The following is a 241,992-nucleotide window of genomic DNA, read 5'->3' as shown; positions in this document are numbered from 1 at the left end:
AACATAGGCCTGTTACAGACCGCCCAAAAGGGGCGGTCTTGGGCCGCTGCCGGTTGCAGCGCAGAGGAGCCGCAGCAGCCAAACCGCGTGACTCCTCCGCGCTGCAAAAAAGGAGTGCAGAAATCGCACTCCTTCCGGCAACCCGGAAGAGCCGCCGCAAGTGCCAAAGCGCGCACTCGCGACGGCTCTTCCGTCTGTATAGGGCGCCGCCCTCTTGCCGTACGGAATACGCGCGAGGGGCAAGGCGCGTCCGGAAGCGCCGCCCCTCGCGCGTATTCCTGGCGCAACGACGGCGCCGCTTAGGCCTGTCTGTAAGGCGCCAAAGTAAGGAATGGATGGATAGAAACTTGCTTCAGCATTGTGACAAAACTCAGGAGCTTCTTTTGCACCAGAAACCCCACTCACCACCATCTCTATCCAGTAAGGAGATAGGCTGGAAACATCAATGATTCTTCGGGATCTGAAGAGCCAGACTTTTCCTACTCCTTCCTACAGTTTGTGATCATTGTTACATAGACGCTTTACTTATTTATTTATTTACTGTATTTGTGCCCCACTTTGCAGCCGGAAAGGCTCTCAGAGTGGCTTATAGTCAATTAGATATTTCCCTGCCCTCAAGCTTACAATCTAAAAACAGACAAAAGGAGAAGGGAACGGTGGTGGGAAGGGGAATAAGGCCAGGGCCTCTTCTCTTCCTCCAAGGCTTGGACCCTGGAGGGAGGGCTCTTCTTCTTCTGGTGGAGCTGGTCAGCCTTTCTCTCCCTCTGAGGCCAGATGATATCAGAAGCCAGAGAGGGAGGGCTTGTCTTCATATGACTGGAAATCCAGATCGGAGCCTGCATACATACCGCTTTTATTTGTTTATTTACCGTATTTATGTACTCCATAGTGTAAGACCTATGGGAAGCTTACAGTAAAATCAGTTGAACAATTTGAAATACAGGGAAATAAAATTTAAAACAGTAATATATGCACTCCTGATAGCATGTTAAACAATTGCATAATTTAAAAGGTGAAACTGAAACAATATAAAACCATGCATGTAAAACCATAGGGGCTTTTATTAAAAGCCAGGTTTTTACTTGGTGCTGGAATGAGATCATGTATTGCCCTTACTGGTGGGACACAGGAGAGCCACTCCAGCAGATCTGAATTTTTAGCCAGGCTTACATGAAGATACATGCAGCAAATGGGTGTAGTGTAATGATTTGTGTATTGGAGTAGGACTCTGGATACCAGGGTTTGACAACATTATTCCTTTCCCAGCCTTGGAAATCCTCTGGGTGACCTTGGCAAAGGCACACTCTCTCATCCTCGGAGGAAACCCCTTCTGAACAAATCTTGCCAGGAAACCACATTGATAGGTTCACCTTACTGTTGTCATAATGATTTGAAGGCACACAATATGGAAACACCTTACTCTTGTCATAATGATTTGAAGGCACACAACATGTCAAGTTCCCAAATTTAGAGCTTTAAATGTCATCATTAGCTCCTTGAATTCAGGCCAGAAACATATTAGCAGCAAGTGCAATTTCTTTAGAAACAGTGTTATATGGTGTCTATAAGCTATTTTTGTCAGCAATCTAGCTGCTGCATTTTGCACTAACTGCAACCTCTAAGTTACCTTCAAGCATAGCGATGGAAAATACAATGTCATTGACTATCCTAATAATAGTTTTCAATGAGATATCTTAGCACTTTCATAGCTGTCTTTCCAAGTCTTCTTCTTCTGATGTCTTGACTGCAGTCTCCATTATGATCAATGACAGAGCCAACATATGGGAAAACTAACTATTTCAACATACTGTTTCAACTACTTCAACATATACATGTTGAAACTACTGGCATACCTTCAACTGAACGTATGGAGGCTGAGTTGGTATGTCATGTGCTGCCACTGATCCGGCTCAGCCAGTTTTTAATGTGCTGCCATTAATCTAAACTGCACTGTTCTTGTGACAGTGAAGTTTATATAGTTGTTTATGCACCTGAGGAAGTAGACTTAAGTCTACAAAAGCTCATGCTGTCAACTTCTTTCTTTCAGTTAGACTCAAAGGGGCTACGAGATCTCTCTACATAGAGTTACTTACAGTAGTTATTTAAGTGTGTGTGTGTGTGTGTGTGTGTGTGTGCATGCTGTTTTTGAATGAAATGAAGAATTTCAGTAGGAATTGAAGTACTTTTCAAAGTTTTGAAGTAACTGAGGCATGGGGCATTTATAAATAGGATCTCTCTTAGTTCTTGTTTTTTTCTCCTTTTTAAAATGTTAATGGAAATTAGGGAGAAGTGATGTGAAAGATAAATTAATCTTTTCATCCCAAACATTTCCCCAGTTTTAATAGCAACACACACAAAAACACACACACAGAGAAGCTGAAGCTGCTCTTGATTGAAACGATTTCTAGGGGATCATTCCCACTGGCATTATAACTCGATTTCCGATTCGGCTTGGCTCCATGTTGGTAATCGATAGTCCCTGGTTCCTACTACAAAAAAGGATCTTTTGTGGAATTGTGCTTTTTTGGCATAATTGTTGTCCCCATTTGTGCCGCTTCAAAATCCTTATCAATCATCATGGGGAGGAAGGAAGGGAAGTGGGAGGAGAAGGAGGAGGCCTCTTCTCCATGCTCCTGGACTAAGGCTTTTTTGGCTCACCACAGCCTCCCCCCCCTCCTCCTCCTCCGCCTTGTTGGGTCCTTTCGGAGCAGAAGCCCTTTGCCTGCACCCTGGAGCCCCTCCTCCTCCACTGACCCTGCTCTCCACCACCCGCAGCTTCACCCTAACAGGGGGGGGATGACATTGGCATCAGGGGTCTCTGAAAGTGTGGGGCGGCTACGGGAGCCCACTCCATTTGCCCGTGCACCCAATCCTCTGCCCAAACTGCCCCAGCAAGACCCTGGTCCATGAGCGGCCCTACCCTTGCCCCGCTGAGGACTGCAACCACTGCTTCTCCTGCTCCTGACCCACCACCTCCACATCCACACTCATGTGGCCCATGTGGATGCAGAGGTTATCCATTTGTTACTTTCCACTAAACATATAAATAATTAAAAAACATGCACGTCTTTCGAATATCGAGGCACTTTCCCAAAACAAGTTTTCTTGTGAGATTAAAAAGATAAAGGTCTCCCCTTTGACATGTTTGTCTAGTCGTGTCCAACTGTAGTGGGCAGTACTCATCTCTGTTACTAAGCCAAGGGAGTCGGCATTGTCAAAGATGACTCTGTGGTCATGTGGCCAGCATGACTTCACAGAATGCTATTACTATCTTACCAAAGTGGTACTTATTTATCTACTTGCACATCTATATGCTTTTGAATTGCTAGGTTGGCAGAAGCTGGGACTAGTGACAGAAGCTCACTCCATCACGTGGTGCTTGAGTCTCAAACTGCTAATCTGCATACATTACAACTGTCAGAGTCAGTGGAGATTATCATACACAGATGGGATAAGGATGGGATCACTCCCTGTCCTTATCCCACCATTAACCTCTCAGAGGGAGAGAAGAACTGCTGGACCTGATCCCCTTCCCCACCACCATTTCCTTCTCCTTTTGTGTTGTGTCTTTTTAGATTTTAAGTCTGAGGGCAGGGAACCATCTAATTAAAAAATAATAATAATTGTAAGCCACTCTGAGAGTCTTTAGGGCTGAAGGGCGGGGTATCAATACCGTAATTAATTAATTAATTAATTAACCCATCAGTAACTGCAATAGCATGAAAGGCCTTCAAATTGTTGCACCGATCCTGCCATTAACCTGTCATTAAAGCGGCATTGCAATAACACAAACTTCCGATAATGCAAAATGCCAGCCAATGTTGTTTTAATAATGGGTTAATGACGGGATCTGTGCAACATCATCTGAAAGTCGTTCCTGTGATTGTGTGGGAATGAGTCAAGGAAGGTGACAGATAGCCCCGTGTGATAATCTCCTTTGTCTTAACTGCTTACCCACTCCCTCCCAAATGTAGCTACAGCACGACCATGTTATACACGGGCATGCCTTATGCAGCTTCCAGTATATGCTGGAAGCCTGTTCCGGAAAAACCTTGGTGCACCAGGAAGTAATAATGGAGCGCGCCATGTGCACAAACCCCATTATTTCTAATGGGGCTTGAGCACACGCGTTTTTCTCATATGCAGGGAGGTCTAGAACGGATCCCTGCATAAGGGAAGGGCGCACTGTACTATGGGAAAACTCCAAAACATGCAGTGAAGGAAATATTAGCAGTAATACATTGCCAACAGTTGGCTGATTTAGAAAGCCCTTTTTTTTGAATAGACATGGTGGTGACCAATATGCCCAAAAGAGCAATTTCTACTGTATAAAATGTAATTGGAGATCTGGTGCCATACATATTATAGATGCTAAAACCAAGGGTCAGAATTAGATATTGTTGCTGCAAACCTCTTGTCATATTTATTTATAGAATTGGTTTGAATACTTGGTTGGCAAAAATTAATCTCTCTAATATTAAGTGTATCTTATATGCATTTAATGCTGGAGGGCCAAATTTGGATTGTAACAAATGTTTCAGATGGTAAGTATTGCCATAACTGAAAAGGGGGAAAAACTCATCAACATAAAGTACCTGATTTAAGGTAACAATCCCATTGTTGGCCCATATCTTCCATAAAAATGATTCCTTATCAATTTTCAAATTTATATTCCCTCATAAAGTCAATTTGGCATGAGCATATGGGCAAAATTGCAAGTGATGTGACAATAAGTGCCACAATAATTGCTGAAATTGTTGGCAAAACACTGTCCTTTTTGATGACATACATTTGATGTTCTGCCCTTTGATGTAAAGGGTGTTACACATAAATGTTGTTATTGCAAGGTTCAAGCAGGTTTACATGTTAATGGACATATTGTGCTTAAGTCACTGTGTGAACATCCTTCAAAACAGAGCCTTGTAAATAGCATTGATCACTAACACACACACACACCAAAACAAACTGGAGATAAATCCGTTAAAAAAACTTGTCACAGGAGACTTTGGATAAAAGTTAGGATTTCATTACTAAATAGATACTTATACTGGTCAATGACCGAATAAATTTTATTACAAATTAATTATTACTAAATAGATACTAAAAGACAGCTGATCTTTTCATTATGTTCTCTCTCTCCATTGCAATTTAGTTATGCATCCATACCCTTAACATTTCGTTTATCACTAGGTTGACTGTGTTTATTTTACACTGATTTCTGGGTTCTGAGCACCACAATTCAAAAAGGATGTTGATACGCTGGAGCGTGTCCAGAGGAGCACAACCAAAATGGTCTGGAAACCATGTCCTATGAGGAGCGACTTAGGGAAGTGGGTATGCTTAGCCTGGAGAAGAGACATTTAAGAGATGATATGCTAGCCCTGTTTAAGTATTTGAAGGGGTGTCATATTGAGGATGGAACAAACTTGGATGGAACATGCAATGGATTCAAACTACAAGAAAAGAGATTCCAGCCCAACATTAGGAAGAACTTCCTGACAGTAAGAGCTGTTTGCCAGTGGAACACATTTCCTCAACATGTGGTAGAGTCTCCTTCTTTGAAGGTTTTTAAACAGAGGTTGGATGGCCATCTGTGAGGAGTGCTTTGATTGTGTATTCCTGCATGGCAGCAGGTTGGACTGGACGGCCCTTGTGGTATCTTCCAACTTTTATGATTCTATGATCAAGGTTTTAAGAAGTGTCGCCTGTTAGAATGTATCATTCCAGGAGAGGCATCCCACTTCTCTCTCCTTCCTTTTGAATTGGCAACTGTTGTTCTGTCATTCTTTTCCCTGCCAAATTGCTCTTGGCCTCGGCTGCCAGGTGGAGCCTAAGTTGCTTGATGTATGATTCTTTGGCAAGCAACTATACCCAAAATGAGACCAGTCTGTCTTAAAGATAAGATAGTACCCTGGACATTTCTGAACAGGTGTGTTTCACCTCTGAGCAGTTGTAGTTCTACAGTTTTTATTAGGAATAAGCCAAGCATAATCTTGTAAGTAAGAAACTAGTGTGCACATTTGCTTTTCCCTCCTCTTCCCTTTCCTTTCATGTTGTGTCTCTTACACTGAAACCTGAGGGCAGGGACTATGTTATAACTGAATTCTTTGGACTGCTTTTAGCTGAAGACTGAAGTTAAAAAGCTGTAAACAAATAAATCAGTTGTGGTCTGATTTCTAAGTTGTCTGATCTAAAATGTTTTTTGTTTGTTTGTTATGAATGATGGATTTTAAATCTAAGTTCTAAGCTTAGTTTTGTGCATCCTATCAGTCTAAAATATTTTTTCTCAATTATATGTTGACAAAAAACAACAACAGACGCTTTGACCTGAAGTATCTTTTTAGACACACAGAACACTTTCCTGAAAAATATTTGGTGGTGGTCCATTTCCTTGGTTTTGGAAAGGGATCATTCTAGCTGAATATAGGCTGAATCTGCACTGCAGAATTAATGCAGTTTGACACCAATTTGTCTTGGGTCCATCCTATGAAATCCTGGGATTTGTAGTTTGTTGTGACATCAGAGTTCTCTGACAAATATTTAGAAAGTTAAATATCTTACAAAACTATAAATCTTAGAATTCCATGGCATTGAAAACAGTGTCAAATTGTGCTAATTGTGCAGAGGAGATTCAGCCATAATTTCTTTTTTGTAAGATGTTTTCCTTGCTACTTGGTTTCAGAATCCTATTCCTCCTCTGTTACCAAAAAAGATCTTGTGTCTTCATAAAGCTTAGTAGATTTATTGCAGTATAAGCTTTTGAGAGCTGGAGTCCAATTCCTCAGATGCATGATAATGTTATCCTCAGTTGGCAAAGTATATGTTAGTATCCAGTAAAACTGGCATCAGTTTGGAAACAGGGGACAGTGTAAGTAATTACATTTATTTCCCACTAGGTGTCACAATATTGCTAGAGATGCTGACAATATTGCTACACTGGTAATTCTGAACCGCTTCATATTCACAGAGAGCATATCACCCTTTGGTAATCTTTATCCAAATTTTTGTAAATGCATAAATCATAAAGAAGCTTCATCATTTTCTGCCTATTATACTTAATTCGTCAGGTCTAACAAACGCACTGAACCTTCCTGTGAAATCATTCTGGAAGCTGACAATGAAATCCATTCTTTCATTTCCCCCCCTGCAAATACAGTCACCATATTAATGTCATGTCATCTGCTAGATAGTTACAGCACAAATATGCTGCTACGACTAGTGTTTTTTTTTTTAAAATGGACACACAATTCCATGTGCTTAAGCAGAAAATTCACTGAATTTATGCTGTGTTTTAAAAGTGGCTTTTTAATATATATATAAAAATAGTATATTTAGCAAGTGTTGCTATAGGAATGTTCCAACTTGGCTTCACTATTTCAGCTGTTGGATGGATCCATGTTTTCCTGGGGCAGGACTGCAAATGAGTCCCTACCAGAGAGCTATCATGTCCTACCAAACTACAAATCCCATCACTGATCTGTGGAAGTTACAGTGGTGTGAAATTGCTTTTTTCTTGCAGTCTGGCAGCAGTCTCTGTCCCCTTTCAGAAATCCTAGTCTTTTCATCTTGCTGACTGTTCAGAAACAACTGAAGTGAAGTTAAATTATATCTTTAGATTTCAAGCTGGGTGACATGAAAGGAAGTATTGGGTAACTTGTTAAATCATCCCAACAGTAAGCCCAACATCAAGTTCTGGTAGGAGAAATTCAAAGGCCATCTACTGCAGAAGACTGAGGAGTAAATATTGGCTCACCAAGACAAGCTTTGAAGATTTAGACTTTGCTGTCTTGACTTCTTCTTATGAGTCACCCAAAACTAGCTGGCTTATAGCGAGAAATCCATTTTCACTCAGTTTTTCCTTTGAGCTAACAGTTATAGAAATCTATGTTACAGAAAGTACGGCATGAGTTTTCCTCCCTATCATCAAGACACCACTGTGATGTGAGCAGCATATATCAAACAGACCATGATTATTATTATTATTATTATTATGCTTTATTTATATAGCGCTGTAGATTTGCACTGCTGTGGCACCCCATCTGTGAAATACCCTCTCCATAGTGCACTAACCCTGGTATTCTGGTGCCAAGCAATAACTTTTTTTTACTAAAGCATTTTGGGCCTAATTGATTTTACCCCTATCTACATGTGTTGTTAAATTTCTTTAATTGGTTTAACTGGTTAAGCTGTCTTGTTTTTAACTTATTAAATTGTTCAATATGTGTTTAGTCTGTTTAAATTATTCTTTCTGTTATGAATTGGGCCTGATTGGCCCACTGGCCAGTCTCACAGTGCATCAGACTGTGAGTTGTTTAATTGATTTTATTGTGTGCTACTCTGAAATCCTTGGATATAGTGCAGCATATAAATATTTAAGTGAAGAAGTACTGCTTCAGAGATTGGGCTCCAAGCTGGAAGAAAGACAGGATAGAAATTAAATAAGCAAGGAATCTTCTTTTTTTGCTTCCAGTTATTACTGCATTATTGAAGTAGCGATTCCAGCTCTAATATTCCTATTCCACTCTCCAAAACAGATCTAAATGGAAAAACTGGCATCTTGACTGCAAAATCTCAGTGACATGCAACTATTGTGGTTTAGGAGCAGCCAGTGGCATCATTAGAGGGATGTGAGGAGTGTGGACCACAACAGGTAATGCCTCAGAGGAGGTGTGGCACTTCGTCAGGATCTCCTCCCACTGCAGGGATATGTGTGTGTGTGGTGTCCACCCACCCCTTCTTCTCCACTGCCCTGGCTCTCTCCCCCAAGGAGGAAGCCAAGACAACAAAAAAGAAGGGGTGATCCCACACCCCTCATAGCTTCTCTACTGCCCTGGCTCTCTCTGCTGAGGAGGAAGTCAAGACAATGGAGAAGGAGAGGCAGCACACTCTTCTTCCATCCCCTCCCACTGACTCACTTGCCCAGCCACCTCAAACAGTCCTGGGCAGGCATTTGGGCAGGTGGGCAGCAGATGAGCAAGGGAGTCACACTGGCACACCCTGCCTCACTACTTTTCTCAGATGCCAGCACAATGGGTCTTTTAAATCCCACTGCTTGGCACCAATACGTGACATGGCATTGACGAGATTCTCACTCAGGACCAGAACCCTTTGGTGATTCCTTCCTTATCTGATTCCACCGCTGTCACCAACATGTGATGGCTGGGCAACTACCTCAGCAGCTGTCACCAATTATGTAGAGAGCACTATTACTATTTCACAGCATGTCTCTTCCAAATCTCTTAAACCCCTTTACACTGTGTGCCACCAAGTATGTGTGGAGATCCTCAACCTCAGATCTATCACAAATGACTCCCACACTAGAACTTTCTTCAACTGCCAGCAATCTGGCATCTTGACACCAATTGTCAATTGATAACTCCACCATCACTATCTAAAGTGTCCTAAATAAGAAAAGGTCTTTTCCCTTTAGTAGTGTTTTACTTATGTTTGCTGGTGTGGATGATGTTATCTGTAAGCACACTTCAGGCAACTTGTTGAAACTAAGGAAATAATTTTATTTATAGGCAAGGTTGAATACAGTATCGTTCTTGTAGGATGTTATTAAAACTTGATGTGGTGTATAAATTGCTTCAGTAGTTAGAAAATTTAGTTTCTTTCACTTGACTTTATAAACATTCCTTTATAGACTTTCCCCCCACAGAACCTTTATCTCCCCTCTGTATCTTTTAACCCTTGTGGTTATCTGTTACACCGACAACCATACTAACTGAACTTCCTCAATTTCCTAAAATGTATTTCATCTATTCTCCAGATGACTTTAATAATCTCTACCTCCTTCTAGTGATTTATATATCCCACAGGATATTAACATATACACTTTGACTCCGTACTCCCCTAGTCCCCTAACTTGGGTAACTAAACCCCTTCTAACTGCACCTCACATCAGTCTCTCTCAGCCTCCTTGGTTGCTAACTCCTCAGGGATACAATGATACACTCCTCTAACTCACTCCTCTGCCTTTCTATTTATACCTGCTCCTGGGAGCAGGCCCCATCTTTTCTAGCTTCACTCCCATTGACTGTTCTCAACATTCTAAATGGCCTGTGTTCTCCACACTTGCTATATTATAGACCAGTGATTCTCAAACTCTGATCCTCCAGTGATCTGGCCAGTGGTCTGGGATTCTAGGAGCTGAAGTTCAATCACCTGGAGGACCAGAGTTTGGGAATCACTGTTATAGATGAAAATGATATGGCCACCTGACAAGTCACAAAGCAGGGGAGCTGCCTCCATTGCTTTATAGTGATGACTCTGGGGTACCTTCAAAACCAGCCAGTATCTGTGTGATCCCAATATTGATAGCAATACAATTTCTGAAGCCATTTGGGATTCCAAAATGGTAGGTTCTTCCATCATTGGTAGATGATGGACTAGATCCAATTGATGAAGAAAGTGTGGGAATCATTACATTAAATGAAAAGAACTACCATAAATCTATTCATGCTTAACATAAAGGTAGACCTAAAGTGCAAAGATAGAAGGTCTGCAATTCTAAATGCTGTGGCACTATTTATGAATAACCATGTCTAAGGCTGAATCCTGTAAGTACAATGAAGGTGGGATAATCACATAGTCCAAAGCTCTCTGCATTCAAGGAACAAAGTTAAATGTAGTTTGTGATTATAAGCTTTCAGGAGGTTAAACGTTTGCCAAAAGTCAGAGGAAATGATTTTGAAAATATCGAACTTGAATGTGTCTCTTAAAAGTTGCAGTTGCAGATTTCTGTCATAGTATAAAGAATAGGTCTGTGTTTCATAGAGACAAGATGTACAATCTTATACAATCTTGTACAATAAATGGGGAGTACTTTCTTAAGTATTCCCCATTTATAGGCAACGTGCAGTGTTTAACTGGGAGATGATCCCCCCCCTCCGGTGGATCACAATCCCAACCTCCATGACTTTCAGGCAGAGGTGAGAGGTGTCATTAGTATGTGAACATCCATCATTATTTTACAGTAGGATATAGTTAATCAATGCATAGTGAAATAATGATTAATAAGGGATAATGCCCTGTTGGAATTGTTTAAAAACCAATCAATTTTTATCATTCTCTAGGTATGGTCACGTATAAACTATTAGGCACTATGCAAGATCATTTGTAAAGGTGCAGAAAGTCCAGCTCCAGCGGACCTTGTTCTAATTAGTAAAGTGAAAACTTCCAGCTCATCAACATAAGCCAAGGTCCTTAGTGTTATTGCTTCATAACTTTCCAGAAATCTCCAGTCATTTGGCATCCACTTTGCATTAGCTGTAGCCTTTGCTAAGGCTTTTAACATACCTGGAGGGTTCTGAGAGCTATTTCTGACAATACTGATGGAATCATTCCGACATTAGTCAGATTATTCTTACAAGACAAGCAAAAATGTTAGCCACAACTTGTCTCATTTTCTCAGCATCACCCCTGTATGCTGTCATGTGAGTAGCAAGTGTCTGTTTTGCCTGGAGAAAAAGTTTGTTGAAAGCAGATACTGTAAACCTACAGTCTTTGCACAGAGCCTGTACACCTCTCCTGAAAGTGATCCAGCTTTAAAAATAGAAACGATTCTTGACTGCACAAACCACAAAACAATAAAAATACACTGCCCAGCCCACTGTCTTTCTTCTGCCTGGCTGGTGTTTATAGGTCTATTGGGTTGCATCTTAGCTCTTTTTGCACTTCACCATTACTTTGTGCTCTGTTGTAATTCTTAGCTTTGAGTATATACTGTCTGTCGTGTGTTTGTGTGTTAGTAAAAGATATCTATCCTTTGTTATACCTCAAAATAACTGTAAGCTTTTTGAATGGTGTTTTATCAGCTGCTATTTCCAGCCCTGCAATTGTAAGTGTTCATGAGTACAAAGGGTGGTCAACTTTTGATTTCATGCATCCTGCTAGGATCAGGAGACAGCAGATGAGCCAGGGGTAAAGTTTGCACTGCAGACATAATTTTTTGGTCTCCAATTCATGGTTTAAGAGTTTTATATTGCTTTCTACAACAAAAAATACACAGTTCCTTGCTACGTATAGGAATTGCACCAATCATTTCATTGTGCTATTTATTTATTTATTTATTTATTTAAATGTCGATTGATAATTTAAATACAATTTTGACATCTAGCCCAGCATTATTAACTCCATTTGACTTCAGCTTTTCAATACTTCATGTAGGGATTCTTCCCTTGGCCTGCCTGATGATCCTTGATATGCAGGAGAGTGATTACATATGATCTCCCTTTCAAGTACTTGAAACCAGACAAGATCAGAAATGTTTGGGATGGGATGGTGGTGCTATGCCATTCTTAGATCTCCTGGCATGTATTTAAAAAAAAACAAAACAGCCATCAAATCAGATTGGGGGTGTGATGCAGGTGGCTGGAATTAACCCATTCATGCCTGCACTGTTTCCCCATTCAAAATGTTTTCCTCTTCCCCCAACTATTACCATTGTATGTTGAGGAGAAAAGCAGACACAACTCTACTAGTCTTTTCTTCCCAAACCTAGCAGGAGCTTCAATATGTGTGTGGAATATTGGGAAAGATTGGGAGGGAGTGTTTAACACCCTTCCTTGCCAAACACTATAGCCCTGCTTTGTTTATTAAAATATTTATGCCTTACTTTGTCTTTGAAAATGTCAGGGTGGGTTACAGACAATAAAACCACTTACATAATGATAAAATATTTTAAAACAACTCAACATGATAAAGCAAGAATAACAACTCAGTAGTTCAGACTCAAGCAATGGCCACTGGGCCCCAAAAGTTTATAGGAAGAAAGGCAAAAAGTAACTTGATACGTAAAGGAGGTCAGCATTGATGCCAATTGGGCCTCCAAGGGCAGGGTGCACCTCAGTGGAGATGCCATAGTAGAGAGGCCTCCCTCTTGTCTATATAGTTCGATTAAGGAGATCTATAAGGAGAGGGGCTTCCTCAAGTATTGTGCTTCCAAAACAAACAAACAAACAACAACAAAATACAATTTGGGATCATCCTGTATCTGTGTTTTATTGTTAGGGCATATCCTAAAACAACAGCAAAAAGCTACACCAAAACCCCTTCAAGACTCCAAGTAATCACCCACATATTTATGTCTGTTCCACAAAATAACAACAACAATTATTATTATTATTATTATTATTATTTATTGTACACCTAGAATATATTCCTTAACAATAAAGTAACATGTATTTGTCCCCACTGTGAATGAATTAGTGCACCACCCATGGTAATTACAGGCAGTAAAGGCTGTCACTGAAATGAAGAAATGCTCTTTCTTGCTGGTGATGGTGAGGATCCAGGGAGATGCTTCAGTTTGCCCTGTGGGACTTCTCCTCATGAGGTAGTAGAATTGGCTTTGATCGAGATTAGAACTGCTCACATTATCTTATGTGGGAGACTAGCATCCCCCCCCTAATGCGACAAGGACTGTTACCATATCTGGGTACACTGGCTACAATTATTTCATTATTTCCTCAAAACTCTCAGTGGACTGGCAGCCAATGGCTCATAGACTGGCAAAATCCACAGACCACCACTTTGAATAGTGTTGATTTAGGTAACACATATGTTCTGCGGTGTCACAGAGTATCTCCCATTCTTGACTTTTTTTCATACTGGAAATAATCCAGGAAGAGTATTTCTGTTAGGGCAATTCAATCCCTTTTTTCAGGTGTGGATCTCCCACCTGCTATGTTTTGTTGTTAGGGCACATGTCTGATGATGGGTGTGATGACTTTTTTGGTTTTGGGAAACTCCCTCCTCTTGTCCTCTCCTCCCTTCTAATTGTGCCATTATAACCATCCAGAATCGACGACTGTGCTTATTATGCGTAACCTTCTCCTTCTCCTTTACATTTTTGGTGTTGTAACCTCAATTATGTTTCTTCATCCTACACAATATAGAGAGGTTGGATTTTATCTCCTTTATAATGTTCTATGCTTAATAGTACAATGGCTACATACACACTAGCCAGGTGCCCTCACAGGTTTGTTTCTGAGGTTCTAAGCTATTTCACCATGTTGGTACAGCACCCTGTCATTCTCATCCAAGGGATGTGTACTTGTGGAGAGTTGTTGACTGCTGCTCTCTATAGGTTGTGTATTAGTGTTGTTGTTGTTTTAAATGTGTGGTATTTCTGTGATTTTTACATATTGACTATCTTACCACTTTCATACTGTCCTGATTTTTTTGTTTCTCTCACCCTCCACCATGATTTTCTATTGGTAGGAATAATGAAGATGATGTCCTAGAAGTTATCAAAGGACATAGGGTGGGCATCTGGCAGAATTCGTTGAGGAAAAAAAATACAAGCCTTGGCAAGTATAGATAAGGCTTCTAAATACAGGCCTTGACAAGTGTAAATAGGGTCTCACACAACGGCAGGAACTTCAAAAGGTTTTCCATTTGGATGCTATGAACTAGTTGAAGCATCATGGATGTGAAGGAAACAAAAGTAATGTTTTAGATGTACGTAAATGAAATGGATGGTGAGAAGTCTAACTCCTTAAAAAGGAAAGAAATACCTATCTAGATTTTCCCAGGATTTGAAACACAGCAGTAGTAAATGGAGGAAAAAACTAAATCCCCTCTTCATTCTTTGCCCTTTCACCACTCTGAATTCTGTTCTCCTGAGCCATCTTTTTCAAAAAGGGTGTTGGGGCTCAGTAACAAACATGTTTATGTAATGTGCGTAGTGTCTTTCCACATTTCTCCTTGAGTCTGATCCCCTTTGGATATCACTGGGTGAATTTGGAATATGTGGCAAACCAGGCAACTGTGTAAATCCTGGCTTCTTGTATACAATCAATGTACTGGTGGATGCGGTTTGATTAACAAACCACCAAGCTTCAGTCTGTGGTTATTTATCATGCTGATCATGCATTACTAATAGACTGAATGTGGGCTTTTACCACTCTTTGCTTTGTTTGTCTAGCAACAAACTAGAGACACAAACCAAAAAGAAATCATAGATTCTGCCTCTTGGAGTCAAACTAGAGAGGAAAAGGTGCCCACACGGAACATATTAACAAAATATAGTGAGACGCTCCATGGTTTTTGAAACTGCATATGTTGCAAATGGTAGTGATTGAGCAGCTGCTCATAACCAATAAGCCCAGATTCCCATGGTTCTCTGGCTTATATTGTCATGCAACTGCAACCATTGTTTCTTTCCTGATCATTGATTGTCACTGTCCTTTTTCATTCTGACCTACATCTTAACCCATCTCTCCAGCTGTACCTAGTACAAACCTAGTATGTTCACTCTGATCTAAACAAGTATACATACATGACATAAGTGGAGTCACAGATATTATGACTGATAATGTATGCTGTCTATGCAAAAAGTCTAGGCTTTGTGGATGATCTATTCACCAGAAATGAATCAGCTTTTCCATATGTGTCTTCCCTCTGTTATTACTGCAACTTAAAACAAATGCTTTCAAAGTGCTGTTAAATTTAAATTATTCCATCGAAGTATTGCTTTCTAGTTTTCCATTTCAGCAGACACTGTTCCATCTGAATAGCAAAATGGACACTGGATCAGAGCAGTTAGAGACAGAAAAGCCCTATTAGGTTAGAGTCCATCACCCAGTAAGTGCAGGATGTAATACCTTGACAGAGGCCATATCAGATATTAAATTGATATAGTACATAAGTACTTCACATTAACTGCAATTATAAAGAAAGGGGACAGTCAGGGAGTGAATTTTTCATTGGAATAATAGCTTAGTAATCCTGAGAGCAAAAGCCAGTATTCAACAGATTAGTACATGAAAGAGTCCATAAAAATATACTAGAGATTGGAAAGTTTTGAATTTTTTTAGTGCAAGGTTTCATTGAAAATATATCATATTCCAAAGGCATCATATACTTTGTAGATTTTATGTATGCATCATCTCTATAACTATTATAATTGATAATTTATTTTGCCTTCTTTATCTAAATTATGTACTGTTCTTTGGGAAGTCTAAGTTGAACTGAACTTACTTACATGCTTGGGCATTTTCCCCCAAAAAGCCAGTGCATACTCACAACCTGACACTACAGGTAAACAGGTGTGAAAACTCGCCAAACAGTGTATACCAATGAGCTATACAGATACTAGCATTTTGCTGAAGTAGGTGTTATAAATATTTTGTTTGCTACATTCACACACAATGTGCTAATGATGACTCCAGCCACCTTGTCATCTTGCCCCTGGTTAATTTATGAGATAGCCTCTGCCAACATACTGGGGAACCCAGACGTAGATTGTAATATGTTCTGTACTCACCTCTAGATTTCTTTCTTCTCAGCCACAATGTAAATACAGTTTTGAAATAAAAGATCCCAACATATTGTGGCCTGTGGGACTGCATTACATTGGGGAGAGGGCTTCTCATCTTTCATTTTAAAATGTTAGTATGAAATTCAATTCGTTTATTGAACCATATCTACTGTTTCTGATTTTCCACTACCATACATATCTGAGATGATATAATTACTTCTACCTCACATAGAGTATGTTGAAACAGTTCTAGGTAGGATGTGACTAGATTATGACTATATATTTTTCCCAAGAAGAATCATAATGCATTGACCTAAGGTGTTCAAATGCATTCCTGACAACAGCCACCATGTAGGCATCTAGGAACAATGTCTTGACCAGGATGCTGCAAATCAGGATTTTGAAGATTTTTGAAGAGTTTAACTCTTGAGGTCCTGGGAAAGTGTGTTTGGCAGCTGTTTCATAAAGCTAATTGGAAGGACTTTAAGGAATCATGCCGTGGAGAGCCATGTAATCCCCAATGGGCATGACACTGTACAGACAAATAATGGTGGAAATATCTCATCTGAAATTATTATTCAAAACAAAGCACAAATGTTAATGGATGTGTCATAAATTTGTGTATTTTTAAGCAGAAATAATATTTGAACCTGATTTGTGAAAGTGTAAAGCAAAATTAATTTCTTGTATACAGCAATTTAAAAAAAACCATTAAAAGAATATTTGAAATGCAATTCAGATTATACAGCTGCTATTGTCTAACATGGCTAAGAGAATACAACTTTTCCTGCACAGGAACAAAACCAGAATATTAAGATATTAGATGAAGCCCTTTTCATTCAGGCAGACCTCTGAGATCTAAATTATGTAGCAGTAGTATGTGTGAAGCAGTGTGCTGTATATAGTTATATATTTTTGTATTTTATTAATAAGTATGTCTTAAATGTGTTTCTTAACTTTTAACCATGTTTTTAATAACAAAATTATTTAATACTTTTTAAAACTTGTGTAAAATAAGATTTTTACCTTAAATCTTGTTTTAAATTAATGTAAGATGCCTTGGTGCAGATCTCAGGAAAAAGTTAGGGTTTACAATCAATAAATAAACAAATAATAAATAGCTCTACCCAAAGATGCTAGGAATTAAACCTGGGCAGATAAATATAATATATGCTCTGCTAGTGATCTACAGACCTCATCCACTTACCATTCAGGTATATAGTTCCATTTTTATTTTTGTCATCCTTTTGGATTTCTCATTTGTGGATTATTTATATATTGGCAATAAAGTTACATAATATAACTCTTATCTATTCTCGTATACTGAGAAGTTCTAAGGAAGCACATGCCATATAGAATCATAGAACCATATAGCTGGAAGGGGTCCTATGAGTCCTCTTGCTCACCTCAGGATCACCAGCTAGAGCATCCCCTACTGCCACAGCATCTTCTTGAAGACATCCAGAGAAGGAGAGGGGAAAAAACCATTTCTCTAGGGAGTTAGTTCCATTGCTGAACTGCTTTCACTGTCAAGAAGTTCCTTCTAATGTTCAATCAAAATCTACCCTCCTGTAACTTAAAGCTATTAGACCTAGTTCTACCCTCTGAGACAGGAGAAAGCGAGCCTGTCTCCCACACCTAGGGTTGCCATAACCTGGCGGGGGGCGGGAATTTCCCGCTTTTGGACCGTCTGCACAGTCATGCTACGGTTTGGGGCTTGTCCCAGGTTTGCCCCGCCCCCGGGCTTTGTTATTGCACCACTGTGGCGGTGCCTTTGGCCACTCTTGCAGCCGCCACCGCCGCCACCACCAATGCAGCTGTTGCTGTGTGGCCTGCTGTGGCTGCTCCTCTGGCCGCCGCCGCCGCTGCCACTGACGTGGCCTTAGCCACCGCTGCGGTTCGGCTCCGTAAGCCGAGCCCTGTGCCCCACGCACCCACACTCACAGTTCTGCGCGGGCACGCGTAGGGCTCTGTCGGAGGCTGGAGCACCTCCTATTGGCTTCAGGAGTCTGTGACTACTGGCAGGGGGCGGGGCTGTTCCAGCTCTCTGACCCCATTGGCCACCCAGGTTAAAGAGGAGGAGCTCTCCTCTGTTTACTTCCTGCCCACCACGTGGGCCAGCGAGGGACTGAGGTGGTGGGCAGAGGAGGGCAGCAGGCAGCCCCCACCAAAGCAGCCGCAGCAGCAGCAAAAACGCCAGAGCAGAGGACCAAAGGTAGGCCTCTGGGCCGGGGGGGGACGTTTTTGGCTTCAGGCCCCAGCCGATTGCGGAGTCCTCCAAGGCCTGGCCCTGGAGTCCTCCAAGGCCTGGCCCTGGAGTCCTCCAAGGCCAGGCCCTGGAGAAGGTTTAAAAATGTAGGACCTTTTTTTTTTAATTTCCTGGCCAGGAAATTAAAAAAAAAAAGGGTCCTACATTTTTAAACCTTGCCCTACATTTTTCCCAGTTTGGATGTCTTCAGGGATGACAACCCTACCCACACCTCTTAATAATGTTTACTCATGTTCAACTTGTGGTATACTTGGACTCCTAGATTACTTTCACATGTAGTCTCATTTGGCCAGATGTTCCCCATCCTGTATCTGTGCATTTTATTTTTCTGCCCTAAGTGCAGTACATTTCTCCATGTTGAATTTCATTTTGTTAGTTTTGGCCCAGCTTTCTAGTCTATTCAGATCATTTTGAATCTTGATCCTGTCCTCTGGGGTATTAGCTATTCCCCCTAATTTGGTGTCATCTGCAAATGTGATAAGTATGCTCCCAATTCTGTCATCCAGGTCATTGATAAAGATGTTGAATAACACTGGCCCCAGGATAGCTTGATTATGAAAGCATGTAAAAAGGAATAGAATTGTCTTTGTTTCCCCACCCCACCTCATGTTTTCATTGTGCCTTGTAACAGTGTCTATGTTTGTCCAGTGATATCCATGCTACTGGGCACTCTGGGGAGTTTCTCTGCTTTGAAGACACATTTATGGATTATTTTTTATTGTACAGAAGCTTTTTTTTCAAATATACAAAGTCATATTGACCTCATAAGTGGACTCAGGTTATATTCAACCTTAGTCACTGGAGTAACAGTATGAAAGTGTAGGCATTGTTTATTAACTTCTTATAGATTCACATACCTGCCTCTGTCCACTCTGCACAAACTGACATAATGGTAAAGAATCCAAACTGACACTTCTCTTGCACTATAGAAATTCCTTTGACAAGTGTCAGTTTGCCCAAGAAACCACAGCAACTTTCCTTGCTGAAAGGTTGTGAATTTCAGCATTCTGTAGCTGCAGCAGCTCTCATAAATTTGGATATTGAACTGGAGAGCTGCAGCTGCCTTGGAGGTAATTGATTTCCTCCCTGAAGTAATTTAGCAGTGTTCACTTCAGAGAACATCTTTCTGATTATTGACTCTTTATTATTAGTCGTTTGCAAAATTATTGCTATAGCTATGAACGTCACAGTTCTCTCAGACACTGGCACCTTTCCTTAGGGCTTGCATTTCTGCCAAGCTGGCTTTAATAATCTGGTGCTTGCAAAGAAATATCCTGTTTCTTCATGCTTCCACCTCTGGAGAACTAGAAATACAGGCACCTTTTCATACAAGACTGACCTTTCCAATTGGTTCTTTTATCAGCCTGTTGCCTCAGTCCTAACTGTATGGTCATCTTAAAAGAATGATTTGAAAGAGCTGAGTCAATGACAATCTTTCTGGAACAACTGCCTTTTTGCAAGAAGAACATTTACACATGATTCAAATATCCTAGTAAATTTATGTGCCCTTGACTACATGTCACTTGCTGTTCACAGGGCATATACTGTCTATTTCCATCTTGTGAAAAAAATTCTCATGCTGTCTTGTCATTCCAAAATATAGAGAGTAAGATGTGGTGAGACAATGGCAGTGCCAAGCTAAGATATTTTTTTCTGAAAGATTCAAAGGATAACATGGAACTCTCTAAATTCCATTGCACACATTTAAGTTGACCAGAATGTTATTTATATATTATTTCAGTAGTGGCAATGGGACAGCATCTTTGACCATACTTGAAGATCACAGAGTAGCTTAGGACTTGTGGGACAAGCTCAGTAGCACCCATTGCTTCTGCCTTCCAACATCTTTTCTTGCTCCCCAGTATCAGCTCCTTTACTTTGCCCACTAATAGGGCAGGATCTGCACTATTTGCTGTAAATTCCCCTAAGCAAGTCCTACAGTTCTTCTGCCAGTGGAAATCAGCATGCATTTGGAGAAAATCCCTTGCTGTGAAGCATTCTTGCAAGGTATGACGCAAGTAGTTGCATGGCAAAGGAACTTCTTTGTGCTAGCAGCCGAGGACATCCTGGTGTGTGGCTGTTGTAAATGAAAGTAGACTGCACACTGGAGTTTATCGTGCTGCTAAAACCCCCCAGCAGGCAGCCTGGTCCTATCGCATGAATTTTGCTGCTGAATCCACCAGCTGAATACAGCCTGGCTGCATCCAGGGTCCCAGGTGCACTCAGAAAGCTGCTTTTCAAAGTCAAAAGTTTTCTGACTTTGAAAAGCAACTTGCTGAGTGCTCCTGGGACCCAGGCTGCAGCAGGGCTGCATTCAACCAGCAGATTCGGCAGAAAAACATGTGCAATAGGACCTGACTGCCTCCCAAATTATAATTCAACTCAGGAGAGATAAGCCGGGTTTTTTAGCTGTGCAATAAGCTCTTATGTTACAGTGATCAGTAGGCAGTTAGGTCTGGCAAGGAGGCAAGCTGGGTAAGTCAGAAGGAAATGGTGACTAATTCTACTGCTAGTATGTCCATATTATGTGACACATCAAATCAAATAAATGTTTTGGTTTTAAGAAAAGATGATTGACAGGAGTGCAGTTAGGTTGAATAGTGTCATATTATGCTGGCCAAAGTACCATTTTGCTGGCCAAAGTGTCTACTGGCTGTCATAGGAGTGGTGATTTTTGAAAACCAAAAACTTTTGAAATGTCACAGTAAATTAGCAGTAGGCAACTCTTACCATATGACATCTCAAGAGTTGCACTGTGACAACTAGGAGAATACTACATGGGATCGAGGCATGCAAACTTCTCAGAAGGGTGACTGTTTTATTTTCAAATCCTCCCCATCCAAAAATACAAGGGTGGTCATGTTGTCCATATAATCAAATGCAAAATACACCTTGCAGTAATACCTTTATCAGGCCAGCCAATAAATGAGGTCGCTAAAATGAGTACCCAGATTGTTGGGGGCAATTAGCTTACACTTTGTAAACTGCTTAGGGAGTGCTTAAGTGCACTTATAAGCAGTATAGAAAAGTACTTGCCATTAGTCCACACTGGCTTCTTCATCTGGCATCATCCAGTATGGGAACTTGTTCCCTCTTGATCCTCTCCACTACCACACCATATAGAATCCTTAATAATGCTTTTTGTACTAATGTTACTCATAAATTGTAATTCCTGTATATTACTGAATGTAATGCCAATAGTTGTGACATAGGCTGCATCTACACTGCATAAATAATCCAGTTTGAGACCACTTTAACTGCCCTAGCTCAGCACTAGGGGATTCTGAGAACTGTAGTTTTGTGAGACATTTAGCCTTCTCTGTCAGAGAGCTCTGGTGCCCAAACAAATTACAGTTCCCAGAATTTCATAGCATTGAACCATGGCAGTTAAAGGGGTTGTTCTCACTAGGTGAAACCCCGCGTTCTGAATCGAATCCAAGGAGTGGCGTTCCTATTAGGATCCGATTTAAACCTAGAACGGTTCTAGAGCAACCCACAATCGTCCCCACTACAAATCGAATTGTAGAGCGGAATAAAATTTTGAATCGAGTTTTCCTCATTTAACACGTGTTAAAAAAACACTAGGGTCCGACCTACGTTTTTCCATTGATTCGATTTAGGAACCGGAGCATTTAAATAGGAACGACAGCTTTGAAATTGCGTTAGATGAATGGGAGGAGCGGAGTGCGATGGGGCTGTCCTTGGGGGAGTTGCCCTTTCTGTCCCCATCCGTCTGGCTGTCGCCATTTTTGCTTCCCTCACCCCTTTGTCCGCTGTGGTCTTTCAATAAGAGATAAGGATTATTTTTATTTTTTATTTTAATGGTTTACAGGCGCTTAATCTCTTCAGCGCTTTAAACACCTGAAGTCCCGGCTGCTCAAGGCTTTCCCCGGTGGATTGCAACCTCCCCTCTGTGTGGGGAGAGCCCATTTCTAACGGAGGAGAGGCAGGGAAGGGATGGCTCCTCGCGAGGAGACATCTGATCTCGCCCAGGCAGGGAAGGGCTCTAATCAATGGGGGGGGGGGGATAGAGCCTTTCTCTCTCCCTTTCTCAAATGGAATCTGCCTTCTCCTCCAACCCTGGAAAGAGAATCTTTGGGAAGAGTGCTCCCTCCCTGCTTTTCCAGCAGCCTCCTTCATTGATCTCTGGGCTCTCTGAAGGGATTCTCCCATAGTTCCTCTGGAAAGAGCTTCGCTTTGCCAGAAGCCTCTCCCATTGATCTCTGTGCTCTCTGAAGGGATTCTCCCTGGCTGTCTTGGGAGACAGGATGCTGCCCTCCAAAACCTATCCCATAGTTCCTCTGGAAAGAGCTTCGCTTTGCCAGAAGCCTCTCCCATTGATCTCTGTGCTCTCTGAAGGGATTCTCCCTGGCTGTCTTGGGAGACAGGATGCTGCCCTCCAAAACCTATCCCATAGTTCCTCTGGAAAGAGCTTCGCTTTGCCAGAAGCCTCTCCCATTGATCTCTGTGCTCTCTGAAGGGATTCTCCCTGGCTGTCTTGGGAGACAGGATGCTGCCCTCCAAAACCTATCCCATAGTTCCTCTGGAAAGAGCTTCGCTTTGCCAGAAGCCTCTCCCATTGATCTCTGTGCTCTCTGAAGGGATTCTCCCTGGCTGTCTTGGGAGACAGGATGCTGCCCTCCAAAACCTATCCCATAGTTCCTCTGGAAAGAGCTTCGCTTTGCCAGAAGCCTCTCCCATTGATCTCTGGGCTCTCTGAAGGGATTCTCCCTGGCTGTCTTGGGAGACAGGATGCTGCCCTCCAAAACCTATCCCATAGTTCCTCTGGAAAGAGCTTCGCTTTGCCAGAAGCCTCCCCCATTGATCTCTGTGCTCTCTGAAGGGATTCTCCCTGGCTGTCTTTTGGGAGACATGAAGAGGGGATGCTGTCATGGAAAACCTATCCCATAGTTCCTCTGGAAAGAGCTTGGGTTTCTTAAATTCGCTTTCCTAAATTCGCTAAATTCACAAACAGTCAATGAAATGGAAACGATGCCAAAAGCTAAATCGCTTCCAAATATTCCGGATTAACGTTACGTCACTCTGACGTACTATTGATTGACAGCTCCAAATAAGGTATGGAGGAGAAGAATCGCTTTATTTAAACACCGATTTCATGCCAAGTAGGAACGCTTGCAGGTAAAAACTTCGATTTAAATAACCAGATGGGAACGATGAACAAAGCGATTCGGATAGCGGGATAAGAACAGTGTTATTTTGAATCGATTTTATTAAAAACGTTGTATTTTAAATCGTTTCAAATCTTAAGTGGGAACAACCCCAAAGTGATGTCAAACTGGATTATTTATGCAGTGCAGGTGCAGCCATAAGCAACAATATTATACCTTTGAATTACAATATCATACACACAGCCTAAATGTATTTACATCTACCTAGTTTCATGTGGTTAAAGTGAAAATTTGTAAGACATATTTTTAAATTACATTATATACACACACACACACACACACGCACACACACACACACATATATATATAGCCTGAGCCCTCTCCTTTCACTGAACCTTGCCCCACTCACATTTGAAAGTTTTAAAACTTCAGCATTTTAAAGGGACTCATGCAAATGCCACATCTTGTTTTTGCTAAAAGGTAAGGTGCAGTCTGCTCCCCTCTACAGTCCCTAGTGACACCCCTGAGATAAGGTACTTCCAGTATAAGGTGAAACAATTTGAATTTGATTTCTACTGGCATGTTTTGCTTGTTGCAGTCCTTACATTTGTCTCCCAACATGGAAGTAGAGAAGCTTCCTGAGGAACTCAATGCAGTCTGCCTACAAAGTGGCTGCACACAGGATGAGCCAGTTCTTAAATGGAGACACTTTGTTGCTGTCAGTGGAGAAAACAATTGCAACATTTCCTTTACGTGTCTTTTTCTCTGACAGCTGCAGGGCCCTTAGGGGGCTTCTTCTCTATCGACTTTCCTTCAGGACCAGCTTAAACACCATATTTAGCCAATACCCAAACAAGATGTAGATCTGTGACTCTAACCTCTTCTGTATTTCTTTTAGCATCTTTGTCTGATGAAGTTATCAGTGAACTTCAAAAGGCTCATGTTATATATTTTGTGCCTTTTGTTTGCTTTAATAAAGGTGTTGCCACAATATATATTTAACTTCCTGTTTTATTGGTACTTCTGAACCATTCCAAAGGATCATTGTGTAGCCTGAGCCAATTTGTTACAAGGGTGAACATAAAGATTTGAAGCACTTTGTTAAAGTGTTATTTCTGTAATAAATCTTGTAAAAAATTATATTCAGACAAACTGACAGTGTTCTATTTTGCTGGGATGTCTACAAATACTGTTGGTACTGCAGAGGAATTCCAGAAATGTGGGTAGAAATGTTGGGATGGCACATTTGCATGCCTTTCAACTATCCCAATTTGGCAGAGTCCTGATCAATCCTTTGTCATCTCACTTTTTCAGCTCCTTTTAAAATGTCCCAGTTTCTCTCTCTTCCTCTCACTTTTCCTCCTTTGGCCTTAATTTACTTCATTTGCTGCAAACTGACTTCAAAGTGCAAAAATAGTTGCCACTCAATTGACGGTGTGGGTGACGAGAAGAGAGGATGAAACCTTGCACTTCCCAATGGGCTTATGCAAAAGCAAGCTGCTGCTTTATCTCCTAGCTTGTGTTTTCTTCCTTGTTAATAACTTTTGCCATCTTGATTGCACTCTGATGTTTCTTGGTTTTATGTGTTCAGGTTTTCATCTCTGAAAGGCTGGAGAGTATGCATTAAGTTCTGATAACCCCAAGCCATTTTTGATTACCTCCTTCCATATAATCCTCCCCGCACACTCAGATTCTCAGGGAAAAACCTGACCCAGCTGTTTAATTTCAGTGATTTGTAATGGTTTGTAGTAGTTTACAGCCATCCCTCTCTGGCACTATTTTCTTTCCTTTTGGACAGATTTAGGACATGGTGAGGCCTAATGTATGTCAGGTATAAGAAGGCTCCATAAGATTCCATTTTTTAAAACAAAAACAAAAACATATTCCATGGGGCGGGGTGTTATCAGTATGCTGATGACACCCAGATATATTTCTCCATGTCTCGGTCTTCAGCTTTGACTTCAGATGGCGTCTTGCCTCTCAATTATTGTATTAAAGTGGTAATGGATTGGATGAGGGAAAACCAATTGAAGCTGAATCCAGACAAAACAGAGGTACTTACGGTATTGGCTCTGAACCTAGGTATCGGGATACAACCTCCAGTCCTAGAAGGGGTCACACTCTCCTCAAAGGACTGTGTTCGCAGTCTGGGGGTTCTCCTAGATTCGTCGCTTCACATGCAAAATCAGTTGAATGCAACGGTCAGGAGTGCCTGTTAGCAGCTCCGGCTGATATGCCAGCTGCACCCTTTCCTGAAAGTCAGGGACCTTGAGACTGTAGTACATGCACTGGTAACCTTACTCCTTGATTTCTGCAATGCACTCTACATGGGGCTACCTTCGTGCTTGGTCTGGAAATTTTAATTAGTTCAGAACATGGCAGTCAGATTGGTCTCTGGTACATCCAGAAGAGACCATATAACACCAATCTTAAGATCACTCCACTGACCCATCAGTTTCCAGGCCCAGTACAAGGTGTTGGTTATTACCTTTAAAGCCTTAAATGGCTTGGGACCAACCTATCTTCAGGACTGCCTCCTTCCATATAATCCACCCCGCACAATTAGATTATCGGGGGGAAACTTGTTACAGCCTTGTAAAACAAGGCTGTCCATGACTTCCCAGAGGACCTTCTTAGCTGTCCCACTCAGATTGTGGAATGGTCTGCCGGACGAGATCCGTCATATTACCACCCTAAACAGCTTTTAAAAAGTTATAAAGACAGATCTCTTCCGGCAGGCCTTTCCTGAATAGTTCTCTGGCCATCAGAAGGAAAATCTAATTGCTGACCTCTGACTTCACCACAGTTTATTGAATTGTTTTTAAGTATGTTTTATGTTTTAAATTCCATATTGTTTAATTGTATTTTAAGGGGTGGGTGTTTTGAGAGTTCGGACTGTATATTTTAACCTTTTAAGCCGCCCCAATTGCATTTTGTAGAGGCGGGATATAAATAAATTTTATATTATTATTATTATTATTATTATTATTATTATTATTATCTGAAACCTTAAATTCTAGCTAACTTAGCTTTTACATGAATACAGCACTGCTTCCTCTTCAGTTTCTTCTGAATTACCAAATTATAAACTGAGGTGGGAGGAAAAGAGGGGAAGTGGCAGCTAAGCAGATTGACTATTTCTAAGATGTTCATTGCTCTCTGCAACAAAAACTTTGATGCATACTTGGAGTTGCACAGCTGGCTTTGAAAGTGTAGTTCTGTTCCTCCTGACTGAGTTTACTAGGAAGAATAACAACCCTCCCCAGAAACTATTTTCCTCTCCCCCAATTTACAATTCAGTGGTGGGGGTGGGTGGGTGATGAAAACTTGAGCTTCTTTGGGCAGTCATTTTTGGGATTTACCAGTTTTCCTTCTGACTCACCAAGGCTTCTTTCACAATAAATAATTATAGCAATATAATTGCATTTTATTTGTAATGGTTCCATCCTATGGACTGTTACAATTTGCAATTAAGGGAGAGCATTTAGCATTCTCAGCCAGAAATACCTAGTGCTTCACCAAACTATAAACCTTACTATTCCATAGAATGGAGGCATGGCAGTTAAAGTCATTCTCACCAGCTATCCCAGTTAATCCTCTCTCATTCCACTTTTTCAGTTGCTTTTAAAATGTCTTAGGGCCCAAACAGACAGGCCAAGGACTTTATCGCACCCGTTGTTTTTTTTAGCGTTAAGGGTACAGGAAGAGGATGCTCGTGTGTGCACACACGACCAGCCAGAAATGGATTTTACCACATGTCAAAGCATTTCCCAAAAGTCCCTGTTCTGTTCCGTTGCGCTAAGTTGTCCTCCTTCAGTGCTGATGGGCGCCATTTTGCTTGGTCAGAAGACATCTGACCAGAACATTTCACACGCCTCAGCACTGAAGGAGGATGGCTTGGTGCAACGGAACGGAATGAGGCCTTTTAGGGGAACGCTTTGACGTGCGGTAAAATCCGTTTCTGGCCGGTCGCGTGCGCACACAAGCGTCCTCTTCCCGTACCCTTAATGCTAAAAAAAAAAAAAAAAACACCACAGGTGCGATAAAGTTCCAAAATAAAGCTGCTTCAGGTCACTTTGGAGGTATGCTGTTAAAATGACACATACACCTTAAGAGGCCAGATGCTGCTACGTGTGCTCCAGTCCTTAGGACATATGCAGCATTTAAACAGCATACATCCAAAGTGATCCAAAGCAGCTTTATTTTGGCCTGTCTGTTCAGGCCCTTAGTTTCTCTCTCCTTGTAGTTGCTGCAAACTTCCCAGTTGGTTCAGGCAAAAGCAAATGGCTGCAACCTCTCCTAGCTTGTGTGTTCCTCATTAATAACTTTTACTGTCTTGACCACACTGCAATATTGCTTGGCCACACATGTCTCATTTTTCATCTGTGAAATGTTGGAGGGTATGTAAAGTGGAATCATAGTACTAAAACTGCCTCTGTTTTTAGTCTTGCAGACAGAAATATAGTACTGTATTGTTTGATTACAATCCTACACTTCCAAAAATGTGTCTTGCAGTGCAAATATTTCTTTAAAGAAGTTTTTTATAACCTACATTTAAAGGAATTGCTTCAACAGGGTGTAGTTCCAACAGCCTGAAAATGGAGACTTCTAGCGTGTCAGTAGCTGGCTGATGATCCTGCTTTGCCAGTAACAGGAGAAGAATTTCTTTGCCAGCTCATGCCTCAGGAGTTCCTGCTGTGACAGCATATCTTGTGTGTGTGCTTGATTTAATGTCTCCAATTACCATATCTTTGTAATTATGATCCGTGTCTGATGAGGATGGTGGAACCTTTAAGGCCTTAAGCAAAGGATCTCTGATTCTTATAGGGATATAATGTCTTCCATTGATCTTCCCCTTTTTAATGTTTCATCAACTCTGCAGCCAATTGATCATTCCTTGAATAAAACTGTAGGATAACTGTATGCCAGCACTTGTGATTCATTTTCACTTAGCTAATCAAAATGTTGTTCCACAAGACCCTGGTGATGTTCAAGATGCTTTGTAGGAGGTATTGCCTCAACTCAATCAGCCTGCCTCAGATAGCATCTCTCTTGTAGTCTTATCAAAATCCAAGACATGAGTTATTAATCAGACTATCCTCTTTCAAATGTTTATCAGGTAGTCTATTAGGTTGTATTGCCAAAATATTTACCAATCAATAAGAAATTCCATGTTCTTTATTAACATTAGTGTCTGTCTTTACATTCCATATATTCATCCAAGCATCAGTAAACTTCCTGAAATGTCTTTGGATACATCATTTCTTTATCAATTTTTGATGCAGCAAAAACCACACAGTTGTGGAGCACTTTAACAAATTTATTTCAGCATCAGCTCATACGAGCTGTAGTCCACAAACACTCAGGCCATGACAAATTTATTTGTCTTTAAGGTACAACAGGACTCTTTTCAGTCATACAGTATTGAATAATTTTATACTAATTATTTAACAGCTCTCTCATAGTTTGCTGCTGATTATATTTTAGGTTGCTTCTTCCACTTCTCTGAAAGCTAGGAAGAAAAATACTGACCACATTTATTTAAGCTAAATTTAGGAAACAGTTGCCTGCATTACTCAGTCATATGATATATTTCTTTCTCACAGATTTTCTAGAGTGCAGTTTCAGTTCTATGTCCCTGTGGACATGTGCAGTTTAAATAAATAGTATGAAAAACAAATGCGGAAGCTTTACGGTAAAAACATGTGCATATAACAATTATGGCTATTCCAAGATTTCCAAACATAAAAGTTTCACTTTGATAGCTATGTGGCAATAGGTGGCAGATTTAGAAAACATGCCCTACTACCATGGCAGTCTCCCCAGTATTTCCCTCAGCTTGATAAAATCAGCCTTCCTGAAGTCCAAGGTTTGTGGTATGACTCTTCTTTGCCCTGCTCCGCAAGTATGAATTCTAGTATTACATGGTGACTCCCTGCTAAAGTACCAATTGCTTTGATTCCAGTAACCAACTCCTTCCTGTTGATTAGGATCAGTCCAGGATTGCTGCTCCCCTTGTTCCTTTCTCTACCGTTTGAAAGAAAAAATGATCTGTAAGGCACATCTGGAAATTGTTGACGAGCATATGTATAGCAAAGCCAGTCTCCCAGCAGATATCAAGATTATCGATGTTCTCCATAACTACCAATTCTTACTTATTGGAGATTTCTGAGATTTGTTTCTGAAAAGCATCATCCACCACCTTTTCTTGGTTGGTAGCCTTTAGTAAACTGCTTCCACAATGACAGTTGGTTTTTTGTGTTTTTTGCCTTCTTTTATTTTTACCCAAGTGCTCTTGATTGGTCCAGTTTGATCACTCGTGTAGATATCTGTAGAAATGAACGAGTCTTTAACATATAACATATTGCTACCTTCCTTTTCCCCCCTGACTATTCTTTTTGAACAGATTCTATTTCTCAGTTGTTATATTCCAAGAATGGGAGTCATACTAACAAGTCTGTTATACCCATAAAGTCTTGTTGCCTTCCTGTATTAGGAACTCTAGCTCATCTTGTATGTTTCCAAAACTCTGTTGTTTAATGTTGTTTGCATATAGTTATATTACTGTGCTTACTTCAGTGAGATCAAATGTTGCAAAGATACTGTTGCAATTGACCAGCTGTTGCAGATAAATGAGCCATATTCTGCAATATGCTTCTATTGGATCAGTTATCATCACCACTAGCAGTAAAACAATCCTCATAGAAGGTTATTCACGATGAGTTCTTTGTCAGTCACAAGGCAGGATGTGCCTTGGTCATTCTGATGAAATGTTGGTCAGACCACAGAATGAAGTTGTTGAAATCAATGGCTGAGAGGATAATGTGAAGTCAAAGGCTTTCATGACTGTCATCCATAGATTTTTTGTGGTTTTTTGGGGCTATGTGGCTGTGTTCAGGAAGAGTTTATTCCTGATGTTTCACCAGCATCTGTGGTTGCCATCTTCAGAGAATGCTGGCATGCAGTAGGGTGTATATACTGTGTGATCCTTGGTTGAAAGGAAGCGATTTACATGTTAATCTGTGGGTTGGTCTGTTGTTTAGTGGCATGGCCTCAGGGTGGGAAGATATGTACGGAGGATTTGTGTCTATTTAATGGGTTGTTTACATTTGCACCAAAATCAAGACTCAGCACATGCAAATAAAAACTACCCAGGGTCAGTTTTTCCCCCCAGCAGACAATGGATCACTAATTAAATAGACACAAATCCTCCTGGCATATCCTCCCACCCTGAGACCTTGACATTCAACAACAAACCAAGACACAGATTAACATGTAAATCACTTCCTTTCAACTAAAGGTCACACAGTATATACACCCTACTCACGTCCATGCCAGCATTCTCTGAAGATGCCAGCTAAAGGTGCTGGTGAAGGAATAACTTCTTCCAGAACATGGCCACATAGCCTGAAAAACCCACAAAAAATATAGCTAAGAGGATAGTTTATCTATTATCTAGAATATCTGCCCAGATTTCTGTAATGGATAAACTGACATAAGGCTAAATATGAAGATGATGACAATAATGAAAAAATTAATATTTTACTTTCCATCTGTCTTAGATTATCATTTCCACTGTCACCAGCCACAGTACAAACAGCGAGGATGCTGTCTTGGGATAATGGAAGTGGTAGTCCAGCACAACCAGAAAGCATCAGAAGAAGAGCTAACCTAGATTTTTACATTTTTTTTTGGGGGGGGGGAGCCCATGATTTGACTTTATTAACACAAGAAATGATACTTTAAATAAAAAGTTATGAACAGTAAAAATGAAGATTGACATTGCTTGTCCTGTCGGAAAGAAATGTGAACAATGAAGGCTTGCAAAGTTCCAAATTCCAAAATATTCTCTTGTTGTGATCTTCAGACTGCATCACAAGTCCTATTTGTCTGCATGGGACATGTGTTTGCTTGGTCCATGGATTTAACTAGACTTCGCATTAAGATCAGAGATTTTCAGTACAGAATGCAGATCAATTTTTTTTCCAAGCCAATTGTTTAGGCTTTAAATTCACACAGTAACTATATGCCTGCTTAGAGATTTGGGAGAATTTATTCATCTGTCCTTTGCCAGCTACTTAGAAGCAGTTTGAAATCATGTTGAGGCTTTGGGGATTTCCAGCTCCAAAGTAGCCTGGGGTATGAGACTTGTAGAAAAGATATCTACTGACAAATTGAATTATGTTTGTTTTCAGAAATAGTCAATGCACAGCTAATATATACTTAGAAGAAGCATACTTCTAATGTGAATGAGCTTTTCTATGAAAATGATTTTCAGTGAAATAGCAATAGATTATTATTTATAACACTACCATTCCCACATCATCGTAGGCACATCTGTGCTTAAGTCTGTCCAGCAGTTCACCTACTTGGAAGCAGCATCTCCTCAGACGCCAAGGTTGATAAAGAGATAGATCACAGACTGGCAAAGGCATATAGCGCATTCGGAAGGCTTCACAAAAGAGTCTGGAGTAACAAACACTTGAGGCGAAGCACAAAAATCAGTGTGTATAGAGCCATTGTACTGTCTATTCTCCTCTATGGGTCTGAAACATGGGTCACCTATCGCCAACACCTACGAATCCTTGAACGCTTTCATCAGCGCTGTTTACGCACAATTCTAAATATACACTGGACTGACTATGTGACAAATGTTGCTGTCCTTGAGCAAGCAGGGATCACCAGCATTGAGGCCATGCTATTGAGGACGCAGCTGCGCTGGGCAGGACACGTTTCTAGGATGAAGGACCATTGCCTCCCCAAAATAGTATTCTACGGTGAACTCGCCATGGGTCAGTGTAAGAGGGGCGCCCCAAAGAAGAGATACAAGGACTCCCTGAAACAACATCTCAGGCTTGGCCAGATAGATCACCAACAATGGTCCTCCCTGGCCTTGCATCGGGAGGCATGGAGATGTAATATCCATGACGCTGCAGCCTTCTTCAAAAGCTCACGCCGAACGAGCCTCAAAGAGAAACGACAACGCAGAAAGAACCGCAACCTGGAAACATCACCCAAGGAGACTTTCTGCTGTGCTTTCTGCAACCGGACCTGCTTATCCCGAATTGGCCTTTTTAGTCACCAACGCGCTTGTACAAAGTGCGGGATGAGTCCTTCCTGAATCTTCGTTTGCGAAGCAAAGCCAGAGAGGATTATTTATAACCCACCTTTTGTATTTTTAAGAGCAACTTATAGAAGTATACTGATTGACAGGCCTGTTCTCGTTCATGATTGTTTTTACATAGTAAGCTGACATAGCTTAACTTTTTTTTTAAAAAATAGTGTTAATTAGTTTGCTTTTCAACATGCATCAACATTCTTACTGGACTGAACATAGGAATACATAACAACAACAGCAGTTATGGTAATGTGGTGTAGAGTTATTTGCAAATGTCAACATGTGGATAGGAATAGTGTGGTAGATACTATGCCTTCCAGTTTTTAGAGGGGAGATTGGTCCGCAAAGGCTCCTGAGTAAACCTAGCAGTAATGGGATAGGAAGACATTTTCCATTATATACAAGTAACTGGTTTAAAGGTAGAAAGCAGTAAAGAGGAATAAATGGACTATTTTCGTGATAGGGTATTAGAGGTGTGGTCTTCCTAGAATATTTGTTAGGATTTGTGCACTATATCTTATTCATAAACATGCTGGTATTGTGGCTGAGTAGTGAACTAGTGAAGTTTGCTGATGCCATTCAGTTTTTAAAGGGGGGGGGGAAGGGGGGGAGGAAACAGTACTGAGCTCCCAAAAACCTCTTTCCATGAGGTGAGTGGGGAACAAACCAGGAAATACAATGTATTGTAAACAACTGTGGGCCCATTCCCACTTACTGGAAAATCTGTTTCCTGAAACGATTCCTGAAACCGGTTCGGAAAAAACATAGTTCCCACTATGTTTGTGCCGGTTTCAGGAATCGGTTCAGTGGCAGAGGGGCAGTTTGATGGCCTGGCACATCTCTGGCCTCTCCTGGCCCCAAAATCCCCGGCCCAATCTCCTTACCGGCATCTTTGGCCGCTGACTTGGTTCCCTGTGCTTTTTTTAAAATTTCCTGCAGACAGGAAGGCTGGAAGGAAGTCTCAGAGAAGCCGGGGGAAAGCCAGGAAGGACGTTGCAAGGCTTCTGGCATCTCTGCAACCTCTTTCCGGCCTCCCCAGCCACAGGAATTTTTTAAAAAGGCACATGGAACCTGGTCAGAGGCCAAAGAACCCAGTAAAGAGGCTAGGCCAGGGATTTGGGGGCCAGGAGCGGCCAGACCATGCCACCTTCCCCCCTCCAGTGCTGGGCTGCCAGTGGAAACCAGGGCAGATTCAATTCCAATTCCTATTCAAATCCACCTGGTTCCCACTTGGGCTGAATTGATTTATTTCTAAATAAATAGATTCAGCTGAAAAAACACCCCATTTTCCCAGCGTCTTTTTGATGCGGGTTAAATGAGTAAAAAGCATGGCCCCCCTTTCTGAATCAATTTCTGAAATTGGATTCAGTGGGAACCAAGCCCACGGATTTAAATGTAGTGGGAACAACGGCTTGAAAGATGGAGTACATTGGGACAAAAAATTCTAACTCCCAAACTGCATTGCTGAAGTCTGGGTCTACTGTGACCTGACCAGGAAAGAAATTTGTGGGTTATGCTGAATTGTTCTATAATTGTAAACATGTAGCAGCTGTGAAAAAAGGTAAATGATGTTAGGAATAATTATGAAAGTGATCAAAATAAAGCTACCAATAATGCCTTTATATAAATCTGTGATATAGTCATAACACTGTGTACAGTTTTAACCACCCTGAACACTAGACCCAGTGGCAGATCACAGCAGCAGTGAATCTACTTTTTTGTTTGAAATATACAGGATCTGTTCAAGGTGCTGGACCTGTTTTGGGGATAGAGCACCACATCTTGGATAACTCTGTTAAAGATTAAACCTTGGAAAATTTACCATTTTACTGACACTGATGTCACCAACCACTGCTGGAAAAAAATCTACCTGAAACTGGTCATGTGGATCTTGGACATTTAAAAAAATCCCATAGTTTACTGCAGGAAAAAAGAAAGATTACAAATTGCTGATTCAAGAGAAGAGCAAGGTAATGATGATCCAGCACTCGGTCTTCCAAAATACTTGCTTTTATGGTATTTAGAGGGGGCTGTACCTTCACAAACCAATACTCCTGACTTCAACCAATTGCTTGTGCTTCAATTATTTCAAAACCACTGATGGGCCTTTCAATTAATGCTGTTTGCATAATTCTACACAAGGGCTTCCAAAGCTGCCCATTACATGGCAAACATTCTTCCTGATTAAGCAGAAGAGGTAAGCACTTGATTGACTTTTCCTATAAATGCTGACATGCTGAGGCCAAAGATAAAACCCCTTTACGATCTTGAAAGTATCCAGGCTTCCTTTCGCAAAGATTTCCATTTCCAGAGAAGTGTTAACATAGCCACAGATTAATTTTAACCTCTTCAAGCATTTGCACAGCACAGTGTTCAACCTTTCATGTTCACACTTAGTAACCCTCTATTTGCCTGGCATTATAACATGACATGTTGAACAATGAGATCTGCTTTTAAAGAAAAGCAATCAGGATGCCAAATGGTTTTCTTTCAAAATGGACTATAACCCCAACTATTGGGACAAATGTTTTCAACTTTTATTTTTCTGCACTTGTTTGTGTATCAACCATGTGGCAGAGAATGAAAGAAAGCTCCTCAGCTGAGTTTATTTTAGTTGAGCACGTTAAATGGAATTGAGGTTAATTGACCTTTATATAATGGATACACAGGACAGTACTTATGCTGCGCACACAGAGAGCAAGTTTATTTGAAAAGCAAATTACATTAATTGACATTCATTGTGCAGCTTTCTGTTGTTTATTGCTAGCTGCTCATGTGAATAGTTTGTTGATGGTATAGATAGGACAAACATTTGTTTCTGATAAATAGGATTTTCAGTTGAGTAGGTTTTAATTACTCTACAACAACATAGGCTTTCATTTGAAGTTATAAGGTACTGTACACTATGGAGCTAATCCCTTCAAGCAGAATTTTTAAAAACCCAATTGTAGCTCTTAAAAACTGTTCATGTTTGAGGCTCATAAGTCCAATACTCTTGACTTGAATATTATTGGTTCTCCCCAAATAGAATACACCCATTGAATCAACTGTTGAATGATGAGCCAACATATGTACATCCCATTGATTCAGGGGGTTTACTCTGATTGGAATTCATCAGGCCTTTGCCATTTCAAAACAGTAAAATAAGTGTGTTCCTCAACAGACAATAATAATATTTGTATTGTGCTTTTAGCTGCTCAAAATACTATTCATACCCTTCACAGCTGTAATCCTAACACTGACCCAGAAAGACAGGCTGATATATTTTCTCCTGTAATGCAAGTGGAGAAAGTGAGTCTGCAAGAAGGTAGCTTGTCCAATCCCACTGGGTTGTCCAATGCCAATGGCAGAACCAAGATTTAAACCAGGTGGTTCAGTCTCTTAGTCAGTATACTACTGTAGATCTCCTCTTATGCCAGCTAGCCCATTTTGTTCACTGTGATTGCCAGCAGCCCATCAGAGAGAAATCTTTACAATTATCTGGCTCTTTGAGATATCTAGTCTAGTATTGTGAGGATGCAGCACCAACACAGTGGCATCCGTGACCCTGGGAGTCTGGTGTGGTGTGGGAGTCTGATGGGGTGGGGTGGGGATAGCAGTGCCCAAAAGGGTGTGCTCAACCCTCTCCTTTATCATCATTGTGGAGGCCTCCTCATGAGGATAGGGTTGCCATAACGGAAGACCTCGAAACCGGGACAAATGTAGGACAAGGTTTGAAAATGTAGGACATTTTTTTTTAAATTTCCTGGCTAGGAAATTTTAAAAAAAAGTCCTAGATTTTTAAACCTTGTCCTCCTCTTCCTCCTCCTGGCCTGGGAGGGAGCCTAGGCCGGCTCCCAGGCCGAGAAGGGCGGGGGGAAGCCTGGCATCGCGGCGATCTCCGCGGTGCCAGGCTTCCTCCTCCTCCTCCCGGCCTGGGAGGGAGCCTAGGCCGGCTCCCAGGCCGAGAAGGGCGAGGGGAAGCCTGGCATCGCGGTGATCTCCGCGGTGCCAGGCTTCCTCCTCCTCCTCCCGGCCTGGGAGGGAGCCTAGGCCGGCTCCCAGGCCGAGAAGGGCGGGGGGAAGCCTGGCATCGCGGCGATCTCCGCGGTGCCAGGCTTCCTCCTCCTCCTCCCGGCCTGGGAGGGAGCCTAGGCCGGCTCCCAGGCCGAGAAGGGCGGTGGGAAGCCTGGCATCGCGGCGATCTCCGTGGTGCCAGGCTTCCTCCTCCTCCTCCCGGCCTGGGAGGGAGCCTAGGCCGGCTCCCAGGCCGAGAAGGGCGAGGGGAAGCCTGGCATCGCGGCGATCTCCGCGGTGCCAGGCTTCCTCCTCCTCCTCTCGGCCTGGGAGGGAGCCTAGGCCGGCTCCCAGGCCGAGAAGGGCGGGGGGAAGCCTGGCATCGCGGCGATCTCCGCGGTGCCAGGCTTCCTCCTCCTCCTCCCGGCCTGGGAGGGAGCCTAGGCCGGCTCCCAGGCCGGGAAAGAGGCGGAGGCTGCTCCTCATCGCGGCGATTGCCACGGTGGGAAGCGGCCTGCTCCTCCTCCCAGCCTGGGAAGAAGCCTCGGCCGGCTCCCAGGCCGGGAAGGAGGCGGGGGCCGCCCCTCATCGCGGCGATCGCCGCAAGGGGAAGCAGCCTGCTCCTCCTCCCGGTCTGGGAAGAAGCTTCAGCAGGCTCCCAGGCCGGGAAAGAGGCAGGGGCCGCTCCTCATCGCGGCAATCGCCGAGGTGGGAAGCGGCCTCCTCCTCCTCCCTGGCCTCGTGGAGGCCTTGAGGACCCCGCGGCCGGAGCTCCGACCGCGGAGCCGCCTCCAAGGCCTCGCTGGGGCCCGGGAGGGAGCGTCTCCGCGGCTGGAGCTCCAACCGCGGAGAGCCTTCCCAGGCCTCAGCAAGGCCTTGGAGCCGCCGCGGGGGCTGAGGTGGCCGCGGTGGGCGGGGCCGTCCCGGTTTGGGCGCCAAACCGGGCCGGGACCGGGTTGGCCCCTCCCAAACCGGGATTGTCCCGCCCCCCGGCGGGATATGGCAACCCTACATGAGGAGACCACCACTGCTGTGGCAAAGCTGGAAAGGGTGTGCTCAGCCCTTCTCACCCTGTAGTTGGAGGAAGGCCCAACCTCTTCTGGCATATCACCTACCCCCCATACACCTCCTAAGGATGCCACTGCACTAACAAATTCCATGGTGAATTTTGCCAGCATCCCTATTTATTGTTTCATCTTTCTTTATCACTTTTAGAAGAATTTAATGGGAAAGGAAATTTCTCAATATCTGTACAATCATTTCATAATACTGTTGTCAGCCTGATTAACATTTCACATTTTGAGCCACAGATGAATTTCAGCAACAAATGACAGATCTGCTAATAAAGTGAACAGGCTTTTCGTCATCCTCAGGATCTATATTCCTTAACCATGATAGCTACCAGCATAAATGGCTTTAAAGGGGCATTAGAAAAAATGCTGGAGAATTGAAGTATAAATGGCTACTAGTCATGAAGGCTTTATACTACTTCCAGGACCAGATACACTGTCTCTAAACACTGTTTGTTGGTGAACACAGAGAACTGTATTGCCCTCTTGTTCTGGGCTTGCAATAGTCATCTGGTTACCAGCTGTGAGGGGAAAAGATGATGGGCTAGATGGGCCTTTGATCCAGCAGGGCATCTTGTGGTTACCAGCACTACTTTTATTTGCAGATGGTTGTCTTGGTAATTATGAGCAATATTAATAGAGAAGGTTTTTCAATTCCCCTCTTAAGTAATGGCTATTGAGCAGGAGGTCCCAAACACCCACCCACACTTTCTGTCCTATATATTTGATCACCAGAACAATAATAATTCATCCTCTCATGGTCACCTCACTTTGGACCTTTGCAAAGTTTCCTCACCCTGGATGTTTTTCATTTGCATTTGCTCCATTTTGATTCTGGTGTTTTTCAGGACTGGTAGCCAAACGTTATTCACTTTAAGGGTTTATTCTTTCTTGTTTAAGTTGTCCAGGTGTTTATGGATTTCAATGGCATCCCTGTGCATTCTGACCTGATAGCTGTTGGCTTGGTCCAGAATTTCAATGTTTTCAAATAGCATTTTATGCCCAGAATGGTTTATAAGGTGTTCTTCTACTGCTGTTTTTTTTTTTTTTTTTTTTTGGCTAATCCAGTTTGCAGTGTCTCTTGTGCTCCTTGACTCACGTTTGGATGCTACATAGGTGGCCCTTATGTAGATTTGTCCACAACTGAATGGTACAGTATATGTCACAGTCTTTCTACATTTGCACATGGAAACAGACATAAACTCAGTGATACTGGTTCATATTTAAGGGGAGTATTTTAAGAAAAAAATGTGGGAGGGAGGAACCACCCTTGCAAAATAAATTCAGACAGTTCACAGAGAGATTATATATGCATTTTTATAAATCTTTAATTGACTGTTCACAAATAAATAGATACAGCTTAATGTCTATTATCTTCATATCATGCAAATGGGAGAAGGGTTTGTGAAAGAGATTAGGAATAATAAAAAAACTAGGGAATCCTTTATAAAAATGTGCAGATGAATTAAGTATTCAGAATACACATAGATTATAAATACTCTAATTTCTAATCATATTAATAATCCCTTTACTTTGTGGCAGTATAAATTGTTTAAAATTATTATTAGAGTTAACTCTGCACATTGTACTAATTAAATGAGGCCCAGAAAGATTCTTATTAAAATATTTGGCTTGCTACATTTTAATAGGAGTGGTATTTTGATGTGAAGGAAATTACTTCATGGAAATATATTATTACATTTTAAAAAAGGACAAGGTAACTAATCTTTGCCTTGCAAAATAACAATTATGTACACTGTTTACAATATTCAGAATGTTTCTTTTCGGAAATATACAGTCTTAGAACTATAAACCATTAGATAGCCACAGGAATTTACTGTACAAATAATGTATAAAAATGCAATTAGTCTGTCTTTAGAAAAGGTACAAATAAAAGAACAGGATTCAAGAGACACATTCTTGTCTGTTTAAAGTTGGAAATCAGATAGCATGTATAGTCTTAAGATTGATTGTTAATGTCCATTTCTGCTTACTCATGCTAACAGATCAGTGCACTTGCTGAAGCTCCAGATTCAGTCCTAATAATTTTGCAGGAATAGTGAACAGATTCAGTTTGATTCTGTGATGGAGATTGTCTTTACCATGTCATGTAGGTTCTCTGTATCGAGGTCTTCTTTGCTGTTATCTGAGTTTTCTGGTGAGATGTAACAACCAGAGTCTCTTGGGCAGTCATTTAGCTGCGACTTGTTAAAGCTGAGGTCAGGGCTTAAGGTCTGTGGCACTTCCTGTGTTTCTTGCTCTTGTTCATCTGTAAAATTGAAACAATATGTTATTTCATCCCCTTGATAGTTATGTGGCTGCTTTGCAAGATCTGCAGAAAAAGCACAGGGTACTTTAAATAAAGCACTTATATAATAATGAGCCACATGTTGGGTACCAGTATAAGGGACATCTGGATTCAAATCCCAATTCACCCATTACGGTCACAGTGGTAACCTTAATCTCTCAGCCTAACCTCTGTGACAGGATAGGCCCTCTCTAAATCATTTATTACTACTAGTACTATATTGTCATCATCCTGCCCTTATTCCAAGACTGGGACTCATGGCAGCTGACAACATTTAAAAAAACCCAATACAATTAAAACTATACAAAATAGTACATTAAAACAGAATCAAAATAGTACAAGAATTAAAATAGATTACATATTAAAATATCAAAAACTTTAAAAAGATAAAAATGTTTAAAACATATAAAACAATATAGCATCCCAGGCCATTCTTTAAACTCTTTCTGTTTTGAATGCCTGTCTGAAAAGGAAGGTTTTCGTCTGTTGGCGGAAGGCCATCAAGGAAGGGGCCATTCTGGTCTCCCTGGGCAGAGAGTTCCAGATGGCCATCTGTTGGGGAAGCTTTGATTGTGAGTTCCTGCATAGCAGGGGTAGGACACGATGGCCCTTGTGGTCTCTTCCAACTCTATGATTCTAGAACGAGAAAAGATTCTAAAATGTAAAGATATGTCCCCACCAACTGTGCTTGTGATAGTCGTTGGATGGAGAGAAGGGCCTCCCCTGAGCTTCTCAGAGCCCAGGCAGGCTCATATAGAAAGATACGGTATGCCAAATAGCCTGGACCTGAGCAATATAGGGCTTTAGGGATCATCACCATGACTTTGAATTGTGCTCTGAAACAAACTGGCAGCCAGTGGAGCTGTTTCAACAGGAGTGTTGTGTGCTCTCTGTAACCTGCCCCTATTAGCAGCCTGGCTGCAGCTCTTTGGACCAGCTGAAGTATCCGAACACTCTTCAAAGGTAGCCCCAAGTAGAGTGCATTGCAGTAGTCCAAATGGGATGTAACCAAGGCATGCACCACTGAGGACAAATTTAGCATCTCAAGGAATGGGCGCAGTTGGTGCAAAAGTTATAAATGTGCAAAAGCACTCCTGGTTACTGCAGATACCTGGGCCTCCAGGTTCAAAGCTGAGTCCAGGAATACTCCCAAACTGTGAACCTGTGTCTTCAGGAGAAGTGTGACCCCATCTAACACAGGCTGGATCCCTAGTCCCTGATCTGCCTTTTGACTGGCCAGGAACACCTCCGTCTTATCTGGATTAAGTTTCAACTTCTTTGCCCACATCCAGTCCATTACAGAGACTGGTTTAGCACCAGGACAGCCTCCTTGATTTTAGGTGGAAAGAAGTAGTAGAGTTGAGTATCATCAGCATATTGAGGACACTGCACCCCAAAATTCCGGATGACCTTTCCCAGTGGCTTCATGTATATGTTAAACAGCATAAGGGAAAACATAAAACCCAGAGGGTTGAGCTGGAATCCCTTAGCACCACCTTCTGGGTTCGCCCTTCCAGGAAGGAATGGAGCCACTGTTAAACAGTACCTCCAAGTTCCATCCCAGAGAGGTGGTACAGAAGGATAAGATGGCCAATGGTATCAAAAACCACCAAGAAGTCCAGGAGAACTAACAGGGACACACTCCCCTGTCCAGTTCCCTGTATAATTCATCTACCAAGGCAACCAAGGCTGTCTCTGTTCCATCTCCAGGCCTAAAACCAGATTGAAATGGATCCAGATAATCTGTTTCATCCAGAAACCCCTGGAGTTCAGAAGCCACCAGTCCTTCTAAAACCTTGCCACCAAAATGGTAGGTTGGACACAGGTCGATAATTATTCATTATAGTGGGATCCAGGAATGGCTTTTTTAACAAAAGGCCTCACAACTGCCTCCTTTAGCAAGATGGAACTCTGCCTTATTTTAAAGAGGAATTGACTACTTCCTTTACCCACTCAGCTAGTCCCCCTCTCGCCTGTTTAATAAGCCAAGAAGGACAAGGGTCCAAGACACATGTGATAGCTTTTACTTCTGCAAGGATCCTGTCCACATCATCAGTCTGCACAAGTTGAAAAGTATCCATTAACACCAGACAAACAGGTGCCAAGGTTACATCCACTGGCACTGTATCAACTGTAGCATCCAAATCAGAGCAGATCTAAGCAACTTTATCTTCAAAATGCTGTGCAAATTCTTCACAGTTGGCTTCTGAGTGGTCTACATTTTCTATTTCAGGCTGGGTGTGTAAGAGACCCCTGACCACTCAGAACAGCTCTGCTGGACAACTTCATGCAAATGCAATACTGTCAGCAAAAAATAATTTCTTTGCTGCCCGCACTGCCACAGAATAGGCCTTCAAATACGCTCTAGCCTGTGTTCGGTCAGATTTACTTCGAGTTTTACACCAATGTTGCTCTAGTCTCCATCTCACTTCATCACCATCAACTCGCTGGAGAACCAGGGGGCTGGTTTGGCTCCACTCCATAAGAGTGGACGCTCAGGAGCTACTGTGTCCAACGCCCTGGCCATTTCCCCATTCCAAAGGTAAGCCTGCTGAGGTGGCAGGAAACTCCTCAAGAGCCCTCAGGAATCGACCTGGATTCGTCAGCCTCCTGGGGTGGACCATCCTAATTAGTCCCCAACCCTTGCAGAGGTTCTAAGTCCCAGTGAGTCTAAACCTGACCAGATGGTGACCTTTCCATGATAATGGAACGGTGGAGAGTTCTTTCACCCTATGATCATCATCACTGTACCCAGCACAGAAAATAAAGTCCAGTGTGTGCTCAGCAGCATGAGTAGGGCCAGATACCACTTGGGACAGGCCCATGGTTGTCATGGAGGCCATGAAGTCCTGAGCTGCTCCTGACAGGGCAGTCTCAGCATGGATGTTGAAGTCCCCCAGCAGTACCAGATGAGGAGATTTCAACACCAACTCTGAGACTACCCCGGCTAGCTCAGAAAGGGAGACTGTTGAGCAGCGGGGTGGACAGTACACCAACAGGATCTCTATTATGTCCGAACTACCCACCATTAGGTACACACATTCAAAACTTGTGGACTGTGCAAGGGGGCACCTGGTGAGGGGGATGGAATCATGATAGACCACTCTACTCTACCTCCCCTCTCCCAGGTCTTACCTCTGCTGCACAGAGAATCCTGGTGGGCAAAGCTAAAAGAGATTACAGTGGATCCTTGTTATACGCGGGGGATCCGTTCCGGACCCCCCCGCGTATAACAAAATCCGCGTATGCTCAAAGCATATTTGTCCCAATGGCGGCACGCGTGCACGCGCGCTGCCATTGGGACAAAAGTCCCTTCACCCACCCCTCCCTCGCTTCCCTCCTCCCTTCCCTCCCTCTTTCCCTTCCCTTCCCCTTACTTACCTGCCTCCTCCAGGCCGCCGCCACTGCGGAAGGGGCGGGTGTCGGTGCTGGAGGCCAAGAGGCCCCAGCACTGATACCTGGCCCTTCCGCGGAGGCCTGGAGGAGGCCGGATGCTGGCGCTGGAGGCCTTCAAGGCCTCCGGCACTGCTGCCCTCCGCGCCTCCTTTTCCCCACCTCCGCGCCTTTTTTGGGCGCGGAGGTGAGGAAGAGGAGGCGCAGAGGGCAGCAGCAGCAGAGGCCTGCGAGGCCTCCAGCACCGACACCCGGCCTCCTCCAGGCCTTCGCGGCCACGGAAGGGCCGGGTATCGGTGCTGGGGCCTCTTGGCCTCCAGCACCGTCACCCGCCCCTTCCGCAGCGGTGGCAGCCTGGAGGAGGCCGGATGCCGGCACGGGAGGTCTTAAAGGCCTCCGGCGCGGCAGCCCTCCTCCCTCGCTGCCGCTGTGGCAAAGGCCCGGTGGCGGTGCTGTTGGGGGCCAAGAGGCCTCCAGCACCGCCATAGCGCCCTTGCACGGCGGCGGCGAGGAAGCCGAGGCTTGCCCTCTGCCGCCGCTGCCACCCGGCTTCCCTGCAGCGGCGGCGGCGGAGGCCAAGCTGCTCCGAGCGACTTAAGGTAAGTAAGGGAAGCGAGGGGGGCAGGGAGGGAAGGGAGGAGGGGAGGGAGGAGAAGGAAATTGTCCCCAATGGTGGCGCGCGTGCACGCGCGCCGCCATTGGGAACAATTTCCCCATTTGCCATCCGCGGATGCTCAAATCCGCGTATGGCAACCACGTATGGGGAGGTTCGACTGTACTCCCCCCCCAGCCTCATCCAGCCAGGTCTCTGTAATAAAGGCCAGGTCAACTTGTTCCTCCAGGATCAGGTCCTGTATGGCAGCTGCTTTAGCATTCACTGATCTTGCATTCAGTAGCAGTATTTTCAACCCGTGAGGGAGGTGGACTGTCAGTAAGGCTATCCATGCTACTTGGACTGGGAGGCAGCTTGGGGACCACAAGTATCCTCTTGTGCTGCCCTCTTCCTTGATATTTTAATTATCTCCTCCCTCCATATCTCCTTCTGCCCTGTATGACTCCAATGGCTGTTCCCTGAAACTGTGTCTCTCTTCTTTCCTCTGAAAACCACATCCTGTTAGGCTGACAGGCCAGTAGCTATCAAAAAACAGTCCATTAAACAGCCAGCCAGATAATACGAATAGTGATAGTCAAAACAGATAATAAAACAGGAAAAAGCCAGGACCTTGCCCTCTATACCCAGCACAAATATGCTCACTCAGGGTCTCAGATCTGGAGAGAGAGGAATCCCACTAGGAAGGCAGAGGTCCAAGCAGCAGTAATAGAACCAGCAGCTGCTTCTTTCCCCTGGCCCCAGATAGTCACTGTTGTTCTCCCTATCTTTCTCTGATGGGGTGTTTTCACAAAAGATACATAAACCATACATTCAGCCATCTTTCCACATGCTGGTCTTGCCCCAGAGTTTGGACTAAGGTCACATAATCTGTGATTATAATGGCTATGGATGATGAAAAATGTATTCCAGAATATCTGGAGAAATGCTGTACTGAATACCTCAAGATAAATGAACATGAAAGCAGGGCTGGTGCTGTCATTAAGCCAACAAGACAGCCATCCAGGGTGCAGACATCAGAGGGGTGCAGCACTGACTTTTGAGGTGCACAAAATTTGCAAAGGAAGAGGTGCACAAAGTGGGAATTTGATTGAAAATTTGAAGAGACAGCCATGTTAACATCACAAATCACAACATTATTCAGAATGATTTGTATGCTAAACCATTTTCTTTGTATTTGAGAAAAACAATCAAGAATATATTGTTCATTTGTGCAATTTAAAATAAATGTAGCAGTTTCCAGGTTTTGTGCTTTCCATCTTTTGAAGACATCTGTTTCTGAAAATGGAGGTTAGCAATTTTTAGGGGGAGGAAGGTGAAAGTAGTTAGTCTTGTCTAGGGCACAAAATAGCCTGGCACCAGCACTGCAAGTGAGATTTCACTTGTGGAGCTAAACCATGCAAGAACTCTGAAGTAACATATTTCAAACAATTGTGTACTGTAATACATTACTTTTGGAATAAATGTTGTTAACATGGTTATATATAAAAAGTAACATAATTAATAATGGCATTAAATTTGAGGGGATTCGTAACATTTCCTTACTGCTCCTAAAACATTGCTTTTTGTGGTGTTATTTTGTTTTGTTTTTAAAATATTTTTAATAATACATTTTATATATATATATATATATATATATATATATATGAACTTGTCAGCAAGCAACAAATCAGTCTTTTACTTTCAAACAATAAATAATACTAACAAGTTATTTTTCCCAACTGAGTAACAAATTACTTTAAAAACTTTGAATACTAACACAATATGACAAAGATTCCAATAAATGGAAGAAATAGTTCTGTATCATATAAAACCAGCTCCACAAACGTATTCAGAGAAATTGTGAAACGGATATCGAAGGCTTTCATGGCTGGCATCCATGTTTTTTTGTGGGTTTTTCTTCCTGACGTTTCATGAGCATCTGTGGCTGGCATCTTCAGAGAATGCTTTGCCTGGAAAAAGTTGGGTGTATATATACCAGGGGTAGGCAACCTTTTTGAGCCGGGGGCCAGGTTGCTGTCCCTCAGACAACTGGGGGGCCGAAGCCGGGGGTGGAGCTTCACCCTCCGGGGGTGGAGCCACATGCCGGGGGTGGAGCTTCCACCCTACAGGGGCGGAGCCGCATGCTGGAGGTGGAGCTTCCACCATCCAGGGGCGGAGCCACATGCCAGGGGTGGAGCTTCCACCCTACAGGGCGGAGCTTCCACCGAAGCATCATCATCATCATCATCATCATCATCACCACCTCCACTACTATCATTGTTACAGCAGACCTTTCAGCAATAAAGGCACCAAAAATACACAGAAATGCACTTTGGAAAGTCACACTCCTCCTCCTCCTGCTCTTTCTCATTGAGAGGGGATTTTGCAGAAAGAACACCCAGGGCAAGTAGTAATAATAATAAATAATACTAAGAATAAAGTTACAAGCAAGGAAATTACTACAATGCAACTGAAAATAAACTGCAGCAAGCATGCACACAGTTTTAACCCAGAAAATCCCCAGGGTGCTGAGAGGGGATTTTGCAGAAAGAACACCCAGGGCAAGTAGTAGTACTACTAATAATAATAATACTAATAAACTTACAAACAAGGAAATTACTACAATGCAACTGAAAATAAACTGCAGCAAGCATGCACACAGTTTCAACCCAGAAAATCCCCAGGGTGCTGAGAGGGAAGTTTGCAGAAAGAACACCCAGCTAACCCCCTCCCCCAATGAACCGCCCTCTCGCCTTGCTGTGGCTGCAGCTGCCGCTCTGGCTCCCTTTCTCCCTGGCTCTGCACTCCTTCTGCTTCCTCCTCCTCCTTTCCCTGCTCTTAGGGAGGAGGAGGAGGAGGAGGGCGGAGAGCGAGGTGGAGCCTGCTGCAGGCCCACTGCAGCTCCTGGAGCCCTGTTGGAGTGCTCCAGGGGCTGCACCGGGCCTCCTACATGGGCGCCGCCATTTTGTTTTTCAAAATGGCAGCCTAAATCTCGTGTGACCTTTGACATCCTGAGGTCACGTGAGACTTCGGCCGCCATTTTGAAAAACAAAATGGCGCCCGGAGCGGTGAAAAACGGGGGAAATCGGCGGCAATCCTGCTCGGGGGCTGCTTGGAAGGCCTTGGCGGGCCGGATCCGGCCCGCGGGCCGCAGGTTGCCTACCCCTGATATATACTGTGTGAGCCTGGGAATGCAGGAGTGATTTGCATGTGTATTGTTCTGTGCTGACGGCAGGCCTCAGGCTGGGAGGCTAATGCAAAAGAGGATTAATGTCTGCTAATTGGCAATCATTTTCTGCTGGGAAAGCCCCTGGTGGTGGCGAAACGTCAGGAAGAAAATCTTCTAGAACATGGCCACATAGCCCAAAAACCCCACAAAAAAACATGTGGAAGGGATACATTTTAAAATACCGATTTAGACACTTCTGTTATATCAGCATGCAGAGTTCATTCAGAAGACTGTTCCAGAACCATGAGGCAACTACTGAGTAGGAAGGCCCTGTTTCTACAAATTAACAGATCTTACCAATAGATACACAGAAGAGGAAGGAAGACATTTGTATCACACTTTTTGCTCACAGTGGTGCAACCCACATATGCCACAAACTAAGAAAGAAACAGTTGGTGTAGCATGTAGAAAGGAGGAACAGAACTGGGAAAAAGATAACTATAAGATAGGAAAAGCCACAAAACAGCAATCCTGCAATACCACTGCAACTCCTGAGACAGCTTGTGCTGACTGTGCCCCTTGCTGAGCCCTGCTAGCAAGCAGTTTAAGAGACTTTAGGATGAGGAAACATATTCAGGGGTAGCCAGCTTGGTCAGCAAAATATAACAAAATCCAAAGTCTACAATATCTGAGACCAAATGACATCCTGTGACTGTAACATCATCCCTGTTTTTTCCCTGTATGATTTTAAATATCTTTCCTGATGAAGGCCCCCTACGAAAATTATCTGGGTTGAATCCATGTTATTTTCTTGGTGTTCACACTCACTCCAAATGCACTTGGTGCATTTTTGGAGGGAGGGGGGGTGGCCTACCAAAAAACCCACTTAACCCAGGATATTTGATACCATTTTTTCCTGAAAGATCCACATTGATCCACATCTTTGGCAGTGTGAATACACTTCCAAATTGATTTGGATCACTCTGTATCATTCAAGGGAACGGAGACAGTTCCATTTTATCCCAAAACGATGGCATGTGTGAATAACACAAGAGTTAAAATCATCAGAGATTTATGAACCCAAAACCTAATGGATACAAAGATATGCATCGGCATGGCAGTCTACATCTCCTTGGGACAAAAAACTGAGTGTGAATGCCCTCAAAGAACTTGGTAAAACTTTGAAGGCATGCATGATGCATTTTGTGCTTTTTAGTTGGCTCAAAAAAGGTATTGCTGTTTTGTGGATTTTGGATTTTGTTCTATTTTGCCATATGGCTAACACAGCTATCCCTGAATATATTTCCTAGATTTCAAATTTAGGTGCAACAGGGGAATCATAAACAAGAGGGAACCAAGGGACTGGGACTTAACTCTTTGAGGTTCCTATCTCCAGCAAAGGTAAAACTCTTACATTTGGACTACAACTAGCACATTTTAACTATACAGCACCTGAAGTTTTTTTTCCAGATGTTACAGAGACTTCTTGAGAAATTCAATGTTTTCTGCCTAGGAAAGGGGCTTGTAGCCTCACACAGGACAGAGGTAGCTTGAATCTCAAAGAAAGATACTTTGCTGCTGCTACTGGAACTGAAATGTTAATACCCAGCTTTTAATAGCCTTTGTCCCCAGTCTTCACATGGCTAAGAAGAGAAGTAAACTCTGCTGCATTGAGATCACTTCAGACTGTCAAATGACAATAGAAGTAGCATCTGAGATAAAATGTAGGCCTATGAGTTTAAAGAGATTAGTGGACAGCTAAAAAAAGTGACTTACAGCTGCCAAATTCAATTTGAATTTGGGATATATTTTATCGCATGGATTTTTGCCACTGATGCTGCTGGGTGGGTGCATCCCAGGTAATGTCCGGCTAGTATCCGAGTTCAGCTGGCCTCTTTTCAAGGCTTTGCAAATACTGGGATGCACCCACTTGAATTTGGCAGTGGTAAATTACCTTTTTTTACCTGGTGCTAATCCTCTAACTTGCCACTTGTTTCTCCTGTATGGTTTTAAACTTCTTTGCCTGATAAAGAACCAGTATAGCTTCAAAAGCTTGCATGTTGTGTTTTGTGCTTTTAGTTGGTCCAAAGGTAACACTGCTTTATGGATTTTGGATTTTTGTTGTATTTTGAGATGAGGACAAGGGAGGCACAGCTAGACTAGTGAAGAGTCTATTGCAGCTACTACTTCAACAACAGCAGAAACCAAGAGAACACAGACAAATTATTCTCAAGAGGCTACTCTTGTCCAGAGGAGCCTCCCCTCACTCTGAGCCCATGGAAAATGCAGCTAAGCACTGAGACTAAAGGATAGACCCTGGGATTTGGGGACCCTATTTACCTCCATATTTAACTTATATTTTAATCTATAAAATATAGGTGAAATATGGCCAAATATAGTGAAAGACACGAGACAGAAATAGATTTTGCAAAGGCTACTGTTTAATGTTGCAGAATCAGTGGAACATATTATGTTATCAGCTATGAGAAGTCATGTAATTTTCCTAAAGCATAGCAGTTTCATAAAAGATAAATGGTTTTCAGTCAAAGTTGTCTAAGATAGGGTTAGCAGAGTCTGAGATATGCATCATTTTGACATGTATATTCTGATACTCTTTTAGTCTGTAGGATTAGGCTATGGATACTGAAGAAATATAAGGCTGGTTCATACACTCTGACAAGAGCTATGTTATAAATATTCATTATCTTCCTTTTTGCCCTTGTGTTGCCCTTGGAGCTTGCTTCCATAAAGGAACAGGTGTATAGCTTACTCTAATAAAAGATGTGAGAATGTGGTTCATGTCATAAATATATTTCCAGGAACTTTGTTTTAAGATTATTGTTGCATAACATGAGGTTAGCCTCTTGTGATTTTAGTAAAGATCTGTATTTATGTATCACTAGAAGCACAGGGCCATTTAAAGACTATCTCAGGGATGAAGAACATGTGGCCTTCAAGGAACTGTTTGACTGTAATTTTGTATTATAGCACTAGATAATATGGTCAGTAGAGGTGGATTATGGAAGGTGGAGTCTATCACAGAGGACAAAAAAGAAGCACAAAAAAACCACTGGTAGACTGCACAAAAAGGATCTGCGAATTCCACTTCCTGGAAGATGAACTGAAATACCTTAACTGGGCTCTACAGGCTAATGGTTGCTTCAGCTCAGACGTCAGAATAGCTGTCAGACCCAGAAAAACACACAGGAATGAAGAAAAACAACTACCCAAAGGGAAGATATTTTTAATCATACATCAAAGGAATCACAAACAGAATAGGGAAACTGATGAGGAAAGACAACCTCCAATGATCTACAGACTGACCAAGAACATCCAGCAAATGCTGCACTCAGCAAAGAACAGGAGAAACCCTCTCACAGCCATAGGAGTTGACCGCATACTGTGCAGCTGAGTACAAGTCTACATGGGGACCACCAAATGCAGTGTTCAAATGCAAATCAAGGAACACGAGAGACACTGCAAACTGGGCCAGCCAGAAAAATCAGCAGTAGCAGAACATGTTGTAAGCCATCCTGGGCAAAAAATGCTATTTGAAAACACTAAAATTCTGGACCATGCCATCAATTATCAGGTCAGGATGCACAAGGAAGCCATTGAAATCCACAAATACCTAGACAACTTTAACAGGAAAAAAGAAACTTTGAAAGTAACATAGGTGCATTACAGACGAGCCCATGAAGCGCCGTCATCGCGCCGTCATTATGCACGAGGGGCGGTGCTTCCTGACGCGCCTTGCCCCTTGCGTGTAATGACTATGTCAAAATGGCAGCGGCTGTTCCACATGGCCGCCACCATTTTGACGTAGCGGATGCTCTGCGTCCGCACGTCGCACCCCGGAAGTGATGCCACGAGTGCGTGACTAGCGCCTTGCGACGTCTCTTCCGGGGCTCAGGAAGGAGCGCAATTTTGGCACTCCTTCTCTGCAGCGTCTGGGAACCGCACCGTTTGGCTGCTGCGGTTCCCGGACGCTGCAACTGGCAGCAGCGGCAGACCGCCGCTTCTCGGCGGTCTGTAACAGGCCATAATTTGGCTACCAGTCCTGAAAAAACACCAAGATCAAGACACAGCACATCATCCAGAGTCAGGGGTTTTTCCAGCAGACAATGGATCACTAATTTTTCCAGAACATGGCCACGTAGCCCGAAAAACACACACAAAAAATCTGCAAAATTACATGTTGCGCAGTCCCTCAGCCTACTTCTGTATTCCAAATAAATATACATGTGGACCTCTGTATTCACAGATTCCTTATCCACAGATTCAAACATCCGCAGCGTAAAAACATTTTAAAATTTATACATTCCAAAAAGCAAACTTTTATTTTGCTATTTTATATATGGGATATTCTATTCTTTGGGACAAGTCTATTTTTCAGAACAGAGAATATTCTTTGTTCTCTCTATTGTGAGGGTTAGAAATTCAGTTCGACCTCAACTTACAGAAAATCAAGCATTTCTGATAAAATGAATGTCCTCTAGCAATAAGTAAATCATAGTTATGGAGAGCATTTTCTCAGCTCATGCAGGGTCATCAGCTGAAAGAGAAGACCTTTCTAGATATCTCCCCAAAAAGATATGTATGTGGTGGTGCTAGCATGATACAGATCTAAATTTAATATTATAATAACATGTTAAGAGAACTTTGCAGAAGATAGGCAATAATGGCTTAGTAAATTGGAAGTGCTCCTAGTCCATAACAAGCTGATAGCTACGTCCTATTAAAAATCAATGGAACAGGTTAGCATAGCTAACTGAATTTCCATAATGGGACAAGTAAAACTCAAAATTTGACCTGATCATAGTGTTTGAGTTTAGGAACCGTCCTAGAGTAAATGAAAAGGACTTCAGAGAATAGAATTGGTTAGAGATCTGTCATCAGTACTCAGAGTTAAGACAACTCTCTTAAAACTGTATGAGAGAAAAAGCATTGTTTATGTACTTTATTGGTAATACATTAAAGGAAGGTTCACTGAATTTTATTTGGCTATGTATGATAGTGATGATAGTTTATTGAGAACACATGGCATCTACAAGGGGAAATGCTTCATAGACTAACAAGGTAATACAAAGTATCTGGTTATAATATAGTCATATAATTAAAATGGCAATAAAGATCAGTCTTATACAATTAACCTATAAAATATGCTATGGATTTTAAACAATATGAATATTATTTTTAACAATATGAATATATATCTCCTTGCAGAATCTATGGTTGCCAGGTGAAAAATAGAAAGGGCTCCTGTACCTTTATTAATTGGGCAGAAGGAAAAATTTCAGCAAATGTTACTTGTCACTGCATTGATCTGAAAGGTCTGATCAACTTAGAGCTTGCTAAATTTAGGCTTGTGATGGTCACACGCTAGGCACTTTGTTCTGACCTCAGAACAAGTGACCGACAGTGCAGAAACAGAGGGCTCCAGAACTTCCCAGAAGATCCAGAGTAATAGACAAGTTTTAAAAATTGTTTTAACCCTTTTATTTCCCAGTTCTGGTGTGGGATGTGCCAGACATCATCCAGATTGTCTACACTTGGGTTTTGGGCCATATGTCATTGAACAGGATGATGCCAGAACAGAAGGAGGGGGGACAAGCATTTTGGCCTATGCAGACAAGACCTAAATTGCAGTAGAAGAGCTGCAGTACTACAGATCTTTGTCTAAAGGAAGTAAACATTAAGGCCATACTAAACCACTGGATTCCCCTCCCCCAGCAGTCTAAACGAAAGAACATTTTTCCATCTAGGTGATAGCTTGGCTTGTATTTTGGTTATTTCCAATGTAATTTCTGGAGTCAGTAACTAGATTCTCTTGTACAATTGGGTAATTATGCTTCTCTCTTCTAAGCAGTACAGATAATCAATTTTAATTAGGAAATCATTTATAGTCGGCAGAGTCATGCCTCTTTAAGAAAAAATATTGACCTTGGAAAGTTGATTTCAGATGCAATATTTAGTTACAACAATGATGTTCAGCTTTTTCAACCCAATTTTCCACTTGGGTTGACTTAAGCAGAGTAGTTTAGCCAAGGTCATGCAGAATTAGTTACTCTGCTAAGAGCTGACCTCAGGATCACGTTGGCTCCCATTCTTTCATTATAATTACTTGACTGAATGACCTATTATATCCCATTGCATACTTACTGATTTTTCTTATCTTCTGTATTACTGATCTACATTGGTGAAATACACTACAGTTTTATACCAAACAGGAAAGATCAATTTGCCTTTGAGACTCACTTCAAGTTTTGACATTCATATATTCTATATATATATATATGTATTAAAACTAAATTCACAGTGACTACCAGATATATTAAGGCCATGAATGGATTGCTTAATGTATTATGCAATATATAAATTTGACTCATATATGCCATATTCTCTTCTGCTATTTACAGACAGTGCAGCCATTCTTTTAACATTAAAGATTTAATTCGGTCAAAATAGGGTTATTGTTGTATTACTTTAGGCTAGAATGCCACACCCACTCGAACAGGAATGATGTATATAGAACTCAGTGGAGCTTATTTTATTTGTCTATTTTATTCATTTATTCAATTTATACCCTGCTTTTCTCCCACCAAAGGGCCCCATGTGTCTAAGCAACAAGTTTGTGTAGTCATCTCATATTCACAATTTCTGCTATTCTAAAAACATTGAATTTTCTGCATCAAAGCACAAGAAAGTTAGCATTACATTCATGGATGGTATGACTGTTTACCTGCTTCTTTAGTCTGTATTGGTATCTGTGAGAGTAAAACATGTGAAACATCATGTGTGAATAGATACTCCACGGCCTGCATTTATTTCCAACACTTATTTTAGCTGTTAACATTACAACTCAGTTTTTGCCCTTTGTTTAGCGCCTTCAAATTGTTCAAGGCAACCGTTGTGTGTTATTTCAGTGTATAAAAGTAATCTTGTTGGGGAAGTCCATGCCCTACACTCAGCATTATGCAAGTAGGCTTCACTTGCATAATGAGAATTTCTATTTCACTCTGCCACATCACTTCCCAAAAATATGTTCTGAACAACCCCCCCAAGTCTCCATAGCAGATATTGGGGTTACTAGGGTATGTATATGCTGCATGAAGAACAGACAATGTGTTGTGCCAGCCATACCGCTCTCAGGCAGACAGTACTGGCAGCAGCCCAGTTTGACTCTCTATTGTACACATGGGTTGGGAAAGATTGAGGCTGATTCAGAATGAGTTGTCTAAATCCACTTCATATTTCAGGGCAACAAGTGTAAAAACTGGAATTTCCAGCTGTTGTTCAACAGGCAAGAGCCAGACCCCTAGGCAGTTATATTTTAAAGTGGATTAATTATTTGATGATTTGTAGATAAATAAACTCTCTGTTTCTTAACAGAGATAGTCAGAACTGTGATGTCTGATAGTGCCTGGATCAGAGGACATTCTGGGGAGAAAGAAGTGATTCCCTATAATTTCATTTATCTATCTTTAGGCAGCAGAACTCATTAAAGTTACTTGTTTGAACTATAGCTCCCAGCACCTTCTCAACGTATCATTTGGTACCAGTGATGGGAAAGGTTCTTGCTGCTCTTGAGATTTTGATCTCGCCATCTCAGCATGAAGAGACTGCACTGCCAGCATCCATCAACCCCACTGACAGATTTTGGCTCTAATGTAAGACCAAAATGCTAAAGTGCCTTCCCCTACCTCCTACCTTTACACAAACAACAAATGCATTTGTGCAAAACTCCTGATCACTAAAAGCAAGTCCAGGAACAATAGGCTATTTTCTATGAAGTTCATGTTGTGGATTTATTATAGGTTGGCCCCAGGTCTCAGTATATGCAAAATCCATCTATCACAAAATTTAGTGTAAAGTACTGCATCATTTACTAAATGCTTAACAAGCAAACCAACCAACCAATCACTAAACCACTATCTGAGCAAATAGTCCTGAGAAGAAAAAATTCCTTTCCTTTTCTTCTTTTTTTGTGTTTGGCAAAACAGACTAGGTCAAATCTAATGAAGGTTTACATTAGTACTTTCTCCAATTGTATCCAAGTGGAGATCTTCCACTATTGCCAGTAAAAGGTGGAATTCATCTAAAATTTCTTCATGCTACAATTTATACTTTCTTTAAAAAGATATATAGATTTGAAAATTGGATTTCCTATCCCACCGCTAATGACAAGGAATCTGACAAGGTTCTCCATGATATCCTTGCAAAAACACCAGTAAACCTAGTAAAATGTGGGCTAGACAATGTGATTGTTAGGTGGATTTGTAATTAGTTGACCAAACAAACCCAAAGGGTACTCAGCAGTGGCAGTAACACTTATCCTGGGAAAAAGTGACTAGTGGGGTACCACAGGATTTTGTCCTGGGCCCAGTACTGTTCCACATCTTTATCAATGATAGATGATGAAACAGAGGGCATGCTTATCAAATTTGCAGATGACACCACACTAAGAGGGATTACTAATAACCCAGAGGACTGGATCAGAATTCAGAATGATCCTGATAGATTCGAAAGCTGTGCCAAAACTAACAAAATTAATTTTAAAAGGAAGAAATGAAGGATACTACAATTGGGCAGTAAAAATGAAGTGCACATATATAGGATGGGTGACATCTGGCTTGACAACAGTACATGCTAAAGGGATCTAGGAGTCTTAGCGGACCATAGTATGAACATGAATCAGCAATGTGATGTGACAACTAAGGGGGAGTACAGACCATCGAGAAATGGTGGTCTGCAGGCACCTGTTTTTACTCCGGAGGGATGGTGCAGTCCCCAAACTGCGTGCTGTCATTCCGGAGTAAAAAGAACCCAGAAAAAAGGGTTCTTTTTGTGCCGCCATTGCTACATTGCGAGTGCGGATGCTATGCAGACATAACAGACACACCGCGATGTGCGGACGCTATGCATCCATTATGTCAAAATGTACACGAGATGCTGCCATTATTCCACTGCCGGCACATACTATGGTTAGGGACCATGCAGTTGGTGTGCAGTCCCTAAAATCGCCGCCAGCACGATGCATTTGAATCATCTGTTCCGGGCCACAGAAAGCCAATATAATTCTAGGCTGCATCAATGGGAATATAATACCTAGATTGAAGGAAGTAATAGTATCACTCCATTCTGCTTTGGTCAGACCTCACCTGGAGTATTATGTCCAGTTCTGGGCACCATAATTCAAGAAAAATGTGGACAAGGTAGAATGTGTCCAAAATGATGCAAGGTCTGGAAATCATGCCCTATCAGGAGTGGCTTAGAAAACTGGGTATGTTTAACCTGGAGAAGAGAAGGTTAATAGGTGACATGACAGCCATATTTAAATATTTGATGGTATGTCATATTGAGAATGGAGAAAGCCTGTTTTCTTCTGCTCCAAAGACTAGGACACATAGCCATTGATTCAACCTACAGAAAAGAGATTCCACCTAAACATGAGGACAACCTTGCTGATGATAAGAGCTGTTTGACAGTGGAACGCATTCCCACAGAGAATGGTAGAGTCTCATTCTGTGGAGGTTTTTAAACAAAGGCTGGATGGCTATCTGTCAGGAGTGCTTTGATTGTGACTCCTGTGTGGTAGGGGATTGTACTGGATAAGCCTCATGGTTTCTTCTAACTTTATGATTCTGTTATTCCAAGATCTAATAAATATATACAATAACATGAAATTCAATAGAGACAATTTTAAATTCTACATTTAGACCAAAAAACCCAAATGTATAACAGATATAGCATGGTGGCTACATGGCTTGGTAGCACTACATGCAAAAAGGACCTTGGGATTATTGATGATCATAAATTGAATATGAGCCAGTCACAATATGCTGCAGCAAAGAAGGCAAATGCTACTTATAGGCAACATTAATAGAAGCATAGGTTCCAAGCTGAGGTAAGTAATAGCCCCACTGTATTTTGCACTGATTGGGTGTCATCTGGAATACTGTGCTCAGTTCGAGCTGCCTCATTGTAAGAAGGATATAGACAAGTTGGAGCAAGTTCAGCGAACGATAACAAGGATGAAAGGGGTACAAACAACAAAACATGAGGAAAAGTTGAACATGTTGAGCTTGGTGAAAAGAAAACTGAGAGGGTGCATGGCTGCAAACTTTAAATATCTCAAGGGCTGTCACCGATAGAATGGAGCAGGTATGTTCTCTGCTGCTCAGGAGTGTGGGACCAGGTCTAATGGTTTCAAATTAGAGGAGAATAGATTTAATTTGAAAGTCAGAAGGAACTCTTTAATAGTAAGCATGGTAGGGTCTCCCTCTCTGGATGTCTTTAAAAAAAAAAGGCTGGACAGCTACCTGCTGGGGATGCTCTGCCTGGAGATCCTGCATTGAGCAGAGGGTTGGACTCAGTTGGCCATGAAGCTCCTTCCAACTTTATGATTTCATGAACAAGATTCTGAAATCTTTTGACACACAAATCTCACAGTGGTGCATTCGACTTTACCATCCCCCTTTCTTTATACCTTTAAAATGTTTAACTTAATTTATTAAAATGCAAAATGCAAGATGAATCTTAGCACATACTTTCATAGTCCTGCAGATTCTCAATAGCAGACAGTAGCCTTGTTCTGTCTTCTGAATCTTTGATGTTCAGTTCGATTAAATGGCTCTCTTTTAGGTCTTTCAAATCTTCCAGTGTCTCATAGCCATTTAGCAAGAGGGTTGATGAATAATCCTAAGAAAACAAATCCAAATTTCTACTGTTACAATGACAGCTTTGCCTCTTACACTATTTTGTTAGAGAGAAAAGCTAATAAGCTCCTGGAGTTCTAAAACTACTAGATCAAAAATAATTCATATGATGCATTTATAGAGAAAGTTATGACAGCATGGTCCATTCTTAATAGGATATAACACATTCAGTCAATGCCTTGATTCTTGCTCAATGAAATTAGTGTGGCCTAAGTCCCTGAAATTTCACTTTACTTGGAAAAATTCAATTCATAAATAGTATATAAAGATACATGAAGGACGAAATACAACAAACCCACTGAAGTGAATGAAGTCAAAACTAGGTTCCACTGGTTTCACTGAATCTACCGTTGGATTTAGTCCAATGTATATTATAGAGAGCCAGTGCACCATAGTAGTTTGATTATTAGACTGCAACTCTGGAGACCAGAGTTTGATACACTGCTCAGCCATGAAACCTACCGGGGTGACTTTGGGCAAGTCACATGTTCTCAGCCTCAGGGGAAAGCAGTGGCAAACCTCCTTTGAACAAATCTTGCCATGATAAAAGGCTTACAGTCACTATAACTTGGAAACGACTTGAAGGCACCCAACACATGCTATATTAAAACTGAAATTGATGAATTAAATGATTGTACAGTATGTGTGTCTTCCCTTTATTACAAAAAAAGGCATGCTATGATAACCAGTACAACATCAGAGCAAAGTGAAAGCCTTTGAAGTCTTACTGACTAATCTAGCTTATCTTTCCCACTGACACCCAGTGGAAGTGAGGTTACAACCTTCTACATATTTACCTGGCAGTATTGCTTTTGTATGCACAGGAATGAAACTGTTTTGTTACAATGGCATAACTTTTGCAAGATTCTGTCCAAGAGTGATAGTTAGCTAGTGTGATGGAATGGATTCTGTCAGTGGTATGGATTTCCCTCCCACTGTTGTCTCACACTCCTCTCACACCAGTATGGGCGGTAGGGTTGGGGATCTTGCAGAAAAGACTGGGAGGATGCAGGTGGCAATGGAGGTGGAAGGGAAACTTCCAGTGCATGACAGAAGGTCCACTTGTGCCATGTAGACTAATAGCCCAAGTTTTAAAATTCAGAAAGGCACCTCTACCTTTATCTTTTCTTTATTTACTAATTTACATTTTCAGCAAGATGTTTCTGAAATTAGAATGGGGCAAATCTCAGACTCTAACACCCTCTTTTCTATTTTTACATTGATTTACAGTCCCCTTTGCTGTTTTCCTTAACCAAATCATAGTTGAATATTATGCAAAGAAATATTTATATCTGGTTTGTAGGGAAAATAATGTCAACAGGATAATTTACAACTCTGTCATTTCTAGCAGTACTACATTTGTACATACACAGCACAGACATTTGACTTTATTGTGTGGTGCATGCTTATAGGTTTACATGTCCCATATATATGAATTTATTTATTGCACCTATGTTACTTAACAGTTCAAGGTTAAGCACAATAGTTAACATTTGAAAATGACATTGTAATTGTTAAGCACTATATAAACATTACTTATATTGTTTTATATCAATGTTGTAATATTATTCTTTAATTTAACAGTAATGGTAAGTGTGAAAATTTTATATACCTTAGAAATTAAATTTTAATCAGTTACAAACTGTTCTTTTTAGTACACAAAGAAACTGGAATGAAGGATTTTATTGACTAAATAAAAAGTATAAAACTGCCAGATTCATGAAAAGGAATTCCTGCTTTAAACAATACTGTTCCCTGCCTCCTCTTTAAACAATATGTGGGATGTTGGTAGCAAATGTATAACATATTAATTCAAAGCAAGCCCTTATATAATTACTGTCACAAAAATGCCTCTGAGGAAGTAGACTTAAGTCTACAAAAGCTAATGCTGCCAACTTCTTTCTTTAGTAAGTCTCAAAGGTGCAACAAGATCTTTCTACATACTGATTCTGCACACTAACATGGCTATATCTTTGAATTCTGTAACAACAACAACAACAACAAAAACCAAACACATAAAAGTGAAAATCCTGCAGGTTTCTCAATTCCTCATATGCTTGTTTTCAAACAGAATGGAGAATGGTGTGACATGGTCCTTTTTGTCCAACAACTCTGTAATAGGAATAAGAGAGTGGAAGATGGAAAGCCATTTTTGAACCATCCTGAACTCAACCTTCAAAGAGGTTCTTTTTGCTAGTTCTTCTTTTAAAGTAAAGTAGAATTAAAAACAAGGTGTAGCCTTATTATTATTATTATTATTATTATTATTATTATTATTTTGCCCTGTGTGGTCAGCTGACCCACTAGTGAGAATAATGTATCAATGTCACTTAGGTGTCTGACAAGAGTCACAAGTATATATCTCAATCTTGTCCATGAAACTGGGATGATATTCACACAGCACTGCTCTGAGGTTACAAAGGCAGCACTAAGGTCATTTTTGCGACCTTCCAGAAGCCACTTTTTGAAAGGGGACAGTGGAGTGGAGGGAAATCATTTGTCCAAAAGGCCCAAGACAGTGATAGAGAAAGTGCAGCCCATGGGTTGCATGTGGCCCCAGGGCCTTTTGGGTGCCCTAGGGTCCCCCAGAGTTCTTTTTTTGGGGGGAGGGGACACTATTTGTAAACAAAAATGTTCTCCAAATGCACCTGAACATCGCCTTGGAGTATGGGGGGTGCAAAATGTCATTTTATACACCTAGGCCATTTTAAGCCTAAAAAAAGCCTTTTTGATAACATAAAGTGAGCCGGATGACAACTTCTGGATCATTTACTGCTAGGAAAAAGGCCTTTCTTCAGTCTAAAATGGGCCAAAATGTAAAAAAATGCTTACCATACCTCCCAGGGAGGCATTCTAAAGAGATGAGAGTGAAAGAGAAAGGAATAATTTTTGTGCCGGGTACAACCCCCAAAACCAGGACAGTTGCCTTTCCCTGTTCTATATAAATACTGTGTGACAAGGGTCACTCAGTATATAGATACCCCACTCACTTCCATGCCAGCATTCTCTGAAGATGCCCGCCACAGATGCTGGCGAAAGGTCAGAAATAAACTCTTCCAGAACACAGCCACATAGCCTGAAAAACCCACAAAAAACTATGGATGCTGGCCATGAAAGCCTTTGACTTCACGCAATAATATATACTAAACAAATAATTTTAATGATATAAATTATTTTAATTTAGTTTATAACAAGTTTTATGAATCTGGTAATAGGCAATAAATGAATCAACTAAAAAACAAACTCCAGTCGGCTCTCTGTTTGCACGGGGATCCATTCCAGACCCCTCCCCTGCAAAAACAGTTCTGCACAGATTCAAACACCATAGGCTTGAATGGGGTGCCCCCTCATGGGGTGGGCACCCCATTGAGGATAATGGAGATCAGCCCTCTGTGAATAATCAAGAACGCGGATCTCAAGTCTGCGAGAAAGGAGGTCGACTGTAAAATAAAATTTAAAAAACAAAACAAAAAAACAATTCTGGTGAACTGGAAAAGTGTTCCCAGTCCTCACAGGAGTTTAAGGACCTTATCACATTACCTTTTAACTCAGCAGCAGCCTAACAGGCTACATCTGGGATACAGCATAGTAGCGGAAATTATAGCATTGTAAATCGCCACTGAATCGGCAGGTGCCAGCATCCCATGTCCCAGCCATGCTCAGCCAACCTCTTTTTGAAAATAAAAACTCCCTGAGTTTTAAAAGAGGCTGGCTGAGCATGGCTGGGACATGGGATGTTGGTGCCCAGCAATTTGGCAGAGACTTACAATGCGATAATCCCTGCCTCCATGACACATCCCGGCTGCAGCCTGTTAGGCTGCTGCCAGGTTAAAAGGTAATGCAGTAAGTTCCTAGGTCAATCCCTGGCCTACTCTGCAGTTCCTAGATCATGACTACTTGATGACCCAGATCTGATCTATAAGAATAACTATAGCAGCTTAGTATTTGATATAATAGCTTTCCCCAAGCTTTTAAAGCTTGCATCACATACATTATTTCAGCAATCTTTACAAGGACTTCATATAAGCTAGTATTATTTCCCCATATTACAGACAAAAAAAATGGCAGACTATCATAAAGGATTTTTTTAAAGGACTGTGAAGATAATGCTTTTATCTGTTCATTCATTTTAGTCAATTTATATCCCACCTCTCCTTCCAAGAAACCAAGGGTGACTAATAACATAAATATGTATAAAGCACTTTGAAGGCTTTGGAATGGGATCTGTATAAACAAAGTGGTTGCTTTGTTATGCTATCAGATATGGGCTTTACACAGAATAATCCTCAAATTTCCCATTGTTAGAGACGCGGCTGAATTCACTACCAGAAACTAATGTAAATGCCAGAAATAGTGCAGTTTTCCTGAACTGCACATTGTGCTATTGTTTATGACCTGGTCTACATGAATAACTAACTTGTACATGCCGATGCCTGATCAGATAACCTGTGCTGACATGAAGAGGCTGTATGAAAAAGTGAACAGAGGATTTATCTTGTCCCACCCCTAGTTTTTGTCTAGTATTTACCTCCTATTTGCTACTTAACTGACTCTGTGTACATAACCAAACTGCGTGATGGTCAGAGGGACAGCTAGTCAGATAAATCATGGTGCAATTTGAATGCAGAAATCAAATAAACTATCAAATTCAGCTAAAAATATCATGCTTTCATGTGGTCCCCTGCAAAGGAAATAAACAATAAAAGGACAAGTCTACATGTAGGTGATACAATACATATATATATATTCTTTGCTTTTGTGTGCCTTCAAGCTGTTTCCAACTTATAGAGAGTGAAAGGTGAATCTATTATGGGTTTTTCTTGACAAGATTTGTTCAGAGTGGTTTTGCCATTGCTTCTTCTGCAGGTGAGAGAGTGCGATTTGCCCAATGTCACTCGGGGTGGGGGAGTTCCCATGGCTGAATGGAGGTTCGACCCCCTGGTGTCCCAAAATCCTAGTCTAATAATCAAACCACTACACCAAGCTAATTCTTTTATAGTGACTAGAACTCAGTATCCAGTTTTAAAAAAGTGTTATACAAAATATATACGTTTTACATAAAAATACGAAAACATATATTCTGTGTACAAAAATGTATAAAATTTATATTAAACATTTCATATAAAAATACCAACTGTGTCAGTGCAAAATGGCCCAAATTTCAGATAAGAGTGCTTAAATATTAATTTTATAGAAGAACAATAAAAATATGCTAAATAGGCATAACCAAAGAATACTCAGTTTTCAACTAACCTGGAGATTAAGTCGCTCCAGGAATTCTTGCAGAGAATTAGGCTTGGCCCTTTTACTCCTCTTATGTGGCTTTCTCTTTCTGGGTGTAGAATTCTCCTCTTCAATAAGATCCACATAAATGAACTTGAAGTTTCCCACTTTGTTGTTCAGCAGTCCCGTCCACATGCCCATTGGAGTTTTACAGATGATGTCAATTATGTCTCCTTTCTAGAAGGAGGAGGAGGAAGAAGAAGGGGAAGAGAAAAGGAGTGTAGATTATTTGTGTGTAACAAGGCCACATTGCCACAGGTTATTCCAAAATAGATCTATGTTGCATCAAAGGGAAATAAAAGTCTCCACATGCATGTAGGAACATCTGCTCAGCTTATTATAACACATAAACTTGTTAAAATTAAAAAGCTGGACAGACATAACCCACTTGATATAGCAATTCAATCTTCCTCAACCTAGTATCTTCCAGATGTGCTTGATTACAACACCCATAATCCCCATCCAGGTGGGATTATGGGAGTTGTAGTCCATTACATCTGGAAGGCACCAGATTGAGGAGAGCTGAGTTTCTTACTGGAGCATAGCTGCTTCCTACTACAGTCCAGTAAAACTTGAAAGAGACTAATGACATCAGGATATCTGACATGGTTATTATATTTCAGTGTCATCTACCTCCCAGGATACATACATATTCAGACAGAAAATATAATTTAGGAGTTTATCGCATAAACCTAAAATCGGGTCAAGCCTCCTGGATTGCAGCCGGGGCATGGGATTCAGGCAGGGATTATTACATGCTAAATCACTGTCTAATCGCTAGCTGCCATCAACCCGGGTCCCAGCCATGCTCCGCCAGAACTTTTTAGAAGCCAGAAAGCTTCTGACTTCTAAAAAGTGCTGGCAGAGTGTGGCTGGGACCTGGCTTGGACCCGGGTTGATGGTGGGCAGGGATTAGGCAGTGACTTGAGCATGCAATAATCCCTGCCTCTGCTCCGTGTCCTGGCTGCAGCCCAAGAGGCTTGAGATGGTTTTAAAGTTCATGTGATAAGCATGCTCAATAGGTTTATAAGGTATTGGTGAAGATCAGAGCTACTGCTGACACATAGGAAATGAATTATTTACTACAGTAATTCAAACAAGGTGCAGAAAAACAAAGGCTTTCAAAACAAGACTTTGATATCAAGTCAAGCTCTGTTTGAGCATTATTAAATGGTGTTTTACTAGACATGTGAGGAGTTAGAAAATACTAGCTCTACCTCTTCCATTACTTTCTACACACTGAGCATAGCAATTTCAAAAGGAGTGCCTCTGCTATTTACAGAAGTCATCCACATGATTTAAAAGCCTGGTTTTCTATAGTTCTACACTGCAAGTTGAGCCTTCATGTGCAATGGATAGTGGGCAGAGAGGGTCAGTCTAGCCCATTTTTTCTTTTTCTATATTGAGTAAACACCTTTTAAGAACATCTGATCCAAGAATATCCATCAGGGACGTAACCAAAAAAAAAAAAGAGAGAGAGTGAGAGAGAGAGAGAGAGAGAGAGAGAGAGAGAGAGAGAGAAGAAGAAGAAGAAGAAGAAGAAGAAGAAGAAGAAGAAGAAGAAGAAGAAGAAGAAGAGGAGGAGAGAAGCACCAAGGTATGCAAAAACATGAAACAGAGAAGCTACAGCTCAAAATAAATGCTCTCTCTCTCTCTCTCTCACACACACACACACACCCCTCTCACACACAATCAATCTATGGATGGTTAAATCTGTGGATAAGGAATATGTGGATATGGAGGGATGACAGTATTTTGCCCCAATACTTCACTTGACATTTGCTTATATAAAGCACATTAGCAGTTTATAAGGTCATTTTTCAAGTTGGGATGGATTCATTTGGAGGTCTTTGCAATGACTTTTTTCTTTAATATAAAGTCAACAAACCAGGCCAGTTTACCGGTCAACATTGGATCTTCATGTGTTCTGTCACATCCTTTCAAAACCTCTTAATATCTGTATGCATTTTGTTTTGTATATTAGTTTTCTTTCCTATTCTTCGAATCCGGGTACTACCCCTTTTCTTCTGAAGAAAACTTTCCCTGTAATAGCTTCCTTTATACTGCTTGTGAATTATGCTTTGACCTTTTGGAACTTGTATGTTCTAGCCTAGCTCCTATTGTTACTTTGACCAACCCTCAAGCATTGCAGAGCTTGGTCCCTTTCAACTTCCTTTTTACCAGTTCCACCACTTCAGAAAGGCTTCCTCTTTTGAGCTCAAATGTAATTGTGCAAAACTTCCTTGGCAATTTCTCACTTACACACACACACACACACACCACACCACATTACTGTACAGCGTTTCTTTTTCTGTGTCCTGAGTCTCAGATCAGTCACCTTCATTGCATGATCCCATGCTCTAATATTATGACAGAAGAAAAATAAATCTACCTATCCACTTTGTCCACATCATGCATACTTTATACACTGCTTTCAAGTCTCTTGAGTTGCCTAATGTGTATAACTACAGTTCTAATCAGGAAATTTAAGTTTTTTGTGGCATTCCCTCCTCCCTACTGGCTCAAATATCCACGAAGGAAGTTCCACTAATAAACAGTGTTCTCTCTTGTATTCCTACTGGTTGCAGCTTACAGCCACCTCATCCACTCTACGCCTTGGGGATGGGGAAAACCTTCAGAGACAATATGAAAGGGAGTATCACAGGAATGGCAGGCAAAAAAAAAAAAAAAAAAAAAAAAAAAAAAAAAAGAGAGAGAGAGAGAGAGAGAGAGAGAGAGAGAGAGAGAGAGAATTCACACATCCCTATAGTAGAAGTGCCTTTCTACTTACACTGTTACATCCAAGACAAAATAACACCAGATGTGTATGATGAACTATTTTACGTTGTTTACTGCCCTCGAGTTGATTTTGACCTATGGTGACCCTGTGGATGAGATATCTCCAAGACTCCTTGTCCTTCACTGCTTTGCTTAGCTTCTGTAAACTCATACCCACGATCTCCTTAATAGCATCTATACATCTAGCATATGGCCTTCTTCTCTTTCTACTTCCTCCCATCTTTCCTAGCATTATTGTTTTTTCCAGTGAGTCCTCACTCTTCATGATGTGCCTGAAGAATCACAGCCTCAGTTTTGTCATCTTGGCTTCCAGGGAGATCTCTGGCTTGATCTGCTCTAGGACTCTTTGTCTTTTTGGCCATCCATGGGATCCTCAGCACTCTTCTTTTCTTCCTACCTGCTTTCTTCACTGCCCAGCTCTCGCATCCATACATGGTAATAGAAAACATAGTGGCTTGTATGATTCTAACCCTTGTGATGAGTTGTATATCTTTGCATTTTAGAATCTTTTCTAGTTCTTTTATAGCTGCCCTCCCCATTCTTAATCTTATTCTGATTTTCTGACTGCAGTCCCCGTTTCTATCAATGTTTGATCCCAGGTATGAGAATTCTTTTACTATTTTTATTTCTTCATTGTCTAGGTTGAATTTATCAATATTCTCTATTGCCATTATTTTTGTTTTCTTTATGTTCAATAGTAGGCCTGTCTTTGCACTTTCTTCCTTGATCTTCCTTAGTAGTTGCTCCAGATCTGGGAGGTTTTCTGCTAGTTTTACAGTGTCATTTGCATATCTTAGATTGTTGATATTCCTTCCTCCTATTTTCAGTCCTCCTCCTTCTGTTCTGTTCTGTTCTGTTCTGTTCTGTTCTGTTCTGTTCTGTTCTGTTCTATTCTACTCTACTCTACTCTACTCTACTCTACTCTACTCTATTCTATTCTATTCTATTCTATTCTATCCTCCTCCTATGAACTACTACTGGATCCAAACATTTCACAGCAGTAATTCCACTTTTCAGAACATTTGCTTTAAATTATTGAAGTTTTAGAGCAGCTATTGGTTTTTCCTTCATCCACCTTAACAGAGGCTCATCATTGTTATGCTCTGGTAAAAACTGACAACATAGGCGGTCCCTCTTTTATCCTGGAGCTCAAATTATTACTTTATAGAGTTTTTAGCCAGCAGTGAAGTATCACTTAAGCATAATCCACATTGCTGAAAGATGAACACAAGACATTACCTTGTCTTGGCTAATATGGAAAATTGAAACACGGCTCCCCACACCACCTTCCTCAACTGTAACTCATGTCACACTACAACAAAATGTTTGGTGGCACTCTACAAAGTGAGACTAGGACAGAAACTGCCAGGTGATTATTGGTTGTGTCATTTTTGATTAGACACACAAAGCTTTAAGATATAAACATGTATATAGCAAACCCAAGAGTTGACTCACCTTGATTTTAAGAGAGTCTGTGTCATAAGGACTTGGTGTGAAGTCTGTGTGTACTTTGGCTCTGCCACAGAATGGTCCAGTATAAGGAACTTCATCATCAATCCTGAGGCTGTCCCTGTTGCTAGTCCCATCTGAACAACTTGTTACTCCACCTGAAAGCAATAAGAAAGCTCAGTCTTACATATCAAGGATGGATACTATGTGAAGACAGACAGCACCACATGTAATCTGTGGAAACACATGATTACAGTACTTCTTCTGTTGTCCATTTCCATGAGATGGAGGGAGGAATTCAGTCAAAGCTAAGAATAGCTGCATCCGCACTACAGAAATAAGACTAGGACACTACAGTAACTGCCATGGTTCAGTGATATGCAATTCTGGAAACTGTAGTTCATTGTGGCACCAGAGCACTCTGATAGAGAAGGCTAAATATTTCTCAAAACTACATTTTTGAGCCATGTCAGTTAAAGTTATGTCAAATAGGATTATTTCTGAAGAGTGATGCAGCCCAAGTCTTAGTCCCATTGTATTCAAGTCTATGGGATTTAACATCACTTTGAATGGAACATGCCCTATGTAATTAATTCACATATGCTGCAGGATGATCCTTACTTAAGATAATGTGTTAACAGATGGACAATTTGATCCTCAGAGAGCACAAATGCCTAGAAAATGATCAAAAGCTTCATTGGCAGAATGCTGTGTGGACTGGAGTTTAGATTTTCCTCAGATCTGAAAAGCAATAACAGGTACTGTCAAAAGACTATTTAAATAATCTGCTGCTAAATGTTTCATCTTTATTCAGGGAAATGGAATATAATTTTACTCTATGTATCTTAAAGTACACTAGCAAGCAGTGCTTCAGACACTCTAGGAGGCATAGTTTTGGGTTTAAGATTTCTGTCATTTTGTTAGAGCTGAACAATCTTGCATCAGAACATTTGAACAAGCACTGCAGTACTCCATTCAAATATGCTTTAGCTAACAGTTGCAGCACCTTGAAAGAGATAATGGAACAAGAAAATGGTTCTCTTGATGCACTTGTTTAACTGCACAAGAATAAATATGGTTGCCAGGTCATGACCATTCTGAAAAGGAGGCTAGGGCATTAAAAGACTGTAAAAAGAAGCTTCGTTGACAGGCTTTGCTTCCGCATAAATAATCCAAGTTGACACCACTGTAACTGCCATGGTTCAATACTATGGAATTCTAGGTTTGTAGTTTGCTGTGGCACCAGAGCTGAAAAAGAAGGCTAATGTCTCACAAAACTACAATTCCTAGAATTTTATAGCATTAACTATGACAGTTAAAGTGGTGTCAGCCTGGATTATTTCTGCAGTGTGGATACAATCTTTGTTAAGTGAAATATGGATGTATTATTTTATGTCTGTCTCACCTTTCTTCTAACATAGGACCCAAGGTATCTTGGAACAAATTTTAAAAAGTATAACTAAAGTAGTCTAAATACTCTCAAGTTACCAGATCCTGTCTGATATGGATGGGAAGTCACCAATGACTGTGCTGTGCTGTAATCTGTATTTCAGAAAATGGAACTGGCAAAAACATCTCTGAATATTCATTGCTTAAGAAAATTCTATGAAATTCATGAGGGTTACCATAAATCAACAGGCAACTTGAAGGCACATACACATGCAGCTAAAAAAAAGGTTGGTGCAAAGGTTTTTAAAAACCAATTTTAAAAAGAGATAAAAGCACAGCATCCCTCATTAAAAGCACATTTTGCCACGGCAAATTAAGTGCCAAAGGCCTGCTTAAATAAAAAGTATTTTTGCTGGCCATCTGAAAGAGCACAGAGAGGAGCCAAAAAAACCTTCACACTATTTATATGGTATGTCATTAATGTGTGTAATTTAAATAAGTATTGACTTCCTATTTTTTTTACTGTTGTTTCATATATTGTGAGCTGCCGTGAGGGCTCTATGGAGTCATGCTTCATGGAAATTCAAATCTTAAGTAAGTGAAAAATAAAAAAGAAATAACCAGACTACCCGGAGTGAGAGAGCTCATGTCAGGATAAGTTAGTTCTCCTGTATAAGCTTACGGGTGCATTTCTGACAGAGAACAGCCCCTGCAAAATATGGCTCTGCATTTGAGCTCTTAAATTGGCAGAATTGACAGAAGCCATGTCTCTTTGGAAACACAGTTAACCTAGACCCAGGACATGAAATGGAACTGATATATGAGTGAACAATTCTTTTTTTTTTAAGTGGAGTTATGCTTTAGCTCAAAAGACTGAAATGGGCAGCTTTAATGTCATTAATCAATTTGACTAGACAGAATGACAATATCAAAGCTTATATAAGAGTTTCTCAGTGAAAGCATACAATAGGAGATTCTCTGTTGGTGCTTGCCATTTGAACATTGTGCATGCCCTCACCAGTTTGTAGCTCATCCATAACTTTTATGTGCATTGACAATTAGGTTGAACATGTCCTAGGACAAACTTTTTATTGATGTACAATGTAAAGGGAAAGAAAAAAAAGAGTTTGCAATCCTACACTTTGCTCCTTGAGACAGAGCAGCAAATGCCATCATCCTACATTCCCAAAGCCATGATGTACAGGATTCTAGGCCAGTAAAGTTATTTTGGCACCAAGGCAAAATATCTTCTGGGCACCTTTCCCCTTGTGCAGCAGTAAACATATACATATCAGTGCAAGCTTTCCCTATCCCATCTTCATAGCCATGCAGTGTGTGTTTGCCTTGTCAGGACCACAGCTACAGACAGAGTTAACCCGGACTGATGAAAATCACCTTCTGCATTTGTTATCCAGTCAATTATAAAAATCTGATGTAATTCCTAATGATATATTTAGCATCATATGTAGTTTGGCCCTTAGGGTGCAGTTCAACTCACTCAAAGAATGCTTAACTTGGTGTTGAAATGTGACTATTAATTTCCCATTTATGTGATGTAATGTTATAAAGCATTTCATTTGACACTGCATTTGTCATAAAATCTGATTTAAAACTCAAGAAATGTTCAATGACTGGAATTAAAACTCTTCTTCAAAAATGTCCCTCCACTTCCACCCAGGCTGGCTTGGAGGGAGGTGGGATTACTTGGGAAGGGCTTGGCACCAAATTTGTTCCTCATGACAAACAGTGATTTAGATTATGTAGGTTATATCAGCATCTATTAATGACATACATTTATATATGTACAGTACTATAAAGCTGCTGCAATTCCCCCCCCCCCCCAAACATTTTGTGTCTGATGAAGAGTAGCAGTGATGACTGAAGAAATGTTTGGCTACTCTCCTGTAGCCAGATGCAAAATGCCTACATCATTTTCTAAGGAGCAAAACAGATGGTCAAAATAAGCATCTCTCCCATCGGTTTCCAGGTGGGGCATTTAGATAACACAAGCCTCAAAGTCATCCAGAAACCACTCTAATAATAATTTAGAAGATAGGCAGTAAAAAGGAGAGAGTTAGAAACAAGGGTCGATTCATAGATGGAATAAGGATAAATAAATATGAGATAGAAAATAAAAACAAATAAAAAATAGGAAGTGACTATAAATAAGAAGAGTACGATGAATAGAGAATGGGAATTAAAAGTGAAGGACAAAACAATAATTATCTAGGAATGTGGATACTATGAAGTTTTATTTTATGTAAAATGTAAATTGTATTGTATTGTAAAGTAATGTATTTATGTATATATTTATCTGTGTTTATTTGTAAGTTTGTGTGTTAACAATAAAAATAATTGATATGGATTTCCCCCCCTGCTCTCCACCAATGGAATAGCATTGAGGAAAGGCTACAGTGGCTCTATAGTATGTTCAGGGGTTGGTGAATGGTAAGCTGTAACATAGTTCCATATGAGAAACTACTATCCTACACTGACCTATACAGGATGCTGGTCCAAGTGTGAAATATTATTTTTTTGAACCACAATTCCCCCAATTCTCTGATTAGACAGAATAACAGCATAAAATCTGTGGAGTTTTGCAAATTGTCATAATACATACATACATACATACATAGTTTCTAAGCTGTGGTTAATCTGTTTGGATGGGATGGGAGCAATATAGAGATGAGCTGAGAGAATGTTGGATGCAAAAACAATCTCATTCCCTTCCTAGATTTATTATTCTTTCTAACCATTTACTCTCTCTCTCTCTCTCTTCTCTACAGATACTTACTTGATGAACTCTGGCCACTGTTAAGACTATAAAGGCTGTCCATGGAGTCACTGGCCTTCAGAGACACCTTCTCTGTGTGTAATCCTCCTCCAGGATCACTGTCTCTGTTGGAAGAAGTATATTCTTTTCCTTCTTCTTCCTTTAGATCAAAAGAAAGAAGGAGGAAATCAGTTTAAATATTAAAGAAATAGAATTCATGCATATGCTATTGAACAGCATAAGTTCATTGGGACTGCAGTCCTATGCCCCTGGGTGGGTGTCAGATTTTCTCCTTGTAGGGAAGAAGGGAGAAAATTAGAGGTATGCCCCTTGCAGAGGGAAACCAACACGCTTCTGCGATTTTGTAAAAATAAAAATAAAAAATACAGAGCCAGGGCTTTTCCTGGTCAAAATATAACAAGACAGAATAAGGCTGCCTGAAACCAGAGTAATTTTGACCCTGAAGATGCAATTCTCAGCACTTAGAACAATACTACATTCCTCTCTGCCAATGCTCTGCATAAAGGTATAAGTTTTCAAACAGTTATCTTTTCTGAATTCAAGAGAATAAACATGTATATGAAAGTTGCAATAACAACAAACTTTCACATAATAAAACAATTTTTTTTACAAAAAGCTTGAATGCTTTTCCTCCATTAACTTTTTTTATTTTTATAACTGTTCCAGTAATTTTGGGCTCAACAAGTACTTTACTTTATATTATTATTATTATTATTATTATTATTATTATTATTATTATGCCCTTTCCCAAAACTGGGACTCAGAGCAGCTTCCAAGATTAAAACAGTACAATTAAAAACAGAGAAAAATGTTATATTGAAACAATTAAATTATTACTATATTAAAACCAACTGCATATAAAAGAATAATACACACACACACACACACACACACACAGGTAGGAAAAAAGAAAAAAAGGTAGCTGCTGTTTGAATAGGGAACTGGAGGCTCCTACAGCATGTTCCTGGGGGTAGGATAGCTACTTTCTGATCTGATGCATTCATATGAGCAATACAAATGTGTTTGTGGTTTTTTTTTCCTAAATGGGTAGATATTGTTAAAGTGACGCCAATTGGTATGTGTCACTCTGTGTCTTCGTGCATGTTAAACAATTAAGCAACAAAAAAGGGGAACCTGAAGAAGCAATTTCCCCCCAGTATTGCATTATACTAAAGCAGCATAACAGGCCAATGAAGAGATAATGTCTTCCTTGAAAGGCTGCACCCAATTTAGGAGAAAAGCATTGCTGAATTGGAAACAGCTTGGTTAGTTGGTTTGCTACATTTTTATGATGCCTTCCTCCAATGAGATCAAGGCACTCACTTCATCCTTTCCATAACTCTGTGAGGTAGATATGGAAGGACTGGCCTGGTGAGGCTTCAGGGAGTGTCATGACTCAGTGGGGACATTATTATTATTATTATTATTATTATTATTATTATTATTATTATTATTATTATTATTAAACCTTTATTTATAAAGCGCTGTAAATTTACACAGCACTGTACATACAATCTTTTTAATTAGACGGTTCCCTGCCCTCAGGCTTACAATCTAAAAAGATATGACACAAAAGGAGAAGAGAGTAGTGGTGGGGAAGGGGATGAGGTCCAGCAGTTCTCCTCTACCTCCAAGGCCTGGACCAAGGCAGATGGACTGGAGGGAGGGCTTGGCTTCATAATGGATGGTTAATCTTCTTCCAGGGAGGCCTGTTGGAGCTAGCCTGCCTCTCTAGTAGGATAATACATATAAAGTACATAGCAATACAGGGAATGGTTCGATAAACAGGCAGCAACATCAAATAGCAAGTGACAATTATGCAATGCCTGGGAAAGCTTCTCTGAACAGGATGGTCTTCAACTTGAATCTAGATTTCCCAAATCTAATCCTCTAACCACTGGATTACTGCACCATTTTGTTATTTAGGAGATTACCGCATGGGAAAAGAGGCCCAGGCAGCCTGTATGCAATTTGGGCTTCTCCTGCAGCTTTTCAGGAATGGGAGAATCCCATTCTTGAAAAGCCTATGTTGCATATAGGCTGCCTACTGTCCAGGCACAGGGCAGTGTGTTAAGATCCATCAGAGACAAATGCAAACCACATGTAACCCATGCTTCTTTTCACATGTGATAATCTGCTTAGTCTACACATGCAGCAGAATAAAGTAGTAGACTAATAAACAAATGCTATCTCAAGCTATAGATTCAAAAATTTGAAATGCTTTAAAAAAAAAACCTCAAAACCTCAAACACATCCACAAAGCAGGCAATAGGACAACCATACACTAAAATCTTTCTCCCTTATGTTCTAAATTAAATGTTTTCTTGTGGAAAAGCATTCAAGAATGTTGTCTCGCATCAACTGTCTCAAGCAGTACTGTTTAATTCACCATCCCATTCTGCACCAAGTGCTGAAGGACTGCTGTCCAGTGCATACTCACCTGAGGATAATCCTTGCTGAACACAGGACTTATTTCTAACTAAACTTACATACCATTGTGCTACTTCCTTTTCTAAGAGATAAACATATTTAACCATTTAAATCTCTTTTGCATGAAAAACTTACTATGTCCTGAGAATTTCTTTTGATCTTTGGACATATTCACATTTTGACACTTTTTTCCAACATACTCTTTATGAACAAGAGGTATGAATGAACCATTTGCTTATAAAGGCAATTATGATATATTATTTTCTGTTCCTTGAAAAATAATCACTAACATTGTTTGCTTTTTCATGATTTCAGTGGCCTGATCTGACATTTACAGAAAGTATGCACAATGACTCCATAATTTCTTTCCTTGACAGTAATAGCTTATTCAACACCTAACAATGTATAAGTAGAATTGGACTATTTTCCCTCCCAAGATTCATTTTTTTTGGTGTGCTATAATGTACATTCAGCTGCTCCTTTGTTTCCCATTTCTTAGGGCCTAGAGATCCTTTTCTAATTCTTCACAGCCTTCTTCATACTTTCTTCAAATTGTGCCACTTCACTTTTCTCAGCCTTACACTTCTGAGGTCATTAATTATTTTTTTATATAATCACAATATAAATCACTGATCCATTTACTGAACATAACTCCAAGCTGAAAAAGTTGCTTTTCCTACCATCCCTACCTTATTCAACATTTAATTCGGAGCAGAAATTAGCCTCAGCCTGAACATCTGTTTGTGAGAAGTGCTTCACTAGTCACACACAATGAAATTCATCAATTTTACAATGCATGTAAAAAAAAATAGACAAATTATGATACTATTGAGAGAGAGAAAAGATATGTGACATAGTCAGGCCTTGGGAGTTTCTCCAGACTGTCAAGCGTTAGCAATTTGTACTGGCATTCCTTCCTTGTTGCCTCTGATATTAAGAAGTGTTTGCTGAGCATGTGCTATATGTATTGTTATCACCACTGAGGGCAACATTATTATGGATGCACATGTAAGAAGAGAGGAGCTGCTGACACACTGCAAAATTAATGCAGTTTGAAACTGCTGTAACTGTCAGGACTCCATCCTATGGAATCCTGGGATCTGTACTTTGTGGTGGCACCAGAACTTTCTAACACAGAAGGCTAAATAGAAATCACAGAATTCCATAAAATTGAGCCATGGCTGCTAAATCTATGCCAAACTGCATTAATTCTGCATTGCAGATGCAGCCTGGGAGAGGAATCCTGTAAATAGAAAAGTGGCAATCAAAGGATTGTCCATTTCTCTGCTGCTCCAGTCTGACCGCTAAGCTGCTTCTGCCCTCCTGCAGAGCTCCAAAGACATATTTACTATTATGATACAAAAAGGGGTTAAAGTGGTGGTTTGGAGAAGAGGAAAATCATCAAGTGAGAAAACAGGTGTGATAGCTAGTTGTGTTTGTCACCCATGATTAAATCATCGTGGAGGTTTCCACTCACCTCTCCCATCATTAAAGCATTCACAGAGCAACCATTTCTCCAATGACAGAAAGTCCCTTTAATGACGGGAGCAAACACTTTAATGACACTTTAATGACACTCAACATTAGGAGGAACTTCCTGACAGTAAGGGCTGTTCGACAGTGAAACACACTCGGAGTGTAGTGGAGTCTCTTTCCTTGGAGGTCTTTAAACAGCGGCTGGATGGCCATCTGTTGGGGATGCTTTGATCGGGAGTTCCTGCATGGCAGGGGTTGGACTGGATGGTCCTTGTGGTCTCTTCCAACTGATGAGAGAAGCAAGGAGATGCCTCCATTATGATTTATTCATGGGGGACAAGTGTGATTGACGATCACACCATCACACTTTAGGGACGATTTAGCCATGTTTTAACTACAGTAAGCCTCTGTGTGATAATCTCCACAGTGTATGACATCCTTCGCCCCTTTTGATCCTTTTAAAGTATTGTGTTACTTTAAAGTAACACAATACTTTAGAAAACAGAGTTCAAAAACTGACATTAAAACCACAATAAATCATAGACGATAAAAAAGTGAGTTTGTATTTACCATCTCTCCTGAAAGTGCTTTGATATACTTTTTCCCCATCTTTTTCTTCATGGTCATGGAAATGGCCCGCATCTTCTTTCCAAGGCTTCCTCCATTATGTGGTGTTTTGTTTTGTCCCAGTTCTCCACCATCACTTACAGTATCCACTTCACATGGCTATGAAATAAAAGGCATGTTAAAGACAATACATAATGAATTAACTGTGCAAAGGTCCAGTTGGGACTATTTACATATAGCAGTTATAGGTAAGCTTCTAAAAGCATGGCAAGCACATGTGTGACTAGTAATGTTACAGACACTGTATGAAAGGTTACCATGACATTTTAAACTACCCAGCAATTTTCTATTTCTGATCTGGGAAAAGTAAAGTTTCCCATAACCAAAATTGGTGGGGGGGAGATGTTTTAGCCTTTGGAAGCAATAAATATTTAAAACAAATAAAAAATAGAAAAAAAGTTTTGCTCAAAGCAACACCAATAGCTGGAGAAAACTTCACTATGTTTTGCAGTGTGTTTTGTTTCTGTTCAAAAGTCACAGACATAGAGGTTAAAAGAGTTAGATTGTGCAATATACAAACCTCAGATGAATCATCTGGTTTTGATGCGGAGTGATGTCTACGATGGTCAAAGTTTCCAAAGCTACTTGCACGCTACAAAAAGAAAAGGTTTATACAAACAATGTCAGAACCTCTTACTGTTTGAGTCAACTGATTCAGATATTTCATAATGGTATTCTATGCTGCATTTGACACATGATATAAAAATTAGTAGCAGGATAATTGCCCTGTACAAGTATTTGCTCTGTTCAGAGATTACATTAAAATATGCAACGTATGAAGCAACTACATCTTTGCATAGTTGTGGGCTATTCACTGTGATTGTATCCAAATTCTACTCCCGAAAAAAGGTGCCAAATCTTACATTGTTTAAAACACCCAATCCACACCTTGGGGGTACCACAAATAGAGCACATAATTTCAGTAAATGGAACAATGTTTTAAAATCCATTTTGTATGCATATTTGCCTGCCGATGCATTATAGTGAGTTCTTAACTAAGAGTGGTCAAAGGAATGATGACTCCGTGAGATAAACGTCATGCAAGCACCACCCAAATGTCACACAAGCACCATGGGTGTGATCCCCCATGATGCTACGGAAGTGGAATCGCAGCTCCCACTCCATTCCCGTCATGCACTCGTAACTGGGGGAGCCTCTTGGAGCGCTTTTCTTATTAACAATTTATCCCGTTAATAAGAAAAGCGCTCCAGGAGGCTCCTCCAGTTACAAGTGCATGACGGGAATGGAGCGGGAGCCGTGATCCCACTTCTGTAGCGCCATTGGGGATCACACCCATGGTGCTTGTGTGACATTTGAGCGGCACTTGCGTGATGTTTACCATACGGAAGGGCCGCTGTGTGATAAACTCTAAGATCAGAATTCTATCATCATTGCTTTTTTATGTCAAAAGTTAGATTGTCTTCCTGGTTGGGTCTCACAGTGTTTTATGGTGGATTCTAAATGAATCTCACCAATAAAAAGCATGTATCCCCAATTGCTGTGCATTAAAGTTCTGCAGTGGTGATTCTAAGAATGATGTTCATGAAATTGACATTAACTGCACTTCACAAAATAGCTTCCCTGGAGAATTTTCCCTCTGGAAGGTGCCTTATCTTATTATGATTCTTCTCAGAAATCATAGGTTTACTGTCTATCCCTTAAAACCTAAAATGACACTCCCTTAAAACTTCAAATGATTATTGCCACAGCAATAAGACAGTTTATTGACAGCAGAAAATTAATATTTGGATGACTAGTTGAAACTCATTTCAAAACAAATCTTGATAGCTACAGCCTTGTTTTGAGTGTATATTTTATTTTATAGTCCACGTTACTTCCTAAGGCCCAGAAAAGGCTTACAGTAAATCCTTCTCTTACTAGTGAGTAAATCCAAATTAATTCAGTGGGAATGACTTCAAACTTACATTGGATTAACACTGTTATTTATCATCAGCAAAATACTTAAAATGTTTTGAGAGTATAAGTCCCATTTGTAAAACACAACTTAAGTAAATTATCCAAGGCCACCAAATTGGTTCATGGATAAAGTAAGATCCAAACCAGGATATCCCATGCCTACCTGCTTGTAACTAAACTACTGAAATACTTTAGCACCCATTCATAACTGACCTATGGACCAGGGCCTAAGAAAGGTTATTCCTCTTTAATGTGTGTGTGAGAGAGAGAGGGAGGAGGGAGGGAGAGAGCAAGACTGAGGCTGCATTGACACTTCAGAATTAAGTCAGTTTGATGCCACTTTAACTACCATGGCTGTATGCTATGGAATTCTGGCATTTATAGTTTTGTGAGATATTTAGCCTTTTATGACTGAGAGCTCTGGTGCCACAACAAACTACAAATCCCACGATTCTATAGGATGGAGCCATGACAGTTGTGTCAAACTGCATAAATTCTGCTGTGGCAGCTGCCTAAGAGAAAAAGAGAAAAACCATTGGGATTTCCTTTCCAACAAGTATGCTTACAATTGGTATGTAATAGTTGCAGTAAAGAATTAGCCATGTTAAAGTAGAGCTGCTGAAGTCAATGGGCTTAGTAATGATGAATGTGACCCATTCTCTTTTGAGTTCTTAATTTTACATAACAATGGTGCGGGACAGAACGCCCAAAAAGGGTGGACTCCTGGTGCCTGTTTTTCCGCCGGAGGGAAGCTGCAGCTGTCAAACCGTGTGGCTTCCCACTGGTAGAAAAAAGAACCTGCAAAAGCGCTTATGTAACAATGGCGGCACCCATGTATACAGGGTGCCGCTATTGTTACGCCCTCATCACATGCTAGTGGTGCGGGGCATGTGAGCACTCCACCCCCAGACAACCCTAGCATGTGACGAGGGCATCACAAAGGGCCCCTATGTACCGGGGCAGTATTTTGTTAGAAAAAAAAAAGCTATCCATGCATATGATCGTTCAATGAAATTTTTCTTATTGATTTCAGATTGTCTGCTTGAGGCACAAATACTTTGGTTCTATCCCCATTTTTTATTTCTCATAATCTTTTTTTATTTTATTTGTTCACTAAAAGTCAAACTGTAAAAAAACAAAGAGGTTATAAGTTTTTACCATGCTTTACGTTTTCAGCGAGCTGACCATTATTTCTGGTTTGGGACCACTGGATAAAACCTACTGATAATACATCAGTAGGAAGAATTTAATCTTTTCCTTCCAAAGTTAAAACTTACATACAATTTTTCTAAGCTACAATTACTCTGGAAAGAAATCTATTGGTGAAAGATCCCTTTCTATATGCCATGGTCCCAATGTTACCCATCAGATGCAATAAATTAAAATACAGCACATTAGTGCTTACATGCCTTTAACACATCATGTCTGCACTGATATATAAGTTAATGGGTACAGATTAAACCCTTTGGCCTATACAGTTAACATTTTCATTAAAGATTTTCCTATATTAACTCAATGAACAATATCCTGACAAGTGATATAATGCACAGCCCCAAGGATGATGAGTCTGTGAAGCAGGATTAACACCTTCTGCTGACTTTTCATTCCCGCTAAATGCACCTCATAGGCAGCACTGTGGGAAGATGGAAGACAGGGAAGGACAGGGAAAAATGGCAACTGCATAACAGTCCTGGTTAACTGGGGAACAGGCTTGTACCATGATACAAATTGAGCATCTAGTGATTTTCTGTATCATCCACGATGCTTACGATGAATTGCTGTTATTGAAGGGCCAGTGTAATAGCAAGACACAGAGGAGCAGAGGGGAAATAATGCTTATCGTTGCTGTTCTCATAAACAGCTAGTGCTCAGGGAAATCAGTTATTCCTTCAGAGCCTCACAACCATCTTATATCCTAACTAAACAGACGCCTTGGGCTATTTTGTCTTGTACCCTTGCGTAGCTCCATCCTTATTAAACATTAATAAGGATTGCAGGATAGTTTCAACCATTCCAGATAATGGGTTTGTTGCACAGGAAAGCATTAAGCAGGGCTACTTCAGCAATTCTCAGTCCTAACTTCTCCCTCCCCCATTAAATAATCAATACAACTGCCACCTTTTAAAGTGTGTCCAACCCCAGGACAACAGTATAGAAAAACAGATGGGGGGGGGCATGACTCTTGCTTGCTTCTGCTAGTCTGTATATTACCTACCACATTAGTTGCAGTGAGTTTCTGCTTGGGGAAGCCATTGGTCTAATGCACAAACCTTATTTCCAGTTTTAGGAAAGCTTTTAAAGCAAATGCAAGTCTCTTGGAAGAGAATGGGCCATTGATTTTGACACTGCTATTCAGAATCCCATAAAACTAAGTGATTCCTTTTGGCAGAATGGCTACATTAAGCAAATTAACCTCCCTGAACATAAAATGTGCTGAAAGAGGGGGACGGGTTGCTTGCACCCATTAAGAAGAAGCAAGACCTCAGAGGGCCAAAACATTCCCTTTAATCCCTAGGTCTTTCTGATTGGATAATTTGTTGGGGCAAAAGAGAAAGTTGGGGAGGATAACTTCTTGCCCAATGGATTGTGCTTGGCATTATGTATAAAAGCAGCCATTTGATTATAGGCTGATATCAAAAGACTGTTTTCAAATTTGTTTCATTCCTCCCTTCCAGAAAAGCAGATAGGCATTACCCCGAAACAAGACATTTCATTTGTATAAATCTTCATGGCCTAGTAATATGTGTAGTTAAAAATTTAGAGACAAGTGCTGAACTTTACATAAAAATATATTACATTTCATAGCAGTGGGAAAGATTTTGCTCAGGTGCTCTGTTTCTCTGTTAGCCAGTCCAGGTGCTAATTATTGACAAGCAACCTTTAGGCCCACCTGGTTTTTCTTTTTGGGGAAGCACCATTCCAAATAGAGTAGCTTGATTATGCTTTGAAATAGAGAGCTGTCTTTTCATAGCCCTTCAAGCAAAGGGTTACCTTCTGCAAAGGAGATTCTGCAAAATAGATCTCAATTTTACTCCCAACTATGGAAGTTCATTGACTAATTGGAACTTGCAATAATAATAATAATAATAATAATAATATCTTCATTTATAGCCTGCCTTTCCATAGATCAAGGCAGGTTACAATCACGGAATGCATTACAAACAGCAATAAAATACGTTAAAAAACTACAATCTACAACATCCAAGCTAGCACAAAAATACAACAGCAGTGAAGGGAGAGCAGAAGTTACAATTAGGGACACTAGGGAAAAGCTTGCTGGAACAAGAAGGTTTTTAACTCCTTCTTAAATAGGTCGTGGGAGGTGGCCGAGCGGAGCTCGCTGGGAAGCGAGTTCCAGAGCTGTGGGGCCGAGGTGGAAAAGGCCCTCTATGATGTTGCTGAATATTTAGCATCTGGAACACAAAAGAATTGCTTCCCAGCCGACCTGAGTGTACGGGGCAGATTATATGGAGAGAGGCGGTCCTCCAAGTACCCTGGGCCCAAGCCATTTAGGGCTTTATAGGTAATAACCAACACCTTGTATTGCGCTCGGAAGCGAATGGGCAGCCAATGTAGATCTTTAAGGACAGGTGTTATATGACTGGCCCTGGAGGATCCAGTGACCAGTCTTGCTGCCATGTTCTGAACCAATTGTAGCTTCCGAGTTTGGTACAAGGGTTACCCCATGTAGAGCGCATTACAGAAGTCCAGCCGAGAGGTTACCAGAGCATGTACCACCGTTTCAAGGTCCCCCTGGCCCAGGTAAGGTCGCAGCTGGCATATCAGCCGAAGCTGATAGCAGGTGCTCCTGACCGTCGCATCCACCTGAGATGTAAGGTGGAGCGACGAATCCAGGAGCACCCCCAGACTGCGGATGGAGTCCTTCAAGGGGAGCGTGACCCCATTCAGGACAGGTAGACAAACTTCCATCCCAGGGCCCGGGGAACCTATCATGAGCACTTCCGTTTTCTCTGGATTCAAACTGAGTCTGTTTTCCCTCATCCAGCCCATTACCGAGTCCAGACAGGCGTCTAGAGGAGAGATGCCATCCCTGGTCACTGCATCAGTCGGAGACACAGAGAAACATATTTGGGTGTCATCAGCGTACTGATAACACCGTGCCCCGTGTCTCCGGGTGATCTCTCCCAGCGGTTTCATGTAAATGTTGAATAGCATGGGGGACAGAATGGCTCCTTGAGGGACGCCAGATGTAAGCGCCCTCTTATCAGAGCACATGTCCCCCAGCTGCACCATCTGGAATCTGCCCGAGAGGTAGGAACGGAACCACTGGAGTGCAGTGCCCCCAATTCCCAACTCTCCCAGGCATTCCAGAAGGATACCATGGTCAATGGTATCGAAAGCCGCTGAGATGTCTAAGAGCACTAACAGGGACACGCTACCCCCATCTATGCCCAGACGGAGATCATCGACAAGGGCGACCATGGCAGTCTCAACTCCATAGCCTGCCCGGAACCCGGTTTGAAATGGGTCCAGAAAATCAGTTTCATCCAAGACCGATTGAAGCTGGATTGCAACTGCCCTCTCGATCACCTTCCCCAAGAATGGTAATAGCGAAACAGGCCGATAATTATTATGCATCAGGGGGTCTAGGGAGGGCTTTTTTAACAGTGGTTTTACTATGGCCAATTTTAAGCTGAATGGAAAACGCCCTTCCCTGAGTGATGCATTAATTATGCGGTGTAACTTGGTGGTTACAACCGCTCCCCCCTGAGCCGCTAACCACGAGGGACAGGGATCGAGAGAGCAAGTTGTCTTCCTAACACTTCTAAGGATCTTGTCCACTTCCTCAGTACTTACTGACTCAAAATGAGCCAGTACAATTGAGTCCATGGAAGCTCTGGAGACCTCTACTCTGGTTCCAGAACAAATACTGGCGTTGAGATCAGCCTTTATCCGGGAGGTTTTATCCATGAAGAAGTTGTTAAACTCGTCGCAGCAGGCCTTGGATGGTTCCAAAATAGAGTTCAGGGAGGAGGGGAGATGAGTAAGCTCCCTCACAACCCTGAACAGCTCTGCCGGACGCGACTCTGCGGACGCAATACGCGCAGCATAGAACGAGTTCTTTGCTGCGCTTATCGTCACTCCGTAGTCCTCCAAAAGAGAATCTAGGAGTGCCTTGTCAGATAAGTCCTGATGTCTCTGCTATTTGCGCTCTAGTCATCGCAGAACCCGCTTCCTTGTCCGGAGATCTTCTGTGTACCAGGGCTGTTTTTTGGAAGCAGGCCTGAGAGGATGCTTGGGAGCGATACTGTGTATAGCCCTGGAGAGATCAGTGTCCCAGATGGTAGTCAGGGCATCAACAGAATCGCCGTCAGTTCCAACCATATACCCCTCTAGGGCTTCTTGGAACCTTTTGGGTTCCATCAGCCTTCGAGGGTGGACCATCCTAATAGGTACACCACTCCCGGGAGGGATCTGGGTAGATGCCTTGATTTTAGCCTCTACCAGGAAATGATCCGTCCATGACAAGGCGGAAATATTTGATACTTCCGCCCACGGAGTCTCCATGTCCATACAAAAGACCATATCGAGCGTATTACCAGCAGAATGCGTAGGCCCCATGACCAATTGAGACAGGCCCATGGCAGTCATGGTAGCTTGGACTAATGGATTTCCCACTCTTTTAGTGTGTTTATTCTAGTTGAGACTAGCATTTGAATTGAAGTTATACTACTAGCAGAAAACAGCAAAGACTTGGAACAGTTATTGGAGAAAGTCAAAGAAGAAAGTGCAAAGGCAGATTTACAGTTGAACATTAAGAAAACAAAAATAATAACCAAGGATGATTTAGGTAACTTTAAAACAGATGATGAAAACACTGAAATAGTTCAAGATTTTCCATATCTTAACACAGTCATAAATCAGAATTTAGACTGCAGTTAAGAAATCAGAAAAAAGACTTGGACTTGGAAAGGCATCTATGAAGGAAGTAGATAAATGTAAAGATGTATAATTGAAGACTAAGGTTAAAATTTTCCATGCTGTTGTATTTCCAATTTCTATGTATTGTTGTGAGAGCTGGACAGTGAAGAAAGCTGACAGGAATAAAATAAACTCACTTGAAATGTGGTGATGTAGAAGAGTTCTGTGGATACTGTGGAATGCTTAGACAAATGAATGGATCCTAGAGCAAATGAGGCCTGAATTCTCCCTAGGAGCTGTAAGCCCAAGATGGCTAAACTAAGACTGCCATACTGCTTAGTAAGGTAGAAGGTAGTAGGAAAAGAGGAAGACTACGTTCCAGATGGACAGATTCAGTGAAGGAAGCCAAAGCCCTGCATATGCAGGACCAGAGCAATGCTGTTGATGATAGGGTGACTTAGAGGTTTCTCATTCATAGGGCCACCATGTGGCAAACTGGACTGCAAATAACAACAATATCATCAATTGGTTTGTACAGTTAGCCCCACTTGTGTGGAATAACAAACAAGTTACTGGTATGAGTTTCCCTTCACTAGAGATTATCACACAGGAGGGACAGTGTTTTTCTTCTGTCCTTCTCTCATCCTTAAACTTGGCTAATCATGTGATCAAATCTCTCTCTTCTCTCTTACACACACACTCTCTCTCTCTCTCTCTCTCTCACACACACACACACACCACTTTTCCCATCTTTCTCCCATGGGTAAATTGTCATGGAGCTGTTCCCGTGCACTTCTCCCGTTGGTCAAGTGTCATGGAGCCATCAATTGGTATTAACAAGAGTTCCAATTAATACCAAAAGATGGCTCCATGACACTTTACAGATGGGAGAAGTGCATGGGGATCGCTCCATGACACTTCACCCATAGGAGAAGGATGGGAGAAGCATGCAGATGTGTGATCCCTGATCGCATGATTAACTCAGTTGAAGGATGGGAGAAGGGTGCTATCCCTCCTTATGAGATCCTCCACTGTGGCAGGATCTCATAAGGAGGCTATAAAGAGATCATATGGATATAGAATATAGGCCAGAATCTTGTTGGTGCATACCATGCATAGCAAATATGTGCAATTGTACTTTCTCAGTAGTCACAGAAGAAAACAGTAGCTTGGGAATTCTCAGAGTCAAGGCACACTTGGATGGATGGTTTAGAAAATCGCCTCAGCTATAGAAGAAAGAATTATTTACAGCCATCCCTCTTAGAGGGAGGAAAACAGGCATTCAAGCAAGACACACCATGGAGTCATCAGCCTTCTTCTGCTAACACAGCCAACTTTTTCTCCCTCTCCTCACTGTTACTGCACCCATGGGCTTGTTTCTTTTTTAATTGCTAACATTTCTCAAAATGTATTGTATTTTCAGTTTCTGAATCCTAGCTAAATATGTATTTTCTCTTTGATGCGGGTGTCTTTTGCATGTGGATGAATTCAGAAGAGAATTAGTCTGATATGGTCAAGGTTCAGGAGATCTCTGATTTGAAGTGGGATGTATAAATTGAGGACAGATTTTGGAGGCCAAATTATGGATTTTGATATGACCCGTGGATAAGTCAAGGGAGAAAACTTTGGGGCATGTAACAAAGCAAAGTTTTCAGAAGAAAAGCAAAGGAAAACAATGCCAAAGAACTTAACAAAATTTCAGCAGACCTAATTGTTTGTGAAGGCAGAATGGATGAGAGACCAGAGAGGGAGCTAGTGCTTCCAGGACAGATTATACACTTGCCTTTCACCAGGGGGTGGTCCTCCCCCCACTTTTTAATAAAGTACCGTATTTACATTGACCTGTGGTTAAGTCGACTCAGGTTTTTCAAAAATTCTAGATTTATACATTAGTATATACTGTAAATCTGAACATGAACACCCTTAAATATTTCTTAGCAATCTAGATTCAGAGTGACACAAAGACACTGACAATGTGTCTCCAAAATTTTGCCCCAAGCTTTTCCCCCATACAAGAGAAACATCAGAATAGTGAGGGAGAGGAAGAGATTTTATCAGTTCTAGTTCTAGTTTCTGATCATCCTAAATGGTTTCAACATATGAATTTCAGGACTGGTCTACTATTCAATATTTTTGTTAGCTCTTTTCCAAATAACAGGCAAGTTTAAAGTTTTTGGTGTGTTGTGTAAGACCTGGGATGACCTTTGATGCTTGCTTGGAAAATTCAGTACGGTACAAAATACAGGTTATCACCCCTGTCCTTCTGTAATTTCTTTGACTTGATGTCAACTAGGCAGAAAAGAAGAATATTTCACTGATTTTCATTATCACAATTCCTGCACAATTGTGCAGAACTTTCTATATGCCACATACAATTTTCAAATTGTCTCTGCCACCCAATAAAACAACAAAGCAGGATAGGTATAAGGAGAAGCAATGTGCTGAAATTTGAACTACTGTTGCAAATTTCATTCAGTTAAGCTAAGTAATCCAAAAGTTATCAGCAATCCCCCCTTTAAAAGTGTTATAGATAACACTCAATTTGATAATAAAACCACGGGAACGTAGGCACCTGGGGCCTTCTCTCACAATGCCTCAGGTCCGAGACAAAACCAGGAATTGGCAAACGACCCAGAAAGTTGAAAATTTCAAAGTTGTATTCTTTAAAACTGGCAAAGAATAATGTTCTCAGTGGATTGCAAGATTCCAAAACTGAGAGAACCAGAACAAGACAAAATGGCCTAATCTTATAGTCAATTACACAAAGAAAGGTTTTCATCACTTCTCATTGGCCAATTACAATTTAAACATACAGAATTCTTATGATCAGGATAGAGATACATGCATATATTAAAACTGCATTTCTTACTCTTTACTCCTCCCTTAGGAATCCAGTAGCCTTCAACAGTCTCCCTTTGAACATCAACAATGTCTCCTTATCTTAAATTGTGTATATCATGTCTATTTTTCTGGTGCAAACTTCCATGCAGGTCAAGATGCCCTCCCCATTCTTCTCTGTTCCAGTTTTCTAGTTTCCAAGCCTCATTTTAAAAAATAATTTTCTCTTAACCCAAGTGACTCCATCTTTCTATAGCTTTCTATTATAACAGGAAAATTCCACCACTACAAAAGAAAAACCACAGTTTGAAGATATAAGGTCCCATTATATACAGTGACATAGTAAAAAGCCCTCCCTTCATCCACCATCTTGAGGGAGAGAGAGGCAGGCTAGCTCCAACAGGCCTGCCTGGAAGAAGGAGAGCCCTCCCTTCAGTCCATCTGCCTTGGTCCAGGCCTCAGAGGGAGAGAAGAATGCTGGACCGGATTCCCTCCCCCCCTCACCATTCTCTTCTCCTTTTGTGTCATGTCTTTTAGATTGTAAGCCTGAGGGCAGGGAACTGTCTATTATCCCCTCTGTTGTAAACCGCTCGGATTCCCAGTGATTGGGCGGTATATAAATAAATCCTATTATTATTATTATTATTATTATTATTATTATTATTATTATTATTATGTTGTCCTTTGTATAAAATGGCAAAATCAAAGTTTGTTTTTCAGAATTTTAAAAAATGTTTTCAAGCTATTGATGGCTGAATCCATGGATTCAGATTCTGTGAATACAGAGGGTTGGCCATATAGTTTTTATGCTTTTCAGTATGAATGCATTGATATATATATATATATATATATATATATATATATATGGGAGGGGTATCTGTACATGAGCCAGCATGTTGTAGTGGTTTGAGCATTGAGTCATTACTCTAGAGATAAGGGTTTGAATAACCCTCTTTGGCCATAAAAAGCCACCTTGGACAAATCACACTTTCTCAGCCTCAAAAGGTGAAGGTAACCCCACTCTGAACAAATCTTGATAAGAAGATATCAACTGTGATAGAGTTGATTTAGGATTGTCATAAGTCAGAAACAACTTAAAGACACACAACAATACTTTTTAATCCTTAAATCTTGTTGTAGACAATGGTATATTTTGTCATGGCCAGCCAAGATGAGCTCTCAGAGGATGAGGAGGAGGATGAGCCTCCTCCAGAGCAAGGGCTGATTGAGGCTACGCCAGGTGTTAGTTCTACTCTGCCAGGTCCCAGCTGTGCTTCCCCAGCCCGAGAGCAGGAGGTCCAACCAGGTTCTAGTGCTGAGGAGAGGCCTCCTATGGTGCCACAGCCTAGTGGTGACTCTGGAGACGAGGCTTGCCTGCAGGTGCCTTCCTATCAAGAGAGGAGGGCCGAGAGTGCAGATCTAGAAGGATTGCAGAAAGACAATTAGCAAACCAGCCTCAGGTGGCTCGAGGGAAAGTTTCCCTGATTTAAGTGGAAGAGAGGCTTGAGTTTGTTGCTAGAGTTTATCGCATGATCCCTCGGTGTGATTGCTGCTAGCACTAGCTCCTAGTATCTGGATTCTTGTTACCTTGACCTTGGACCGGACCTGTGTTATCTCTTGGCTGTTTTGACCTCAGACTGTTTGACCACGCTGTCTCCCAGTATCCTGACTTTGGCTTGACTCTCGGCATGGTGAATCTCTGGAATCCTGATCTCGGCTTGTCTTCTTGAACTGCATTCAGACTACTTTTGTGTAAGTTCTGCTTTACTGACACTGGGCTAAAGACTCTGTTATCAGCATATGTGTGTTTGCTGGCAGCAATTCCGGACATATTTAAAAAAATAAATCATAGGGAAGAGGTTGTAATATTTCTAATACACAACGCTGCTAGTGCTATATTTTAGAAATACAGTCGGCCCTTCTTATACACGGATTTTTAATACACGGATTCAAGCATACACATTTTGAAAATGTTAAAAAAAAAAAGTATAAATTTCAAATATCAAACCTTGATTTTCCATTTTTTTATAAGGGACACCAGTTTGTTATGTCATTATATTTAAGGGGACTTCAGCATACACGATTTTGTTATACACGGGGGATCTTGGAACCAAACCCCAGTGTCTTTAGTGATATACACTTTATACACTTTATAGTCTTTATACACTTTGAACATAGGCCCTGGCTTAGCCATCCATTCAGAAGTCATGCAAGATTACAAAAGTAAGGCTTGTTTAGCTAAGTTATCTCCAACTTGGATTAGATTTTACCTCCCGTCAAAGCCCAGCTGGGAGGATCAGTAGCCCAAAGAACTGGAAATAGCAGTCCTAATATCTGAAGGACATCCGGTTGGGAAGAAATATATTAGTGATTTCACTATTAAGGATTGTTGAGTTGAACCTTCATGACCATTTTTTCATTATAGGGTCTAAATGTGTATGCACACATTCATACATCTCCATGCATTCCACTGTGCACAAACTCTATCACAAATGTGGACAAACTGTACCACAAACTTGGTCTGGGACCTTCTGATGAATGCCATGTTCAGATAATGATAGCTGCCAAATGACCCAGAAGGAAAAGGTGTATCAGGCCATTATAGTACCATTAAATTCTACATTGGCTTCATTAAAAGATCATTGCAAAAATCAACGTGAGCAGGAGAAACTAGTCACCTAGTCTGAATCCATTGATCACAGTTTCCATTAAATTAATGGTGAAAACTACTTTCTTGCCTTCTCCAGCAGTGTGATCAAGCACTTTAGCTTCTTTTTATCAATGTTACCACACTGTTATGAATCACAGTGTCAAACAATTTTATGGTCATGGGAATTAGAGCAAATATGTTCTAGGAGATAAAGTTTGTATTAAATAAAGGTCCTAACCTAACCCATTATATCTAACTTTCTTCTTAAGCCTGTTTAGTGCCTGGAGATAAACAAAAGTTTCAACCCCACTGCTATGTTTTACTGTGTCTATGGAGCAACGCCCTTGACCATAAGCAATGGCCAACAGTACACTAATTCTTAGGAAGACTTTTTAAAAGTGTGTAGAGAGGAAGGAGGAATTTTACTACTTTTAAATGAGTGTTTGATGCATCATTTTGGTTTACCTGATTAATGTGCACAGCAAACTCAGCCACGAGGGTTGTAATGTTTCTGCAAGCTTCCCTAAAGCAAAGCTCAGCCATTAATTCAATGGCACATGTCAGCTCAGCAGAACAAGGTCACTCTTCTCCTTCAAGGGGAACCTTTTTAGAAATAATAAAACTGACAGAAAGTTCTTTTTTGCATGCTTTATATCACCTGGGGTTGGGTGCTGCAGTGAATACAGCAGGGCTTATAAACAACCTCATCCCCAAACAGCCTCAAACCCTCACATGATTTTTGGAACTTACACCCTAAAATGGGAGGGGGGATGTCAGTGATAGTTTTATGCAGCATAAACATGCCATACATAATCCTAAATGAATTTGTGAGCCTAACGAGCACAAATGCTGATACTGCAGGTCACCTACCCCGGGCTAGTACTTAGGAAGAAAAATGTATAGCAAATGACTTTGTGAAGAGGATTCCACCAAGGATTCACTCTTTGAGAACAGAGTGGGGAAACTTGTTTCAAATATTTTTGCATTACTTTGCCACCAATTCTCTTAAACAGCCAATTGTAAATCAGTACCAGGAGTTTTAAAATGTAAAGTAAATACAAAGCTGACCAATTTGCTGACAATTTTTATTGCACAAAGATTTGGAATTAAGTGGAGACAGCTGTCTGAGTGATTATCAAAACTTAAACAAGCTTACAAAGATGAAGAAAACTAACAGCAAAACATAACCAGAGACTGAACACTGAAGAATGTTACAAGGGACCCAACGCTGGGTGGGCATGAGCTTTATAAGCAAGCCTTAACTAAAGTGAAGCTGAATTATATATACTGAATTATTAAAAGCATTCAGTATACATACCTTTGACCTCTGCACCCATTCTCACAGTACAAATAACTTTATACAAAAGTACAAAAAGTTGCATTAAAATTACAAATTTTAAAAATATACATGTAAAACGTCTTTGTTGTTTTGGCTTTAGTCTTTCCTTTTCCAAGGTTCAGAGGCCCACTATAAATGAGGTGGTGAAATCCTGCAAGCCATACCCATTGAATGGCACATCCATTCAAAGGCCCAATAGTAGGGAGAGGGGCAATGCAATATTCACTTAAAGATGGCCAAGTTGTAAAGCAAATGCATCAGAGGAAGTAGACTGAAATCTATGAAAGTTCATGCTGCTAATTTCTTTCTTTCAGTTAGTCTCAAAGATGCTACAAGATCTCTCTACAAACTGTAAAGGGTTAGGATTAGATATAAACCTCTTCTTATGGCTAATCTGTAACAGACCTATCTGTCTGCCAGTTGAATTGATATTGGCTAAGATGTGCTAGCAGAACAGCCAAAAAGGTGGTGGAGAAGGTTTGGGGCAAGGCAGGAGTTGAATTACACCAGATCCAAAACTGTTCCACTGTGAGACCTAGCCAGAGTGCCATCACAGAGTTAGGCCACACAAAGTAGGAGAAGTCCTATGCAATTTCCAACATCCTTAAACTTGAAAATGTATGGATTTAGCACAGCTTCATCTATACTAGTATTTGGCTCAGTTGGTCCTTAGCCATCTTCTGGGGCAGCATCTTCTGCTTAATCAAAACCTCACACTCAAGGATGAGTATGAACCACCTTCAGAGGCAGATCATACATATGATAAAATTTAACTGGAATTGAAGTCTTTGTTTTTGTTTCATCTGATGCAAGATATCTTTTTTCTCTAAAAGGGACTTCATTGGTCTGAAAATGCAGATCTCAAGTTCAGTAAAGAAATCTTTATAGAAGCATTTATTAATTTCAATCCTCTTGCTTAATGTTACATTCATGTCTACTTTCCTTGCTACATGTCTACTTTCATACTTTATTGTCTTTATACTCTAGACTCAGTCCACTATAAAGGATGAGTGCCTTGATCTTATGGGACACTAGGCCCATTAAGCTTAATCAGAACCAGGATGTCTGTTTAGAAAAGTGCAATTCAGTTCATGTATCAAATTGTAAAACCTGCATTTCAGACATCACGTGTTGACCAAGGATTGCCAAGGATGAACAAATCAGCAACCTAGTACTATTGAATTTCTTACATAAAAATACAATTTAAGGTTTCAAGTGACAGGGCAATTTACATCTTAAGTTAAGGAATGACATCACCCTTGTTCATTCCTTTAACTCCATTACTGCAGAAGTTAATAAAAAGAACTAATTTCATATACTTTTAGGATGTTAAAATGGTATGTTTAATTGATTTCTCCTTCTTGTGTCTTTATTCTTATGTTCATGGGATTGCAGAACAACTGAAGTCCCCTTCAAGAGGGTATCTCAAGGAGCATTGGGGCAATGCATCGTTCCTCATGTTTTGATGTCTATGCAGTAGACATAGACACCTGAATGGCTGAATAGCTGAACCCTAAGTATTTAGACCTGTATTGCTAAAGCATTTTGATACTTTCTGAGTTGTCAATGGTCCTCAAGTAGACACCTCACTGCAAAGAATTTACATGGAACGTTGCAGATAAAATTGTTCAAATCTGGTCCAGTTTGTATGCTGTTGTTGATAAAGTTCCACTGTGTATAACCTTGGCTTTTGCTTGCCCAATGTTATGGATACTTTTTAGTTTGTGCAGCCTAATTAGTGTGGACTGGATCCTTGGTGAGATGACAATGAACATGTGTATACCAAACCTTTGCTCTGCCTGGCTAATTTAACTGGTTTACTGGGTGAAGGTGGAAGTCAATGCCTGTTACAGACTGCCAAAATAAAGCTGCTTCGGGTCTCTTTGGAGGTATGCTGTTTAAATGATGCATGCATCCGAAGAATCTGGAAGCTGCACCAAAGCTGCACTCCAGTGCTTAGGAATGGAGTGTGGCTTTGGCACGACCTCTGGACTCTTAGGACCCATGCATCATTTAAATACCATACCTCCAAAGAGACCCGAAGCAGCTTTATTTTGGCAGGCTGTAACAGGCCAAAGTCTCCTACAACAAGAAGGCAATGGTGAGCACTTGGTTGGAAAAGCTATTACTGAATTCCTCTATAATGTATAAATATCAGCCAGAGTTCAACCTACAGTTTTGGGGCAATGTATCGGAGCATGTGATTACTTCCCAGTTCCAGGGGTTTTTGGTTGAAACGGATTATCTAGATCCATTTCAAACTTGTTTCAGGCCTTATTAGGACAAGCTACATAGGGAAGTGGTCAGAGGGAGTGTATTTCTGTCATTTCTGCTGGGCCTCTCAGCAGCTTTTGATGCCATCAACAATGATATCTTTCTGGGCCTCTCTGCTAGGATGGTAATAGGAAGCATTTTTACAGTGTCTCTCTTGCTTTCTGGAGGGCAAACCCAGAAGGTGCTAAGGAGGTCCTGTTCAACCGCTTGGCTGTTGGCCTGGAGGATCCCTCTACATTCTGTCTTGTTCCCCATATTACTTAACATATATATGAAACTTCTGGGAGGGGTTGTCTGAAATGGATGTGGTGCCATCAGTATGTAGATGATACCCAACTGTATTGCTCTTTTTGGCCCCAATCCAATAAAAATAAAAATAAAAATAATACTTTGACTACAAACCCTAAACTATAATTAAAAAGGGGTTGGTGGAATCTGGTGGAAGTCGATTTCTGAAACATCGCCTAAATCTAGCTGTGACATGTGATCAGTCGAAAAGGGAGAGGCAAGACAGGCTATTTCAAGATAGAGTTTGGATACAGGAATATGAAGGTAAAATTAAAGCAAAAAGAACTGGAAAGTTTTGATACTTTTAGGGACTAAATCTATAGGTACTAACACTCTTGTCTAATACACTCACAGAGATATACACACACAGGTTGAATCTCTGTTATCTAAAATGCTTCAGACCAGAAGTTGTTTGAATTTGGGATTTTTATGGATTTTGGAATACTTGTATCTCCATATATGTACATAATGGGATATCTTGGAGATGGGATCTGGGTGAAAACATAAAATTCATGTATATGTCATATACACCTTATACACATTGCCTGAAGGTAATTTTTTACAATATTTTTAATACTTTTGTGCATGAAACAAATCTGTGTACTCAGAGGTGTCACTGTCTCAGCTATCCATGAAAAATGTTTTGGTTTTTGGAATATTTTGCATTTCAGAATTCTAGGTAGGGGAAACTCAGCCTCTTGTCTATATGTGTGTGTATATGTGTGTGTGTATTTAGGGAGAGGGCAGGAAATATATAAACAAAAAATGTGGTTAGTAGATTAGAATCATATGACATGGATTACTGGCAGAACCTTCAACCACATCCTCTGTTTTTCCTTTTCTTTGCAACTTTTAAAATGTAAATTTTCTTATAGACACTCACCAACTGAAGTTTGGCTAATGTTAGAGGGTAGGCAGGTACTGCACACAGAATACAATCTAACAATTCAAAATTTCTTAACATTTTTCAAAATCTAACATTAGAATTGATCACACAGCTCACAACACGTTTGATTACTACAATCACAAGTAGAGAGAAGAAAACTGCACCTAAAGTACCACTACAAAATATAGGCGTTTTCTCCAACATTTTAATGTATGTTTTTCATTTTATACATATAAAAAATCTTGCTCCTACAGAAATTAAATATTATAATATCCTAAATTGTATTTAGAATGTTGAAAGCTGGGGGCAGTATCAGAATATTAAAATATATAAATATATGCAATATATTAATATGAGTAAAGCACATGTAAATGAAAAATAATTTGATAGGGGGAGGTGAATTATTTAAAAACATTATTTGCATTAATGAGAAACAAAAGTCATAAAGTCATTTCCAAATAAATGGGAGCAGGAAAACAACACAAATCCACATAATAAAAGTAAACTTAGTAAGTGAACACTTCCCCCAGTTCTGTTGTTCTATCTAACCACTGGATTTTGGGTCATTCTTTACCCCTAGAGGTTTCCCAACCTTAGTATCTGTATAGAAATGCAAGACAATAGGCAACAGTGTTGGCTGCAGAAACAGACCACACAAATGCATGCAATGAAAAAAACATTGTTAGCTCTGACCCAGTTTAATTTACAGGCCTGCAGGAAACAGGAAAACCTTATCTGTAATGTCACCTCCAGTCCCCCCCCCCCCTTTAATCTGGTGTACAAAGACATGTTTCCACAGTATTATACATGCAGACCTCTATCTGATAAGGCTCACAGGTATTTTCATAAAAAATAATCAGAACCAGATGTTGTCTGTTTGGGGCAGATTTACAGAAGCTGGAAATGCCCTGACAGTTGCTTTCTTGCAAAAGTGTATTCAGGATCTTCCGTGACAGATCTACATGCTGTCTTTGCTTCTAAGCATAAATTTACCCATTTGGAAGCTGGAAGAAGATAGCTTATTATCAGCTTATCAGCTGTATTATTAGAATAAAAAGCAATAGATAAAAATGTGACTGCAAAATAAATAAATAAATTTTAAAATTTATCTTCAGCAAATTTAAAATTTTTCTATTTTACAGATGATCCTCTGAAATGCCTTTGAAATAATATCAGGAAACTGCTTAACCCTAGTTAATATTCATTAACTGTATATCACCTTCATACTGGAGATCCTGGCCTTCAAAACTTGTCATTAAAATTCAAATAATGTTGAATGTTTAGTGTGATAGGAATGTCATCTGTCAAAATACAGGGGAGCAATACCATAAAATTTTTAAAAAATCTACCTGGTTTTATAAGAATTTCAATTTCATGCATTTATAACAGATCACATCACTAATTTATAATTCACTTTATACCTTATGTGTGCTCATGATGCAATAGCACAACTTCCCTGGATAACAATTCTAGAGGTTTTCAGCAGAGCACTTCACCAAATTGAATACCTACCCCAACCTTCTATTTAAAATAATACCACACTATTCTATGTATGCAATGTAGATAGATATAAGAAAGTTGGTGGTAAAGAGTTAGGGCATTTAGTTAAGAACTAATATGCTAAAAAATAATAAATTGCACTTATATTAAAATAAGAGAACTGTATTAGGTCTTAAATTTGTACTTAAATTTCAGTCAATTAAATTTAATGTAATGTACTGTCAGAACAGATGGGCCAGAAAAAGTGGTTCAAGCATGCATTTTCCAAATATAAATCAAAAGCCTGCTGTCCATGCCACCTGTTCCCAAGGTGGGCTGAACACCCATGAGCTGTCCACACCACGTGGTGTCAAGCCACAGCACATTACTATTATTTATTGTTGCCTTCCCACCATGCATGTGCATCATTGCACAACCATCCCATCTACAATTACTTCTCACTTACTGCCCAGACACCATTCCATTGGATGGCCATCCTTTTGATCGTCCACACCGTCACACATGCGATGTGTCACCAGTACAGTGTATTGGTGCATCGGTGTGCTGAGTGATACACTGGCAAAACACAATCATGGAGGCCTCCCATAAATGCCCTCTTCATTCCCCTTAACCTCATGCCTCCCTGTTGGACTGTTTGGTTTGTGTATGTTGTAATTATATCCATTACATTATTGGTGATTGCTATTTTTGACTTGATGCAGTCCCATACCAGCTCTGGGCTGTTTATATTCTGGTGTGATGAAGCACCAGCTTCATTTTGTGTGGGTTTTTAGTCTCAAAACATGGCTTCATTTTGCTTTCCACCGATTTTTACCTTGTAGTCTAAACACCCGGGTTCAAAGCAGTTAGAAAGCCACTTTATTTGACCAGTGTGGATTATGCCCATAGCAAAGCCTTTACAGAATGAAATTTAAAAATACAATCCAGGATTTTACTACACCCAATCCCTGTCTTTTGAGAGAAGGAATCAGATGCATGATTTTTGAGGGGGAAATTCTAATTCACCCACCAAAAACCTTTCTCTTGTTTCCCCTTTCTCCAACCCTTACAATCACATCTCTTTATCATCCCACTTTCTTTACTGGCCTGAAACAGACGGGCCCGAAAGATCAGTATGTGGTCACTGATCACACTGAGGTAGCAGCAACCACATGTGCCTGGCCCTGATCCAGGCTGCTGCCACTGTAGTCCTTAACCAGCGCCACTGGAAGGAACAGATCTTGTTCACTCCATCTTGGCCAGGTTCTTCCTGGATAGCAGGGCATATATCATCTGAACACTACACTCCAAACACAGCCGGAATCCACATCATTTGGCCCATGGGCTTTCAGGCCAATGATTCCCACAAAAAGGCCTGAGATCAAAATTGGTTTCCTGGAATAGATGAGGAGCATCTATGTGGTGTCTTGTTTAGTACACAGTGAAATTACATGGATACAAAGAAGACCACCCCCAGTTTGCCCTTGTTACTGTAATCTGGCACAAATCATTGAAATTAATAATGTAATTAATCTCTCCTCTAGATGCCTGCTTGGCGTCGGTAATGGGCTGGATGAGGGAGAACAAACTCAGTGTGAATCCAGGGAAAACGGAGGTACTGGTGATAGGTTCCCCAGTTTCGGGTGGTGAGATCTGTCACCCGGTCCTGAACGGGGTCATGCTCCCCTTGAAGGACTTGGTGCGCAGCTTGGGGGTGCTCCTTGATTCGTCGCTCCAGCTAACATCTCAGGTGGATGCGACGGTCAGGAGTGCTTGTTATCAGCTTCGGCTGATACACCAGCTGTGTCCCTACCTGAACCGTGGGGACCTTGAAACTGTTGTACATGCTTTGGTAACCTCTCGATTGGATTTCTGCAATGTGCTCTACATCGGGCAACCCTTGTACCAAACCCGGAAGCTGCAAATGGTGCAGAATATGGCAGCTAGATTGGTCGCTGGCAGTTCCAGGTCGGACCATATAACACCCATTTTAAAAGATCTTCACTGGCTGCCTATTCGCTTCTGAGCTCAATACAAGGTGTTGGTTTTGACCTATAAAGCCCTAAATGGCTTGGGCCCAGGGTACTTGGAGGACCGCCTCTCCCCATATAATCCACCCCGCACACTCAGAACGTCTGGGACAAATCTGTTGGAGGTCCCTAGGTCACATTTTGTGAGGACCTCACAGAGGGCTTTTGCCATCGTCGCCCCTTCTTCTTGGAATACGCTCCCCGTAGAGCTCCGCTCCGCTCCGCTGCGTCGTTAGATTCTTTTAAGAAAAACTTAAAAACACATTTATTTTGGTTGGCATTCCCACCATAGTTATTTCATTCTTTTCTCTGCCCCTGTTTCCCTACTGACCACGGACCATTATAAATTCGATCGTTTTCTCCATTTTCTGCCCTTGTTATATGTGTTTTATATTGATTCCTGTTCCCACTTCTTGTAGCAATGTTTTTAACTTTTTATAATGTAATTGTTTTTATCTTGTATTGTAATGTGTTACTCCTTTGTAAGCCGCCTTGATCATCTCTATGGAAAGGTGGGGTAAAAATAAAAAATATTATTATAATTATTAATTAATGATTTATTTCTGAAGTTAACACCCAAATTCTAACTCAACCAATTAAGTTCAAAAGAAATTTAATGGCTACTATTTTCATTATAAAACATGCAACTTAATTGATGACAGTAGATTTTAATCAGTTAGTTCATATTGCTGAGTGCTCAACTCAGTAGAAGTAGAGGAGAAGAGGGAACAGAATCTTGCCTTTCCCAATAGGCTGATGATACTGTAGAAATAATGCAATTTGACATCAGTTTGACTGCTATGGCTCCATCCTACAGAATCCAGGGATTTGTAGTTTTGTGAGGCACCAGCATTCTTTAGCAGAGAAGCTAAAGTCCTTGTAAAACTGCAAATCCCGGGATTCCATAGGATAAAGTTTCAACATTCAAAGTGGGGGTAAACTACATTATTTTTACAGTGTAGGCACATCCTCTGGCACAAGCAAACTGTTGCGGCCTCTCATAACTTGTTTGTTCTTTCTTATGAGTAATTTTGGCATCTTGACCATACTCTGATGTTGCTTGGCCATGTGTGTCCTAATTTTCAACTGTGTAATGTTGGAGGGCATGCACCACAGAAGCAAAAGATGAGAAATTGAGAGAGTCTATGTGGGAGTCCAGGAATGGATCATACACCAAATCAGGACTATTGCTAATCATAGATGATTTGAACACAAAAATAAGAAACAGAGCAGAATCAGAGATTATAGGAAAATTTGACCTGGACTAGAGAAACAAATCAAGAAATAGACAGACTGAGACTAACAATTTCTTCATTGAAAACACATTCTTCAAACAATCAAAGAAGAGACTCTATACATGGACATAATGTGATGGCCAATATAGAAATCAAATAGAATACATATGGAGTCCTGGTGCAGCCATTCACTCAAAACCACAAGGTTGCGAGTTCAAGACCAGCAAAAGGGCCCAAGCTCGACTCAGGCTTGCATCCTTCTGAGGTCGCTAAAATGAGTACCCAGACTGTTGGGGGCAAATTAGCTTACTTGCTAATTAGCTTACTTGCTGTTCACCGCTATGATCTTTGGAATAGCGGTATATAAATAAAACAAATTATTATTATTATTATTATTACATAATTGGAAGCAGAATATGGAAAAAAATCCATTCTTTTCACAAGAACAAGGTCAGAAACAGACTGACCTACTAAAAGCAAAAAGTTCGAGTTAAACTAAGGAAGAATAGCCATCATGCCAAAATACAACTTAGAAAACATCAATAATTTAAAGACAAATGATACTGCCCAACTTACCAGGCCGCCATTGTTGCTGGGGTAGAAGACACCCTAGTCTCCATAATTGTGGGGGCCTGTCTCACCCCAGCAGCCTTTGGGCTGGCAGGAAGGCCTGCTATTGACTGCTGGGGCAGAAAGGGCAGCTCTTTTGCACCGGGTGCTGGGATTACATGTCCCACCTTCCATTGCAAAAGGGAAGAGGCCATGATTGGCTGGCTCAGACCCCTGGGGGCAGCCAATTGGTGGAAGGGGCCTGGGAGGCCATGCCTCCGCTCTTTCCAGGCACCCTATTGGTGGGCAGGCCTATTTAAGGCTGCATCACATGCCATCCGGCACCATTTTAGCTCTGCTCTCCCACCCTCCTTCCCTCCCTTGGCTAGGTTGTTTTTGTCACAACTTTGTTTTAGGGTGGCAGCATAGGTCCTGAATCTGGTGAGCATGGTTTCCAGGGCTCTGTAGCACTGGACCCGGGAGCACTAAGGGCAGGTGGTGTGGCCATTGTGGGGGGTACATTGAGTGAACATCTCCTGGTGACTAGGGCCTTATTGGAATATGCGACTGATGTCATGCCGATGCTTGGTCATGACCAAGCAACCTTACATCAATCAACCAGGGTGTTGATTGATGTTTCCAGATCCAGACCTTATGCTTGGGCCAACCCTACCCTTTGTGCTGTTTGCTAATAAAGTTGTGGCCTTTCCCTCCAATTCTGTGTTGATGTCTTATTGGGCAGCTTTCTTCCCACAGCAAAGTGAAAAACAGATTTGCAATTTTAAGCGTAATTGACTGGGAACCAGAAGAGGCATTAAGGCTCATATGGCAAACATACACTGGATAATGGAAAGTACTAAGAATTTCAAAAGAGGATCAACCTGTGCTTTATAGAGCATAGTAAAGCATTTGATTGTGTAGATTATGAAAAACTATGCCTTGCTCTCAATGAAATGGTGTGCTACAATATTTGATAGTCCTGATGTCTAACCTGTCCTCAGAACAAGAGGCCACTGTTAGGACAGAATATGGAGAAACAGCATGGCTTCCAGTTGGAAAGGGGATCTTGGAAGGCCAGCTAGGAAGAACTAGACAAGATCCTGAGGTATAAAGATATTTCATTAAATACAAAAGTTAGGATTGTCCATGTTATCATATTTTCTTTTCTATGTATGATTGTGAAAGCTGGACAGTGAAGAAAGCTAAGAGGGAAAAATATGAATTCATTCAAGATGTAGTGTTGGGACTGCTAAAAAGATAAATGAATGGGTCGTAGAGCAGATCAGGTCCAAACTTTCCCTGGAAACAAAGGCTGAAAACAGATGGGCAAGAAAAAGCAGCTTCTGGCCACTTTGGGGACATGGTGTACAGATGACATACACATCATGAGCAGCCAGAAGCCATGTGGAGAGAGTGTCCCCAGCTGGGAAAAGGAGTAGGGAATTCCACTCTTTGCCAGCATCCCATTTGGGACTATGGCAGAAGCCTGGATCGGGACTGGGCTGTGTGGCACTGTGATTCCATGCTGATAGTGGCCTCAGGTTGCTTCAAGCTTCCGGTCTGCATGATCCCAAAGATGACTAAACTGAGGTTGTGTTTTGGCTATATCCTGAGAAGAAAGGACTCACTAGAAAAGACTATAATGCTTGGTAAAGTGGAGGGAAGTTGCAAAAGAGGTAGACTGCATTCCAGTTTGATAGACTCAATCAGAGAAGCCATAGCCATGAGTCTGCAGGAACTGATCAAGGTGGTTGAGGATAGGTTGACTTGGAGGTCTCTCATACATAGGGTCAAAGGTGACTCAAAGGCAATTAACAATAACAAATGCACCACCAGCCTACATGCTGGCTATTGTAACCCAAACAAAGCTTGAGCCCCAAATTCTCAAACTGACAAAGAAATAGCAGGTGAATGTCCTTCTGGCTGTCCATAACTAGATGATCATCTGAGTTTGGCTTGTAGTATACAGGCCAACAGCAATATCAGCATTTTCTTCTGAACATATGACTTTGGTCTAGTTTACCCAATATGTTTCTATTTAAATTTATGATCCACCTGTTCACATTAAGGTGTCACAGTCAGATAACAGTAATAAAATAATTCCAGTGCAATGCAATTTAGAAGCAGCTATAAAAATGCATAAAATATCAGATAAAAACAGAAGCCAGTTGAAAATGAAAATCTGACATTAAGAGAACACAATTAGCTTGGGAGTCCAAAGGTCTGTCTAAACTAGATCTTCCTGTAAGCAGAAAACTAACAAAATGAAGGTTAAACAGGCAAAGACTTCCAGAGACTTCAGTTTTCTCATGTTGTCCCAAACAACATCCCTGATAATGACAAGGTGAAGACATTGCTGAGCATGGTATTAGAAAAGGTGATCTGTTCAATACTTCCCCATGATTTTTTTTAAATCCTATTTTTGTGTAAAAATAAAAGCTAAATGTTTCATTTCTTGTTAACTTTTCCTTCATTTTAAAATCTTTTTATTAAAAGAAGTAATGATATTAATATGATCATATTACATTAATATGTCAGCCCTACCAGGGGAAACGTTAAATGTGTTATCAAGTCCAGACTCATTCACCATCAAATATTCAGTTTGCTATTTTTGAGGTTTTTCTAAGAAAGAGAAAAATCTTAATAATAATAATAATAATAATAATAATAATGAAACACTTGATTGAAATGCAATCCTGCATCCACTTAGTAGTAATTCCTACTTCTGAGTAACTGTACACTCATACAGGTGAAAGACCAGACATGTGTGGCCAACCAACATCAGATTGTGGTCAAAACAGCAAAAGTTATTAATAAAGATGACAACTTAAAAATGTTTGCTTTTTCCTGAGTTTATAGGGAAGGGCAAGATTGTGCCCCTCCTCTCACCTTCCCCACTCCAAGTTAATTGAATTCAAACTACTTTTGCACTTTGAGCTCAGTCGAACTGAGGATGAGAGGGGGAAAGTAGGAGGAAGAGAAAAGAACTGATACATTTCAAAAGCAGCTGAAAAAAAAGTGGAATGATAGACGGTTACTGTAATTGAGACTGTTCCTGCCCAAATCAGATGGAGGGTATCTAACCATACACAAGATAGCGCCATTAGAAGTGAGCCAAGCCAGAAAAGAAAGAAGTAAAAAAAAATTAGAATAATAATTTAAAAATCCCCTGTCTATCAGCATATCAAGGGGAGTGTGTGTGTGTGTATGTAAGAGAGAGAGAGAGAGAAGAGAGAGAGATTAGGATGATAAAGTGTACTGAAAGTAAAATTTCTATTTTATGTTTGTGTATAAACTTATACAGTATAGTCTACTGTTCTGGAATTTTAACTTTTAACTTTACAAACACACACACACATACACAGAATAGCCATATATAAATCTTCCAGAATTAAAACAAATGCAAATTACTATTTAATTATTATTTAAACACACCTGTTGGAAGCCTTTTTACAATGCGCATTTTGCCTTATTAAATTCTGGCTAGTGAGGAAGACATGCAAGGAACTCAATTGTGAAATTGTACCAGTGTCTTTGTGACTACAGATGTATGCGTTAAACATTTCTCAACCGTATGGTAAATTTGCCAACTATCTTGCTTTGAGGAAGCAAGTTGCGAAATCCATCATGACGATGTGGGATTGGTTTTAGTTTGGGTTTTTTCCACTCCCTATATCAAAAGCATAATTGATGTAATCAGCTGATATAATCATCTTTTTATTTTTTGTATTTATATGCATGCAAAGTAAGTACGAGAACCAGTATGGTGTAGTTTGGGTCTTGGACTATGATTCTGGAGACGAGGTTTTGATCTCCTCTTAGCCAGCAAACCTACTGAGTGATCTTGGGCCATACTGTCTCAGCCTCCTCTGAACAAATCTCACCCCCCCCCCCCAAATAAAGAAAACCAAACCTGTGACAGGTCTGCCACAGGGTTGCCTTAAGTCAGAAATGACTTGAAGTCACACAATAACAATAACAACAAAAGTAGGTGGAAAAATAATGTAAGACCATTACATTAGTGAAGACAGAAACTTTAGGTTGGCTAGCATAAGCCCAGGGTGGGCTGGAATTAAAAGGTCTCCAAATATTTATTGCAGTAAAATGAAATGATAAACCTATTACAGCACAGGCTAAATGACAAGTCTTTGTAATTAACTGTTATGGCTTGAACACTAAGGAGAACTCTGTATATTCTTATAGAGAAAATCACGGGAATGGGATACACTTGGGAACCACTGTGGAAGAGATATTGTTGTCAATTTAATACTTCTGAAGATGCAGAGCAATCTACCAGGTTGCTACAAGGAATCAGTTCTTTAGCTAAGAGGCAGGATTGTTTTGTAAATGATTTGAGGTCTTTTTTCCCCTTCCCTGAGTGATAGACAAATATTTGGTGTCTTTTGTTGAGACCTTCATATACAGTTAGCTGCTGAGGAAAAGATGCTTTTCTTAAAGTTTCAGCCCTAGTATATTGCACTCATTGCTCCCACACTGCAGAATTAATGCAATTTGATAATGCTTTAACTAACATGAATCCATCCTATGGAAACCTGGGATTTGTAGATTGTTGTGGCACCAGAGCTCTCTGAGAGCAAAGGCAAAATATCTTACAAAACTACAAATTCCAGAATCCAACAGCATTGACCCATGGCAGTTAAAGTGGTGTCAAACTGCAATAATTCTGCATCTAAAGCATGTAACGATCATTTAGTTAAATCAAATTATGTCCCCTAATCCTGAATGTATCAGTAGTCCCAGCTCATGTTACTCTATAGATTCAAAACAAAGATGTACATTGGTGATCTGTAGAAAGGAAACCACTTTCCTTCACCATTTTTATCCATTTAATAAGACAGATAGATATCAATACAATACAGACAGCTCCAGTATTAACAAATTAACCATATGTCAACCCTCATGCATCAAGATAAGGGATTTTAGTCCCCAAGTATAATGTTTTGTTGTACAACACATACAGAACTATACTTACAAGGGAGGCACCATTGTCACTCCACAGCATTGAACAATATCTCTGAATTTCAGCCATTTATTATGCACAGTATATCCCGCCCAACAACAAAAAAAGTCCAGGATAAATTATTTTCCAGTAAATCTAGTGAGTTGTTTTTTTTTAACTGGGGTAGTTTTCATCCTAGGCAATGTACAATGTGACAAATAAAATAAAGTTCTATGGCCTTTTTGGTGAACCTTGACACAATGAGGCAGTATGTTAGTGTCATTCAAGGGAAACTGGTTTTTTTCCCCAATGAAGGAGAGTTGTGAGACTTCAGCAGGGTCAGGAAATCCCCCAAGGACACATTTTATTTTATATGAGTTTATTTGATTTTTATTCCACCTTGTGTCTTATTTCTATATGGTTGAGCAGAACATACTTGATTTTGCACAAAACACCTCTTGGATATGGGGCATTTTTATACAATGAAATTCTCACTGGGATTAGAAAACACCCTGTAACTCATACAACGCAGGTTTTTTCCATCATGGCATATGATGATGGCTAAAGGCCAGTGCTACTATACCATAAGAGAGACAGAATCTAGCAGCAAAGATAACCACAACAAAAACTATCTGCAGTTTGAGATCAAAGATATTAATGTTCTATGCCTGTTAAGAAAACAACTCACAGTATGTATTACTGTAAAAATGTTTTACTTCCCAAACATTTAAAAAAATAAATATTTCTTTTAAAATACTTAGAAACACAGAATTATTGGTTTATAAACCAATAGGTATGAGCCTAAATACCCTAAAGGCACAAAATCCCATCTGATCTTGGAAGCTAAGCAGGGTTAGTCCTGGTTAGCACATGGATGGGAGCTTGCCAATTAATACTAGGTGCTGTAGGCTACATTTCAGAGAAAGCAACTATAGCAAACTACTTCTGAGTATTCCTTGCCTATGACATTCTCTATGAAATTCATGGTCACCATAAGTCAACAGGTATGCGTGCATGCATGTGCACATACACACACATGCACACGCACACACAAAAAAAAACATTTGGTGGATCTGCTGTAATTATGAGATCATTGTAATGCTCCTGTATAACCCACAGCAAAACACAAAAACTATCTTAACACAGTCATTTATTAAGTTTATTTGCACACCCATGTTCTTGATATCACAACTGTGTGAAGAAAGTAAATCATACTTTATATCATTGTTGGTACTGAGATCAGTCAGATTGGTTTACATGTATATCTCTGGATTATAATGTCTGACTAAATTAAGGAAACTGAATTTTCTTTAAACTAAATCTAGGCATTACTTAGTATAGGATGTTGAAAATCCTATGCTAAGTAAGAAAATTTCAAGAACATATTTTTCTTGTTGGGTATATGGGCATATGAGCTGCATATTGGGTGGTGATAATATCTACATATTATTGCCTTTACCTTATAATGCAAAGGGGCTGTTTGTGTAAAATTGCTGCCCCAGAGAATCTCAGCAATGAGCATGTCAAGCTGCCCTCAGTTCCAGTGAACTAAGACAAGTGATTTTGTATGATTTTGTTGCTACACAATCTAGATTACTTTTAAACAATACGGTTATACTGTTAGTTTATTTGCCTTATAAGTAATTTTTCAATGTTAATTTTTCTTACCTTTGGTTTTTGAGATTTCTCCTTCTCTGAAACATTGGAGGGTTTTCGCTTCAACATATTAAAATCCAGATTACTTTAAAAATATCCTTACACAGCAGAATTTTTCAGTTTGTCTCAGCCAACATGCAACAGTGAATGATACACAGAGCTCACATCAGCAACCTAAAACTTCCTTATTCTGCTAAGGATGTGACTTCACTCATCTCTGCTAGGTCTCTTTGAAACAGACAGAGGAAGGAAGGCATTAAGAGAAGAGGAAAAACCCCAGCAAAAAGAAATAAGGAAGCTCTCTGGGTAAAACTCATCAAGTCAAACTCTTACATTTGTATCAAGGCAGTTTTCACAGAGGCAGTGCTGTAATTATATTATTCCAATGCTTCAAAATCTATGCTAGCTACAATTCAGTTTCTAAGCCTAATTCTTGTGCTGATTTTATCATTTAAAAACCTTACTGGAAGCAGCCTTCTTTCCCATCACCATCCAAGGGCCTTGGTCTGATTCCCCAATCAAAGAAGAGGGCTTTTTCCGTGGTTGCACCCCAGAGAGAGATTTCCTTTCTCCTTTTCCAGTACTAGGGTACCACCGTGTGTGTGTGTGTGTGTGTGTGTGTGTGATGTCCTATTTGTTTTCCTGTATAATTTGCCAGCTCCTCAAAAGCATATGGCCCACCAATATGTGAAACAAAATACTTATGCTTACCACACCGGCCCTGGATTGGGCCTGTTGGATTACGAAAGGGGTTGTTATTGTTAGGGCGTGGAAAGACGTGCTGTGTCCACCATGACTACCTACAGAGTTGAACCACATCGACAGGACGCCAGGGAGAAGGAATCTGAAGAGATGTCTGCAAAGGTATTCAGGCCAAGAAGGAGAATATTCCTTCACCACTGCAAACGGCCTTAAGCTCCCGGCTTGAGAAATAACGACAAGAGCACTTCAAGCCTTCAATCTACACGAGAGCTTTAATAAATAAGTTATTTTGCCAACCAAACAACCATAACAACCAAAAACAGAGAGGGAGTTACTCTAACACCAACTGTCATAACTGACACACTCTCTCAGAAGGACTGACAGCATCAACATTCCATAATGCAAGTGTCAACTGCCACTGGAACTGTAATAGGTTCTGCTACAGCTCTATCTTGTGGACACATAAATGTCATTTCCTAACAGTTATGAGAATGGGAGGCAGCATAGAACAGATCTAACCACACAGGAGAACGCCGCCACTGCCACCAGAAATTTCAATTCTCTTCCAGATGTGTCCCAGAGGGGCCAATTTTCAGGATGCTTCTAAACAGTTCTCGAAAATTGGCCCCTGGGGAACTCATTCGGAACAGAATGGGAACTTCTGGCGGTAGCGTTCTCCTGTGTGGTAAGATCCGTTCTATGTCACTTCCCGCTCTCATAACAACCTTCTTCTCCTGTTCCCTTATCTGTTGGAGTTCCTCAGGGCTCTGTTCTGGGTCCCCTTCTGTTTTCTCTCTACACACTGTCCTTAGGAAAACTCATTAGCTCTTTTGGTTTTTCCTACCATCTGTATGCCAATGACACCCAGTTGTATCTTTCCGCCCCTGACCTTTCTCCAAGGCTTGAACAGCAAGTTTTGTCTTGCCTCACAGCTGTCTCGCAGTGGATGCGCCATCGGCGTTTGAAGCTCAACATGTCCAAGACGGAGCTTCTTGTCTTTCCTCCTAAGCCCACCCTTCAACACTCCTTTTCTGTCTCTGTGGACAACATTTCTATTCAACCAGTCCAGCAAGCCCGCAGTCTTGGTTTCATCTTTGATTCTTCTCTGTTGTGTATCCCTCAGATCCAGACCACAGCCAAGGCTTGTAGATTCTTTTTGTACAATATTGCCAAAATCCGACCATTTCTCTCCGCCTCTACTGCCAAGATCCTGGTCCATGCCCTAGTGATCTCACGACTGGATTACTGTAACATCCTTCTGACAGGGCTTCCTCTTTCTCACCTCCGTCCTTTAATTTCTGTCCAGCATTCATCTGCACGCGTTATCACATCCACCCACCGCTGTGACCATATCTCTCCTGTGTTGGCATCCCTTCACTGGCTCCCCCTCCCTTTCTGCATTCAGTATAAGCTCCTGCTGTCGACATTTAAAGCCCTCCATGGACTGGCCCCTCCTTACTTATCAGACCTTCTTTCTCCTCACCTTCCCACTCGGGCACTCCGTTCTGGTAGTCAAGGTCTGCTGTCTCAGCCCAGGATTTCCTCTGTCCCATCCCGGATTCGCCCCTTTTCACTTGCTGCCCCTCATTCCTGGAACCTTCTTCCCCCACAAGCAAGAGCCATCACTTCTTTAACCAGCTTCAAAATGGAGTTGAAAACCATCCTGTTCAGAGAAGCCTTCCCAGGCATTGCATAATTGTCACTTAACATCCATTTCCTGTATTGCTATGTACTGTACAGTGGTGCCTCGGGTTACGAAATTAATTCGTTCCGCTGTCAATTTCGTAACCCGAAAGGCTTTCGCAAGCCGAATCCCCATAGGCGCTAATGGGGAAAAGCCGCGATTTGGTGTAAAATAGCGCCGAAAAGCACCAAAAGTTTTTTCGTAACCCGAAAAAACTTTCTTAACCCGAAACAGTTTTTTTAAATTAATTTTTTTCGTATCCTGAAAATTTCGTAAGCTGGGTAATTCGTATCCCGAGGTACCACTGTATATGTATTATCCTACTTGAGAGTATGTATTTTCCCTGGAAGAAGATTAACCATCCATTATGAAGCCAAGCCCTCCCTCCAGTCCATCTACCTTGGTCCAGGCCTTGGAGGTAGAGAGGAACTGCTGGACCTCTTACCCTTTCCCTCCACCACTCCCTTCTCCTTCTGTGTCATGTCTTTTTAGATTGTAAGCCCGAGGGCAGGGAATCATCTAACTAAAAAGATTGTATGTACACCGCTGTGTAAATTTACAGCACTTCATAAATAAAGGTTAATAATAATAATAATAATAATAATAATAATAATAATAATAACAACAACCCCTTTCGTAATACAACTGGCACATTCCAGGGTCTGTGCAATAAACTTAAAGATGTGAAATAAGATCCACCTTGGTAGGATGCAGCATGTTTCACTCATGGATTTTCTTGAAAAGAGGTTCTCTGGGTGCAGCTACAGTTTGACATGACTTTAACTGTCATGGCTTCATCCTACAGAATTCTGGGATTTATAGTTTTGTGAGGTACCAGAACCCTTTGGCAGAGAAGGTTAAAACTACAGAAGGTTAAAACTACAAAATCTTGTAAAACCGCAAATCCCAATTATTCCATAGGATGGACCTACAGCATTTAAAGTTCTGTCAACTGCATTATTTCTACAGTGTAGATGCAACTTCTGAAACTCCCCAAAAAGCAATGGGAATGGACCATTGCAACATTTATTAAATGACCTACCAAATAAACATAGCCATCTTTATTGAGTTCTGGATGTTTCTGATGTGTGATGGAAACAAGTTTACCAAACTTAACAGTTTACTGAGAGCTGTATTTTAATTTAATACCTCTAAAGTGAACATAAAGAAAACAAACAAACAAAATAACCACACAAGAGATACACAAATTCAATCTAGACAATGAAGAAATTGAAATAGTTAAAGAATTCCCATATCTAGATTCAAACATTGACCAGAATGGAGACTGCAGTCAAGAAATAAGAAGAAGACTAGGAATGGAAAGGGCAGCTATGAAAGAACTGGAAAAAACACTGAAGTGCAAAGACATACAACTGAGCACTAAAGTCAAAATCATTCAGGCCAATTACCCAATTCCCAATTACCATGTATGGATAAGAGAGCTGGATAGTGAAGGAAGCAGATAGAAAGAAAATAAACTCATTTGAAATGTGGTGCTGGAAAAGAGTACTTAGGATACCATGGACAGCCAAGAAGACAAACAAATGGGTTCTTGAACATATCAGACCAGGGCTCTCCTTGGAAGCAAAGATGATCAAGTTGAGACTATCATACTTTGGCCACATAATGAGAAGGCTAGGAAAGGTGAGGGTAGAAGAAAGAGAGGAAGACCACAGACCAGATGGATAGACTCTATCAGGGGAGTTGTGGGCAAGGGCTTGCAGGATCTGGGCAGGGCAGTGGAGGATAGGGACTCTTGGAGATGTCTCATCCTTGGGATCGCCATGAATCAGAACTGACTCGAGGGCAGCTAACAACAACAAAGTGCTCCAAAAGAAGCACATGGAAGTACAGTCAGCCCTCCACACTTGCAGCACTGATATGATTTTGATTATTTGCGAGGTCAAGGCTACGTGTGCATACACTTCTCCTCCTCCTTCCCTCCCATTTTTTCTCCTGGAGGGGGACCCAAGAGGGAGAGGCCTGAAGGAGTGGACATGCCAACCTTGCCCCTTTCTCTGTTGGAATAGTTGCCTTCCCCAGGCAGCTATCCCAACGAGAAAAGGGAGAGGAGGATCAATCCCCCCATGGCTTTCCCAGTGGAATAGCTGCCTAGAAAGGGGTGGGGAGCCAGTTAAAGGGACTGGAGGGCAGGGGAAAAAGAGGAGTACATGCGCCTGCTCCTCTGTCCCTCTTGGGGGGGGGGATTTGTGATTTTTCCATATTTGTGGAGGTCTTGTGCCCCATCCCCCGTGAATGTGGAGGGCTGACTGTATATATATTAGGGATGTACATCAACTGTAAAATAGAGTTTGGACTCTGATTCAGGACTTTAGAAAATGAGCCACTTTACACGAATCAGTCCAGAGACAGCCAATAGTGAATGTAAAGGTCCATCACTTCTATACAGGAAAACCATAAATAAATAATTAAAAAATTAAAAATAAAAATAATACTTTTAAAAAAATTATAACTTTTTCTCTTTGTCAAAATTGGGTGAAATTTGCAGGTGTAGGAGCTCCATATGAGGGGACTATGGCAAAGAAATTTCTGATGAATAAATTTGGGGGTTCTTGTGCTATGGTCCTTTATGTTGTTGGTTTTTAATGGAACTGCCAATCAATGTTTTCATTTCTTGGCAGAATTACAAGAAATATACAGGCGTAGGTCCCCCCCCCCCTTTAAAAAGTCTTCAGAATGTTAGATTACATGTATGGGGTATTGAATTAGTGTCAGTATTCCTAACTCAGTTCTGTATGTCTGTCTGTCTGTCTGTCTGTCTGTCTATCTATTTATCTATCTATCTATCTATCTATGTATTTTGTGACTGGGGAAACGAACAATGGATCTGATGCCTACATTCTACAGTATGTACATGAATATCTAGAAATTAAACAGCAGCAAAATAAGAATCTGAATAAAAGAAAGATATTTCAATGCAGGGAAAAGTCAGAAATCAATTAAAAATGCTGAAGAAAGAGAAAGGAATTTGATGAACAAAAGAGAAAGTGTTTTTTACAAAAAGAATTTGAAGCAACTCCACCCTGCAATGCCATACTGAACATTTGAGATGCTCATTGCTTTTACAGAATAATCCAGCAGCTGAGAAAAAGGAGGTAGCAGCAACTGTATATTTATATATTGATTACTCCTTCTCCCAAAGCCCAGTGATTGAAGCACCCAGGTAGAATCTGACCTAGATTCAGTAGATGAACCTATCTATGACTCTCTCCTTACAGTTTCCCCTGCCCTGTGCATTTTCCTAGATATGAATTCTAAAAAGGAAAATTTTGTTTCATTTTGTTTTGGCCCAAACGTTCCAAGGAATGCCCATTTCCAATTCGGATAGGCTTGGAGGGAAGCATGCTTTTCGTCAGAAAGGACCAGAAGTGAACCAAATAGACTAATCTAGTTTATGCTACATAATTTCTCTAGATCAAGTGCATACCATTAATACACATTGCTGAACTACTGATATTATAACTAAAATGTTGGCAAAAACTACAAAAACATACCAACTGTTGCAAGAATAAACATATTGTATATATTTCCTTAATATATATCAACCTGTTTTGTTTCTCCACTCCACCCACAGTGGTGCATGAAGGAGAAAGAGCAGCTAAGTACTATATCTTTAGAAATGGCCTCTATCTTCCTGGAGTTAGTAATAAATATTCTAAAATAAGGGTGGTTGATGCCTATATATCACCTTTCAGATGAGTTATGTTTTTAATTTTATTATTCGAGTCACTACACATATTTATGCAAATCTCAAGAAGCAATATTATATCCAGATATTTTGAGCAAAATCTGTTGACTAGCCAACAAAGAAAGATTACAAAGGCATCAGCCATTTATAAAGGTCTTGTGACAAGTTTCTTTCAGATGCTTAGATATTTTTTAAAAGGCATCTATAGCCACAATTTAGCAAGAATATAACATGTTCTATATAACAAAAGTGGAGCTAGTGCCCCAAGTTCAATTCTATTCTTTCAATAGAATCACAGAACCATAGAATCATAGAGTTGGATGGGGATTCAGGGGCTGTCATGATCAACCACCTGCTAAATGCATGATGTCCAGTTAAAGAATCTCCAGAAGGTAAGCTCTTTTTGAAGATGTCAAGAGAAGGAAACCCCACCGCCTCTCTAGGCAATTGGTTCCACTCCCAAATCACTCATACTGTTAAGAAGTTCCTTCTAATGTTCAATTGAAATCTACTCTCCTCTAACTTGAAAACATTTAACCTGGTCCTAACTGGTAGGGGCAGCAGAAAACAGGCCTGCCCCCTCCTTTTGTGATGACCCTTGAGGTATTTAAACCATGCCTTAGTCTTTTCTTCACCAAGCTGAATATACCCCGCTCTTCCAACCTTTCCTCAAAGGTTTTGTTCTCTTATCATCCTTGTTATCAGTTTCTCTTATCATTCTTGTTGCTCTTCCCTGTAACTGCTATGACTTTTCTATATTCTTCTTAAAATAAGATGTCCAGAACTACTTCAAATGAGGTCTGACCATTGCAAAATAAAGTGGGACTATTACTTCTCTCCACTTGGAAACTATGCTTCTATTAATGTTGGCTAAAACAGCATTCATTTTATTTGCTGATGGCTCATGTTCAATTTATGATGAAAAAAATTCCAAGGTCATTTTTGCATGAACCAAATATCCTCCATCCTATACCTGTGCAAATAGTTTTTCTGGCCTAAATGTAGAATTTTGTTATTGTCCCTATTGAATTTCGTTTTATTATCTATGCCCAATTTTCCTGTTTATCTAGATACTTTTCAATTCTGTGCCTATCTTCCAATGTGTTAGCCACCCCTACCAATTTTGTCTTCATCTGCAAACTTGATAGGATTTCCTCCACCTCATCATCTAAGCCATTGATTTAAATGTCAAAATTTAATGGTTCCAGGACAGAACCTGAGGCACTTCACTTGAGATGTCCTTCCAGTTTGAGATGCAGCCAATGATGAGAACTCTATGGGGCTTGACAGACCACCCCTTTGAAGCAGCACTTTGCCGGCACTAAAAGGAACTGCAAAATGCCGCTCCTTTTTAGGACTGGCAAAAAAGGCACCCTTGCTTCTGCAGTGGTGGCTTTTCAGTGTTCCTTTGCCACAGTGTGTCTAAACGCTGCACCAAATGAGTGCCGTGATGCCCTCCGCTGGGTGGTCATGTGCACAGCGTGACACCAGTATTGGGGCCATGTAAGGGTGTGTGGTGTGTGGGCGCCACACCTCCACTCTGCTCCGAGACTGGCATTAAACGCCTGTCTATTTAGCCCCTACAAGCATGATTTCCCAAACAATTATGGATCCATCTAACAGGGTTCCCATCTATTCCACATTTAATCAATTGCTAATCAAAATAGTATAGGGGAACTAATCTAAAGATGTTCCCTGAGTGTTGGGCCCTATAGTCAGGTATGACCCTTTATCAAAACTTTCCCTGAGTTTTTGTGTAGTTTGACGTGTTTAAATCAGTGGTGATAGTCTGTCTTGTATTCTTGAAATGAGATCAAGAATGAAATACCTGGAAGGGCAAAGCACTCCATCCCCATGCATCTGATAATGGCAGCTGAAATGCCAATGTGGATACCTGACCCAACTGACAATGAAATGACTTGAGGAGAAATACAAGAACACAATCCACCCAGTCACACATCTATCACATAATTTGGTGATCCATGTTCAGTGCTTTACAGTAATTACAATGCCAGTTCATCTAGTTTAAATTGGTTACACTCTTGCCCATTCCTGCTATTCTTAAAGCAGCATGTAAGAAGAAATCAAACTACCCTGATCATTCAAACATTAATCCCTTTTCTGCCCACTCTTAACATCTGTGTGATTAATAAAAGGAGAATGCATATGTACAGTAATATATGAGCTTCCTTTCACTAGAATATTTATTGTTAAACAGGAAGAAAGAGACCATTTCAGGAGATATAGTGCCCACCCATATCTATTTCCTCTCTTCATGCATCAGAAAAATTATAGCAGCTTGAAGGCTGACCTGATTATCTCTTTGTCCTTGAAAGTTTGACCTCTGCACTAGTTGTAGAAAGTACCAAACACAGTGAAAGATTGACATCAGTAACATTACAAGCACATAATTTAGTTAAGTAGGAGTCTTGAATGAATTTTAATGTCTTGATAGCTAATGTTGTCTGAGATTTTTATCTTTTTAATTCTCAAATGGTCTTTAAAATGAAGAATGGAATGTATAACATTGATCATAAGATGGGGCAGGAGAATAGGGAGCTTGTGAGTGTGTGTGTGTGTGTGTGTCTTTTGTGTGATTGTATGTGAAAACAGATTTAATGACTAGTTGTAAATAACACGAACACACACATTAGCTTTTTCATTCTTTAAAAAAGGGTACAGTCTATGCTACAGAGTTTCTGACTTTTCACATAAGCAATACACATGTGGAATGGCATATTTGATAAGGGCTTTATTGATCTATATGTGGTTTCTTTGTTTCCTTGTCGTTGCAAAGAAAGTGTGGACCCAGCCAATAATGGCTCCATGTATCTGTTTAGAATATATGTTAAAGTTAAAATGACTCTCTTTCACTTTCTACAGTATACTAGCATCCATTTGTGAGGCAATGGAGATTTAAAAATAAGCTGCCGGTGGGAGTTTGGGGCTTTTGATAAATATAATGAAGAGAGGTGGGGTGTTAGGCATTAAACTGGAATGTTCATCCAGAATTTCATCTGGGTCAACAAAGGTCTAATGTTCCTTCCTTACTTTCTTCTTCTATTCCTTCATGGATGGAAAAATTAACCTTAATTCACCTATGTCAGATTCCTAATGTAGATTAGCCATTATGCCAAGTTTACAGGGAAAACTCTATATGAGGACTGGATGAGGGCAAACAAATTGAAGCTTAATGCAGACAAGACAGGAGTGGTTCTGGTCAGTCAAAAGACAGATCCAGGAATAGGGATTCAACCTGTGTTAGATGGGGTTACAGTCCCCCTAAAATGCAGGTTCATAGTTTGGGGTTACTTCTGGATTCAGCACTCAGCTTGGAAGCCCAGGTATCAGCAGTGACTAGGAGTGCTTTTGCACAGCTAACGCTCATTCGCCAACTGAGCCATTCCCGGAGGAGTCAGAACTGGCCAAAGTGATCACATCCCATTTGGATTACTGTAATGTGCTCTATGTGGGGCTGCCTTTGAAAAGTGCTGCAGCCACGCTGTTAACTGGAGCTGGCTACAGGGAACATAAAACTCCCTTGTTGCAACAGCTCCACTGGCTGCCAGTCCATTTCTGGGCACAATTCAAAGTGCTGGTTTTGACCTATAAAACCCTGTATGGCTTGGGTCCAGACTATTTGAAGAACAGAATCTTGCTGTACGAATCCCCCAGAGTATTGTGATCATCAGGAGAAGGCTTTCTCTCTGTCCCACCACCCTCTCAGGTGCATTTGGTGGGAACAAGAGAGAGGGCCTTCTCAGTGGCTGCTCCCAAGCTCTGGAACTCCTCCCTAGAGATGTCAGGATGGCTCCATCTTTGTTTTCTTTTTGACAGCAGACAAAAATGTTTTTATGTCACCAGGCCTTCACATATTGATATGGATGCTGTTTTGTTTTTGTTTAAAGGAGTTTTATTTTTAATTTTTTTAAATAATGCAATGTTTTTAATTGTTTGAACTGTGCAATTGTTTTTTAAATTTTGTATTTTTAATGTTTTATACTGTTTTAACTTAGACTGTTTTGTTAGCCACCTTCAGTTCCTATACTGGGAGGAAGGCAGGATATAAATGAACAGAATATAATAATAATAATAATGATGATGATGATGATGATGATGATGATGATGATAAATCAAAATTCTGTGTAAAATAGTCTTCAGTTGAAGCTAAGTGGGATGGGTCCCATGAAGGAAGAAAGTGTGCTATGCTCATTAAGTGGCAGCAACTAAACCATTATTTTCCTGCAAAATATAGTTGTATAATATACAACTAATACTGCCTGCATTTAGAGGTTATTTTAATAGTTAGAACCATTTTGGGTTTATTTGAAAGGACTTCAAAACTATATTTTTCATTTTTAAAAATAATATAAAACATATTGGTTGTTTAAAGCATACTTGAAACAGCTCATTGAAGTTTCTGAATCCCAGTATCTTGCACCACAGTTCTGTCTTGGGCAGAACTTGGTTGCTCTTCCCAACTCCCATTTTGGATAAGCATACCATAAGCAGAACCTGGAATTTTTCATGCTGCAATAAATATCCTGTATACAAACCAAAAATGCACCATCACCATACAGCAATTAAGATTAAGTGGTGACCTGTGTCTTTGAAAAAGCCATCACAAATAAAATAACTCAGAACAGTCCCATCACTATGGTCTAATATGCACTGTGGAAATAATGCAGTTTGACACTGCTTTAACTACCATGGCTCAATGCTATGGAATACTGGGTTATGTAGTATTGTGAGATATATAGCCTTCTTGGTTTGAGAACTCTGGTACCACAACAAACTATGAATCCCAATATTTCATTGCATCATGCCATGACAGTTAAAAGGGTGTCAAATTGCATTATTTCTGCAGTGTCAGCTCTAAGATAGCACTTCACTGTGAAGCCAGTTCACATCTTTTGCTGAAGATTTATTAAAACTTGCTAGTCTGCAACTGTAAGCTGCTTTGCATCAAACAAACAAACAAACAAAAACCATGGATGTGTAAATATACTTGCAATATGCCTTAATGAAAAACAAGGATGATCACCCATGAAAATGGTTCAACAAGATATGATCAAGCATTTATTAACAATGCAATTATCATCACCAACCCTAATCTAAAACTTTAGATTCTAGCTATAATGTGCTTTGCATTATATGATTTGTCTTTCACCAAATCAGACCCGTCAAGCCAAGGTATTTTGCTCTAACTGGTGTTGACACTACAAGATACTAGGTAGAGTTTCTGCACAATCTTTTTATTTGAAATGCTGAAGATTGAAACAAAACACACACATGTGTTCCCCCCCCCCCACTCAAAAGATAACAGGGGCTGTCAGTCACCTCAGAGAGTTTTAGTTATAGACAGATGGTGAAAAATATTTATATAAGCTGAAAGAAGAGTATTCAAGGAGTAAACAAGAAGATAACAAAAGTTCTCTTTTGTCATAGGATCTACATACAACACACTGAATGAACTATTTGTGGAGGCAAAGTAGAAGGTCTAGAACTGAAAAGCTTTTTTGGTTTGAAAAACTACTCCATGGACAACCAATATGTAGTAAATGACTTTTCATGCTGCACGTGTGGTATCAGCTGTCTGCATATATCTGATTAAAATCAAGATCAACAACTGTATATTCTGAATAATGCTAAAGCACACTCTGCTGTCAGGAAACTCTTTTCTGCCCTAGCCATTTTCTATGAGTGTACAGTTCATGCTGAAAGAAAACATTTTCCATCTTTCTTATTCATGATTTTATATAGGCATAAAATATTAGAACTTCATGGGTAGTTTCCTGCCTTTTTCTGGCTATTTTAATTATTCTAATTATTAATTTCCAAAATACATGTTGCAATTGTTTTTCTAAACTTTCTATGGATACTCTGATGCCAACTGCAGCAAGGCTATCAGAAACTGCATGCAAGAGAAGTAAGAAATGCAGCATTAGTTATCAACAGAATGTTTTTAAATAGGCTTCCTGAAGCTGTTTTATCTGTGTAAATACGTTTACAGTGGTGGTAAAACACCAAGCATAGAAAATAGAAGTCTTCTTATTTGGCTATACTATCAATGACCTTTCAACTATTTCTAGAAATACAATGATGAATCAGATAAATTCCTTTCTGGTTGTAATGTAGCAGAAAAGTGCATAAAATGTAGAAACAGCATTGTTAAGTGAATAAGGGGGATATTCTGTCATATCAAGGGCACTGGATTAGGAACCAGTAGATAATCTGTGAAGGTCTACAAGGTCATACCTGTGAGCTCATAAACAAGACTTAAACATATAAAGGGTACTTTGGGTCCCTAGTTTCTTCAGTTCCAATTTGTATGATCTCTGCTCTATCTTGGATACTGTCACACAATAAACATCTGTCTGAAATGTCTCCGTGACAGATATATATAGTGAAGTTGAGGCATGCTGGTTTTCTGGCATGCAAAGACAATTACTTGCCTGGTTTACAGTGGGACTTACATATGTGTGTATGCAACTAGGAATGGGAAGAGCAGCCATGAAAAGGGCAGCTAGAAAAGATCTTAAACTGTAAAATATATAGCTGAATGCTAAAGTTAGAATCATCCAAGCTATCATATTCCCCATCAGCATGTACAGATGTGAGAGCCGGACAGTGAAGAAAACAGATAAGAAGAAAATCTATTCATCTGAGATGTGGTGCTGGAGAAGAGTGCCAAGGATACTGTGGAAAGCCAAAAAATCCCTAATAAATGTGTCCTTGAACACATCAAACCTGAAATCTCTTGGGTAGCCAAGATGATCAAACTGAGACTGCCATACTTTGGTTGTATAATGAGATGCCACGACTCATTTGAAAGCACAATAATGCTAGGAAAAGTAGAGGGTAGCAGAAAGAGAGAAAGACAATATGCCAGATCGTGGGGCTCTATTAGAGAGGTCATGGGCATGCATTTGCAGGAACTAACAAGAGCAGTGGAGGACAGGGGAACTGGAGAAGTCTCATCTACATGGTTGCCATGAGGTGGGGTTGACTTGAGGGAGCTTAACAACAACAAAAATGCAACAAATGGATAAGACTAATGAAAACAGAAATAGTTTAAAATTGTATTTGTCACACACTATCTCTATGGACTTTATCACACAGGGAGAAATTGGGGGTTTAAAATCCCTATGAAGGATTTGTTGCTGGAGCATTCCTGTTTTTTTCAGGATAAGTCCTCTCTAATCGCAACATTGTGGGAAAATCTTTGCTGTTATCAGGAACATGCCCTTTTAAACCCTCAATTTCCCCCATGTGATAAAGTCCTATATTTGTTTTTGTTTCTCTTTGGGGACTTGTACCTTGTTGTAAATTAGCCTTTTATTCCAAATATAGAGTATCAAGTGTATTGTTATCATATAATAAGCAGACAGTATCATTAAAAGAATGGTGCAAAACTAAGCATAATATAATAAAAGAATGACTAAACACACATGGGAATTAATTCCCAAAATGACAAAATGTGAGATGAAAAAGGCCAAAAGCAGGCTATGAAAGACCTGGAATAGCAACACTATGTATTCAGCAATTCAATTCCTTGAACAAGGAAATTACAAACTAGTAAGAGAAATGTTTGAACTGAATTATATTAACAAATTCCAGTTAATTAGCAGAGGTATGAACAAGAACAATGGTTACATGGCACAATACATATAAAGTAGGCCATATCCACAAAAATGTCATCTGTGGATCCCAGCATCTGTGGACAGCAAGCCTGTAGAGGAGGAGAAGGAAGGAAGGAAAGAAAGAAGAGGAGGAGGGAGGAGGACACGGTGGCCCCATGGAGGAGGAGGGAGAAGAAGAAGAGGAAGAAGAAGGGAGAATGCAGCAGTGGCATGCAGAAGAGGAGAGAGGAGGAAGGAGGAGGCGGTGGCGGGGCAAAGAGGAGGAGGAAAAGGAGGAAGGTGGAGGAGGTGTCGGGGCAAAGAAGAGGAGGAGGTAGGTGCCAGTGACAGGGGGAAGAGGAGGAAGAGGAAGGAGGCAGCAGCAGCTGGGGGAAAGAGATGAAGGAGGAGGAAGAGGAGGAGGAAGGAGGCAGAGGTGGTGTAGGAAGAGGAGGAAGGATGTGGCAGCAGGGGGTGATGGAAGAGTAGGAAGAGCCAGAGGAAGAGGAGGCAGCCCCGTGCTGCCCCATGCCAGCCGCCATGGTGAGAGCATCGAGGTGGGCTTCAGGCGGCCAGGATGGCAAAATGCCATTGTCCTCGGCCGTGCCACCATTGACGACAATGGGATTAGACCATCCATGGATTTTGGATGATTCTAAAATGGATTCCCCATGGATACTGTGGGTCGACTGTATTAACACAACAGTCCTCCTTACTGCACAGATACCAACCCACCCCCCAACCTTCTGAGTTTTAAACCCTGGGAAACTGACTGTTGGGTATACAGATTTATTGCTTTCACACATCAACACTAACTCATCACTGCAAAGATCTGAAAGACCTGTATCATATTATGCAGCCTTTTGAAAATTTAGGACAAGGGTCATGATTTGCTGGATTGCTGGACAGAAGAAAGCAAGCTGATAGAAAATCAAATTATTTGATATGTAGTGCTGGAGAAGGGTGCTGAGAATACAATGGAACACAGTGGACAGCCAAGAAGATAAACAAATAGATTGTACAACAGATTAAGCCTGATCTTTCCCTGGAAGCCAAGATGACTAACTGAGGTTGTCATACTTTGGCCACATCATAGGAAGTCATGGCTCACTGGAAAAGACAATGATGCCAGGAAAGGGAAAGGGCAGTAGAAAGAGAGGAAAACCACATACCAGATGTCTGGATACAATCAGAGAGGCCACAGGCATGAGCTTGCAGGGCCTGAGCAAAGCAGTAGAGAACAGAGGGTCTTGGGGATGTCTCATCCCCAGGGTTGCCATGAGTCATGGTCAACTCAAGGGCAGTTAACAATAGCAGCATGATTTCCATTGTTCTGGATCCTATTACATTTTATCCCACTCCCACGACTGTATAAATATGACTTACATATGAAACCTTACTACTTGGTACTGAATCTGAAGAAGTGGGTTTATATCCATAAAAGCTCATATGAAAATAAAAAACAGTTAATCTTAAGGTGTCACTACATTCCTTTTCTTCCTTTTCCCCTTCCTTCCTTCTTATTAGTCGGTCCAGTAGTTTATAGGATCTTAGGTTTAAAACATATTGCAGAAATAATCCAGTTTCAGACTTCTTTAACTGCCCTAGTTCAGTGCTAAGGAATCCTGGGAGCTGTAATTTATTATGGCACCAGAGCTCTCTTGATAGAGAAGGCTAAATGTCTCACAAAACTACAGTTCCCAGGATTTCTTAACATTGAGCCAGGACAGTTAGAGCTGTCTCAAATTGGATTATTTCTGCAGTGTGTTTTGGACCTTAGAAGAAAATGTGCACTCAGTTTATCCAAATCTGGTACCTATGTAGCTTAATGTAAGAAATAGGGTCTCCAGGCTAGGCTCATTATATGTGTATCCAACCTTTTAATGATGTCCACTGTTGCTACTCTGTCTCCTCTTCTTTCCATCCTCTGCCTCAACATGATCATGAAATGCCCATGTTCCAGTCCTTTGATAAGCACTGCCTAGTTACAGCTTCCTTATTAGACCATCCACTTTTACACCTCTGCTCTGCCCCCTTGAAAACCAGAGAATAAGCAAAAAAGAAATGAAAGGGCAATGGGAATAGGCTGTATTAGCTAGGAAGCCCAACCACAGAGCATGTCCCCCAACGTTTCACAATGAAAACTTGGACACATGTGCTCAAACAAGATAAGAGTGTGATCAAGATGTCAAAAGTTATTCACGAGGAAAAACAGGCAAGTTAGAAGAGGCTGCAATGGTTTGACTTTGCCTGAGCGTACTAGGAAAGGTATGGTTCCTGCTCTCCTCTTCTCAGTTCCCTGCTGAATTAACTGAATACAAACTAGGTAGTACTAGGGGAAAAAACCTTTCCCAATCATGAGAATTTTCTGTTACTAAGTTGTATAGCTGGGAAAAAGCTACTTACCCATGAACTTGGGAGATCCACATCTGTGAGAGAGCAAGTAAGGCGAGGCTCATGAGAGCAGCAAGTACATTTTTCCCATTCTTCTATCTTGGTGATCAAAAAATCACAAGGGCATAGTTGGTTATCTGGAAAAGGCTTCCAGTCACTCCACAGATGAAAATCAGTTTCTGAATGGATGGAGATATTGCCTACATTGTTCAGTCTGGACGTATAAGATTTGTCCAAGGAAGCAGATATAAGGTCTGTTCTACTTTCAGTTTCTTCCTTTCGTCTTGTGTTCTCTTTTGAACTTTTTTTGTCCTGGTATTTGGTTAGTTTCATACATGATGTTGGTGCTTCATCCTCATCTTCAGAGAGGAAAACATCTTGTGGTGCTGGATCTTTAAAAAAGTTTTTGAAAGGTTGTTTAAAATGATGCAGCACTTCCCTCCCAAAGACACAAAGAACACAAAGTTCTGGTTGAATCCAATTCAATAAAAAGAAAGGAGAATCATGAGCACATAGAAAATGCAAATAGTACCTGAAGTGAATTATCCAGGGAATTAACAGCACCATTTTTGTCTGTGCATCAAACATTTTATGTATGTATGGTTGCACTTAGAATTTCTGTACTTGTTATAGGTGGCTGAGGATAGTAGAGGTAGGGGAGATAGGTCTGCTCCACAGAGTGGACTGAATTAGCTCTTTTCAGCTACTGTCTGAATGAGAACTAGAAAAATTGGACATATTGGGTGGGGGATTCTGAGAGTTGCAGTCCAAGAAAGTAGTTTGTGCCAGCTCTGACTTATTTCACATATATTATTTTGCTGAAGCAGGACATTCTGCTCATTGATTTTAGCATTCACATACTCCTTAAGCTTACTTGGAGGGCACTATATGCTTATTTGTGTTTATGTACTTGAATAAACAGTATATAAATGAGTGCTCTTTTTGCTGTACAATACATACCATACCTTTTGTTGTTGTTGTTGTTGTTGTTGTCTGTCTTCAGGTCATTTCTGACTTATGGTGACTCTTCGGTGAACCTATCATAGGAGTTTCTAGAGCTGAGTGTGACTTGCCCAAGGTCACCCAGTGGGTTGCCATGACCGAGCAAGGAAGCAACCTCTTATTTCCAGAGTCATAGTCCAACTCTCAAGCCACTACATCACTCTGACTCTATTGTACTTTTACTCTGACCCCACGCTGAAAATTAAATAGTGTATACACTAATAACACAGATTAAAAACAAACAAACAATTGTTTATTTACTTACTGAGTGGCACCAAAACATGTTTGATGTCATCTAAACTATGTACACTGGCCTTCTTGGTTCGGACTAATTTTTGCAATCGCTTTAACGTTCCCATTGTTTCAGCTTTATTTTCATCAGCCTCTGTAGCCTAAAGTAGCAAAGAATAGGATGAAAAAAGTCATATTTATACAGCTGTACAAATTATTAATTAAATCAGTATGCTCACAGATGCAACAGCAGCAGGACTGATTATTTCTTTACTTACTGAAGCGCACCCTGCCTTATAGTAAAAGTTGGAGTTCCTGTAAGTCTGTCTTCTGCATACATTCTCCTGGCCTTCTGAACATCAGAGTGATGCACTACTGTGAAAGCTATCACTAGGGATGTGCTCAATTTGGCTACAGCCTCGTCTCACATTTCAAATAGCATAACACCAGATCCTCATCGCTAACTTAAAGTATGGTTTTGAATAGGATCAAAGTAGGGGGATGTTCAGCCTTTGGCCCATGAAAGGAAATCCCAGCTTAGAAGGATCTTGAGGGTATGATTTTATAACCCCTTAATTTAGGCATTAAAAAAATGTGGAAGAATGCTCTGCTTGCATTTATGCAACTCATTTATTCCACTGAAAACAATTCTCTAACAACATAAAGAATTTCATGTCATGTAAGACTTACTTATTATTGTAAGGTTTCTTTTTGCCACTAGCCACCTGGGTGCCTCACTGAGGTTCAGAAGGTGGGTATGATAGTAATACCTATCTCCTGGATATGTTTTCCTCTGTGTTAGATTTGTATGATGCTTTTCTTCTACTGAGCTCAAGGTGGTTTACAAGGTTTTCCACCTCCCTTTTTTCTCACAACAGCTCTGAGATAGATCAGGCCAAGAGGCTGGGAACCAAGAGTAAGCAGTGAATTTAGGGCTCAGTGTAGATTTGACCATAGGTATACCGTAAAACCATCAGATCCTGTCTAATTTTGGAAGTCATGTTTGCCCTGGTTAGTACTTGGATGGGAGACTGCCAATGAATACCAGGAGCTATAGGTTATATTTCAGAGGAAGGAACTGTTAAAACCACCTCTGGGTATTCCTTGTCTAATAAAACCTATGAAATTCATGGGACTGCCATAAGTCAGCAGGTGCCTTGTAGGGATCTGTGTCTGTGCATGCACCCATACCCACACATCCTAAATTCCTCTCCAACTGGAGCTGTATTCTCGGGTGAAAAATTCAACTTGGAGCCTGTTTAATATCTTTTGAATCCTATAAAGAACTAATTATCTTTTAGCTGTGACCTTTGCCTAAGGAGGCAAAGCAGACTGAATGTTCTCTTAGTGATCTAGATAGTAAAGGCCGGTGAGTAGGAAACATCTGACATGTGAATGTCATATTAAATTATTTCATGTTAATGCTTCAAAACATGAAGCTTTTTTGGGATGTAACAAGTCAGTACACAAGTTAGTAGAATGCTTCCATCTGCAGTCATAAACTTTCCTCCTCCAAGAGGTATGAAGCAAATCTATGATTCAGACTCTTGATATGGGACATCTGGTTTATCTTTCTTAGTCCTTCATCTCAAATTCAGGATCTGTTACAGGCATTAGCTGCCCTTTGACAGTGGGCCCTTACTATCAGGTTGGGATTGGTTCCAGGACCCCCCATATATACCAAAATCCATGGTTGTTCAAGTCCCATTAAATACAATGGACAGTAAAATGATGTCCCTTATACAAAATGGCAAAATCAAGGTATGCTTTTTAGAAATTATATATTTTTTGAATATTTTCAAACTGTGGATGTTAGAATCCATGGATAAAGAAGTCATGGATACTGAGAGTGACTGTATTTCTGGGATGAATTCATCTTCCTGGAGATTAAATTTAAAGGTCTAAATGGTTTCAGATCTCTATACTTAAAGTAACATCTCTCCCCCCCCCCCCCCTACACACACATGTAGATTAAGGTCTGTTGGAGGCACCAGTGGGGTCCATTTACTATGTGAGTACATGAGAGAGGGCCTTCTCTTCCAGTTGTGGAATGCTTTCCCCTACTTCTCTTCCAGTTGTGGAATGCTTTCCCCTAGGAGGCCTCCTTGACAGGAACACAGTTTTCATTTTGGCACAAAATTGAAACATCGCTATTTATTAAAGCTGGTGAGTCCAAAGTGATTTTTTTCAAAATGCCCAAGGTGTCAATGTATATGATTTTAAATTTTTTAAATTTTTATACCTATTTTAATTTGTTAAATTGTTTAATATATTTTAAGCTGTTTATTTATTATTTTAAATAAACTGATTTTACTTGTTTGCTGAAATTGGAGTCTAATATTTCTTATACAAATGTGCAGAATGCCATTGTGGGTCAGGCAAACTTTCATAGAACAATTGGCCCAAGGAATAAGCTCGCAATGGGGAAAAACCATAATAAATCTATAGAATACTACATTTTTGAGTAAGTGAATGTAAGAGTTGTGAAACATGGTTCTTCAGACTAAACCACAGTTTTCAGAGTGCGCAAATGATATGAGGAATGGACAGGGTTGCAGAACAGGCAAACTATAATAGAGAAAAGATTGAAAAATAATAGGATTCTGAGATATAATATAACATTAAAGATTGTGTCGAACCAAGCATGACCTCTTGAAATAGAATGATTTTACATATCTAAGAACTTTTCATCAGCACACTATTTGGAAGATGAAAAGTAGTCATTTGGTTTTGCATGGAATTTTATTTTATTTTATTGTTTCGTCATTAGTGTATGCCAACACAACTCAAGTTACGGTATGTTTCAGCTTTTTTTTATTGGAAAAGAGCTACCTCAGCTGGAGTTGCAAAGGAGAAAGGGTTTAAAAATTCTTTTTTAAAAAATAAAAATACAAATAAAAATGGCTGTTTTGCTAGGGCTGCTGCCATACTGCAGAAATAAAGCAATTTGATATCACTTTAACTGCCATGATTCAATGCTGTGGAATTCTAGGATTTGTAGTTTTGTGAGGTATTTAGATTTGTGAAGAGAACGCTGGTGTCCCACCAAACTAAAACCACCAGAATTTCATAACATTGAATCATGGACTTTAAAGTGAGCCATGGTATCAAACTGATTCATTAAATTTGTAAATAGAGGTAATGCAAATTGAGACTTGCCTTTACATGCAAACATGAATATCACAATCTTATAGCTAAAAAGAACCATTCCAAAATAACACATATGTAGTATGTTAAAACATATGCAAAAGCCCAGTTTAATCTTATTCAAATTGACACACTCTTGAACATAGAAGCCTTCCAACCTTGATCCCAAATGAACAGAACTTTCATTGGGATGACTCTAGACATATGGACAATGGTTCTCCCCTGATGTGACACCTATGAAATCTATTTTGCAAAGTATGCATCAAGTGATTGTAAAATGCTAGGAATCCAATTAGGTAATGCTTAACAGTCAAATTGCACAGCTGCAATTATGAACAAAGAATACCATACCCATGAATTTTGGTCATAGAGGTTTGAACTTGCATTTTAATTGAGAGGGCATCTCAAAGTAGAACAACATATAATCTACTCAAACAATTTTACTAATGGATGATGGGTAATCCTCTTTGTTTTAAAAGCAGTTAATGTGCAGAGGGGGAAATTTGTGTTCAGCTAAAGGAAGACATGCAAAATAACAGATGCAGTGGTTATATTTTGCATAAACTACCATGAAAACTCTGTTAATGAAAGGGACACTTTCAAAAAGCCTGAAAGTTTACTTCTTTGGTTTGATTGGACTGAAGCAACAAGATGAATTTCATAGTCAAATACTGCAAAATTTCCATAAAACTTGATAATATTACCAAATGAACTATCTGATACAAACAGAACATTCTTAGAGCACCCATACGTCCTATGGAAAGAAAGACAAATATACCACTTGTACACTAGGCAGGTAGGAGCAATCGGTAAAAAAAAAAAAAAAAAAGTCTTACCTGAACAATGTTGCTGCCTTCTTTTTGAGGCACTAAGAATGCAATCCTAAGCATGTCTACTCTAACATATGATTCACTGGATTCAGTAGGATCTGTTCAATGTGCATAGAATTGTGTCTGGAGGATTTCACAGTTATGAAATCTCATGAAATCTTCAACTCGTGTTCACATTACGAAAGGTAAAGTTCAGTGTGCTGACTTTCACAAACCATACTGTATAGAGTATGGGGCTTTCCAGAGGAGCAGTTTGACTTTAGATCCTTTAGGTATCTTTGGCGGTTTACAGACCGCCCTTTTGGGGCGGCCTGTTACCTCCCCTTTCCCCGCTGGATCGGAGCCTCAGCTGCCACAGCGGCAGCCTCTGAGGCCCCGATCTGCCGCTTTCCAGGCCGCGGGGAAGCGGCAAAAGGCCGCTTCCCAACGGCCTGGAAATGGGTGTCCTTGGGGCTTCATGCCCCAAGGACACCCGACAGCGGCGGGGATGAAGAGAAAGGAGCTGCTCAGTCCCTTTCTCATTTGTGTTGCGGGTGCAGCCGTGTAAAGGCTGCACCCAGTGACACAAACCTGTAAGGAGCTCCGTTTTGGAGCTCCTTAGAAAGGGTGCCCCAGGTGCCCTCGCGCAGCACCAGGACATCACTTCCGCGCCGCTCCGTTTGGAGGCAGCGGGGTCATGACGTCCCAATGGCGGTGCCCATGTAGAATGGGTGCCACTATTTTGTACGTACTAGGTATGTACTAGGGTTAGGGGTCCGGAAAGGAACCCTTTCCTAACTCTAGTACGTACCTAGTACGTACTTTTTGCGCATTTGGAACGCACCTTTGTCCAACATGACTGAAGGGCATGAGACTGGGGAAGACCACCATACGAAAAAGTACATTTAATCTACAAATATGTTATTTAATTGTTTTGTTTATTTAGTATACACTAAAGGAGTACAGTGCAGTATCTTACCATATCACTGGATGTGCCTGGCGTATGATTCTGAGGTGGAATCCATTGTTCAAAAGTCATTACCTTGAACCACACAAGAGTAAACAAAATGTTTAAGCAATGTTAGTTTTAAATGTGAGAAAAAGAAAAAAAAAAACAAAGGGATGGAGGGAAGAAAGAAGGAAGAAAAGAAGGAAAAAATCAGTGACAGTATCTTATGAAAATAATTGGGCTACATAGAATGTATTTAAAATACACTAATAATACAAACTTGTTTATTTTTACCAATTCCCTTGATACTAAGAACCTGACCCAGTTCTGTTGTTTGTACATCTAAAGAGGTAAACACTGAGGAAAGTTTAGAAAGAATGGCAGAATGAAAGACAGACAAAAAACCCAAAGTACTCTTTTATGGTTCCTCAATTGCTTTTCAAGGACACAATATAATTTCTCCTACATTCTGCACGACATCTGAATTGTCAGGTTAAGGACTGTCAGAGAAGCAGAAGAAAGTACAAGGAAGCCAAAATTAAAATGTTCAGCCTCAAGTACTTCCTCTCAGGCTATCATTGCCTTTATAGGTTTATGAGTTGCTCTAACACAAGACTGCCACCAAGTCTAGTTCAAATAAGACATGTCACTAGTCCTTGTGTATATAATCTTTCTTAAAAGTGTCCTTTGATATACCATCAACAATAGAGAAAAATCTTAAGCATTTTGTTCAAGAGTTACTTAAGTGCCCTTCAGATTCTTACACATCCATTTATACTAACCAAGCCCTCCCCATAACCTTAGCAGCTTTAAAATCACTGAATGGCTTCTTTCAGACAGGCCAAAATAAAGCTGCTTCGGGTCACTTTGGTGGTATGCTGTTTAAATGATGCATGCGTACTAAGAGTCCAGAAGCTGAGCCAAAGCCATGATCCAGTCCTAAGGATCAGACGGAAAAGCGGTATACAAATAAAAAAAAATTATATTTTTATTTATTTATTTTTCCAGACTCTTAGTATGCATGCATCATTTAAACGGCATACCTCCAAAATGACCCGAAGCACCTTTATTTTGGCCTGTTTGTATGGGGCCAATGTTTATTATTTTAAAACTCATTTCAGTGGTAGTGAATGCTTCTTAATATTTATTTAAATACTTTACATTTCCCTGGAAATGTGTCTTTATTCCCTTTCTTACCCATACAGAACTAGAAAACTTTTCTACTTTGGCAGTGGTCTGTTGTGGGTTTTTTCCCCTATGGTAGGAAATGGGGAGTAATTATATTTTCCTAAATTTCTTTAATCAGTTCTATCTCAATGAAATATCTGTATCTACATAAAGGCACCATTCCCACTTACAGATAAATCGGTGTGCGATCTGAATCGATGGATTGATTTGACAGCAGAGTGTGGTTCCCACTACATTTGCCCTGACTGCATTTCCCCCCTCCAAAACAATCCACTCGTGGTTCACATTGAAGCATGAATCGATTCAAAACGCGCTCCAGCTGGATGAAGGGCAAGTTTAAATTGATTCTGAGCCACATGTGGTTCACACTTGCGCAGATTCAATTTATCAAAAAAGAAGCGGAAAAAATCAGCATCAAAAAGATGCGGGTTAAATGGCCCCCTCTTGGAATCACTTCAGTGATTCGCAATAAGTGGGAACCAGGGTTGTTTAAACCGGTTCAAACCGATACACGATCCGGTTTAAAAGGTAGTGGGGATGAGGGCTTAGTCTATATCTGTATCTATTACAGTGCAATGCAAATTGTGTCGTCACTTTTGGGGTTACTTTAAATTTATTGTTATGTGCCTTCTCATCAACTCTAGTTTACATTGATTCTATTATGGAGTTTTCTTACTAGATTTATGCAGAGGAGGTTTGTCATTGCCTTTCTCTGAAGATGAGAGTGTGTGACTTATACAAGGTTACCCAGTGGGTTTTCATGGCTGATCTGAATCTTTGACTGCCAGAGTTCTAGTCCAACACTTAAACCATGGTCCAAAATCCACTGCAAAAATTATCCAGTTTGAGTCCCCTTTAATTGACCTGGGTCAGTCCTAGGGAATCCTGGACATTGTAGTTTATTGTGTTGCCAAAACTCTCTGACAGAGAAAGCCAAATGTCTCACAAAACTAAAGTTCCCAGAATTCTCTAGCAGTTAAAGCGGTCTCAAAATGATTTTTTTTTTCTACAGTGTGTTTTGGACCCATGACAAAACATGGCATTTCTTGCTGTTTCAAATATTCCAATATATGTTGGAGTACAAATCATAAAACATTTTGCAGCACATTTTACAAATTAGGATAATTTGTGATGGAGTGAAAGGTGTGGGCATTGTTGACCGCCCCATCCCATAACCTTTCAGAGGCCTATTGCACAGAGCTGCCTGGGGCCACTCAACATCTTTAACACTTATTCACTCATCCACTCTTTCTCCCTTGCCCACAGAGGGTCGATGATGTTGGCAGGAAAGAAAACTAGAAATCTCTGACTGGCCACCCACCATCTGTTTTGGTGGGCAACCAAGACTTCAAATGAGGAAACTCCACAACTACTGATGACCATGATAGTAAGGAGAAGATGACTCTACAACCAGTCTGGGCCTCCTGGAATATATGCCCAGAGATCTTCCTACATATTGCTAAGAATATCTTCAGTGAAGGAAACCTTCACTTCCATGATTGTTAAGGCAATCTATAAAATATCAACCTTTAGCTTAAGAAGAGAGAACAAACATTGATGAAGAAAAGGAGCATCATCTTCATTTCTTTTAATTCCTCCACTGACTTCTGAGTCATCAATAACCACAGCTTCATTAGCAACACCTATTTCTGCTGTGTCTTCTTATTCCTGTATTCAGCAACTGATGAATCATTAATTACTTTTATATTATTATGCATAGACCCAAAGGGTCAGGCTTCCTTAATTGCTCATACTAGTGGGTTAATTAATGTAGTCTTCTGAAGAAGAGTGCCTGGAGACATCGTATATGTTTATAAAAATTGAGAAGTATTCTGGACACATACACCAAAGTAGAGGTTGCTATATTGACTGAAGCACTTAATATAGGCTTGTGCCAGATAAATTCCCAACATGCTAATTTAATGGCACACTAATTTTATCTATTTTTAAAAGGCTGCAAAACATTCAGTCCGTATGGCATTTTGCTGAATAAGGACAAATGAATGAAGAGAGATGAAAATACTTCAGATGTTTTGTTAATCAGATATATGTATCACCAGATTCAGGTCAGCATCCAGTGGTGGCAACATATGCACACAACCACCAGTTATGCAAACAGTTGTATATTTTCAGATCTCATGCAAGAAAGCATCTGATACGTCCTTGAACAAACAGTTCTCCATCTTCTACTTCTGCAATGATCTACTTATGGGGTAGCTTTGCTTCCCCATAAGCCAAGCATTTTATTGATTGGCCCAGTAGGGCATATTGGAAGAACAATGCCAATTCTATGGATGCAGGAGTAGCCCACTGCTCTTCTAGGTGAAAGGAGATGTGTACGTCTCTGTCCTTTACCCAGTGTAAGTGAGAGATCAGTCTCTGAGAATGTTACTCCAGGACACAGAGAAGCTGCACTGGCCTATTTCCCTCACTAAAAGTGTATGCACACTGCAGAGCAGTTTAATGGCCATGGTTCCGTCCTATGAAATCCTGGAATTGGTACTGGAGTGAAACAATTAGGATTCTATACTACAGTGTTATAGCACTTGAAATACAGCACTAGCACTCTTCAACAACATAAAACTACAAATTCCAGTAGGATGACAAAAGGATGTCAAAGTGATGCAAAACTGATACACTACTGTGAAGTCTCCCAGCACATTAATAATAAAAAAATCAGCCAGCTTATAAAACGAAAAGGCATATGCACACCTCAGTATAGATTGGGGTCCAAAACACACGGCAGAAATAATCCAGTCTGAGACCACTTTAACTGCCCTGGCTCAGTGCTAGGGAATCCTGGATACTGCATTTTATTGCAGCACCTGAATTCTCTGGCAGAGAAAGCTAAATGTCTCACAAAACTACAGTTCTCAAGAATTTCCTAGCATTGAGGCAGGGCAGTTAGAGCAGTCTCAAACTGGATTATTTCTGCAGTATGTTTTGGACCTAAGACACATAGTCATATTGTTCTACCAACAGTACTGTTTCAAATGCCAGAAGAGTAGCCATGTTGGTCTGCTGCAGCAGCCACATCAAAAACCTCGCACCATTTTAAAAGATGAAAAATATGTATTAACTATAAACTTTCAAGATTTATGGGCAAAATTACCTGACAGGTTGTTTCTTCTATTCTTGTTTCTTGTACTAAATGGAACTTTTCACCAATAATAAAATCTTCATTTATTTCTGTTCAGAGATGGAGAACATGGATTAGAAAATTACAGTTATGATTACCATAAAGCAACTAATAAATTTTTTCAATTTCCGGCCTTCCTGGAATAGAACCCGGCCATGTAACACTCCCCCCACAGACATATATAAGCGAAGATTCTGCCCACCATTATTTTATTATTGCATTATTGTTTTTAGATTTTATTGTTTGTAATTTTAATGGATAGAATAGTTTAATTCTTTTTAAAGGGGGGGGGGATTGTATATATTGTATTTTTTAAAGGTTGTACGCCGCTTTGATTGTGGTAACAAAAAGCGGGATATCAATTAAAGTTTTATTTATTATGTTATAACTATGCTTCATTGTGAAGGAAAAGAATAGTGATCCCTTGTTATCCACTAGGGTTTGGTTTGGCTGTAGATAAAGAATCTGTGGATAAGGTGGGCCAACCACAATACAATTTTACATGTAAAATGAATTAATATAAAATAAATTTAAAATACAACAATGAAAATTTAGAAATGGTTTTACTATAACGGTTAAATCAGATTATTTTAAATTTACAAATGGTTTGTAATGGATAGGTCAGATAATTTTAAATTAATAGGCCTGGAAAGTTTCATTTTAGTAACTCAAGACAAGCTACTATTCTTTCTTGCTGCTGAAAGGTTTTCCCCTTATTTCTTTAAGGATTCTTCTCATCTTTGCTTTTTCCTGTTGTAAACTGAGTAAAAACAAGGCAAAATCTTGAAATCCTGAAATGAACATAGAGCCAAGACCAACCTTCAAGCACTTGTAGCAGTGTTGGAACACTGCCTAGGCTGATGCAGAGCTGCAAAAAAGGAAGGCAGGTAAACTGGACCCTAAACTGGGATAAAGACCCCCAAGCCATGTGCCATGGGCAATGAAATGGTTAAGGAAATGTTGAAAGCTAAAAAATAAGCTCATGAATAGCCTATTTGAAATCTATGGCTTTAAGGTGCTTAAAGTTAAGCCTGTGGCTTAACGTTTTTCATTCATCAGGTTCTAGTGTTCAGTAGGGTCAAGCACTTAATCCTCACACCAATTGTCTTTAGAAAGAAGGGCCAAGTGAGGGGAAAAGAATGTCTCATTTCACAGTGTGTTCAAAGCAAATAATATTTTTGTTGTGTTATTAGAAAAAACCAAACATGATCTTTTGTCAACTACCTCACCTAAACTACTTAAACTAGATCTTGGAAATAACTTTTAAAGAGATAACTGCTTTCTCAAACTACTTGGTGCTGACACAAGCATGGTGAGGGTTTGTGTTTCATATTCTTTCTCTTCATGTTGTTAATTTTTGTCAAATTGGCTTCAGTCTATGAAAAAGTTATGAATCAGAGCCCTCTAAAACAGTCATGGTGCCCTTCAAGTTGTTTGGCTGATGTGTGACTTGAAGGCATTGCTTACAGTGGTTCCAATCTTTCTTGGCTGAACATTCCCAGAGAGTGGTGCTAGGGAATTATTGTTCAGCATTTTGGCCATTAGCCTATCAATACTGCCTCGTATACTTTACAACATCTACATGAAGACTCTGGGAGATGTCATACTGAGGGCATCAGTTGTTTACAACTGATGCCAGGGACACCGTGGTAGTATTTAATTGCTGTCTGAATGCAGTAAAGCACTAGATATCAGGTTCGTAGCTTAGGATGCTCTGGGACTCAGCACTTCTCTTGCAAAAGCATTGCTGTAATGACCAGGAGACCTTTTTCTTAAGTGCCCTTTTGGGTAAGGCCACAGTGGTTCATGTCTTAAGGGTGAAACAGATGGGCAGGAAAAAGTGGCTTGAAGCTGCCTTTTCTGAAGCCACATTGAAACCCCACCAGCTGCACTGCCGGCTCCCAAGGCAGCTGGCGTGCTCCTGTCAGGACCACCTGATATGGCTTCAAGACAGGAAGAAGCAGAAAAAGCTGCCTCTTTTTGAAACGGCTTTTCTCTGCATAAGGTACCTAGAGGGCACTTTCCTGCTGGTTTCAAGACATGTGTCATCTAAATGCCACACCTTCAAGTAAGCCTGAAGGCACCTCTTTTTGCCTGTCTGTTTAGCTCCTTAGTTACCTCTTGATTAGCTTACTGTAATATGCCCTAAATTGGGACTGCTCTTGAAAAGTGTTTGGGAGCTGAAGCTAGTGCAAAATGCAGCAGCGAAACTGGTATCAGCTGTGCATTTTAGAGGCCATGTAACATCAGTCCTGTAAGAACTACACTGGCTTCCTATTTTCTTCTGAGCTCAATTCAAAGTGCTGGTGTTGATCTACAAATCACTAATGACTTGGTGCCTAGATATCTGAAAGACCACATCCTTCCATATGAACCTGCCAGAAATTTGAGATTTTCAGAGGAGGCCTTGCTACATGTCTTAAAACCTTGTGAAGTTATGTTGGTGAGTAGACTGCTTTTCAGTACCAGTGCTTCAACTGTTAAACTCCCTATTGAAGGAAGTTAGGCTGGGGCCATCTCTTTTAAGTTGTGGAACAGCCAAAACAGATTTCAGTACTTGAAATTTCTGTTTTAACTGTTTGAAAATTGAATTTTAAGATTGTTTTTACACTGCTTTTAGGAGTTTTTAAAAAGTTATTTTAATGTGTCTTAAACATATTTTTATTTTTGTATGGTTTTAATTTGTTTCATTTGTTTATGACCTTGGGAACAATACAGAAATACAATGAATGAATGAATGAATCCCCACAGAACTCTCCTCCAGCTCTCACCAGAAGTAAAAAGGTAAGGAAGGAAGTTTGGAAGGATAGTGTAAGAAAGATTTGTAGGAAGAAAAGCAACATTCAGCTATAATAAAGCCTTCTTGGAGATAAATACAGTTTATGATCCATGCTAGAAATGGGCTCCACAGGTCAATTTTATTTAGACGTTGTTGAACTACAACTATGAGCAGCCCTAGCCAACAAGGTGAGTGGTGAATAATGCTGGAGGTGGTAGTACCACAACACCTGGAATGAAGCATGATTCCTAGTCCTTTTCTTCATGGTTTTAGGATTTTTTCTCCTTAAAGAATAATTAAGGGTGTATGACTTTACTTATGTATATGGTGGTGTGATTAGTTGCCTTGCTGCCCAAGAATGTAATCCTAAAACTTGGGGGTAAGAGTAAATGCATATCAATGAGGCTTTCATCTAAACAAAACATGTTCAACACAAGGGTGCATTTTTATTTTATCTACTGGGGGTTTCACTTAGAAAAAATATTCAGGGTACACAGAATGCCTAGCATCCACTTACACACAGCAAAGAGCAAGCACACTAATCTACCATTATGGTTCAATAACCAAATGGCCACATGTGGGTCTTCTACTGATCTATAAGCTACAGGGAGCATTTAATACAAGCTATGCAATTTGTTACTTCAACTTTCCCTTTTATTTAAAGTGCCTATTTTTCCCTTGGGGAAGAGTCCATCCTCCCCACCAGAGGCTTGACAAATTATTTCACTGTTTTTCTCGGTGCCCTTTAAAATGTTTTGTGAAAAATGCAAAATCAGCTGAAATGCATTTTGCAATTACCTTCAGACTGACAGTGCCTTCCGAGGTACAAATCATTTTCCTGCTTCTTGGGAATCTGCCCAAATGTGCCATTCACATTTTTTCTATCTAAAAGTGAAGCATAGAAATTCAGTTTTCTGCATTCACATCATATTAGGGAAGGAACCGAAAACTTTATATAATTAGCATTGGGAATGCATTTCAACCAACTTGAATAGATAATTTCTTTGAGAAAACTTCCAAAGTAGAAAAATGTTTTGACCAGCTGGCATCTGTGTACAGTAGTTACTGCTTGATTTTCAGATCTGTATTGCTAATGCAATGATCCTTTACACTAGGGGCCCAATGTGGCTCTATACCACTCCTTTATGTCCCACCTCCGAGATATACACACATACACACACACACACACACACACACACACACACACTGCAAAAGATCCCTCTTTGCCTTCCAGGAAGTAATTTTACATTTTTTTATAATTATGCTAGGGAACAAATTTGCACATTTGTTGTGTGTTCCATTCACTTTCACAACTGAAAAAAACACCTTTCCTAGGCTTAAAACAATTGAAAAGATGACAATTCTGTCCTTCATATGATTAGAGACTCACCTGATTTAGAAGTCTACCTGATCAAGGCACTATACTGACCCTGAGTATATCTGGCACTCTATTTTGTATTTTTTCTTCCCATACATGGGAGGCAAAGAATCAGGCAAAAGAAATGCACTAGAAGTATCATGCCCCACTAGTATATCCTCACTCTTTTCCTTCTGTTACACTAACAATGCACAACAGTCCTACTGAATGTAAAAGATGCAAATTTGAATATGTATGTGGGACTGAGGGGTGAATGCAGTGGTTTTCATTTCAATGAGGCAGTGAATTCCCTCTGGGTTTAGCTTAAACTTGAAAAGCACCAAGCAAGATGTTGACTTCTATCCTCCAAATATGCTCAGCACCTTGGACAACTTCTTCAAAGTTCAGACTAACATCTAAAACACACACTGATATGGAAGCTACCAGCAATCCCAATTGAATTATTTTTATGCACATTTTTATGTTGTGCTTGCAAAGACTTATATGCCTTATTTGCAACAAGTAGTGAGTAGGGACTAAAATAGAAGCACCTGGCAGAGGCAGGTCCTACTTGCCAACTCTGAAAATGGGCAAATGTGGTTGAATACAGGTGAGAGGGACTTGGGTTAGCTAGAAGCTGGGATGTAGTCCTGCCCATTGACCACATGTCAGCTTGAAAACCTGAATTTGTCTAAAAATCCTTAGAAAAGCCTTTTGCAATTTGCCTTATAAATAATGGTGCAGTTTTATCTGGTTTTGGTTTCATTTTGCATTGTTTTAAATGCCTGATTTGTAGAAAAAATAACAAATTGGTTTTGACAGGATAGGACTTTTTTTTTTTTTTAAAGAAAACGTGTTTTAAATGTCATGAAATTTGCAGATTTTTGCTGAACAAATTCCCAATTGTACTTTTGGAAAGTATCACTGATGAAAATGCTATCCGCTATCATTTTCATCTGTGAGACAGAATATAAATGAATGCAAATGTTGCTGAACTGCAAAATCCACTGAAAGGTTGATAGGCTCTTTATGATGGATTGGTGTGTTTTTGTTTATTTTCATATTCAGCAAAAAGAAATCTTAAAATTTCAGGATAAATCAGTTATGCAATTTGCCATAGGTGGAAATAGGTGTTTTTGTTTTAAAAAGTTAACTGTCCAAATTAGATTATTTTGACTACCAGCACAGAATAGAAAACTAATGAACAATGATTCCAGAAATTTTATAAAAGGAAACTGCTCAAATTCCATCTGTAACTTGGACTAGCCAGGGAAAATAGCTGTTTTAACAACAGACAATAAACAGTCTATACATTGATAAATCAAAGAAGAAAATTTATAATTATTTCTAATAGACATAACAAAAATAACACACTCTGTAAAATATAGAATGCGACCATGATTGGTTTTGTTTCATTTCCCTTTAAGTACTCAGAACCTAGAGTATTGTTTTTATTTGCATGATAAAAACCTTACAAAAGCCAAAATTAAACATGATTTGAATTACTAACCAAATGCTTCATTTTCTGACATGGACTTCTGGATGGACCTAAAAAAAAGAGAGGGGAGTGCAGAGTATAATCCATTATTAATGGCTTCCTCCTAGTTCTTCCAAAGACTGAACAAGGATTTTAGAATGCTGTCATTAAATGACATTTGTATACTCTTTTACCACCATAGAGTTTTGTGATAAAATAAGCTCTCCCTTATAAAATTCCATAGCATAATTTGCTATAGAACTCTATTGTTGAAAGGCTAACCTTACTTTGGATAAGTGAATTATTTTCAATGAGAGTCTAATTTTCTTCTCATCTATTATTCATTGCTAAGCATTTACCAAATAGTTGCATATGGAGGGAGGGGAACTCACTTAGTTCTTCATCATTCACAAATAATTGACTTACATTATTCATGATATGTGATGAGTGCATGGTCACCAGACTTAATTATTAAATGTACAAATCCAAGGGTTTAGATTGGTGAAGAATCACTCCCCTTGTAAAAGGCAAGGGGTGGCCTTTCTGTATCCATCGAAATCTCTCTCACTCCCCTTGAAAATACTTTTTTTCTACCAGCACAAGGTGGTGTCAGCAGTATCTGAGTCAGATTGTTCATCTTTGGGCCTTAGGATTCTGTGACAACAACAGCAGTACTTTATTTCTGTGTCTCTACATAACGAATCTAATCCCTTGCTGCAGCACTCCTGGTGTTGTAGAAAACAGCCACCTGTGAGCCTCTCTCACCAGCCCACAGCAAACCTATGGCTTGACAGAGCAGATGAATGAGCGGGGACCAAAGTCAGTTGAAAATACAGAATTCTTTATTATGCCAGCAGTCCCAAAAGGAATCAGTATTCCAAAAATTCTGGGACCCACACCAAAGGAAAATGGCTACTTTTATAGGGGTTCAAACAAAGGGACCATGTAATACATCCCATTGGTCATAGGAAATTTAAACATATAGAACTTTCTTGCAATCAGAACAAAGATACATGAATGCATTAAAATATACTTAAGGTACATCTGGTTACATTCCATCCTTCCCTTATCACCTGTGTGTTATCCTGGGGCCCCTTCCTCTGCCAGGGATGCTGCTCTCTTATATTTGATTTACTATGGCTTTCATAGTAGTGCCAGGCACCACATTACCCTTGATGAGCAAGGGTCTTTTTGAGGAGTCGTTCTGTTCTTTAAACACTTCTGCTCCAGATCCTCTTCTGGCATTCCTTGCTGGGGCCCTAATTTCAAATTCTTTCCCATGTATTCAGTTAGGCCAAACCTTTGCCAATACCTTTAAATCTAATGTGACTCTGCTTTCTATATTTCTACTATACATTTATAGCCTAAATATTGATTACTGAAATCTATTCATCTCACTGGAACACACTGTGGCTTTTCTTCTGTGCCCACGATGGCAATGCTGTTGAATCCTTATCCTCTTAGCTCCCCCTGTTGGAATGCTTTTTGAGGGTTTTCTCTCAATCCACCTTCTTCACAGGTGCAACCAGTGAAGACCCAGGAGAGAGCCTTCTCAGTGGCTGCTCCTAGGTTATGGGACTCTGCCAAGGGAGGTGTGGTTGGACCCTCCCTGCTCTCCTTTTGTCAACAGGCTAAGACCTTTGTACTGTACTTAAAACAAATCTGGTTTTAACTGGCTATGGTAGTGTAATGGGTTAGTTTTATTGTCCCTATTAACCCGGAGACTGTCTTTAGTAATGGACTGGATGAGGATGAACAAATTGAAACTTAATCAAGACAAAATGGAGGTGTTCCTGGTCAGTTGAAAGTCAAAGCAAGGAGCAAAGATGCTACTTTGCTGGATGGGATTATACTCCTCCTGAAGATGCAGGTTCACAGTTTGGGTGTGATCCTGGATTCAGCTCTGAGCTTGGAGTCACGGTTTCAGTAATGGTGAGGTGTGCATTTGCACATTTAAAGTTTGTGTATCCACTTCCTTGAGACAGATCTGGCCATGATTACACATGCTTTAGTTACTCTAATGCACTTTCTGTGGGGCTGCTTTTGAAAGGTGTTCAGAAATGTTTTTATTTCATTTCATTTATATGCCACCTTTCTCCTTGAAGGGGCCCAAGGGGGCTCACAGATTTTTTAAAAAAAATATTACAATAAAATTTAAAATAGTTTAAATAATCTAAAAACAATATAAAATTGCATTAAACATATAATGGAAGTTAAAAGGCAATACCCATGCTCAGTATAAAAGCCACTGTGGTATGCTTATATTTTAAATGGTTGCTTAAATAAAAATGTCTTGTCCTGCTGTCGAAAGGCAAGCAGGGAGAGGGCCAGTCTAACCTCCCATGGAATTGAATTCCAGAGGGTGGGAGCAGCCACTGAGAAGGTTCTCTCATGTATCCTCACCAGGTGAGCCTGGGATGGTGGTGGGATCAAGAGAAAGCCTTCCCCAATGATTTTAGTGTTCTGGCAGATTCATATGGAGAGATACAGTTCTTCAAATAATCTGGACCTAAGCCATATAGGGCATTATAGGTCATGACCAGCACTTTGAGTTGTGCCCAGAAACTAACCAGGAGCCAGTGACTTCAGCTGATCGAAAGAGCTGCAGTCACATTGCTAACTAGGGCTGCCTAAAGGAATCATGCAGCTATTCACAGGCTGCTGGTCTGTTTCTGGGCATATTCAAAGTGCTGGTTATGACCTTTAAATGCTACACACCACACAGCTCAGGTCCAGGTTATTTGAAGTGCCATATTCTCCCTTACGAACCAGCTTATGCTTTGAAATCTGCTGGGGACACCCTTCTCTATGTCCAGTTACCCTCACAGGTAGATTTGGGTGGGGAGAGGCTTCTCAGTGGCTACTCACAGGCTCTGGAACTTTCTTCTCAGAGGAGTTAGACTGATACCTTCCCTACAAGGTAACATTACAGGTGGCACACATTTTTTGTCCACCTTATTTGGAAAGCCCTGCAACTAAGTCTACATTGTATTGTTATGGTAGAGGGTGGCCTAAATCCTATTGGTTAGTCCCAATTAGAGTTCACCTATGGAATCAACTGCTGAATGGTAAGTCATAACATATATAAAGCTAATTGATTCAATGGCTGTACTATAGTTGGGAGTACTATTAGGGTTCTGGCCATGAACAGCTTTTAATTGTCCAGCAGATCACATTTCAGTATGATAATTCAGTGGACAGAAATGACAGTGACACCTAAAACTCCTGACACTGTAAAACTCTTACGGTCTAACAGTTCTTCTCTTGGGAAAAAGAAAATAAAAGCCCCAAACAAAACTGCATGTTATGGTCATTAGCACAAATAACAGATTGGCTCACAGGCATCTCAGTCCAACTAAACTGCTGTCACGGAAACACTTGATAAAATACACTGTAGCTAACTTAATCCAAATCATTTTGCAAACTAATTTGTATTGGGATAAAGAGGGGGTGGGGAAACTTACCAGAAGATTATCAGGTCAATGGTACAAACATGCTCTGAAATAGGTTACCATTAAGTCTTTCAGAAAGGCAGACATATGGTTAAACCAAGCACAGATTAATGGTGAGTAAGTACATCTGACTTCTGATGTCACTCCTTCGGTTATTGCAAATAGAAAGCTTTGTGACTATAAGCAAACTGGTGAATAAAATTTAAATAATGAATTCTATTTTAATTTTAATTTTCAGACTATACTTGCAGCACCCCATTAATGGGGCAAGTACACAGATAATAAAAAAGAATGAAGGAAGACATTCAAGGCTAGGAACAATGTAGAGATGAAATTTTAAATGAGCTCCACTTACTTTCTTTTCTTCATTAATGTATTTTCAATATCAGAAAATTCCTTTGGGGAAGAGAAAGAGGAAAAAAAGGTTAGTTTAACTTTAAAAAGTGGGGGGGGGGGAATGAAAAGGGAGTGAAAGGTGTCCTACTAGTGACTTAGGTGAGCAAGTTCCTTTTTGGATGGGACATAGAGTGCTATCTACTTGCCCTTGCACTCCTCATTTCATTCTCTCATGACTGAGCTGAGACCAGTTGCTTCTCTATTGATCTAAATTGCCTTCCTCTCCTTTTCCTCCCCACTGGTAAGTGACAGTGACAGGGGTCCTTCTCAGGGTTTGACAACTGCTGAATGGTGGGAGAACACAGAAATGTGTATGTGGAGTAATGCACAGATGTAGGATCTTGGCCAACATACAACTTCTTAATGCCACCTTTTGAATCAAAGCTTGGAAATAAGGAGTTACATGTAACATTGCTACCTGTAAGCAAGATAACAAAGGTGTAACAAAGGTGTTGTATAGACGGGCCCTATTGGGCGCCGTTGTTATGCGCGAGGGGCGGCGCTTCCTGACATGCCTTGCCATTCGCACGTAATGAGGGCGTCAAAATGGCATCACCCTGTACATACGGGCGCCACCATTTTGATGTGACGGACACCTAGCATCTGCACATTTTGGCACCTTTATGACACCGCAAGTGTGCCATTGGCGCCTTGCGGCGTCATAATGGCACCGCAGAAAGAAGTCGCTTTTTGCGGCGTCTTTTTGTTGCGCGAGGGAGCTGCACAGTTTGTCCGCTGCGGCTCCCTCGCGCAACGAACGAGGGTGGTGGGAGACCGCCCTTTTGGGTGGTCTGTATCCCACCAAAGTTACATTTTAAAAGCAATGTAATAAAATGAACACATTTGCTTTACTGGTGTATTTATTTATTTAGGTATTTATATCCCGCCCTTCAGGCCCAATGGCTCTCAGGGTGGCTTATTAGGTATTATTATTAGTATTAGGTACTAGTTATTTTGAAAAGTTACCTTTGAGAGCATTTTAAGAGACATTTGGAGACATTTGGAAAGTTTTCAAGACAGATGGCATTTCTGTATAATTCCTAAAGATTTCATAAGGAATACTGAGATTTGTAGTTTGGTGAGACACCAGAGTTCTCTGTCAGAGGAAGCTGAATACCTCACCAAACTACAGTCATGGCAGTTAAACTGATTTTATTCTGTAGTGTGGCTACACCCTAAAAGAGGCTGCTTAAATACCGTGAAGGCACCAAATCACACCTGATCTTGGAAGCTAACCAGGGCCAGACCTGATTAGTATTTGGATGGGGGACCACCAAGAAACACCAGATACTGCAGGCTATATTTCAGAGGAGGGCAATGGCAAGCCACCTCAGAGTATTCTCTTCCTTAATAAAATCCTTTGAAATTTATGGACTCAGTATAAGTTGAGAAGTGACCCAAAGGCACAAACTCATACATTGGGGGTTTAAGTAAAACATGGAAAACCTTTAACCTTACATGTTAAATCAGAAGGTTTTTTGACTCAGTGATTTACAGTGTTTTGTGTAGTGTGGTTCTAGTTAGCATTTCCATCTCTGATTCCAAAATGTCTTAGAGTATGTCTTTCAGTGGATGGAGGAAGGATGTTTTATTTGGTTCATGCAGACAACAACATGGTGATAGCCTAAGGTCATATGGCAAAGCCCATGAAGAAGCAGAGTTTTGGGTCACCCTGTTCCAAGTCCAGCACTTTAAACATATGCATGTACTGGTTTTCTCAGAATCGATGTAATGGCTAAAAATGCTGTGTGGGCTGAAATACAATGAAAGGAAAACTGGACGAAAGCATGTGGTTCAAAATTAGAATGCAAATTAGCATAATTTGCACCATTAGAACAATTTGAATATCACAACATTTGGAATATGGCAACCCTAATTAAGGAGGATCTTGGTCCAGATGTTTTGGACTTGAACTCCCAGAAGTGCCATTCAGTACAGCCAACAGAAAAATCTCATGAGACTGAAGGGCCTTTAAATAATTCCTCATCCTTAGCTTAAGGCGGGTTACAGACCGCCTTAAGGGACGTCCTTAGGACATCCCATTTTGAAAAAGGGGCATCTCTTCCAGACGCCCCTTACCCTGTTACGGACAGAGTCCATAACAAATGGCGGCGCCCGTTCCACACGGCCGCTGCCATTTTGACGTAATGGACACTCTGTGTCTGCACGTCGTGGCCTGGAAGTGATGCTGCTAGTGTGCGCTTTGGCACTTGCGGAATCTCTTCTGGGTTGCCAGAAGGAGCACAATTTTCACGCTCCTTCTTTGAAGTGTGGAGGAGTCGTGCAGTTTGGCTGCTGAGACTCCTCCACGCTGCAACTGGCAGTGGCCCGAGACCGCCCATTTTGGGCAGTCTGTAACGGGCCTAAGTATCCTGGGAAATGTCTTGACTGGGACCCTGAATGCTCCTGTTAAGAGATGGATATGTGGTACAGCATATTGTTGTGTGACATTAAATGGACTGTGGCAGGAATAAACACACAAACACAAATGTCAGGATGGAATTTAACTGAATTCTTGGGAGCTTTTAAAGGGACAGAATTCCTGTTTCTTTTGCAATCCATTTGGGCTCCTGAAAAGCATGAGGTGACAGTGTTCCAGTGGCTACTGACAACGTTCAAAATGAGAGCACAAGAAGAGTTGGCTAATAAGCTTAGAGCTACATATAAGTTGTAGGCCTAATAACTCTCAGGCTGGAAATAGCAGAGAGAAGATTACACATTTTGCTGTGGCCTGAGCAGCATTTTTCCACAGGGTGCACTGCTGAGACGTCACCACTAATCTCATTTTCCATTTCTAGAAACTATTTTATAAATAACTATATTGATTCTGCACCTAGCAGTGTGACACAGCAGAAAGCTGTTATTTTTAGTTAATTACCACACTACATGTTCCTTAAAACAAAAGTAAAGAGATCCAAAAAGATACATATGTATCTTATTAAAATTAGTTGAAGACTAGTTTAACTCATTTAGCATGTATTTTAAAAACTGAATAAAAGTTTTAATTAATGATATATTGGACTTTTTAAAAAAAACACAAGGGTGTGCAGTATTTAAAAAGCATTCCCTCTTCACAAGCATGAACTATGTGATAAACATTGAGTGAGAGTGAAGAGATGGATTGTTTTGTTTACTACTGTGCATGTCTATGGTGTGCGTCATTGTGGCAAATCACCTTCTTTTGTACTGTTGAAAAATTGGAAAAAAAATGTCATTTCTCCAGATAAAAATGTTCAGATGTCTGTTAAGAATAATCCCCCACCTGACCTCCTTATTTGCCCCTGTTAAAAGTCAAACACAAAACTGACAAGGAACTGTATGCTGCACAAAATTAATACCCAACTCTGTGCTAAAATAATGAAGCAACCTTAATCTTAATTTGACATCCTTCTGCTATTGATGGAGAGTGTAAATAAATGATCACAGATGGTCTTTTAGGGAGTATCGATGATATTCATCCAAACTGCTGGTTTCAGCAGAACAAGGCAGCTAACTCAGGACCCTTTCATATTACACAATTATAATGCTGTAATTCTGCTATAACTTTCACAGCATGTGGAATCCTGCAATTTGCCATTTAGGAAGAGGTACTGTATTTAGAATTCTTAGCCAGGGAGCTCTGGTTCCACAGTAGATTACAAACCCTGGTATCTCACAGGATGCCGTTGCGGCTGTTAAAGGGAAATACATTGCTACCACTGCATAGTATGAAAGAGTGCTCAAATGATGGGAAGCTGGTAGGGTTGCCAGACTGAAAATTGGAAAGGGCTATTGTACCTTTAATGATTGTGTAAAGGAGTGAAATCCAATAGGTATTGTTTCTCACACAGTCAGGTAACAAGCAATGCTGTCTGAAATTCCCTGTTCTACATGGCCATTAAAGGTGCATGAGTCCTGCCCAGTTTTCCCTCTAGTTATCCCAGAAAGTGGTATAGCAGGGGTGGGTAAGAGTTGAAAATCACCAAGAGACCTTGAAGGATTCAACATCTCCACATTCACATCCTCCCAAAATAAATAAATAAAAATGCTCCCAAATGCCATCTTGGGCTGTGGAGTGGTGTCACCAGGGAGGTGTGGGGAGGGTCAGACTGAAGCAGGTGACACCCTATGGGTGTGTGTGACACCACTGCTCCTCAAACAGTGGCCTTTGGGCAGAAACAGGCTCTGGCATTCATCTGTGTCTCTTTAAAATGCTGAAGTGATGGAGTGAGTGGGGTGGGGTGAGACTCAGTGGGAGGAAAAAGGAAAGGCCCAATTTGTTTTGGAGTTTGTTTGTTTTTTTAAAAAAAAATCAAATTTCAAGATTTTCTTTTAAAATTAATTTTTATTTTTTATTTTAAAAACATATTATATAAAATTCTCACTTTGAGCACATGAAACAATCTGAATGTAAATGCATTTATTCTTTGTACAAGACATTGTAATTTAAAGGTATAATTTAAATTTTGCTAGTTGTTCTGTGTCATAGCTATTACCATTGCATTCACTGTTGTGTGGGAATTACAATTTATGAGCAACAGTAGTACAAAACATTACTAAGGATTCTGTATGGTATGTGAGGAGGGCAAATGAGGGGGTGACACTTGGTGACATCAACTCTAGTGATGCTATTGCTCCCGCTCCCCCACTCCAGTTTGCTTAGGCCTTTTCCAACAAAGGGAAGTACAGTCCTCCCTCTGTTCTCATGGTTTTCATACCCGTGTCCCTCGCTTATGCACAAGGGACAACAGAGGGGAAAAGAATGGGGTTTGTACCTGAGGCACGTGCGCTTGTGTGTTCCTGCAGACTCTGTTTTTGCAGGGGGAGGGGAATTGTCTATGTTTCAGACATGGAGCTGCCCATGTTTCAGCCAGATCGGGACTGTGGCAACCGCATGCCGCTGCCCTGATCTGACCTTTCCAGGGTGCAAAAAGGAGCCTCAAATAGTGGTTATGGCTTAGCAGCACTCCTTCAGTGTGTCATATGATCACAGCGCCGGAGGAGCGCCATGATGCTTTGCACAATGTGGAGCAGCGTGCACCATCATGGCGCCCTGGGGGTGGAGTCAGGGCATGCATCATGTGGATGTGATGCCCAACTCCGCCACCAGGCTGGTCTTAATGGTTGGTCTAAACAGCGCCTAAAGATCTGTTTTTTCCTGATCTTTTTTTTAAAAAAATCTTTCCCCTCTTGTTCTTGGAAGTGCTGATATTTTCCAAGGCAAAGGGAGTGAAGATCACCCCAGCCTATATATTTGGGAAAATATACAATGGAATGCAGCAGATGTGAGAGGGAAGCAGCATAAATTGGATTCTCCAACATGCTAGTTCTTTTGACTTAATTTTATACAACAAAGCAAGATAATCAATTTTAGATTAGACTACAGATCTCTTTAGTCCAATTTCCTGTTTCCATTGTGTTCAATCTATTGCATATGTAATGCCTACCAAAGGAGATGAGTACAACTGCACCTTCTATGCAATGGAATGATGGGAACAAGAACCAAGGCTGACCATATCTAGTGAGCAAGGACATGTCTCAGAAAACTTTGGTTCACAAATGCGTGATGGACTGTTATGGTCAACACAGAGGACAGTCTGCTTTGAAGATGAAATATAGAATACAAGATTGGGAGACAGCCATTGAAGAACATGTCACCCCTTTACAGATGGGCTAATGAAGTATGTCTGAAGATAACACAACTCCTCCATGGAAAATATTCTGCCCCTCCTCCAAAGTTGCGATTTTATGTCTTAATTGTCTCTCTGGCTATGAAATAATAATACGGAATAAACATAGAAGTCAAAATTATTTTTTTCTTTCATGTGAACGAGTCTTGCTCCCCTCATACGCTATCATCCTCTTCTCCTTTTGTCTCATGTCTTAATAAGATTGTTAGCCTGATGACAGGGAACTAGATTTTTTATTTATTTTATTTTTGGGGGTGAATGGTCTTCTACTTGTAAGTGCCATGTACATTGAATGTGTTATATAAATAAATGACAATAACAATATTAATAATTTGCATCTCTGATAAATCTTTGCTACTTGCTTCACCACACTTTTAAAGCCAAAGAGCCCAACTTTAATTAAAGTTGGATGACAGATTTATGGCAACATGGCTGGACACTCAGAAGAATAATTGGGCACAAGGATTTATGTCTGTTGAGTTTTGATAGCAAAAGTTAGACAGTTCACAATTAAATAAGAAACATCAAATATGTTTTGTAAGCTTTGGTATAGTAATTAATCAATATGAAGATAATTTTTGTAAGAGGACATTCAAAAGTTTATGGTGTTACCATGAGTGAACAGTCCTGTATATCTATGTTTGAAATAAAGGAGAGCTGCTCCTGTGGGGTGTTGGGGATTTCTCTGTTTAGTTTCTGATGCTTTCAGCTGTTTCAACTGCAGACATGAGGTATTCTCTCTCTGAAGATGAAGGAAGAGGACACTTGTTTTGTTAAATATTTCTAACTGTTCTTATTTTACTTTTGATCTACTTTAGAAGAAAAAACAATATTTTTTAAACATTTTTAATTTTTTTTAATTTATTTTGAACATTTTAAAAGCTTTCACCTAAATAATATTTTAAATACTTTTTGGACCTTTTGGAATTTCTTGGCAGAAACTAAGAATCCTAGAGGTTGAGATAGCATTGGTGGGAATTTCGAATGTTTTAATTAATTAGGCAACAGTGGATGTTAGATCAAATTAGGACTTATTATTTAATAATTACTTTCATTTTCTTATATACTGTTTACTATCTATTATGCTTTTATTACTATTTCATTTATTGTTTCATGTTAGCCTTTTATAATAATCACACTGCAATTGCTTTAATTATTCTGCCAGATGCCAGAATCTTCGATAGCTTTGCTTTAGCCTTTATTAGTAACCACAATATAATTCTTGTTATCAACATTAAGAAGAACTTCCTAACAGTAAGAGCTGTTTGGCAGTGGAACACACTTCCTTGGAATGTGGGAGAGTCTCCTTCTTTGGAGGTTTTCAAACAGAGCCTGGTTGGCCATCTGTCAGGGGTGCTTTGATTGTGTCTTCCTACATGGCAGGGGATTGGACTGGATGGCCCTTGTGATCGCTTCTGATTCTATGATTCTAAGTAACAATCATCATCATAATTAAATATATTTCATTTTATTCACTATCTGTTGTTTTTGACCATTTTGCTTATCATTTTATTAAACTTTCACTTTATTTTGTTTCAGTGACTTCTGGTTCAACTCAATCTCTGGCTTTCATTGGGAAGGCAGAATTCTTATGTGGCAGGCAGTGCCTTCATTTTGTACTCTCATATAGCTACATCCTGATGGGTGTTGCATGAGGGCCCAAGACTGTATTTTGTTCACCCCTGGTTTATAGCAATGGAAGACCTAACTGAAATGAAACTGGGTACCTGTCTGCACTGGAGACGATCTTGCCTCTGGGGCTGCCTCGACCCTCTATTTCAAAGCCCACCATTCTAAAGCAGGGTGGCTGACCACATGTACATCCCACAGAGCTGCCCAGTACATCACCAATATGGGTCATTTGACTCTAAGGTCAGAATGAGGTGCCCCAGCAATGGATGTTCTGATCTTGTTCTGACCTTAGAGTGAGTGATTAGCAGCAGCAGTGGATGCTCTGGGTGACTCAGTGGGACACATTTCAAACAGCCACCTGGCTTCAGAATGGAGAGCTCCATATAGTCCCAAACATCTGGAGCAACTGGTGAATTATTAAAATTCAGGGGAAGAGGAGTATAACTTGGTGCTGGTGCTGAGTGGACCAGATGTTATTCGGTCTGCTCACATGATAACTGGGCTTTTGGCCATGAGTTGTTCAGTCTCCATGCTGAGGGAATGTGGGGCAGTCATTGGATTTGGCTCTTGCAAACAGGGCCAAGGAAGGAATCTTAATTCAGTGGCAGTACATACATTTTATACAAACCAGGTTCCACATTCTATCCTTGGTATTTCTAGTTGAAAATATTCTCTAGATACATGGTGGAACCTTTCTCTAGCAGGGAATGACCTAGACTTGACTTGTATCACAGCTGAATTATTTGATTCGCACAAGAAAGAAATCGTGGCAAGACTGCAAGAACACATATAATCTAGAGTTTTAAAGCTGTCATGTTCTGCCTGTTTCTTGATTTTATGACAGTTCTAAATAGAAAGTGATTTTAGAAGAGGCTAAATTTCAACAACTACTTGAGTTCAAATATGACAACCAAATTCCAACTACATTTACTTAGAGGTAAGTCCAATTGATTTTTTTTTAAAATCCAACTTAATTCCAAGTAAATATACTTATACTTTGGATTAATCTTGAATACACTGGCTAACAAGAACGCAGTGGAAATCCCAGCCAGGGCTGCAGTGGATAAAGGAATGACAGAGGCTTACAAATGAAGGATATAGATACAAGGAAAGTGATTGAAAAGAGTGCAAAGGGTCAAAAGGGAAACTTGTGGGTGAACATAGGAACCTCACCAGTATCACTTAGTTCAGCAGAATCATTTGAGAATCAGAATAGAATATAACAGAATTTCAAAATATGGGTTTGATCAAGGCATGAATGTAAGACAGAGGGACTGTGGTGGACAGAATACTAATGTGTGTGAGAGGACATGTGGATGAAACCTCCATTACATTGTGAATCAAGGGAATCAGAAAAGGATACAGCCATACTATCATACTGGTTTGTAGCAACACTGCTGAAGTTCTGGAGTGGCTAAAAATGTATAGCAGTAGTGTCAAGATACTAGACAGATGTATTTTAAGTTAAAATTTCAAAATTTCATTGGGGAGAAAGAAAACTTTGTGAAGATGGTAATTATTATTACTATTATTATTAAACTTTATTTCTAAAGCGCTGTAATTATACACATATGGAAACACATTCAGAGGCTAAAAAGGTAGATGTGTGAGCAGTTTGGACATACCTATGTTGAACACCAAGTGAGACATCCGCAGATGAAACAAAATGTGCTGCCTTTTTATTAAGGTTTTCTCCCAAAAAAATCAGAAGAAAAATTGAATAGGGAAACAACTAGAAGTGTCAACAAAGTTAAATGGTACAGCACCATGTGGCAAAAGTCACCAGTTGGGATGAGCTGTAAAGAGGAATAAGAACTGGGGAGGGACAAGGGAAAAAAAGAGAGCAAACTGCCAATCTGGATGTAAAGTAACCAGGCATATTAAGCTGAGATAGACATGACCCTTGTACCTGGCCTTTTTTCCATCCTAGTTTAAAGACGGTGTTCTAAGGTTATTCTTGCATAGTAAGCAGTGGTCAGTAGATAGATGGTCATTCAGAAAACTGTTGCAAAACTAAATCTGCTCTAAGCAGTCTGTCTTGTCTGGCTGCCCTTTGTAGCTATTTGGCTGTCGCTTATGCTGCCATTTTAATTTTAGTAACGTACATTATCATGGTGACCTGATTTCCAAGAGATAACTGAAATAGGTTCATAGTAATACCACACTGTGTTTGAAAATAACATCTGTTGATTCATACTGCTTTCTACCAAGATCTTGTGCCCTGTTTTTCTCTAAAATAATATTGCTGTTAAACACTACACAGATGGCTTGCAGTTAAGGTTTTATCAGAACCAGATAGAGAAGGCTTCAATGCCATTGCGTTGAAAGCAATATACAAACATAAATGGGACAAAATTATGAAATTAGTTACTATTTCCCCTCCCTTCTGATGTGTGTATCTTTGTTCATGATTTTTCTAGTTATATTGTTTAGATTATTGGCCCAAGCTAGCAAATATTTTGCATGCAGAGCTGATGCATATACAGTAGTAGCAGCAGGACTTTGCATGTAAAACCAATTGGTGATGCACATTTATAATGTGTTGAATGTTCCATCCCACCTGCCATGGCTTTTGATGCTAGTTGGGGTGTGCATCCCAGGTAGCACCTCTATGTACTGTGCATAAATTGCTGTGCATGAATACAGACAAAACTGTTCACTCTTTTTCATTTTCCATAACTATTTTATCATTGTCTTGATGAATATTATACATATTCTTCCATGTTAAGCTTCATTCAAAATGTATAACTTGATGGGAAATGTTAATTAGGAGTCAACTAATATGGGAAGGGGGGGGGGTGAGGATAAAAAGAAACCATGCTGCTTCCAGGGTACTGCTAAGAGATATATGTCATGGACAGTTTCTATAACAGGGAAGATATAGCTGTACTCACATACTCTAATTTCTTTTTGTAGTTTACTGTCTACAGAACTAGCAAATCAACAGTGTAGCCTCATAAATGATTACTCAGAAATATATTCTATTATGTTCAACAGAGCTTATTCCCTAGTAAATATATTTAGGATCACAACCAAAATCTGATGTTTGTATGCTTAACTCCTGTTTCTTTCTGGCCAATTGCAAGTGAAGGGAAAAAGTAAAAGAGCAACATAATAAGGCTCCAGGAACCTTTCACGCTAGACAATCATCAGGGCATTTTTAAAGAAATGATTACTAGGTATCCTTTCTCCCTTTCTAAAGGTACATGAGTGCAAGTTTCATCAGTACATACAATCCTGACATTCTGGTTGTGTTGAAAGTGATTTACAAAGCTTCACATAATTTTATTCACAACAGTATCCTAGCAGTTTTTATTATCCTGCCCATTACCAGAAAATATTTGAAATAAAAAATCCGTAACACTCTTATCAAGACTTAGAAAAAATGGTTAAAAACCATAATTAATCTGCAGAATACATAAGTTTGGGGATGTTTTTAAACTTTTGGATTGCATTAATTTGAAGAAGATGTTAGAACAGAAGTGGAAATTGGTTAAATTACATATGTCTATTTGTTTCCACACAGTGTCCAAAAGCCAGGATAGGATGCCCATGTAGATATGAAAGCATTACTTTAAAATTGGTTGACGGTGTTGGACTATGACTCTGGAGACCAGGGTTTGAATTCCCACTCTGTCAAGAGTGACCTTGGGTACCTTGGGCAAGTCAATTCTCCTAACCTCAGAAGAAGGCAGTGGCAAAACCTCTCTGAACAAACCTTGCCAAGAAAACCCCATGATAGGTTTGCCATTAGTCAGAAAGGTCTTCAACAACAGAAAAAAAAATCATTTGAGACAATGTGATATAGTGGTTTGAGTATTTGATTATGACTCTGGAGAGGAGGGATTCTCGCTCAGCAATAGAAACCTGCTGGGTGACCTTAGGCAAGTCACATTCTCTGAGCCCCCGAAGGATGGTAATGGCAAACCCCCTCTGAAGAAACTTGCCAAGAAAACCATGCCATAAATTAGTTTTAGGGTTGCCATAAGTCAGAAATGACTTGAAGGCACACATAGTATAGTAGTATGATTTCATTTTAACTGGCATGTTGACATCCTTTGGAAGCCTGGTATTTGTAGTTTGCTGAGGCAGTAGAGCTCTCTAGCTGAGATATCTAAATATTCCTCATTAAATTTCCACTCCTGGTATTCCATAGCCTATAACTATGGCAATTAAAGTGGAATCATTGTGTGATAATTGTGTAGTGTGAAAGGTTACCAAATGCAGAAGTAAAACAGGAAATGGGTTTCAAGCAGAGATGAGTTACAGTAACATCTGCTGATTTTTCAGCAAGGCACTTTCATGTAGGGAATGCACATACTTGGCAGGAATGTTTACATTTTATAATAGAGAGTGGAATATCTTGTTCTTGCATGAAGATGCTACTTTTTCTGTTTTCATAGTTATAAAGCAAGAGAGGAAAATCTTTAGATATTTTGTTAGAATAATTACTACTGTCCTCTGTCATTGGCCTGCTGGCAGAACTTCTGTGACTTGCTCCAGAAGATCTTTGGAGGACCAAAAGGTTTGAAAAGACTGGATTTATTTCACTTTTAATCCAATTAAAACAATGCTACTCAAAAACAGAAAGAAAATGCACTCTATATACAAAATGCTGTTAGTGATTTAGCACCACTTACCAAAGACTGGGATCTTTCTGGAGGTCCACATTTCACAGAAACACTTACTGGGGTGTTAGCCCTGCTAGTCATGCAAATGGTTTCTTGTGGGTCTTGATTTTCTTTAACTGGTTCATATAAGCTGTCCATAGAGCCCTCCTGAAATTCAAGAACATTTCTGTCAGTCACACAGTACTCTGTCATATTTCTGATGAAGGGAAAGGCCCAGTTCTTCTTTATTTCTGGTTCAAAAGAAATAGCACTCCAGATAGTTATTATAGCAAAGATATTCTGTGGAATTGCTAGGGAAAGCTAATAAAGCAACAATTCATATAAAAATAAAGCTTTTAAGCCCCTACAACCATCTTGGGGCCTCACATTCCCATTTTGGGGTATGGTCAGGCTTCCACAGGGTCACTCACATTGCTCTCCATGGTGTATCCCATTATTTAGTTGGTATATCACACTCACAACAAGGCATTGGTCCAGACACAGGACACAGAAGAGGTAAACTCTCAATCATTCTCTCTCACACATATACACATACCCAGCAACCTATAGATATCACCAAGATTAGAGGGGAGCTTTAAATCTGGAACTGTTTGTGTGTGTAGGAGCACCAGCATGCATATGTACCTTCCCCAGGTGACACCGAATGTGTCCCTAAACCCCAAACCTTGTACAGCCCTATATTATCAGGAATTTGACAATGGACGGAGGTCCCATTATCAATGAAAGCACTCCTTCAAAGTCCAGGGTTAGAGGTCTTCCCTAGATAAAAAAAAATCATTGGATATAGTAAAGCAATATTTCCTTGCCTGGAACACTTTTGATGCATTAGACTACCACTCCAATAATCCTCAGAGAAAAGAGCCAAATCCTGTGTGGGAAGTAGGAACCGTAGTTCAAAATATGTCAGACTGGGGAGATCTATAGTAAACTAACATACAAGGAACAAATATTTAATTCAGTTTAGGCCATCCACAGAACTCTAAAGAAGGTGTCTTTTTGAAATCTAGTCTCAATAATATGATACATCCAGAATTCGGTCATCTAACTCTGTTGCCTTCCGCATGGAACAGAGCAAACTAAGCTATTAAAGTGGACAGTCCCATTTAACACCGAAGATATTGCATGAAATGAATGCTCCTTCATGATTCTTTCCCCCAAAAAAATCTCCTACCATGTCTAATGGAAACAAATGCAGATATTCCTACTGCTATGCATCAAACATATTTTCCTCTAATAGTGTTGCACAAACATTCCATTTTTCTTGTGAGGCACCTGCCTTTAAGGTTGCAGTCCATAGAGCTCTCTTTGGAAAACTTGTTTTAATTAAAGATGAAGTACAAGAATATTTTTGCACCATGTTATTACTCCTCCAGATTTGCTGGACCAAATACTGATAAAATGCAAAAGTGGCTCAATGTCTCTGAAAATCACTAAGAAGATTAAACTGCCACACTGTATTTAATATTAGGATTTACCAGTAAAATTAAGAGCTAACATATGGAAGAGAGATGGAGAAATGAAAGAAATCTTATTTGAGTTAATACTTTCCAGCTTCCAGATGATATAAACAGACTGTGTATCTTTTCTATAGGCTCTAAAAAGAACATTCCTCTCTTCAGATTTAAACAAGCTATAAACATAGTCTGCTATAACATGAGTTATCCATTTCTCTTGAATAATATTTTCATATTAGATGCATAGACTTCACTGTGCTTCTTCCACATAGATGTATAATTACATATTGCTTTGGAACCCCATGGAAAATCTGGCTGTATAAGAATAGGATTGAACAATATCCTGCACACCAACACAGAAAAATCAGATTTCTGTTTCTGAAAGGGGTGTACACATCTATAACGTCCACACCTATTCTTGACCTCCCTTCCCATGCCCACACCCTGTCCATGCCCAGTTTTATTACAACTTTCTTTTAATGAAAGAAAGTCCACACTTATCCTATTAATTAAAGCACATTTAATCAGTAGTGTGTGCAAATTTGAAAGGTGCACATTTTCCTATGTGCAATTTTCAAATCCACTCTTTTTCTGATGGGTTTGCAGGTATTCATCAACGTGAGAATTCTGGACACATGCTTTGTCTGTCCTATGAACAATCCCCCCCCCCCGCCAAAAAAAAAAAAAAAAGCCTATGAAAAGTTGGACTGAAATTGGTCTGATTCTCACACTACCAGTTTGATTGGGTTTCATATAGAGTTATCATAGTGTTTTAAAGTCTTTACCCATCTAATGTGCAAGCAAATTGCTGTTCTAGTAGATTAGATACCAAGTCACATTGGGGGTTCTATTGCTGACATTGTTGCTGCTATGAGCAATCTAGTAATCTTTGACTTACATGAACCCTATGAATGAGAGACCTGCAAGAGTCCCAGTGAGCTACTGCCCTGCTCAGGCTTTCAGCACCATGCCTTTCTTGTTTGAATCTATTAACCTGGGTTGTGGTTTTCTGCTTTATCCTGCTGTCTTCAGTTTTACTCAGCATTATCATCTTTTTGTTCATATCATCTCATTATATGTTCATTATATGATGGCCTCAGTTCGCTGACATACATGTTCTCAATGAAACTGTACAAACATACCTAGCATATCCCTAAGCCCTTGAGATACCCAATCAGCTTTCAGATAAAGCTTTGTTGGGTTGTGGTCATGTATTTCTCATGAATTCAGGCCTTCACAGCAGTGAGTCCTCTGGGCTATTCTCCCAGAGATGGTTCAGAAGACAAAAAATGTGGAGAGCATTAAGTGCACTCTGAAAACCCATATGTTTGCACAAATATTTTCTGGATTATATTGATCATGAAACTTCTGTGCTTACTGTCCTAATTTCTTTTCTATGGTATTTATACAGGCTGAGACTCCTGTATCCAGAATTGCAAAATTCAAAATATTCCAAAATCCAAAACTGTAGACATGGGTACTGAGATAGTGACACCATTACCTTTTGATGGTTCAATATACACAAACTTTGTTTCATGCTCAAAATTATTTAAAATATTATCTAAAAAATTACCTTCAGGCTATGTGTATACGAACCATAAATTGATTTCGTGTTTAGACTAGTCTCTCTCCTGCCCTATTCTCTTCTTTCTTTGTGAAGAGGAAATTAAAAGATTTTGCTTCAGTTCTTATTAACCATTGTTTACCATGTCAAAACTATGTTTAAACTATTTTTTTAAATTGGCTTTTTCCAGGAAGTCATAGTTAAGATTATTCACTGTTTAACATCTGGATAAGACAACAATAGTTAAACAAATAGTAAACAAAAATAAAAGTGAATTTTCTGAACTCCTTTGCATAGCTGCACTAGAGGGACAGAGTAGATGGGATGCATGACTGAGTTTATGCCTTATTTTACTGTGAAATCTAAATGCAGTCTTGCTGTGACAAACTTTGATGACTTGTTCTAGAAGGCTATATGGCAGCTGAGTACATATATTATGTAAACTTTCTCAGTGAACTAGGGCCCTTTCACATTTACAATTATAGTGCTATTTACCACTTTAACTGCTTTGGCAACATCCTGTAGATACAACATTCTAGGGTTTGTATTTTGGTGCAGAATTACAGATATCTGGCTGAAAATTCCTAAATGTCCCTTCCTATCCTAACTTTATAACTTGAGCTTTATAAGCCTACCACAGCTTGGAATTTGTTAATTTATCCCATTTCTAACAACCAATAGATAGATAGATAGATAGATAGATAGATAGATAGATAGATGGAGGGAGAGGGAGAGGGAGAGGGAGTGACTATTATAAATGAGATGTATAATCATTTGTTTCGGGGGATATTTGTTAAAAGAAATAAAGCCACTAGAAGATGCCTTTCCTCACTGAACAGGGTTATCACAATGGCACAGGCATTCCCTCGCTGGACACTATTATTTTAAGGATACCAGCAAATCAGCACATGTTCCAATAGAACCACTTCTCAATTATGTATTGGTTCTATATATACTTATATCCATTTTACTTAAAATTAAATTTCCATACTCTGGGGAGACAAAAATGCAAGCCAAGATGGGTCAGAAATATATATATATATATATATATATATATATATATATATATATATATATTAAAAAAATGATGGTTCATTTGAATGCATTGACTTTGGTCACTGAATTTGTCTGAGCCACTAATCCCTTTCCCAAATATGGCTACTTTGAGAAATAGGATATGATGATGTAAAAGGAACAAAAGATTTACAGAATCTAGTTTATACAACATGTGGATCATGTAAGCATGTGTAGCCACTTGCAGGGCATCAAATGGCCTTCAGTATTGTCCCCAATATTGCAATTACATGCACCTCTTCTGCAATTATGTGATAGTTCTAATATATGCAGTGCCAAGCTTTCTGAAATGTTCCCTTTATGATACTCCAGTCATGGGAAATGCATTAAACCTTCTTGGTAGTTTCTAGGAAATCATCAAGACCAATCTCATCCACAGGATTTCAAGGGCTAGAAGCCACCTTAATGTGTGTGACCTGGTTCTTGATCTGACTTCAAATACAACTTCTATGTATTCTTAATAGGCTGTTCATTTGTTTAATGCCCTTGTCATCACAATTTATAAAGTTGTTATATTTATTTATGGTGTGACACATTTTGAGATAGCTGATGATATACCCCAAAATAAATAGCCACAAAATATGTCTTGCACTAGATCAAAATATTACTGTCTTTCTGTATTTTTCAATAAATATAGGACATATTCAATAAATATTTCCAGAGTAATAATGTGCTTGGCATAAAAAAAAAGAACATTTACTATTTTCAAAATAATTGCATTTTTCTTTCAGCATATAAAAAACATCCAGTTTTTTTTTAAACCATAAACTGCATAGAATAAAAGAGCTCCGAGTATCAGGCTTCATTTTATTTTTGTCCTCATAGTGTAAGCATCTCATCTATGGTTTAAAAGCTTGTGACATTTATACCATGAACACTAGTGAGGTTTTTACTAGGTCATGATGCATAATATATAAATCTTAGTATCCCCAAAACATCCTGTAAGAAAGTGAGTTTAAATTGTTATTTTCATACATGCATGCTACAAAGTGAAATCAGCAGGAAGAAAAAAAAAGGCTGCACTTTGTCAGTTAAAAAGGAAATAACTAATACATGATATTTTACACCTGTACACCTTTTAAGACTTATTGTTGCCTCCCTCACTGGTCTAGATAGACAGGTTTCACACTGTATCCTCACTGTTCTCTAACACCTTTAATCTCTGTCACCTGACTGAAGCGTTCATTTACAAACTCAGTAATACAGTCCAGTAGACAAAAGGAAAACTTACCAGTGAAAAACAGAAAAGATTCATTTTGATGTAAAGGCAAATTCTACAGCATTTATTAATATTATCCTTTCAAGGAATTCCAGCCACTGAATGCAGCTCCGTCTTGTCCTTCCCAGCTGTTTGAACATTTCTCCTGAGAGATTAGGGCAAGATAAAATCCCTACAATAATCCACTGGATTCCCAGCCCATTATCAAATGAGACACAGGATTGCTTGGGCCAGCACAGACAGTTCCCTAAATTAATGAACAATGTTTATCAACAAAAGCTGACCACAAAGTGAAAGCAAACTAAAGCCTGGTCTTTGATTTTATTTGGTCCAAATGGTGCAGTTTATAATTCAGAGGCAACTCTGGTTTAGCTCTCTTACATGTGCTACAATTCCATTACCAATGCATACCTCAAAAATGTGTTGCCTTCGGAAAGGCAGACATTCTAGAGGTGTAGTATGATTGTACATTCATGCTAGAGGAATCAGCATCTAAACATGTTTTGCCTATCTATAGTTTCAAATAGTAAAACAGTTCTGCTGGGTAAGAATTGCAATGAGCATTAAAAATATAGTGTGTCAAAGAACAGTTCTTTAGTGATATTCCTTCTTAGCTTTGCCTGCATTGGCCAGGATACTCAGCCTGCCTTCTGCACTTTGGTGATAAAGGGCCCGAACAGACAGGCCAAAATAAAGCTGCTTCGGGTCACTTTGGAGGTATGCTGTTTACATGATCCATGTGTCCTAAGATGCCAGAAGCTGCGACAAAGCCACACTCCTATCCTAAGGACTGGAATGCTTTGGTGCAGCTTCTGGCCTCTTAAGATGTGTGTGTCATTTAAAAAACATACCTCCAAAGTGACCTGAAGCAGCTTTATTTTGGCCTGTCTGTTCAGGCCCAGTAAGTAACATATACCCTCCAGACATTTTGGCCAGCAAATTGCATTGACCCAACTAATGTGCACAATGGTGAAGAATCATGGAAGCTGATATCCATCCACATGTGGGAAAGATATGAAACAGATAACTGCTATAAATTTGGTGTAAGGCTGAGTGACCTCTCAAGGATCCATCCCAGCCCAGAATGCTTCTCACCTCATTCACAGCTTGGAAATAACTTGTTAGAAATACAGTGTTATTTGTTCTCATTATTCCCATTTCTTTCTTTGAGGAAAGAAAGTGTCAATGTTCTTACTTTACGTGTTATAATGAGAAATAATGAGAAATAGTATTCATTACTTTAATGCTTTGCTTGATAGATTATTTCCAGGGCATTTTTGGTATTCTTAACTATTTTTTAAAAAAATATAGTGATAAAGAACTGGAGTGCACCAAAGGAACACAGTGTAAGAAAAGTAGGATAGGACATAGAAGAAGGAGGAGTGAAAATAAAAGGAAGAGATATCAACAATCCAAGATATGCAAATGACAGAATAATACTAGCAAACAGGGATTCCCAACTTTTTTTGACTTGAGGAAACCTTTTTAGATTCAATTTCTATGGCAGAGCCCCCAAGAGGCTTACCCTCTGCCTTACAAGTTAATGGTTTTTGGGAGTAGTGTTACTTTTTGTTTCTTATTCTTTAATTTCATTCAAATTGTATTTCTTTCATTTTCCTTGAGTGTCTGTTGAGCATTTGGGAAGCTCATGCTGAACCCTAAGGGCTCCTCGGAGCACAGGTTGGGAATTGCTACTAGCAGAAAACTTCCCAGACCTGGAACAATTACTAAGGAAGATCAAGGAAGAAAGTGCAAAGTCAGGGTTACTATTATACATAAAGAAAACAAAAATAATGACCACAGAGAATCTACACAAATTCCAACTAGATAATGAGGACATAGAAATAGTAAAAGAGTTCTTATATCTGGGATCAAATATTGATAGAAACATAAACTGCAGCTAAGGAGTCAGAATAAGATTAAGAATGGAGATTAAGAATGGCAACTATGAAAGAATTAGAAAATCCTAAAATGCAAAGATATACAACTCAGCATATAAGGCCTGGTACCAGACTGATGGCCAGTTTTAGGGCTCCGTAGGGCTGGGCATCCATACATATCCAGCCCTACTTTCTGTGATCATGCGCCATCTTGCCACGCCCCCATCCACACGGGGTGCATGATGATGACATGCGTGTGTTAGAGCACTGAAAACGGTGCTCGCTGGAAGCATTGTCATCGTGCACGAGTGCCATCATGATGCCTTTAAAAAGAAGCCACCTAGAGGGGCTCCTTTTTAGGGAATGCATCAGTGCTGTGCCATGCATCTGGCGCGGCACCAATGAGAGACAAAAATGGGTGGCATGGGACCGCCCGTCTGTATCCCCCATAAGTTAGAATCATACAAACCATTGTATTCCCCATTTCCATGTATGAATGTGAGAGCTGGACTGCTAAGAAAGAAGGTAGGAAGAAAATCAATTTATTTGAGATGTGGTGCTGGAGAAGAGTGCTGAGGATTCCAGACAACCAGCAAAACAAACAAATGGGTCCTAGAACAGATCAAGCCAAAAATCTTCCTAGAAGCAAAGATGACACAATTTATGAGCTTATCTCATGGGGGAAATAAGCTGGTTTGCCTCTTCCAGCTTCAATTCTGGATCTGGGATGCCCCCGGATGTTAGTGATGTAAAGAATTCTCATCAAAATTCAATAAACGCATGAAATGTCTGTTATTTGAAGATTTCTCAAGCTTTTTAATGAGAAGAAATTATAAACACTTCTTGATCAATGAGTAAGAATTTTGGTTTTTAATCATTTGCAAATGAAGTGAAGGGACAGGACCTTTCAGTTGACAATTTGATGTCCAGGATTTGCGTATTTTGCCAGAGGCTATTTCCTTTGTTAGGGTGATGTCCTCCCCCATCTTTGCCCACAGCTTTGCTTTGAAAAACAAATGAGAACAAAAGGAGAGAGCATTTTGTGTGTAGGTGGTGGTGGGTACTGTCAGACCTTCTCCCCTTTCTCATCATAATAATAATATAATAATAAAATTTTATTTATATACCGCCTTAATAAATTGTGTCATCTTTGCTATTTTAAAAAAGTAAAGAAACTACAAACAAAATTTAATGGCACCCTTAATGAACAGAAGAGCTACATTAGAATATGAGGGGGAAATGATCTTGGCCATGCCACTCATATCATGTTTGTAATGGTTTAACATGACGTTAGGGAAACATCAGTAACTTATGATTCTATATAGTAAACACAAGGAAATTTTTGCCTTCTTTCAGTTATGAGCATCTCCTTTTCTTGCAAGTAAGGAATAATTGTCATACAGGCACAGTACAGACTGCCCCTTTTCTTGCCCGGTTGGGGGCAGGGCATCCCCACCAGCAGCCTAGAGACCCCAACCCAGCGCTTTTCGGGACCACAGAGAAGCAACAAAATGCCGCTTCTCTCTGGTCCCGAAAAGGGGTGTCCTTGGTGCTTTATGCCCCAGGACTCCCTAACGGGTGCAGCCATGAGAGAAAGGGGCCACCCGTCCCCTTTCTCCCATGGCTTCATTTCCACGGCTGTCTGGTTGCCACAGGAACGAAGCTTGCGGCACCGCAACCCAAGATGCAAATCAGTGGCAATTTAATTATGATAATTTCTTCTCATTAAAAAGCTTGAGAAATCTTCAAATAACAGACATTTCATGCGTTTATTGAATTTTGATGAGAATTCTTTACATCACTAACATCCGGGGGCATCCCAGATCCAGAATTGAAGCCGGAAGAGGCAAACCGGCTTATTTCCCCCATGAGATAAGCTCATAAATTTTTGAAAAAAAATCGCATCTAGTCCTTAATGGATGAGAAGAAAAAAATTGGTTTGTCACAACATTACCAGATGTTATCATAATTAAATTGCCACTGATTTGCATCCTGGGTCAAAGCCTTGCTAAGCCCTCACTTTTTCAAAGTTGAGGAGGTTCCAACTTCAAAAAATGGCCGGCTGAGCAAGGCTTTGACCCTGAATGCCTAGGGCAACTCCTTTGTTGCAGCACTGCAACCAGGAAGTGGCACCATCATGACGCCACTTCCTGTGTGCCGCATTTAGGCACTCAGCGGTGGCACTGGCATCATGGTGGCCCCCATGTAGATGGGAGACTGCCATGATGATGCCGCTGCCACATAATAGGGTTGTGGGTGTGCGGATGCTCCGCCCCCGGGCAACCCTACTATGTGTCCAGGCTGGCACAAGGCACCAGTCTGGACCAGACTATAGTTAACATCACCAATATGATGGTTTACATCTGTGAGTGTCCTTCCACCAATCACACAAACTACAAGCAAAACCATCTAATTGCTTCATAGCATTTTTCAATATAGTTCATCTTGGCAACCAACAAACCAAGAGGCAAACGGGCATATGTTTTTAGATGCCTGGCATCTCCTTTTAAAATTATGCATATACAATTCAGACATTATTTGGAAGAAATAATTTCTGAAGTAAGAGTTACTGTGATATCTGAAGCACAGATTTATGTTTCTTGGTTGCACTGAGCATTCACAATATGTGAGATACAAGAAACGATGCTTGGACTGTTATATTGGTCCACTTGCACTTTTTAATGCCCAGTTCCATAAAATACTTGAGTTGGCATTAGTATAGGGTCAGAGGCCTTGGAGCATTTTGTTCCAGAGTATAAGCATACAATTGGCTGCCCCACGTAACATACTGCTACACCATTTGGAAAGGAGTCACAAAAGTCTAACTCTTAAATGCTATTGATTTTTGTTGTTGAAAGCATCTATTTCCATTTAAACAGTTTTTAAAAGTCTTCTTAATCTACTCAACATACTTCAGGAACTTTTTAATAACTTATTTCTTAATATATTTCATATGGCATTGAAATAGTTTACAATTCTGCTGATAGGTGTCCTATATTTGCTAATTGGTTCACAAAAGACACTCTACTCAAATACAGACTTACTTGGGCTTACATTAAGGTGTAAACATGACATTAATTTCACAAGATGAGCCAGTTACCTCTAGCAAAATTCAGACATAAATTTGATACTACTCTGGCCAGAGATTCTGTTTTGCTGAGGTTCTGTCTTATTCAGGAAGTTATCTCTGCTATGGTGCAGGGACGTAGCCGGGGGGGGGGGGGGGTCCTGGGGTCCAGACCCCCCCCTCCATTAGAAAAATGAATGGTGTGTGCTGCTGCGCTGCCGCACCCAAGCCCCATTATAATGGTGGCACTTAGTCAGGACCCCCCCCTTCCTAAAATCATAGCTATGTCCCTGTATGGTGGAGGAAGTGCATGAACTGATCTACCAACTGTTGCTGTGCTTTGATTAATTTGACACTTAGGAAAAAAAACCTTGGGTTACAGCCTATACTTTTAAATCATCTGTCAACTTATGATGACCCCATGAATTTGATAGCCTTTTATTAGGCAAGGCATACACAGAAGTAGTTTGTTATTGGCTTTCTCTGAATATAGCCTACATCACTAGCATGTTTTTGTGATCAGAGTGTTGGACCAGGACTCTGGAGACTAAGTTTCATCTGCTCTCTAGGCCATGGATACTTGCTAATTTGTGTAAGTCACACTTTCTCAGCCTCAGATGTAGGCACTGTCAAGCCTACTCTGAACAAAATCTTGCTAAGAAAACTCTATGATAGATACACCTTTGGGTTACTATAAGTCAGAAACAACTTAAAGGCATGCACATATGCAAAATTAAAACTAATTAAAAGCATATACTATTAAAGTCATAAGATTTTTTTCCCCCTGCTGGTATAGTGGAATGCCATGCAACTTGGCCTATCATTTTGTTTTTCAGTACAGAGTGAAAGCAGCCAAGTTCCATCTCCAGGTCTATTTATATATTACCTGACAAAAGTGATGTCTGCCATGAATTATGGGTATAGCCATCATTATCTTCCAGGAGCACCTTGAAAAGGAGATGTCTAATCTTAATAATGCAAGTTTCCTGGTTAAATAAATCCCCTGTGCTCAGTAATTCTGTGCATTTATAGAAGACATGTCAACTCCCCACCTCATCAGACCTTAAAAAACATTTTAAAGCCTCAAGGGGATTTGCATCCTCACTAAACAGAATTGATTTCTGCACTTACTACTTAGCATTCTCTTAATCACATAGTTCATGCATTTCTGTTCCGTAATGGACTGGCAGACCTCAGAGAGCCAGTCAGTTTTGCAAACATTTGATGCACAAAGTTTGTTGCCTTCATGTAAAACCTTTTTTTTTACTTATTTGTAATGACATCTTTGGTTTTTGAATGAAGAGCATTGGTTTAATAACCCCCTAAAACACACACACAGAGAGCTGAGCTTAGACAACAGGCACCTGTCATTTTAATCCAGTACTTAGCCAGGTCTTGGGAAAGTGTTTAAAAACAGAAATTTGAAAGGTGTTTGGAGGTATTCCAATCCACTTTGTAAGAAGGCTTACTTCTATTTCCTTATAATATAAGGCTTATATATATCTAACTAGGTTAGAGCTTTACGAATATGTCCTTGTATGCAGTGCTTGAAGACATGAAGGTTCTGTCCCCCCCCCCCCCTCCCGCCAGTGCCATTCCTCACATTATAATAAGAGTCAATTGCCTGAGTAAAACGATAACAAGTGAAAAATTTATGTCCCTGACTGACTCACAAGGATGCTGTGGAATGTAGGGAGCTGCGCTACCCTTACAATATAGATTTGTTTTGCATTTTTAATAGGATTTAAAAAAAATAATGTTAAAAATTGTGCATTCCTTTGAGGAACCTGATGGGCAGAAAGTCAATTTATAAAGCCCCTCCCCACCTCTGTTTTAATATTGTCTGTACTGATTAGGAGTAGTTCAGAGTTTCATACAGGAGCTTTTCCATGTCCTAGCTAGAAAAGCTAGAGGCTGAACAAAGAGAGCCATCCGTAATGTATGTATGATGTCTAACACTCATTTACAGCCCTGTGCCATGGTGTTCTTCATGGGAATTAACCATACTATAGCAGTGCAACAAACACTGGTCACTTATTTGATTGATCAATTTTCATCACATTTTAGTAAGTATGTAGACAAGACGGAGCCGGTTTAGAGAAGGCCACCAAGGTTCACAAAAGGTATAGAGAACAAAACATATGAGGAAGAAGGAGTTGTCAAACAGCTGTCACAAAGGCCTGGTACAGACGGGCCAGAAAGGGTGGGCTGGGGCTGCCTTTCATTGTGGTGCAGTAGCGCCGCAGCAACCAAATTGTGCGGTGCTGCTGCACAGCAAAACAAAGGAGTGATAAAAAGTAAACACATCGCTGCTGCACTGCTCCATTTGGATGCAGTGCAACAGCGATGTCATCACTACGTGTGCCATCTATACAGCGCTGTGCAGCAATGATGCCCTAGTCATGTGCTAGGGTTGCGGGATGTGTGGACACTCCGCCCCGAGGCAACCCTAGCATGTGATGAGGGCATCGTTCAGGGCCTGTCTGTATCGGGCGAAAGATTAAGGTATAGGTTTGTTCTCTGGTATCCCAGAGGGTAGGACAGGGTATAATGGTTTTCAGTTACAGGAGGGTTGGTTTTGATTGTACAGTATAAAGAACTTCCTGGATTTCTTTTCACTTGCTGCCCCTCACTCCTGGAATCTCCTTCCCCCACAAGCACGGGTCATCACTTCTTTAACCAGTTTCAAAACTGAGTTGAAGACCATCCTGTTCAGAGAAGCATACCCAGGCATTGCGTGACTATTATTTATTATTTGACATTTATAATTTGTTGCCTACTTTACTTTATTGAACCCTTTCCTGTATTGTTTTGTATTATTAATATATATTCTGCTATTATTTCTTAGATTGTATGCCATGGGCAGGTTTACTTTATCCATTTTATTGTTTGTATGTACAGCACTGTGTAAATCTACAGCTCTATGTAAATAAAGCATAATAATAATAAAGTGTGGTTCAGAAATGGAACCAATTGCTTAGGGAAATGGTGGGGTTTCTTTCTCTGCATGTCTTCAGAAAAGGTTACACCTGCTGCAAATATTTTAGCTGGATTTCCCATAAGGAATGTATGTGTGTGTGTGTGTGCTCAGTGGTCTCTGTGACCTCTTCCAACTCAATGATTCTGTTATTCTAAGAAGAACCCTACAGCAGGGCTGTAGACCTTACAGTTCAGCCCAAAAAATTATGCTGCCTGAGATGGAGCAGTGAATGATTTCCCTCACTCCATGCACCTTCACGTTAGGTCAAAATACAGAGCATACAAGACCAATCAGGTAAAAAAAAATAATAATCCCAGACATACCTGTCTTTGTCTTTCAAGTAAAAATTAATAATATAATAAATAATACCCAATTTATTGCTTGTTTGTGACATCCCAAATTAGATGCTCAAAGCAGCTGCTTCATGCTGCCTAATGGCAGGGCTTGTCCTGCTGCAGTCCTCTAGATGTTTTTGGACTAAAATCTCAACACCACCCCCCACACACCATTTGCCACACTGGATTTTGTCATGGGAAATCTGTTCTGGTTTGTCAATAATTCGCTATTTTATGCCCTGAATATTAGAAATCAAAAGTCTAAAAGTTACTTGTCTGTGTAGAAAGACAGAAAGCTGGGAAACAAGCCAGTGACATCATTATTAGCTCTCCAGTTTTAGATTTTGTAAATAAACACAGCCCAGAAGATGATTATAATGGAGGACATCCCATATAAGAGTGATAGGAGATCTGGACAGGTAGGCAGACCAGATATTTGAAAGTTGGAAGCTATTCTTAAAGAGAAAAGCTGGCATTGATCTCTCTTCTACTCAAGTTTGTTGAGTTGCAAACTTGAGAGTTCAGGTGACCAAAAAGATAAGCACAAGGCAAAGAACCTTCACTCTTTCTACAAAGACATGGGATGGTGAACCACACCTAGCTCAATGTGGCTCATGAGAGTTGGAACCCAACCCTTTTGGAAAATCACAGGTTCATCACCACTGACCTTAAGATGCAATATTTTTGTGGTGAGACATTCAGATTTTCCTATGCTGAATTTGTTTTTTTAAAAATTGAATCGACACATTTAAGATCTCACAGCTATAAATGCTCCTACAGCTATTTGATTCAGGCATTTCATTCAGGTCAGAGATAACATGTATCTTGGACTATATTCCACTCTTAATTACCGTGGTAATGTTCAACTTATGAATTCTGGGGTGTGTAGTTTGCTGAGGAACTAGCACTCTCTGGTTGAGAATTCTAAGTACATCTTCCTAAACAAGGATTCCAAAGGATGGAATAATGGCAGTAAAAAGTGAAATATAACACTATAAAGCTGCAGTGTGAAAGGGCTCTTAATCTATGCTCTTCTCAGCTTCAGCCCTGTCATTAGGCAAAGAGTCTAGCAGCTGGCTCTGGTGCTTGTCCTCAGCTTCTGGTGTTTCAAGATTAACTTTCTCTTGAGAGTGTTCCATTTAACTATCATGGTAATCATTATTGACAGATCTACCCTCTATGGCCATGATCCCAGAAAGCCATGGCACACATGCAGACACTGGCATTTGGAAAGTTTCTGATGCAGTCAATCAATCTGTCAGAAAAACAACTGAGTCATCTTTCCATATCAAATGGCCTGTCTGTTCAGCCAGGTGATCAACTTTAGTAAAACACATGAAATATTTACTTCTTAAAGAAGGATATTTGAGACCATGTTTTAAAGTACATTATAAAAGTGCTAGCCAAAAACAAACAACAAATAAATAGTTTGCCTGCCTTCAATTGTGACTGTCTAGGCCCGTGATGGCGAACGCGTTGCACGTGTGTCACGGGTGGCGCACGGCGCGATTTTGAAAGGCACGGGACGAGGGAGAAGGCGGAATGGGCGTGTGCCCCTTCTGCCTCCTCCCTACCATTTTTGGGCCTCCCGCTGTCTCTCTTCGCATGCCGGGGGCGGGGCTTCTACCCCCAGGATGGGGGCTAGGTGCTCGGGCGGGGCTTCCGCCCTCCAGAGGGCGGGGCTTCCATCCCCTTTTCAGAGGGAGGGAGCCTCTGGCTCCTCCCCCGGCATTTGCCAGCCCCTGAGGGTCCCTTCTGGGGCTGTCAGAGGCCGGCAAATGGGCCCTCGCCCTTCCATCGCTCTCCGAGACAGCGGGAAGCCAAAAAATGGAGCCTGGGAGGAGGAGAGAGGCGTGTGCGCGTCTGTCTCCTCTTCCCAGCCCTCTTCCCTCCCGGCTTCCCTTTGCTTGCCGCAAAAGGGCTCCACGGAGCCCTTTCTCGGCGAGCAAAGGCCGAGGAGGAGGAGGGGGCTGAGACGCGTGCCCAGCCTCTTCCTCTTCCCGGCTTCCCTTCGCTCGCCGCGAAAGGGCTCCATGGAGCCCTTTCTCGGAGAGCGATGGAAGGGCGAGGGCCCTTTTGCCGGCCTCTGACGGCCCCAGAAGGGACTCTCAGGGGCCAGCAAATGCCGGGGGAGGAGCCAGAGGCTCCCTCCCTCTGAAAAGGGGATGGAAGCCCCGCCCTCTGGAGGGCGGAAGCCCCGCCCCAGCCCCAGCCCCCATCCTGGGGGTAGAAGCCCCGCCCCCGGCATGCGAACTGAAAAAGGTTCGCCATCACTGGTCTAGGCCTATAGACCACAACTTTATCTAATAATTTTAAAAGATCTCCATGTTGTTTGGTAGTATGAACACAAATTATTTGTATGTTATGGGACAGAGTACTCCTTCATGGACCTATGGGAGGAGAATAATGTTCCCCTGTCCTCTCTCTCCAAACTGCTAACAATTCTGTGTGCCTTGATTAAGCTATCTCAGTCAACCTCTTAAAAATTAAAAAGCCCCAAGGTTAAACAAGATTGTCACTCCAATTATTTTATTAGCAGCCTTCTTCACCATCTTCAGTTCTGAAATATTTCTGTTTTGGGGAGAAGGCAAGCAGAACTATACAAAATATTCAAAATATGTTTACATTATGGATGTAGATGGCAACATTATCTGCTGTATTATCATCAGTTCTTCCCCACTAATTCCTAATAGTGGATGTGCCTTTTTTACAAACTGCTGTTCTTTATGACAGGCAACACTTATGGGAGGAAAACAACATGAACAAAATGGTTGTGTAAATTACCTCAAAGTCAAAGGTTCACTTTGGAGCCTTCACACTAAAGTAACTTTAGCATTATAAAAGCAGTGCATTGTCAAGCTTTGGGTGACAAAAGGTCACTGCACAAGTCAAGGAAAATGTGTTTCTTGGCTATAGTCCAACAGGGAGTTAAGAGTGGTTAAGTCCATTCGTGAATTAAAAATGTACCCAGTTCATTTCCATAGTGTCTTCTACCTTAATGCTCCAACCTAAACTCAGGGAAAAAGAAGAGAAAACAGCTCTTGTGGAAGAAGTGGGACAAGCTTACAGAGATCTTTAAAAGCTGTGGCTAGCTAAGACACTTAAGATCAAAGACTTTACATCAAAGGGTGATCCCCCCTCCCTTTGCTCTTATTTTACCATAAGCCTTCAAAGCTGAGCTCATTGGAATAATATGACATTTTTTATCCTGGATAACCAGGAAAGTACCAACATTTTTCTCCGTTCTATCGAATCAAGATGTGACCCCAAACCTATGCAATTTAAATATACCAAAGAAAACATCAGCTCATGCAGAGAGAGATGCCCACAAATAGCTTTCAGACATCATTTAGGAAAGGGATAAGGCAAGACATACATTTTAGCTTTGTGAGCCAGAGGCCTTCCATGCATCTTTCAGAATAATCATATTTAGCAGTTAAATATGGCTACACTGAAATGCCAGATGAGGCTTCATATTTGATTGGGGATTTGGAAGCAGTTGTGATTAATGTGGTTTCCTACCATATAAATCACCACTTGTTGGTAATGGCTGTTTATAGAACAAATAAGTAATAGAAACAGAAATATACATAAAGTGGGTCCTTGGTATCCGCTGGGATTTGGTCCCAGGGCCCCCCGTCGATACCAAAATCCATAGATGCTCAAGACTTGTTATGTACAATGGTATAGGAAAATGGTGTCCCATATATAAAATGTCAAAAATCAAGGTTTGCTTGTTGGGTTTTTTTTTTTGGGGGGGGGGTATTATAGACACGGATGGTGGAATCTGTAGATGCAGAATGTGTTGCTAAAGTTACAAGGGCTTTTTTGAAATCCAGACAACATTTTACTACTAGTGGGATACTTCAGACTAAATCACTTACATATGAAGTAGGAGGGATGGAGGAAAGGAAGGAGAGTTTCTACCAGAAAGCTGAGGGTTATTTGTGTTTTTTTAAAAAAGTTAGCACCATTTAGGTCATTTGTGGGCATGTTTGTGATGTGAGTTGTAATGGAGTATGTGGCTGTGCTGACCCGTCTCTCCCATCTCCACTGTGAACCCAGGTGCATTTCTGCTTTCCAGTCCTTGCCCTAAGAAGCTTTTTTTTTAAAAATGCTTTTAATCTCTTTAGCATTTTAGGGCTAAAGTGCTATAGTATTTTTGCACTGGATTGAAAGTTCCTTATTCATATGACTCTAATCCAGTGGAAGGCAGGCATAGGGCAGAGGAGGCTGTGAAGGTAAAAGGTTACAAGGTACAGAGGGGGGAAAAGTACATAGTGGAAACTGCAAAAGTGCCAACTATTTTTATGTAATTCGGTTTTCTTGGAGCTGATCAGCTAAACATTATAGTTTAGAATCTAGTGGAAGGGAGGGAAGCAAGAAAGATTCTTTTTCCTGCTCCCTGTTTAGAACCACCAGGGCACAGTGGTTTGAGTGTTTGACTAAGACACTGGAAAACTAGGGTTCGTATTATCATTTGCCTATAGAAACCCACTGAATCACCTTGGAAATCCTGTTTTCTCAGTCTGAGAGGAAAAGAATAACAAACTTCTAAATAAATCTTAGGATAGAGTCAACCATAGTCAGAGTGAACTTGAAAGCACATAACATCCCTCTTATTCCGACTGCCTTCACTGAACCAAGAAATTCATGACTCGATCTAACTTGCAAATGAAGCCTGTATATTAAGGAACTGTATATAGTATACTTTCAAATATGCATCAAAATGCTGATGGTGGTGGTGGTGGTGGTGACTGTTGCGGCTATTAATATGAACTTGCAATCTAAGACAATGTATTGTCTTTGTATATACTAATGTCTAAAGAAGCAACTGTCTGGGAAATTCAGTATGTGCCAGACCACTGTATGTACATACTCCCACACATAGAACCCTCTTCCCTATTTCTTTCCCGGAAGAGTTATATCAGGCAAAAACAAAAGGTCGCAAACCAGAAAATGGAAACACAACCTGGTGAAAAACAGAAATAAGAAGAGGGGATTTGGGGGGGGGGGGGTACATAATGTGTCACAACTCACATCTAAAGGACACCTACAAATGACCCAAACTGTGCTACATATAAGGGTTTTTTTTCTGTTAAAAATGGAATGTTTGGACAGGGAACTGACAAGCGATGACAAGAAGCATCAAGAAGCATCATTAAATGGTGCAGCACAAATCAGCATAAACAGCCAACCTAGAAAAGTTTGAACAGAGTCTTTACAGTTAAATGACAAAATGCACAAAGTATCCTTTACAAGATTGGAGCCTACAAAAGATATTGTCCAATTCATATTAGTCCATGCCACAGAAAGAAGGGCCACTGTCCACTCACTCTGGAACAATTTACAGAAGCACACTGGATCCAAAAGAAGTCTAGGATACATACTTCCAACTATGATCTTGAAATAATAGACAGTTATCCTGTTGATGGGCTACTCAGTCTTATCCTCAGTTCTTTTTCAGCAAAATGCTGGCATTTAAAAGGAAACACTCTAAGCCTCTCATACTGTCTATGGTGGCCTCTAAACGTGGTGTGGTTCGGAAGTGTACATTACCACACTATCAACGATTTGGGGGCTGTGTCTGCATGGGCCAAATAACATGTCCTCCCCTTGTCCTCATGACAATCAGTCCAGATGACACAGAGTCTAATCCTAGATTCTGGTGTGAACTGTCCAGACAATCTAGATTACAGCAGCACTACACTCTTATAGTGCTGCTATTGCAGTTTAAGTGCTCTGGCTTCCTCCTGTTGCATTCTGGAATTTGCAGTTGAGGAAGGGACATTTATAATGTTCATCCAGAGAGCTCTTAAGCCTCTCTGAACTACAAACCCCAGAATGCAACAGGAGGCAGCCAGAGCAGTAAAAGTGGAATAGAAGTGGAATATAAGAGTATAGTTCAGTAATGTGGTATGTACATGCAGTTCAGCACTGTACCCACAGCCTACCACTTTTAAACCAAATTTGAAAAAGTCACTTTTTGCTCCTGATCTTCCCTGAAAATCCAGAGCCCTCCAGAGCAATGCTGGGCTGCTGTTTCGAATGTGTACTGCTATGCTGCCCACAACTGTCACCACTATCACTAGTTGCTCACTCTGAGGTCAGAATGAGACACTGGACCATGTAATTGAGACAGGACACCTTCTTTTTAGCCTCAGAGGGGCCACCCCACATTTCTTTGGAGTGCCCAGGTAAGTGGAGGGGGGGGGCTTGGGGCAACTTCAGGCCAGAATATTCCAGGTTACTCTTGGAGTATTCAGACCCATTCAGACGTGGCCTGAGAAGGAGTCTGCAGAGTCAGAGGAGGTTATTTTCTGAGAATGTGTGGACAGGTGTTAGGCGGAGGGTCAGGAAATTCTAGATCTAGAGATCCTCTTCCATATGGAATTTTGCTGAGAAGTGTGACTGTATCAGATTGTTATCTGATATTTTATTTGATCTCTGATGATCTCAATCTGATGCCTCCTTATTTTATCTAATTCTATCTTGTATTACTATCTATTGTTTTATATGTATTTTGTAGAATGTACGCCATTGGCAGGTTTCATTTTTATCAATTTTATTGTCTGTATGTACAGTGCTGTGTAAATCTACAGCACTATATAAATAAAGTATAATAATAATAATAATAATAATAATGGTAGTTCATAATGGTTTCATCAGAGTTGGTCCTGCACCCAGGCTTTCACATCCTCCATTTCAGTAGAGCTCAAGTCTAATAGGTTGTGTCCCACAGCAAGACATGATGATAGTATTATTGTACTGAATTTATTAAAATATTTCTATCCCTCTCTATATCATAAGATCTTTGGGTAGCTGAAAATAATCACCTTAAGCAACATATTATTAAAGATGAGTATATTAGTGACCGTAGATATATGTAGAAGGTTAGCACTTGATCTTTTGGAGACGTTTGAAGCTCAAATCATGGTACTCTGAACGGTGCTTTTACTTTATTCCACTGATGTACTACAAATGGTAGCATTGTAAAAGCTACAAAAGCAGTAGCACTGGCAAGGGTACTAGCAGCAGTGCCAATGCACAGTGCTCCATCTCCCATTTTATAATGGGCACTGATGGATCTTAATGTGGGTGGGTTGTTAGAGAGTCCTCTTAGGAACCATGTCCAGGGTGGATCTCTTTTAGACCATGCCATCCTGTCCAATGAATTTGCAACATTGTTACTTATCTGTTTTGAAAAAGATAACTAGATGTCAGTAAAGAAAGAAATTTCAAAGAGAACAATTTAGTTGGAAGAACCAATGCTTAGCCACCACAGGTACCATGTCTGGGGTGAACTGGGCTTCCTGGACAATACACTTTAGTGGATCTAAGTCAACTAATAACCACATTATTTTGACAAGACTGGGTGGCAGATCAGGCTGGAAGTGATTACATATCTAAGTGATAGCACCATAAGCAAAATGAAGAGAGAAGTGAAGGTGACTTTCACCTTAACTGGTCATTTCTTGTGCTTTGAAATATTTTTGAATTGTTCAGCAGTGTGTGACCTGATGCAACCTTAACTCTCACCGAACACATTATAAGTGAAAGTCAGGTTGATGGGAAATGATGTGTTCATTATTTCTTATGCTGTAAAACTGGCATAAACACTCAGATAAATCAAGGTTTTGAAACATAAATTATCTTTTAAAGGAACTTGACCCCAAAACGCCTGCTCCATTCCAAAATCTTTTGGGACCAGCAGATGCATTAGAAGTTACATTTTCATCTGCAGTACACTAGTTCATGATGTTTGGCTTGATTTGTATTAGCAAAATTCTGGCAATGCAACAATTTACTTTCATTTTACTTATACTCTATTATTGCTAATAAAAAAAAAATCTCCACACTTTCCATCTTCTATAATGTATAAGCAAGATAAATTGTTAACACTTGACAACTGCTGGGGCAGTAATGAATGACACAGTTTCCTCTGTTATCCCTGATAACATTTAGGATATGGAAAGCAGCTTAATCCTCTTTCTGCACATTCCCATCTGTGCTTCTGAGCCCAGCACAGTGAATTACTACATTCCACGGCACTCTTGTGGGCACAATTTCATATTTTTAAAGCTTAGATAATTTAACGCCATGGTATATTTTTAATATATTGGGAAAAGGTAAAATGCTTAAGAAAGCCTGAGCAAATAAAACTGTTGTAGTTAAGAGATAGATGGAAGCTTTCGAGAAAATGGAGCCTCATAAACATTGATTGGAAGGCAACACTAAGCCAAACTAATCACTTTGTTTTCAGAAAACTCGTGTTACAAACTCGGAGATAATCATTCATTATTTGGAAACTACTTCAGTGAGGCCAAGAAATGTGGCTGGAGGGAATCTTTCAATTGAACTTTAAAACTGCAAGCCTATGCATACTTACATGTTGGTGAGCCCTGTGGAACTCAGTGGGATTTACTTTTGAGTAAGCTTGCATAGGACTTCATGGTAAGAGTCCTGTCACTCTGATAGGCATTGATCTACACCTTTTTAATATATCTAAATTATAATCTCTGGCCTGCATCTTGATATCAAAAGTGCATCTTGACCTGAGCAGCTATATGGCCCTAGGATGTGATCTCCCACTGAAACAAAGGGAAACCATGGGTTTTGAGATGTAAACGAATTTCCATTCCCAGCCCTGGAAATGGATGAGATCATGCAAGGAGCTGCTAAGTGCTCTCAGGAAAGATGCTATCATGTGTCTCAAGGAAGTGTCTCTCTTTGTGATTGAGGGGGAGCCAGGTGAATCAAAAGAATGACATTTGCATAGCCATTTGGGTCCCTGCTCTGTCGAAAACTTGGGGAGATGAAACATTTGGGGGAAGATGTGAAATACACATCAAACAGTCTCCTTTGATTACCCTTTGTCTGGAGATCCAGTTAAACCCTTAAAGGGTCTCCCAAATTTGGGGAGGGGCGGCCAGCCATTCACTGCTGGTAGCCACTCGCTGCTGCTAGCCTCTCTCTGCTGCTGGCAGCCAACAGCTATGTCAGTTTAAAGTCAGTCTCTCTCTCTGACTTGTCTGCTAAACCAGACCTGCAAACCCACACACAATTTGGACACACCAAGATAGAACTTCTACGTTAAGTGAGTATTTCCGTTAGAAAGCCTAATATCTATCCCACATTTACTACGTTATTTCCTGAGTCTTGTATGAATGTATGAGCGTATGTGCCTGTATGTTTGAATCCTTGTTTCCAATAAAAGAGACATTGATTGTACTTAGAGCTTCTGCCTCATTTCTGGATTTCTAGTTCCTGGTATACAGATCGAAGGGGCGATCCCATCTGAGGTATAGTAACAGGCCTCCTCTCGTGACCTTGAGCTAATTAAATTTCCCATTGATAATTTGTTACAACTCATACCAAATTGACACCTTTAGTTGACTATGAAGTTGTGGCATTTTCCTTCCATTTAATTTTAAGCACTTGTCTAACTGTGTATTAAACTTACCATGCTCCTGGGGTGTGTGTTTGAATGGAAAGGCACACCAATATGCTGGGTTGGACACTAACACTAACAGTTACTGGGCATAGGCAAGCTACAGGGTTATTTACATGTATACAGAGCAAATTTGTGGCTACATAGAATCATAGAATCAGAGTTAGAAGAGACCTCAAGGGCCATCCAGTCCTAACTCCCTGCCATGCAGGAACTCACAATCACAGCACCCCTGACAGATGTCCATCCAGACTCTGCTTAAAAAACCCCAAAGAAGGAGATTCCTCCACATATGTAATCCTTTGAGCATTGTTGTCTTGCAACCCTGGGCCAAAGCACACTGCAGAAACAACCCAGTTTGTGTCTGCCTCAACATGTTTAAATAAATATGTTCTCAACAATTTTCAGAGTGACTTTTCTAGAATTTCCTTCTCTTTCTATGATTGCCTTTTTATGATTGTATTCAGGTAAAATGTGAGTTGAGATTTTCTTAGACAGTCTGAAAGAAGTGATTAGTATCTTCCCAACATTAGGAAATATAGCCAGCATGGTATAGTGGTTTGAGCATCGGACTACAACTCTGTTGATCGGGTTTGAATTTCCCACTCAGACACAGAAACCCAATTGGGTGATGTTGGGCAAATAACACACTCTCAGCCCCAGAAAAACCCAGGGTTCACTTTAAGGTTGCCATAGGTTGGAAATGACTTGAAGACATACAACAATAAAAGTCATGGTGAGATTTAGAGCTCAGAAAAGTTACTTTTTGGACTGCAAATCCCAAAACCCCTCACTCTGTTTTCCATGCTCTGTTGATATTCAATTAAAATTAGTGAGGCACATCTCTCTTTAATAAGGTCTACAAGTACAACCATTGATGGAACCATGTCTACAAATAATAAAAACCAACCTTTTTCCCCGCCCCATAACTTGTATGATGGGACTAAGATGTTATGATATCATTAAATCTCACTGTCCTTGATGAAACAATGTATCCAGCAAAAAGCCAGTCTATTCAAAAGTCTATTCACATTGCTGTGTTAGACTTCCAAGGACAAATCCAGGAGTGACTAGCATGCAGAAGCATCTTATTCCAATAACTGACATTTTGAAACCATAATTATACTTTTGTTTGTTTTAAAATTATATTTACACACACACAATTGCTTGTTCTAGCTAGAGTAGAGATATTGAATCAATAAAAATTACATAGATCTTGACTTGTCACATTCCCCTTGATTCAGTGGGGCTACTCTAGTTGAGATGATCAGTTGAGTTTAAACTTATCAGTGTTGGCTGTTGAAGTAAAATTAAAATTGTAACAAGGTCTTTGCTGCTACTCTTTGCATTCCCATCCTCTTCAACCAGAGGCTTATTTACACCAGAGATTTACATGTAGTGTTTTACTGCATGCACAGTGTTATGTTGCATAGTTCCATTTATGTTCTACAGTAATATTTTATTCATATATTTCCATATTCAGCTGAGATAAAGGCAAAAGCTGTCAATTAAGGCAGTAAATTTAATTCACATCTTGCTGGCAGAATGATGCTGTGGAACAACCCCCTGCAAGGATGTCTTAAAGTAGAAGTAGCCTATATAGGTGGCTCTAGCTAACCATGCTTCCATAAAATCTGGGTTCCTTATAGTATAGGGTCCCATTTTATGTCAGACTTCTCTCTTTATATGTCGCTCTTTAATGTATGGGCTTTAAAAGGTGAGGTCCTCATTCCTATTGTGACCTCAACTTCTGGCAGTTCTGTGACATCATTTATCTATCTAATGTGTGAAGAAGCCTCCTGTGGCTGTAGTCCAGTGCTCTGCAGGGTCTAACTGGGAATGCATTTTCCCAGCTATGCCAGAAGAAATGTTCTTCACATTCTGTACTAACAGAAGCCCTGGTGGTGCAGTGGTTAAATGCCTGTACTGCACAAACCACAAGGTTATGAGTTCAATACCAGCCAGGTCAACTCAGCATGGCATCCTTCCGTAGGTTGCTAAAATGAGTACCCAGCTTGTTGGGGACAATTAGCTCACACTTTGTAAACCATTTAGTACCTTGATAAGTAGTATAGAAAAGTACCTGCTATTGCTGTAACAGTTCTGAGTTGTTTGAAAGCATGGAATGAAACCTCAGTCCCACTTGTGCTCCTTGTTATTAAAGCTCAAGTACAAGGACAAATGTTTTATGGCACAAAATTATGGGGTAACAGTGAAGTCAAAAAATTGGAGACTATCCAAAATAAATTTCTGAGGGCAGTTTTATGCTTCTCCCTGTGCAGCTCCTCTAAGATCTCTGCAGCTCATCTAAGGCCAGGGGTGGAAGAATCTTGTATCCCAGACATGTTTTATTAGTTTCTGGCTTAAAACTCAAAAAAATATTTCTTATTCAACTTGCACTCTGACATAAAAAAGCTTCAGAAACCTAAACCAGTGAAAGACTACTGGCATCCCCAACTTTAAGTAATTACTTAAGTAATGCCCTGTGGCCTTTCACAAGTACATCTACAGTTGTACATTTTTGGTGTTAAATTGAGGATTTGGGAGCCATTACAATATGGATTCTTTCTATGTTGTTCCTTGACAGCTACATCCAGATATTTTCATGCTGTTAAAGTATACCCTCTAACATTTTACAGTACAAAACCGGAACTTCTGTGGCCAAGCAACATCAAAATGTGGTCAATATGGCAAAGGTTATTAATGTGGAAAAATGCAGAAGCTACACTGTAACAGAAATTTCAGGAAACTTAAATTTCTAGGATTGGCAGAGCAATAGGATTGGCAAGAGGACCTAGTAATTGAAAATCAATAAGTTTATTTCCAATTGTCGACAAAGGAAAACAATGAACTCAGTGGAATTCAAGTTCCAAAAGCTGACCTTGCTTCTGAATGTCAACTATGTATCCTTATCTCAGTAGCTTATGTTATGTCTTTTTTACTGGTGCCAGCTTCCATCCAGGTCAAGACGCACTCATTATTCCTTTGCTCTAGTTTTTCTAAACTCCAAGCCTTTATTTCAAAAACCATCTCTCTGGCTGACAAAGGTGACTCCATCTTTCTATAGCTTTTTTATTTCAACAAGGAATATTTCCACCACATTCCCCCCTTTTGATGCTTCATCAATATTTCATATTGCATGATACTATCAACTATTAACTATGTTTATATGACACTCTAAACTCAGAACAAAACAAACCTGTCTAGCAGTTACCAAAATATTAATATTCTTACCATCACCAGGCAATAACATCTTCCAGTCGGTCCAATTTCAGAAAGACAGTGTATAGCATTAGTTAAACACACATATTCTCATTGCTTTTAACCCTTCTCTGGAGTTTACTCTTGCCACCAAGCTAATCTTCTGATAGTGATGTATTGTGTATTTGTTTCATGATTCAATAGGAAAACTCCACTATAAAGAATATTGTATCTGCTGTCAGAATCACCTCTCATTGAGAAACTATAATTTTTAGCCTGATGTTACAGACTCTTGCCAAGCAACTGTTATTATGCTTCTCTGGACTACTCTCATAACAGAATAGGAATGCCCAGGGTGTCACCATGTTTCAGATGTTCCTCCACTCCAGGGGCATCTTCCATCTCTCGTTTCCTCAGGGAGATCACTATGGAATAGCTCTTGTTGTGTAATGCCATTTAATCAGAATAGATCTGGCCTTTACACTTTAAGACTATCTCCAGATGTATAAAAGTCTCCCTCCTTTCAAAGAGCGTCCTGAGAAAAAACTTACCATGCTTGACTTGAATTTCATGCCAATTCCACAGTTAACAATAGGAATCCTGACGACAAACACAATTATGTCTTTGATCATGGAGCTTGATGAGCTTATTTCTTCTTTTCAATAGGATTGCTTTATTAACTTTATTGTGAAAATCATATGTTTATTGCTTATGTCAGGAACATATGTGCATGTATATGTAGGCTTATGTTTTGGGATGTGATTTGATTTGAGAATATGTATGATTGAACTTTATCACTTTTAGCATTAATTACTTATAAAAACCTCAGTTGTTGACAGAAAACAAACAGAAACATAAATAAAGAACACAAACAAGGAATATAGACAAGAAAAAGAGGCAATGTCTCTGAAAGTCCAGGGTGGTGCCCATTTCAGCTTCCGGGGTGTGAAAATGGGACATGCACCTGTATGTGTATGATAGAGTGACTTCTTTGCTTTTTACTCAAGACTCAAAAATCAGTTCATGCTCTTTTTTAGTCACTCCTCTCAGGCCAAAATGATATATTCTAGCTTGGAATTAGGATACAATTTCACACATGCTGGCTTGAATTTAACTTGATTAATTTTGATTACGTCTGACACTATCTGCAACAGTATGCTTTTACCTGTGCTTGCTGGGAACAGTAAGGTTCTGACCCTTCCTATCCTGTTCCCACTTCCCTTATTGAGTTCATAGTGCAGCAATTGAAGTGAGTGAAATAAGCTGAGGACAAAGAGAGAAAGAGTAAGGAGGAAAGATAAACTGGGACATTTAAAAAGTTGTCGAAAAAGTGAAAAAACAGATTATGCAGGACTGTCCCTGCCAAACTGGCACCGTTGGATGGTAAGTTACAGAGAATAAGGAGAAAATGGGAAACTATTTGATCAATACATTTTTAGGTGAGAGATATTGCATGTACTTGCTGCATTTGGCATTCAAGTTATTTCTGTAAAAATATTTATTTTTTCTGACTAATTTTACCTACTTTTTGCAGGAAGTCTCCACTATTATAAATTATTGTATTGTTTGTTGTTAGCCAAAGTTTAAATGTGATTTGATTCTGGATGGGCTTCTTATAAGATTCAACAAATAATAACAGTGGGTTACAGTGGATTTTTTTAAAGTGGTTTATAACAGATTTTGTCACTCCTTTTGTAATTTTACTTTATGGCTTATTAACTTCTTAGTCATTCTATTGGGCATTGGAAATTGCAGGTGTGGTGGTTTTGCTCTAGATCAAAGCCATGACAGGTGGCAAATAATTATATATCATCACCAACCCTGCAATAGCCCCACTTTGGACCAGACTTTCCAACATATACTGGTGGTGAGTAAGGAAGAAACATTTAGGGCTGAAGGAAAATTATGTTTGGTCTGACTTTTAAGTGAACTGAACCCATTTTCACTTTTCGGATGAATCTGTGTGTCAAGTTTGTACACAAAATATACATCAGTGGAAATGTTTGGAAGTACTATAGTGTATTGTGGAAATTGCCATCTATATTGTAGTGTACTTGTGGCAGTGAAGTCTCTGAAAATAACTGCTGGACTGCTTGCTCAAGACATTTAATTGTCCATTGGATTAAAGTTATCCGTGAGGAAAAGGAAATGAGGATGGGCAAATTCTAGTGAACATTTTTGGTCCTTCTTCAGACCTTGGATGGCCACACTCTACTTCCAGCCATCAACATCCTGGAAAAATATCTAGGCCATCATATGGGACACTGTGCCTCTCCAATCCAGAGGGAACATTTGCTTTTCAAATGTAATTTCAGACTCTAATGAGTCTGTCTCAGACCAACTGCTGTCAGTGATGGACTGGATGAGGGCAAACAAATTGAATCTTAATCCAGACAAAATAGAGGTGCTTCTGGTCAGTCGTAAGGCAGATCAGGGAATTGGTGCTTGGTCGGTGCTGGATGGGGTTACACTCCCCCTGAAATCTCAGGCTCACAGCTTGGTGTGCTTCTGAACTCCCAGGTCTCAGCAGTGGCCAGGAGTGCATCTGCACAACTTAAACTTGTGTGCCAGCTACACCTGTTCCTTGAGACATCAAATCTGGCTACAGTGAGACATGCCTTGATTACATCCCATCTGGACTACTGCAGTGCATTCTACATGGGGCGGCCTTTGGAAACTGTCCAGAAACTTCAGTGGGCTCAAAACGTTGCAACCAGAATGCTGACTGGGACTGGTTACACAGACCATAGGAGCTTATCACTCAGCATTTTAAACCAGCTCCAGCCCAGGAGGCTGGAGCTAGGATGTGGGAGGGCAGCAGGGATTATCGCTCACTAACTTGCTGCCAAACAGCCACCATCAGCTTGGGTCCCAGCTGGGTCCTAGTCGACTTCCGCCAGTACTTTTTAGAAGCCAGAAAAAATTACGACTTCTAAAAAGTGCTGGTGGAGCACAGCTGGGACCCAGGCTGATGGCAGCTAGCAATTTGGCAGTGATTTAGTGAGCGATAATCCCCACCTCCATCCCACATCTCAGCTCCAGCCTCGGAGGCTGGAGCTGGTTTCAAATGCTGAATGATAAGCTCCTTTAAAATTCTCTTGTTAAAATAGCTCTATTAGCTACCTGTTCATTTCCGGGTACAATTCAAAGTGCTGGTCATGACCTATAAAGCACTACACGGCTTGGGTCCAGACTATTTGAGAGACCATGGCCTGTTACATACTGCCAAAATAAAGCTGCTTCGAGTCTCTTTGGAGGTATGCTATTTAAATGATGCATGGGTCCTAAGAGTCCGGAGGTTGCGCCAAAGCCACACTCCATTCCTAAGCACTGGAGTGCAGCTTTGGTGCAGCTTCCGGATTCTTAGGATGCATTCGTCATTTAAACACCATACCTCCAAAGAGACCCGAAGCAGCTTTATTTTGGCAGTCTGTAACAGGCCCATATCTCTCCATATGAACCTGCAGGAGCCAAAGTGACCCAATGAAGGAGTTGGTCCAGAGAGCTACTGGCTAGGCTCGTTCATGGTTCTAGGATTTATGGTCTAAATGTCTTTCCAAGGTGATCCTCTTTACATGGTATAATAGGAGATTCCTTTTCTCCATGCTTCCCATATTCACACTGTCTTCAATACTTCGTTTTTTGGGAGATTCAGTGCTCTTTCTTTGTATAATATTTTGTTTTGGAAGCAAAATACAGTGCTCATTGTTTTAAAGTTCTTCACTTTAAAAGCTGCTGAGTGCATGAGATAAATGCAATTATTCAGTCATCCTCATAGCTGAGCTTTGTTCAGAGACAGGGGTTCATTGTTTCACTTAGATCCTCTAAAACAAGCTATATTTTTCCACCCTCCCACACTTCTGTGGCATTAATGTTCCATCATTCACCAATGTTTGCCTCACCTTATACTGTATAAATCTTTGATCACCAGTTTTAAATTTTGTGCTTCCTTTCCCCCCTCTCATTCACACCCACACACTTGAATGGAATGAAAAAGAAATGACTTGGGTTACTTGCCCATGTAACTACTTTCTTTCTCATTTTCCTTTGCATTTTGTATGATCATACATTGCTCTGTTCACATTAAAATGAGCACATATACATTTTCCACTAGATCTCTGCTCATACCATTGGAAACATCTGCTTTTCCTCCTCGCCAGCACTAGAAGTGGAAGGACTACCGAAAACAAAATAGAAGCAAGATTGCAGCGAAGCTTCATGGGAATTGTAGTAGCTGTCTAGGTTGCGGGGGGGGGGGGGGGACAAGGACCGAAGCAAATATGCATTCCACACCAACACAACTTTGAACTGAATGCGAATCAGCCTGGGAGAAGGATTTGTGAATTTGGCAGTTCACCGAATATAGCTATTTCGGGGCTGACTGTGGATCAGGCTCGGAATGACTCCGCAATGACAGTGACTGTCTTTGGGGGAACACAGTGTATAGCTACAGGGAGGGGAAATAAAGGCATGGCCTCCCTAATAAAAATTCTGTCCCTCCCTTGGGATTTTCCTGTTTCCCCATATTTCTAGCATTTTAGACAGTAACACACCTAGAACACCTATATTTTCAGTGATCATCTGAACCTTTGGTACCTTTGTGGTTGTTGTGTGCCTTCAAGTTGTTTCCAAGTGATAGTGACCCTAAGGTGAGCCTATCATGGGATTTTCTTGGCAAGATTTGTTCAGAGGAGGTTTGCCATTGCCTTAACTGCCCCCTTTTCTTGAGATGCCTACACTGAATTTTTAAGTGTTTGACTGGAGTTTTAAATTACTGTAGTGCTAGAAATTTGGAGATCGATGGAATTTTTTTTTATTATGGGGGTTTCTTACTGGGGGACAATGCCCTCATTCCTGGCACATTATTAGGTTTTCTGAAACATCCTAACACAGTTACTCCTGTAGAAATTGTTCTCTGGCAGCTTTTGTCCTATGCAATTTAAGATCAAGTTTTTATTATCTGCCAGAAATATTAGGCAATGCTGGATCAATAGCATTTTTGTAAATAAAATTCTCATAGGTGAATAAAATTTAGAGTTAAAACTATGTAGAGTGCATCTTGAATTTTTGATGTTCTTCAAAAACTCATCTATTGTAAAGGAGACTTCTATTTTAAAAGGGAAGCTCTGAAAGGAAGAACTCGCAGATTTTGGGTACCTCAGCCAAAAGCCCCTACCTTGGATAACCCATCATATATTTCTGACTGTTGGAGCATCCAGACCAGGACCTTAGCAGATAAATGAAGAAGGTCCATTTGGAGAAGGGGTTTCTTGAGATATTTTGGCCCCACGTAATTTACTCAGTGCCAATCTTTAGATTGGTAGCAATTGTCCTAAATTTCAGGCAAATCCTCTTTTCAGTTCAGCTGCCCAATATCATTTAGCAGGAGATTCCAGAGATTAAATCTGGAATTTTCCTGCATGCAAAGCTTTGTGCTGTACTAAAGCAACTTGTACAAGTCTCTTTTACTTAACCTATCTTATCTCATAAGCATATCAGTGAAGACAAAAACATACTTGAAGATGCTTGGAGGATGGACAGAGTGCAAATATTGTTGTTGTGTACTTTCATGTGGTTTCTGATTTATGGGCTGCATCTGCACCGCAGGAATAATGTATTCTTTAATTGCCTTGGCTCAGTGATATGGAATTCTGGAATTTGTAATTTTGTTAAATATTTAGTCCTCTCTGTCAGGGAGCTCTGCTATCACAACAAACTACAAATCCCAGTTTCCCATAGCATTAAGCCATGAGTGTTAAAGCATTGTGAAACTGCACTGTTTCTGTAGTGCAGATGCAATCATGGTGGCCACTGAAGGCAAACCAATAATGAGATTTTCTTAGTAATCTTTGTGCTGAGGGACTTTGCCATTACTTTCCTTTGAGGCTGAGAGAGTACTACTTGCCCAAGGTCACTGACTGGGTTTTCATAGCTACGAATCCTGGTCTTTCAGAGCCCCAGTCCAACACCCAAATCACCACACCATGCTGGTTCTTGAACAGAAATATAGTAAAGACTATATGCATATTTTTCATGTAGTTGTTTATGAGCTGGATCTACACTAAATTAAGTACTGTTAGCTCTCACTAAAATAAGTCCAACTTATGTAATGACTACCTTTCACATGAATTTCTGTGGGAACTAAGAGCAACTAACTTAGTCTGGATCAAAACCAAGGATATTATTTATATAATGTATAAATATATTATGGCTTTAAAAAATCCACCAGTTATTATGAACCATTCCCAGTGTCATCTTAGATTCTGCAGCACAGAAAAGAGCATATGGAGGTTATGGGCACTAGATCTTAGTATGGAAATATTATAAGGGTTCAAATAATGTGAGTAAGAGCAACTTTCTGAATTTTCTTAGAACAATGGTGGATACAAAATTTTCAGATGGAGTGTAATATCACATTGATAACGTCTTTAATTTTTGCCTTAAAGGGAAGAAAATGATAATCATAGTAGATTTTGATTTCCCGTAAGAACTGGAAATGAGCTACTATTCAAAGCTTTGGAACAAAATGGTTCATTAGTTCCCCTCCCCCTGCATATCTGAGGAATGTCATGCCCTCACAATGGCACACATTTTGAACTGTTTCCAATTTCAGATATTTCCCATCTCTTTTAATACCTCATTGCTTTTGCATCAATTACAGCCTGACCTAAAGCCACACTGGAAGTAGATATGATATATAGCAGAATCTATTTAAATGAATTTCTGATGAAAGAATAAAACTGTTAAAAGAATAAATTTACTGCACACAGATTTATACAAATCCAGTATATGCAGTGAAATCCTCTTAAATGAAAAACTGATGAAAGATTAAAATGTTAAATGAATTAAAACCCAGCATCCCAGTGATATATAATGATGATTTGACCTATTAAGGGAAAGAACCAATGAACATAGTACCATGAAGTGCTCCAGGATGTCAGTTTTAAATATGCAGTGAAACTCTGTAGAGTAAATATGTGATCAATAGATATCTCTATTAAAGACTAAATTTATTATAAACTAAATAAATAAGAGACATTTATTGCTCTTGTTCACTCAATGAATAAAGATGGCTTGTCATCTGTTGCTAATGGAAGCAAGAAGTTTGTGCTGTAGGCTGCTAACAATTTAGTTCAGAGGTGTGAATTGGAGGATTATAGCATTTCAAAGACCCAAATGAGCTGAATGGCGGTCGGTGTGGGGGTGGGGATTAGCAGAATACATTTGTGACTATAAATAGACTTTAAAAATATGAGACATTTATTGCTCTTCTTCACTCAGAATATAACTGGCATTTTTGGTGAGCACAGCACACTTAATGACTTGTTCAGGATTGATAAACAATCACTCTGGTGATTGGTGAAGTCTTCTACTTGTGGTACAACCACAGATATGTAATAAATGCATGATATGACTTGATATATATTAGTCCATGATTGAAAAACTACCTTGTTAAAGAACAGAATTAAGATTCATGTTCCACAAAGACAGGAGCCTAGAGGCATGACCCCTGCTTGCCTTTAGAGACATGACCCCTGCTTGCCTACAAAGTAACATCCTTTGCTCTTTCAGACTCACACCATAGGGTAGGTTGGAGTGCTTGGAATCAGCAAAGATGTCCCATTTTATATTAGTCTTCCTATTGAATTCTGTGAATCTCTGAGCCTTACCCCTTAACGAATGTTTATTTTTACATGTGTGTGCATTCTCTTTTCTGTACATATACAGTTTATGTAAACATAATATATGAAGCATTAGGTTTCTTAGAATCATAGAATTATAGAATTGAAAGAGACTGCAAGGGCCATCCAGTCCTACCCCCTGCCATGCAGGAAATCTCAATCAAAGCATCCCTGACAAATGGCCATCCAGCCTCTGTTTAAAGACCTCCAAGGAAGGAGACTCCACTACACTCTGAGGGAGTGTGTTCCACTGTCAAACAGCCCTTACTGTCAGGAAGTTCCTCCTAATGTTGAGGTGGAATCTCTTTTCCTGTAGCTTGCATCCATTGCTCTGGGTCCTAGTCTCTGGAGCAGCAGAAAAGAAGCTTGCTCCCTCCTCAATGTGACATCACTTCAAATATTTAAACAGGGCTATCGTATCACCTCTTAACCTTCTCATCTCCAGATATTTTGGGAGATACTTTTTATTTATTTATTTGGGAGGGGGGATTCACTGACATCTAAAAAAATGTTATATGGGCCAGTTTTTTAAGCTTGAAAATGTTCATGTTATCTCCACAGTACTGCTGCTTCTACATCAATATGGGACTATATTTGTTGAATTGATGTATTCATTTTGAGGAGGAAGAAGAAAAATTGACACAGTGCAGAAGACCTAAAAGACTAGATGAAGGTAATAAAGGGTTACCAAAATGGTTCTTAGCTTTGCAAATTAGAGTTCTGAGGAAAGGTTAATCAGTCTTGCCCTCTGTAGCTCATGTTAAGGAGACTAAGAGGGCTATCTCCTTGAGAAATGCAAGTTACTTTAGAAATGAGAACAGATTGTTCCCACCCACAATCTGTTTAAGATAGCAACTAGCTAAAATGAATGAGAGATGGGTGTATTAAAAAGGAGGCCACCTAAAATCAATACAGATTTGATGGGGCTCACAAGAACAAAGTCATAAAATCCAATAAGGGCAATGAGTTTGGTGAATGAGCCCTAACAGGACAAACATGTCTATTCTGTAACCATCAACAAGACATCTCAAAATAGTAAAGGACATTTTATTCTCCACAAGATCCATTCTGCTGAGAAAAACACAGAGAACTAGATCTACAATGTAGACATTCTATATTAACTGGCACCTGTTGCATTTTAAACAATGTCCCTGAATTTCAGGTGTATACCATGCCCCCCCCCAAAAAATAAAATAAATAAAAAGTATCTCCCAAAATATCTGTTGATTTTTGCCATTGATATGCTTTTACTCCCAGTCACTGTGATTTATAGTGAAACATATTCTGGTTTTTTTTTTTTTTTGGAGAACTATGATGCAACAAGGTAGGGGTTATGTGCTCTGCTTAACAGTTTGGCTCCATTTGTTGGCTATTACAATTGCTTCCAATGGGGCTCATTGGAATTCACTGGGAGAAGGAAATCCTTCATTGTACAAGAAATATTTCATTTTATGTGATCTGAGTATGCTTTCATTTTACTTCATGTTTTCTGTTTGAGTAGAATAAATCTAATTCTGCACACATAGCTATCTTTGCACAAAGGACATTTTTGGCTGGAATCTTGATGGTGACTTATATAAGCATAAGGGTTACTTTCACTGGCATAGGTCAGGGAGATGGTAGTTCCTCAGCAGTTTGGGAGCTGGAGGAGAAACTTTCTCACCTAACACGGATGGCTTCTGCAGCTGTCTTTGTAACACTCCTGGTCTATTTTCCTTTTTTACCATGTCACTGTCTCCATGTCTTTATCTTCTAGCAGTGAAGAGGCAAACAGGATCTTAGGATTTACAGTTTGCAACACATTAGAAATTTTCAATGGGTCACAAAATACTCAACACATTTTTTTTAAAAAAAAAACCCTAACTCATAAGAATTAAAATTTAATTGATATTTGAATACAGACAGAAGGGTGTATTCACCCAGCAGAAATAAAGTTTGATACCACTTTAACTGTCAGGACTATATCCTATAGAATTTTGGAATTTGGAGTTTGCTTAGGTATTCAGCCCAGTCAGTCAGATTGCTCTGGTGCCTCATCAAACTACAGATCCCAGGATTCTGTAGGATGGAGGTTAAAGTGGTGTCAAACTGCTTTAATTCTTTGCTGTGGATAAACCCACAGGAAAGACTTCAGAAATGTAAAGAGGGACCAGTGATTGATGGCCCAATTGTATTTGATGGGGCAGAGGGACTGGGAGGTTGGAAAGGAGAAAATGAGACAAAGGTGGCCTGGTACATAGAAAGAGAGAGAACGAAAACCTTTGGTTGTAGAGTTGGTGTGTAATGACCAGAGAGGGAAAGACATGGAATTGTGGAAGGGGACCCTATCACATGGGGTTAAAACAGCAGCTTACCTTTCCTGAGTTCAGTGCTAATTTGGGAGGCAGCCACATCCTATCACACAGAAATCACCACTGAATCACCTCCTAAAAATGGCCCTGAAGCTGCTTAGATGACCTGGGCTGCATACGGGACAGACCCAGGCAGCAATTCAGTGGCAATTTCTGTGTGATAGGGCACAGTTGCTTCCTGAATTAGCACTGAATTCAAGAAAGGTAAGCTGCAGTTTTAAGCCAATGCAATAGGGTTCAAAGAGAAGGAGCATGAACATGCTAGGGAGAGAGAAGCCTGCCAACAACTCTAGCTGACTGTGCCCCTGATTTACTTTCTCCAAGGATCAATGGCCCTCTGGACTGAGCAACTAATTAAATGTTCACTATTTTACATTTAGAGCACAGATGATCTAGGGACCACACACAGCCCCACAAACTATTTTCATGGCCCTTGACCCCTCCCCAGAGCAATAGCGTTCTCTTTTTTCTATTCTCCAAGTGTTAGTTGCCTCAACTGAAAATCCCTAGGCACCACAATTTACTTTTTAAATAATTTACAAGCTCTCATTTACATGTGTATGTGTGTACATGCATACATGCACATACACACTGCACACTATTTAATTTTCCATCTTTGGTTATGATGCCTTTGTTGCCCACCTTTGATTTATATTATACTATATTCAAATTGAATTTTAATATTGAATTTTTTAAAAAAATTATTACAAAGGATTAAATATAAGCAAAATGACCATATCTTCCAAGAGATCCAATATGTTTAGCAAACACATTCCAGAAAAGAAAAATATAGAAGTATATCAGAGGCATCATTTCAGTACTGGTGAAAAAGTGTGCAAAGAAGGGAAAAAAGAATTGCTGAAAAAGTCAAAAGACTTGCTCTGAAATGCATTTAATATTAAACTCGAGGAGAAGTGGGGGTCTCATGGACTGCCCTGGGCCTGACTTAGAGGCACCATCAAAGGACTCAGACTCTGAAGATATGGAGGAGGCTGTGACAGGGGCAGATCTGGGGCTGCATAGATCAGCAGTGCCAGAGCAGGCTCAAGATGCTGCTGAGGGAAAAACAGACTCTGTGGACTCTAGGCTGCAGGTGCTAGGATCTGTGGAGAGAAGGCAGGTCAAGAGTCTTTGAGGCATTCTTCCAGGCTTGAAGCCAAGAGGAGAGCTAACAGGTTTCAGTGGAGAGAAGCAGAGGCCTTTTAAAAGACCTCCAGCTGCAGAGGTTCTTTGCAGCTGACAACCAGTTTTGTAGCCTTGTTGTTCCTTGCTCTTGATTCATGACTCTGGTTATCTGACCCCTGGACTTGCCTTGTGACTATGGTCTTTCCTCTGCCCTTTACTGTGACTGACTGGTATTGTGTGACCTTTGGATTGGACTCTGGACTATTCTTTGTATATTCCCCTGCTGTGCTGCTCTCAGTAGAGGTAAGCAGGACAGGGGAGAGAAGTGCAATTTGTAGTAATAGCAAATATAGTTGTTTTAATATAACCCACACAAACTGATCTGTGTTTTAAGATTTACAGAGAAGACCCTTCAGCCTGTCCCACCAACCTCAAGGTACATCTGGGGGGGACATGGGAAAGGGCCTTCTTAGTGGCTGCCCCCAGGCTCTGGAATCCATTCCTACAGAAATTAGACTGACACCCTCCATGCTATCTTTCTGCAGTCAGCAAAAACTTTTTCAAAATGTTTTCGCAAGCCTTGGAAAGCCTGATTGCTCAAGGGGAATGGGCCTGGCATAATGTCCTGGATTCTATATGTGATATTTTATTTTAATAGTTTATGTTTTAAAGTAGTTTTAATTATTTTATAGTTTAATTAGTTTTTCACTTTTGTATGCTGCGAATTTTGAAACTATTTGTTTGTTTCAATTGTTGCCAGTCATGAACTGGGGGAAAGGGTGTTAACACCACCAACAACAACAACGATGACAACAACAACAATATTTCTTTCAGTACTTCACAATAGCTACAGTAATCGTATAGCAACCCACCACTGCATAAATTTAGAATGTCTTGAGCAGGACTGTGCCATCTGCCCTAACCAACATAGTTAATGATAAAGAATCTGCGAGCTATAATCTAAGAACATCTGTAAAGTTATACTTTTCCCATTCCTGCTTTTCAGAAACAATCTTCCTAAGTCCATGGCTTCTAGTGGTAAGAATGTGTTGTTACTTTAAACATGAAATCAAATCATCATGACATGGCTTCCTGAACTGTTAACCAAACATAGGGTTGCTCAAACAACTCTTCCCAGATATCCACCAAGACACTACTGGAGTGAGAAATGGGACTTTGATGACTAATCCATCACTGATGTCTGTGTGTCTCTTAATCCATCTATGAATTCACCACTTGGTGAACCAAAACTGTATAAAATGCAGCAGGGACATCAGGATCAAAGCAATGTCCACTGTTCCCTTCTCCTGTCTATGTATAGGGACAGTGGGTTACTAGGGTTGATGTCACCTGGACTGGTAACTCATGGTGTCACATCCCCCACTGATGACCTCCCATGTATCACTGAATATAATGGCAACAGTTGTGACATAAACAAGTACAAAATTAAAATTATACCTTTAAATTATGATATCATACACATACATATTATGTATTTACAAAAGTAAATACTTAAATATATTTACATGTACCTACTCTATATACTCTTTTATAAGTCTAGAAATTTTAGTCAAAACATTGATCCAAAAATAGTTTTTTGTGGGTTTTTTTGAGCTATGTGGCCATGTTCTAGCAGAATTTCTTCCTAACGTTTCGCCAGCATCTGTGGCTGGCATCTTCAGAGAATGCTTTGCCTGGAAAAACTGGGTGTATATATACTGTGTGAGCCTGGGAATGCAAGAGTGATTTGCATGTGTATTGTTCAGTGTTGATGGCTGGCCTCAGGCTGGGAGGCTAATGCAAACGAGGATTAATGTCTGCTTGTTGGTGATCAATTATCTGGTGGGAAAGCCCCTGACTCTGAATGGTTTCCCATTTGCATTTGCTGTGTCCTTATTTTGCTATTCCTCAGGACTGGTAGCCAAATTTTGTTCACTTTAAGGGTTTCTTCTTTCCAGTTGAAATTGTCCAAGTGTTTGTGGATTTCAATGGCTTCCCTGTGCATCCTGACACGGTAGTGGTTGGCATGGTCCAGAACTTCAGTGTTTTCAAACAGTATTTTCTGCCCGTGATGGTTTGTGGCATGTTCTGCTACTGCTGATTTTTCTGGCTGGCCCAGTCTGCAGTGCCTCTTGTGTTCCTTGATTCTTGTTTGCACACTGTGTTTGGTGGTCCCTATGTAGACTTGTCCACAGCTGCATGGTATGCGGTAAACTCCTGCAGATGTGAGAGGGTCTCTCTGGTCCTTCAGAAATCCACTCCCCAGGAATGATTCAGGGATTCAAAGGAGGGAGTGACATTTCCCTGATGACTGAGGAAGTGTGACTGGAATCCACACATGTGCACTATCTCCACCTTTACAGGATGATTTAGCCACATTGGAGCGACGTTTATACCAGGTATGAAAATCTTCATAGTTGAACGCCACAGACCATTTTTGCCAAAAGGCAGATATTTGAAAAGCAGTGGTATCATCCCCACCCCTTTAGGGTGTCACCTCATGTTGCCCACATCCCTCACACCCTTGTAGTGATGTTCCTGTATGAGGAGTGCTTTTCAAAGGAGGCCTTATGGTTGATTTGCTTCTGTTTTCTGTAGGCAAAAAACAACATTTTAAAAAAATATCAATTTATTAAGGTAGCACTTATTAAACCATCTGCACAGTTTGTACAAGCCAGTCCTCCTCCTTAGGCAAAAAATAACAATATTGGGAGGTTAGAATGGGAATTGTGAGCTTCATGCCTACTCTCTTTCATCTGTGAAAAAGAGGAAGGAAAGTGAGGATGGGGAAGGGTGTAGGTCTGAGGCCATAGCCTTAAAATGACTATTAGGAAGAGGGGAGCTGCTCCCCATACCACCTAAAGGAATGGAGTTTCCATCCCAGGAGAAAGGTGGTATATCAATAAAATAAATAATATAAAGCTGCCTCCTCATTTTTCACATTGAGGCCACACTTCCTAAAGGAATGACATTACAAACGGGAAAGGAAGACAGCAATGGCAAAGGATCTCATGGGCAAGCTCTTGGGGATTCGATGAACATTGGAACAATGGAACTCTTCAGTGCCATCTTCCCATAAATCAGAATAATCTGTCAAAGTAATAAATATCTGGAGAGCAGAGTTCATGACTCTATCAATAAATCTACAATATTTGCATTACCCATAGCAACCTTCTTTCAGTTTTAATTTTTCAGAATATTTAAATTTGAGCATTATATTTATGGCCTTTTTATTGCATGATACAGAAGGGTTGGGGAGGTTTTTTTGGTCTTTGTGTCTGTTAAAATTAAGTTTATTTTGATGTGTCATTTTCTGAGGAATGCTGAGGTTCTCAGAATTCAATGTGAAATATAATATTTCATACTTTGGGGCCTAATCATGGCCTGGAGATTTCTAGACTCCCTGCACATGATAAACTTTTGCCTCCTCGTATTTATGCATGACTTCTCTGTCACCTCTTGAACCTTTTCAGCATACTGTCAAGCAGACTCTATTTTCTCTGATTATCCAAGATTACTTTCCATCCTCTCAAAGGCAGTTCATTACTTTCTTCAGTGGAATTCGAAATTTGTGCTCTAATACATTTTTAAACCTTAGAAAAACCTGTACATTAACAGGCCTTCACTGTGCTTGCCATATGGTTAACCTGATTTCAGTGACCCAAATCACATAATTTTGATTAATGATGTGTAATTAGAAAAATCCCACGCCAGCAGTAATGAAATCCCCCATGAGCTTTTCTCCACCACCAGTGTAAGGAATACTGACAAACTGGAGAATCCATAAAAGGGAAGTACAAATCCATTCATTCACATTAGTTCTGTTTATTTCAGGCCATCATACTTTGGACATTTATTGTATAGAAATATCACTGAAGGTAATGGGGATAGGATCAAGCTATGGTATATAGATTAGTCATAGCTATGTGCACATCAGATTTAAAAACACTTTATCTAAGGAAGAGTGGAAGACATCATGTTTAGGATCAGGAATTATGGCATCAATTGAAAATATGTTTGAAACACACTGTAATATGCATAGAAATGCATACTTGAATATCGTGGTAGATATAGATCTCATGGCCGCTTGATAAGAGCTTGGGAGAAATACTGGGTTCTTGTTACATGAAAGGACTCCATCAATATGAAATGCATTTGAAATAACTATTATGTTAGAACGTAAAAAGGAAGAATGTTTTCTCCCTCCCCTTTCCCTCTTTAGTAGCCATTTAACAGCATTGCATTCGAAGACAGAGCAGGTTTAACCTTTCTGGGATGTGAGAAGTTGAGGAAGAAAAGCAAAACAAAAGTATCAAGATATCCAAGATATAGTATCAAGATACCATAGATGGCACAAGGTGCCTTTTACAATTCCATTGCAATATATTTGTTGTGCATTCCTGTCAGTTTTTATTATTTGCAAGAAGACAAAAATGAGGGTTGGATCTTATTAAGTTTGTAACAAAATATACCAAATGGCTTGCCCTGGTATGATGGCCACAGTAGTGTTTGTATGGTACTCATGAAAACTCTGTTTCAGCAGGAAGCAACTTAAAACTAGACTGCAATGTACCATGGCGCATGTTGAGTTAAAAGGACCCATGGAAACAATTCCCAGCCAGATTTTGGTATAAATACCATTGTATTGTTAACAGTATATTCTTGTTATACTTTGGGATTCAAGTAAAATGCAAGCAGACCTATCCATTACTTCAAAACCTTCAGTTAAGACTTGCCTGATCCTTTTACTGTGATGCAATCACCTTGGGTAAAAATTTCAAGTGCTCCTGAATGACAATGCTGCTGTCACAAATGCAATGTTTTACATAGATTATTGACAGGGGAGAAATATAAATGAATGTAAAATGAGACATTCATCAAACAAATTATTCATTCTGTATATTTTTTTCAGCTCTTATGTGCTTTAGTCTATGTTTTGCCACTTTTACATTTACTCTGAAGGCAGAGTAAAGTAGGGCTAGAGTTGTCACGTATTTATCATTTCTGTTTTACCTGGAAACAATTAACAAGCTTTGGGCTGGTATGGATCTATGTATGCCAGCCTTCCTGATGCTAGGGTCTTGAGAAAATGAAGTGCAGACTATGTGGATCTTGGAAGGCTGATCATTGTCGTTCAGGGATTGGGAAAAAACCTTTTGCCCTCCAGATTTTCTGAACTTCGACGATACAAATTGGTCATAGAATCATAGAATCATAGAATCGTAGAGTTGGAAGAGACCACAAGGGCCATCCAGTCCAACCCCCTGCCATGCAGGAAATCCAAATCAAAGCATCCCCAACAGATGGCCACCCAGCCTCTGCTTAAAGACCTCCAAGGAAGGAGAAGCCACTGCACACTGAGGGAGTTTTTTCCACTGTCAAACAGCCCTTACTGTCAGGAAGTTCCTCCTAATGTTGAGGTAGAATCTCTTTTCCTGTAACTTGGATCCATGGTTCCTGGTCCTGTTTTCAGGAGCAGCAGAAAACAAGTTTGCTCCCTCCTCAATATTTAAACAGGGCTATCATATCACCTCTTAATCTTCTTTTCTCCAGGCTAAACATCCCTAGCTCCCTAAGTCGTTCATCATAGGACATGGTTTCCAGACCCTTCATCATTTTAATTGCCCTTCTTTGGACATGTTCCAGTTTCTCAATGTCCTTTTTAAATTGTGGTGCCCAGAACTGGACACAATATTCCAGATGGGGCCTGACCAAAGCAGAATACAGTGGCACTATTACTTCCCTTGATCTAGACACTATACTTTTATTGATGCAGCCTAAAATTGCATTGGCCTTTTTAGCTGCCGCATCACATTGTTTACTCATGTTTAACTTGTGGTCTACTTGGACTCCTAGATCTCTTTCACATGTAGTCTCATTCATCCAGGTGTTCCCCATCCTGTATCTGTGCATTTTATTTTTCTGCCCTAAGTGCAGTACATTTCTCCATGTTGAATTTCATTTTGTTAGCTTTGGCCCAGCTTTCAAGTCTATTCAGGTCATTTTGGATCTTGATCCTGTCCTCTGAAGTATTAGGTATTCCTCCTAATTTGATGTCATCTGCAAATTTGATAAGTATGCTCCCAATTCTGTCATCCAGGTCACTGATAAAGATGTTGAATAACACTGGGCCCAGGACAGAGCCCTGTGGGACCCCACTGGTCACTTCTCTCTAGGATGAAAAGGAGTCATTGTTGAGCACCCTTTGGGTTTGGCCGGTCAACTAATTACAAATCCGTGTAACAGTTACTTTGTCTAGCCCACATTTTACAAGCTTGTTTGCAAGAATGTCATGGGAAACCTTGTCAAAGGCCTTACTGAAATCAAGATATACTATATCCATAGCATTCCCTTCATCTACCAAGCTGGTAATTTTATCAAAGAAAGAGATTAGATTTGTCTGGCATGACTTGTTTCTCTGAAACCCATGTTGACTTTTTGTGATTATGGCATTGCCTTCTAGATGTTCACAGACTCTCTGTTTAATGATCTGCTCTAGAATCTTTCCTGGTATAGATGTCAGACTAACTGGAAGATAATTGTTGGGATCCTCTTTTTTCCTCCTTTTTGAAGATGGGGACAATGTTTGCCGTCCTCCAGTCTGCTGGGACTTCTCCTGTTCTCCAGGAGTTTTCAAAGATTATTGCCAATGGCTCTGATATTACATTTGCCAGTTCTTTTAGGACCCTTGGATGGAGTTCATCTGGTCCTGGAGACTTAAATTCATTTAGATTAACAAGGTATTCCTCTACTATCTCTTTACTTATTCTGTACTGAAATTCCCCTAATCTGCCCTCTGCTCCATTATCCTCAGGTTGAGCACCCTTTGCCTTTTCTGAGAAGACTGAGGCAAGGAAGGTGTTGAGTAATTCTGCCTTTTCTCTGTCCCCTGTTAACATTTTGCCATCTTCTCCACACAGTGGCCCTACCATTTCCTTCTTCTTCCTTTTGCTGCGGACATATCCAAAAAAGCCCTTTTTATTCTTTTTAATCTCTCTAGCAAGCCTGAGTTCATTCTGCGCTTTAGCTTTTTTGATTTTACCCCTACACATGCCTGCTATTTCTTTGAATTCCTTTTTTGTGATTTCCCCCCTTTTCCATTTCTTATACATGTTCCGTTTAAAACTTAGCTCAGTTGAAAGTTCCTTAGTCATCCATCCTGGTTTCTTGAGACACCTCCCATTTTTCTTTCTCACTGGAACTGTTTGAAATTGTCCCATCCGTCCTGAACTCCTTTATCTTTTAGTATTTCTGACCATGGGATCACCCTCAATACTTCTCTAAGTTTACTGAAATCTGCTCTCCTAAAGTCTAGAGTCATGCTCATGGAAGTAGTAGTACAAAACATCTGGAGAACCAAAGTATTGCTAACCCTTATGTAGGCTAGTTTTCCACTTACGTATTTTGCACAACAGCTTACATGTACAGTAGTTCCATTGATTTGTTTGTTAAAATTACTCATCTTTGATTATGAAGGTTTTTGCTCTGAATGCAGATGGGAAAGTTTACCTATTTGAGACAATATCAGACTAACCAATCTGAAAAATGCCTTACAATATGCTTTCATTATATTTATAAAGAACCATCCTTTTAGGAAAAACTTATTTAGCAGGTTAAATCTGCCTCATCCAGAATTCCAAACTCCAAAATATTCCAAAAACACAAGCTTTTTAAATTGGTGACTGAGATCTTTACTTTCCGATGGTTCAATATACACAAACTTAGTCTCATGCACAAAATTATTAAAAGTATTGTAGAAAATTTCTTTCAGGATATGTTTATAGGGTGTACATTAAACATAACCATTTGTGTTTAGACTTACGTCCCATCTCCAAGATACTTTATTTTGTGCATATAAATATGTAAATCTGCAAATACAGATACTCCAAAATCCAAAACACTTCAGGTACCTAGCATTTCATATAAGGGAGAATCAGGCTGTATTTTAAATGTGTTGGGAAAGGGAAAAAAGTTTGGGGGGGGGGTTAAATGTCTGTCCTATTTGGTGATCAACTCTAAGCTTAATTTGTAGTGCCAACCTCTGCAATGTTTTTCATTTAAAGGGGGAAGTATAGAGAATCCTTTTGGCATGAAGTATGTGCAAACATGTTCCAGGTTATAAAACTGCCAATGTATTTAATCAAAACATGGTAGATTTTCTCTGCTTAGATGGATTACTTCTAATTCAACTATATATGTTTGTGTGCTTATGTGTTTATTCCATGTTTAGCATGAACCATAAGAGCATGCATGTGTAGAAATGTTGGGTGATGATGTAATGGCTAAAACTGTAGCATACTGCCACCTACAGTCAACAGTAAATTGAAGAGAATTTCACAGCTCTCTGGATTTGGGGCTTCTTCTGTCATCCCATTTCCGTCGATGATCTCAAACTCAGAAATAACCATTTCAAATTGTTTTCATTCTGTTGTTAGTTTAATACTATTTTAATCTCAATTTTTGTATGTTTTTCTCCATGTTGGTTTTATTGTGTTTTTATTGTAATTTTAAGGTTTTTTTTTGAGTTCTGTCTGGAGTGCCTGTTTGGGAGAAAGGCAGGATAAAAATAAAGAGATAGATAGATGGAAGGAAGGGTGGGTGGGTGGATCATTAGACTTTTAGCACTAATAAAGTGCAGCTCATTTTGTGAGATGTTCTTGTAAGAGCCAGTTGAAAGGATCATCATGGCCAATGTACTCAGTATATCAGAACTTTCCAAAAAGAAAGTGGTCCTATTCATATCCGCCAACATTTCACACACTGGGACATGTATCGCTAAACAACATCAAAGTGTGGTCAAGATGATGAGGAAGAAAACACAAGCTACAAGAGCCTTCCACAAGTTCTGTTTCTCTGAGACTACTTGGAAGGGCAAGATTCTGCCTCCTACTCTTTTCTACATCCTGCTTAATTTAAGTACAAACTGTCATTTAACTCTGGCCTGTTACAGACAGCCAAAATAAAGCTGCTTCGAGTCACAGTGGAGGTATGGTGTTTCAATGATGCATGCGTTCTAAGAGTCCAGAAGTCGCGCCAAAGCCATGCTCCAGCCCTAAGGACTGGAGCGTGGCTTTGATGTGGCTTCTGGACTCTTAGGATGCATGCATCATTGAAACACACTACCTCCACTGTGACTCGAAGCAGCTTTATTTTGGCTGTCTGTAACAGGCCTCTGAGCTCAATTTGCAGCAAGTCAAGTGAGCTGAGGCCAAAGAAGAAAAATGGGATGAGGAAAGAGAAACTGGGACACTTTTAAAGCACCTGAAAAGTGGGATGGCAGAGGATTAATCTGGACCATGCCTGCCAAATCTGGGCAGTTGGAGGGTGGCCTTTTACTGTTTAAGCAGGCAATACATGTGAATTGCAACGCAGTGAGAACACATTAGATTAGAATTTGGAAAAGCTACTTGTTTGACCTGGCCATGCTGACTGTGGGATTCTTGGAATGATAATTTTTAAAAAAGCAACATTTCCAGCCTCTGGCTCAGATAATAGTAAATTCAAGGATAAAATCTATGTCCTGAATGGCAGCCAATGACATCAGTCAAACCTATTTTGTGTTTTGTTGATTGAGCCTCAGTATAAAACACATGAAACCCTTGGCATAGCCTGGAGCTACTGAACATTTGGCTTACGTTGAACAGGTTTTCCAGACTTCAATGGACCATTACGAGAGGCCCAGGGACAATGGCAGGCATCCTTAGGGAATCTTGTGATTTTGTCCTCTTCCCTGTAGATGTGGATGTAGGAAGCTTCTTGGCACTTGATTTTCTTTGACAGGCAACTACATTGGCTTAAAGGCCTTTTCCACCACACTGACAGATTCATGTCTGTGGGGTACTTCCTTGAATACTTGCGATTGCCTGCCAGAATGTTCCATAAAACTGTGATGAAGGGAAGTGGGGAGCTTGCTAGTCCAATGAGCCATTTTACCATTTTATATGAAATATAAGCATATGCATATTGCAAACATTCCAATTTCTATGCAAGACATAATCTGTTGAAAGTAAAAGACTTCTCATACTGATTTCAATAAACATTAGGTATCTATCTTTCTATCTGTCTGTCTCCCCATAGATAGATAGATAGATAGATAGCTCTAGATATTGAGAGAGACAGACAGACAGATTTATATGCATATGCACACTTATCTTTGTGATCCTCAGAGGTTTGATCTACCTGGAGTTCCATTGAGTGAGGGGTTGGACTGAATGGTGTCTGGGGTGCCTTCCAACTCTAAGATTTTACCATACCTATCAGATTAGTCACTAGCATAGCTATTTCATATTTAACACACACACCCATTATAAAGTTACAACTTTAAAAGTTACAACTTTACAAAATGGTTGCAACAGTAGACATGGAGAGTCATGAAAGAGTGACACACAACACTATCCAATTCACTTTATTTTATGTAAACTAGTGCATGACATGGAGGTGTCTGCAGATATCCTGGTATCATATCCTGTTTGTAATCATTACAATAGCACCACTTCTCCATGCCATGCCAATCCGTTGATATTTAGAGGCCCAGGTCCACAGGGGTGTGGGCCGTATGTTCACATCTTTCCTATTCAGGCATTGTCTCACCAGGATCTACAACAATGTATATATTTATGTGTAATACATACAATGTATGTATTTACTTAGTATTCATTTAATTTATACCCCACTTTTCTCCCAGTACAGAACCTACTTACAATTGAACTGCTGGGCATTATTCTTGTGATTCTAAATACATAGTGCTAGAGTTTGGTGTTGAAGAGTTACAGCCTTGCTGTGAGATTAATCTATGTGTGATTACTTACATATGACTACAGAAGGAATCTACAGTAACACTAGGATGTGAAACTTGTCTAGTTTTCTAGGACCATGTCTCTTTCTGTTCCCCAGATAGTACTGACCCTTGGCAGTTTAGCACATTTAATCTAATCTCTGATGTTAATCTTTGAGATAGTTATGCCCTCTGAACGTTGTAATAATTAATACTATCTGTCCCCAGCATCTTAATAAATGTCTTTTTTCTTTTCTGTTTCAAATCTTTGGGTTATACTTGAGGTCACTGCCATATTTCTTATACCTAAGGGTTCTATCTGTCTTTTCCAGATTCTTGCACAACTCATCTAGTCCTTAGCTGCTACATACCAATAACATCCCTCCTGCTCTCGCTCTCCCTCTCTTGCTTATGCTTTATTTTACATGAAACCCAGTTACTTATCATACATAATTGTCTATGAAGCCCAGTTCCATTTGCATTGCAGTAAAGGGCTACAGAACCTATGTGTTTTCAAGCAGTTTAAGTAGCATATAAGAACTGGGGCAAAGAAGTGTTTCTCTTTGGGTTGTTTACAAGGAAGCCATCTAAGGCCCGTTACAGACTGCACCTTTGGGGTGGCCTGTAGGCGCGCCTTTCCCCGGTGTATCGGGGCCTCAGCGGCCAGAACGGCAGCTGCTGAGGCCCCGATCCGCCGCTTTCCGGGCCGCGGGGAAGCGGCAAAAGGCCGCTTCCCCGCAGCCTGGAAAGGGGTGTCCTTGGGGCTTCAACCCCCAAGGACACCCCGCGGCGGTGGGGAGGAGGAGAAAGGGGCCGCTTGCGTTGCTGGGCGCAGCCGTCTGAAGGCTGCACCCAGTGACGAAACGGAGCTCCTTCCTGCTCTGCGCAAAGGGTGCATGAAGTGCCCGCGTGCAGAGCGATGGCGTCATGTCCGCACCGCCTCGTTTGGAGGTGGCGCGTTCGTCACACCATCATGGCGGCTGCCATGTGGAATGGCCGCCGCCCAAGTTTTAAACCAGTGCCTGCGTGCAGAGCATGTGCTAGGGTTAGGGGGTGCGGAAGCACTGCCCCTTCCTAACCCTAGTACGCGCTCTGCGCGTACTTTAATGGCGGTGTGTAACCCACCCAAGTTTTAAACCATTGCCTGTCATCAGGAATGGACTGGATAAGGGGGGGGGGAACTGAAACTTAATCCAGACAAATCAGAGGTTCCCCTGTTTAGTCAAAATACAAATGGGGGTATAAGGGGTGCTGAATGTGGTTACACTTTCCTTGAAGATGTAGAGTTACAATTTGGATGTACTCCTGGACTCAGCCTTGAACTTTGGAACTAGGTTTCTGCAGTGTCCAGAAGAGTCATTGGAGATTATCACATTGAGGGTAAGGACGGGACCAAAGAGGATTTCTCCCGTCCTTATCCCTTACCATTCAGGTGATTAGGGCAAAGATTATCACACCCCACCTGCTTGTCCCATTCTTCTCCAGTCAGTGAAGTGTAGTGGGTGTGTCATTTGTATTAACAGGAGTTTTGATGAATACCAAATGACGGGTCCATACCCTTCACCGAAGGGTGCATGGGGTGTGATAATCTTTGCCCTGATCACACAAATGGGAAGGATAAGGACTGGAGCAATCTGCTTTGATCCCATCCTTACCCTCAGTGTGATAATCTCCTCTGTACACATAAACCTAGTGTGGCAACTGTGTCCATTCCTTGAGATGTCAGATCTGGCAATGGCAATGCATGCCTTAGTTCTACCCCTTTATATTAATGTAATATACTCTACATGGGGGCCTTTGAAGAGTGTTCAGAAACTTCAGTTGGTGTAAAGAGCTACAGCCAGAGTGTTAACTGGGGCTAGTTATAAGGCTCATATAACTTCCTTGTTACAGACGCAATTAAAAGTGTGGTCTTTATTTACCTATAATGTTTGGGTCCAGGCTATCTGATAAACTGTATCTCCCATACAGTTTATCAGATATGCCTCCCCAAGAGAGCCCCTTCTTTCAGTGCAACTATATAAGGACAATGTGAAGTTGAAGGCTTTCGCGGCCTGCATCCATATTTTTTGTGAGTTTTTCAGGCTATGTGTTCATGTTCTGGAAGAGTTTATTCTGTGAAGATGCTAACCACAGATGCTGTTGAAATGTCAGGAATAAACTCTTCCAAAACACTGCCACACAGCCCCCCCAAAAAACCACAAAAAACTATTCACAAACACAGTTGATGAGGACCTGAGACAGGGCCTTCTCAGTTGCTACCTCTGGGCCCTGGAACTCCCTTCCCAGAGAGGCCAAAATGGCCTGGTCTTTGCTGTCCTTCCACAGGTGGACAAAGACTACCCTCCAAATGGGTTTTTAGAATGGAATTAATTTAAAGAGTGGGTTTTTATGAGGATGCTATATTGTTTGAATTGTTTAGTCAGCCTTCTGTATCCATGGATTCTGCATCCATGTATTCAACCATTCAGATTTTCACACAACATCGCTATATCATTCCTTTAACGTCCCAAAGTGTAGTGGAATCATCATAACAGATAGACGATTCCAAAAGATTTTCACATGAGGCTTAAGTTCTTAAAAACAGACAATTAACCTAGAGTAGCTCCCCACACCTGGAAAAAAAAAGGGGGGGGGATTTGAAAATCAGTTTGAGGACAAGCACAAACCATTTTTTATCATATCTGACAGAACAGTCTATGTTCAATACAAGCTGTTTCCCAGTGGAAAACAGGAGTAAGACAATATAGGTGCTGAAACCCTACTCCTGACCAATCTAAAGGGGGGAGCTAAATTTAGGGGGATTATAGACTAATACATACATGAATTTTCTCAGATGAGAAGGGTCCAGGTAAACTGGTTGGCTGAAGATCAGAGCATCAGAAGGTAGAAAAGCAGGTTCTTGATGAAGAGGAACAGAAGTTTCTGGAACAGAGTTTGTGAAGATCTGAGAACCACATTCTAGTACTTTCATCTGCTACCTATGTACCACTTGTGGAAATTGTTTTGCTGGAACATTTTGCTATCTACTGGACCAGAGGAAGCACAGTTGACAGAGTTTGGGATATAAAGTTCTCTATAGCACTTTGTATTGTGTATTCTGTGTCTTGTAGTATTGCTGCAACGTGGTTACTTACATATAAATATAGGAACATTGTATATATGGGTAGACTTGTGGTTTATTCCTTTGGTACATAGTTGTAATATAGTTCATTACATTGACAGTTTCTCCCTGCTGTTCTTTTTTGATGAAGAAGGCCTTTGTAGGGAGTTCAAAATGCAAGAGACCCTCTGCACTCTCCTCCCTCCCTCTGCCTCCCCGCCAAGGTCTCTCTATCAGGGCCCTCTCTCTGCTTTGTCTGTATTTAATCCTTTTCTAACATGGGGGCTGTCGCCTGGAATGTAGAGGACATCTCTGGGTGGGGCAAAACATGGCTTTATTGTTATTTTATGAAGAGTTCAAAAGGCCTCATGTGCTGAAGGTAATGAGTGCACAGCTCATGCCCCATGTGCAAAAGTTTTGGGTCTGTATACAGAGGATAGATGTGTATTTGAACTCTGCCTGTCACGCTTTTCCCTTTCAGCAAGAGATAGGTGGTTGGAGGGAAACTGCAGTTTGTACTTTAAAATGAGGCCTGATTTTTCCAAGATGGACAGAGATCCAGGCTGTCACTGTCTTACCCTTTAAACATGCCTCTCACAATGAGTGCAGAATCTGGCAGGAGGCATCTCCCTGCCTAACCCATATTTATCAAGGTAAAGGTAAAGGTAGTCCTTTGACATGAATGTCTAGTTGTAACTGACTGTAGAGGGTGGTGCTCATCTCTGTTTCTAAGCTGAAGAGCCAGCATTGACCAAAGACTGCTCTGGTGGTTATGTGGCCAGCATTACTACATCAAATGCTATTTCCTTTCCATCAAGGTGGTACCTATTTATCTACTTCCATTTACATGCTTTCGAACTGCTAGGTTGCAGAAGCTGGGATTAGTGACAGTGTGGCACTCAGGCCTTGAATTGCCAACCTGCCGATCTTGCAATCAACAGAATCTCTGGCCTGTTACAGACAGGCCAAAATAAAGCTGCTTCGAGTCACTTTGGAGGTATGGTATTTCAATGATGCATGAGTCCTAAGAGTCCAAAAGCCACACCAAAGCTGCACTCCAGTCCTTAGGACCGGAGCGTGGGTTTGGTGCGACTTTTGGACTCTTAGGACGCATGCATCATTGAAATACCATACCTCCAAAGTGACTCGAAGCAGCTTTATTTTGGCCTGTCTGTAACAGGCCAGTGTTTTAACTACTTGAGCCACCACCCTTATCAAGGGATATTTATCAAGCATAACTCATAACACTTTAAACATATTGGCAGAAATCCTGTATGCATTTTCATTAACTGTAAATTTGTATGCACTTAACTATGTAGCAGAAGTGCTAAGAAACCTGGTTACTGAATTGGGAAGATGCATAACATGACACCAACAATAGTGCCTGTTGGGCATCAGGAGTGCCAGATGGGCATTGTGAGCTGATGCACATTGGGGACCATAGTACATCAGTCCTGATTTCCATTATGCATTGGTCCCTTGCATTGAAACTTTCTTTAACAGTTGTACTATTGCTGTGTTCAAAAAGAAGAAAGGAAAGAACTAGAAAGCTTCTATCAAAATTACAAGAGAAAATTTGTTCCAATATATTCAAAAGAGAAATGGATTGCCTAGGAGGGGCGCAGCCACAAAAACCACAACACCATAGTTGGAGGAATGGCCACAACTTTATTAATGCAAACATGAAAACAGTGTAGGGTTGGCCCAAAGCATGAGGTCATGATCTGTAAAATCGAACACCACCCCGGTTGATCGATGTCCGCCATTATGGGATCACCTAGGGGCTAGGGAACGCAATCTCGCAGCTATATGAGGTTCTGATTGCCTGTTTTCCCTTAAGCCCCTAGTCACTGGGTAACGTAATAACGTAATGGTCCCCGCAATGAACAGAACGTATGCCCTCAATGTACCTGGGTCCAAAGGACTCCCTCTCCAGTGTTCCATAGCCCTGGAAACCACTCTCAGCAGATCATGGCCTATGCTGCCACCCCTCAGTTGTGACAAAAAACATCAACCCTAGGGAGGAAGGGTGGGGAGCTGCACGAAAATGGCCCCGAATGCCAGGCCACGTGGCCTTTTATAGGCCCATGCCAAGAGGGAGGGGCTGGGAGCACAACTCTGCCCCTCCGGGCAGCCAGCCAATCGGCTGGCCTGGAGGACCGGAAGTTAGGACCATAAAGAGGTCCTTCAGGCTGCCTAGAGCAATCAAAACCGGAAGTTTCTCCCCGGCCCCTGAATCCAGCCAATGACAGCCCCGCTAGCCCCAGCAAAGCATGCTGGGGCTCCAAGCCGCCCCAGCAAGGCATGCTGGGGCGCAACAGACCCCGCAGGGGGCCGAACGTCGGCACAGCCTCCCGGCGGCAACCCAGCTCGTCAGATAAGGTCACTGGCTGCTTTTTATTCCAAGAAAGATACAACATATTTCAGCTCAGTTTTTTTGTAGGGAGGGGCTACTTCAGGAATCATACTGAAATAACCTGCAGGATCACTGAAAAATATATTCCCTAAGTGTAGTAACTGGTGTCACAGTAGAAGTAACAAACTATTTTGGTGCACATTAAACAAACAACAAAACAAAAACAACAAAAATGCTTTGATTGGCAGAAACATTTGTTGAGTGGAGTTCTGCCAAGAGAACTCCATCCAAATAAATATGGAAACAATTTTCATTAATTTCTCTTGATGCTGTACAGTGGGGCCTTGTTCTCCATGGGCTTACCATCTGTGGATGTAAGCATTTTCAGACAGCAAGCCCCCATTGTCCCCAATGGCAGTGCATTAATGTGGCCTCGCTGACATTAGGAACAGCCCCCATAGTCCATAATGGAGGTATGTGCACATGGTCACACCACCATTAGGGACAGTGTGACCTCAGATAAGCCCCCACTGTTTGGGGATGATGAGGGCTTATCAAATCCCATTGTCCCTAATGGCTGCATGCACTTGCCACCATTGGGGCCAATGGGGCTGTCTCTAATGTTGGTGTGGTTTTTGAGATCGGGGGGGGGGGGGGGGGAGGTCTGGAACAGATCGTCCATGAATACCAAGATCCCACTGTATATATCTCTTCAAAATTGTTCTAGGGTATCCTTTGGAAAGATGAGGGTGCTGTAGGGAAGGAAGAGAATGGGTGAAGATTTCCTCTCTCCTTCCTCTGCTCAATCTATGTATCCTCCATGAACAGAAGGAGCCCTTCCAGTAGAAGAGGTATACTTAGGATCCAAACTTGTATGAAAAGTATTTGGATTATTGTGTTCATTGGGATATTAGGATACGAAGGTGTGTCCTGTGAACCTAATCTAGGGGGCGAATTTGAAAATGGAATCTGAGCTATGGATAGAATATCAGAATCTTTTGTTAGATGACCATTTAAAATGAACTGATAAGAGGTCTGCTATACTGATCTGTTTTCTGGATTAATATGGAGATAAAATTCAGCAATTTCTACTTTTCCTCCCTCCCTCCCTCCCTCCCTCCCTCCCTCCCTCCCTCCCTCCCTCTTTCTTTCTTTCTTTCTTTCTTTTTTTTTTTTCTTGGTGATGGTGCTGAATTTTGAAACTTTTGTCCAACAGCACACCTGTGATGTGTAGGAAGGAAGTCATATTTAGACTCTTCAGTTGAAGAAGCAATATTTCCCTCTGAGGACAGATAGCAAGATGGAAGGTATTGTAAGAGTGAGAACAAGTTTTACAAATATACTAGAACAACATTTCTGAAAGTCTAAGATAGTTTGTTTATCTTCTCACCATGAATTGCTGGGCCCAAGAGAAGCATTTTGTCAGGAAATCAGTCTTCCATGAACTGGACATTCATGGAAGGCTGGTTTTCATGTTTCCAGCAACTGACAAAGAAAAAACTCTCTGGGGCCTATCTGGTCATTGGAAGGCTGTCAATCCATTTTAGTATTTTAGTCCACATCCATTGGGGTGTGTATATGTTATCTATCAGGTGGGAGGCAATGTAAGTGTGAGAGTGACACCAAATAATTCTCAGGAATATAACAATGCTAAATAATATTCAATATGTTTTAAAAGTTGCATTTCACACGCATATACAGCGTTGTTTATTACTACATATCCTACCAGCATGCAACAATTTCTTTAACATCACTTAACTCAGTTTATTAAAATTTTAGCACTGTGACAGTGAGATAAGTTTTTGATAAACTGTACTTAGTGATGTTAAACAAATTGTTGCATGCTGTTTGTAACAAAATACAAAAATTATGTATGTTTGTGAATTGTGACTTCTGTTATAATATGTTAAATCAACTAAAATTTCAGGACTGCTATAATGAGATGAAGTCCATCTAAATATCCTGAAGGCATTAGATTCAGTACAGATGGGGGACCACCAAGGAATACCAGGTGCTGTAGGCTTTATTTTTAGAAAGAGACAATAATAATTCCTTGCTTGTGAAACCCCACCAAATTTATGAGACAACTTGAAGGCAGAGAGAGAGAGAGAGAGAGAGTCCATCATTAAAATTAGTTTGGAAACATTATGTCAGGCCTGTTTTGTTTCTAAACAATATAACCAAAGCAAAATACCACAGCATCATACCTTGTTATCTGGACCGGTTTCTGCAGTTTTTAATGTTTTAAGATGAAATATGGTTGCACAAATCTATGTAAAATATGATAGTAGTTTATTAGTTTGTAAAGAGTAAAGGGATGGGAGAAGCATGTTTGCAGTTCAGTTTTTGGAACATTAGGAATATTCTTTAGTGACATTCCCAGGCTTTGTTCTCCAAACCACAGAAAGTGGTTAAATAACAAAATCACTATAGTGAATGTATCATGTTGTCCACTCACTTGCTCCCAGTCTATGGATCTATTTGGTCCATGGTATGTGACTTGCTTATGAAATCATCACTGGCTTTTCAAACTAATTTTGTGGATTGGAATCTGCTAAACTTAGATAGATCCAATGAAATCAACAAGACTCAACATGGGTCTCATCTAAATATGATTAATGTGGATCAGTCCCTGTGTTTGTACAAGCATCCAGTCTGGTAGATGGAGATTAGGGATTACAAGGGAAACAATGCTTCTTTTAAATTGATCCAAATATTGTAATTGAGCAGTGTACTGTGAGTGGAAAAATCAACTGCATGATCTTTTCCTACAATTAATGAATACTGCAGGAGGGAAAATATGGAAGGCAATGAATCCCCACTGTTCAAATATTTTATAATTAATATTGACACTTAAATATAATAATGACATTACACACCCCACAACCCATCTGTTTAAGTGGGTGGATAAAATGTAATGTCATCCTCTTCAGTATGAACAGCATGAGCAGTACTATTTCTTTGTATTACAAATGTAGGGCTTTTATTTTTTTTAAAAAACAAACAAAACAAAACAAAACTCAACAACCTCACACATATACAACAGCTTGTCTTTGACAAAGCAGGCTGGTCTGACTTTGGAATCCAGGCATGCTTTAAATCCAGATTGTCGCAAAACTCTCAAGTGACTGTGCAATGGAAGCATCAATTTTATGTTCTCCTATGAGTCTTTATTAACCAAGGGTGTGTGTGGTAGAATGAGAAGTCAACAAAATAAAATTAAAGAAGAAATAAACAGAGTGGGTAGTGTCTTGACTTTCCTTCTTTTATGCCCCTGGTAAAAGTTGTAGGTTGACCATGCTGTGTTAGGGTGGAGAAACGTTAGTCCTCCAGATGTCTGGAATTCAATTGTAAGAAGCAGCTGAAGTAAGAATGGCCAAACTAAAGGGATTTTAGAGGTTATAGTGATACACACACCTGAATCAGCTTTATCAGAAAGCAAGGCTCTGTATCAGGAATCACCAAGAAAGAATGATGCTGCAGGGAGAAATTTGTCACTTGGTAGGATCAACCATCTGGTGATCTGCTAGCACAGATTGTAGTAGGTGGATGGTAGTTCTATCAGCATGAACTGAGATCTCTGGCAACTGTGTCACTTGATTAATGTATGAAATGGACACATAATAAATTCTCATTTCTGATCTGATTATTATGCTGCAGTATCTCTCCATTTAGTAAAGATATAAATATCCATGAGACCTTTGAGGGTCTAGTTCTGCCCAAATGAGGAAACTACACCTTTTTAGAAGCCTAATGACTCCAATGATGTTTTAGATTCTCGGGAAACCAACATTTAAATTGCAGGACTGGCTATGTTTCCTTGTTGGCTACTGAATTCTCATTATACCTTAAGTAAAGGAAGATAAATAGGTGTTTAACTAGGCAGAAGTTTCAGGACTGCCACCTACTCTCAGGTGATACTACTCACAAAGGGAGGAAGCCTATGGAGGACACTATTAGCCTGTTATCAGCTGATACATCAGCTGTGACCCTACCTGGAGCCATGGGACCTAGAAACGATTGTTCATGCGCTGGTAACTTCTCGCCTTGATTTCTGCAGCATGGTCCACATGGGGCAGCTTTTGTGCCACATTCGGAAGCTTCAACTGGTGCAAAACATGGCAGCCAGATTGGCTGCAGCAAAATCTAGGTTCTACTGGATTACACCTATTCTAAAATCTTTACATTCCGGGAACAATACAAGGTGTTGGTTATTACCTGTAAAGCCATATATGACTTGGGTCCAGCCTACTTGAAGGAACGCCTCCTCCCATATAATCCTTCCCACACACTCAGGTCCTCTGGGAAGAACATACTACAGTCAAGAAAAACTAGATTGGTGGTGACTTCCCAGAGGACCTTCTCAGTTGCTGCTCCAAAAGTTTGGAATGACCTGCTGGAGACTTTCCAGATCACATCCCTCGATCCTTTAAAAAAGGATATATATATATATATATATATATATATATATATATATATATATCTTTTGCAGGCAGGCTCCTCCTCCTTCTGGCCATGTGGCAATAGGGAGATTTCCAAAGTCCAGGAAATTTAAAGTCCATTTGTATCTCAACAGGGACCCCTCTTTTGCAATCCAATATGTCTCCTTTCCAGTGAGGTCACAGGTTTCTTTGTAGGCAGAGAATAATGGGTTCCTTGTGAGATACTGCATTGTAGCTGCAACAGGGGAACCATGAAGAGTAGCATGTGGAATGGGACTTCAACCAAGGTAAAACATTTTTCTTCTTCTTAAAGTTGGATTGAATTCACATGTTTTACCTCTATACCACCAAAATGTTCCTGATCAAAAAACATGGAGATTCCTTGAGGAATCCATTGTTCTCCGCCTACAAAGAGGCCTCTGACCTCACTGTAATGGAGACATATTGGATTGCAAAAGAGAGGTCCCTGTTGAGATGCAAATGGACTTTCAATTTTCTGGACTTTGAAAATCTCCCTATTGCCGCATGGCCAGAAGGAGGAGGAGCCTGCCTGCAAAAGATATTCTCCCCATCATAACATTTTTACTAAGGACTGAAACAGCATGGAGGCATCTGACTAACATCTCCAAATATTTTTTTCCTCCTGTTTGGTTTGTAACATCTTGCCTGATGAAGAAGCCCACGGACCTTTGAAAGCTTGCAGCAAGTATATTGTGCATTTCGGTTGGCCAATAAAGGTATCACTGATGGATTTTAGTTTGTATTTTTTAAATGGCCAACACAGCTACCCCTGCATGTTTTGATTTTGATACACTGAAAGTTACAAAAACCAATGTGTATAACTTATTCAATCATTTACAGCACAAACATCCTATTGCTTCCTGTCTTCTTTGAAGGAAGGCTAATAATCTCCTGGAACTATATTTTAGCATTTTAATTAGACCCCAAAGATGCACCCAACATACCCTCAATAAAAGGGCAAACTGTAATAAAGTCAGTATAACATGCTTCTATAACCTAGCAAGGTCACACTACCTGAGAGGAATTGGCAACAAGATGACTGGCAATCTGCCAACATCACCAGCAAACATTATCATGTCCCATCCTTTGAGGACACGGTCTATAGCTATTCAGTGGGAAAAGGCCCAGCAAGTACTGTTGACGAGTCAGAAACCAACTGTTGTCTCCACATCATGCCAGTAAGAGGGAAACAATTTTATTGGGAGAGGGGGACCGTTTGCATTGTAGAACTACAAATCTGTGTGAATTTTATCTGCATTCTCAGTAACTTAAATCAGCTGAGGACACAGCTAAGGACATAACAATAATGTCTTAGGTTTGTTGCCTTTGCTCTGTGATTTTTCCTTGTTGTTGTTGTGTGCCTTCAAATACCTTTTCTCAGCACAAATAGCCAGAGTTTCACAATTAATGCAATGTATTTGAGTAAATGTGCCAGGCTGAAAGTGAGCGTTTTGCTTTAATATCTATAAAAAACAAACAAACTATAAGCAACCATGAAAATATAAAGTTAGTTTTGCAAACAATTAAATAAACGTGAACTGGCTCAAATTAAAGGCAATGCAATCATATCATCTACAGACATTTATACTTATTTCTTTCTTGTATGGGGAGAGGGACTGTTAGTACTGAATGCATAACTGAACTGTGTCAAGTGACAGTGATCCAGTTTCCAACACCATATTTTAATTTAGCAACTTATGAAGAAGCACTTGGCCCATACAACCAGTCTTTTCTTTGTAATTAAACCAGCAATTAAACCAGGAATTCTCTAATTTGACATGCTTACTATTCTGTAGATTACTGTAATGAGATTGTATCTTTGTTACTGGGGAAAAAACTAATTGGAAGTAGTTATTTTCAATTAGTTACATCTAAGCTGTCATAGTATCATGTCCATGCTAGAGGCTCTGTCCTCCTGTAGGCAATGTGTAAGATACTGTCAGAACCATACATACATGGATTCTGTCAGAGCTCTGAATATGTGGTGGAGATGTTGTCTTTTCAAATGATATGTTATGCTTGCTTGCTCGGGGCTGATGGGTAGGCTAATAGTTACTTTGGTTTATGGGTAAATAGCTACTTGGCAGAGGGTTGCCTTACGGTTTTCATAAGTCAAAAAATGGCTTGAAGGCATGCAATAACAACTCCTTGGTTACCTCTTGGTTAACTCCTTTGAAGTCTAGGTTAAAACAGTGTGCAGATTTTCCACCCTTCTGACAAAGGAGCCACCAACCTTTCATAAAGCATATAAATTTGAAGATTTCACCAATAAGATTCTTCACCTTGAGAATTGCCCTCCCATTATACTCCCAGAACTTCACTCTAGTCTGCTTTGGACAGGCCTCACCTAGAATACTGTGTCCAGTTAGGGGCACCAGAATTCAAAAAAGATGTTGAGAAACTGGAGTGTGTCCAGAGGAGGGTGACCAAAATGGTGAAAAGTCTAAAAACCATGCCCTATAAGCAGTGGCTTGGGGATCTGGGTATGTTTAGCCTGGAGAAGAGAAGGTTAAGAGGTGACATGTCCAAAATGAGAACCTGAACTGCTCACCTACCCACTGTCTCTCTCTATGACCACTCCTGTAAATATTTTTCCATGCTCCTAATTTTAGCTGCATTCTCTATGCAACTGGGTGTAATGTGTGATACTGCTACTGTTATTATACTATTATTATATAGTATGATGTTTTATTTGTATTTTAGCAGAAGGAGGGAGGGCTAGGAGATTGGGATCCTGTTACTACTGTTTTAAAATGTTATATTGGACTGTTGTTACCCACCTAGATCCTCGAAATATATGGGATATAAATATATTATTATATAATGTTTAAATATTTGAAAGTATGTCATACTGAGGAGACTAGTGCATAGAACAATGGATGCAAGCTACAGGAAAAGAGATTCCAACTCAGCTTTAGGAAGAACTTCCTAGCAGTAAGAGCTGTTTGACAGTGGAATACACTGTCTCAGAGTGTGTTGAAGTCTTCTTGTTTGGAGTTGTTAAACAGAGGCTGGATAGGCATCTGTCAGGGTACTTTGATTGTATATTCCTGCATGGTAGCGAGTTGAACATGATGGTCCTTGTGGTCTCTATTGTTGCATGGCCCCATTCCCACTGGCGGTTTTGCACTGGAAGGAACTGGGCAGATTCGGGGGGGGGGGTGGTGCCCTCCCGAATCTCTCTGTAAGCAAGTGCTCACTACAAATCAGGGGCATTTTAACCCGAATGCCCTCTTGGGGAAATCCGGGTTTAACATGAAGGCTGTCAATCAAGCGATCATCATAGGTGACATTTGCAGCACTCATTGGGACATCGGAAGTATGCTTTCCTGCCTCCTTTTTTAAAAAAAAGCCAGGCACAAAATGCACTAAAATGTGTACATTTTGTCAGATTCAAAAACCTCTTTTGTGTATGTGTGTTGTGGGCATTTGGGTCAGTGCAGGTTATGATCTGCCCTTGGCCCCATTTTCAACCCCAAAATGCAAGCTAATGCATCCTGTATCCCCAGCTCCTTGCCACCCCAGAATGCCTCTTACACATGTAATAATAATAGTAATAATAATAATAATAATAATAATAATAATAATAATAAATTCCTCACTTCGGAAATGCCAGAAAAGGATGTGATTGCCATGCATTCTTTTTTGCTTTCAAAAGCCACCCCTGAATTCCTTAGAGACAGTAGCAAAAGAATGTATCTTGTCCATTTGCCAAATTGACAAGAGCAACTTTGTAACATTCGAATTGTAGCATTCATTCGCAAAGGGGAAAAAAGTCTTGCCCTTTGCAACATTTCCCCTTTGCTGGAAGCGAGCAAATGAAAGGGAAAGGGAACAAGCAGCTAGCCACATTCTATCCATCTATATATCTGCCTCAAGCAAAAAACATGCACATTTTTTGTCAAAAATAATTTAAAAAAATATTAAAAGGGGGGGGGGAGGTGCCTGATGCGAGCTCCGTTCATGCCCTGCCTTTGACCTGAACTGAACTGACCCTTTTCCTCCTGCTTACATTCTCTTCAGAGGAGGTTTGCCATTGCCTTCCACTGAGAGAGTGACCTGTCAGTTCCAACTAAAGTAGACCCATGGAATTAATTGGGAATAAAAGGGAAATGCAGCACAGGCATTCTGACTGTAGCATCCGCATATAACACAAATAATAATAATAATAATAATAATAATAATAATAATAATCCAGGAGCAAGAGGAAATGAAAGTAGCACAAGCAAGCACACAGACATGTTACCCAAAAAATCATGCACATAGATTGTCAAAAATAAAAGAGGCTCCTTCTGCAGCCTGATTTCCCTACATCCTTCCTCCGGCTTGGCCCCGCAGCCCAATTTCCCTTGGCAATCCTACTCCTCCTCTTTCCTTCCGACCTTCCCCTCCCTCTGAGCTGCCCTGGCTCCTTCATCCTCCTCCTCCTGCTCCGTTATAGAATGCCCTCCATGGCTCCCTTCTTCCATGGCTCCTTCATCCTCCTCCTCCTCCTCTGTCAGTTTCTCCAGTCCCCCCCTCCCTCCCTTTGACAGCCCTTTGCAGTCCCCGTCAGTCACCCTGATTTCCCCTTTTAGCCTCCTCTCACCCTTTGCCTCCTGTCAGATTCCCCTTTTTGCATCCAGGCTCTTTCCTCCTCCTCCTCCTCCTCCTCCAATGAGGGGAGGGAATGCTCTGCCCTCTACCCGCCCTCTGACCTTAATCCCTCCCTGAATTTGCCCCGATCATGATCAAGGGCAAGTTCATATTTCGCGGAACCTGGTTTTTTTCAGAAAAGACAGATTTTACCCCGAATCTGGATACCCCACGCTAAGGGGCATTTGCTTGTGCATGTCTCAAAATGGATTGTGACAGAATCAGGCCCAATATGGACTTCACATGGAAGAATCGATTTCTCCTCCGGGTTAAAAGGTAGTCTGAATGGGCCCCATGATTCTAAATCTCTCTTTAATCCCTCCCATTTTCCTTGTTACTGAGCTATCTTTCCCATTTTCCACATCATTGTTATAATTGTGGGCTATATCTAAAATGCACAATTATAGCAGGTTGATACCACTTCACATATCATAGCTCCATTATACAGAGGTCTGGAAATTGTAGTTTGAGTTGAAGTGCACTTTCTTAAAATTGCAGCATTAGAGTTTTCTGGCAGATTATTCTAAATTCTTCATAAAAATTACAAATCCTGGGACCCCATAGGATATAATTATGACAGTTAAAGTAGTATTAAAGCATCATAGTTGGGATGGTTTTTGTTCTATTGCTGAACTGTTTTTAATCACACTATGGATTCAGGCAATGCATAGTGAGACATCCATGACTCATTTTATATAGAACACTAACCTATGGCATAAAGGACATGACACTTGATTTTCATCTGATCCTCTATGCACCATCCTTCTCTCCTTCTACATGGCTCTCTGAAACCAGCAAGGCTTTATTGAGTAATCCAAACATTTAGCTCAAATTGTGTGACATGATATTTCACCTCAACATTTCTCTCTCTCTCATATATATATATATATATATATATATATAGAGAGAGAGAGAGAGAGAGAGAGTGGTGCAAGTAGTTGAGTAAGAATTATATGAATCTTCTTACATGCTCCACCTGGGTTTGAAAATACGATGACCACATTTGGACATTAATTGTGTCAGATACTAAAAGAGGAATGGTGGGAGTCTTCTGATTTTGGAACTATTTTGTTCTGATCCAAGCTCTTCTGTGACAAATAACTCAAGTGGAATTTGTTTGTTTGTTTGTTAATTAAGCTATAACATTTGGCTCCATCTTACAGAATCCTGTGTGAGGTCTAATGTTGTAATTCAGGAGTCAACAGTAAAGCTGTCTAGCAGAAAATTATAAGTATCTCACAAAACTAAAATATGAGTATTTCATGAGATGGAACTATGGCAGTTAAAGTGGAATTAAACCAGTATAACAGTGTGGTGCAGCTACACACATAATGTCCAGGAGAATTTTAAATAACCACAGTATCTTCCTTATTTTTAGTGATTCCTCTCTACATGTTGTAATTTGTCATCTGACAAAATTTTTCAAAAGCATTGAAAAAAAAAGTGGGGAGCTATATTATGACTCCCAGTGTGAAGCATGCCCCATAGATGTTTATTCTGATGGAAGGTCCACTGCATTCAAATAAACATGAATAGGAATGCAGCCTTAGGCCTCCACTCAAGTTTTTGAAAGAGAATAAAACTGCCATTTCATATTCCTTGTAGTATTTATGAGATATTCGGCACCTAAAAGAAATTTACATCAATCTATTATGGCTTTATACTTTTCCATCAAATAATGGCCTTGTGTATGGAGCAGAGACCTGAGGGAATGCATTTGATAATGAACAAATAGAGTTTCTCATGCAGTTACAGGAAATCAACCAGTTCAATCTTTCTTTCTTTCTTTCTTTCTTTCTTTCTTTCTTTCTTTCTTTCACTCTTTTTTCTCTCTTAAAAATATTTGCTGTAATCCTTTTGGGCAGTTATAAATACATAACCTACAGTTACACATTCGCAAATGCTATGTATTCATGATCTCTACATAGACCCTAGTTTTGGGGCTATGTAGAGACCATGAAAGTGTCCAAACCCTACTTAACAGTAAGTAGCCCTTGGGATCCATTTCTCTTTAAATAGCAAAGTGGTTGCCCAACCTGGTATAAGGAGGATTTGCAACAGGGGTCTTTTTTCTGTCTGTTATATTTTAAATCACTTATGGGGGGAGATGGGAATGCCAAGCAACCATATCTTGATCAACAGAGGAATGAGCTTCCATCAGTCCTAGCAGCTGTTTACTGTTAAATAGGGTTGTCAGTCTAGCTGGAATCCGCTGCATAGCACTATGACTACTGTAGTAGTAACAGTCATACAGGATTCTGTTAACTAGTTGTATTCATTACTTCTGGGGGATGTACCTAATATTCCAAAAAGGGATCTATGTGACCTTCTATTCCCCTCTCCTTTTAACTTGAGAAGTTATGCCAGCAATACTTCAGAGAGCCCAATCTCATTATCCCCCCCCCCAAAATAGTCATATTTATTTCAAGTTGTAGAACAAAGTTGGACATGCAATGCACCGTGCATGATTGCACATTATGAATTTTTGTTCATGTGCACTGCACTGCACACAACCATATATGGATAAGTATACAGATTGCAGATTGTACATGAAGATGTGTGTGCAGTGGTACATAATGTCACAATTTACTAAAAAGGTAATGTTGCATAAGTCCTTGAACATAAAGTTACACTCAGGCGCATTACAAATGCACACATAGTACGCGCTCCGCGTGTACTAGGGTTAGAAAGAGCCGTCTCTTCCTCATGGCCCCCAACCCTAGTACGTGCGGAGCGCGTAAGAGATGGTGCCACCCGTCCACATGTGGGCCGCCATCTTCACGTAGCGGACGCTCTGTGTCCGCATGTCGCGCCCCGGATATGACGCCGTGAGTGCGCGACTAGCGCCTCACGGCGTCACATCTGGGACCCAGGAAGGAGAGCGATTTTCACACTCCTCCTTTGCTGTGTCTGGGTACCGCACCGTTTGGCTGCTGCGGTTCCCGGACGTAGCAACTGGTGGCAGCAGCAGACCGCCGCAATCCGGCGGTCTGTAATGCGCCCCAGTCTCTTTGACATGGGAACTCAAACTCTGTCAAATTTTAAGTAGTCTACCACAATGTCACACTGAGTTATGGCAGGTCCCTTTTTTGCTTTTAGGAAACTCTCCATTTGGAAGATTTACGTTTTGACTTAAAACTGAGTACTACATTTGGACAAGAAACAAACAAAAACCCAAAACAAAACACTTTTAAATGTTGATGTGTCTGCCACAGATTCCTGATATGTTATGGCTGAGCCTTGTACCTAGAATGTCAACATGAAATTTAGCACTATTGTATGGACAAAAAAAAAAAAAAAAAAAAAAAAAAAAAAAAAAAAAAAAAAAATCAAAAAAACCCATTATCAAATTTTGAGGCATCTAACATGATGTTAGATGCAGTGGCTTAGTGGTTAAGATGCCAGTTCTGATGACCGGAAGATTGGAAGTTTGGCAGTTTGAGGCCCAAGTGCTGCATGATGGAGTGAGCTGCTCTCATTAGTCCCACCTTCTGCCAACCTATCAGTTTGAAAGCATGCAGGTGAAAGTAGATAAATATGTACCACTTCTCAGTGGGAAGGTAACAGCATCTGGTGCAGTCATGCTGGCTGCATGACCACCAGAGCAGTCCTCGGACAATGCTGGCTCTTCAACATAAAAATGGAGATGAGCACTGCCCCCTACAGTCAGTTATGACTAGACATTAATGTCAAGGGACTACCTTTACGTTAACATGGTGTTTCCATGAGTTACGGCTGATATCAAGACACAGACATTGGGCACTTAGGAATTAGTAGTTAATGTAGTTATGCAGCTATGTAGTGACTTCCAACCTTACCACCCCAATTCCAACTTATCAAGCAGCAGCCACTGTGATGAATGAGGATCCATCCCCCTGTTGTTCAGGCAACAGGTGACTGACATTTCCATCCCCTCCTGTGAGTGATCTCCTTTGCAACAAACAGAAGCATGATCCCTATCACAATTTCCCTTCACCTTGGAGATTACTTATTTGAGGTGGTGGAGGAAGTTAGCTGCTTCCTGAGGGACAGGGGAACCAACTCCTCTTGGTCACATCAGTTGCTTCCAGGTATGTGGGGACTGAGAGACTTCCATGGTCTCAGTGTAATCCCTGAATGAAGGTATACATAGTGAATACAAAACAGTCGCAAATGTGTTACTCCAAGTTACTCATTCATAACTGTCAAAAAAGATTCCAGCCATTATCTTTTATTATTGTAGATAATTTCACAGCTTGATCCATGAGACTACTTACCACATTTCTACATGTAATACATTTGAAAACTCCTAAGTGGAAATTTGGTGGCATGAGGCTAACATTTTTATGACCAGCACCTGTGCCAAGACAAAAAATGCAGCATGAAAATTGGTGGCAGTGGTGATTTCCGGTGAATGGCAAGCATTCACTGGCTAATGTAGGTACTTATATTTCTTATGAGGTTCATACTTGGAACCACACTTGCTCTCACTCTCTATTTATATACCAAAGCTAGGATAGATGATCTTTTGGGAATACAGCACCTAGAATCTCCAGGCCATGGTGGCCAGTGGCCGTGTTAGCTAGGATATTTTGAAAATTATAGTTTCCCAAAATAACTTTTCCAAACTCTGGTACATAGCACGCACACACACACTTTTGTGGATTCTTCCGAGATGCAAAGTCTTGCCAGACTAGCTTTACCCTGCATGGCTGAGCTTCAAAATCCTAGTATGTTAACTGCTGTTGTGAAGTGAAGTGGTCTCTAAAGTCCTCCTCAGTCATGCTGAATAGCTTCTTAACTTCAGGATTATCACACTGATTCCAGTATAAGTAGTTCTGAAGAATCTATTTCCAAGACAGGCATTTACTGACAAGAAAGGTCAGTGTATACTCAAAGGAGAATGCTAACTGGAGCTGATGCTGTTTCTCCCATGCAGGTGAAGCTACTCAGCTCTTAATTCATAGAGACAGAGCATCTTAAGGCAGAATCACTGGAGGATGTTTTGGCTTGTCATTTTGTGGTTTCAATAGCTGCTTGGAGGTCATGGCTGTAACTGTATATGTGAAATGAAAGGGAACTGGATTGTGTGTAAATATATATCCATAATTACTGATTCTCTTCAGGAGTGGGCAAATTTCATGAACAAATCATGGGACAAGATGTTAACATATAACCTAGTATTTCTTGCAGAAAAAGTCAGTCAGTACAGAATCAGTAGCAAAATCAGATTGTTCATATATCATAAAAACTGATAGACTAAATCCATTTGGATTCAGACCCATTAAAAAGAATGGGATTATATTAGGCAGAAGGTTTTTTTTTTTTGGGGGGGGGACTCTTTTAATGCCTTTTTGAACTGCAAGAGTGGTGTAGTGGTTTGAGTGTTAGACCAGAATTTTGGAACATCAGGATATGAATCCTAACTTAGCCATGGAAACCCATTGGGTGACCATGGACAAGTAACACTCTCTCAGCCACCGAGGAAGGCAATTACTAATCACTTCTGAATAAATCTTGCTAAGAAAATCCTAGAATGGGATAACCAGTCAGGGATGATTTGAAGGCACATAGCAACAATAAATAAATAAATATTTTTTAGCTAATAAAGAGCCCATACAGACAAGCAAAAATAAAGCTGCTTTAGGACTGGAGTGTGGTTTTGGCATGGCTTCCAGACTCTTAGGACGCATGCATCGTTTAAACAGCATACCTCCAAAGTGAACCAAAGCAGCTTTATTTTGGTCTGTCTGTACAGACCCAAAGATCATCTTTTCAGCATCCTGAGGCATTTTCCCCTTTTCTTTGTGGATATCTTCAGTACTCTTCAAATTTCACTTTTTTTCCAGCATCTTTTGCAACATCTTTTGCAACATTGCCTTTTTGAGCACTTGTTACATAGCAAACACAGGAACCCTTTTACACTACACAGTTATAGAGCTATGATCCTACTTTAACTGCCATGACTAAATCCTTTGGAATCCTGGGCTTCATAATTTGGTGAGGTACTAGAACTCTCTGGCTGATAATTCTAATGTTTGTTGTTGTTGTTGTCTGCCTTCATGTTGTTTTGGATTTATGGCAAACCTATCACAAAATTTTCTTGGCAAGATTTGTTCAAAGGGGGTTTGCCCTTGCCTTCCTCTGAAGCTGAGAGAGTGTGACCTGCTCAAGGGTTTCTATGGCTGGGTTTCTATGGGTTTCTATGACCAAGTTGGGATTCAAACCTTGTCCTCCAGCATCCTAATCTAATGCTCAAACCACTACACCATGTTGGCTCACCTGATAATTCTAAATACCACTGTTTAAATATATATAAATAAAAATGTAAATGTTTGTTCAAAATCTTAAATCTCTGATAATTCTTCACCAATTGCTTTGAAATTTTGACACAACATTCCATTCGAATACACACATGATTTTATATACCTACTATATTTTTATATACCTACTATTATATAGAGGTTATACCTGTGGCAGGTAAAATATGTTTTCTTTGAAAAACAGTGCCATCTGTTGGATGTAACGGCTACACACGGCGTTTGCAATCACCATCAGCAAAGCTCAGGGCCAATCTTTAGAATTGTGCAGTTTAGATCTAGACACGAATTGCTTCTCACATGGACAATTATATGTTGCATGTTCTAGAGTTGGCAAACCAGACAATCTCTATATCTACACAGACAATGGAGCAACAAAAAATATTGTATACCCACAAGCATTGTGAAATTAAATATTTCAGAAATGTGTGCTTTCTCTTTTCTTTCTTTTCCATTTAACCAGACTGAGCCACAGCAATGTGTGGCCAGGTAGTGATAAATATTAACATTCCATAGGATGTTGCCAGGGCCATTAAAATGGTGCAGTGGTTAAATGCTTGTACCTCAGTGACTCACTCACAACCCACAAGGTTGTGAGTTCAATCCCAGCCAAGGGCTCCAGGGGTGACAGCCTGGCATCCTTCTGTAGGCCACTAAAATGAGTACCCAGATTGTTGGGGGCAATTAGCTTACATATTGTAAACCGCTTAGGGAGTGCTTAAATGGTATAGTAATGTACTTGTTATTGTTATAATAGTGGTATGGCTGTGTAGTGTGTCAGGACCCCAGGGCCACTTGATAGAAATGTGATACTTGGCATTCTTCCATTTCAGTGTCACCTCTCTTCACAGTGGAGCAAGAGTAAAGAAGCTCTGCTGTAGACATGTTTCATATACTCCACCTTTTTGATGGTAACTTGGCAGAATGGTCAGAAAACACATCATACTGAATGCAATATAGCACAAGTGTTATCAGTATGAGCTCACTAATTACTCTATGGGACATGCCAGCTGATTAACTATGAAAGGTCATATGATCAAGCCAGAGAAGACAGAAACTGACATGGCACCATTTGCACAAAATGTTTAAGCAGATAGCAGGAATGGCCTTAAGGAAATTTTGGGGAAGACAGGTTGTGTGTGAAGCTGGATAAGGATTCTGATAGGGCTAAGGGGAATTAGCCCTTTGACGTACTAAGATTTCCTTTCTATGCAAGCAGTCTCAGTTCTGATCAATAAAGTAGTAATAGACTAAAGAGCCACTCCACTTTCAACTCCACCCACCAACAAAGGTTGATCTTGATTAGATCCTAGTGCATATTAACCCTATAAAAGAACATTTTTCATCATTGCTAAATGCATGCACAGACCTTGACAAGTTAGTTTTGGATTTGAACTCCCAGTCACTATGGCCAGTTTCCATGCTGGGGATTTGGGGAACTGTAGTCCAAAGATAACTTTCCCATATTCTCTGAACCCAGAAAGTCATGTCCATTTTGTTTTTATAAAGACCAGGATATTTCAAATAATGGAAATTATGCTTACTCCATTATTACCAACAACATATCTGAAGTAGATTTGGATGAAAATATACTCTTTATGTTTTAATCTTTTGAAGCTTCATTGAGTGGATTGGTGGACATCATTATCCAACCATTTAATATCACAGCTGTAATCTTGTTACATTTCTATTAATCAATGGTTGTCTGCATTTTAATATTCATGTAACCCATTGCTTATTTTGTTCTATCTATTTAGGACTAGATAAAAGGCTGTGTTACTTTTTAAAAATGCATTTCTCTCATTTCTGCAATAGATAGAATTGGATTTCTTGTGTTTTATGGTAGACTATAGTAGACTTCTTGTTTTAGCTCCAAAATTCCACCACTGACCGTGTATGAATTCTTCAACTTCAAATAAATTATGAACTCCCCATGTCAGTCTTGAGTGTAATCTTACTTTTTTTCTTTTACAAAAAGCTGAGGTTAATTAAGGAAGGATCTCAGCCTTCTAAATCCATATAGGCTTAACATAATAATGGAGAGATGAGATCAATTACTAGTGGAATGTCAAGGGTACAAACTTATATGGTAATGATTCAGTGTCTGGCCTTGATGTTCAAAAGTCAAGGTTGGAAAGTGAGGCAAGGGCAAATTTTAAATTTCTTGATGTGAATGACAGATGTGTATACAAGGTAAAAAATCCTTATGAGTAGGACTGATGAGTAAGCAACCTATTGATCTGAATCTTTCACAGCCACGTTCAAAAAGTTTATGCAAATCTGGTGCTCTCATACTTACTTCAGAGAGAAGCCTAGGGGTTAGAATACCTGAAAAATTTAGTCTGTTGTAGGTGTTCAGTCTTTTCATGAAAAAAAATGGATATAATACCTAATAAAATGAAGAAGAATAATTGACTGATGTATAAAATGCCCTGTCTTTTCCAGCATATTATGGATCAATCAATTAGTGTAGAAGGGCCTGAGAGATTAATGTAATAGTGACATTCATCTAACCAAGCAAACTTATTCCCCTATCTCTCCAGAGTACTTGCAGATTTTGTAAGACAACTGGAGTGTGCAGATTGCCCCTAAGGGATGGCCTGCAGCCACCTTCAGGTGTGCTGGATTGGGGCCGCAGCAACTGCAATCTGGCCTTTTCAGGGCACAAAAAGAAGCTGCAAAAGACAACTCCTTTTTCACTCTGGAATGGGCATGAAAGCTGCGGCTTGAAGGTGCTCCTCTGGTGCTGCATCATGTGGGCACGATGATGCTGCACACCATGCATCACAGCACCCTGGGGGCAGAATCAGGGTGTGGATGCCATGCGCCAACTCTGCCCCCAGGCTGGCCTTAATGGCTGGTCTGCACAGGGCCTACAAGTCATATCATGTCACCCAGCACAGATGGTGGCCAGAAATTAACTAAGTTGAAATCCAACAATATTTAGGGGCCAAAAGATGGAGAAGGTCCTTGTACAGAGATATGAGCTCCAATTGGGTCAAATCCAATGGCAAAACAGGGATGTAAAGAACTCTGTTGAAAGACACTGTTAGTCTTGCTATTAAAAAGACTAGTCTGAAAGTTTCTTAGATACACTGAGGCCATCCAAAGTGAATGTACCTGGAAGTGAAATTTCAGTGGTAGTTTCACAAAGTTAAGGTTGAATGAGAATATTGCAGTCTTCATGAAGAATACCCACATTTCTTGGGGAAAGGACTGTATATTCTGAATTCTATGGGACCTACTATAACTGAATATTGAAAACATAATTGTACTTTAAGTCTAAATGTCTATTTTAACAACAATATAACAAATAATATATTAAATATGACACATAGGCACTATCATCAAACTTCCATACACCCTACAAAGTAGACTTGATTGCAGGCTTCCTCTGCCTGTGCTGCTCAGTTGTACTGCATTTTTGGTGCAACCTTAAATCCCTGAAGTGCAGATTATGCCCCTGCAGCTCTGAGGAAGTTGAATCAATTGGGCATGTTCTTTTTCGTTGCCCTCTTTATATAAAATCTCATGTCATATATATACTCCCTCTTTTACAACACCTACCTGGCAGAAAAGAGCAATTTTATATACATTATCTTCTTTCAGACCGCAAGGAACTGGTAACTATAAAAGTTGCAAAGTTCTTTGCAGCTGCAATTATCTGCCGCAAAAACTTTTTAATACAGATGAAGTAATAATGCTTTAGAGTTTGGCCATAACAAGCCACCACTGAATTGTTTTTACATATTTTATCTTTATACCATTTTATATAAAATGTTACAGATATGGCATTGAAAAAGTTGTTTGTTGATAACTGTATAACTATGCCAATGTTTTAATTTTTTTTTCTAAATCTTGAAAAGGTTTTGAGGAACGAGGATGTGGTATATGACTATTGACTGTATCAACATTTTATAATACTTGACTATGCCAATGTCTTATAATAATGTGTGAATTTTGTGATGCTATGGGGATGGGACTGTGGGCATTCTCCCCTCCTACTTGGATATGTAAAGGATATACATCTCCGTTGGAGTAGAATGTGTATATATATGTACTATGGCAATACACCTGATGTTATATGTTTTGTATTTTTGCTATATTTTGGTGCTGGTCATGTGCCATAATAAATTCATTCAAAGCCCTGACTAAAAAATACAAAATACAGTGGCTCCTTGGTATCCGCTGGGGTTTGGTTCCAGCCTCCCATATATAAAATGGCAAAAATCACGATTTGCTTTTTTGAATTTATGTATATATTTTAATATTTTCAAACTGTGGTTTGCTGAATCTGTAGGAACAAAATCTGTGGAAATGGAGGGGCTACTGTTGAAGAAAATGCAATGTAGAAATTGCACTACAAGAATTTGCCCCTTTGTTTCCTCCTTAATACACAACTGAAAACACCACTACATTATTCAAAAATGCCCCTCACCTAAGCCCTGGCAACTGCAAATCCTCTCCTATACCCTCTCTTTCTGAACTCAACCAGTTAGTTCAGCCCCTTCCTTACAATCTCCCCATTCACTGGGCCAAAGTGGATGTTACAACTGTTCTAGCCAAGAAAGCAGCAAGTTGTAACAAGAATGGGGTTGGAATAATTTTGGAAAGCAGTATCAGGTAATGTCACAGAATTTTCCTTAAATGACTAGAATGAGGGGAAATGTTACTAGTGACACTGAGGCCTTAGATATGAAAGACAATTAGTACATAACCTGTATATTTAAGAGAATAATGCATTTTACACTAAAAAATTCTGAAGATTCCAATAAACACATCCTTTTATCCACAAATTTAGGCTTAGAAAACAGTGTTTTCTTTTTTTTTTTTTTTTAAATAGCTTTATTGATTATTACAATTACCATATATAAAAAGCGATCATAACATACAATAAAAGATATAAAATACAGTTAGAGAAAAATTATAAAATTTCCATTCTTCTCTTTCTAGTCTTGTCCTATTACTTCCTTTATCTCGGAATCAATCCTTCCTTTGGTGGCTACAAATTTCCACAAACTCTTTATCCCCTTATAAATAAACAATTATTAAATCTTGAATATATCTTTAAGTTTACTGTATCTACATTTCTATTTTCTATTCTAGTTCCTTCTTACTATTCTAGTATTCTCTCCCCCCGGTATTCACATAATCCTAGTATTCTATCCAGTACAATATTTCATTTGGAATCTTATTATATCAATCCTTGTTTCACATATTTTAACCATAAATCCCACACCCGATAAAAATCCTCTAGTGATCCTTTTCCCAATAATGTTGTTAATTTATCCATCTCGAGAAAGCTCATCATCTTTAATCTCCACTCTTCAATTGTTGGTATTTCTTCCGTCTTCCATTTTTTTGCAATCGATGCTCTTGCCGCCACTATCATATAAAATAAAAGTCTTTCTTTATTTGGGTCGTCCTTGAGATTCTCTGTGATGTTTAGAAGATACATTGTCGGGCTTGGTTTTCCTCTAATTGGTAACATCTTTTTGATTTCTTTATGTATCTCTTTCCAAAATGTGTTAATTAATGGGCACTTCCACCAACTATGGAAGTAAGTGCCGACCTCCTTTTTACATTTCCAACAGGTATTATTTTTGTTAAACATTTTAGAGAGTTTAAATGGTGTCAAGTACCATCTATACATTGATTTATAGATATTTTCTTTAATTTCCATACTTGGTGTTAATTTCAGTCTTCCCTTCCAAACTCTCTCCCATTGTTGTAGATGAATTGGTTCTTTTATATCTTTTGACCATTTTATCATATATTCTTTAATTACCTCAGTTTCCATTTCAAAATTTCTGATTAAGTTATAAAACTTTGCAATTTGTTTTTTTGGGTTATTAATAATTTTTTCTAGTTGTGCATCTACCGCACCTATTCCTTCCATTTTTTTGTCTACCAAAAACCTCTCTCTAAACTGTCTAAATGCAAACCAGTCACATTTATATCCCTCTATAGTCAATTCGTCTTGTGATTTCATTACCCTTTGATTGTCCCGTATTTTTGTCAAATGTTCATATGTCACCCATTTATCTTCTTTTATTACTATTCGGCTAAGTAGCGCTTCATTCGGGGACGCCCAAGTTGGGATAACAGGGCACCACTTTTTCTTATACTTTGTCCATATTCTAGTCAAAGATTTCCTTATTATATGATCATTAAATTTTTTGTCCAATTTAATTTTGTTATAAAATAAATATCCATGCAGGCCATAATTTAAATCAATTTTCTCCAAATTTAATATCCTATTTTTTTCCAGCCTAATCCAATCAACCAACCAGTCCAACACCGCAGCATAATAATACCACTTCAAGTTTGGTAATGCTAACCCTCCTCTCTCAATTGCATCTTGCATTACTCTTGTTTTGATACGTGATCTTTTATTCTTCCATATAAAACTATTTAAGTCCTTTTCCCATTTTATAAATGGCTTGTCATTAATTATAATCGGGAGATTCTGAAATAGATATAACATCTTGGGGAGAATCATCATCTTTATTGTTGCGATTCTTCCCATCCATGAAATATTTAGATTGTTCCATCTTGCCAATTCTTTTTTAATAAGTGCCCAAGTCTTTTCATAATTGTTCCTAAATAAGTCCGTATTTTTAGTTGTAAGATCACAACCGAGATATTTAACCTTATTTTCGAATTTAAATCCCGTCTTTTGTTCTATCAGTAATTTTTCTTCTTTGGTTAAATTTAATCCAAGTAGTTTTGTCTTATCAGTATTTATTCGATAACCTGATACTCTGCCAAATTTTTTCAAAATTTTCAATAATTGTTCACAGCTTTCCGTTGGTTTAGCAATCGTCAGGACCAAATCATCTGCGAATGCTCTTAGTTTATATTCCTCTTTTTTATATTTAAATCCTTCGATCATTTCATTATTACGAATTGTTTCTAAAAGGGGTTCTAAAACTAATATAAAAAGTAATGGAGATAGTGGGCATCCTTGTCTTACTCCTTTGTTTATCTCGCATGATTTTGTCTTTTCTTCGTTGATCAAAATTTTGGTCTCCTGTTTTCCATATACTGTCTCAATCATTTTTAAAAAATTTGGACCTACTTTAATGGTTTTCAGTACTCCAAGCATGAATTCCCAGTCTACGTTATCAAATGCTTTCTCTGCGTCGATGAAAAATAAAGCCATTTTCCTGTCAATTTTTTTTTCATGAATTTCAATCAGATTAATAATATTCCTCATGTTGTTTTTAATATATCTATTAGGGAGAAAGCCATTCTGATCAGGATGAATCCATTCATTTAGTATTTTTTTTAATCTTGAAGCCAATATCGAAACAAACAACTTGTAATCCGAATTCAATAATGAAATAGGTCTATAGTTTTTTGGGGTCAACAGATCTTTCCCTTCTTTGGGTATTAAAATTGTCGTGGATTGCAACCATGTTTGGGGTATTTTACCTTTATTAATTTCATTCATCACTTCTACCATTGGTACTTTTATTTGGTCCTCACAAATTTTATAAAAATCATTTACAAATCCATCTGGGCCCGGTGATTTCCCTAGCTTGCTGGAAGAGATAGCCTGTGAGAGTTCTTGTATTGTTATGGGACCATTTAACTCTTCTCTTTGTTCCTGTGTAAATTCTTTCAACTTAATTTTTGCCAGGTATTTAGCTATCTTTCCCTCGTCCACTTTATTCTTTTTATACAACTCTCTAAAATAATTCAAGAAAGTTTTTTTAATTTTTTCCTGATCCGAGATTAAAACCTCATCTTTTTTAACAGCTGTTATTGTTCTCTTAGCTTTCTCTCTTTTCAGTTGTGTTGCCAGTAATTTCCCCACCTTATTCGCTGATTCAAAATATCTCTGTTTCACATATCTCATTTTTTTCTCCATCTCATCCACCAACAGACTTCTAATTTGACTTTGTATTATTTTTATTTCATATTGAATTTTCTTATTACTGGGTTCTTTCTTTAAACTTAACTCTTTCACTTGCAATGTTTCTTTTAACTTGTCCATTTCTCTTTCTCTACTTTTCTTTTTTTCTACTGCTTTCTTTATCAACCAACCTCTTATGACCGATTTCATAGCGTCCCATATATTCTGTAAAGATGATTCCTTATTCCAGTTTTCTTTAAAATATAATTCAATATTTTCCTTTAATTCTTTCACAAGCTTCTCATCTTTCAGCAAGCCTGTGTTTAATCTCCAACTATATTCTCTTTTGCCTATTTGTAATTCTAATTGAACCGGACTATGATCTGACCAGATTTTAGGAATTATTGTCACTTTCTTTATATTTTTACATAGGTGTAACGATGCTAAAATTAAATCTATCCTAGACCATGTTTTATGTGGGTTAGAATAAAACGTGAAGTCTTTATTTTCTCCATTTTTAATTCTCCATGTATCCTCCACTGCATGTAATTTCAGTAACTCAAAAAATTGTTGCGGTAGTTTTCCTTGATTGATTTTAATTTTTTTGTCCGAGAATCTGTCCAGTGTTGGGTTAATTACCCCATTAAAGTCTCCACAGAGAATTATATTCTCTGCTTCTATATTAATTAGGGTCTCTTTCAATTTTTTATAGAATTTATTCTTGTTATCTAACGGGCCATATACCCCTATCAGTGTCAATTTTTGATTTTTAACTATTACCTCTACAATAATAAAATGTCCTTCGCTATCTTTTACAATTTCCTTCGCTATATATTTGTGGTTGATATAAATTACTACTCCCTTTTTTTTAGCCTTGGCCGCTGATATAAATTCTTGCCCTAATTTACTCCACTTTAAATATTTTTTATCTTTTTCTTTAATTCTAGTTTCCTGTAGGCAAACAATATCCAATTTCTGTTTTTGTAAATAATAAAACACTTTTTTCCTCTTCTGGGGTGTATTTAGGCCCTGTACATTCCAAGTCAACATTTTTAAATTTTCCATCATAGCAATGTATCTTCTAAACAAACTCGAGTCTGATTATATATGATATAAAGAAATTTTATTAGGGTAGTGTTACATCAATTCTTTAAAAAAGAAGATTGTAGAGAAATAATATAGCTTTAAATAGATCTACAGTTCTCTTTCTTCTTCTTCTTCTTCTTCTTCTTCTTCTTCTTCTTCTTCTTCTTCTCCTTCTTCCTGTATTTCTTGTTCCTCTCTTCTTATTCTTTCCTCTTCCTCTAATAGGACCTGGAGGTCGAGGTTCATCAGATTCCCTGCCGTTTCTCCTTCCTTCTCTTGGGTTCCTCCAACCTTTAATTCCTTTTGATCTTTCTCCTTTTCTTCTTTGTCTCTATCCTTCCTTTGTTCTGAAGCCCGTCTCATAAAAGATCTTGCTTGATCAGGTGAGCTAATTTTTACTCTTTTCTTAAGCCACCAAAAGGTCAATCCTTCTGGCAGTTCCCAACGATAGGAAATTCCTTCCTTTCTCAGAAAAGTCGTAAGTGCCGAGTAATCTCTTCTTTTACGAAGAATACGAGCAGGGATGTCTTTCATAACCTTCAACTCTGTACCGTTTATTCGAAGGGGGTTTTCATTATGCTTTGCTAAAAATGCGTCCCTAGTTCTTTTCTTTACAAAATGTAATGCTATGTCCCGAGGTAGGCCCCTTTGTTTAGCCACTATCGAATTAACTCTGTACAAATTATCAACCTCGTCCTCAAAAAAAACTGGGTCTTTATCTAAAAATTTAGCTATTTCTATTATTAAAGTTTCCTCTAATTTCTCGTCTTTCTTCTCCGCTAGTCCTCTAATTTTCACCGATTTTTCTTTCAATTTTTGCTCCCAAATTGCCCTTTCATCTAGGTCTTCATCTCTTTTATTTAGAAGTCTTCCAAAATCTGTTTCCAATTTTTCACTTCTATATTCTAGAATATCCACCCTTTGCTTTGTTTTTTGTATCTCTACAGTTAACTTATCAACTGTTTGTTTTATCTCTTTCAAATCCTCCCTTATCTCTTTCAAATCAGACCTGATCTCTTCCTTTATTTCTCTCTTAAAATTTTGCATTTCCTTTGTCAAATTAGAGGATAAGCTTAAAGATAGATTTTCAATTTTCTCTAAAATGAGTTGATTAATATCCATTGAATTTAATTTTTCCGATGAATTTCTTCGTTGGGTTTGGGCTTGTGCTTGCGCTTGTAATTTTTGGGATTGAGTTCTAGTATTCATATTCTTATAGAGCTTCTTTGTAATTCTCTTCAGCTATTATTCAACCCCAAAGTCTAAAAAAAAACAGTTTGATTATTTGGAACCAAGTTCAAAAAATCTTTCTTCACTTTCCAACCAACTTAATTTCCAGTTTTCTTCTTAGTATCTTAATTTTTAGACTGAACTTTCGCTTTCTTGTATATATCCACTAAGACTCTATTTCAACACGTTACAACTGTACTTATTTTCCAAAGTCTCCCGAATTCTATATCATATAATATACAGTATAAGTTCAAATCACAAACAACATTTCATTTTCAAAATTTCATTAGATTTCATTAAGTTTAAAAATAGCTATTTAAATGCAAATTCAGTAGGATTAATCCTTTTACTACTACCAAATCCTTAAACGTTCTGTAATTTACTAAATATATTGTATTTCAGAATTATCCTCAAGTGTGGGTACAAATAATCAAAAAGGAGTTCTCCAAGGTATATCTTCACTTCCTCTCTAAACCAATTTCTTCTCTTCTTTTTTATCCTTATAGAGTCCTTCCGGCTGTCCTTCGTCCTTATCCCTCCTATATCACCTTTATCTCTCTATTAAGTCCTCGCACCTATCTTACTCAACTTAATAAACGGATAATTAGAAATAGCGCGTTTACTCCACTTCCCCCAGTCAAACAGTTATTTTGACTTTCTCAGTCCTTCTTATATGAGTTTCCTTGCTGTTTATATTATTTATTATCTCACCCAAAAAGTTCCGTTTCTATGTCTTTTCGCGGCTATTTCAGTCCTCCTAGGGCGCGTCTATAAACTCCTTTCTTCTGTTATATGAGGGACCTTCTTGTTTTCTTCCTTTACTTCCTCTTCCGATCCTACTCTTTCACTGTACTTCCGGTGTTTTAGCTCTATGGTTCCTCTTCTTCTCTCCTTCGTCACTTCCTCTAGTCTGTCTGTCTCCTCCTCTCGCTGGTCTTGTTCTCCTCTTCCCTCCTCCCCTCGGCAGTGGATTCCTCCGCGTCTCTCTCCCTCTCTCTCCTGCTTCCCGGACGTCTCGGCCCTCCTCCTCCTAAAGAATCTCTTATCTTCTAAACAGTCACAGGTGAGTTTTCAAGGACGTTTACTCCTAGTGTTTATTTTTCTTACTGCCCTTATCAGGCTAGTCAGTCTTTGCCTTCTTATCCAGTGCAGAAATCATATAGTCTCTCTCAATAGTCTTTCCTCAATTGGGCTAAAGTTATAAAATCCTCCAATGGGTAGGCGTAAATATTCTTTATTTTTCAAAAACAAGGAAAAAATACTATATACTAATATCTCTTTTAAGATTTAAGCCACGTTGTGTCTATAATCAATCCAAATATTCCAACTATTCCGTATCAAATATAACTCACCAGTCTTTAATGGGGTCTAGAATATTCTTATAATCCCCTTCTTCCACTATATAAGGAGCTACTTAATCCCTTTTTGGGTTTATCTCTCAGTTGTTGACTCTGGAGTGATCCAAGAAGATTTCCGCGTCTTTACGCTGTTGTTCTTCCTCTTATTTAAAAAGTTGGTGGTCGCCCCTGTGCGAAACCGCTGTTTTAAACTATGCGGACGTGGATTGCTCTACAGATCCCCCTTCTCCAATGGCTTCCGTCCTCCCCACATAGCGGGTCGAACCTACTGCTGAATCCTCAGCTCCGGAGAAGGTTTGGGACCTTCCGTCGAGCCCCCTCAGATCCCCCTTTCTTTAAGGGGGATTCTCCTGATGCAGAAGCGTCTGCTACCAGGAATTCCCGCTTAGCCGAGTCGTCTCCACAGAGCCTCAGTGGAGACCGTCTCAACGGGGCGCCATTCCAACCCGGAAGTCAGAAAACAGTGTTTTCAAAGACTATAATGTTCTCATCTGAATGAAACCTTCCAATGAATTTGGATTAGAAGAAAAAATTGCAGAGACTATGGTGACAATAAATAAAATATTAACAATTATGTTGAATCCTACACAGGCAAGTGTGTGTTAGAAACAGAATAATATAACAAGTAGTCTTATACTGAAGCAGACCTTTGGTCTGTCCAGTTTCGTTTATCCCAGTCCTATGTGGAGGTGCCAGGAACTGAAAATCAGATTTTTGTTTTCATTCAAAGAATGTGCCATATTACTGAGCTTGACTGTTAACATTTTTTGAGCAGATGAACTAGCTAATAAGACAGGGTGTGAGGAGAAAAAATGGGAAAGTACAACCCTGGAGATGAGGAATGAAGTAACTTGAAGGCTGGAGGTCACACCATTTTTGTTGTTCCTTGAACTGCTGTTCAGGGATACACTTTCATTTTCCCCATCTTCATTCCCTATAGAAGTTTCACTCACTTTCATTGAGCCGTAATGATTCCTTTTGTTGGATCATAAACTATGGCCACTGTTTTGTAGATAGATTATGACACCTTTAAAATTCAGACTAAAAGCAAAAATAGATTCATTGTCCCATTGGCATTGAAGGCAGAAGATGGGATTGATCCCATGAGCCCAATACCTCCAAAGACCAGGACATACAGACATTTTACTTTATAAAATCTTCCACTCTGCTTGCATCTCCCTTTTGGAATTACCCTAGGGACATGAATATCACATTAACTAGTGTATGGCAGTGGCGATAGCAGGGGGAATACATAGGTACACTGTGGTCTGCTTCTGTGGACTCAACCAGTAGTCTTCTACAACAAGCATGTTTTATGTAAATTCTCAAAATGAAAATGATGTTTTTGGTTTCTAATAGGTTATACACACTCGATGCAATCATGGTGTATATGTTAATCAGTCAGTTTAAATCTTGCATCCTTTTAATTTTTTCAGTGTAACCACTCTTGTCCCTTGCAGTGGCCACTTGAGTCATTAAGCCAGGGGTAGGCAACCTTTTTGAGCCGGGGGCCGGGTTGCTGTCCCTCAGACAACTGGGGGGCCGAAGCCAAAAAATAAATAATTAAATATTTTTTTAAAAAATTAGATATATAAATAAACCAGGACAAATGTAGGACAAAATTTTCAAATGGAAGACACTTTTTTTAAAAAATGGAGGACACGCAAAAAAAAAATGCTGATTTTTTTTAAAAAAATGTTAATATAAATGCATGTTTCTGAGGCTTCTATAGACAATTGCCCCCCAAAGGCCCCGGCGGCAATCGGCGGCAGGACTGGGCTGGGGCCGGTCCCAAGGCCTCACCGGGCCACATCCGGCCCGCGGGCCGCAGGTTGCCTACCCCTGCATTAAGCCAACCTAAAGATAATGGGTATCAATGCCAAAAGGATTTGTAGTGCTGGGGAATAAAAGAAATAGAAGGGGATATCTCAAGCAGAGTATTTAGTGCTCCTAGCAGAAGATGAATAAATCCAGTCCCACACCAACACCACCCACCCAGAGTCTAGAAGAGAAATAATTACATACCCAAGCGAAGGAAACATTGGCCCTGTCCAGATGGGCCATTAAGCAGTACGTGCTAGGGTTGCCTGGGAGTGTCCTTTTTAGACACTCCCTAACCTGAGTACGTACTGAGTATGTAAAAATGGCGGCACCCTATCTACATGGGTGCCGCCATTTTGATGTAACAGCCGCGTCGCATCCAAATGGTGTGGCGCGGCCGTTACGTCTTGGTGCCACTGAAGGGTGCTTGTGGCGCCCTTTCAGCGGTATCCAAAGGAGCTCCAAAATGAAGCTCCTTTCACTCTGCGTATTGCTGGCGTGGCCTTTACATGGCCGCGCTAGTGATACTGAAGAGAAAGGGCGAAGTGGCCCCTTTGTCTCTCTCCCCGCCACTGTTGGGGTGTCCTTGGGGCATGAAGCCCCAAGGATACCCCTTTCCAGGCCACAGGGAAGCGGTCTTTTGCCGCTTCTCTGAGGTCAGGAAAAGCGGCGGATCTGGGCCTCCGGGTCTGCTGCTGTGGCAGCTCAGGCCCCGATCCATAGGGGAAAGGGGCGGGTGCAGGCCTCCCCAAAGGGGCGGGCTGTACCCTGCCATAGACTACCTGCAGACTGACAGATGCAGGAAGAAAGAGGATGTGGCTAAGACCATCAAAAAAGAAATCACATGAATATATGACATGAATATAAACAATTAGGCCTTGTCTATATGGGCCACCATTTTGGCATTGTCCTGTTTGGATTATGCATGTCACAAATCCTGGTTATGGTGCAAGAAGCCTGGATAATGTCCAGCATGTTCTGCCTCAGAACTGGGTCATACAAGCCTTAAAACTGGGCAAAATAACATACTTGTTCCTCTAGATTTTCTGGGAAGAACTGGAGCCCTCTATTGGCATGTTGTAGTGGCTATCTGCATAGGTGCCCACTGTACATCTTGGCATATCTCCCACCACTGGAGGTTGCTCAACCTAAGGTCAGAACGAGACACCCAGCCATGTGACCAAACCAGACACACCACATTTGGTCATTTTACATTGTTTTATAGTATATTTTAGCTGTTGTTATTGTTATTGTTTATATATTGCCATCAATTTACATTCTGGGATTTGTAGTCTATTGTGGCAGCAAGCAGAGTCTCTCTTTCCAGCCTTTTTGACAGAGGCTACATAGCTCATAAAACTACAAATACCAGGATTCCATAGCAGTAAACCATGACAGTTAAAGTACTGTCAAACTGCATTATTTCTGCATTGCAAAATAAACCTGTCAATGCATTTTTGCCACATGAAAGGGAACTTAGCAATTGTTTTTTCTTTTCTTTTCTTTTATTTTCACAAATGGGAGAGGTGATGGACAGAAGCTCCCAAGCAGCCACCAGAATAAGAGGCACTTCATCCTACTCTGGCAGCTGCTTGGAAGGGAAGTTCCTCGTTTGCTTTCCCTTCCCACCTTCTTGGCTCTGGGTCTGGTGTGACTGTCCAGTATCACTCCTCCCTTTAGTTATCTGGGATCTGCTGCTTCATCCATCCCAGCCAGCTGGGATATTTTTCAGATCCTCCAATCTGGGATTTTCCCAGTTTTCCAGGACAAATGGCAAACCAAGATAATCATAAGAGAGACTTCTCCCTCTCACATTCTTAAGGTGTTTTTTTTTAATGTTTTTTGTGCCCAGGACATTTGTATATCTGTAAAAGTGCATGCACATTATGAGTGTAAATATTTTTCATTCAGATATATATTGTAAACAGAAAATTTAAATTATACAGAGATATGTTATAGCAATAATTTCTGCTGGACTGACAACACCAATATCTGCATGTCATTGCTATTAAAACAAACTACACAAAATATCACAAACCTTCTGAGTAACCAAAACACTTTTAATAACAGTATTTTAGCAGAAACCATTTAAGCATTCATTTTACTAAAAGCCTTATTAAGTAATAACTCTAAGGCTACAAGGTGGAAGTTAAACAAACTCTAATCGAAGACTAAATACTCAGGAAGACAATGTGCATGGCTAAACACATGCAGTGTTGAACTGTTAGTGGTAAATGAAAACAACCAACTACTGAGTATAGGCATGTTAAGGTTGCTACCTCTAACACATAGGTCCTTATCACTCGGAGGCTTACCATAGGCAAAATGTTCCTGAAGCGTTCCTGAAGCACAAAGGTAGGATAGCTGGTCATGTTTCTTAATTGTCATTGAAACATCCCACTTCTCGCGCATTGTCAAAGCGTTCGCGGAGCAGCCATTTCTTGAATAGCGGGGACTTCTGTTATTCTTCTGTGTGAAAGAATCCATAGTGTTCTAATCTGCACTACAGAAATAATGCACCTTGGCACCGCTTTAACTGCCATGGCTCCATCCTGTAGAATTCTGGATTGTGTAGTTTGTTATAACACTAGACCTCTCTGAAAGAGAAGACTAAATATCTTACAAAATTACAAATACCAGAATTGCATAGTGTTGAGCTATGTGAGTTAAAGCGGTATCAAACCACATTATTACAGCAGTGTAGATTAGACAGTGACAAACCTATTTAGACACTTGCTTTTCATCATTCATCTAAAGCTATTCCATCTATGATGTCTTCCTAGATAGTTATCTTGAGTACTGTTAGATCTTCCCCAAATATGTGTCTTTTTATCCTGAAAGAGTTCAAACTGATATGTGTCCAGAGAAATGTTGCTGTCACCTATCTACAAATACTGTCCAAAGGCATTTTCCCATCTTGTGGGAACATTGGTTGCTGCCTGGTTTCTATAGATGGGACATCTTGTCAATGTGGATTGTCTGTTGTGATTCATATTTTTAGCTCTTTTGCATTAGATCTGGGTCCTGATTAATTATACATTTCTCATTCTATTGAAGATGGCAAAGCTTGCAGTTCCAGAGGGAGAAAAAAAAGGATTTTCAGGCAGACATCAGCATGTACACCATACCAAGCTACTATAAAGGAATGCAGTGGATTAAATGATATAAATAGACAATATTTCTTTTGTGTAAGAACTATGTGCCTCACCAAGCCATTGAGGAAGTTATTGTACAAAAGAGACTCACCATAGAATGAAGAAACAACACTGTGTCTGTTACTATTCAATCCAAGGCCAATGCTGCGTTCCCCATGTCAGTTCCAAATGTACTGTGTACTTATTATATTTTGTAAGATGGGTTCAGCTGTTTCAATTTTAGGATATGTAAATAATTAGAAATATATTTTAATGAACTAAACTAATCCCACATTTCATGCTGCAATGATTGCTTCATTAGAATATCTTGAGAAAGTGAAATGTGCTCCATTCCACTTTTTCCTCATAGCCAAATGATGTCCACTGGATAGAATAGCAAATTCTTTGGTGAAAATGAAAAAATGTCTGAAAGCTTGACCTGTTCATTTTTTCATTTTTATTTATTTTGATACACAGAAAAATTACATAGTGAGCTTGACTTCCCTAGGCTGGGATCCTGGGGAAATCAGATAAATCAATATCACTCTTGAAAGGGTTCAGGATGAGCTGCTGAAACAATGGTCAGTTCATATGAGCAGCAGGAGGCCTGGTCCTCTTTCTTCCACATCTTTTTTACATCATCAAAATCAGTTGCCAGCAAACCCAAAAATGGTTTGTATATCACTGTATACAGAAGCTCAGCTCAGCCAGAACTCATTAAGGGTCTTTCTATCTCTTGTCCATTTTATGAAACATAATACTATACTCCTGAGGAGGAAGCCAGCAAGCGGGTACAAGAATACAAACATCATGCAACACATGCTAATTACTAATCACATCACATTTTTCAAGTATGCACACAATAGCAAATTGTCTCAGATTTTTACCAAAAGAGGCACTCACCACTCGTGGTTTTCTAAAACATTATTGTGGATGGATCCAGTGACTGGCATTTCTTATTCTTACCAAAAGCTGAACAAATAACTGAATTAACTGTGACAGCATAATTGGGAAATTTTCTGCACAAATAGCTAGAGAGTAGAACCTTTTAAAACATCTCTCTTGAAATATATTTTCAATTAGCCATTCTACAGTTTACCCCTATGAAAACCATGGAAACATGTGAGGTTGGGATAGTCAAACTTACTCTGAAATTACCTTTTATAATAGCAGAACTGATCCAGATTGAACATTGTGTGGCTTGCAAGGTTCACATTTATTCTGAACACAGAAAAGAGTGAAACCCAGCAAAAATATAGTGTGTTGGAAGTCCTCATCATACTAAAAAGATAAATGACAAATAGCTATATGCATTCATTTATATTCCATATTATTTTATCTATGGTTAATATTCAACTCCTGCTGTTAAGATTTCAGTAAAGCTTCCAATAAAATAAACCAACATAATGAAACAATAACAACAACTTTAGCACCTGGGGCAGGGAGCACAAAACCTATAACATAATAAACCAGTAATTATTATTGGGGGGGGGGGGGGAGAGAAACAGATACCATAAAGAAGCATATTTGTTTGGTATTAAAAACCTTTAAAAACAGGGCAAGCTTCTTCTAAACAGGAGCAGGAATTATTTGGTCCATTAGATGTTCTGTACTACAAATCCAGAGTTCATCACACTAGCGAGATTCTGTGGGAAAACAGAAATTAAATGAGATTTAAACCAAAAACAACAACAACCCAGAAATGCCCAAATTTTATCACACAACATCACAGTTAACTTGAAATAACACAAAGTTATTCCAAATGCAAAGTAGAGAAAACCAGCAGATTTTTACTTCCAGAACAACCCAAAAGTAAAAAAAGCTGCCATTTTCTCTTCTTTGCCTTCAGATTAACTTCACGCTATTTCACTTGGGCAGTTCTTTAAATCGCGTTTAACTCCCGTTTTCCCAATTATCTCACTACCACACTATTTGGGACTTGAAAGGTCATAATATTTCTTTCTTTTTTTTTACTTTTTACCCTACCCCTCAGTTTAGGATTGCATATTCTTGTGAATGAGTATCTATGCACCAGGATAAAATACATTAAATAAGGTCATGATGGGTGGGGCTAATAGAAGCTGCAGATCAAAACATTGTACGGTTAAAGATCCCCCAGTTCTATTCTGAAAAGTAGCAATAAAATGATTAGAGAGAGTTCCATGATCTGGGTGCTACCATTCAGAAGGCAGCACACTCTGATGGCTAGCTACCTAACCTCAGTAAGCAGGACTAACTGAACAATGATGTCAAACTTATT

General features: G+C 40.0%; 1 protein-coding gene across 4 annotated transcripts; it reads right to left on the bottom strand.

Annotated features, from left to right (window-relative positions):
• Nucleotides 1-39,206: 39,206 nt before the first annotated feature.
• SAMSN1 (SAM domain, SH3 domain and nuclear localization signals 1) lies at nucleotides 39,207-159,655 on the bottom strand. 4 transcript variants are annotated; one of them, XM_089508135.1, is made up of 17 exons: nucleotides 159,553-159,655; nucleotides 154,239-154,376; nucleotides 142,257-142,297; nucleotides 138,483-138,520; nucleotides 136,414-136,500; nucleotides 132,810-132,886; nucleotides 128,540-128,602; nucleotides 123,639-123,765; nucleotides 122,384-122,763; nucleotides 76,797-76,868; nucleotides 76,220-76,375; nucleotides 71,744-71,882; nucleotides 67,567-67,718; nucleotides 63,283-63,489; nucleotides 57,862-58,012; nucleotides 54,054-54,078; nucleotides 40,045-40,118 (listed from the first exon to the last, which is right to left on the bottom strand). In XM_089508135.1, exons 1-16 carry the CDS (start codon nucleotides 159,574-159,576, stop codon nucleotides 54,062-54,064), a joined length of 1,869 nt encoding a protein of 622 aa, XP_089364261.1. In that variant the 5' UTR covers nucleotides 159,577-159,655; the 3' UTR covers nucleotides 40,045-40,118; nucleotides 54,054-54,061. The 4 variants fall into 4 exon arrangements, with proteins under 4 accessions (XP_089364259.1, XP_089364260.1, XP_089364262.1 ...); XM_089508133.1 differs by lacking the exon at nucleotides 54,054-54,078 and having other exon boundaries at nucleotides 39,207-40,118; XM_089508134.1 differs by lacking the exons at nucleotides 54,054-54,078; nucleotides 136,414-136,500 and having other exon boundaries at nucleotides 39,208-40,118.
• Between the last annotated feature and the right edge of the window lie 82,337 nt (nucleotides 159,656-241,992).

This window comes from Sceloporus occidentalis, unplaced genomic scaffold (assembly GCF_023333645.1).
Source record: "Sceloporus occidentalis isolate IW3139 unplaced genomic scaffold, rSceOcc1.0.p SCAF_2, whole genome shotgun sequence".
Classification (NCBI taxonomy): Eukaryota; Metazoa; Chordata; class Lepidosauria; order Squamata; family Phrynosomatidae; genus Sceloporus; species Sceloporus occidentalis.
Note: the sequence above shows the minus strand (reverse complement) of the source record. Positions and strands in the feature narration are given on the sequence as shown.

What these genes read in the sequence shown, in the direction of transcription:
- SAMSN1 (XM_089508133.1), bottom strand. Translation starts at nt 159,576, where the DNA reads ATGAATCTTTTCTGTTTTTCACTG. An exon ending in CAGGCACATCCAGTGATATG is followed by an intron (nt 123,766 to 128,539) that starts GTAAGATACTGC and finishes TTGCTACTTTAG; the next exon opens with GCTACAGAGGCTGATGAAAA. An exon ending in TGGATCTCCCAAGTTCATGG is followed by an intron (nt 76,869 to 122,383) that starts GTAAGTAGCTTT and finishes TTCTTTTTGTAG; the next exon opens with CGTGCAAGTAGCTTTGGAAA.